Source organism: Vidua macroura, chromosome 18 (genome assembly GCF_024509145.1).
Source record: "Vidua macroura isolate BioBank_ID:100142 chromosome 18, ASM2450914v1, whole genome shotgun sequence".
In the NCBI taxonomy this organism is placed as follows: domain Eukaryota; kingdom Metazoa; phylum Chordata; class Aves; order Passeriformes; family Viduidae; genus Vidua; species Vidua macroura.
The window spans coordinates 7,990,286-8,236,973 of NC_071588.1; the positions used below are offsets into that span (position 1 = coordinate 7,990,286).

A 246,688-nucleotide genomic window follows, 5' to 3' on the forward strand; every position below is an offset into this window, starting at 1 on the left:
AGGTTTGTGCAGAAGATTGATCCCAAATGTCATTTTCCCCTCTGTCCTCCAGATGCTTAATATTTTAGGGATTAGAAAGGGCAGAAGCACTTAGGTAAGGGACACTCCACAAATTATAAACCAAGTGTGCTCTGCACACTACATTTCAGGTCCCCAAAGGCAAATCTATCCAAACATTGCTAGTGGGAGGCCTTGGGGCTGAGCAAAGCCCTGACAAGGCTGGAGGGCTGGGCACAGCAGGTCTGTGCCATGAGGCAGGGTTCATGCACCAGGACAAGCAATGCTGGTGAGAGCCTGGACCCCCCATTAGCAGCCTTCCCAGTAACTCTGTGCCTGGTGTTTGTCCTGATTGTCAGGAAAGGAGCAAAAACACAATCACCTCTAATCCCAGAGCCCCTCTTGCTATAGTATGGCTCCTGTGTAATTGTTCTCAGCTTGAATACCACTTCCGCCCATTTTCACAGTCTGTAAAGCCCCCCTATCTATCCCCTTAGAAAAATTTAATTAATACATAGCTGAAGCAGAAATAGATGTAATGACAGCTCATTTGTTAAAGAGCTACTTTGCTGTAAGAGCATTGTGCCTTTCAGTTTAAAGGAATCCAGACTTTTCCAGCAAGGGTTTAACTTACAAGGAGAGATTTTCTTTACTTAACACCCGAAATAAAACATCATGCTGATTTGTATTTCCTTTTCATTTCTGGGAGTTCAATTTACAGTGTTTTGACATTAACACCATCAGAAACCGCTATGTGCTGAAGTTGATGGTGTCCTCAGGCCCCCCAGCAGCTGTGTCAGTCAAGGTAGCAGTAAGTCAAGTAAGCAAACCTGTGAGCACCTTGCACCAGTGGTCTCATTAGAGGTAGTCTGTGCAACAAACTTTTAGGATCAAGGAATAAAGTAATTAAAAATGGAGATTGTTGCCAGTAACCAGGATAAAAGCTAATATCTGGGGTAATGAAAAGAAACAGACAAAAGTGAAATACCAGGAATGGAAATGCCTCTAAGCAGAAAGGTTCTGTTGCCCTGTGATTATTAAGCGTGTATTTCCCCAGAGAAATAATTGCCTTGGATTAAGTGATTTGTAGGACTCTGTTGCTGGGTTACAGGTAGCAAAGGAAGGTGGAGTGAGGGTTGCAGAGGTAAAACAAGCCATGGGCTGGTTTCCCTTCTCAGCCCAAAGACCCAGCAGCTGCACTGGCCCCATGAGTGCCTCCCAGCCAGCACAGGAGCACACACAGGCCGTGTATCGAAGGAAACTCGGTGTTCCGTGCTCCCGGGCAAGTGGCAAGGGTGGGGTTTTCCTGTCCTTATGGGCTAAGATAACTGGCATTTCTCCCCCCTTTCTTAATTGTTCTTCTGTGCTGTTTTCTATATAATCATTATTATCATCATAAATACAGATGCTATTCAGTTTCAGCCTGTGATCTGGGTTTCTTCCTGTTCACCTCTGAGATATCTCTGTGGATGGGTTTTTTGCACATTCTCCTCTCCCTGACACCAGGGACTCTTCTGAGTGATTGTAAGCAGCCCCAGTTTGACAAACTGCACAGCCCCAGTCACACATTCCTCCTGGACTTGCACACTGGAATTTGCAGTTTTGAATAATTGAAGTAAACTGTATGTATTTTATATACAACTGGAAGAGGAGATAAATCCTCTGAGCTCTGTTTACCAGGCAGTCTTTGTTAGGAAGACATTTTCCATGCTAGAATTGTTTACAGCTCTTCATGCAGAGATAATCAAAAGGCTGTAGTCATGATGTCAGCTTGTCCAACTCCATGACAGTCCACAAGCTCCTGATATTCTTGTATTTCTTTTTTTGGAAGTTTTGGGGCTATTTGGGTATCTTGTGGCTAAAGTTCATCTTCTGGTTGTTAAAAAAAAGGAAGTGAAAGGCTTTCTTCATTGTGCTGTGACCTTGTTGTCATCCTCCTGTTACTACACTGAAGTCACCTGTTGATGTGAACAGGGCATTGCTGCTTGTTACTTCAGCAGTCACATGCTCAGCTGTCAATCCATGTGATTCCTTTAACCGTTGCTTATTCTTTCTTCTGCTGCTTCTGCTTCACATGTGCACTTTTCCATTCATGCTGCATTCATATCAGTCTTAAGATTTGGATCACAAACATCTGCATGCCACAATACGTGCTGTGCATTTTTGTACAACAGAGAAAAACACTTATCCAGGGGCAGGAAATGTGTTCTTTTCAACTCTGTGATCTCCTCTACACTGGAAGGACACTTTGGGCTAACTGAAACTAAATCTAGTCAAATCAATTCAAAAATCACTGTGAATATAACTTTCAATTTTGTCTAAAACGTTTAAACCTATTGCAATCAAAACAAGCCTTTCTCAAGACACCCAGTGCAAAGCCACTGGGACACAGCTCCTTGTGAGTGCTGTGATGAGGTCTGTCCTCTTTCTCCAGCTGCTGTAACTGCAGCATTCACAAACACTCCCTGCATCTGCCAGGCTTGGGGGGCTGAGACCTGCTGCTGGCTGCAGAGGCTGAACCAAGGCTGCTTTGCAAGAACAATGCAGGACACCAATGGTCCATGAAGAGACTGCAGCAATTACAATGTCTGCCTGTCCTGATGATAAAACCTCTTGTAAATACAGCAGTTTTGACATGGGCCTTAACTCCTTAACATACCATAAAGACTCAAAATGTACTCGATCAATTAAAACACTAAAGCCAAGTTTGGAATGTTTGTGAAAACATGTTTTAATTGTGTGCCTTGCTCTTGGCTCCAGGATCAGAGCAAACAGAGTTTCATGCCTGGTGTAAGCTAAGAGTAGTTATTCTTCCTGGACCTATCTAAGAATCTGTCTACTGGTACTGGCAGGTGACATGCAGATCCCATATCCAAGGCTCTTCTATTTTCTGGGTGGTTCCTAAGCATTTGACGCTGTTTTTTTAACATTTGCCTGACACAGTGTGCAGCAGAGAGCTGTGCCTGTCCATCAGTGCTTAGTCTTCTGAAAAATGATCAATTAGACTCCAGTAACCAGGACTTTCACACTGCTGGGTGCCTGTATTGTCAAGACCTCTCTGAAGGTCTGGCTGTGGACTTTATCAGTAAATAGGAAATACACAGATAACGGCACTAAAAGGAATTTGAGCAGCCGAAATCCGAGACGAGATGCCTCCCGCCCCACGCTTAACTGGGAACGGGCAGCGTCCCTGCGAACTCCTCCCGGAGCAGGGCGCCGGGGAGAGCAGAGCGAAGTTTCCCGGCTCAGGTGGGACACCCCGAGCAGGAGGGAGGGCCAGACAGCTGGCCCTGGCCCTGGCCCCGGCCCCGGCCCCGGCCCCGGCCCCGGCCCCGGCCCGCGGCGGGCGGTGCTGCTGCCCGGCAGGGCCGGGCCAGGCGGGACGGGGCGGAGGGCGGGCGCCCCGCGGCTCCTCATATAGCACTGCCCACGGCCGCGGCGCTCAGACCGGCTCGGCAGCCGCCCGGGGCAGCGCAGCAGACGCGCCGCGCCTCCCTTCCTGCGGAGCCCGTGGGACAGCGCTGGCAGCAGCATGACTTCGGCGGCGGTGGAAATTTTGGGGCTGGGACTGGGCATCCTGGGCTGGGTGGGGGTGATCCTGGCCTGCGGGTTGCCCATGTGGCAGGTGTCGGCCTTCATCGACGTGAACATCGTGGTGGCGCAGACCATCTGGGAAGGGCTGTGGATGAACTGCGTGGTGCAGAGCACGGGGCAGATGCAGTGCAAGGTGTACGACTCCATCCTGGCGCTGCCGCCCGAGGTGCAGGCGGGCCGGGCGCTCACCGTCATCGTGGCACTGCTGGGGCTGGTGGCGCTGATGGTGACCGTGGTGGGCGCGCAGTGCACCAACTGCATCCGGCCCGGCAAGATGAAGTCCCGCATCGTGATCGCCGGCGGGGCCATCTACATCCTCTGCGGGGTTCTGGTCCTCATCCCGCTCTGCTGGTTCGCCAACATCGTCATCAGCGACTTCTACGACCCCACCGTGCCGTCGTCCCAGAAGCGGGAGATGGGGGCCGCGCTCTACATCGGCTGGGCGGCCACAGCCCTGCTGCTCTTCGGGGGCTGCCTCATCTGCTGCTGCTCCTGTTCCCAACGCGACGAGACCTCCTTCCCCGTCAAGTACTCGGCGCCGCGGCGGCCCACGTCCAACGGCGAGTACGACAAGAAGAACTACGTCTGAGCGGGGCTGCCCCGCGGGGCACGGACAGACGGCTGCGGGCCGGGAGCGTCTGCGGGGAGCTCCAGCGCTCCCCTGCCTGGAGGCTTTTCTTAACGGGGACCCCCGTGAAGCGGCGGCCCTAGGCAGGGCAGCGCCCCGCTGCCCTCCAGCCCGGCTCCCCGGCGGGTCCGGCCGCTCCGCTGCGGGCAGCGCCGCGCTCGGCGCCGCCGGCTCCCGGTACTGACCGACCGCGCTGCCGGCCGAGCAAAGCCCTCCGCGGCCGCCCAGAGGAGGCGAACCAGCGTCTGGGGGAACCGAGGAGCTCCGGCGAGTCACGGCGGCGTTTACCGGGACGCCCCGTCCGGGCTTAGCTGCCGCCGCCTGCCCGCCCGGCTCCCGCCGCAGGCCCCGACAGTTCCCCGGCGTTCCCGTGACACTTGTGAGTACTTTGGCGCCCGCTGTCGCGGCCGGTGCCTCGGGGCACCGCCTGGCTGCTGGGACCGGGCGTCGGGTGCGCATCAGAGCCGAGGAGCAGCTTCCCATCTTCATTATCTCTCCCAAAAGGCTCCATCTGGCAGTTCCTGCTCGGACATTGATAAGGGGGGGTTCGATCTATTTGGGCAATTAAAATAGGGATCCTGACACTAACCTTGGTCCTTAATCCCACAAGCAGTAACTCTTTGGAGAAAGTTATTTGACTTTCTTCAGTTGTTTCAGTCCATCACTGAAGTGTATTGGTCTGCGTGTATTTGAAACCTCGAAAGAGATTTCAGGTAGTTGCTGTCCTTTAGTGGAGTACAAATCAGGTAACAGTAGGTTGTGTCCTGAGGTTCTTCATCTCTTCTTCAGCTTATGCTCTGTTTTTACTTGAATATGAACTCATTGCCAGAATTATTCAAGGACTAGATTAAGAAATCTAGATCACTGTATATCCTGGCTCCAGCGGGGCCTCTGCTCCTCTCATCTGCACTACAAGAGACTGGAAACATAAAAATCGCCCTAGATACTGATGGTTGGGGGGAATGATGTCTTTGTGGCCTTCTTGCCAAGCTCTGCTTGCTGCCAGTTTTGAAATGTGTGTTCAGTTGGACGTGCACTTGGTTGGCTCCCCACCATGGTTTTGTTAACACGTGCTTTCCTTCATTTACCAAATCAAGCAAAAAATTGCTAGAAGAATTTTACCAAAAATATCCAAGACTTTACGCCAGGTGATCAGTTGTGAAGTCATGACTCTCACAGCTCTCAGCTCCTCTGCATTGCCCTAGTAACACTGCAGACTGGAAGGAAGATGGTTTAGGCAACATAACTCTAATTTTCCTGAGGTCAACACCTCCTGAACTTTACCACAGTCTGAAATATTAGCTTACACTTTTTCATTTTACACTGCAGAGACAAACTTTGTTAAGGGAGGGGCTTAAGGGGATGGGGTGATACTCCTCCAATCTAATTACTTGTAAATCCACACAGGATTACGCTACTCACTGTGGCAGCATCTGCATTGCCATAAGGAGATTTCTGCCAAGAGTTAGGGAGGAAATGTGCTGTTTATATTCCTCAGAGATCAACCCTACAACCTCATAGGTCCTTACAATCATGTAGCAATACAGTGCACACCTGACCTGAGCATTAACTCTTACAGCTTTCTGGTAACACCAAACTTATTGACAAACCATAACTGTGGGTCTGACAGATTTACATTGACTCTGTTCTTGCCTTGCTTAGCAAACTTAAATCCTTGGCAGTGTCAGCAATTCATAAGCTGGAATGAGAGACTAAAGCCTTGCCTCTGCAATTTTTGATGTTGAATATTTAGCACGATTTACCCTTTTGAAGATAACTGTTTTTGTTTTTTTTTTAAACACATAAAGAGCAGGGTCTGAGCTCATCAGAGAATACAAAAGCAGAGCTACAACTACTTCTGCTCTATAAAGAGGTGCAGTTCTAATACTGTCTCCATTTAAATAAAAGCTGTAATATTATTTTTATGATGTGATATATAGTTTTGGTACAAGAGTGAAATATGCTGTATTTCATCATTGCAACTTTTTAAAAACAGTGTAACCTTGTAAACTGTAAATGTATTTAAATGCATATATTTTGCAAGAAATCTACCAAAGTTGGCTTGTTATGTGGTTTGGTGCCTTTATTTCATGATTATTTTAAATTGTAACAACCAACTCTATTTGTCACTCACCCTCACTCAGCTCTGTGGTGTCTAGCAAATGAGTCCACAGATATTAGCCCAAATCCTGGACCTCACTCTGTCTCAAGTTAAAGAACTAAACCCCACTGACAAAAATGTCTGCACGTCTCTGAACAGTAGAGCCTTCGGAAGTGCTGCAGAATTTGGAGTCTGACCAAAAGATGAAATGCTTCTGGGCAATGCATCACTAGCATTTCAATTCAAAACTGGTGTCTTTGGGAGAGGGAGGGGAAACCTATGCCTTAGAAGGGAATTTTAACAAGCCAAATTTCTTGTATTGAGGCAGGGCTGGATCCTCTTATAACCAAAATCTGAAAAAATTACGCAGAAAGATCTCTTGGAAGAAGCCAGTGCTAACTGTGCATGTGCTACTAAACACAGCATCATCCTCCCAAAACTGTAACTTGTGGCTGAGTGGGGCCCATTTAAAAAATATTTTTATATTTAATCTTATTCTTCAGTATCTTCAGTTGTTGCTGTGCTTTAAAAGATAACCTGAGAGAATGCTGTTACTGATGTCACTGGCTTCAGGGTAAAAGTCTAACTTGGTTTTTGCTATGATTTGTTTTCTAAGAACAAAGATCTAGTCCTGAACTTAAAACCTTGGAAGTGCTCAGGATCAGGCCAACCTCATCCCAATGAAAAGATAAATCTACAGCACTTGTTTACTATTTTTATGTTGTATTTATGATTTCGCATAAAAATAAAAACATGTAAACCAATCCCTGAACAGGGTCACTGTGTTTTGTGAAAGCCATTGGATTGTTTGGGCTCAGGAAGGTGGGGTGTGATATTGGTGCCCAGAGGGAAATTACCTGAGCTGCCTTTGGGGAGGAGAGCTGGGTCACCTCTGCGGAAGAAGGAAGGGCTGCTCCCTTTTAGAGCAGAGCAGGCAGCATCTCAGCTCTCCCCTGAAGCCTCAGACAAAGGAGAGCAAGTAGCAGCAGCTGGTCTTGTGATGTGAGCACATTAGGAAGTGGAGTGTGTGCCCCAGCTATTTTGGGAACAGCTCTAAACATGAAGCTTTTAAAGCTTTCAATTTCTACACATTTAAACTAAAAGGAAAAAAACCCTGCTGCTTGGATCGGCCCCAACCTGACCTGATACCCTAATTCTTTCTGCCAATCATTTATGCATTCAAGCTGGGGAAAAACATTTTCACAGATGCAGCAGAACAGAATCTATGAAAAAAAAACCCTAAAACCAATAAAGACGGGTAAACTAAACTACACAGACTAATTGCTAGTGGAGAAATTAACCTAAGTTATATGACTGCCAGGGAGCACATTTAATGTGCTTTTTTTTTGCAAGATTTTCAAGCTTTGCTCTAACAAACTGTTGCTTTAAAAATGAAGAAAAAACATCTTCAAAGCCTTCATTTTGCAGCATACTTGCCAGCTGGGTTGAGATTAACAAAAGCTCCTTGCCACCCTCCCATTGCTATGCACATGCTGAGCTGGAAAAAGGGTGTCTGTCGGCTTGGCCTTTGTCCTGCTAAACGAACCATTTCATAGTTATGAATTTGAAAGTAACCTGCAGTTCATACCCTGCAAATCTGGTTAGATCCTGTCTGTGCAAAGAAGGGAAATGCACCAGGCAGAGGGAAAAGGAAGCTCAATCAGTCACGTTTGCTGCAGGATGTTTAAGGAAATATTTCCTTTTCCTGTACAGAGATGTTTGTTGGGCATCTGCTCTTTGAAACATACAAAACATTTTACTCTTGAAGTGAGAAAGCAGTGTAACTTCAGATTTTTTATTTAAAATCTATTCTCTGGTTAAATATTATGCAAGGAACTTGTTCTTTTTCCTTGGCCATCGTTCAAACCCCAAAAGCAAGTCTCCTCCAACTCATCCATATATCTGTAATGCTAAAAGATAGTCCTGCCTATCAGGAGCCATATGCCACATTAAATGCCATATTAATACATATCTAGAACAATATATTAAGGCACTATTCAGCATCAGATGGTACCCACAATGCATCCCTTTTTGTGTGTGCACCGAAGAAGAAAATCATTAATTAAGCACATGTTTGAGGATTTTCTTTTGTAAGTCTGCTTGGTAAGACATAACAAATATTCCTGCTGTATTACATTAATTGGGTGAGAGCAGGTGAATTCTCTTTTCAGGTCAAATACTGCGTTGGTTTTACTAGTAGCCTGATTGTGATAACACAAATCATTCCACAAGCAAAGCCTCAGGAGTTTCTTATATTTATATTTTGGACATGACTGACTTCTACCATTTTTATTGTGATCAGACCTTTGTGTCTGTGTGTGTCACTGCTCCAGATTGTTCCTTGCTGACTCTCTGCAGCAATAGGGTCTGTCTAGAAACCTCCTTCTTCTACCTACTACTACCCTCAATTAAAAGAAAAGGAGAACTTCAACTACTGCATCACTGATAAAACCTCCCACAGCAACAGTGAAGGCTTTACAGTTGCTTGGATACACAAGACTTGCTTCACCTTTTTCTTAAGCATGGATTGAGACATCATGAATCAATTTAGCAGTATCCTTTGTCTGTGCCATTTTGGGATTTTGTTTACAACACTGAGCTCCCCCCTCCTTCCAAAGCTCACCATGTGGATTCAACCCAAAATCGGGCAGAGAAAGGTAAGGAGTAGTAGGACTCAGCATGGAAACACAAGTGTTGTGCTGAAGGCATCTCCCAGGGCCTGTGCCAGTCTTCTCCTCATGCTTGAGTCCAGCTGCTCCCTGGCCACTCATCTACTGCCCTAAGGGAGAGCTTTGCCTCTCTGAAACTCCACCTATGGTTTGGGTTGCTGGTCGCTGTACCCAAATAAGCTCAGGATAAGGGGGGATCAAATCACACAAACTTTACCACTTAAAATGCGAAAATACTCAGAGTCTGCTTTAAAAGTGATACAGGGAAATGAATATATGAATGAGTCTGGATGTCAACCATCCTGACAAGAATTAACTGGTGTGTTAACTGAACTACTGGCTTTAGCTTTCTGATGTGAGAACAATAGAATCATACAGCATGGGGTACTGTACATACTGCACTGGTTAAAGCAAAAGAAGAATAAGTTTTGAGACTACACTCCAGCTGTTTTGGTCTCAGGCTACAAAAGGCAAATAAAAAGGGAAACACCTCACTCCACAAGCCACAGCCTTTTCAATAAGACACACAAATCTCATTACATTAATAATGGAGAGTAAACAACAAGACCATCTCCAATACCTGGTACAGAAGGACTTTGACCAGCTAGAAAATCAGGCAGAAAATAAAATAAGCTACATCTTTTCCTCTGATCCTCATTAGAGCATCTTGAATGGCAAAAGCTACTGACATTGACTAAAGCCCTGGCAGCAGCTGGCAGGGTATTCATAGCAGGTACAAGGGGTTCCTGAAGCCCAGTTGATATGACATCCACACAGGTTACCCCTTCTTTTGGAAAACATAGCCTTCGTTCAGGCATGATGAAGTGCCTCAGTGCTATTATGTACAGCAATAGCAGTGGATCCATTCCTTACTACACCTCAGCTCCAAACCCAGGGAAGTTCCCTTCTGGTGGATCCTCCAGGCTGCACCAGCCAGACAGAGACTTTGCGTGGCCCAGGGAGGTGCTCTGGTGTACACAAACAAAACAGATGAGATTAAGCCTGTTCATGTTTATTTACAGTGGAGAACAAAAGTAAATGTTTAAAATAGCTGATTTTTCCAGGCAAACAACAGATAACCCTCTCAAAATGACTCTGATCCAGTGAGCAAGCTGTGAACTCTGTGCCAGTTGTATCATCCCGTGCATCTCATTGCTGGCTATGTCCTGCAAGGAGCTAAGATACACATGCACACATTTTAGGTCTTTAGTAGCAGCTGTGCCAGCTGTGGAACATTTTTGGTTTTTTTAAGATAAGCAGAAGATTTTTATGGGTTGAAAAAATGCACTAAAAGCTAGGAGATGCACAAAACCAGATCCCACAACAACAATTTTAATCTGGTAGCAAAAATAGTTTGCAATGTTAAATGCATGTTGGGTTTCAGTTGTGTATGTTCCTAAAGCTTCAATGATGCAGGTTAGTTGACAGAGCTCTGAGTGACATTCCTCCTGATCCCATGCCAGGTACTCTGACAATTAATCTAACCATATGTGGGTACCTCTGGGCTCTGTTCCCACTCCCAAACAAATTCTGAGCTGAATAAATTCCCCTCTATCACACTCATACATGAACTCATTAGCATTAACTGTGTTTGTTATCAGAATACTCCCACTAAAGCTTAAACCTTAAGAGAATTTAAGCTTGGGCACAAAAGATCACTCAGGAAAGAAAAATAGGCACTGCTTGACAAGAACATATGTGAAATCTCAAAATGGTAGGATTCAGTTTCAATATACCTTCACATATTTGAAGAATTGGGACAAAAAACAACAATCACCAATTCTTATCAGCTCTAACAAGTGCCTAGCACGGCAGAAATCTTGCACTGTGTATATTTTTAGATTACTCTTCCAGTTATAATGTTCTGTCCTTATTGTATATCTTTTGTTAGAATTAGGATATCTGCTGCAGCAGCCTGGATAACCTTTAGCCTGAGCTACAAAACCTTTAACAGTTTCCAATTATAACAGCAATCTTTCATTCTATAATACAAATAAACCCAAGTGTTATCTCGACACAGAAGACTCACATGAATACCCAATGACTACAGAATGATTTCACCATTTCTTTCCTCTATAATTTCCTGCTATTATTTCATTGGAAGTGACTGCCAAGATCCAAGCAACATAATACATTTCACTGTTTACATCTACTTTATTTTTGTTATACTGTTGACATTTCAAAATGTTGACATGCAAGGCAAGTTTTAAAAATTTAACATCTACTTGAATTCCATTATATTCTTGGACCCTTAAATTATTTTTAGGCTGTCCCAAAGTTTTCTCCTGATTTTCTTGTCTGACCAGGTGAGAATATCTCTGCACCCAAACACCTGTCAATTTTATAAAATCTTAACTCCCACAGCTTGTGCGATGGAAGAGGAGTTTCCATTTTTCAGAAAGATATGACATGGTAATGTCCTTTTTCAGACATATGGAACTAGTTTCCCCATAAATATAATCTTTATGTACTGTAATAATGTGGATTGGGCAGCAGTTTGGGTGGGAATTCCATTAGGAAGAAACTAAACAAAGACATCACTAAAGCAGTTATTCTGCAACTATAGATAGTGGATATTCCCAGAAGCCAATGTCATACTGAGACTCCAGGGGTAAAATGTTGTTGTTTGGATAATATTAAAGAGACTTCTTGTCTACCTGGGGTTATTAATGACCACAACTATTTAAGACATCCATATCATCATTATAGTGTCCCTCCTAAAAGGAAAGCTATTATCCATGGCATCCTGCCCAGATTCCTGCTGAGCTGATTACATTCTTTAGAACCTGCACTTTTAGTTCATTACAGCAATCCTGACTTCATACCTGATGTTGTATGGGCTCATTTCACACTCTGAATCCGTTACTGACATCTGTCCTAAAGGCTGATAATTGGTGGTGGGAAGAGCAATCCCTTTTTCTACTGCCTCTCTCATAAGGTTGGAGATTTTTTTTTTTTTCTTTCTGTCTGCAAAATGTATACAGCCTTGCATAAATGGCCTCTGGCAGATTGCAATGAACTGCACTGGTGTGTTGAAAACAAGCCCACTTCAAAGACAGGCTGGGAGGGGGCGCAAAATTTTAAGACCAAGTTTTTTCTCCTTAATAGAGTTACTGAAATCTGACTCACGTCACAATAAGAAATTGAGAATTTCAGTTTCAACACCTGTTACTACACAGGAATTCAGATTGTGAAGGAAAGGGCAAACTGCAATCCTTTTCCTGAACCAAAAGGTCTTAGGTCTGTCCTGGCCTCATAACATGGGCAGGCAGGATGCAGGAGCTCTTAAACTGCTGTGAAACTTCACTTTGTGACCTTGCAAGGAAGTTTGAATCAAACAGAAGGGTCTTACCTCAGAGGAAGAAAAAGGAAAGACATAATGTTAGTGCTTTACAATGAGCAAAGTGGGGTAAGACCCCACTCTGCTGTAGGCACCAAACTGAGTGTCTGAGGTGACACTGAAAGCACAGACACTGCACACTGATAAAAACAGTTAACAGGAACGAGAGCCTGGAAATGGAAATGAACATATCCAGGGCAGAAGCAAAAACTAAAGAGCTCAGTTAACTTAAAATGTAAATGTAGAACTATAATTAATTTTGTTTCAGATTGTACCCAAGTTGAAAGTACAACAGGAAAGAACCTTTTTAACAGACTAGAAAATAGTACACATAACATGTGTGTAGGTAAGGTGGTAAATGCCCTGGACAGTGGGAGGGTTTAAAACTCATCTCAGACATGTACAAGAGTATTTTTTTTGTTCTAAAAACAAATTAGAGAACTAATATGAGTGACTGGACACTGGATAAAAACCAGCACAAGTAACTAAATATAAAGGCATGAGATGAGACTGAACACTGCTTAGCTAATAACTAATTAATCTGTCACAGTAATGTCCTTTTGGGTCTCCCCGTACATTTGCATGAGGTGCTCTCTAACATCCATCCTGATGAAGGGAGAAGGTGAGGCAAAGAGGAAATACAAAGTTTAATGAAAGAAAAGATCACAAATATGTGCTGAATAGCAAAAAAATGAGGACTCATCACATTTCTTTCCTAAGGGCTGTAATCAGGGAGGAGGAGGGGCAGCAGTGATTCTTGAATAGTTTCTGCCAAGTCAGTGCAGTACTCTTGGAGCCATACACTGTATTTGTATCTTTGAAAGGCTCAGAGAAGATACCCTTTCTGAAAGGAATAATTTATTGGTTATTTGGAGATAATGGAACAGATGAGTAAGCAGATATATACATACATGGAGACTTGTCAGAATGGGATATCAGCCCAGAACACAAACAATATCTACATTTACTGGCAAAAATTCCCCATGAGAATTGAGATAGTTGAGATTTTATTAGATAATACGAGTTAAAATAAAAAGACAAGTTAGTAAGACAACAAAGCTGCTTTAACTACTAACCATTCCAAAAAGGTATATCTCTTTCAAACAGATCTTGTTGGCTCCTATCACCTATTTGAGATGAGGGTTTTCAGACTGGGTAGATGACCCCTGTGCAGCTGTGCTACATTTCATTCTCCCTTTTGTTGCACAGACAGTTTAGTGGGACACACTCCCGTATCCTATTCCCTTTCCCTCGTTACTCACAGCAGAACCTTTCACTTAGCATTTCTAATAGTGCCATGTAGTGCTGTCGTTTCAGGAAATGCCTGGCTGTATTCACTGCTAAATCAAGCAGGAGTCGTGCTGGCAATTCAAGGAACACCTCATCAGAGGGAAAAAAGCAATTGCTGCTGAGCTATTGTTTTCCATCTCATTTCACACACTCAAAGAGCTCTGGTGACCACCCAGTGGGTGCCCTGAAATACAGATTCCAAGACACCTTCCTGAGCTAGAAAGGCAAACCGGATTTACTGCTTACCCTCTATTGTTACTCAGTCTCTCTTTTCCTCTTAGTTCTTTATTTTCTATTTTTGTACTTCACCCTGTCATTTTCAGTCCTTTTCAGGTCCCCTTCTCAGTTTTGTATGCAGCAGTTGGAAAGCTCTGTCCTTTTGACACAGTTTTTCTAAGAGGATATTCTACAACAGGAGCCAGCAATTCAGTACGAGTCAGAAAAATGAGTCAGAATTCAGTAGCTTTTGCAAGGAAAAAGTCTCATAAAAAGGATATGTTCATTAAGTTATTGTTTTAACTACTCTGTCCTTGGCACTGATATCAGCTAATCTACTTACATGGCTACACAGCAAGTGGAACCAGCTGAAACAACAATACTCTTCCCCTTCTTCATGTTCATGAAACAGCACACACTGGATTTGCAAAGCAGGTAACCAAATCCAACAACACCCATGTATGCTGTTTTTGTGGGTGTGAACAAACTGCAGCCCAATAACAGGATAAAGAAACCTAAACACTGGAGGGAGATTCAGTCCTTTGGTAGGAAGAATGGGAGGCAGTTTTGCTTAACTAGTTAGAGGCAGATTACAGAGGCAGAAAAATGTCATAAGGAGAGAAAAGAGGCAGACAGAGAGGAAAAACTGCAGAGTGGTTTGGCTTTTCCTTAGAATGTTTTAGGAGAACAGTGTTTTCCTCCCTAGAACAGACATGCCTGGGAAATTCCACGAGTGCTTTACAGTATGTGCATATAGGTCTTTAAAGGATAGTGCTTAATTTTTCAAAATGTAACTTTTACACAGTCCAGAAATGGTGCTGTTCTGATAGCACACACTTGCAGAGCCATTAAACCTGGAGGGTAATGAATGTTACTGACAAGAGCTATAAATAATGAAGAACATACCAGGTTTTATATTTTTAAAGTAGAAAATGTTTTCAGCCATGAAGATTTTGGCAAGTGAGAAAGTAAAGCTTCAGATGACAGACAACATCTTAAACTTCCCAAGGAAAATACCACAAACAATGCTGGGTGGTAATCTGGTCTTGTACTAGACAGACCTGAACTCTCAATTATAGACAAAATTGGATTTCTAGAAATCTGGATATATCTGAAAACTGGATATTGATTTAACCTAGTAAGCAATGACTGTGTAATTGAGGCAAGCATGGACAGTGTAAATTAAACACTAAACAAGCCCTGGCTCTGTTTAGAAGGCAATTATTTGAGCAGTGTGACACATACCAAATGGTACCATGAAACACCACAGTTCTCAGCTAAAGGATCAGTTTGCAGAATTATATTACAGCACTAGTTCTGCAGCTGTTGAGATCTTATTTCCATCGTAGGGCAATAGCTTTTCAAATTTGAGATCCTGTGAAAAAAGCTCCCAAGACAGTCTGCCCCCTCACAAGTGATTTGCTGGACATAGCCAAAGACTTTTTTGAGTTTCTTTGAACTTAACAGTCCCCACTGGAAAATCCCAGAACTGTTTGGAGAGGACCATTTTTTTCAAAATTTTTATTTTATTAATTTTAATAGCTTCCATATGATGTAGCAAAGCTCTTTCCAGTTAAAAGAGACTTCCCTGAAGGAAGAACAGCAGCCTCAGGAAAAGCACTTATAACGCTAATTTTTTTAAAGATGAATGTCATCCTGTACGTAGGGATGGGGACATTTTGGTCAGTGCATGGTCTCAGATGAGGAACTTAGCCAGGGCCCAAGAAGGTAATCTCAGACCATGCTTGATCAAGGCCATGCTGTATTCTCGCTATTTGAGTCGTGAATTACTTCACTGACTACACCAGTTTTTAAAGAAAACACTATTTTACATGCCCCTTCCTTCTAGACTACTGATCCAGTTAGACTTTCAGATCAGAGAGTAGATCATTATTAATGGCATATTTATTTTGAGAGCCCCTTGGTGACTCCTTTCAGCAAATAAAAACATACTAAAAGCTGACTGTCCCTGTGAATTGTTTCCAATTCAATGGCAGGTACCTCCGATTTTCCACTGACATGCTGCAAATGAATGATTAAATGAAAGTAAATTCCACTGAGCTAAACAGTGGAAAGAGACACCAACACCAAAGGGACTGGAAACAGACAAGCTGCAGCAATGAGGTGACTCTAAGTGCTATAAAAGACAGCACCCTTTTGTTGTAAGGGAGCATTATCTCTTTTGCAAGGGCCAGAAAGGAAACATCTAAATTAAAACTGGTTTTGAAAAGAAAACAAAGGACTCAGAATGTCATGGTACTTGGGTAACCTTGTCATTAACATGAAGGAATACCCAGAGAAGTCATCTACAGTTCTTAAGCAAGTGGTAAAGACTTCAGAGAAGGATGTTGTTGAACCAAGGATTAAAAAAATCACCTGTTCTCTTAATAAAATAAACTGAGATCCAGCACTGGAAGGAACTATGTTGTGATACAGCTTACCTTAGTTTAGTTCATGAGATAGGATTAGGCTTGCCCATAAATTCCTCTGGGATTGGTCTTAATTCTGATTTAAGAATGACTTGTGAGCCTTCAGCTCATTGAGAATAGCATGCGTCAGCAATTCTACTAAATGCTTGTTGTGATATCAAATTACCAGACAAATCTTTATCTCTGGTTATTGAGATTTTAGTGTATTGCCCAGATGCACACCACAGGAGCAGACAGCAAGTCAAGGCAACACATGCCAGGATAACAACCCAGCAGCCACAACTGCCTTGAGGGGGCAGAGGAAGCCAAAATTGTTCTGTAACACAGCAGCAGTGACTGGGAAACCCACGTTCTCTGCTCTGTCAGGCCCAGGGATGGCATGAGTTTAGGTACCATGAAGTTAGGGATTTCTTGCCTATTTTCAACATGTGTTTCTTCTCTAATTCTATTGAGAAGAATTAGAGAATTCTTCTTGTTTCTTCTCTAATTCTGTGTTTCTTCTCTAATTCTGCCACCTTCTGAATGACAAAAATCAAAACTCAAATGCTTTAAAAGAATGGCATCCAGTCTGAAATAAAAAGCTCCCACAATTTTCTTTCCCTAGTGAATGTTCTGCAGTATTTCCTGCTAAGTGTGTGTTTATAACCAAAATGCTTGTGCATAAAGGTGGCATTTTTGAGCTCCACCCTGGGCAGCATATTTTTCAGCTCTTGAATCTGCTCCAAGGGAACTTTTAGTACCACCTTGAAGCCAACAATGGTACATGAGTGCCAAGAGGGATTTCAGTTTTTCCATTTAAAGAAACAAATATTTCATGGCTTTCTTTCCCTCAAGCCAGACTTACTCACAAAGGAAATTTCAAAGGAATGTTTTCAAGAATATTCCTTCTATGAGGGAATCAAAACCATTGATTGACAGATGTACACATAAAATCAACAAACGATGCTGTTTATTGCTGTGAGAACAGTTCTGATGTTTTATGTTTTGATTCGTCCCCACTTGTGATTACATTTCCCTTTTAATAAGTACTGCTCTGTACTGCTCCCCTCTTTACAAGTTAGCACACCCTGAGAGGCTATTTCAACACAACAAAACCAACTTCAAAGAACTCCTGTACAAAAGAGACTGATTTTAAAACTTTCTCTTCTGGACTTTACAACTGGGGTACTCCAGACTAGTGATTAGAGTGATGTAAAGTTTTATTTCTCTTTTATTTTTGGACAGGTGAGCACTGGAAATGTTGTCCTGAAAACAGGAGTGGAAAAAGTGAAGCTGAAGCATTAAAGACAGTCAAACATGACAATTCTAAGGTACTTCTCCTGTCTGAGTTCTCTAGAGTACATGGGATTTAACTAAACAATCAAACAGCTCTCCTGCAAACCATTCAGCACTTTAAGACAGCAATGGCTGTGTCAGATCCTATCAGGATTACAAGTGGTGGTTGCTATCTACTAATATAAACTCAAATTGCTGATAGAGCAGCTAAAACCATCAGATTCTGAAATATCTCAGATTTGTTGTTTCTGCCATAGAAGCAGAGCAATAGGCTCTAAGAAAGTAGTCAGAGGGAAGAGTGGGAAAAAGAGCAGATACTGTAGCTAAATTTGATATAGCTCATGAACTAGAGCTTCTATTGATGTAGGAATAACTATTTTCATCTAAGTACCAAAGCATAAAAGTCTGATGATAAACATACATACTCCTGTAGATCAAGGCAAAACCCCCTAATATCTCACAATATTCAACCCAGGAATATTTTCTGTCCTTTATTATGAAAGGTTTTCCAATAGCAAGTAAAATAATGAATATTTGCAAAATAATTTGCTTAGAAATCATTGTAGGGATTTTAACTTCCATTAATAAGAGCAACCAGCACTATTTACACTGTTCCACAGGGTTGTAGTTTTTCATACAATATCTAGCTATGCTGCAGATCTACTCACCACAAAATACTGCACAGGCTAGAATTTTGTAAGGATCTGGGAAGAAGTGAATGGAGATTCCCAGATAACCACTGACAGTGACCAAACACACAGAAACCACACCTGGCTCAGGATGGCCCTGAGCACAAGGACTGGGACAGCACTTGTTTGTGTCTCAAAGGAAGCATGAAATGCAACTGCTTTGTTTCTCTACCCTTCCCCAGCACCTGCTTCTGACATTAGGGAGGCCAAGAACTGACCAAAGCCCACTGGCCTCCCCCTGTGGCTGTTATTGCCACAGTCAAATTGGCACAGGCTGTGGTTTTTCATACAAGGAAGCTGTAACATTCCTTAATTCTCTTTTGGTTTTTTTCCCTCCTAAAGAGAAATAGGAAAGGAGGTAAGAATTCTTATCCACTATGCAACCTTGATATTGGTAAGTACAAGTCTATTAAGTCATCACAATTCTTTCCTAGAAGGGGATTCACTGCAATTCCAATCAAACCAGGTCCTTACTGTCCAATTTCAATTATGTTTAAATTTATCACCCCATAAGAAAACCAGCCATGAATCACTGAGCAGGAATGGCATAAACCAGCTTGTTCAGCTGCTTCAGTACTTTGGTATTTAAGGATTTTCAACATTTTATTTTGTTAAAGAAAAACGAAAACATTTTAAAGGATTTGTTTCATACTGCTATTGTTCTCAGATTAGCAGCAGCAGAAATATTTAAAGAACTGATTAGGAGGCTGCTATTACAGCAAGCAAACACTGGAGGAGTTGCTGCAGCTTCAATATAATCCTTAGGGAATGCTTCTATTTGCATTCAGACATGGCTAGGTGGAATATGCACATTTAAGAGGCTAAGCTGATTTCTCAGTGCTCTATTTTAAAATGAGTCATTAGAGCCACAATTTCTTTTTGGGATAATCAGTCAAAAGCATAATTATCTCTTCAGGCAGAGATGTCAAGTGACCATTTTACTCAACCTACACAAATTTCAATGGGCCACTCAAACCACCAAGTTACTGCTGCTGAATGAAACTGCTCCACAATCTCCTCATACAATTATTCTCCAGGTAGTATTAACACATTAATCAACAAATTCTGTAGCCTAAAATAAACTACATAAGGAGCCTCAGATTCTATTGCCCACACTGTAAAATGCTGACATGCAAAATTTTTATCTATTGGCAGAGACTTCTTCAGGTGTCCATGTAGATTTAATAACTTTATTTTTACACAGCATTCCACACTCCTGACTGATTTATAGCTACATTTGGATGACCTGGGAATCAGTTCAACAGCTGATCAATTCTAAAATTTGCAAAAGCATTCTGGGCACTTCCAGCAGATATTGGGAAAAATTGAGCATTAAAAACCAGCAAAAACCAACCAACAAAAAAAAAAAACAGTAAAGGAGAGACAAGGAGAGTTTATGCTTTATGTTACACGTTTGGTTGAAGAACCTGGCAGTAAAGCAATTACCAACACATCCCAGCAGAAAAACTAGCTCCCACTTCTCATCTTCCCAGTATGACAGAACATGCTGAAGCTAAAGGGTGCTTGTACCTGAAAATTTGTCCATTTTTCAAAACATGGCAGTCACCTAGTAAAAGAAGTCTTAAATATATGATAGGGCTGAACTAGTTAGTAATTCAATACTGCAGAAATGGCAGTGATTATTTTGTGATAAATAAATTAATTTCCTACACTTATCTGATTTAATTTAATTCACTGAGCTGTTTGCAACTGAAAGATAAAGTGAAAATATTTAGAAGTGCACTCCACTGTCACAGAGACTTGTACCATTTACATATTAATTGGCCTGGCATTATTTGTTCAAAAGACAGCAGAAACATCTGTGTTTCCATTTCCAGAGACCTGAAGCCCAGCAAGGTAGTTCAGAAAAGTGACAGAATTTTTGTATGCTGTGTAAAACCCAAAATGTGCTGGTAAGGTGCAATATCATTTATTGCCAATACTACCTAGTAAGCATGCAAAACCAAATTGCTTTATCTTAGGAAGCACAATTTTTTGGCCATCCCAGCTTGGCACAGGGATTTTATTCAGATAAGGTGACAACATATAAAAAAATTTTAAAAATCCAAACCAACTTATTTTTTTGAATAAAAATAGATAGTTTAATTAGGTTTCTGTTGGCTACATTTACATCACATTTAATATTAAATTAATCTGTATTAAAATATGTACAAAGAATGATGTAATGATACATAACCTCTATGTATTTGTTACAATACATGAAAACATTGAAGTCACAGTGAATTCAGGCAAACACTTTGAATAGAAGAGCATTCCACATGTACACATATACACAGCCACCAAAGCTCAGCAGGGTAAGGCCAATGAGCCATTTCATATGGCCAAAGTGAAATGAAATCTGCTATGGAACACGATAAGCTACCCTGTCAATATTTATAGTGCTACACTCTACACAGAATTATCATAGTACTTCAGCCTCCTTCCAGGAAAATTATTCCCAGAGTCAAGCTACAAGTGACAATACAGTATCACAATGCATGACTAAAAAGGTTTTATTGATACTGGCATTCCCTGGATTTTTCATTTGGTATTTGGCAGTTACTCAGTATTTGGATTTTAAAAACCCTGAAATCTTAAAATTCCTCCCATGAAACAAGTCTTTCAATTAAACTACAAGACTTCAATCTGGTAATACTAAAAAACATTTTCAGCATTCTAGAACTTCAAGGAGAGTTTCAAATAGTTTGTTTAAAAAAATAAAAAGCATTCAAGACAATTTTAAAAGTACAATTGAACAGTAATATAAATATGGAACTTCAAAACCTATTTTTTGTCATCAATCAAAAACTGAACATCACAAGAGTACATCTACTAATAAAAGCAGGCTTGATAAATAGAAATCCAATGTACAAATACCAGGTGACAGCCTTTGCCATTACCAAGGTCGGATGTTTAGAAAAAGAAGTGTTCAATATCTCTGTGCTGAGATCAAAATCTTTTTGACCTCCCAAAAGGCATAAAAACACCAGTCCAGGCCTGTACCAGTACCTAAGATACACCAAAACTGCAGCACCATGGGAACATCCAAAATCATTTCAGAGGGTCTCATCCTCAGCTTCCAGCACAAGGAGCCAAAAGGCACCACTGCATAACAAGAGCAGAAGACAAAACAATCAGTAGTCACAGTGTAAAGAGAGAAATAAATGGATGCAGAAATCCTGTGAGGCACGCATGCCTCTGCTGTCTAACAAGCAGCTTTGGACTAGAGTGCAGCTACTTCACAACTAAATTCTTATATCCCCATCTCTGTTCCAGGTAAAAACTACACACCAACCTAGGCTGCAACCCTAACACTGGGAAAGAAAAATGCAAATTCCACATTAACATCGAAGCCAGTGGCACTGCTATGGCCAAATTCCACCCTGAGCTCAAACAAGCCATCACAATTAAATGAAAGTAATAGAGGATCAGCTACAATTAAGTTAATGTTGCCATTTCTCTTACAACACACACTGATGCTCCTTTTCCACTGTAAGTTAAAAAACCACAAAAAGTTAGGAAAAATTAATGAGAAGCTCATGGATGATGAAACTTAAATAAATCTCTTAAGGATGAAAAAATTTTGCTTGCACATTGTCTGCCTCCTCCTCCAAAGGAAAACAGTTGTCTTTGTAAGAAACTCTTAGCTTCAATTTATATTTTCACTAAAAGTTGCCATATTTTTAAAAAGTATTCTACAGATAGTGGCAGGTTACTCGATTTGTAATAATTTTTAAACTAATCCTTACTGTGTCTTACCTTTAAGACAAGAGAGAAATGAGTGCATCCAGAAATTTGCTCCGATCTTCTGTCTTCAATTCAATTACTAAAATATGAAATATTTTATTACAGGATGCAAATAACTGAAAGATATATCAGACATCACCAGAAGATATACCAGGTATCTTCTCTTGAAGAACAATAAGCCTGAGAATACCAATTTATATTCTTACCCATCTTTAAGAAGGAGAAGCTATTTGGACAAAACGCAAAGGACATTTTAAATTTTTTGCTTAAATACTAGCAAACTAATTTGTAGGTGCTCACTCCACAGCAGAGCAAGCACTTCTCAAATCTAAGAACATTTCTGTGTATGTTCAACATGCATAGATAGATCTTGTTTAAAAAGCCTGTCTCTTTTTTAAGCATGTCTAAGATAGGCTGATTTCACTTCTTAAGTGTCCCATCAATACCGCGCTTGGTTTGGCCGCTAAATTTAAAGCCTTCACAGATAACATCGTGGACTGTAAAGTGAAGTGCACGTGTGCAAAGCAGAACGCGCTGTCTCAGAAAGCCAGGCTGGCTGCTTTGTGCTTTGTGCAGCGGGAGGCAGCGCTGTGAGCGCGGGCCGAGCCTCCCGCGGGCCGCGCTGGGCACAGACCCGCAGCGAGGCCCGCGCCAGCACCGCCCCCTGCGGGCCCCGCCACTCACTCGACATCTCGAAGTGGTTGTGCAGCGTCCGGGAGCTGGTGCTCTCCGCAGCCTTCTCGAAGGCTCTTCCAAAGAAGCTGAGGCAGGAGCAGAAACACGAATGAGTGCCACGGGAAAGGATGTTTACTGAGGTAGAAGCGAGAAACTTCTTCCTGGCTGAGAGGTGGAAATGGCTTCCAGATGTTTTTACAGGTGCCGTGTATTCAACACACACCTCACTTATTCATGTGCAAGAATTTTACATTGGGGGCTTTTAGAAATGAAGTCATGGGCCATATGGTAAGAGGGAAGGAAAAGAAAAATCCTTGCAAGGATTGCAAGATCCTGCTTTTAAGAGGGAAGGAAAAGAAAAATCCTTGCAAGTACTGCAAGATCCTGCTTGAAGATCTGTATCCTCTCTCAAAGTACCTCATGCCTGTTGTATGCAGAAGGTGTGTTTTTGAGAAGGATACAATTCAAGTCAACATAGTTTTAAATAGGTAAAGGAAAGATATATTTGCTTCAGAGACAGGTTTAGAATTTGTAAACACTTTGCTTACTTCTTTTTGTCCGAGCTTTCTGTCTCTGGAGGAATCCCCACCATGATCACAGTTCCCTGTTCAACATCCATGGGTGCAGCCATGACCAGGGGCAGCAGCTTGCAACGCTTGTTTTTTGTCTGGAAGTCAGAAAACTTCTTAGTTACACAAGGTTCAGAAAGCAATTTAATATCAGCTCTTCATGTGAGATAACATTACAAATAGCCACCTAAGGATACAGATATTCTGCAGCTCAACAGAAGGTGGTTTCTTTACAGGATCTCTTAACACACTGTTCCATACAATAAAAGTCACTTTAAGGACTAATAGAAATTTCAGTGATGTACTCTCTCAAAACTTACAAAATTACACAAATGTTTAGATTGTTATTATCTTAGTAATGAAAACTCAATGCTATGAAGTCTCTAAATAGGAATCTTCCCTAGAGCAGCATTCACAAATATGCTAAAATCATCCAATCAATCAGCAGAAAAACATTAATAGTTTCCTATAATGCTTTTAATAATCAACTGCAAGTATCTGACAGAACAGTAAGTACTACACCAGCCAGAAGTTTGTGAGTCAAATGCTTTGGATCTACTTACAGAGCAAACAAATGACTTCAGTAAGTATTTACTAAGCAGACATAGAGACACTGGCTTGGAAAACAGTTTCACATCTGGTGTGCCCTAGAAAAAGAAGAATTATTTCAATTGAAACCCAAGATGATTCTTACACTTAATTTTATTATCTACTAACAAGTCTAGAAGCTGTGTGTGGCTCAAAGAACACTAACAAGAACCATTACAATACAGGAGGTTGAGCTCACCCAGCTTTGTAGCAAAGCCCTCTCCCCTTTATGAGGGGTGATTCTGCCTTTGGGAAGTTCAGAGCAATGTCAATATTGACCCATCAGAGGACAGCACAGTACAGAGAAATAGGTTCTTTCTTACAGAGTAATTCTTGCTGTGCCAAGCACTTAAGGAAACTGTTATTCAAGGATGATACAGTCAAAAAAGAGAGTCAAATGAGAGCCCAAACACAAAATTCTGACCTCCATGAGGGAGCAATAGAGAAATGGCCCCTGGGAAATGACAAGGTTGGTGCAAATACAGCTGGCCACTGTCTGCTGAATGGCACGTAGCTGCTTTTTGGCTAGGTCTAGTCCTTGGTGCAGCTTGTCCAGGTTACCCCTGCAACAAAAAGAATAAAAACAAATACTTCCTTAGTAAAACAAAGTTTTGCACATAAAAATTATATCTAAATACTATTCACAGGGATATTTTTATTTTTTTCTTCAATAGCTTTATGAAGCAACAATTCATATTTTAGATCCATAATCCCAATATATTGCCCTAAATAAAATTGCTAAATACTGAAGAGGCATATTTTCAGTACCTGGAGAGACTGTCCAAAGCCTTAATGAAATTAGTTGTTTCAGGCCCCTCTTTCTCTATGTTCTCCATGAGAGAAGTTGTTGCATAAACTATGTCACTTGCTGAGAACTTATTCTTAAAGCCAAAGTGAATACTGAAAGTCTGAATTCGCAAATCTTTCATTCTGCAAAATGAAATAAACCCAGGAAATGGATAATAATAACAAATAAACATTAAGATAATAAATAATTAATATTATCAACATTGACCAGCTGTCTCCCCAGTATGTTAATCTTAAAAACATGAAAAAAACCTTATACTAACATTTGCAACAAATCTAGTGTTACTTTGTCAATGTAAGAATCATATTTTTAAAAACAACATATTAGATCTTCTTCATACAAACATATTTGAACTTAATTGAAAAGTATTTTCAGACAAAACAAAATTGTTTTTTATTTAAAACAATTTACCCAAATTTGTTTGCAGATTCTTCAATCATCTCCCGAAGATTTTCTTTCAATGACATGTCCATGGAATTAAACTTCTGTTTCACTTGCTTCAAGGGCAAACTAAGAAAAGAAGGAAAAAATTCATTGACAGGGATGCCAGAAGAAACAAGTATTTTGCATTTTTCTCATAGGACTTACAAAATTATTAGATAATTTAGCAAGGTTAAGTCTAACTTGTATGCATGTTTTTTCAGTCATTGAAAAGTGAATGCAAGGAAGCAGAGGTTACTTTACTGAGCTGCCATTCCATAAAAGCATACAGCAAGTGTTCCTTGTAAACCAATACACAAGTTGTGTAACTCAGAGACACTGCCTGCCACCTATTCAGAGCCCCACAATCATATTTAAAAACCAACAGCTCGAATACTTGCAAGCTTTATTCTGAATATTTTCCAGTAAGTAATTGAAAAAAATGATCCAAATTTTTATAACTCACCCCATGTCAGCCAAAAACTCCTGGAGCCTCTTTTGTCCTTGTACAGACCAAAGCTTGAGGCTGGCAGAGGTGTAGCAGGTGTTACAGAGACTTTCATAGAGAGACCAGTGCTGGTACAGTGCCAGGCGTAGGCTGAGCAGGAGTTATGGCAAATAGTTGCAAACACAAATATCCTCTGACCCTACAAACTCCACAAGCAGGAAAGGATTCAGCTGCCCTGACATATTGTATGTCTGTGCTGCATAAAATGCATTGAGAAGCTCAGCTGATGGAACCCAAGAGTAGCAATGTTGACTTGTAACCAGTTCTGAAAGGTTAGGCTGAACTGAAGCCCCACCAGCAGCTGAAAGAGCAATCCATGCACAACAAAACATTTGGATTTCCCTTATTTTATTTCCATTCTCAGCAGAGATGGTGCTGGGATTTTTTTTCCCCTAGATAAAATCTCCAGAGGAGTTCACCCCAGACCTTTAAGGATACTCATATTCAAATGCAATTCTCATGCAGTCAATGGACAGAGAATTCTCCTCATCCTCGTTGCGGTGGTTGTGGCGGGACACGTGGCGCTGCAGGATCCCAATGTCAGTCACGTACTTCATTCTGAAACAAAAACAAGTTTGTCACTTCACCTTCTGCCTGGGAATTTTTGTTCTTGATTACAAGAAGACAAAAATGCTTCCTAAAGTCTGCAGCATGAAAACCATGGATACATTTTTAAACCCTCCCAACTCATTAAATAATGTTTTTTCAATATTCATCTTTTCACTCAGGCAATTAAAATAAAAAAAAACCCAAACAACCCAACCAACCAACAACAACAAAAAAAAACCCCAAAAAACCAAAACAAAAAAAAAACCCAAACCACAACAAAAAAATACAACAAAAACAAAAAATAGACTGACCAAAGAAATCAGTTACTTATTACACTTATCTATTTTAAATGTCCATGTATTAGTAAAAATTTAACATCAGAATTTAAGTCCACACATGTAATACTAGAATTCTGATCTTATCTAGTAGGAAATAAAAAAAGAGGAAAAATATCTGAAACTTGTTATCTAAAACTTAACCTTGCTAAAACTGTAAAGGAACCTGAAGGATATAGAACATACAAAAGTTTCTGCCTTTAATAAAGCTGTATCAAGTTAATGCTCAGGTAAATTACCATTAAACACAATTCCTCCTAGATCAAAAGTGATTGATTTATAATTTGGTGAAAAACAAAGTTAGCTTAAAAATTCTAAATAATATAAAATATTTTTTAAAGATATATATTCCTATTTTTGGAAGGGAACAGATCACATTCAGGCATTAATAGATTTAATATCACTGTTAATTACTTATATCTGTGATAATAATACTCTTATGTTTCCTGATCTCTACTAATTACTGCTAGTTACTCCCAAAACCTAAATTTTAAGAGACAAATAAATAAGAAAGAATAATAATAAAAAAGATAAACTTTAAAAAAAAACTTTCTTACTGAGTGATTTTATCTTGGACCCACTGATCTGTTAGGCCAACAATAGCCCACCTAAATTTTTTTTTTTAAAAAAGAAATAGAAAAAAAGGTTAAACCAACAAATATTCCAATAGGGTATATTATATTTAACTCTCTCAGTATGTAATAGAACAATTCAGAAACATTGTTTACCAGCAATACAGAAAAGTTAAGAACAAAGTTATCTATTATTATTCCCTCTTTTGCAGACATACACATATAATGCCATTCTCCCTTTTTCCATGCAAAATCTGTTGTGGTTTTTAATTCATTTACACAGATGCATCCTCTAGTTAAAAACAAGCATCCACTCCCAAAAGAAACTGGAATCTCATAGTGAAACCAAATAATTTTGGGAAATCTTTCCTGCCTTTGTGGCCGGTTTAAGCTTCCAATCTCTATAAAAAATGATGATGGAAACCTACCACAACATGTCATTCAAGTCCTTAGACATGATCCATGCCAGATCAAACATCACCATTGCAGACTACAAGAGGGAGAAGCAAAAAGACAAATGAACACAGGACACAGTTCACGAAACAAATAGAACAGCTCAATCTGCCAAGTACTAGCACATGTTACTAAAGCCCTAGAGATCACTCTGGAGTCTGACAATCTGCCAGCTTCTTCCTAAGATATTAAGTAGAAAGAAAAATATTCTAGAGAGCTCTGTAAACATGCATTGTATAGAAAGCAAACACTTAATAAAATATAAATAATCAGATAGGCCAAATGACAGAAAGAACAGTTTGATGTCCTAAGTGCTGTGTTTGGGACATCCTGACACTTGGAAAGACAAACAAGCTCCCTACATGCTCAAGTATTTTTGTGACAGTATTTGTAAATAGGTAGATACCCTTGCAAAGATCTAAAAAACAGCTATAAAACATTAAACTAAGTTAAACTATTTCTACATATACGATGCAGTTTTTATATATAACAATATGATACAAAAATGGTGAGATGCAATAATACTATTATGAATACTATTATTAGATAATTATATAATTGTAATAATTATAACACTGGATATTGTCCAATTACCTTTACACTGTCACCTTAAAGTTTTATGGCAAACAGAGTTTATACTTACTGAGGTTCCATGGTATTCATATTGTTCGTAATCAAAAAGAATTTCTCGTCTAAAATGGGGAAAAAAACCCAGATTTGACTAAGTGGTGAACTGGTCATTGGAACCAATTAAAAAAAATAAGCCAGAAAAGGTGATTAATATTTAAATTTCATTTTAACAATTAAAAATATTAAACTTGGGCTAGAAATTGTTTATCTGCAAGGCAACTAGACTTTAGTAACAATGTGAAAACCACACTGAAATGTACTCAAAGCAAAAAGGAAAAATTTTTTACATCACTATTCCTTAAATCCCAGTTTATCTGATTTGCTCCTGCTCATTCCTATTGACTACAGTGGGATTGTAAAAGTAGAAAATAGAAGGACAGACAAGGTAAGAATATTACAGCTGTTTGAAGTGAGCCAATGCACCTATTGGTAATCAAGTTTTAAATTACTATTTACAATTTCCTCCATTTAAACATTTTATTTTTATACACTAAATATCTCTCTTAACTTTCTAAACAAAATTATAGCTAAAGCATCTTGCAAATCACAGCTTGGTATCTTGTGTTTGTATTCTTAACACAGTTTTAATCAAAGAATGAAAGAAAAAGAAGCAACACAAAAAGCCCATTTACACACCTGCGTGCTTCCCATTCTCGCCTTTGTCGCCTTTTCATCGTCCTCTCTATTACCTCCTGTAAATTAATTTCCAGGATGTTAAAAAGCTAGAAAAAATATTCTCATAGATTAGCATCTAGATACCTCAATTATTAAACTTCAATTTTAAAAATGTAATTAAAATTTTCATTTAAAATATTTATTTCCCTTAAAAAAAAATATATTGCCATTAACAGCATCTAAGGAGAAAAGTATTATCAAAAATATTTCCAAGGAACACACATAAGATCTTTGTGAAATATTTAACAGATCTGAGAACAGCTTTTGTGTATTTGTAATTTTCTTTTGAATTGGATAGCTTCTTTGGCTTAGATAGTGCCCTTCTTATATTACTAGGGAAAAAAAAGTATAATGCTAATGGGAAGATAACAAAGATAACATGAAATATATATTAAATCTAAGGATGTCTTTATATTTAGTTGTCCCTTAATGTTGCTGGTCTCATGCCTTTGTTTGCTTCTATAATATAAATAGAAAATATGCTACAAGTAACATTGCAAATCATATTTCATGTGTACACTTAATATACTTTTGTTAGTTTACTGCTGCAAGCACAGACAAAATGCATTGCTAAACTATTTGTGAGCTTGTATCTACTCAAACACTTTTTTTGTAAAAGGAGTTCATATTTAAACAAGTTCTGTTGCTAGACTGCCAAGCCCACAGCACATATTAGGAGATAGATCTCTCCAATTCATTCATTATACAAAGAATTATGCATAAGTAAGTTCAAAACAGGTTTGTTTTTTTTTTATTTGGAGAAAATATTTCTGTGTAGTTGAGATAAATAAATATTTTGTTTATGTGAAACTACCTGTTGTTGTAGACTATATTTAAATCTTCCACTTGGATTTGTGACCTAATGGAACACAATTTTTAAACTCAAATATTATTATGATGTAAAATATATGTAATAGCAGTGTTATTTTTCTTCCTTTCAGAACACAGCTGTGAAACAAACCTCTTCAAAACGTCTGCGCTTCTCCAGGGGTTCTGAGCCGTCACTTTCATTCTCTGAGTCCTCTTCCTCCTCCTCCTCCTCCTCATCTCTGAAGATGTCATCGTAAGCAGGAACATCGAGATCATCATCTTGCTTGACTAACAGCTTAATCTAGCAAGGAGAAAACTGTATTTTAGAGTAAGTATCTTATTTAGTGAGCAAAATGCACTCTTGCTTAGAAAATAAACTAAAAATTCATTTAGGTTGTATTAATTCCTGGCATAACAAAACATTGGTTTTTAATACAACTACCATACTGATTTATAGAAAATAGGAGTAAAAATCCATATTGCATTGTTAAAGCATTACTGAAAAAATTATCATTTTAATGCTTGTTAAAATAAAATAATTTATGCTTAATACTTAAATCCTAGGTGCTGCTAGATGCTGAGAAATAATACATGTCACATTCTGGAGGGATGTTTATCCTCTGATTTATGGTAGATTGATTTATAGCAACAACATTAACAAGTGCTTACTGCTGACAACTACCACATTGCTAACTTTAGACATTTCACTACTGGAAAAATGATTTTTTCTGGTCATGTACATTACTACTGCAAATATTTATTTACTAATGCTGCTTTCTGACCTACAAGCTAATGTTCTAACCAGTTTTGCAAGGACAGAAAAGCACTACAGTGCTCACCACCACACTGTGGGGAGGTTTTTACTATGGAAGAAAAGCTTTTACCTGTGTGTCATTGTAAACATTCACTACATTGATCGGTCTGTGACTGTCACATACAAAAAAAAATGTGTCTTCTTCAGGCTGCAAGATTTCCAGGAGGTCTACATTAGCACCACAATTAATAAGAACAAAGTATTTGAACTGCAAACAAAAGCAGAAAAAAAGAAGAAGCTTATTACTTAAATTGCCAGGAAACATGGAAAACTGAAAATATGTTTACAAAGCCCACAGAACACTCATCATTGCCAAAACTTGTGTTTACTCTCTGATATTTGATGTCTCTGAGGCAGATTTCTTTTAAAAGGCAAAACACACAATTTGGGGATGTTGGACGTCCAATACCTGCACCTTTATATCTCAAAATCTGTGCAAACTCCATTTGACTCTATCAACATTATAGCACATTTGTTGGAGATGATGTTAAAAACTTGACAAGTTTATTACTGATATGTTAAAATGCAACCACAGTTTTAAGAAACCACTAAAAATAATAAGCTTAAGTGTTGACATTTTAAATTGGGGAAGGGAAGCAGTTTATCTTTATAAAAGATGGGCTACATTTCAAAAAAATTTCCAGTATTTTTTCACCTGATCTTTATGCTCCAGAAAGGCAGTTTCAAGCTCTTGCCACCCAGCCACTGGCACGAGTGTGTATTGCACATGGTCACACTGGAACAAAGCCTGCAAGGAAGCAACAGCTGTGAGCAGAGGGGAGGGGAAAGAGCCTCTCCTGCAATGCTACACCAGGCTGTGAGTCTATTCCACACAAACCCTTAAAATAAAACATCCCAAATAACAAATCTGTGTGAGCTCTGAGACCACGACTCACCAGTTTTCACTGCCATAACTCATGGAAACAAATGTTACAAACGCAGATTAAAGCTTCCCCCTCTCCCCAGTTCACACCCGTGTATAGGATCCCAGGGCACACAGATTTTCTCATACTGTCAGCCTGAAGTGACAATGAACCAAGACTTACTTGGAGTATTTTACAAGCACACAATGCATCAACATCTGAAGCAACAAGAAGAAGAACACGCTGTAAAAATAACGAAATAATAGCATTAATATAGGTGCCAAATAGAGCGTGCCGGTACACGAAATGCATAGAACACTGAGACACCAGAAATTCAGATAGAAATCATCACAAGCATAAAACAAGATTGCTTCTGAATGGACACCGCAACCAAAATTAACCAGTTTGGATATGTGTCAATATTAAAAACAAGCAACTCCACATAACCAAAATGTGTCAGCTCCTTTAGGGATAGGTAATTACTCAGACTCCTCTGAACCCCACATACTTTTGAAGTTTCACACTTAGTCAAACCCCACAATTATTTTCATTGTGTTTAGAATGGACTTCGTTTTCAGCACAGATTTGGAACAGTTTTAACTAAAAAAAAAAATCTGTAGCAAAAGCAAGAGCAAGGCAACTCAGGAAAGAAATTCTTTCATCTAAATGAAGGTTGGCTGGTATTTTTTGGGGGCAGCAGGGAGAGGTTGGTTGGTTCGGTTTTTGTTTGTTTGTTTTGTGAGAGTGTTGTTTTAGGTCTTCGGGGAAAGGTGTTTTGAGATTTTGCTCACAGCTGGAGAAATTAAGATAAATGCTTTCATTTGCACAGTCCATAATATCATTTCATTTGTAGAAATGCCAAAAGACTGTCCAACAAAAGCTTCACCACCGTACCACAGGGAAAGGAGTTAAGCAAGCCCTGGGTTAAAAATACAAGCAGCAAACAGATATGCTACAAGACTGCAGGAAATACATTAAAGATAACAGAAAACAGTATTTAGTGTCTGGGCAAATAACACCAAAACGGTTAAAAAGATATTTTAAAAAATGGTTCAGAGATGTCATGGTTAAGCATAAGATCCAGAACCCACAAGAACACTTTTGTGGAAGGAGGCGAACCCTAAGTGAAATCCCCGGCGAGACCTCACCGCGGTGACGCTGCTTTGTCCAGGGTTCCCAAGGGTAGGGAAGGGGAAAAACACCCGGGAAAGGGATTTTTACCACCCGGGTGACTGCCGGACCCGCCGCCCTCAGCGCGGCCGCCTGGCCGGTGCTCCCCGCCACCGACCCCCGCCCCGCAGGCCCCGGAGCACCGCAGCGCCTCAGCCACCGCGGGCAGAGCCGGGGACGCCCCGCACCGACTCTGCGCCGTGAGGCGGCGGGAAGCGCGGCAGTCCAGAGCGGGGAGAGCCCTAGGGAAGGCCGCCCCGCCCGCCGCTGGCCCCGGTCTCGGCGCGCTGCCCGCACCTGGGTGACGATCAGGTCGTAGAACTCCCGGCGGCAGTCGGAGACGAACATGGCGGGAACGGGAGCGCGCGGCGGGAACGGGCGGCAGCCGCAGGCCGCGCCCGCTCAAACTGGGCGCCAAACCAGCGCCGCGCCTCATTGGTCCGCGCCTCACGGAGCGCTGACCAATAGGAACGCGTCCACCCCGCCTCCGCGGCGCGAGATGCCCAGTCCATTCCGGGGTTTCGCCAATGGGATGCGGAGAAGGTGGTGACGATACGCGCTGCTGGCCAATTCCGAGAGGGTCTCGGCCGGAAGTACCGTGCCGGGTTTTGTCGCCGCGTCCGCCATCTTTTCTGCGGGCGAGTTGTAAGCTTTGCCATTAAAGGGAGCCCGGAGAAGGGGCAGCAGGGCCGCAGCAACACTCGGTGACCGAAGGGAAGCCAAGAGGGCAGAAGGGGCTCCCGACGATGGCCGCCTCGGAGGGCGCGAGGGCCCGTCTTCCGCCCTCACCCGCAATGGCCGCCCGAGCGGCCGGCGCCGCGCGGCACGCTGGGAGGGGCGGGGCCGTGGGAGGGGCCCGGCACGGCCCGTGAGGCGAACGAGCGGCGCTGGCCCGGCCCGGCCCGGCCCGGCGGCCCCCAGGGAGCGCCCGCCGCCGCCGCCGCCGCCATGGTGAGACCGGGGGGCGGCCGGGGAGGGGCCGCGTCACGGCGGCGACAGTTCAGGAGCCCTCAGTGGGTGCTGTGCCACTTTGTGTGCTGTAGACACTGATGGTTGTGTTCTTCTCTGTGTGTTGTTTTTTTCCCCTCTAGTTCTCTTTCAATATGTTTGACCACCCCATTCCCCGGGTGTTCCAGAACCGTTTTTCAACCCAGTACCGCTGCTTCTCGGTATCCATGCTTGCCGGACCTAATGACAGGTCAGATGTGGAGAAAGGCGGGAAGAGTATGTGCATGTTTTATTTTGACTAATAAACTGTTGAAAGAGTGTTTTTGAATAGTGTCGAGTCTTGCAGCTTTTGGCCAAGGCAGCAGGAATGTTGAAAACACGGTGACAGAGTGCTCAGCACCCTGGGTGGGGCTTTGAGGAAGGAGGAGGGGTCACGTTCCATTGCATTACTCGGTAACTAAAAATGATTATCCCGTCAGTCAGGGTTTATGAGTATCAGGAGACAGGCTTCGTCTACAAAGTTTCTTGTTAAAATCTTGTATCTAGTGTGAGCCATGGATGTTTATGGTTAAGGCGTTTCTTCCCCCTACCGTGTTGCACTTCATTTAATTTGTATACAGAAAGTAATAGATTGGCCAACTTAGTTTTCAGGGTGTCAGACTAATGCTATGTTGTTTTGAGTTGGTATGGATTGAAGAGCACCTGTGAGCCCTAAAGAATAAAATTGGCTTTGGGAAAATTTTCCTTTAGTGATAGTATTGTAAAGCCTTGTTTTCTCTTTTATTTTTCCCTGATTATAATTCTGAAATCTCCACATAGCAGGGATATTTGTCATGACTGATTCTACTGAACTCTCTGTCTAAAAATGAATTTGCAGATTTTAGAATCTGCCCTTTTTTTAAAAGATATTTTAGAGAAAGGAAGGATAAAATTGTGTGTTATGTACTCTTGTACAGTACTTTTCCTAATTTTACATTCTTATTTATTTCCGCAGTAATTATGCCACCATCAGCTTTGGATCAACTCAGTAAGTGAATACTTTATTCTGTAATAACAACATTAGAAATAGGAGCAAATGTGTAGGCAAATACCACAGTATTTTACTTATCTATTTAAGTCTTAGATAGGTACTGTGAGAATAATTAGTTTAAAAAATGCATTTTGAAGGTATTTTTTCTGTCAGAATTCATGGGGCTTGTCTGCCTTCAAGTACAGACATCTGAAATATTGGGCTCCCTGAGCATTTCAAGTTCTGAGTGCCATGCCAGCACTGGCTTTGTGTATCTGCTTTCTCTGTAGTTTAGAGCAGTTGGGATAATGGTGTGAGGGGAATCCTCTCTTATGCTCTGGCCCGTTCTCTTGGTGATTGATCTCTGAAAGCTGCAGAAAGGTGCTAGGGGCTTTTAACAAAGAAAACTTTTTCTCCTTTCTCACTAGGCCGCCTTAATATTACTTACCCCATGCTGTTCAAGCTGACCAACAAGAACTCAGACCGAATGACTCACTGTGGAGTGCTCGAGTTTGTGGCTGATGAGGGCATCTGTTACCTTCCACACTGGGTGAGCTGCCTCATGCTGGACTGTCAGAACCTGAAAAGTAGGATTAGGGAGTTGCCAGGTTTAATATTAAGGAGGTGAATGTTTCCTGACAGTGCCTGTCTCTGCTGGTCCTGTTCCTACAACCACCTTCAGTTCTGGCTCAGGCTTCCTTCTGCAGAAGTTTAACTTAGCAAAGCAGACTGCTTTTTACAGGCACCTGACTGTTTTTCCTGAAATTGAATATACATAAGAGCTGATATACACAGGAGAGAGATTTGAAAACATCAGCATCAGACACATTGATAGGGCTTTCTGTGTTTGTTTCCATTCTTGCAGATGATGCAGAATTTGCTGCTGGAAGAAGGAGGCCTGGTGCAAGTGGAGAGTGTGAATCTGCAAGTTGCTACTTACTCCAAATTTCAGCCACAAAGTCCAGATTTTCTTGACATCACCAATCCCAAAGCTGTGTATCCTTCCTATTCAATTATGGAATAAGGGGAAAAAATTTCTTCCAAATTGGAGTGATGAAACAGAGCAAGCTTTTCATGTGTGGCTCATACACTTCCAGTAGTACATGGCAACTGCTGCTCCTTCTGAAAACAAAAGGGATGGGGAGCTGATGTACAGAGATGTGGTCAACTGTTGGAACAAAGTGTGGTCTCAAGAAGGAGGAGTGTTGGCTTAAAATCCAATGAGTTTTGAGTGTCCCTTTGAAGAATTTATACATCCTAACATTTCCTAAAATCCTATATGTAGTACTGATGACTTTTAAACCATATTTGAGAAACTAAGGATTAGTGATCTACAGTATGGTGACTTTCAGGCTTTGATGTTTCACTGAAAACAAATATTTCATCTTAACATACTGCAAAGACTAGAAAATGCATTGAGGAACTTTGCCTGTCTAACTACTGGGGATGTGATTGCCATCAACTACAATGAAAAGGTACAGTGTAGGGTTGAGGGTTATAGACTAAGTTCAGTTGTTCGATGTTGGTACTAAAACAATCAACCCAGAGCTGTGCAGTGTTTTGGACAAGTAATCCCACATGGCAGATTCCACAGCTGGCTTTCTATTGGAGGGAAAAAAAAAAAAGTCAGCTAAGTCTTTATCTGAGCTGCTGTTTAAATTTCTTTGGACTCGCAAGAAAATAAATGTTTGTGCTGTTTAAGGTTTTACAAGTGAAGGGAAGGAATTTATCCTAAATTCAGAATTTGTTTTCAAAAATGGAGGTTAAAGTACAGTGACAGTGCAGCAAGGTGCAGTGGTGGGTTCTCTGACTACTAAGTTAAAAACTTTTGCTTTTAAATTCTGTAGAGACCCTGCAGTATCTAGTCCTCAACCTAAAGAGTACTTACTTCAGGTCTGGAGGGAAAGGTTTAGATATGCTTTTCTTACACATAATGCAATCTTAAAATGTCTGTGACTGTTTCAGATCTATGAGCTTCGGGTAATGGAGACCAAACCAGATAAGGCTGTGTCCATCATAGAGTGTGATATGAACGTAAGTTAAAGCTGATGGGGAAAGGCTGCCCTAACTGTGCCCTTCCAAGAGGGGAAGGCACTTGGGCAGTCATAGCTCTGCACACCCAGCCCAGCTGATGCTGCAAGGAAGGTGCAATCCATGGGGTAGGGAAGATGAGAGTACTCATGTGCCTTTGTAACCCCATCTGTGATCCTGATTAGCACTTCATGTACCATCAGGTGACTGCAGTGCCTAGAATTCAACGTTTAGCTTCGGCATGTTTTATCTGAGTTTTATTTGATAGCCTTGTCTTGACTCGTACTCCAGTGATATTGTGGAGCTGTTTTACTGCTTTGTTTCCATTACATGCTAAGGTTAATTCCTTGTAGGCTTGCTCCTTTTTTAGTTCTGAGTTAAAATGTTTAACAAGTAAACATTAGTTCTTTTTAGATCAAACATAGTGATAGTAGTTCATGGAGTTTTGAGAAATAGTAGTATAAAGCTTATGATTTAAAGAAAAATATTAATAATGGGTTTTTTCATGCTTCTTGTGTAAATAGGTGGATTTTGATGCTCCTTTGGGTTACAAAGAACCAGAAAGAAGTGCACAACACGAAGAGACCGCAGTACGTTAAACTTCTGTTCTTCCAAATGCATCCCCTAGAAGTCACTGTTGACTGTGGGGGGAGTGCCAACATATTTTTTTTTTTTATTTAAACAAGTTCTTTGGGGTAAATTTTACTTACCAGAAGCTTTTGCATGTGTTACTTAGGAGACTGGTGTTTACCAACTGTTGTTTTGGGAAAATGATTGTTCTGAAGTTTTGTTTGGCCAGAAATACTTGGAACTGTGTTCATGTCATGTGCATGTCAGAACAGAAACAACATGAACTTGTTTTTCCCCTCACAGGATGTGGAAACAGACCACAGTGGGTATGTGAGCGATATAGGATTTCGTGTAAGTGCCCTGTTTCTGCTGGTTTCTGAATGCTGTAAAATGGTGAGGGAAAGTTGTTCTGAACAACTGCAAAATACCAGTACCTGTTCTTAGAGATGTTTGTTATTTAACTGGCAAGTGCCTGTGAATGTTTTGTGTGATCACAGCCAGGAGCAGCATGACTTGTTCTCTGCAAAGGGCAGATGGGAGGTTGAAACAGACTCTTATACCCATGATTCATCAGTTTATATGTATCAAAAAGAAGCATGCTGAATTAAATGACTAAATAAAAATTGCTGTAAGATCTTACAGATATAATGTCCTTGTGCAGTGTGCTTTCAAATGCCAGGAGTTCAATTAAAACTGGTTATGTATCCACAGGCATTCTCTGGATCTGGGAACAGATTGGATGGCAAGAAGAAAGGTGTGGAGCCCAGTCCCTCACCAATTAAACCAGGAGACATCCGAAGGTATGTCTGTATCACTCACTTGTAAGCCAGTGAAGGATCAGTGTTTGAGCAGAGTTTGGTTTTTTTCCCCTGCTCCTGCAATATAAACAAACTAATTTTGTAATGAGTTTGCCTTAGAAAATAAACAGTCTTTCTTATCCACAGGCTAGTAGAAATATGCCTGTGGCCAAGCTTCCACAACAACTCCAGTATTTGATTATGTACTTCTGCAATCTGTGCCTATCTTCAGAAAATAATTCAGTGGTTTAATTCTGGAATTATTTAGAAATGAAAATGTGCAGTCAGTGTTGGTATTACATTGACAGACACAGAGTAGGTCTCTCTGTGTCCAATAAAGAATAGGTCTCTCTGTGTCAAATTCAACAGTATATAAACATAATGTTTTTATGCTTCTTTTCCAGAGGAATTCCCAACTATGACTTCAAGATTGGTAGAATCACGTTCATTCGGAATTCACGTCCACTGGTCAAGAAAGTGGAAGAGGTATATAAAGTTGAATCCTCCCCAGTTTTGCACAGAATTGGAACATTAGAACTAAGGTGCAAGTTTGTGGTCCCTCTGTCTTTCCCCTTGATATTTTTACAGCAGGCTTCCATTAAAAAGTGGTAGTAGTTTAGAATGGTTTGAGTCACATGAAGCAACCTCTGATATCCTTGTTACTGATGGAAGATTGGCCTGGTGTCAGTTTATTAAGCCAGCTGGCTGAAAAGTCACCAAAATGCTACTATTTTATTTTCAGGAAGAAAGTGGTTTTTATCTAAATTAAGGATGTGAAATGTCTACACTCAGTGGCTGCTCTGATGGAGCATTCTCGCTAACAATCGTTCAGCTTTCATCATACACAAGCAATGAGGCAAGAGGTAAAACCTTTTTTCCCTGTTTCTTTTTTCCAGGATGAATCTGGAAGCCGGTTTATTGCCTTTTCAGGAGAAGGCCAGTCCCTGCGCAAAAAAGGAAGAAAGCCCTAAGTTGTGGTACCTTCAGCTAGTTAGGGGGAAAATAAAGTAACAGGTGCAGCATCCTGGATCTTAGTAATTGCAGTTGAGAGATTGTTTTGCAACTCAGGAGCACTTAATGGGTGTTTTGGTTTCGGTTTCATGTTTAGAGCTGGAGCTGTCAGACTTAATCAGTTGAAAATTAAGTTCTGGGAATTTGGAAGAAGCTTTTTTGTATGTGTTGTAAAGAGGGGAATGCAGATCTGTGGTAAACCTGAGAAGCAGAACTAACAAGATCTACCTTATTAAGGGTCCAGTTCTTAGACTCATCTTCCCCTCATCTCCTGAGTGATGATGATCTCATGTTGCTCTGTGCTTGGTATTTTCATCCCTTTATATATATATATATTGCCACAATTTCAGATCAGCTTTTTGGTGTGGTGCAAATGAAGGGTGACTTTGGTGTTTAGGATTTTAGTGCAGGGAGTTTCTTTGAGCTTAGCTTCAGGTGTTGGGTTATTAATCATTCTAAGCAAACCCCCTGTAACAGCTTTTTATAATTAATAACATGCCTTTTAATAGTTCAGATACTATAACGTAGCGTAGCAATCTCTTGGCACGTGTAGGGAGGGGAGGGACCCAGCTGCACTGCCCGGTGCCGCTTTGGAACGGTGCGAGTGTATCCTGTGCGCCCTCTCGTCTGCCGGCGAGCGTACCCGGGTGCAACCCTGCGCACTCCTGCGAGCCCGAGTAAAAGTTCCTCGTTCCCAGCTGCGTCCGTGTGTGGTGATTTCGGACACGCTGGGGGCCGTCCCAGCGCCGCCCCGGGCAGCGCCCGGCGGTCGCGGCCTGCGCTGGTCACGTGCCGGATACCGCGCAGCCATTGGCTGCCGGGCCCGGGGCCGCTTTGTGCCGCCCCTCGCCATTGGCCGCGGCCGCGGCCCCGCCGTAAGCGCGGTGGCCATTGGCGGCGGGCAGCATGGCGGGCACGGGCGACTCCTGGCGGGTGAGCGGGCGCGGGGCCGGGGGGCGCCGGGGCCGGGGCCGGGATCGGGATCGGGACCGGGCGGGACTCAGTGCAGCCCGGCCATGTCCGTCCGCAGCCGCCGCGCTCATGCGAGGACTACTGGGGGGAGTGGAAGCATTGCCGTGGGCTGCGCCACGCCTTCCACCACTACTACGCGCACGGGGAGCTGCCGGACTGCGGCCGCTGGCGGGAGGACTACGAGGCCTGCCGCGCCTGGGAGAGGGACCGCGCCGCCGCCGCGCAGGTACCGGCCCCGCTCCTGCTCCTGCTCCTGCTCCTGCTCCTGGCCTGCCGGGGCTCTGGGACTGACACCCCGCAGCCGCGGGGCTTGGGGAGGGTTTGGGAAAAACAGGCGCCGGAGGTGGGTCAGGTTGTCTTAAAGTCCAGTGAAGGATCCAGGGAGTGTTTCAGCTGTAAAATCTTGGTTTCTGATAATCTGACATTTCCTTCCTAAAAGGAAAGTCCGCCACGTTACAGGGAAAAGGCGTTCGTGGGGTGTGTAGAAATGCCCCTGGCTCCAGCGGACACTGACACCAGCCCTGCAGCACCGGCTCCGGAGGGTTCCACAGCAGTGCGAGTTTCCTTTGTAACTTAGGAGCCAGAGGCAAAATATAAATATGACTTAGTTAAAAGTTTGTATTCTGGCTTACTTAGATAACATTTAGCACTTCTGCTTAAGCATGATAAATTTTTATTTCTTCTTTTATCTCAAATATTCAGAGCAGGAAATCAGCTCTGTATAACTGGAAGATCTAGCACTATTACGATAATATTATTTTTCCTGTGTTTCAGGAAGCTTTGTGCAAAAGTGAAAGAGCTCGAGTTATGGAAAAACAGAAATATTCTCCAGTGTGGAAGCTCAGGAAGAGCCCACCACCTGACTGGTACCTACCACTTGACCACGACAAATCAAATTAACAAGTTTGTATTCTGTGTTTGGTCAGTAACATAATACACAATTCAGAATTATTCTGCCTTTTTTTTTTTTTCCTTCCACATCATCTTGAAGTTATTCAACTATAGCTCTGCCCTACAATACTTTAGCACTCACTCAAAAAATCTGAAATTTTATTTAAACACTGAATATTTTTAAAGGGAGATTTGAGGTGCTTAATTTGATTGTGGTCTTTTACTGCTGACTTGCACTTCAGGATTTCATATCAGCAAGCACCTTTCAAATTAATGCATGCATGCTCTAGCTCTGAGGGCCTCTTGCCCTACCAGCTGGCACTGAGCACTTCTGGAACAATGTACTCACCCCAGGCCTGCCAGATGGGGGAAAAAAACCCAAGCTGGGACTGTTCATCACAGGCTCAGGACAATCCCAAACACTGGCATTTAAAAGACACTTCCCAGAATCAGGGTTGTGGTAGTTGAAGAGCTTCTCACCTCTGGGCTGCACACCCTGAAACTGCCCCTCTGTGGAACTGCTCTCGAGTGGTGGTGTGTGTTGTGACAGTATTCAAAACTACTAAAAAATAAACGAATGTAGAGAGAGATCTGGTTTGTATTAGGGCAAACTCATGGAAATTTAGATACAACAGTTACATGGCAATATAAGAAAATAAAAAAAATTGGCTTTGCCACTATGTAAGGTCGTGTAGCTTTGCTAGGTGTGTTATTACCTGGATAGTCATTAAAACACAGAGATACTTCATTTATTTTTTTTTTACAGTCACATCCTGCAGTGTTGTAACCTGCAGGAGAAATTATTTATTACTCCAATCTTTCTTCCTTCAGCCGCTGAGCACGTCCTGGCAGCTGAAGCAGGAGCTCCCCTGTCACTGTGTGTACACCTTGGTGATGTCAGTGCACTTTCCTTCAGGGGGATCATAGCCAGGAAGGGGAGGGGTGTAACTGGGTCCGTCCCTCTGGAAGGGGAAGAGCCCCTCGTCCCTCCGGATTGCTGCCTGGTACAGCTCCTCAGATTCCAGCTGCAGCTCCTTCAGTGCCTCCTGCTGAGATGCTACAAGGGCTTGAATTGCTTTCTTTTCTGCCTCATCTTGTTTCTGCTTAAACAAACTCCACTTCTTCAAAAGTAAAACTCTTCTTTCAGACTCTTCAGGAGAAAGAGCGGGAAGACTTCGCACCCTGATGAAGAGAAGGATAACGCTGTAATGGAGAAACAGCCTGACTCCAAAGGCCAAACTAAGAAAAACAAAATGCCAAAACCAAAAATCCCACCAAACCCAGAGAATACACTGAATTCACTAGTAATTTAGTCAGTCTGTGAGGTCCTCCAGTCACTCTAACAGGAAATGCACTGTTTTTCATTATTTTTAGCAAGAACAAATAATATTTCCTTTCCACATTTTTGTCCTGATGGAAGTGGGTACGTTTTTTTACCAAGGCTGGCACTATGTTGCAGTTGTGCAGATAAAGAAGTTTGCTGTGAGTGCAGGTGCATGGTGAAAGACAGACCTACTGACCTGTTGCTCTCTGAGTACTTCAGTGGTGTTATAAAATCCTCAATTGGAATCAGTTCTGGGGCAGCTCTTTCCAACTTTTTAAGCTTTTTCTTCATACGCTCCTTCTGTGCTTGCTCTTTCTTCACATCCACCTTCTTTTTCTTCTTTGGTTGTGCTCTACAAGGAAAATAGCAAATGAAAGAAGATATTTTGTCCTTTAACTCAACACCAACAACTTTCATTTTCTTTTCCATTGCTTAATTTGTAACCCTGACACGAGTTCCAGCCATTAGCTTTATTCAAGTAATATAATTTCCAGGAGCCAGTGACAGGTCTGCTGAGATTTTCTGCAGACAGAACTGGAACTGCCTGGGAAAAGCAATTTTGTGCTGAACATCAGAATGACCTGAGGAAGTTCCACCAAAAATTGAATTAGAATTGTTTTGACTGGCTCAGAGTGCAGCCTAGCAGGTCTATCATACAAGTGGCTTGTGCTGGCAAGGACCTTAAGCCTGACATGGTTGTAATCCCCTGCCATGGGCAGGGAAACCTTTCACCAGACCAGGTTGCTCCAAGCCCCATCCAACCTGGCCTTGAAGCAATATTCCTGTTATTTCACATTAAAGAAGACTTCAAGTGGTTTTATACATGCTTCTAAAATTTCTGCATTTGGAGCCAAGTTCAGGCTGTAGATGTTACTTCTCCATGCAGATCCAAGATAGGATTGCACACTCCACAAACTGACCCTCATTCCTGCCTGGCAGACTGAACAAACAACACTTATGGTGTGAAACAGTCCCTCTCCAGCAGTACCTTAGAGTTAGCTGGGTATTTTAAATCAAGCTGCATCAAAACAAAACACAGACACTGAAATGTGGCACAGAAATTTGGCCACATGTGGGCTGCCTCTGCCTTCACAGCACAGCATTTCTGGTTCAGCCAGCCTTTCACTGGTGTTGCCCAGCAGGGAATTCTGGAGCACTGCATCAATCCCCACATTTCCAGTTCTGTGGTTGTGCTCCCCACAAGCACGAAGTGGTAATTGTATCACCTCTGAACTCTCCACAAGAGGCCAACAGTTCCCAACTGCTCTGGCATATAGAGACTTAAACAAGTACAGTTAAAGGTTAAATTTGGACTTGGGAAAATTTGTGCTCCCCCAATGGATGAGAACACTTCTGTGTAACTCCAAGAAAGCTGCACTCACCTCACAGGGAGGGATGTCCTCAACTCCAGCAATGAGCTCTGCCAGTGACTCCCTTGGAGCGGGACCCTCTGGGGCAGCCAGGAGCTGCAGGAGGAAAAATAACATAAGGCATGAGGAGGAACTGACTCTGATGTCATTGATTCTGCACAGGAGCTCTTTGTTATTCACATTTTACAGCTATGAGTTTTGAACCATCTTCGGCCACTTCATTCATGGCAGGATACAGCGTTTGCCTAGAGATGACCTCAAACCCTTGAGCTAGGTAACTGATCCCAAATACGGACTGGTGGGTGTGAGCCCACCAGGGTACCGCGTTTTTGGATAGCTTATAGCAGTTTTATTTTTAAGCTCTGACAATGACCCCTTTGAGGAGCTGGTATGGGAGAGGTCAGCCCACCGCCGTTCAGATCAGGAGAGCGATGCCGACTGTCGTATCTCGGCGGCTGTCACGGGAGGACGAACCGGCCCCGCTGCCAAGGCACCGACTTCTCCGCCCCAGGAACGGGCGGGAGCGGGCTGGGCAGGCACTGCGGCTAAGGGGCGCTTCCCGGGCTCCCTCCCCGCGGTCCCGGGGCAGGGTGGCCCAGCCGTACCTGAGCCGGGCCCCGCGGAGCCCCCGCGCCGCCGCCGCCGCCGCCCACATGGCCCCGCGCTGCGCCGCGCCCGCGCCGGCCGCGCTCCGACCCCGCGTCCCGCGTTCCGGCGCACAAACGTTCCGGAGGGCGCCCTACGCGGAGCTCCCGCCCCGCCGGCACCGCCCCGCTCCGCCCGGCAGGGGGCGCCCGCCCGCGCTGTAGAGCGGGCGGCGCCTGGCGGGGGAACGGCGGGGTCGGGGGCGCTGTTTCCCGCCGGGCCGCTTAGGCGGTTGCCAGGCGCCGAGTTCCGGCGGTGCCGGATCGCCGGCGGCGCCGGGCGGGGGATGCGGCGGGGCGGCGGCGGCACCGGGACATGGAGCGGCGCTGAGGCGGCTCGGGCCGGCCGGGGGCGCGGGCACTGCGGCGCCGGGCGCGGGCCCATGGTGGCCGGCCGCCGCTGAGCGCCGCGGCCGCGGAGGCAGCCCGGGCGGAGCCGCCCTGGGGTCCCGAGGGCGGAGGCCGGCGGGGGCCCCGGGCGGGGAACAATGAAGCTGCTGAAGCCGACCTGGGTCAACCACAATGGTGAGGGCCGGCCGGGCAGCAGGTGCCGCGGGCCGGCCGGGCAGCAGGTGCCGCGGGCCGGCCGGGCAGGTGCGGCGGGGGAACGGGCGTGCGGCACACGCGGGGCGGGGGGCGCGGGGCGGGCGGAGCCTCGGGCCGCTGCCGGGCGCTCCCGGAGCCCCGCCGCCCCGGGAACGGCGGGGTGCGGGCGGGGGCAGCGGCAGCAACAAGTCCGCGCCCGCGCCGTCCCGGCGGACGGGAGCGGGAGCGGAGCCCGGTCTCTGGAGCCGGGCGGGTTCCCGAGGGCGGCGTGGGGACAGCTCGTCCCGCGGGAGGGGGCCGGAGGGGACCCCGCCGCGGCCGGCCCTGGGAGCCCGCCCGCCCGGCGCGTTCGCTGGGCACGGCCGGACACGGCCGCGCCCGGGCTCTGCAGGGAGGGCTGCGGGCTCCGAGGCAGCGGTGAGCTGATTCCGCCGGCCGGGCACGGCCCGGGGCCGCTCCGTGCCGGGGGAAGTGCGGCGGGATGGCTTGAATGGAGTGCGGCCCGTGCAGAAGGGAAAAGGAGTTTCGCGCAGAGGTCGAGGTCCCCTCGGGATGAGTGTCCAGGATGAGGCGGTATCCAGTGCCCGGCACTGGCCACCCGGCTCTCACATTGCTGACACAAGTACACTATTGAAAGTCCTCAAGTGCACTGAGCTGTGCTAGCGTTCTCCACGGAGGGAAAAGTTTCTTCCAGCAGTTCTTTTAAAACAACTCCCTGAATTTATATAGTGTCCTGTCTGCCAGTCCTCTGGTGATGTTGAAGAGACGTGTGAGCTAAAACAGCTTAGAGTGAGGTGTCGGTATTGACAGAAGGCTCTGTACTTTCCTTGTCTGGCAAATACAGGACAGCACCAGAGTTTATGTCATATTTACACTGCTTAGGATGAATTTCCAGATTAATACCTGTGCTGTTCCTGGTGAAGCAGTGAGAAGAGACCTGACACAAAGAGCTCACTTCTCTTTATGCAAGTTTTGCCCTCAGATTCATGGGTACAGTTTTATTTCAACTGCAAATTTTATACTCTGTCAATGTATAAATGTCATTACCTGGGCTCATGTAGCTCATTGGTATCTAGAGTAAAACTAAGACCAGGTTATTCAAGCTGGAAAAGCATGCTTTGAGTTTAAAACCCCAGGAAGAACTTTACAGCTGCCTTTCTGCATGTGTTGTGTTCTTTGTGTTGATGCTGCAAATGCTGATAACAATTTAAGCCTTGAGTTGCCATTCGTGTTGCATCTTTACTTGGCCTGCTCTCCAGGGACTCTATAGGCAGCAGATGGACTCGACCTTGTACCAAAGGTTGTAGTGAACTGAAAAAAAAGTGGAAGTGCTTTATTCAAGATGTTTTTTACATTTCTGCTTGGTTACTCTAAACAAATGTAGCATTTACATCTTCATCTCTGGCTGCCTGTGGTTAGACTGTCCTGTGCCTCTGCGTTTCTTCAGTGGGAGCAGCTGAATAAAACCTTTCTACCTAAGTCCTTGGAGATCACAGAGATTGCATCTGTAACTTCTTTCCTTATTTTTTTAATGGGTGCACCTTTTGATATGGGTATGTATTTGAAATCTGTAGCAGTTTAGAAAACATCCAACCATTGCAGAACACAGGCTTCAGCCAAGCAGGGCTTTGTTTACAGAGCCCTGTGGTGATGGATAGTGCACTACACAGGGCCTTGATGGTCCTGGATTTCACTCCCATTTCTGCCACTCACCTTTTGGGATGAGTTTGGCCAAGGCACTTCATCATAAGAAAACAGACATTGGCCACCAGCTCCATTTGTGAGATGCTCTCAGGGCTGCAGAGGTGTGCAGGGCTGTGAGACAGTCACACATTGCTGTCCTTGGGGCAGGGAGTGCAGGATAAAAACCGGTGAGTTTAGTCAGCCTCTTCTAACATGCCCGGGTTCCGGATCCTCCAGGCATCGCTGTGTGTCAGGAGTCTCCATCACTCCTCATGGTTCTTTCTCTTGGCTCTGAAACCCCTCCAGAAACAGGGTGAAGGGAATTTACACTCTATGTGCTGGAGACTCTGTGATAATTCTTATTCCTTTGATTTCTGCACGGGCACATGGGGCTGCCTCACTGTTCTCGTTTGTGAGCCCTGATAGCAGGGCTGGCTCTTGCACACACCAGTTCCAGCTGGTCATTTCAGCCTTTTCCTCTTCCACTCAGTTTTGGGAGTTTTGTTTTACTGAATGGACTAGAATGATGCTTCCAGGCATACATTCTCCAGGAGATAATAGACACTAGAAGTGAGTGTTGTAGCACACCTGGGAATTGTGTGCTGCACAGCCGAGATGCTGCGCGCTTACGGTAAAAGCACTTCAGCACATTTTGGCTCTGCAGGTTTTTGCCTTGGAGTTCTTAATGTCACTTTTTCTGAGTGCTTATTGGAATTATTTCTTGCTTAGATGCATTTTCTATAAGCTTTTCATGCACTTAATGTGGGTTTATTAGATTTTGCATGAAAGTCTCATTATTGTTGTGTTCTTCTCTTCCATGCGTCTTCGACTTAGAGCAAGGAAGAATATTCAAAAGTGCAGTCTAGTGGAAGGGGTGAGAACAGATGACTGTAAGATACAAGTGGTGGGATTGGCTTCTCTTTCCCAGTGTTGCATTCAGTACCTCTGTACACATGCATCAGGCATCCAGCAGCTGTCTGTACATACTCAGCACTCAGGGTTTTGAGAGCCCAGGTGCTTAAAGACAACTCAGGCAGGCAAACACTGATCCCTGTGGGAAAGGAAGTCCCTTGCTGTTCCAAGAAAACCTTGCAAGCCCCAAGGTGCTGCTCATGTATAACAGCTTGTGGAAACTGGAGCCTGCTTTTGTTTAAATATAGGCATGGAGTTTATCTCTCCAAGCTGTAATGGTGGAATGTAAATATTTGAATTGATTTGTGAGTCATGTTGAATGTTATATATGAGATGGGCTGGAAGCAAATTGAGTAGAAATCCATTCATTTTGAGGTAGAAATTCACCTAAAACTGTTCTTATATTTAATTGATTATTGTATAAAGTTAAACAACAAACAAAAAGGATGCAATATTTAAAATTGCTTTTATGCTTCATGATGTATTCTTTTTAAGATGGGACCTTCTTCTTGGGTTTCAGTTATCTTACATCGATCTTTTTGTTCCAAGCTTGTTTCATTATCAGTATTTCTTTAAGTACATAATGTATATTTGGGTTCTTTAAACAAATAAGCCCACAGGACATCTGGTATATCATAAGGTGTTCTGTTTTTAATGAACCTGGTTTGCCTTCTCCTGCAATGTGATTCTGGGAGCTTCAATAATTTAAGCTTATCTTTTTTTAGAAATTACTGCAAGAGGTCAGAATGTCTTAAAGCACACTGTGTTAGATTTTAGTGTTGCTGCTTAAATATCACATTTTGTTTTGGTGCATCATTACTGTTGGGAAACTCAGCACATCTCCAATTAGAAGCATGAGAAAGCTTCAGTCACTTTGAAGCAGAGACCTTGTGTCTTTTGGCTTGTTTAAACAGGAACTAACAACATAATCTGATAAAGACATGGACCTGGGGACGAAGGTGATTGCTATCAAATAATGCCTTCTTCTTCATTATTTTGAGAAATTGAAGGAATGTGAAGAAAAACCCAGTATCTGTGCTCAATTTGTAAACCACAAGTAGTAGGGAACAAGTCTTATAGCTTTAACCTGCTACAGTTATTCAACACTGTAGATGGCATTCTCTTGATAGTGGTACCCTGGAGGAAAGGGCACCCTGGCGATGTGACTGCTTCATCTTTCTTTGCTTTTTTTTTTTTTTTTTTTTTTTTTTAATTAGTAATTGGACATTGGGTACTGGGCAGATCATTGTGTATCATTAGTTACATCCCTTCCTGGATCACAGTTGAGCCATGTAGGAAACTTTGTTGTCCAGGGCTTCATTTATTACTGCTGCCTTTCCTGGGTGCAAAGTCCATACCCTCTTTAAACGTCACATATAAAATAATGCCCTGTGACCTGACAACTTTCACTGAGGTCTGTATTTTAACCATTATATGGATTATAACCATTTATGAAAATCTACTCAGTGCTTATTTGACTGAACCCCAAATTTATGCTAGGAAAAACCTAAAAATAAAATATTATCCTGCTATGTAAATATATGGATAGTTTGTGTTTCAATACGTGGTCGTCAATGCCAGTTCCCATTCATGTCATAAAATAGAGGAGAACTGAAATTGGCTTGGAGTGACCTGAATGATCAGAAGTGTGACACCCTTTGTACAAGGAACAGATGAGTAGAGTAGGACTCTTTGGGCAAGCAGTGGGGTCATTGGGCTGGGAACATCATGAACACAGTTGTGAGTGGCAGAAAAGGGATCAGTGTTGAGTGATTTCTGTTCACTGCCCTTCTGTAGAAGAATTGGTTGTGTTAAAGTAACAAAGAGCTGGTACAGATCCATGGAGTAGGAGGTTCCTCACAGAGGCCATGGCTGAGCAGTGGATCTCTTTGTGTAGGGGTTGTTGAATTACAGATCTGAGAAATGGCTGATTGAATTTATAGAACAAAGTCCATTGAGGGTCCCTGAGTCAAGAAGTCAGAACTGTAATTTCTTTGGAGTTGGAAGATTATCTTAGGAAGAAGCGTTGTGTGCTTACCATTGTACAGATCCTTAGGGAGTTACCTAGTGCTGGTTTCTGAACACAGAGTACTGGGCTTGGTGGACATTTTCCCTGGTGTGGCTAATTTTAAGCTTTTATGGAGAATTTGTAGCTAAGTTACCTCTGGCTCTCTAAGCAAAGTAATTTGCTGGGTTTCTTCAACCCCATCAGTGGATCTGTGAAAAATCTTTGCCCAGGAGAAGGGAGAGAGCTGATGTTACTGCTCCTGTAGAGTTGTGCTCTTAAGGCAGAAATTGGAGAGGCTGTGGTAGTTTTAGGCATGTAGTAAAGGAAAGGAATATTATATAATGTCAGTAATTTTTGCAAAGCAATGAGTGTAATGACAATTTTTTGGAATGTGTAGCATATCTGCTTTGCCTGAAGAGTAATGGTGGAGGTGGCTAGGTTGCTGTTCTTTCTGATTTGCTGGGAAAGTTTTCTTAGAATTCAAAGGTCTTTGATAGCTGCCTTCCTACTCTCCTCTACACATCTAGTGGCAAATACCAGAGTATATGAGCTCTTCTTGCCCATTGCCAAGACTTGATGCAAATTGAAAATGTCACCTCTTTCACATCTAATGTCTCCAGAATGGTCTTTTCAGTAAGTTTCACTGGGCTCAACTGTTTCAAATGATGCACTGGTTTAATATAAGGGAATTTCCATGTTTTGGAAAGGGTAAAATAAATGTTTGTTTCTTGTTTGTGCTTCTCTAAATATTCAGCTTAGCCCTGAATGTTGCATTTGAATTAATAGAATAAAAGCGAGAATCAGGCACAACAAGCTGAAGAAAAACCACAGCTCATGTGTGTCTCAGCTCATGTGTGCTATGTGGTCTGAAGGACTTGGAAGGAATGTAAGTTGAGTGCCATCTTTCTGTGCTTAAGGTCTGCTTGGCTGCCTGTAAAAATTTTAAGGGAAGTCACATGTCAGAGTTGCAATAGAAATCCAAATAAAACAATCCTTAAAACAAGTCAACATAAAGGATACAAAAGTCAAAATGAAGCCAAATGTGTATCCCTCGAAAAGTAAGAAATAAGTGGGTATTTGGATGAAGATTTTATTAGGAGTTTAGCATCAAGGTTTCAGTTGCTACAGTTGGACATAAAACTTGCTGTTGGATAAGATCTCCAGGTTTTATCGTTTATGTCTTAACATCTCATGAAGATGTAGCACAAGATTGACACTCGTGAGAAATTTATCAAGTAATAGAGGTGTGTGGGTACTGGTACTTTTGGCTGTTTGATATATTGCCTTATTTTGTAGTGGCATATATGTGATCTTGCTTGCAGAGGCATTCCAGTTTGAACAGCTTGGAAGCGCTGCCAGGAGTTCTTTGGATGTGGAAATCGCATGCGCGTTCTTCCAGATAATCCTTGGTGGTAGCTCTGAGCATCACTGAAAGGCAGGAAGCTTGCTGCTCCCCTCTTCCTTTTCCTCTGCAAAGGTTAAAACAACTGTGAACATAGAGAGAGTGAATATGAGCCAGTGGGTGGAGCAGAACAGGTTGGAAGTAAGAGCTTTCTGGTTTCCAAAGCTGTTTCCCAGCTATGTTGTTACAGAGTTTACATTCTAGTAAAATTATTGGCTTTCTTCTGAAAGATGTAGCATATGGAGAATTGAAGGATTTAAGAGTACGGTTAGTTCTCCTCTTTCTATATGGAAGCCATAAAATCAAAACTAGTCTTTGGGTAGAAGAGTTTCGTTAAGAGAATTGAAATTTGAGACAGGTAATTGTGTGACCAACAGATGCAGCCAGAGATTGGGAAGGATTTTAAAAAAATAGAAACCAAAAGAAGACTTGCTTCAGGTCATCAGCTAATGAACTGTAGAAACCTGGAAGAAATTCCATACTCAAATACAGTTTTGCCTTGTTGGCACTTGCTCTGTGGTATTACTTTGCTTTGAGGTATTTGGCATATCCTGCTGGATTAAGTGTCCCTGGTTATTGCTGGTTTTTGTGGCATGATAACTTCCATACAGGTTTTTAATAGGCTGCCATTTCTGTCAGCAAGCTGCTCTCAGCTCTTGTAGTCAGCTGTAATTCTTACAACTCGAGCCTTTAGAAGAAGAAAGTCTCTTGCCAGCAGAAGAGTTATGGTGATTCTGGTGTTACTGCATTCCCTTGAATGTAAAACAATTCAGTATGTTGCTGTTTGTTCTCTAATTCCAGGAAAGCCAATATTTTCAGTGGACATTCACCCAGATGGGACCAAGTTTGCAACAGGAGGACAAGGTAAGTCTGTGTACTGGTAGAAGGCAGAATTTTGGGTAATAATAATAATAATAATCTTGTGCCTTCAGAGCAATTGAGTTGGTTTGACCCTTTTAAAAAGACATCACTTTTATCTCTAAGAAACAGATAATTATGTAAGCTATGAAAATGTGTTGGGAAGTGCTACTGCTCCTGCAGAAGGCAGGGTTACATGGTCTGATGTCCTCATCCCCTTGGATGTCATTGAGATAGTAGCTGCTATCAGTGATTGAGTCGTGGCCATATGGGCCAAATTTCCTTTTAATTTGAAGAGGAACTGGATGTGCAGTTGAGCTTTTTCAGTTGCTAAATAGTAGAGCTATTGGAACAGAAAAATCCAATCATAAAAATAGAAAAGCTTAAGAAATATATGGAAAAATATTATTTGGTTCACAATAGTGAATAATTTTATGTTGGCTACAATAATTGTAATTTAGTATTTGAATATGTATCTTTTCTCTTTTAAAATACAATTTTATTACAAATAGTTGTCCTTATAGTTGGTATAAGTTATGTACAGTATGACTTTTGTACACGGCTGTATAAATTTATCTTTAATAGCTTCAAGAAAAATAAAGCACTTCTGAATTGGTCTAATTATATCAAAGCAACGTCTGTATTCAGATGTTCCAAAGTCCCCACTGCAGTAATGCCTACATTTTCACATCTGTTCTGGAACTGAGATTGATTTGAAAAGCTTTTTTGGATGTATTTAGAAGAGGGAGCTTTTTGGTCTCTTACAGGTCAGGATTCTGGCAAAGTTGTGATCTGGAATATGGCTCCTGTCCTGAAAGAGGAAGATGAAAAGAATGAAAATATCCCCAAGATGCTTTGTCAGATGGACAATCACTTAGGTAACAAAGTTGGTTGGTTGGGTTTTTTCGTTGCTGACTATTGGTAATTTGCCAAAGCTTAAGGCTTGCATGTCTGTAATTACAAAAATAATGCCTGTCCAGTGGTGAAGAATCAATAAAACACAGCAGAGTGGTCTTATACTTTGGCTGTATACTTTTCAAGATATTCAGCAGAAAATGCTGTTAAAATGTGAGGAAATGTGCAGAGGACTATAGATACCTTTGGAAATCTCCTCCCTATAAGCTTTTATCAGCTATGGCCATAAAGTATTTGACAATGCACATTCTGAGAAACTGTAGAGCTCTGAAGGAAAGGACAGAAGTAAGTGAAAGATACATAATATGAAGTATATTGGTTATAGTTATAAATTATTACATTTATTACATTATAAATAATTGCATTTGGAATTAGTAGGGTCACCTGACAAGTTGTCCTTTCTTTTCTTCAAAATATACCTTTCCTTCTTAATCCCACTTCATACCTTCTTAAAACCTTCCTCTTAATCCCACTTCATTTACCAGAATAAGTTTCCTTCATTAGAAGAATATTCAACTTTCTTCCTTCAAGCCTCTTTTGGTGAAGCTTTTTTAGATAAGGAATAGAGGTTTTTAAGTAAGAAATTCCTCAACTGCTACTGAAAGATAAGTACCAATTCATTTATCTAAAGCAGACAGGGTAACTGCTTTGAGTGGGAAAAGCCCGCTTAAATCCTAATTGTCTCCTGACAAGTTTTGCTTATTTGTAATATAAATCCTATCTGCAGTCCAGAACCACTTATTCATATATTTCACCTTGCAAACTTTCTTTTCTCCATTTCAGCGTGTGTGAACTGTGTGCGATGGTCAAACAATGGCGTTTACCTGGCTTCGGGGGGAGATGACAAGCTGATTATGGTGTGGAAGCGAGCTGCGTAAGCATGTTTCTTCCTTCAGCTCTGTATTTCATTTCAAGGAGGTTACTCTGTGACATCTTAGTGCTTCCTCCCTGTGCTGCCCTTTGGTAAGCTCAGTGCTCCACCTGCTGTGGAAGGAGCTGAAAGCTGGGACACCACAGTGGTGTTGGAGATGTGGCCTGCTGTCCCTTGGGCTGGAGGGTGTCTGCCTGGGCAGTCTCTCTCCTCTGGAGGAGCTGAGACATTTTCTTCTGTCCTTGAAGAAAACTTCCTGGTGAGATTTGAAGAGTCACCTTAAATGTTACCATTTTATGCTATCTATAGAAATTCTACATTTTATTGAGGATAATTTTTTAATAATTGGAATTACTCTCTCTACAAAAATGCTTTTTTTTTCCCTTCTGTATCTTAGGAATAACGGACTATAAAATACAAGTGTACTGTGCAGCTGATTTTCTTTTAAAAAAGTGAAGAGCTTGTGGTGGTTCTTCTTATAACTGTTTCTGTTTTAATTAGGTACATTGGACCTAGCACTGTGTTTGGTTCTAGTAGCAAACTTACTAATGTTGAGCAGTGGAGGTGTGTGTCGATTCTCAGAAGCCATTCAGGGGGTAAGTTTCAAGGTGTTGAATGAACATAATTTGCATGTATTTGGAAAAAAATTGCTTTTCAGCATCACATTTTCTTGTTTGAAATATATATATTTGGTGGCAAGTCAGTAATTAATTTTAAGAGCATCAATGAAAATTAAAAATACATCATTTTAATGAAATGCAATTTTCATACAAGTAAATTCTGGCAAGTATGGTATGTGGGAGAAAAATTAACAACTAAGAAACTTACATTTTGCTATATTCTTGCTTAAAAGTGAATCTGAATAAAGGAAGCGAAACTGTGTCTTTAAATGTTCATACTAGCAGTGAATAATCTAATTGGCAAAAGACCATGTTTTTGCAAACCAAAGAATATAAATGTTTTTTAGAAGAAAAATATCTAAAGAGCAATGTGAAAGTTGAATAAAAAATAATTTTAAATGCATTTTGCATCTGCTGACATGAGCTGTGATTAAAATCTAGATGGAAATCACTTTGATTACTCCGCATGTATTGGAGCAAAGTAGGTGCCTTGTAATAGATTCTGTTACTTTTTCATTCAAAACAAGACAAAGTTCTTTTTGCAGGCATTAGTACTTCCTACAATCACTAAACATTGCATTCTTTCCCTTTTTTTTTTTTTTCCTTGACCCCTGTTGAACATTGGAAGTTGGGGAGATTTACTCCCAATAAGTGTTGCTTTCTTACCTTCCACTATAGTGAGGTGGTAATCATGTCTCAATGATAGCAAAATATTGCTACAGAGAACACAATTCTTTATAAAAATTCTTTTTGATTTTCTGATTACCATCAATCTCTTAAATGGAAACTTCCTTTTCCCAAACAGATGTGATGGATGTAGCATGGTCTCCACATGATGCCTGGCTGGCATCCTGTAGTGTTGATAACACTGTTGTCATCTGGAATGCTGTCAAATTTCCAGGTGAGAGCTCTAAAGATGTGCCAGCATGTAAAGCTTTGTGACTAAGTCTTCCCTCCTTGGGTGTATTTCACTGACTCTTTAAATCTCTAGGAGGGATTGGGTTGTCTGTCTCTGTAGTGACACATCTGCAGTCTGGCAGGTCAGTCCTTCTTCCAGGTTTGGATGGCAATGAGCAGGGGATGCCACACTGCTGCAGACAGCAGCTGCTGATTTTACATGAAAGTCATGATTGCATGTGTTTGTTTACATGCCATTTATTTTAAGCTGGCTTCCAGTAGTGATACCAGAGTTTTTAGACTTTGAAGCTGATTGTGCACCCTCTCAGCCTCTCCTCCCCCAGGCTGATAAGTGAGAGTGTGACTGAAAGTAGGTTACCAGGTCTGCCAGCTTTGTGTGTCTGTTGAGTCACAACTTTGACTTGGTTCACACTTGCTGCACAAAACTGGATTAGTTGTGATAATCTTTGGGTGTGGAGGAAAGGGTGAATGTTTAACTGAAATTCCAGTTCAAGTGCTGCTTTCCACAGCTTCAGAGTGCTACTCTGAAGTGCTGGGACTCTGCTGCTCTCACCCGTCTTCTAAAGAGTTTTGGACCTTTTATTCCAGCCAGAATTCTCCTTACCTCTTCTTTTATATCAGTTTTTTCTTAAGTACAGGTTCCAATTTGGTTGATATGTTGTTTCTACACTAAAGGAGGTTATACTTAATATACACTGTTGCAAAAAGATGTTGTAAATTTTCTCAACACTCTGCCCTGAAGGAGATAGTGGTAACTACTTTCTATTCTCACTTTTTGTGTGCACAGAAATTCTTGCCACTTTGAAGGGGCATTCAGGCTTGGTGAAAGGGCTGACCTGGGATCCTGTTGGAAAATACATTGCCTCTCAGGCTGATGATCGAAGTTTAAAGGTGTGGCGGACCATGGACTGGCAGCTGGAAACCAGCATCACAAAACCCTTTGATGAGGTACTTCAGAATGTGTGACTGTTCAAAGTGAATTCCCTTAGAATGAATGAAAACTGGAAGAATAACTCTGGTTCTGCACAAACATGAATTAATTGAACAGTGCTGAATCAAATAAAGCTCTCAGATAGCAGCTACAAAAGAGGGACAAAAAATAAGTATGTTCTCATAAAAATATGATTGACTAGAGACTCTTACTGTCATTTGTTATTGTGGAGATCAAAAGTTTACATGGGTTATGTAAAGTTACACTACATAACCTGTGTAAACATGGCCAAATGCTGTGAATTGTGTCTGAGGTCATTCTTTTATATTCTCAGGATACTTTGTAATCATATTCCCTAAATGTGAAATTTAAATAGTCTGTCTTACAACCCCTTTGTTTGCCAGGCACTTTTAAAGCTCTGGTATGTTTTTTTTGGTTTTTTTTTTTGTCAGTGTGGAGGGACAACTCATGTGTTGCGCCTTAGCTGGTCGCCTGATGGTCACTATCTCGTTTCTGCTCATGCCATGAATAATTCTGGACCCACTGCTCAGATCATTGAGAGGGATGGATGGAAAACCAACATGGATTTTGTAGGGCACCGGAAGGCAGTTACAGTAGTGGTGAGTGAGTGGTAGTAATTTATCCCTGAAGTTAAATCCTGTTGCTTTTTGATAATTTTATGTATAAATGGGACAAGAGGTGAAGATGGGTGTCAAGATTTGTAAAGCAAATGCATGGTGGTGATTTAAAAATGTCACCTTTACATGTTGGAAGCAATCAGGTGGCTGTTGTGATAAGAGAACTGGATGTAGATGAATGAGACAAAGGGGAATACAGGAGCATGTCAGGAATGTCAAACATCAGCTTTGTTGGCTGTTCAGTGACTTGATTAAAATGATTTAGGTTTCTAGTGGGTTTCTGATCCCTAGTAAAATTAATATTGTTTCCTTTCCTGTGAAGGCATTCAGAAAACCCCTTAAGAAAGCCTCTGCAGCTTTTGTCAGTGCTCTTATAGAGTCTAGTTCAGGACTTTACTTCTATGAAATATTCTTTCACTCTTAAGTGGAAAATTTACTTAGAAAGCAGATCTTCTGCTGAAATGTAATTACTGTGATAAAATTTGTGAATCTTATTTGTTCAGAAATTCAATCCAAAAATCTTCAAAAAGAAACAAAAGAATGGGAGCTCCACCAAGTCAAGTTGTCCCTACTGCTGTTGTGCTGTCGGTAGCAAAGATCGATCTCTTTCTGTCTGGGTAAGTGGCTTCTTTGCTGCCTTTGAATTAACGTGCTCATTGGATAACTTGGGGGTTTAGCACAAAGGTCACATGTTCAGCATTAGGTCTTATATTTAGCTTCATGTTTAAGGGTTTTTTTGTCTCTGTTGTTAGAGGTTTAGCTGGGTGCTAAGGAAGTGGATTGGTGTTAGCTCATTTCTCTAAAGGCAAAAGCAGTTAGAAGCCAGTGGCAGAGTGTGCCCTGGGGGCACATCTCAAGGGGGAGCATCTGTTAGTGGATAAAATATTTTACCTCAGTTAATAAAAGCAACCATATTTTCTTCCTTTTACTTGTCTTCTGTTTTTGTAAAGGAAAGGGATGTGAAAGTGAACGAGCTTTTTAAGTATTCTTTCAAGTTTTTGATATCTAGTTTGGGTTTTACTTTAAAATCTACACTAAAATTTATATTCTGGCTAAGAGAAGAGTAGATATTTTCACATTTTTAAATGCAACTGGAAAATACAGGGAATCAATTTAACTGATTTGTAAAGCTTTGTGATGAGAACTTGTGCCAAACACGCCGATTGCTAACTGCAATCTACTATTTATAGCTTCCAGTGTGATATTTATCCATCAATCTCTGGATGCATAGCTAAATCTGTTTCTGGTAATGGCTACCAGTGCATATCCATATCAAAGTATCACTCAGTATATTTTACTTTCTATTTATATTATGAAGATTTCATTTGGAGTGGCTGTTGAGGTTACAGAAGGTAGTACAGAGATGCAGTTATAGGTTGTCTTTGCCCTGAGGACCTTAATAAACATATATAGAGCACAGACCTATGGAAGCATAAATAACTACTGAAGATGACAGTGTCATTGCATCTGTGAACCTGTGAGCATAAAACTTCCTTGGCCATACCAACCTCTGCTTCATTTCAGCTGTGCTATATACTTAGAGATATTAAGTCCATTGGTGTGACATTAAAGAGCTTAGAATGTCTAATTTAGAGCAAGTTATTGGAGTTTTCATATTCAGTTCCTTATTACTAAGCTGGTTCTTAAGTGCAGAGGAATCCTCTTTAAGAGTAATTGTGAGTCAAATTCCCTTTGCTCTTGATAGGTTTCACTTTCTCAGACAAGTAGTCTGAGTGAGGACATGGAAACCTAATCTGTTTTCTGTCTTCTTGTGCTGGCATTTTGCAGCATCCTTATCTCAGTACAGCTTAGAATAGAAGCTGTCTTTTGCATCTGTGGAATTGCTTTTGGAGTGGCAGAGAGTGTTTTATGACTCTGGTGTAAAGGCAGAGTTGATTAAGAAATTCAGTCTGTGTTTCAGAAAGGAGAATTGAATGTCAGCTGTTCTTCTCCAGAGGTTTTCTGTCCCAGCAGTGGAACAGGTGACTTGTTGCTTCAGATGTACCACCAGGCATGCAGCCGTTACCTGGCCAGACCTTGTTTGGTGCATATTGGGAGGCTCTGGGAGAGTGTTCATGTGGTACTACCTATGGTAGTGTAAAATTTCTACATTTCTGAATGTTGTCTTGTTTTCTTAAGCTCACGTGTCTGAAGCGACCTTTAGTTGTCATACATGAGCTGTTTGACAAGTCAATCATGGACATCTCCTGGTAAGTTGTAAGTTCTGCTCTTTGTTGTGGAAACCAAAGCATTGTTATCAACTTTAGGTGTACTTATTAGCTGGAAATGCCTTAAAACAGTACAGATTGTGGTTGTTGGAACACAAGTAATTGGTTGCTGAAGGTTTTGTTTCTGCTGCAGCATCTTTGGTAGTAATAACAGCAACTAGCACATGGTCACTTGAGACTATTAATTGAACAAACAGTAATGTATTTAGAACAAGACACAGTAAAATAGCTGTGGAATGAGTTTCTACTTGTGATTCTCTGACATAGGTTGTCTTAATTCTATGACTTCCTTGCTTCTGAAACTTTCCCTTAACAGTTACAACAATCTCTTGGTGGGTTTATACTGTGAATTTTAAAGCTTACAACTGTGTAACTTCCAGGTTTCTATGTGCCATGTGGATTTTGCCATGAAGCTCAGTGAACCACAATAAAAAGCTTTCAAAACCAAACATTTTTCTATCATTAACAGATTAAGGCTAGAAAGCCAGAAAGTGGAATATGAGAAGTGCTGCTATTGTTATAGTGCAATAGCTTTGGATAGTTTAGTTTTCCTGTAGTGTTTTTTATTTCTCCATCTGCAATTTGCACATTTTTCATGGCATGAAGTCATTGGGAGTAATAGCTGGTTAACATTTTGCAGTTTCTGAGGAAATGGTTTTGTGGGGTATTTGAGAGACAAAGGATCATCAGGCAGCTTGTTATTTTATATCCCGTTTACAAATTGAAACGGATGGATAAAGCATCAATAATATGGAGTGTTCTCAGAAATGTGCTCCATTCTGAAAACAGACTGAGTAAATTCTGAGAAACCTGGTACTATTATACTGTTATATCTCTATAATTTCTGTCTTAGAATTTTAGACTTGGATCCATCAACGTAATATCTGCAAGTGATTATGTTTTCATGGAACAATTGCTTGGATCCAGAGGTCAATAGGAGCTCAGCAATTTTCTCTGCTAAGCAAACAGAAAACTTTCAACATGATTTTACTGTTTTCTAACTTGGAGTACTGTTGGTATACCTTGTTTCATGGTGCTGAGGCTGATTTCTCTGGATGTGATGTTATCAGGGCACCAGCTGCCACAAAAATAGGGGTTTCCAAATGCCCATAGCTGTGGTACTTGTAATGGATTTTTGATAACTTGGTTAGGACTTCAGAGTTGTGCCAGCTTTCCTTTCCTCTTCCCTTCTGTGTAACAATTAATCTGTAAGCCACTGTGTCACTGTCTCTGTGAGCTCTGTACTTAAAAGTGTCTGGGGTAGAAGTCAAAATTCAAGTATTTTTTCAAATGTGCAATAATAGGTTACATATGCAAGATTATAATTTTATTAAGATAGATAATTTCTCCTCTCTCTTTTTGCTAAGAAAACCTGACCTCCAGAAGAGGGTTGCTATGTATCCCCATGAATAAACACGTGCAGTTTGCTTAAAAACCCAAATAATTGAAGAGTAAAAAAGTCAAACCTGTATTCTTGCCTAGTACCGAGATTTTTGGCCTGCTTGTCAGCTGAGGGCCCATTTCCTCACCCACTTCCACTAGCACAACAATTTTGCTCATCTATTGAAAGAAATGCATTTATAATTTTCCCTCACTGTTCATTGTGAACACTACTCAGATTTACCCCTTCAGGAAAGTTTTCATGGTGCTGCTCATGCCATGGGCAGGTGTCTTGTCCCAGTGCCACCATCCTTGTGTGCTCTGCAAAGGAGCATTGGCACAGGGACTCTGCTGCCTGTCATTCTGTCTCCTCACTGTCCCATTTCTTTGGTTCCATGAGTTATTGCTGTGGTAATAAATCTTAAGCTGAGATTTTTATTGAACAATCCATCAGATTTTATTGAACAGTCCATCATCTTTGCATGAATGAAAGAGATTAAAAACAAAGTTGGTCCTTTATTTCCCTCAGGACCCTTAATGGACTTGGTATCCTGGTATGTTCCATGGATGGATCAGTGGCATTTTTGGACTTTTCCCAGGATGAACTTGGGGATCCACTGAGCGAGGAGGAAAAGGTACAGTAAGCACTCAGAGAACCTTTGATCATATTTCAGGGATGTATTGATTCAATTAAAATACTGGCCTGTTTATAGAAGTATGTAGTAACTGATTTCCATATTATAGAAAATGTGTTGCTCTTGTCTGCTTTACAAATCATTAAAAAAGAGTAGTCAAGAATTGCATGTGTGGTATTAGTTTCTGTTCTGGAAAGAAAGCATTTGGAAAACATCCAGTTGCTTACACATCATTATACATCTGAAATAATTATTTGGCCAAGGAAACAAGAAGTGAGTGCTTCAAAGCACTACAAAATTACTCTTTCACTTGCATATATGCAAGTCTTTTTAAAATGATTGCTCTTGGCTGGTTTTCCTCTCATTGCTATTAGCAACTAGAGCTTTGAATTTCATTTATTTTACATATTAATTTAGTGTTAGTTGAAAACACAAAGAAATCTGGTGTATAAATGCTATAGGGGGCATTTTAAGGATTCCATTAGATTTGTGTGATTCCCTTGTGTTATAATCAGTGATGTCATGGTCACTCACATCTTTTATGCCCCCAGAGCAACATTCACCAGTCCACCTATGGCAAAAGCCTGGCTATCATGACTGAAGCTCAGTTGTCCACCACCATTATTGAGAATCCAGAGATGCTCAAGTACCAGCAGAGACAGCAGCAGCAGGGGGATCAGAAGAATGCCTCAATTCGGGAAGGCTCTGGGAATGCCACAGCTCCCAAAGTGGCAAGCATGGTTAATGGGGAGAGCCTGGAGGACATCAGAAAGGTAGGTGCTCTTGGGCACTGTCAAATACTGAGTCACTAAATACCAAACTCTTAGGAAAGGACCAGTTTCTGTGCCCTTATTTGTGGTGAATGGCCTTTCAGCCTGTGTATGGCCCAGCTGATCAACTTAGTGGGTCATTTACTGGGAGTTGTTGAAAACTTAAATGCTTTTAAGGAGAAGTAAGGCTACGTGGAAGCAGGCTTGTGGATATTTCTGTGATGGGTACAAAATTCTTGGTGTACAGAAAGGAAATCAAGAGTAACTAAGGACAGAGAAGCTGTTGAACTGTGTTTCAGTTTCTCATTTACAGAGGTTGAAAGCATTATTTAATTCTGTCCTAAACATAGAACACAACTTTTAATTCAAGATTTGATATGCATAATGTTTTAGACTTGATTCTGAAGTGGAGAGCAGATTACATTTTCTACAAATGCCTTTTCTACAGATGGATAGATTGAAAATCGGAAAATTGTGTTTATGGGAAAGTCTTTGCTAACAGATTTTTAATTGAGGCACCTCTTCTAATATATCTGGTTTTGTCAGTTTGGAAAAAAATTAAAATAGCATTTCCCATTTATCAGAAATTAAGATAAAATGTATTTCCCAACAGAATCTCTTAAAAAAACAAGTTGAAACGAGAACAGCAGATGGTCGGAGAAGGATCACACCTCTCTGCATAGCTCAACTGGACACTGGGTATGTTTGGAAGTAATCTATAAAATCCTTCTTTTCCTTCTTATCTTTTTTTTTTGGTTTTTTTTCCTGTTCCAAGCTTGCCATTCCATCTTAGGACCTTGTTAATCACTTACTGGAAATAAGTGTGTTTCAATTCTTATGAAATGCATTCTTATGAAATTTCAATTCTTATGAAATGCAGTTTCAACCAGTGTTCTGTGGCCATAAGATCTCACTTTTAATAGATCAGGCTAATTCTCATTATTTCTGTTATAGATGATCAATGCTATAATGTATTGTTGATTCATATCTACATTAGTACCAGCTTTAATATCCTTTAGACATGAGAAATTACTCTGAAAACTACTTGGGATTTATTTAGGTGTATATGAGTATCCACATGTGGAAAAAGGAAGAACGGAATAAATATTTTAACTAAAATTACTCTTTTTGAATTCTCTTTAAAGTGCTTTTGAGAAATGTATTTGTTGTTTGTCCTTTTGTTTAGGGATTTTTCTACAGCATTTTTCAATAGCATCCCAATATCTGGAACTCTGTCTGGCTCAATGATGTCTTCTCAAAGTAACCAGCAGCTCATGTCACTAGATTCTAATGCAGCAAATTCCCTTAATACTTCAAAGCCTTCTGTAGAGCCAACAGCAGCCAGTATGAAACCAACAGATGATGCAGCCAATAAAGATGGGTCAGTATTTGCTGTTTTGTTTTTCTCTCACATGAGTCTATTTAGTTTTTAATTCTTTTTTATAGTTTTATAATGAAGAAATTATTACAGTGGTTTCCTTGCTGAAAAACCCCAAAAATCTAACCTTCCTGAAAGCATGGAGATTTTATTAGTGTTTGGTTACTTTAAATATTGATAAATCGGGAATGAATAAATCCACGTGCATAGTTCTGGCAGTGAACTTCAGTGCAATGAAGCACACAGCTGATTGTTAATGCTTTAACAAAACTTGGGTTTGGGTTAGTGGGTTGCTGTTAGTAAACAATAGAAGGTGTTTCAGTAGTTTAAGTAATTAAACCTACTTTACATCAAATTCTCACCTGTGTCCTCTCTTCAGACATGGTGGTCATTCTTTCCTGTATAACAACCCCATCAGAGCACAGTGATATTGGCTTGTCAATGCACATGTGCTGATGGGCCAGTGTGTCTTTCAAATTAATTACAGAACAACTGAATTTTACTTGTTTTTCCCTCAGTCGTAGCACTGAACTGACTTGTCAGTGTGTTTTTATAGCATTTGTAGCAGCATAGTGTCATTGAAACCTCTACTTCTTCATCAAATTTGGTTGAAATTGGCCACAGATTAAAAAATGAGTGGGTAGACTATGAGAAATGAATGACAGATGAAACTATTAAGTATCCTTTTCTTTGTAAATTGTGATTCTAGCAGCTTTTTAGTATAAGCATCAGTTATTTTAGAGCCATTCATTCTCTGAATTAATTCTCTGAATGAATTGAAAAATCTCTAAAGTAAACAGCTATTGAAATAATAGATCCCTGGAATGCTTTAGTGTGGGGAAAACACATTCCTTTGCCCTAGAGTTATGCTTGGAAAGGCCTAATAATCAGGTTGGATTTTTCAGCAACAAAATCTAAACCTGGCATGAATTGTTTCATCCTAAATTGTTTGAGTGATAAACAGTGAAATATAATATTGTAACCTGAACAAGGGGTAAAAGCAGGAACCCCTGTGATAATTTTAAAAAGTGATCCTTTTCCAATGTGTACCAGCTGAAAGTATAATTTCCTTCCTGAATTTAAAATACACAGTAAATGAATTAGGATCTTTTAATCCAGATATGTGGCTACATGAAGCTCTGAGGTGTACCATAGACAGCTTTTGAGAGCAATCAAAGCTTGTAAAACACTGATGCATGAAAGAGTGGAAAAAGAATAGTATAATTGATTATATATCTGAGAGAAAGGTTTTCTAGCTACCATCGTGAATGCTAGTTGTATGAGCAATGCAGCTTACCAGTACTAAATTTTTCAGTCCTTATTTTGCTGTCTCTTTTCTTGACAGTGTAAATGCTACCTCTGCCTCAGCTGCTCCTTCTGCATCATCTTCCTCTGTGTTGACAACTCCATCCAAGATTGAGCCTATGAAAGCATTTGATTCTCGATTCACAGAACGATCCAAAGCCACCTCAGGGACTGCTGTTGTATCAAACACAAATCAGACTGTTGTGGACAGGTAAGACACAGCCTGGGGAGGGAAGGAGGGAGGTAATAATGTAGAGTTGAAACACTAATTCCCTGTGGTGTAGATGTTACACTGCTGACACTCTAGAAGTTGTCTTGGGTTTCTTCCATTATTGGAAGGAAGGGGGCAGCTACAAATAGGTAAATTCTGTGCTGCTGTTACCCTTTGTACATTTGTCCCTGGCATTTTGGTATCACACAGATTCTCCAAGACACTCCAAGTTAAAACTATTGTTGTAAGAGACCGTGTGTGCACATGCCTGCGTCTCTGCGTGCAGCTGGACTCCTTAGAAGACAAAACCAGCCAAAAATAGCCAGTCTGCATCTCTGTACAAGAGAAAATACTCAAGATAAATTGCCATACATGTCAGCAGATGACCTTTCATCATCATAGCTGCAGTTATATTTCAGCTTTATGCCCTGAAGGCATGCAGAGAAGATTCTCTGATTTTAAAGGGTTTTGGCTCTGGATCCATGTGATTAAAAAAAAAAAAAAGAAAATGTTTTGTGACATAGTGTTATGACATATATATTCCTGTTTCACCAAAACAAATGATAAAAAATTAACAATCTTGAGAAAAAAGTATGTAGTTCCCTAGTTATTATCAGTAAAACCTGTTTTTAAGGATCAATATTTTTATGTCAAAGAGCTTACCCATGTGATGCAGAAGCAAGATGTATTAAATTTCTCTGATAATTGCTTCTGAAGTGTTGTTGAGATATGGATAAAAGTGTATTGTTTGGCATAATTCAGATGCCAGAGAAAAAAGGTTTGGATTATGCAAGGTATTTCTCTGAAGCCAAATAGTTAAGGAATAAGTGGCAAAACAGTGTGAATTAATAACCAGCTATTGGAGGCAAGGGGAAGGGTATGATTAAATGACCTTTTTGAGCGTGTAATGGTTAACAAGAGAGTTCACAGGGATTGTACTTTGTATTGATTATGTTAGATTTAGTTATACAGGGACATGGACCTGTTGGAGCAAGTCCAGAGGAGGCCACAAAGGTAATGAGAGAGCTGGAGCACCTCTGCTGTGAAGACAGGCTGAGAGAGCTGGGGCTGTACAGCCTGGGAAAGAGAAGGCTCCAGGGTGACCTTATTGCAGCCTTCCAGGCCCTAAAGGGGCTGCAAAAGAACTGGAGAGGGACTTTTCAGAGGGGCATGTAGTGACAGGACAAGGGAGAATGGCTTCAGACTGAAAGAGGGCAGGTTTGGATGAGATATTAGTAAAAAATCCCTTACTGTGAGGGTCATAGACACTGGAACAGGATGCCCAGAGAAAATGTTGATGTCTCAACCCTGGAAGTGTTCAAGGCCAGGTGGGATGGGGCTTGGAGCAACCTGGCCTAGTGGAAGGTGTCCTTGCCCATGTCATGGGATTGGAATCAGATGGTCTTTAAGGTCTCTTCCAACTCTAGCCATTCTGTGATTCCATAGTTATGTTTCCTGGAATGGAAGCTGGAGCAGTGAAGTCATGTGTATGGTTTGCAGATACACTTTTTGCAGTAGTCAGAACTGAACAGAACAACTTCTGGGGGTAGACAACAGAATGACTGAAATTCTACATGAATAAGCAGAAAGTTTCATGTCCACTGAAGGGGAAAAGATGAACTACTCTTGCATCTTAGAGTGCTGAATTATTTGTATTAGCTGAGGGAAAGAGCTGATGGTAATTGGAACTGAATGCTAAAATAAAGTTGCTATTTCCAGCTTTATCCCATGGCTAACTGCTGGTTTGAGTAATTTTTTTTAAAGGGGAGAATATGTCTGATTGGTTTACATCTATATTGCACATTGTACTTTTGGAAAGGGTTTGTCATACTTCTTCAGCTTCCTCCTCCTGCCTTTGTGTGCTTTGAAATACATTTAAAGAGGGCTAAAAAATGTCATCTTATCTGCAAGAAGGCAATGTGTAGGATATATGGCAACTTTTGGAATCAGCTTTTTTTTACAGACTTTTTTTTTACAGACTGAAGGATCAGAATTTAATTAAAGACAATAAGCCCAAGGATATTCTGGAGAGCAGCAGTGACAGTGAAGAGAAGATTCCAGCTGTTAAACCACTCAGTGTACCCAAACGGAAACTGGAACTTGAGGGAGAAACAGTAGAAAAGAAGAAAAAAGGAAGGCCTCGGAAAGACTCCAGACTTGTACCAGTAACTTTAACTGTTCAGGTGAAATATATAAAATTCATTGTGGCTTTTAAAGTTCATTTAATAAAATCAGTCCTGTGCTGACTTGTTCCATCAACTCAGGGAAACACAAGTAGTATCAGTCCCTTAGAATTTTTAGCCATCCCTCCTCTGTGCCTTTAGAATTTAAGCTTAGAAAAAGCAGGTGCCCATGGTGTGGCAAATGTGTTTATCTTTTATATAGATATGTAGCTGCTTACTAAAGGTCCCAGCATGCTAAGTAATGCTAGCCTGCCAAAGACTGTATAGAATAAAATGAAATGCCAACAGTTCTTGGTGGTGTATGATGGAGAGTGGTTCAAGAACAAGAAAGTGACTTAGATATGGTGATTTAAATGGTTATAAATTTCCTCAGAACCCTAAAGTAGTTGCATTCGAGTTTCCATCATGTCAGGCATATAGATACCTGTGTTTTCAGTATCTAGAGCTTTGATTTTCCCTGTAATACACCAGAATTTTCATGAATTAGTTGCAGCTGAAAAAAGGGGCATTTTCAAAAAAAAAAAAAAAAAAGAGACCAAGTTTTTTGTTTTTCTTTGATTCTTAGAAGCTATATTAAAAAACTTGTATTCATACAACTAATTGGGACAAGACTAATATTTGCAATTGGCATTATTTGAAATTTTAAGAAAATTATTTTTCAAATCAATCTGTTTGGTAGAATATATTTGGTTTTCACTTTTTTAAATTAAAAATGTAACTATTTCTGCAATTTTTTTCCAGTCCCCAGCTACACTGGCCTCTGAGAAGGATGCTGCTTGCATCTCTGCACCAGCATTAGCACTTAAACTGCCAACCCCAATCCCACAGAAATCGTTTACTTTGCAAGTAAGTGGACTATAAGGGAAAAACTTAATACCTTAAAAACAAACAAAAAAAATCCTGCTTTCTTTTAAATATCCTAAGGTTATTCACATCCTTTGATGAGTTAACGTTTGAATGCATGTATTTGTTCAAGCAAGCAAGATGGTAATGCTTTAGCTTCTAAGAATATGTCTTTATGAGCAAAGATGATGGAAAATCAGCTGAAAATAGGACACTTCTGACCCAGCTAAACTCCAAAGAGGAGTGAGTACTTCTGGTTCATCAGTCCCTCCACCTGGTTAGCCAAAGTGTGTGGTGGAGATAAGAGTCTCTGGGGGGAGTGGCTGCTGCAGTGGTGTTGGGAGTACACCACTGAGGAATAAAGCTAGGACTTTTCTGAGAGCTCTCTGGAGGTGCTCTGCATCTGAACAGGCTGGCAAATAGTAATGTTTTAGGTATTTATGAAACAGTTTTTAGGTGTGTTCAGGCTGTGGTAGTCTGGTTCCAATTGCAAGACTGTGGGGAGACTGGGCACATACAGACTTGATCTAGTGCCCATAATTAGGAAGCAGAGACAGACTAGCACAGCCTTTCCTTGTGTTTGTGCTTCAAATACAAAGAAATTATTTGTGTTTTAAGCAAGGCTGATTTTCAGAGGTCTGCTTCTTTTGAAGTGCCATGGTATATTTTGAACCCACATTAAACAGAATGCCATACTTAAATCTGTTCTTAAAGACAGCATTGTTTTGGTTCTAATAGTAGTTGCTGCTTTTTTGAGTAGTTTTTTTCCTCTTCCAAAAATTATTTTATTTTTTGTATTTCAGATAAGTTCAGATCCATCAATGTACCTTGAAGTGGAGAATGAAATGACCACAGTGGGGGGCTCAAAGCTGAGCAGGTTAAAGTGTAATCGAGAAGGAAAGGAATGGGAGACAGTCCTCACCAGTCGAATCCTCGCTGCAGCAGGAAGCTGGTAAGAGAGCATCTTTTGGAGGAAGGAGGTCCTGAAGGCCAGAAGACATTTTTAGGTGTACAAAAGTACAGTTTACAGTTATTTTTCATAATAAATATTTACAGGTAAAAGTGTGCACCACTCTTAAGTTTTAGGTTTTGCTTCAAGAATTAACTCTATGCAGTCTTAAAACATCACAATTTGCATTAGCCAGTTACAACTATTTTCCTGTATTTTTACATTTCTCCATTAAATTTCTTCATTAAAGTTGACTAAATTGTAAGTGACAGGTTTTCAAGTGCTAACTACTAAAGAATGAAAAATTTGAAGTGGCATATTTGGTCATATCAAAGTATTTTCCTGAGTATTTTCTTATTTTTTCTCTTAATTTTTCTCAATTTTGCCTAGTTCCAACTTCAGAGTTTTAACTGAAAGTGTATTTCTTAGCCCTGTCTAGGTCTGAAAAAGAAGCAGCAGATTTTAAAGCTAAATACAAGTACAGCCTTGAGGGAGAGCTTGTGTATAACCAAAAGCTTTATTGATATTTCCAGCTATGTCCCTTGGTCTGCTTAGTTTATGACTTTTCCTCTTGCTATCGAAAATTTTGTCTTAAAGCTGCAATAATTATTTTTTAGGGAATTTACCTGAGTTGTATGATAGCTTAAGAATTCAGCCTGTTTTTATGCTGCTTGCATTTGTCAACACGCAAATGTTTCTTGTTTATTTGTTTGGTTTTTTTTTTTTTTCCCCAGTGAGATTGTAACTGTGGCCTGTGAGAAACGAACACTGTCAGTATTTTCAGCTTGTGGTCGTCGCCTTCTTCCTCCTATAATATTGAACACACCCATTTCCACCCTGCATTGCACAGGTTCCTGCATCATGGCTCTCACCACTGCTGCTACGCTCTCTGTTTGGTAAGGGCCACGTTGCCTGCAGCAGCTGCATGTTCCTAGGTACCTTCAGTTGTGTCACTGCACTGCTGTTGAGACAGGAGCTTAAACCACATCAGGTCTGAACACAAGTCCACTTTTGAATAGAATATGCAGAGTTAACTGGGCAGGACTGGTTCTTTTTCAGCAATATCCTGTTTGTGTTCTGACAGTCCAGAATATTGAACTTCATTCTAGAATGAAGATAAAGAATCAGCTGAAAGTCACTAGTTTAAATGCTTGTGATGCATGTGGAATGGAATGAGGGGGTGGGAAAGAAAAATATAGATACTTCCATCTTCCATCACACTTATCCAATGAAGCACACGAGTTTCAAGAGTTAAAGTACTCCAGCCATTTTCAAGATGCCAAGATAAAAACACTGGTAACTGGTTTGCAGTTGTTGAACTCAATCTAATGTCTCAGGCAAGTCAGGGCTCCTGAAGGAGTTATTTAGATCCTCACTGTTTGCTTTGTTGTAATGAGGTTTCCTGATAAAGAGCCATAAAAATTGTTCTCTGCTATTAACTTGTCTCGCCATAAGGGGTTTGAGTTTGCCAAAATAATTTTGTCAAAGCAATGAAGAAAATGTCTAATCAAAAAAAACCCTAAACAAGCTTCCCAACCCCCGACTTTGTCATGAATAGTGAAGAAGTGCATTTATTAAAAGATTTTGGAGTTTTCAGTTGTTTATTGACTGCAGACTTGTCCTTTTGTCTTTTTCAGGGATGTTCACAAGCAGACAGCCATCGTTAGAGATGAGTCTTTGCAAACAATATTTTCAGGTAATGAAAAAGTCCTTTAATTACCAACCTTTGAGCCCACCTGTACTATTTAGTGCCATTTATGAATATGCTGAAATTTTATGAAACCTGAAAAACCTAAACAATTAATTTCCCTTCATTATTGTGTAGTAAAGGGAAGTTCTTGAAATAACAGTGATGACAATATCAGTGAGTAGCAAACTTGTGTGAGATTATGTAGTTTATAGTCTGCCTTGCTTCTGAATGTAGAAATTCAGTGTTGTGAAGATCATAAAATACTTAATGTAAATGTGCTATTAAAGCAATTTCTCTGTGTAATTTGCATGTTTATTGTCTCAGTGATGAACAACAACTGATTATCTTGTGATTCATTACTTAAAAATCTTCTGTTTCAATCCCTGCAATATCTGGCACAACACAAATCATCAGAAAAGCAGTGTCTCAGGGTACATTAGCTTCTGTTTTAGCTTTAATCTATACAGTACTAATCCAAACTAGCTAGAAAGTGTTGTATTAGCAGTTTGCAAATGTCATCATTAGAAGTTACGTGCACAAGCCCTGGGCTTGGAATATGCTGGGAAATGAGACTCCAGCTATTTCACTCATACTGTGCTCTTAGAGAGCACACTTTTCTAAATATGCTGGTTTATAATTTTAACTTAATGGGAAAAAGAAAGCTAAAGGCTTCTTGGGTTACAAAAGATGTGGCAGAATTGCTGAAGATTTTCCCTAGGTAAGGAGAATGTTCCTGATTAAGCCCATTTTCTGTATAAAGTGCAGCATCAAGATTGATAATGTATTTTGCAAAATTGATGTTATTGCTACTGCACTGAGTCTGGTGCTTGCCATCATTAGCTTGTGTCTTGACCTTCCTATCAGTGCTTGAGAACAGCATTGAACCTTTTTCTGTTAGTTGCTGTAATTGATAAGAAATGGTAGATACCATTTTTTACTATTATGAGTCTTAGGCAAGACTCCAAAAGAAACTCTTTGGTCTGATTTGACTTGCAGGAAGTGATGCAACTGTCTCTCAGATCTTGCTGACTCAGCATGGAATTCCTGTCATGAGCATGTCTGATGGGAAGGCATACTGCTTTAATCCTTCTCTTTCTACATGGTAAGTCATGGATTATTTCCTGCTTTTGCAACTCAGAGGAACTGACGTGTTCTGATTTACTGGGAAGAAATCATTCTACCTCAGGGTCATGGAAGAGTCATTGCTAAACACAAGAAAAGGCTATACAAGAGTCTCAAGATCTTGTTGGGGATCAGATGAGCTTTCCCCATGGAGAGGCATAAGTTCCTGTGAAAAATTTCCATGGGTAAATTATTTACAGGATCTTTCCAAAACAAGTTCTTTGTTGATTTCCTAAGAAGAAAAAAAAACAAGTTGTAATCCTAATATAATTGTTGTAATTACTGTAATGAGCCTGCTGGATGAAAGGGCTTATTGTTTTAACTCCTCCTTAGAATAATTGTTGTTATTCAACTATTCAAAGCGAATCCTCTGGAAAAGGAAAAATTTGTTTATTAAGGGAGTAAGGAGCAGGGGACAGGCTCTCAGCCATAATTCTGAATTTGCTGCTATTTCTTAGTTTGTACCACAGCTTGGGAAGTATATAAAAGAGCAATGTGTTTAGTCATCATAGAAATTTAAACATGATAAAGCAGCAAAGAGTATTTTAAATATTTGTACCATTTTACCTCTGTGCTGTCTGAAATCTAAACATAGCATTGGTTTGAGCCACTCTTTCTCCTGGCATCTCAAGCCAGTGAAGATGATATCCTTAATTAAGTGTGGGAATGGCAGCTGTAATGTCAGCTCCCTCCATATGAAGGGATAACTGTAATTATGGAAAAGATTGTCAATGTGTGTATGTCTGGTAGGGGGGGAGACCTGACATAAGGTAAAATCAAGTTCTTAATGAGAAAGTCATTACCTGTGTTCACTCCACGCATCATTCTGGGTCATGGCTTCTTATTAGATTGTAAAATGGCACAGCAAAAGTTAATGTCCTTCCAAACTAATGGTAAATTATATTATGTAATTAATATTTTAAACTTTGGGGGTAGGCAGGACACACCGCAAGCACAATTTGGACATGTAGTGGGAATAATCAGGGTCCCCGAAATTCCTGAGCCACTTCAGTGATATTTTTTGGTTATCTGTGAAAACACAAATCCGGTTTTGAGGCAGAACAGAGCTGGATCCGCTGACCTTGCTGTTTGCACTCCTCAGACTTGTTTTCTGATTGTTTGCTGTTTTCCAGGAATCTTGTTTCTGACAAACAGGACTCTCTAGCACAATGTGCAGACTTCAGGACTAGTTTGCCTTCTCAAGAAGCCATGCTGTGTTCTGGGCCCTTGGCTGTGATACAGGGACGCACATCAAAGTACGCGCGCCGCCTTCGTGTCGTCAGCGTGGTTGGGTTTTGTCGTGGTCTTTATTCACATGCCTGGATCACTGAGTTACTTCTTGAAATGCCAGTGGCTCTGAAATGATTGGTCATTCATACAGTGGTTTTTTAATCCTTTGCATGTTTATAGTCTGGATCTTAATGTTATGAGATTGTTTGGGGGGACAGGAAAGCATGCTCTAAATATAATCATTTTAAGGCTCCTCTTTATTGGTTGGGTAAAGTATTGGACAATTCTGTTATACTTTTATTAGCTAAACTGCATAATTTACATTTTGCATTTTAATTTTTAGTTTACCAGCTTTCTGGAGTAGGCTTACAATCATTGAGTTAGTTCAGTTGGCCTCAAAGAATCTATTTAATGAAGTGTTTGAGAAAGTTGAGATATTAGTCATCTAGTGAGTATTTTTAACATGGGAAAATATCACCAAGGAATTGTGTGAGCCAGAGCAGATTCCTGTAGGTAGCTTTATAGCCCATCATCCCTTGGATTTGAATTTGATTTCCCAGGCAGATTTCTTAGCTATTTCTGCCCTTCACATCTAAGTTTAATTTTTTTCCAGAGAGAAACTGTGTAGTGTTGTATGATTTTATTGCTGTTCTCATGAGGGGAAGGGGAGTTTGTTGTGAAAAGCATTTGAAATATAAACAAACAACACTCTTTTTGAGAGAGAGAGACAATAACAGAATGAAAAATTCCCTTTTTGAAAAAATTCTAATAACTAGTTACTTTTTTCAAATTAGCTTTCTTATGACAATATGTTTGTATGCAAGCAATCCTTTAAATGCTTTATGTCTTGTGTGGCTCTGAAAGATCAGTGCAGTATAGCTAGTGCTACAAAAACATATATTCCTTAAACTTGTATCTGATTTTATGGCACGTTAATCTTTTTGGTTTTGCAGTTCAGGAAGGCAAGCTGCAAGATTGTTCTCCATGCCTCATTTAGTGCAACAAGAAACAACACTTGCATACCTGGAGAACCAGATAGCAGCAGCACTTATGTTACAATCCAGTCACGAATATCACCACTGGCTCCTTATCTATGCACGGTACCTAGTTAATGAAGGTGAGACCTGCCAGGCTCTGGTGCTTCTCTGCAGCTCTGATGGGCTTCTAAGAAACACTCTGTTCATGTCATGGATATGTATGGTTGCCTTTAACATCCTCCTTTTACCACTTGGCTTCTGGACTCGGGTTTGCTTAAAACCAAAACAAATTGCATTTGCTTCTGCAGTGCTCAGTCCTCAGGAATCCTGTTTGGACACAGTGGCTGGGCACAGACCGTGGTCTGGGGAAGCAGTGCCATCTGCAGACTCCAGTAATGGCAACTGCATTGTAAAACAGCCCAGTGGTCTGTCAGACACATCCTGGGTATTGTCTGGCAGCAGCTACAGATGTTTCAAGGAGCACCTTGTAAAATGCATAAGCCTCCTCAGCCAGCTGATAATTGCTGCCTGATGTGAGATGGAGGGGTTGCTCAGTCTCTGACACTTTGTACTCAAGCACATTAAATTGCAGAGAATTTGCTTGTATTGCTTCCACTTTATTATTTTTTTACATTCTAAAATTTTAACTGGTGCCACCAGTACTGCCTGTACTGGTGAATTCCATGTGTTAAATTCTGTGAGAAAAGAAACACACAAGAAAAGTTCCTTGTGTCTATTTTGTATTTGAATACACTTTATGCTATTATGTTAAATAAGGTTAACCAACTGATTTTATACTTTATGGATTCTAAAGATCTCCGTTGTATCTCTGCCTGTCTACATTCATAATTTAGTAGTTCCCTTTGTATTAATTCAGCCTTACTCCTCACCTTGTATAATCATTCTGCACAGAGGGAAATGAAATATGGTTCACATTACAACACCTAATAGGTGATGGCAGAATTAAAATCAAACTCATTAATTCTTGCCTTTTGACCCTTATTTAACAAGAGAGCTTGTTGAGCTGTGTGTGCTTCTCTCTGTTCTTCCCCAGCTGAAATTAAAATATTCATCTTGGGTCATATGTTAGAGATGGTTGTACTTTTAAAAGCCTTCACTAACTGAGAACCTCTGCTGCATGCACTGGGTTCCTCTGGCACCTCCAAATGTTGCTGCCATGGATGGATGGATGGATGTCACAAAAACTGTGCTTTGCCAGATGTATAGTGCTGCTTCACTAATTTTGTAGAGCTGCTGAACTTTGAAAATTGCACATCCTATTACTGACCCTTTATTCTTATGATTATTTCAACATCTACTGAATTCTAATCCATTAAATACTTGATCTATTATGTGTTGATTGGCAAGTTACTCTTGAATAGACTTTGTTTCTTGGAAGGGAATTCCCCCCTCTTATTTTTGGGTAAATAAAGGAGGCCCAGAAACTGTGTGTGGTTTTATTAAAGGTGTTTTGGTTTTTAAAAAGCTGGTATGTTTGTGGGGGAGGGAAGAGTGAGGTTGAGATCAGGGCAGCTCTTAAAACAAGATGGAGTAATTACTTCAGACTTCAGTTTTTCTCCCTATTGTAGATCATCTTCAGTAGTGGGTTTGGTTTTGAGAACTTTAAATAAGACCCTTCAGAGCTCTAAAAATCCTCTTCTATTTCCAAAGAATTGCTGTAAGAATAATAAAACTTTCCTGAAATCAATGTTTTGGGCTTTATTTTATTCCAAATGCTTGTAATTCTTTCCTGAATGTTGTCTGCTACATTGTGGAGTGGTTATATGTTGTGAAACGCTGTCAAATGTGATTTTATTTCTGACTATCTCCAGGGTTTGAATATCGTTTGCGAGAATTATGCAAGGATTTACTGGGTCCAGTCCATTACTCAGCTGGAAGTCAGTGGGAATCAACAGTTATGGTAAGTCCTGATAATTGTTTAATGAAGAACAAGGAATAAAAATTACAGGGTATTATCCTTTCCATACTCTGATCTGATCACATAAGCAGGCTTTCTGCCACGGCACTGAGATTTATTCCATGTGAAACCACAGGCAAATGCTTGTTGCCCCAGTGTCAGCTCTGGTGCTGTCTTGAGTATCACACAGATGAAGGAGAGTTGCATGTTCAGCTCTCCACATTGTTGAGACAGCACGTTTGAAACAGGGACATGCCAAAGAAGTCTTCCCTCTCAGAACACAGCCTGGAGTCTGGAACTGCAGAGGCTGCTCCAGCTTCCTGAGTGTGTAAATGTAAAGCAAGTTTTTATTCTGGGAGTCATGGAAGCAGAGTGAGAACATAAAATACACAGCTCTCTCTAGGCAGGAAAAAGGGCATGAATCTTAAGACAGCTCCATGGAACATGTTAATGATAACAAATAGTTTCTGAGGATGCTTTTGTGTTTTCTATGCAGGGTTTACGAAAGAGAGAATTATTGAAAGAGCTTCTTCCTGTTATTGGACAGAACCTCCGCTTCCAGAGGCTTTTCACAGAGTATCAAGAGCAGCTGGACATCTTGAGAGACAAGTAGCATGTCCCCAGATTTTCCCTGCGGGGCCTGGTCCGAGCCAAACTGCTGAACAGCATTAGCAGAGACACGAGAGGAGCGAGAGCCCGGCCAGCGGGGACACTCCTGAAGAAGGGCTGTGCCGCAGAGGTCCCAGCGGATTCCTGGAAATGATGAGTGGAGGAGCTCGACAGTTTCCCCAGTGAAACTTGACCATTGAAGCTGTGACCTCTGTTTCTATGGAAAGTCATGGATATGTACTTCAGGGGGATCCTTTTGGATCTGGATCTCATTTAATATTAAAACTAGCTGAGAACTGTTTGTGCGGTTTCTTGGATGTCCTGTGAAAAGCACAGTACTTCAGAGTACACTGAACAGCATATTTAACCCTGTTTGGGGTTTTTTGCCTGAGGATTTATTGAGGCTCAACACTATATTAAATTAGATGAATGAGCCACATAAAAAGAAATTTCATAAATATTAAGGTATTATGCAGCCAATAGACTCTTTCCTGTGAATATAATAATAATAAGAGGCTGTTCTAACACATGGACTATTTTTGTACTAGAATTTGCTAACTTGTAATATGGAATTTTATTTGGCCAATAATCAGGCTATCACTACAAAGTCATCTTGTAGGAGTTTAATTACAAAGGCTATGTTTCAAAGTAATTCTACCAAATTAACATGTCATCATCAGGTTTTTAATTTTTCAATGTTTGTAAAAGGCAGTTGGGGGGAGGGGGAGGGATACAATGGGGTGGCTCTTTTTGTAAGTACAAAATAAAAGAACATTGCATTGGTTTAAAAAAACAACAAAAAGCAAAAACATGGTCTTGAATTATTGCGAAGAGCAATCTCCAGAAACGTCAACACAGGCTGAATCACAGTAATGTGTCTGGAAATAAATAATTTTGTCTGGGTGCTCTTTCCTCGGATCAGACAAGTGCTGGTGCTGTCTGTGGACAGCTACAGCGTGTGCCCCCGGAGCCCATCTCGGCCGAGGAGCAGGAGCTGTGGGGGAATGCTCGTCCCCAGGCAGAGCCAAGCAGGCTCCTCACCACTGAGAGAGTGCCTGCACTGCAGCAAGGAGGGAGCTGTCTGCAGTTATGGCCACGTTCCTTGTGGAGTGCTTTTGGAATTGCACTGAAAACAAATCAAGTTGTTTTCTTTTTCCAGAGTGTACGTGGTGCTGAGAAAGGAGCAAGTGAAGGTGTTGGTTCTTTGCAGGCCCTGCTGTTTGGATGTGCCTCAATGCCTTGCTTTGAAATGTTTTTGAGTAAAAGAATCCAAATGATGAAGTGTATTTAAAGCCTTGTAAAAGGGCAGTTTCTCCCCTAAACGTCTAACAAACAATATCCTTCCCCCTCAGCCAGGACAAGGAGTAGCTGTGCTGCTGCTGTGGCCAAAGAGTCTAATAGTGAGAAGCAGCTGTAATGTTGTAAATAATTTATATACTGTTGCCAATTAGACTACACTGGTGGGAACAACTATTCTGTTCCTCAGAGGAGAACCATAACAACATAGAATCATGGACTTTCAGAAGTCATTTAGTATAACCCCCTGCAAGCAGAGCAGGTTGTGCTCACCTTGTGCTCACGGATGCTGCCAAGGACCAAAGGATGGGATTAAAACAGGAGCTGAACACCATCTTCTGGTGCACTCAGTGGGGGTCTGGCTCTCCACTTCCATGGGTGTCACTCCAGTGGCTCTGTGTGGGCAGCTGCCAGGGTGATGGTTTAACAAAGAAAGAAAAAAAGAGCATGAATGGATTTGGAGGTGTTTGATAAGTAAAAGCTCCAAGACAACTGGTGGTTTCCTCCTGCTAAAGGCAAGGGATCCAGGCTCTGTTCAGTCTTGTGCTGGTCTTACCAGTCCTAAGGGACAGTAAATTCCTTGTCATTAGGTCTTTGAAGAGACACTGAAATACTTTTTTGTGAAGACCATATTAAGATAACAAGTAGGTTTTTCTACCCATTTTTTCTTGGGAGGTTTTGTCACTGCCCAACAGACCAGGAATGCAAAGATGTTAAATTCCAGGCAAGAAAACACGTTTTAGTGACGCGGAAGCCGTGGAAGGCTGCTCTGAGGTCGCACCAACCTTCTCGAGGCTGATCCTGCCCGGCCCTCCCGCCTGTTCCCGCGGCCCCGGAACGCGCCTGCCGCCGCCGGTGTTTCCGCGCCGCGGCCGTTCCCCGGCGCACCCGGCGGAAGGCGCGGCCGGGCCTGAGGCGCAGCGCGGGCCGGGCGGGCCGAGCCGCAGCCATGGGCAAGCGGCAGCACCAGAAGGACAAGATGTGAGCGGGGGGCGCGGGGGAGAGCGCGGGGGGCCGGGCCGTGCGGGGCCGTGTCTGTGCTGTGCCTCAGTGACCCCTCTGTCTCGCAGGTACATCACGTGCGCCGAGTACACGCAGTTCTACGGCGGCAAGAAAGCAGGTAAGGGGGGACGGGCCGCTCCCTCAGATCCCCGGGGCGGCGGGTGCTGAGCTCCGGCCCCCGGGCCGCGGCCCGAGCCCGTGGTGCTGCTCGGAAAGGCCGCGTTTCTGGCCAGGTGAGCGTCCCCGCCCTCCGCAGGGTCTGTGCCCGCTGCTGGGGCAGAGCCTGGAAGTTAATAATGTCATTTAAACTCAGCGCTGTCGGACTGTCAGAGCTCCGGTTTGATCTTTTCCCGGCAGTGTAATTGCAGTTCAGAACTTTTAGTTACATTTTCGCAAGCTTTAGGACATTCATCCTTGTCTTCCCTAACTTGCCGCAGGTTATGTAGCAATATGTAATTTTCAAATGTTTCTTTGTTACCTAGCATACCATGAATTTATTAATGTCTGTTGTGTGGGTTTTCTTTTTCCATAAACAGACCTTCCACGAACCAATTTTAGACGTTTGTCATTTGATCACTGCAGGTAAGACAACAAATTTATATTATTGTTATTTAATGACACGTCTATTTATCAGGCTGTTGACACTGAACTAAAGCCATGTTCTTCTGAGGCAGTTATTTCATTGCCTTGTGCCTGCTGCAGCAGTAGTGTGGCAATAGAAAGTTGAATAAGAACTGAAACAGAGTCTGTATGACCCGTGATCAGTGTCTGCAGAGGTTGGAGCTGATGGCTGAAAGGATACACAACTGATGAAATAATGCAGAAGAATTTCTGTGTACATCCCAGCCCTTCAAATCTGTGTCATCAGGGCTCAAATCTGCTTGTCCCTGCTCAGAATGTGCTTGGTCAGTCACTCATCTTGCTAAAATAGAGATTAAGGTAGATTGAAGAATATTTCTGCTATTTTTTTCTTTTTAGAGTTTACTGCTGAAAGGGCAGGAGTGAAGGAAGAGAGCTGGTAGAAGTGGGTTAGAAATCCTTGTAAATTGGGTCATTCAGGAAGCTGCCTGCCATACCTGTGAGCTAAGAGCTGCCAGGATTATGGAAGCATCCCTAACAGGGGATGCTGAGTGTGATTGCCAGTTCCATCGTGATTTCCACCTGGTTTTGCTAACAAGGTTGTGTTCTCTTTTTTCTAGTTTGTCTCTGCAGCCATTTGAATACCCAGTTTGCACACCAGATGGGACAGTCTTTGACATCCTGTAAGTTCCTGTACTTTGCTTTATTTCTGGGACATCCTGTAAGTTCCTGTACTTCGCTTTATTTCTGGGTTGTTGAACTGGTTACAGCTGTGTAATCATCACTTAGTCTTAGCAATTTGGCAAAAACAGTCATGGCCATCAGTAGAGGTTTCTGATGGTGCTTGTCATGAATTGCTCTATCCCTTCTCTTTTCAGGAGCATTGTACCTTGGATAAAGAAATATGGAACCAATCCAATCACAGGAGAAGTAAGTAATGATGGGTGGATTCACATCATGGCTTTGCTTTCTTTATGCTCAGTTTTTTATTGAATGTGTTAGAGAAACAAAAATGCCTTAGTGAAAGCAAAAGAAGTCAAATGGGAGCGCAGTTTTGAAGAAGTGTGGGAGAAAGGAGAGCATTACCTCCATTTATTTCTTGTAATCTGATTGTAAATAGGGCAGAGTGAGTGGTTCATTTGTATGAACTCCTGGGGTATCTTGCCTGCCTTCCAGCTGTGGCATAATGAACATCTGTACAGATGGAAATACAAACTCTTGTTAATGCTGGTGCTGCCCAGAAAGCCTGACTGGTCATTGATGGAAAAGACTCTCCTGCTGCCTCATAAAAGCACAATTCTGGTCCCTACAGGGCAAGGGACTCACACCTCTCCATCTGGGATTAAACTTGCAGCAATGTTTCCTAGCCCAAAGGATATTTGGTATCATACAGATTAAGGAGATTAATAGGTGATATTATGAATGGTAAGCTTACACTACAAAACCATTTGAGTTATCCTGACAGCATATTTCAGAAAGCTTCTGTCATGATGGCTCACTGTGAGAGAAACCTCTGTGGGTTTCTCCCCCCTTTTTCTGCAGAAATGATAATAATGAAGGAATTACTTTCTGTAGCAGCGTGAAATGGTAAAACACTGAATAAACATGAAGGAAATATTTCCCTGCTGGAATTATCTTTTTTCTGAGGTGTTAAAGTGCAGTGTTTATGAGGGCATAGAGGAAAATTTTAAGCAGGAACTGTTGCTTGAGCGACTGAAATTTCTTTCCCTTCAGAGTGTGCAGTTACTTTTCTAGGCACTGGGTGGCGGCCGTTGCCCAGGATTGGGGAGGTTTGCAGCTGCCTCTGGGCTGAGATTCCTTCTGAAATACCTTGCGTTGGATGAAAGATTTTCCTGTCACACAGATACGAGGAAAAGCTAAATACAGATGCAACATTCCAAACTCTAAACACGAACAGCCTGTCTGAGACTTGATATCTTCCTTCAGGTGTGTTTGTGTAATGGTGAGATGATTGAAGGTCTTTCTTCACACGTGAAGAGGCCAGTGTGTTGTTGAGAAGGAATGAAATTACAGCTATTTCATTTGTTTTTGCCAGCCTCTCACCACCTTGCTGCTTTCTGCATTGGTTGGGAGTTTTGGGTGTTACCAGATCAATTTTTTTCACTCAGAGCAGCTCATTGCAGACTGTGAACCATGATGTGGTTTAAAATTGCTTTGAGTAAATGCTAAGCAAGAAGTGTAACGTGCCTGACTGTGTTGTGTAATGGAGAGAGAGTGAGACTGTGCATGATAACCTTGGTGAGCCATAAATGCTTAAATGAAGTCAGGCCTTGAGACCTGTTAGCTTACCAGACTTGTGCTTCTGTAGTTGATCTGCAGTGCTCTTCCAGCTCTCCCCAGTGTGCATCCCCCCTTTTCCTCTGTATCACTTTCTGGGGAGCCCTTTCTTCCCCCCTCTTGTTCTGTGGTGGCCTGGTGCTGTACAGCTCCAGCTCCACAGCACCAAGGTGTTCCAGATCAATTGGAAGAAAAAGGAGACACTTGTTCTCCAGAATAGCACACAGCCCTGCTGAATTCAGCTCTGTGGAGCTCAAAGTTGAAGAGTGGGGTTGAAAGAAGGATTGTAATTTAGACTTTGTTTCCCAGAAGGGTAGCTCAGTTTTTTGGAAGAGTAGGGTGGCATTGGGCAGAAAAGGGATAGGAGTGCCGGGTAGGTGACAGGGGAAGTCATTGAATTGACTTTGTGCATCTCTGGACTGTTCTGTCCTCTGTTGAATCTGTCACTGTGTGTGCACCCTCTGTTCCCTGAGCAGCTTGTTAATGGAAACCAGAAAGTATCTTCTGTAATGAATTGGTGACTTGGAGAAACTCAGGACTCTGGGTTTATTTAGAAAGGAATTGAGCCAGATGAGCTGCAATGCTATGTTGTGTACACTAACTTATGGAGTTACTTTGCACAGGTTGGTGATGAGGTTCTGGAGAATTTTTCCATTTATTTGTCTGGAAGTAAAAAATAGTAATGAAACCCTTCGTGGCTTATACTTCTTTAATTGTGGTTTGCTACAGGACAGATGCTTTAGAGAGGTCAATAGACTACTTGGAAATGGGGGGGTTAATGGTGCACTCTTGGCACTCACTAGTTCTGTCTAGCTGCCTTATTTCTGAAATGGACCCCTCAGTGGAGAACTGGAGAGCCTGGCAGTCATTAAGATATTTATCTTTGCTGTGCTCCAGGGGGTAGGACTGTGTTAGTCTTTTATTAATTGGATGTCTGTGAACTGATCTACAGGGCACTTCTATGATTCTTCTGAATCCTAAACTATTGGACTAGCCTTTGTTTTTAAAGAAATGCTGCAAATCACTGTTGACCTTTGTCTAGAATTTACCATGAGCTATTCTAGAAAGTAACATTAGATTTTTCCCCCCTCCTTCCCTTTTAACAATGCATTGTGCTAAAAAAATGCTTGTTTTACTGCTACACCAATAATTTTGGAAGAAGCAGTGCATTTCTCACAGTTGAGCTAGAGTCTGTCAGTTGGCATTGTCTCACTTACTTTTTCTGTCAGCTTTGTCAGGACACTGCCCTGGCTTATCCTTACACTAAAATTGCATAAAATAAAGTGGAAAGTGATAGTTAGCTCATTCCTTTTTACTGACAACAGCACTTTGGCTTCTCGGGCTTGCAGAGAGTTGCAGGCTTGCCAGGACATTTCATGTAGTGACGTTCTGACAGCCTGACCAGTATGCCCACAGGAGGCAGCCAGCTGGGCTCAGGATACCTGTTTCAAGGAGTGAGATTGGCCAGAGCATGTCTGGTTGGTTGGAATCTCAAATATGAACAGATGATAGATCAGCGTGCCTTTTGACAGGAATTTCAAGGAAATTGGTTTTCTTTGTTGCATGGATATGTTCTATGTGGGCTGAGCTATTTTTCCTCCTGTTCATTGTAATGTGTCTGATGTCAATACCTATTTTTTCCACTCTGGTTCAGTGACATTCTGACTGTGTGTGCGCAGACCAGATTGTTGTGGCTGTACTTTCAGCCCCTATCAAAGCTCTGTAACCTTGGGCAAGTATCTCTGTTCCCTTGTCCCAGAAGTAGCTGCTGTCTTTGTCCCTGGTTTCCCCTTTTCTATGGGAATTTAACTCTTTTGGAAAGCCAGTTAATTTGATTCAGTCCAGTTAATTTAGCCTGGCCTATGAGTCAGGTTAGGAGACCTGAAGATGCCGTGTGGTGGATATATGAGACTGAGAGTCACATTTGTGGTCTGAGTGAGGCAGAGCAGAATTTGTGTTGTGCCCTGTCTTGTGCAAGGTTGGGATCCAGACCTGCAGCCCAGAGAGGGCATTTTCTTAAGCATCACAAGGTTTTAGCTTCTCACTATGTTAAGAAGGAAATTTTTTATAAATTCTGTGGGTTTTTTTTAAGGTTAGAAAAGCCTTTTGGTTGGTCTGCCTCTGAAGATAACAATAAAGAGGAGTCTGATGCATATGATGAAGTAATAGAAGGCAGAGCCACTGACATGGAAAATGAGAACCAGCTTTGGAAGTCAGAAGGCTAAAAATCCCTGACTTTTCTCAGTGAGACATATGCCTTTTAAAAAGAGAGAGCTGGACATAAAGCTTTGCTATGTGTACATTATAAATATTTGCTATTTTTCTCCCACACTCTTTAATCCTGTATTTACCAAATAAAGCTGACTTGGGGTGAAATTATGACTAACATGATCAAATAATGGCAGTACAGTTGCCTGGCTCCTGCAGTAAGCCTGTCTCATGCAGGCTTTGGAAGCATCAGAGAGCTTGTACCTGCAATGCCCTGCAGTAATGACAGCCTGCAGTGGACACCTCCTCCCTCCAGCTCTGCTCACTAGGAATGTAAACAGTGCCCTTTTTTTCCAATCATTTGTTTGAAGTGAGGTTGGTAAGATGATGCTTGCCATAATAATTACAGGCACTTTCAAAACCTATAACTTCTTACCCACAAAATAAAAAAATTGCAACTACATCTGTTATTTCAAAACTTGGAAAATCATTCTCAAATACATTCCTTAAATATATTTATCTTCCAAATGATGATGGGTATTGTTACTTCATTTTGTTGTTGAAATAATGATTTCTTTTCACTTTGGTCAAGTAGATTTCAGTGAGTCTCACAGATCCCACAGAAATCAGTTACTGGTTTTGCAGTGAAGCTTGCTGACCTGGTTTAATGAAGGGGATATGAAGAAGATTACTTCTTTTACTGTTGGTTTGTTACTCCCACTTTAAAAATGAACAAACAACCTTACACTGCTTTTTTTATGCACTAAAAATGTCTTTGGCTATCTAAGTAAGGGAAATCCTGTCTGAAAGGATACAGAAATTGGAGCAAAGGTGAAACTCTTTAAACATAGAAATGTTTTTACCATGTTTGTATTTTGAAAGCATAGAGATAGAAATAGAAAACACTGATAATTGTTTCTTCACCTGAGGAGTGAATATAGTGAGAAACAGGGCTTAGGTATTTTTTCTACTTTTGTAATATTCTGAATAAAGAAACTGTAGTGTGTGAGCAACGTGGGAAATACCAAGTAGGAACAGGTGTTAAACTACAGTTTAAGTTCCAGGCAGGACTTCATGGTTCACTACCAATTGCTGTCCAACTCTGTCACATAATCAGTGCAGGGTCCTTGTGTTTCAGGAATGGATTCCTGAAAGTGGGTTGGATGAGCTTCACACATTACTGAGTCAGAGGTGTTGAGATCAGTCCCAGACAAAACTCATCCAACCCCGAGTCAAGTGGAATGAATCTCAGGCCTGAACTGGGAGGAGGACAAGTTCCAATTTCATGTGACCTTACTGGCTAAATCGACAGTGACAATGGCTTTTAACTCAGTTCATATGGTCTGTGAGGTAATTTACTGCAGATTGCTGCTTTAATTGTGTTGTTCCAGGTGTGTTTCTAGATAATGAGCAGCAAATAATGGATGTCATTAGACAAAACCCTGTGGTTTGAAGGTGCCCTCTTTCAGGGCAGTGTAGCCCTGTCAGGAAAATGCAATAGCCATAGATAATGTGCAGTGGGATGCATTTTCAGAGTGTTTGTTGAGATCTTTCTGTAACCTGGTAGTAATGTTACCTCACAATTCTGATGATCATCTAAAATGGCACGTTGAAGCAGGAGTTAGATTTTCCTTGTGCTTTTTCATCTTTTTGTCTTGAGAAGTTTGCTTCACTTACTGTTTCCAAAGAGATTGTGCTTACTTTGAGCATTTTCATCTTTTGTCTGGATACAAAATACCAGCAGGAAAATGCTGTGGAGACTTCCACAGGCAGGCTATGTCCACATCAGTTTTCTGTATGTTGAGTGCTGGGACTGTCTAATTAAGAGCTAAATAGTTTGACCAGTTGAGATAATTTTCATTATGTGAAATTCAGGAGTGAGTCATATCCCTCTCACATTGTTTTTTTCCTCAACATCAGAGCGCAGCACCTGAAATCCAAGTAGTTTTCTCCTTGGGGCTTTGGAAATGAGTGATCATTTAGGTGGATCGGTAACATCAGGTCTCATTTGGATGTAATATGAGTGATGTATAAATGAGAATTTTAATTTTTCTCTAGAGAACTCCTTTCACGTACATGTCAGAAGAAGTCGGCACATCTTCAGCTTTGAAATTCAAAGTATATTTCTTAATTTGTCTGATGCAACTCAGGTCTTCTGATATTGCAGAAGTTTAAATGTCAATTGTCCCCTTTTTTCCCCTTTTGTTTAACTTAGCATATTTTTCCTATATATTTGAAATTAGTTTTTTTTTTCCTTGTTTATTTGTAAGAAAAGTTTCAGTGTGGGGTGCGAATACAGTTTTGTTCTGGGTGAGTAATAGCTTATTACAGAACAGAGAACAAAGCTTACAGAAATAAAGCCAAGGGAAGCTTTGTTGTTGAAAAATGATTCAGACAAATCCATCTTGGTTTTCATGTGCTGCAGAAAGAGGAGTGAAATGGTCAGGAACAGAAAACTGGAAGACTGTCTGAGGTCTTTGGCTCTCAGTCTGCTTTGCAAACTGCATGCTCTGTCTTGAACCAGTGTCTGCTTTTTGCCTGCTATGGCTGCTGAGAGCTGCTGATGGTTTTTCATCTGATACATATCTTCTGTAAATTTTGGGTTTGACCAGCCTCGTCTCGTTTGCATTGGTGCCTAAATTGCCCCAGACACTCTGTTAGTGTTTACAGCTGTGTGTTTCACATGGAAGAATTTAATGCTTTCTTGACATTCTGGTGTTGAGACTTGTATTTTCCTCTCAGATGTTCTTCATGCCTTTAAGTTCTCCATACCCTACATGGTCACGGTTCTCCTCCACATCTCTTAAATTTTAATATCTTCTTTGAACAGAGTTAATCATACACAGTAAATGCTGTGTGAATTCCTGGTACAGTGGTGGGAATATTTTCTAATCTCTTCCTGAAATACTTTGATAATGTCTGATAATATTACACATGATAGTGTAAAACCAAAAACCATTTCAGTGTATGTGTTGAGACAGGAAGGGTGCTTTGAGAAAATGAGAATTGGTTGCATTTTCTTTTGGTAGGCTGTGTCATTTCAGAAGCAGATACAAGTTAGAGTTAGCCAGGATGAGCAGTAGTTCTTCCTTTTCTCTTTGTTTTGTTGTTTCCAGTTAAATGTTGCTGCCTGTATTTCTGTGAGCAGTAGCAGACTCCTTTCAGACACGGGTGGTTACAGCTGTTGTCATTAAGCATCTCTCTCCAGGTGCATTTTTGTCTGGGGCACCAGACACAGGCTGCTGCTCAAATGCCCAGAATCCACTTTGAACGAGATGAACTCTTCAATATGCAGCAGCTGAGCCGTGTCGTCTTACCTCATTGGCCTCAGAAATTATTAGCTTTTAGTCAACAGTCTAAATGAGTTAATATTTGACTAGTGACCATAAATTTTCAAGGCCCCTGGATAGAAACATATGAGGACATGGTTTCTGCCCTGAGGAATGACCACAAAGTCATGTGTCATAACGAAATGGTCATCAAACACAGGGGCAATCAAGGGGATGAAAATCCCACTGAGTTGTATCCTGACAGATAACTCCTTCTTTTGTTGGGTTTTCTGAAAATTTCCCTCTCTCCTTTGTTGCTGACAAACATAGATAGCTGGTTCTTTCTTTTCCAGAGTTGTTTGTGTGTTTTACAGTAGTGCACCCAGCATTACTAAGAGTTAGCCTTTATCTGTCCTAGAAAGGGGATTTATTTTTCAATTCTCTGTATCTTTGGGAAACAGTGAGGGCAAAGAAGATGAGATTTGCTTCTACTTACTGTTCAAGTGCTTTATCAAAAAAAGACATTTAAAGCCCTCCAGTGTCATGAGTCACTGGCCAAGCTGCTGTTCCTCCTTCACACCTTGCTGACTGTGGTGGTGGTAGACAGTGTTTAATCCAGTAACCCACCTCTGGTCACAGGCAGATAAACCTGTCTACCATTATTTCTAATGCATTATGTCCCTTACAGCAAAAAAGTATTTACATCTAGGTTTTACAGACTGAACAGATGGTCTCTTCTTTTCCTTTTCTGTGTTTTGGTGTAAGTGTGCACATTGGATGAGATTTTGTGACTGTGACACTTGAAAAACCAGCAGCTGTGAAGCGCTCTAGCCTTAAATGAGATGCAGCATGAGGTTTCCCACAGATCTTTACTTGCCTGTTTTTCACTAAAATTGGAGACTAGATTTTTGGTGCTTCTGCAAAGCTTTATTTTCCTTGAACTGTGCTGTATTTGGCTGTGGATCTCTGGATTGGTAGACTTTTGACTGCATTAAGACTGCAGGATTGATCTTGCAATGCAGCTACATGTCTTTTTCTCATGGCAATTTCTGTTAATGTGCTCTTTGATAGAGCAGTATTATTGCTGGTATCTGAGAACCACGTGTGTTATCAAGCATATCTTTATGGTTCTCTGGACAAGGCTTTGGTGACCATATGGTGTCAGTTTAATTAACTTTTAAATATGTAAATATAGTGGTCTAGAAGTGTGTAATGAAGGATCTTCTGTGTCCATTTTCATTCTAGCTCAGCAGTACATGAAGACTGCAGTTAAACAGCAGCTTCATCCAAGAATGTGAATTGAGGGTATCTTTTTAGCATTAGGTGGGCAGCTGTGATAAATATTGAGCATTTTTGTTGTTGAATTAAACATAGAAATGATACCTGGAATTGTGAGAGTGTTCTGGCCTCTTGACTGCTGAGCCCAAATTTTTCACGGAGTGTGATAATATACATATAGATGGCTTATTTTGTTAAAACAGTGCTGCTGTTTCCTGTTGGCAAACCCTAATGTGTAGGCTTGAGGATTTCCAATGCTATTTATCGTCATTAAATCCATTTACAAAATCTGAAATAAGTAACATTATACATGGAGTTATTCCAGTACTATTCATTGAACTCATGCCCCACTTTTTTGGGGAGATTTTATAGCAAGGAAAATGGTAAGAAGGCTTCTTAAAATGGGAAGCTGTATGTAAAGTTATATGTAACAGGTCTCATCTTTAAAGGAACCAAGGAATGTAATACAAAATTCATTTGCTGTTGCTAAGCTAAGTTTGGTACTTGATAGGCAACACTGCATTTCAACATTAGTATTTGTTCTGGCTTTCTCTTCTGCTTGAGGTAACTCTGTGTGTCTTGTTTAGGTGGGATGAAAAGCTATCAAATGGCCATGACAGCTGTGAATGATTTTTGACCTCATATTATCAGCCAGTTCAGATGTGACACATTAATTATTCCCCATGTATAGTGTTGGTCCTGGTTGGACCCTAGGCACTACCAGAGCCCCTCTCTCACTGCCTTCCACAACTGGACAGGGGAGAGAAAATGTCACTGGGGGTTCATGGCTTGAGATAAAGGCCAAGAGAGATTTTCTTCCTAGATAAGTTATCCCAGCTGCCTTACCACCATTTCTGATTGTCCCAGCCTGTGCCAGCAGCATGTCCATCCTGGAGCCAGCTGGACACATCGGAAGCTTCCAGCAGCTTCTCACAGAAGCCACCCCTGTAACCCCCACTACCAAAATCTGGCCACACAACCCCAATACCAGCTTCCCTGGATTTTTGTGTGTTCCTGACAGAGGCCGTTCAGTGTGTCTGATCAGGGGGTCCAATCCCCAAGTGCTGAACATTTGAACACTTACTCAGTCGCTGTTGGTAGGGTGGGAAGGTCTGTCTTTACTAAACACCGCTCTTGCCGCACGTCACCAGCTCTGCCCATGTGTGGGTAGAGAATCAGTGGAGCCCTTTTTGGTTGCTTTTCAGGCTGGTGCGTATCCAACAGGGTCAGAGCCTTATTAACAAGAAGAACGTGCAGCCACAGACCAAAGAGATTCAGCGAGTGTAACTAATTGATGCATGGGGATTGTAGGTCATATCTGCATGAGACACCCAGCGATGACAGAGAATGATTTAATTGGAAACAATCGGCGTGCTCCATCCACGAGCTGCCACAGTGCCCCACTGACCTCCGTGGCGTCATCACCTCTGCCCGGGTATCAATAAAGGATGCTGCCCTTTGGGATCCCGCAGGAGCCAGTGCTGTCAGCTGACAGCTGAGAGCGCTGGGGCGGTGGGGCTGCTCGCTGCCACAGGAAAGTAGGTCATGGCCAAAAGTAGCCTTGGCTGCCTTTGTGGAAGTGTGCCTGTGAGAAAGGAGTCAGCTGAGAAAAGAGCTCGCACGGTTTTGCACTTGTTTTTTTTTTAGCCCTTCCTTGCTGTGGAGCAGCTGGCACTACGTGCCATGAAATGCGTCTGCTTTCCAGTATTTCTGCATAAAATATTTTTAGAAGGGAATATGCGGCTCTTATTTCTGCTTAAGGGAAGTGGCAGATGCTTGTGGTCTTTTCATTGTCATTAGGAATTTAGAATTTAATTAGATCAAGTGTTTTTAATAAACACTTTTTTTTCCTCTTGCTTTCTTAACTGGAGCGTGGCTGAAACTGGATGGTGGGTGTGTATCAGGGAAACTCAGGTTGAAAATAGTTGTGAACTTGAGCTGTGTATGCAATATTTGTTCTCTCTTAAGCATTATTAATAATAAAAAATACATGAAAAGGAGTACTTAAACTCATTTTAGGATTCATTCACTCCTGCTGTCTCTTCCTGTGAAGATCGGTGCCCGTTTGTGGCATAACGGTCATTTCCATGGCAACAAACTGTGTGATGGTGCTTGGAAAGCTTTGACTTTTGATGGAGAATAAATAAAAGGAGATTCACCCACATGCAAGATAATCCTGTCTTCATGTGAAATGAAGAACTTAAGAGGAAAAAAATTATATTAGACAATTTGCCTATATCATGTCCTATTATACTTTCCTGGGGAATGTGTGGGTGTTTCAAAACCGAACCTCCTGGAAGTCATGGTTGTGGACTCCCTCCTCTGTGGCTGCTCTGTGTGCAGTTGGCAGATCCTGTAGCCTGGTTTTGGGCATTGAGCAATCCTTTGTAGCACATCATCATCTGGTTTTGCTGTTCTGAGGCTTCAAAGATTTCCTTTGGCAAAATACTAAATCCCCTCTTGCCTTGCTGTGCAAGCTGAAGGAGCTGCTCCAAAGGGCATGAGTTGACATGCCAAGGTCACTTCTTCAAGAGAGGCCTGATAGAAGGCCAGCCTGTGGCAATAAAAGTTTGTAATATTCATACAGCACTTCACTACAGACTTCTCACTCTAAGCAGTACTTCAACTCCTGTATGACAGTCACTGTTTTTTTATTTATTGTTGACATAAGACTGTGTAAGTGCTGGTCTCTGTGGGGAGCAGATCCAGCATGAGCAGCTGATGCACCATGAGTAACTGAGGCTGAAAAATAACCTTTTTTCATATTATGGAAAGATATGACCTGAAATACCATACTGTTTCCCTGGGCACGGAGTGAAAGTCCGAGGACTTGACAGCATTTCTAACAATACATCATAGGTTGACAGATGAAAAGTGCACTGCAGCTTTTGCTACCTTTAAAGTCTGCACAGCAGTTTAGGCTGTCTTTTCTGCATAATTTCTGTCAAGGTATAAATATGAATCTTCAATCATGCTGAACTGTTTCTTATGGAACTATTTCCATTTTTCTTTAAAGATGTTCATGTGTTTTGAGCATAGCTAAGATCTGCCAGGAGGATAATTTAAGGACCTTTCTTGAAATTATCAATGTTTACAGTGGTTGTATTTCTAAAGAAGCTTTTTCTGAAACATAATTTTTGGGCAGTTGCACAACATGTGCACAGATGGATGCTGCTTTGTGTTAATAGTTGTTTAGGTTGAGCAGATCTGTCCAGGATCAGATGTTCATTTTGGCAACTCTGCAGTTCCCCTATTACTTCTTTGATAAAATTGTTCTTGCAAGAGGATAAATAAATAAATAAAGCTCTGCATTCACTTAGTAATTTCAGACTGCCATTTGCTGCCATTGCCTTTGCTGTCCTTCTTTGTACCCCAGCAGTGGGCAGATATTGGAGTGGTTTGGGTAGGTTTTTTTTGAGAATGCACTTAAGGAAAAGCAGTGATACTGGTCTTCTATCACATAACTAAATATAACCAAACCTGGCCTCTTTTTTCCCTTCACATCTTATTCCTACTAGCTCTCATTGCCCTTCCTGCTAATAAATTAGAGAGATTGTTACCTTTCTGGCAGCAAATGAGCCTGCCAGTTGGTTGAGAGCAATTTGAGAAGCACCTTCCTATAAATGAATGAGTCCAGCTGTCATAACATGTACTCTGTAAACCAAGAATATGAATTTTGATTAGGCACAGAAAGCCCACTAACTTAGTTTCACACTTTATTGTTTTTTGCCATAATGATTGAAGTGGCAGTGTTGGCACCAGGGCTGGCAGATCTCCACTTGTAGCTGTCTGGGTTATAAAAACCTCCCTAATCTCTTCAGGTGCGTATTTTGAGAAGAGAACCAATTGTTTCTTTTAAAAGGCCTGTGCTGTGTGTGCTTTTAAGGATCCATTTGGCTGTGAAACTGTCTCTGACAGCTGATACAATCAAAGGCTTTGTTTTTTAGAAGTCTCAGATCCTGACTCAGCCTTGCAGCTTGTTTCATCTCCAGCTGGGTGCCACAGTCAAGCACTACCTGACCATCCTGCTGGGCTGTGCTGATGAGATCACCCAGGTTGTGATGTGCCCTGTCTTGCCAGTGATGTACCCAAATCCCACACTGATCCCATGGAATGACTGGAGGCCTGGCATGTTACTGAAGGCTCACTGTTATTTTGGGGTGTGTGCTGCTTCCATGTCTTAGGGAAGGCTGCAGGACAGGAGCAGCCTGATTGTCCAGAAATGTTTACCAGCCCATCAGCTCTGCTCTTCCCATGTCAGAAAACCCTTCCAGAGAGAGGGCAGCAGAAAAATGCCATAGACATGCTTCTGATGAAGTGTGGGAGAACAGGAGTAGCTTAGTTTGCAGTGTCCTCTCTAGGGCTGGAGAACATTATCCCAGCCTTGGCTGTCACCTCAGTTCCCTGTTCAGTGGAATTGTTACCTGGGGGTTAAGTGGCTGAAAATCCCTCCTGGGACTCCCTTTGTTACCCCAAGTGCCTCTCCAGAGAACTTGTGCCTCTGTTTCTCTTTATTATTGCTGGCTGTCATGTGAGTTCTGCTGCATATTTCCTAGGTAAAAGGAAAATTACAGTTATTTCAGAAAAGGCATCAAGCTTGATTGCCAAAATGGCTTGCTGGCTTTATGACTTTGATCAGAAGCCCCTGCTGAACTGTCCTTTCTGGTCAGTGGCAATGATCTTTGCCTCTTAGCTTTTCATGCCAACTCCCCTTTCAGTCTATGCTGAGAATTGTGCAACTCCTTGAACTGATTCCCCATGGTTAGCACTGTCCTGAGTCAAATATAGCCCTGTAAAAAACATATCCCAGTTCTCAGGCTCCCTGAGCCTTGTTTTTGTGGGCTGTGACTTGAATTCCCAGGGTTCTGATAATTCAGACAACCTGCAATATATTATTAATAAATTATGTACCATTGAAGTCCTAACAATGATGCTACAGTTTCCTTTTATTTCCATGGTTACATTCTGTTGTGATTAATCTTTTTAATGCTTTATTTTCTTTAGAAACTAGATGCCAAATCACTTATAAAGCTGAATTTTGCTAAAAACAGTGAAGGTAAGTGCAGTCATTTTCTGTGGTGGTGCTTTGTTGGGTTATTTTCCTTAATAAGTGCTTTAATAAATTCTGGTTTGTCTTACTCATAGTGAACTTGAGTAGTTTGTGTTCTCTACCATTTTTTTTGGAGTAGAATAATTGCTTCTTGTGAGTGATATGTTTACCTTCAAAGTTCCATTTCTGTTTTTCTTTACACTGGGGAGCTGTAAATTATTCAGCAATTTCACTTTACTATAGCTGCTACGGCACTAAGGTACTATTTACTTTAAGGAAAGAATCAGAAAAAGTGAAATTTCTGTAATGTTATCTTATTTCCAACTTGCCTGTGGCAATATTTGCTGTTCACTTGGTTTTGAACAGCTTTTTGTTTATAAAAGGGATTAGACTTAAATAAACACGTGGGACTTTATGAATAGAAGCACACAAGACAGCTGCCTCAAGTTTTATTTTGCAAGCTATAAAATCAGCCTCCTAAGAGAGCATGGTAGGAGCAAAAGAGGAGAGTAGAGATGAATTCATCTTCTACAAAGCAGATAATGATTTCTTTGAAATGAAAATGGCTAGGATTAGGTGGGAATAAAATTCTGGAGTGTCTGTCTCCTTATCTTACCAAAATCTATGGATTACAAGTTATTTTCTGTAGCTGATGGATTTCTTCTGTGCCTTGTTTTCCATCTGTCTCAAGAGCAGGGTGTTAAAATTTGATCAATAGTCAGTGTGGCCAAGGCTTTCCCTAAAGAAATCCAGCTCACAATGCTGGAGTGGAATGACAACAGCCACAGAAGAAGCCTTTTCCTTAAAAAGGTTAATTCTGTGTCATTAACCAATCAAGGGAAAATGCAACAAAAGACAAAAATTAAGTGTTGCATTTCTGTCAGTGAACTTTTCTCTAAATCATAATGTGGAATGGTTGTAGGATCTTCTCTGTTCACACATAAATGTGATATAAATGATCCTTGGGCCTTGCAGTTTCTCACATTTAGAGATCACTTATGAGTTGAGTACTTTCCATCCAGATCAACATGTGTGTGCCCTCAGCAGTTTTGCTTTTCCTAGGACTGAGAATAGGGTGACTTGTTCTTTTTTATAAAGCTGGAATGAGGCCTCACATTTTACCAGTGTGTTTCTGTATCCATCAGCTGGGCACTTGCAAAAATGCCTTTCTTGAGTTTCAGTCCCTTGTGGCAATGGCTTTCCTTCAGCCCTGGTGGCATTAACAAAAGTGTCCTCAGCTTTGACTTGTGCAGGGGGGCAGAGCTGCCTCTGGGTGCACAGTGAGGGGTTGGTCTCTGCAGGTGTTTGCTTCCCTGTCCCCGCAGGTGCTGTGAGCAGCCTGTTCTGGCCTCCCTGCTGGTTTTGATTTTCAAATGGTAATTAGGAAGAAAAGAACTAAATAGGCCCAACTTATTTAAAAAATCTCACCCAAACCCCCAGGTCTAGCAAACTGATCAAGTATTAATAACTTTCTTCTAACTGCTTTCTGCTGAGATTATCCAGACATTTTTCTTTTTCCTCCTACATTGCCTCCCATCAGTTTGCTTGCTGTTGACTTGCTTAATATTTATGCTGACCCTCCTGGGAAAATTCACAGCTTGATGAGAGCAGAAGCTGGGTTCCTTACTGAGTAACGTGTTCAGATTTAATGGCATTCTCCTTGCCACATTTGAATACAAAATGCTCTCCTCCTCTTGTGTACTTTTCTGTGGGCAATAAGCTAAACTTTTATTCCTGGGAACAAGAGTGATACAGAGCACTGGACACGTTACAAGGTTCATGTTATCAATAGATCTTTGATTACAACAGTAACAATTATATGGTGGTATTTCATAAATATCAAGCAAGTTGGACAAAGTTCTGAGTTAGGAAATTGAAGGCAATAGATTTCAAAACTGCATTTTCCTTGCTTGTTTTATAGCTCTCTTTGCTGTTACTTTTTCTAGTACTTTCTCTGTCACTGGAGAATCAAAATGTTATTAAAACACCATTAAGTACCCACTGAAGTTACACTTTATATTAAAAATTAATGTAAATAGCATCCACAGAGATCAGAGAAATTAGCTGTTTCAAAACAGTTACAGGTCTTCGTGTGAAATGTATGCTTTTTTCCCTCTGTCAGGCAAGTACCACTGTCCAGTGCTGTTTACTGTATTTACCAATAACTCCCATATTGTGGCCATCAAGACTACTGGAAATGTGTTTGCCTATGAGGTAGGTTCTCTGTTGCATTTCATTATTAATATTTTGTACTTGATGTATTTCAGTCAAAATCACAAAATGTTTTAGAAAGACAAGTAAATTTTATTCTTGTTTTACAGCCAAGGAAGTTAAGGGATGGGATATAGACTGACTTCATAGATCGTTGTCCAACTTTAGCCTTCAAAATAGGAACAACTTTAGAATATGAATTAAATAGTATTTCTAAAACCTTTTCTTAAGTTAATCTGCATGTACTGAATCTTGTGTTTCAAAATGAGTAGCTTTTATATGCTTCTCAGTTGAAATAAGAGACAAATTTTCTGTTGTCTTCTTTCTGATACAATATCATCACAAAAACATTGCCTCATTTCTATTCATTCAGTGAGTAAAAAAGAGCATTTTAGCTGGAGCTGGGGGAATAGGAGAAAGAATGCCTTAATGGACACTTAAACTGCATTTTATTCATGTTTTGTGAACATTTATGTAAGCCCAAGTGGAATTTTAATTGTGACTTCTTTGCATAGTCCTTACTGTAAAAGCAAGATTTATTAATTTTTACAGTAGCAAATAAATCCTTCAATTAATGAATCCATATCCAATGTTGTAAAAAGTCTGAACACTGGAACATCTTTTTGAATTCTGATGGGATAATCAGATACTGAGGGAGGAACAGGCTGAAACCATTGCAATCAAGGAGAAAAGGTTGGATTCATCATGGTTTTGAAAACTTGCTCTGATGTAGTAGAGCTGTCCTCACCTGTGACAGCAGTCTAGATCAGGTTAAAATAGAAAATATTTTCTGTTCTTTCTGCAAGCAGCATGGGGTTAACAGGCAAGGATGAGATTAAGAGTGGTCTTTGTTAAATCCTGGTCAGTGCTGCAGAACTCTTGCTCTCTTTGCTGCAATTTGCAATACTGGGCTTCCTGAATGGGCTCTGCCAGGAGGGTTTGTGCCCCTTGTGGTACCACATGAATTAATTGCAGTTACTGGTTTGTTATAAGCATGGAATTAATTTATGGCCTTCTGGAGGTACTGGGACATTATCTCTTCCATCTGAGAACCACAGAGGACATTTGGGTAAATAAGATAGATTCAGAGGTCTTTTGCAGGTAAGAGCTTAGAAAGCTGAAAGCAAGATATTTTTTTAAATTTTGGCAGTACTTTTATGATTAATTTGGTTGAATGATGGACATAACTACGGAATGGAGACTGCAAAGTTTGTCTTAGAAAAATAACCCAGCAAACCACACAAAACTGTCAAGTTTTGTAGGGATGAGAGACAAAAGCTTCTCATTTGTTAAAGCCCACATTGAAAATCTTGCAGCTGCCAGTTGAGAATGAGGGTGAAATTGTTTTCTTTATGATTTGGTGTTCAACATTTTATTGATATCACCTATTTACTTGTAATTTTTCCACCTAAGAATGAGATTTTGGTATCTGTGTCTTTTGCCTGGCTGTTAGGCAGTTGAGCAGCTGAACATAAAACCAAAGAGCTACAAGGATCTCCTGACAGATGAGCCCTTCACTCGGCAAGACATCGTCACGCTGCAGGTGAACTTTTCTCTCTGTTACACCTTATCCCATCCAGGGGTTTATTTTGCAGAGGGTGAAATGCTGCTGTGTACACTGTTCTAGCAGGAAACTAGAGTAACTGAACAGAGAAACTTCGCTGTATTTTCTTTGTTATCCAGATAAGCCACAAAGATTCCATGTGACACAATCTGGATGAGTAGTAACATGATCTGTGGTATCAAAACAATATTTAGAATGTAAAGTATTTAAGCTTTTAGGAACTTGACATGTTATATTAAGACTGAAGTGGCTTGTCCATCTTACTCTTCCAAAGATGTATAAAAGAGTCAAAAGTTCAGAAAAATATTTTCCATGCAATGTTTCTCTAAATGTAAAGTAAGGCAGCAAACCAGAGGACTTTTTCTAATTGCTTGTTTGGAATGTTTTGCTTCTTGATAGATATCAGTTTTGGTTCTTTGCAGATTTTAAGAAAATTAAAACTTAAATTAAAAGACCATTGCGCATTTTACAGTGTAAAAGATAGTTATTTACAGATGAAGTTTAGTATCAAAAGATCTAAAACTTTTGTTTAAAAGTAGGTACTTTTAAGCTTGCATAATTTCAAAATAGGGGAAAAAAAGATTCCTTGATCATTATTATTGAAATCATGAGTTAGTATGCATCTCATGAACACTTAATTGCCACTAGCCAAGACCAATACAGTCTAATTCAAATAGTCATTTCATTTCATGTCTAAATTTAAATAAAGTGTAACCCTTCTTCTCTACTCCCCAGTGCTTAACACCATGTTTTTAAATATTTTTTCCTCTGTTCCTTTGGGCTTGTTGGTGTTCAAGCTAATGCAACAAAGTAAAATGTTTTTATTCCAATGGATGCAAAAAATACAGCTTTTTTTCTGATTGAAAGCTCCCAACAGAATGTTATTTCTGTGTAACTGCATGGTTGCTAATGGATTTGGAAAAGTAAAAAAAGACATGTGTCTAAAAATATGTCTGTGCACCCATATGGAAAACCAAGTTATTTTGAACAAACAATTGAAATGTGCAGTCACTAAAAATATTTTGGTATGTTTTGTAGGGTTGGAACTGAATGTATGTATCAAGAGTGTGTTCTTGTTACTTGCCTAGCTTTGATTTTTCACAGCTGTTCTAGTCCTCTAAATCTCAAAGTGCAACATCTAAAAATTTAGTCGTTCCCTATGTGAATTTTTATCAGTATTTTTCATCTTCATTCTTGACATGTTGGGTTTCTGTCTTGCTTGGAGGAATATGTCTAATATGAAACTAAGTAGATTCTGATAATTGTGCGGTCCAAGGTCACAGCCACAGCCCTGCACCTCTCCCAGCTCCATTCAGGGTGGCATTCATAATGTGTGAGTAGATTTGATTCTCTTAAGCAAACAGTTCATTGTGGATTGGTGTTAATTTCTGCAGCGTACAGTCTTGTGCTACACTCTTCTTAAATAAGTTTAGAAATAGCAAAGACATCCCCATCTTGGGATTGGACTGCAAGAGATTTGACCATCTGAATGCTGTTGACCAGATAAAGTTCGACCTTTTACCAGATCAGTTTTAATTTTTTTTTTTTTCAGAATTATTTTTAACAGTCCAAAATGGCTTCAGGCTGTTGAAGGAGAAGAGCCATTGACTGCTCTGCACAACACCCACTGCAAACTTGCACGTAGAGCTTGATTTGTCCTATTCAAAATCTGCCCTACCCTGACTTGCTTTGTTGAGGCCAGGATTCAACCTGAAGTGGCATGACTAGCCTGGGTTTTAGAATTGCTTAAGTAGATGTGGTAGAGAAATGAGTTGTTATTTTCTCACATTGTTTTCTTCATATAAATTATTGAAAGACAGACCGACATCTCCTCTACAAGCTCTCTTGTTGACAACACTGCAGGCGGCGTGGTGGCTTCAGGCTTCACACTGCCAAGCTCCACCACCTGTGGCTCTGTTTCTTAGCCAGGGTTCATGACTGCAATCTGTTGTGTTTCAGAGCTCTACCCCAGTTCCTCCTTCTCTTAAAAACCTTTCAGTTCTGTATTGAAATTTATCACTTTGTTGTTTTCTCGTTTCCCCATGTAAATTGAGTGCAGTGGTATCCAAGAGTGCTGGAATTGAGACTGAGTTGATATCACTGACCCTGCTGTTTGGCAAAAAAAGTAGCTATAAAGGAAGTTGCTATAAAAAACATTCTTTGCTTTGCAAATAACAGCTGAATAGGGCTGTCTGTAATAGCTGTGTTTAGCAATAGAAAATAGCATTTCCAGAGGCTGACTCTGAATGTCCTAGGAAACAGAGGGGGTACCTGTGTTTGGTAGTGAAATACAACATGATAAGTAGAAAATATGAATGATGGATGTTTACATATTATTTGTAGGATCTCATTTTTCCTTATTGATACATAAAGGACAATCCTACATCTGCTGGATTTTACCAGAATAGTAATTGACCTCAAACTTGGCTTCTCTCTCCTAATATATATAATTAAAAACAAAACAAGAAAGATTTGCTCTTTTCAGAGGAGGCAGAATTGCATAATATGCTTTTCCTGTTCTTGGTGCTAAACATAATTCAAACACGAGTCGTAATCCACCCTGTTATCTTTTCTGCTGAGCACTATCTCATCTGATGGGTTTGAATTTAGTAGTAGTTATTTATGTGCTATTTACTTGCTAAAAAGGACAACTTTTTTTTTTTTTATTCAAAACTAAAAAAAGCAGAATCACAACTTCAATTGTTAATAATACTGTGTTAGGTCTATGATATGCTTCTCTTTGTAAAGGAATCTGCAGTGCTTCCTACATGTATTCCATATGCAGAAATTACTTTTTCCCCTGTTGAAATGCAAATGTCCTGGGGTGGAGCATGGCAGTTTTTCATCAGCATATGGCCATATTATCCAGCCAGTCAGGGCAGGAGGTAAAGAGTAATACCATATCCTGGTGTGCAAGATGCATTAGCAGTACTGGAATGGGGTTATTGAGGCAGAAGATGTCATGGATCTAGTTTAGGATTTTGCTGATGATGACAGAAATGCACATGACATTATTCCATATGATACCCTTCCTACATACAGCACTCCTAGTATGACTGGGTTTTTAGACTGTAGCTCTTTACACTAAAGTTTAATTTTCCTTGTCTTAGCTTTGTGAGCTTGATACAAACTCAAGTTAAGCTTTCCATCTTCTGCAGTGCAGGTCTTATATTTTTCAAAGTTTCTCCCTCCTTATCATTATTTCAAATAATTTTTCTCCCAACTGTACTGGTTCATGTCTCTTTTAAATGGAATTTGCTGTTGTATGTTGTCTATGTTTCTCAACTTTCAACCTACTTATATTCTTTTCCTTGATGATCAGCTCAGCCTAACTCAGCATCCCTTGAAAATGTCATGAATGTGTTCCCAGCTGACAGACAACTCAAGTACTGTAAGATTAATTAGTTACTCTTAATGGGTAAGGCAGGATGTACAGTGCCTGGGGACAGGGTGTCTGTAATGGAAAAGCTGATATTGTTAACACTTGTTTGCAGTGTTCTTACCTCCCTCTTCTGCTTGCCATTTTGGTACATTACTGTTCATCATTTCAATTGGTTCACCATTTTTGCAATTGTTTCAAGGTAGGATTGAGCAAAGCTTTTGAAATAATAGTGTATTAGACCTCAATTTAGATCTAGGTAATTCTTCCAGTCCTATGTTTTACAGGTTTTTAGCTAGTATTCAGTCTAAATGTTTAACCTAATTTGAAATTATCTTCCAAGTAAATTTTTGGGGCATTTACTGCTAGATCTCAATGTCTACTGTCAAATATTTATGAGAAAATCTGGTAGAAATTATTATTAATTAGTGTGAATGTAAATTCCATGTGTGTTTCCGCCTATATTATGCAAATCATTCTCTGTGTAATGATGTGGAACTTAATGGCAAGCACATAAATACCTGTCTTCTGAATTCCCTCTTATAAGACCAGGGCAGGCTGAAGCAAGTGTCTGCCCCAGCTCAAGCTGGAGAGAGGGGCAGAGTCAGGTAGTGCTTTGCTGCACACAGTGGTGACCTTCCCATCCCAGCAAGTGTGAGATGTCCTGAGGAGAGCAAAGTAAGAATGCTGAAATACCCAGCTTTCACATCCCATTTGATAGCACCCTGTCCATTTATCATCCTCCACTGTGGATCTATTCACAAACAAGAGACAAACTTCAGTTTGTGAGGATACAGCAGAAATTACTCCTTCTCTGGAAACTCTTCGAAGCTATTGCTGAGCTGTGTGCTGGCAGGGGATGTAATCAGAAATGTGGCTGTGCTCAGTGGCAGTGCTGCAGGTGACGCAGAGGCACATGTGGGGGTTCCTCCTTGCCTAAGGAATTGCAATAAAGCCCCTGCCCTGCTGTGCCAGGGGTAGCAGGCACAGTGCTCTGGTGGCAGCCTGCAGAGAGCCTTCCCTGGTAGGTGCAGGCTGACAAATGCATCTTTGCACTGCAGAAATGGAGGGAGAAGAGAAGAAAACACCACATCTGGGTAAATGTTAACAGGTTTGCTGCTGTTAAAGGGAAAAAAGCCTCATACTGTTATGTACTTCCTTATGTCAGCTTTATTGTTTCTATATAACCTAATCAGTTGTGGACAAGACATGGCTCCTGACAAGCTGTTAAACACCGCTGACATTTGTGGCAGGAAGCACAGCTAATGAGCAGAACTGGAGGTAGCTGAGCTGCACACTGTTAATTGATATTTCACTCCTCAGCTATTCCTCATTTGCTCTTTGTGTGACAGAAGGTCAGAGCAGATTTCCTCACGGTTGTGGGTGAGGTCTCTGTGAGGGAGAATCCTGCACCAATGGACGTGCAGAGTAGAGGGTAAAGAAGTGGGACATGGTCAGCATATGAGGCTGACAGTCCTGAGCATAATTAGGGATGCGGCATGGCCAACCAAATGGTGAGAGAAATCAGAAGTCAAAGAAATCACACAGTCTAAACCTGCTGGTTTTAACCTGCTTTTTGGGGCCTCTATGTGGTGCATAAGATTAACAGTTCAAGCTGTTTCCTTAAGTAGGTAAAACCAGAAAATGACTGGAATAAAACAAGTGGAATAAAACTTGAGATTACCTGTTTTCAGAACTCAGCTTTCAGGAAAACTTTAAATGTGAGATTTTTAATAGTGATGATAGTTATCAATCCTTTGAAGTCTATATCTGTGCTAGTAATTTGCTAAACTAAAGTTTATGGTTTGTAACCTTAATAAGAAAAACCCTGAGACTGCCAGCTATGGTGTTTTGTGTACGTATTTTTAAACATGCTAAGACAAGCAAAAGTAGGCCATGGTTCATCTTCCTTTCTGGTTTCTGTGCACTTACACAGAACTTATTTCTATAGGTCTTTGGGCTCCCGGCCTTAATCTTGACAGGATTGGGAACATCCCCGTGAGTCCAGCCTTTCTCTGACCAGGAGAGGCAATTAACTCATTAGAGCTTGACCCTTTGACAATGTGAGTGTGTCTGTCTGCCCATGTCTGTGGCATCTTGTTTGGACTGCTCTGATTCTGTGCCCAGTAACTGTCATGGATGCAATGAGAAGAGCTTGGCAGGCTAATTATTAGTGTTTAGACAGTTTTCTTCCTGAAGTGATATGTCTAAAGACTTACAAAATTTTCATAATGTTACCTTTAAAAAATGTTTATCTCGTGTTGTAGGACGCGGTACCACCAGTAAGGAAATGGTTTGTGTCTTCTGCAGCACAGGTTGGACTAGTCAGATGTGTTTCTCCTCTTGGGGGCAGGTAGAAGCAACTGGTATCTTGTGTTTGACTTAGTATTCACTGCAGTACTTTCATAGTATGCTAATTCTGACTCACACTAATTCTAATCAAACTAATTCTAATCAAACTTCTCTTAGTATATCAAGATGCTATATACACAGGGAGAAATAAACATATCCTAGGTATCCTGTACAAGATGATACTCAAATTTCAATTTGAGGAGCCATTTTTGAGGGGCTATTCCACTGACAGAGGGAAATCTCTTTTGGGGTAGGAGTGTGGGTTGTCCCCCTTCTCGAAATGTGGTGAGACTCTTGCTTTGCAGAATCAGGAATACAAGGTACAACGCTGTAAACCAAACCTTTGTCAAGGTTTCCATTGAAAGAGATGGCCCACGTGGCTGTGATGGAAGGACCTTGTACAGAGGACCTGGGTCACAGTTCTGGGGTTTGGAGTTCAGATCTCCCAGGGGGCAGATGGACAGCTGGTCTGCAAGGAGAGAGAGCTGCCCTGTGGCCTCTGCTGTCCTTCACACGATAATAGATGCACTGCCAAAGCCGGGGCTGGTGGTGATTTGGAGAGCCCTGAGAAATCCCCTGCAAAGAAGGAGGCTGTAAACATTGTGCTGGAGTTGCTCAATGCCTGTGATTAGGCTGGTTAAGCCACATAGATGTTTGAATGAACTGTGGCTGTTAAACGATGTGAACTAATCTGATTTGTGGTACCCTGAGCACAAGGCCCTGGGTTTTGTAAGGCACTGGCAGTTGTGATGTCCTTTATTTATTTTCAAACAATCAATAAGTCAATAAACGAAGATGCTTTATTTAGAGGAACATCATGAAAGTGTTTTCTGTTTCATTTTTACTGCTGCCTTCCCTCCTATCCATGAAAAATTGTTTTCAGGAGTCAGTCTTGCCCTTCAACTTTGCCATGAACTGCAGACATGGATTGCTATACATCTATTATCTCTATTAACATTAATACATAGATATTCTTTCCCTTTCCTGAAAGAGTAAACAGTCATTCCTTCCTTCACCTTTTGAGGCAGTATATTTATGTGCAAGATTGCTGTCTTGGAAAGCTGCAGCTCGTGATTGCTGCCGAGTATTTCAGAGTGAAAACCTCTTGTGAAAACACACAAAGTTCTTTCTCCAGACTTTCTCTGTGCATCTTGTTGACTGTCAGAAAGCAGAGCTCAAAATCATCTCTATTCACATATATAAATATGTATGTAAGGTAATAAATAGTAAATACACCTGAGTGCTGGTGTCAGAGGAAACAAAAATGGCTAAAAACCAGATCCCAATTTCCTATTTTTTAGTAGTTTTATTTAAAGATTGTCTGTTTCTAAAGCAAAATATTAAAGATGTAATTTTTTGGGGCAGTTTTTTTGTCTCAATGGAGATCTATAGGAGGGGTATAGTGGGACAGGAAACAATACAAAATTGTTATCTGGTGTTTAGGAAAGGGGACAGCAGAAAGACAGGAGGTCCCATTAAGGTGCAGGATCACACAGCTTGATTTCATAAATGTGTTTTGGTTTTACTACCAGCAATAAAACTAAAAATGCACTCTCTGATGGAAGCACACTATTTCAGGGATGAATGAAAGGCATAATTAGATAATTTTATAAATTATTGAGCTAGCAGCTCTGCTTGTATTCAGCATTACTTCTGGCAGAGATTAAATTGTCAAACTTTTTATCAACCATTGTGGTCTGAGAAGCTTTGTTAATTGTTTTAGGATAATATATTTAATACTGTTCATGTTACTTTTTTATTCATAGTTTTTTGCATAATATGTTGCATTTTTTTATCCTGAACTAGAAACTATTGCATATTATTTTGTTAGTTTGGTATTTTAAAGTTTGAATTGTTTTCTGTAAGATAGACTTTCCAGTAGTGACTGGGTGTCCTGGGCTGGTGTTTTGACCTTTCTGTGCTGCAGAGGAGCTTGAGGAGAAAGCCTTGAAGTCACTGTAAGGAGAGGATTAAAGACTGTTTAATAATAGTATGAAGTAACCTACATCACCAGTAGGCATTCCTTGTCCCACTCTCTCTGAAAGGTCAGAGTTCTGCAGAAAGTTGCCTAGAGATAGCAGAAAGGATCACAGTTAATGGACTGTGTGTTTTTGCTATTTTCCGCCAATGGTCACTAAATTGAATTTTCATAACAGCTTTTATTCTTTTTTTTTCATCATTTTTAAGCATAGTTCTATAAGCACTAGTAAAAAAAAAAAACTGTCAACACAGTTCTTACTGCAGAGACTTGCTCTGAGGGTTTTATTTGTATTTCAGATGCATTGCAAAAGTTCACAGAGCATGTGCAAATCAGGCCTAGGATTATAAATAGCAGGAGATAGCTGATGTGCTTTTGCACAGATCTTAGACCAAAGCTCAGAACAAAGGAAAGAACCAGGGAATTGCATTGTTCTTGCTTCTCTAGGATAGGGGAGACGGCTGAGTTCTGGTAGTAACTTCTGTAGGTGAGATATGTGTAATATTATGTTTGAAACTGAATTCCAGATCCCTAAGGAGTCTGCTGTGAGCAGACTCGTTGCTGATGTTGGTTGGGGTTGATTGCTTTATATTTTTTTCATCTTTCTGTGGTTTGGGGAGTATGGGAGTTATTCTGTCTCTCCCTGTTTATTTATTATGGTGTCTGCCCTTCAGTCTAGTCTGTTGCTTGGAATATGTACCTATCAAAGGTCTCTGATATTAGTTTTTTCAATTATTTCTATTTTCAGGATCCAACAAATCTGGATAAGTTCAATGTCTCAAACTTCTTTCATGTTAAGAACAACATAAAAGTAATTGATCCAGGTAAGGATGAATTGAAGGTAGGCTCAGAAAACACCAACCCAAATGTGCAAAATCTGAAGATGATTCTGTGGAATTGACTCAGTTTTCTGGAAGGACATCTCAGTGGTTAGCTTATTATGCTCATATCTGGGTTTTGGGTTGGTTTTTTTTTTTTTTTTAATTCTACTATTGTGCAAGCAAGCATCTCTTTCTATTTACCCAATCAGAATAAGTGAGTATTATCTCAGATATGGAATATCTAATATCCAGCAAGTAATAAGCATACCAAGACAGAGGGCAAGTGAAACTTGTGAAAATGAAATATTAAATTAAAATTTTAACTAAATCAAATTCCACAGTCTAGTCCAACAACCTTCTTTCCCTAGTGTCACATTAAATATCTGATCCTGGGATTTTAGTATCACAGGCCTGGCCATTCAGTGAGGAGGTGAAGGACAGAAGTTTATATTGTACCCAACTGGTTTTTGTCTTTATTGTTCTATAAAATTTTTACAAGACTTGAATGGACTTAGATGATTTCTAGTGGTTTCAAATAAATTTTCATGACAGTTGGCTTGATTTTTTTTCTTGTACATCATATTGGCATTTATTTTGCTATATTTTGTGCTATGTACTTTTAACACTGTCATTAGTGCTATGCATTGCTATTTGTCACTGTGTCTGGAGGAATATATATAGTTGCTAGACCTTTTTATTTAAAAAAAAAGTAGCATTAATAGCTGAAAAATTTTTGTGTAATTAATTATATAATAAACTGAAGGAGAACAAAATACAATGTTTCTTTTAATTCTGAGTGATTTAACTTTGTCTTACCTAGATGAAGAAAAAGCAAAATTAGATCCATCTTACTATTTGAAGAATACAAATACAGAGACCCGAGAGACTTTACTGGAGCTTTATAAGGAATTCAAAGGTGATGATATTTTAGCAGCTACTATGAAAGCTCCTGAAAAGAAGAAAGTGGATAAGCTGAATGCAGTAAGTTGACTTAATTTGTAGTTTGGTACTGATTGACTTCTTCAAGAATGGTAATAGTTGTTTTTCTTCTTAGAGGCCGTATTGCAGTATAAACAAACACTGCTCCTTCTCTTTCCTCTCACACAGAAATTTGTCATAGATGAAAAGATGAAAATCATATCAGGATTCCTTAGACATGCATAGTATGTGTCAGTGAGTTTCTATTTGTTAAATCATTGCAAATGAATCTAAACATTTGAGAACTGAATCACAATGAGAAGGAAGAATCCTTATGATGTGGTTATGTATGTGTTGGCAGAAACTTTTTCCCAGGTTATAATCTCTCACTTTGAGTTTGTTTATCATTGCTTCCTGCATTTATTGGCAGAGAGAGCACACCTTAAGGTAGTGCAAGTGAATAATTTCTGGTGTGGACAAATACATAAATAATTCCAAGCTGCTCCTCCATTTTCTTTTTCCACTAGAATGCAGAGTTTACTGGAATATTTTAGAGGATGTTCTTCCAGGTGCATGTTCATGGTTGTCAAGAGAAACAACCCGTCTGCATCTAGATTTCCTACATCAAAGGCTGTTTCAAATGGGCGAGAGTATTCTTCTGTCCTTTAATAATTCTGGGATGTGTCTGCCTACTTGCTTTGATTACACTTACATGAAAACTAACCAGCAGTGCAGCATACAGCTTTTAATGAGAGGGCTTAGAGACAGATTAGGGAGCGTATGTTACCAAGGAGTAGGATCACAAATGCCCTCTTTTTTGGGACATTGTAGTGTTAAAATGAAAAAAAAAAAAAAAAGTTAAAGAGAAAAAGAAAGAGGGCAGAGATAAGGATGAGTTCTACACATGTTGGGGAGTTGGATTGTCAGCTTATGACGTGGGTGGGCATAGCTGTAAACTTGCTTAGAATGCAGTGAAACCTTAGGGAATGAGCAGTGACCTGGCTGGACTCTTTACAGGCATTTCCCTGGAACTGCTAAACATGTCTCTGGGTTTATTAGATCTTTGTAATTTGCTACAAAATCCGTGTGTGACGTTAACATTTCCCTTCTGCAGAATTACAGAGCTCAAAATATGGGATGGTGCCTCTGCACACAGAAGGGCCAGCTGTGGGAGGGGCTGGTTTGCTCTCCCCTACAGTATCTCTGTGATTCACTGGATTTTCCTTCCTCTCAGCAGCACTGCAGACTTCTACAGATACTCCTTGCCTATCTGTACCCCTGGACATACAAATAAATTGTGATGATAGAATCTCTGCATAGTGATGTATTAAACTGGAGTGGAAGCATTAAGCCCCTTTGGCTCAGCACATGAGCAGCCTTAAATACATTTTCATCAGAGCAAATGCGGGCAACAGATGGAGAATTACTGCTGCACTGGGTATTTGTTTCCTTCAGTAGGAGCTGGAGCAGAAAGTCTGCCTTCAGAAGGATGGCATTTGTGTGTTTCTAATGCTTATACAGTATCTTTGGTAGGTAAATTCTAAGATCTAATGTCTTTTTCTCTTGCTTTTTCCTCTGTAAATAGGCTCACTATTCCACTGGAGCTGTAAGTGCTTCCTTCACCTCCACTGCAATGGTGCCTGAAACTACCCACGAAGCAGGTACCAGAACTACCTACCTACACACCATTTATTTATTTCTGAGTTTCAAAGTGTGCCCCCTAGCACACATACATTTATGAGGACTGAAAGAATGCATTGGTAATTGGTCAGTGCTGATGTCATGGAAATGTATTCCCTGACCAGATATATCCTTACTTTCCAGTGAGGTTGTTCTGAAAATACTGGAGCAATTATGATCAAGCTTTGGCTTTGAATGACAGTTAACTTCTTTTGAACCACAATTAATGAGACATTTTCTATGGCCAGGGATGACAAATTGACATATCCCCTTTTCTAAGTTAGGAATGAAATATAATCTTTCCTCAGATACCACACAGAACCATGGCCACCTTTTTGGCCTACCCCAGTATTAGAACAACAGCAAAGTCTGTGATGGTAACTTTTAGTTTACTGCTTTTCACACAAAAATACATTTTAATACAATAAAGTTTTCCTTTTATTCTCCAGCATAAAGACAAATGTATAAGATTTATTTAGTTTGGATATTGATTAAATAGCCGAGTCATTAGTATTTCCAGTTGAGAAAGTTGAGCACTAAAGTTGAAATGGCAAATACTTAGGCAAAGATTGAACGCACTGCTAGAACTACGTTCACCAAATTCAGTTCCTTTACTTGGTAAGTTACAGTGATTTGAAGGTGACAGAGTATAGAAAATATCTGACTAACTAGACATTTTGACAAAATGGGAATGGAAACATCATAGATTGATCCTTTGGTTTGACTTACCAGTAATGTCCCCAGTAATAGCTTCAGCTGTTTTCAGAACTGGGTAGGTCTCTGTATGTCAGCAGTTTGTGGTTGGCTGATGACTACCTGCTTGGCTTCCAGAATTGACAAGAAGCAATTTGGGTTCAAAGTAATGTTTCTGGTTGGTAGACATTGCTTGAAAATTATAGTTTGTAATACTGAATGCTTCTGGGATTTAAAATATACATTATTTGGTTGATTCTCAAAGAGTTGGTGGTTTACTATAATGGAAAGTGTTTTGCACAGAGATTAATGCAAGGTTATCATAGATGAATTGCAGAGTAGGATCCCTCAAGACTCAGTATCATAGGAGAAGAGGTCAGACAGTAGGTTCTATGAATTGTTTACTGATGATTTCTAAGGATCAGTGAGCAAGCCTACAGAGAGCTAATTACTGTCCTTTGTTTTGATGTAGCTGCTATTGAAGATGATGTTGTGAGATACCAATATGTGAAGAAGAAGGGATATGTGCGACTTCACACTAATAAAGGAGACCTAAACTTGGAGCTGCATTGTGACATGGTACTGTGCCCCATAAGATGAATTTCTGTAGATAACAACCAGAATTGGAGCTGGCAATGGAAATGTTTATATATATATATATACATTAATTAATTAACTATATATATTTACACTACACGTGTAAGTGTTCTCTGTGAGTAGTCTCATCATTTTAGTGGACTACCTACATTATGCCAAGGTACATGTTTAGAACTGCAAAGGGTCAGGATTAATGACCCAAAAAATGACCAGGAAGGAAGAGAGCAAAGAGAAGGCAGAGCACAGTGAAAAGGGAATAATCTAAGGTTACACAGCAGCTTACTGACAGACCCAGGAAAAGAACTTCACTTAAACCAGGAGCAGTCTGTCAGTCTAAGTCCATGTAGTTAAGATCCTCAGAAATTGTTAGATTTGTTTCTAAAAGCCTAAGTTTTATAGAACAAACCTAAATGAAAACCTTAGAATATGTTTTTACTTCCTGTTATCCCATTTCTTAAAGTTCAAGTCTTCAAACACCTTCCCTTTGCCGCTAAGAGAAGTTGATTTTAAAGAACAACAGACTGGAGTTTTTTATAGTCTATACTGTCTGATTCTGGGGGAAATCAGTGGCTCTTAAAATAATAAACATGGCAAGGCTTCTGATAGATGAATGAGTTGTTGTGACAGTGATGTCTCAGACGTCACTGCTTGGGTAGTGTGTTTGCTTATTTATTTATACAGCCACTTCTATGAAAGGAAAGAAGTTTTCAAAGCTTTGATGGTTTACTGAGATTTTTGTCTCAGGATATTATAGGCCTGAAAGTTGGTATTTTAAAAAGTTGAAGGATGTGAATAGGGGTTTAAATGGTAAAACTTCTGTTTCTTGTGAGCCTCACAAAGCATAAGGGCAGTGGTTCTGGGTAAGAGCTGGCGTGCCTGGTGTGAAATCCAGATGTACTGGGAGAATGCATCCATTTTTGTGTGCAAGGAAGAAAAAGGAGCAAACAGCATAAGTCTTCTGGCTTTCCCTTCTCTTCCTTTCTCTCACATGAGTAAGAAGCAAGATATATGTAAACATCTCAAGCTGATCTATGCAAACAGCATGAGAATCTCCACAGCAGTGTATCGTGTTAGTAATTCTGTAGGTCTCTGTCATCCCTACAGGTGTTTTCCATGCTATGAAATAGTAACACTGTAATAAGGCAAAAAGCAGAGGATGTGAGTACAGCAATATTTAGGAGAAGCAGCAGAACGAGCAGATTGCATTGAATCATTTGTTTTGCCATATGTTCTCAAACTGGCTCCTGGCTAAAGCAGGCTGACTGCAGCTATTCTTATCAGCGTGGGCTTTTTGGCCACATGTGTGACCAGTATCACTCAGTCCTGAGGACCCAGGCTCAATTGCTCATTATAAACTTCCTGTATGATATCCATTATGTTTCCTTTTTTTCCAGATGAATTCCTATTCATCCACCTTTCACACACAAAGCTTCTTGTACACCCTGGAAGTGTGTGCAGTTTTACACAGCCAGATATGCTCCAATGCTGGCCTCCAGCCATCTGTTCCTTCGTGTCAATTAAATCTGTGTGAATTTAGCAGACCTTTGGCACTGCAGAGGGGAAAAAGATATATATTTAGAAAAAATAAGAAAAACTTGCTGCTGTAGGGAGGTTTTCACAACATCCACCTTAGGTCATCATCCTGGGTCTGTGAAATCAGCTCTTTCCGGGAGGCACTTGTTTTTCTCCCTTTACTAAATAAGGAGTTTGTGCTTCTAACTTTGGTTTTCCTGAATCACACTGAGGTCAGTTCAGTGCAGACAGAGCAAACATGTTGCAAACATATAGCACATACATAGGTCACAAACATATACACAAATCAGCTACACTGAGTCTACTGAGACTGCAAAGATTGAAAAAATTTAAGTATTGTTAAACACTTCCAGTTCACCCTGCTTGTGAATATGTGTGGCAATAGTCTTAATTAATCATATGTGAAGTATTTATCAGCTTCTCTGCCTTATCCAGTGCACAGGCTGGACCGTTCCTGGAAGCTAATTGGAGCTGGTTTATATACAGAATTTGGTTTTCCTGTCAAAGTATATAGTGTGGGTAAGGTCCTTGAATGCAGTTGGGGGAACAGGATTGTACCATAATGCTCTCTCAAATTGAACTGCACAGGTTTTTTTAATTGCTGAGGGATAATCCTGTGCATATCATTATGGAAGCCACCCTGGCAGTGATCATAATTTCACAGCAGTGCAAATATACGATTGTGAAATGTTTAAGGAAGCTTGAGGATGAAGTTGCTATATAAATATGACAGATAAATACCTGTGTCCAGAGGTAGGACTTGCAACATTTAAATTACATTCTAAAATAGTCTTATGGTGTAGGTTTCAATACATACTTTGAGGTGAAATGTCCTCACTAAAATGGAGAGCAGCAAGTGACATACTTGCTCCCTTAGATGGTATGTGTACTGAGTCTTCAACTGGATTTTCATGCCTCTTGTCTTTATTTAAGCAAAATCTTCTTGCAGTTGTGCTGTCAGCACTCTGCACTGCTTCTGAAATCTGCCCAGTACCTATTGCCTTCAACACTCTCCTTGGGTGCTCATTCCCTGTCCCTTCACAGCTCTTTCCTTTCTTTCCCATTTTTGTGAGCTATTTGCCAGTGTGGATTATTTGCAGTTCAGTCTATATGTACATGTGGAAACCTTTGTTTAAAAATAAATGTAAGGTTCTTCATATACTAGTACTTTAAGGTGCCAGTCAATAAGATTGATAGTGATGAAATTCTTCCTAGCACCAAAAACCTAATCAAGAAATGTTTTGTATTGATCCAGGGCAGGAAATCAGTGTTGCAGTGTGATTGAAGTCATCAGTTACTTTGTGACAAGATTCAGAAAGGGCATGAAATAGGACTAGAATCCAGATAATTTCAGTGTTTGAAATCACTTGTTCAGAGCACCAGAAAACTTCACTCAGGTTCCAGAAGGATGGTGTGTGGTTTCAATCATTGACCTGAAAAAAGGCAATAAAAAGACTTTGGAAGATAAGCTGGATTTTTTTCCCACCCTTTTGAATTTGTGCCTCAGATGAGCAAAGGTACTGTTCTCTCTTGGGATCATAGCAGTGTGCCTACTGCATTTTTTGGTCATGTGTTTTTCTCCTATTCAGTCCTCCTATTCAGATACAGTGTGTTCCTCCTGATGGGACTAATCAGATGGCCGTTTGTAGGGATGTTTTCCAGGAAGCTGAGTTCAGCTGCACGTAAGAAACATTTGTTGTATACACTAACTGGATAAAAATTTACAAAAATTCTACTTGTCAGAAGTAATTCTGGCAAGTACAGAAGATCTAACAATATCCAACAAGTGTTATTCTTTCAGTTCTAGTCCCATGCGTGTCAAACACATAAATTCTGAAGAAATAACTGATGAAAGGCAATGAATATCCCTGAATTTCTTGTATTTTATTTACTGTGATTTTTCTGGTCTCCTCAAATTCTTTTAGTTGCTTTAATCAAGTTGCTGCTGGGAACAACTGCATATTATCCACGTGTATTCTGCTGCATTAGTCACTATAGTGATGGAGTTTTACCTCGTAGGTGGTGGAGCAGCCATTTAAAAAAATATATATATACCTAAAAATAAATCTATGTAATGTAAATGTAATGCTCCAGAAGACCCTGTCAAAATGCTGAACACATGGTTTGGTGTTCTATCTCCCTTCTCTGCTGGGTGAGTCCTCTGCCTACAAGTGGTCACAGGGGGGATGATCTGGTGGTTCAGCACATGCCAAGAGCTGTAATCAAATGCCAATCTGTAGCTGCCACGGCAGGTTTCATAAATTCATTTGTCTCTCTCAGGTTTAGTACTTTAAGGTTTAAGGGCAAGATGGCAAAACAAAGAAGAATGTGAGATGGATTTCAAAGCTCCATCTGACACTCCACAAATGCTTTTTGAGGTTTTAGGGCCTGGCAAACTCTGCTTAATGGTGATGTCTTGGCATAGCTTTCCCAAGAAGCCATTACTCTACAAACATTGATGTTTTAATTTTTTAGGCCCTCTGACCTGTTAAATATGCCTGTGATCTATAAATGTGTAATCCAGGCCCTGTTCTTTGAAATCATCTCTCCTTTTGTGTGAGGGACTGTTCTGAAGATCAGAAGCCTATAAACGTCTTATCCATTTCCTCTGGCAAAGAAGTGAGTTGCTGAAAAAGTCCTTTGACCTCCTGGCATGATGATTTCTCTAGTCTTCCGGAATTTCTCATTTTGTTCCTGATTTAAACCTCCATTCTACTTGCTCTCTGTCAACATGATATTGGCACTGTCTGGGAAATAACTGGCTGATGTTTTACCAGTGTCTGTTAATTTGGTAATAGGATTAGAGAGATGAAATACAGTGGTCTTGGCATGGTTGTAATGGCTTATTTCATCAAAATAGGCCATTATAGGAAGAGCTGCAACTCTCAACTTTAAGAGTTCTTGTCAACAGAAACTAAGAACAAACAAAGCTGTGTTTTTCCAGTAGAAGAGCTGTATATGTTTTTAAAACAATGTTTGTTAGAGAGGATGTTGTTATATCTTGGTGTGTTTTTTCCTCCGAGTGGTACAACAGCAGACAGATCTATTGCTCTTTGGGGCTGAGAGCAGGATGGCTCTGCACGGCCATCTTGATGAAGAGGTCACTTCTGGGTTGTTCTGAGTGATTGGAAGCTGATATTTTAATAGTTTTCACTTTGGGAGCATAACACCCTATCCTGGTTTAACTCTAGTCAGCAACTAAACCCCACACAGCCAGTCATTCACTTCCTGACCAGTGGGATGGGGGAGAGGATCAGAAAAGGGGAAAACTTGTAGGCTGAGGTAAAGGCAGTTTAACAGGTAAAGCAAGAGCTGCACACACAAGCAGAGCAAAATAAGGAATGAATTCACCACTCCCCAAGGGCAGGCAGGTGTTCAGCCATCCCCAGGAAAGCTGGGCTCCATCACCATAATGTTTACTTGGGAAGACAAACATTATCCCCTTCCTCCTTATACCCACAGCTTTATATGCTGAGCCACCTCTCCATGAACTGGTCCCTGCTGCCCTGGGCTGCCTGTGTGTTTTCCTGGCAGCCTTTGGCACTAAAAAAAAGGCATTTTGCACATTTGGACCCTTTCTGCCTTCCCAGCTGCCCTGGCAAGCTGGATCTGGGAAGGGAATTGATGGTTATTGGATCATGCCCCCTTGATTTCTGACATTTGCAGACATGAGGTGCAGACATCCCACACCAGCTGTGTCTGCCACTTAGTGATCCCAAACCCGAGGATGAGGTGGGTGTTTTGGAGTTACACAGCTGCTGCTCTTCATCTTTCTCTGACGTGTTTCTTGTTTGTACCTTGGCTGCTCTGATGAGAGCAGGGTGACCTTGAGAGGTTGACAGCTACCAGAGCTTCTCTGTCTAGCGTGGAAATTGTTACAGGTTGCATCTTCTGAAAAGGTGGAATTTATGTGCAGGCAGCTGCAGATTGATGAAATGCCAGGGAGCCGCTGTGGGACCTGCGTTACTCCAAGTTTTAAGCTGCTGGAGGTTGCTGAGCAATTAAAGTTGCATCCTCATTTAGACTGTAGCCACTTGGCTGTCCTGCTTACCAGTCCATCCTCATCAGCACCCAGCCCTGCACTGTGCTGTCTGACAAGCTCCTTAGTCCTTGTGTGACAGCAAATTTGGAGGGGCCAGTGAGGTGGGGTGAGAATTGTTTTCTTTTCTACCACTTCAGTAAATGTAAGTTGGAGAAAAAGTAGTAACTGGCTGACTCTGCCTCTGGAGAACTAGTAGTTAACATTGACAAATTAGATGAGTGAATTAGATGCCTTGTTTAATTTGAGTTGTGCTCAGCTAAACTGATTGATTGTCCCTGTGTTTGCAAGAATGTGAGAACTAAAACTGAAGTGTGTCATCTTTTTACTGGCATCTTGTCTAAGCTGAGCATCTTGCTTAGACTTCAGAAAAGTTTTCGGTAACATCATGAACGTCAGTATAGTGGAAGAAATGGCTTTTAAAAGTGAAATGTAGCTATCTGCTGAAGTCTTTGCTAAATAGCTGATTAAATTACAGTGAGTTTCTGCGTAATGAGAATGCATTAATTCTGCTCTTTGTTCTAGGCAAACTTGAAGGCTTTGAGGTAGCAAAATAGGCAAATGTTTGCTATCAAGTCAGCAATCTATTTCCCAAGGCATAGTTAGCTTGTTCTGATTCTTTTTTGTTATCAGTGGGAGTCTGGCTGAGTGTTTCACCCCACAGTGCCCCAAAGCTTTCATGTCTCCCAGTGCTCACTCTCTGGTACTGTGCTCTTCTGATCACAGATCACAAATTGCCTGAACACATTTGCTCTTGGTATAAGCAGTTGAGAATTGTGTCCCTTAGATGAACTGTGGCTTTCTTGAACTGAGCCACCATAGGCAGCTGTTGTTTGCCACCATCACCTGTCACTGGCTCAGTCCTTCTCTCACACTGGGGAACTGTTAGCAGGAAAGTGGAGCTGGCAGGGAGTGGTGTTTAGGTCTGAAGTAAATGTTTCTCATTCAGGAAATGTCATGAGCTTCCCACAGTGAAATTCTTCCCATGTGCTCTTGCAGTGGGCTTTGTGGAGCTTTGGGTTTTCTTGTCCCTCTTGCTGTGAAACAAAGGGAATGTGCTAACAGTTCATTGGTACAAAGTGAAATGGGGTGGTTTAAATGGCCTTCCAGAACAGTATTGGACACTGAAACATTTACATATTTCTTTCTATGGCTTGGAGGAGGGAACAGACACTTGCACCTGATAGATGGTGATTCCTGAAATTGTATCATTACGTTTAGCTCTGACTAAGCCCCAAAAAAAAGCCAAGCTTTTATTGCTGAATTCTCTTCTGTGTGATGGGTAGGCTGAGTACTACAGATTGAAAGGTAGGGGGGAAACTGAGTTTAAACCTTACCAAATCACCTCTTTATGGGCTCACGCATTAGAGGAGTTGCTGAATGAACGATTACAAGATAAAAAATGCTCTGTGTAAAAGTACATAAATGGTTTAAAGCAAAACAAAATCTACCTTGCATTTTAAAGGAGATCTATGTTAAGAGAATGGAAAGCTTCATTTGAAGCTTTAGAAATTTCCATCACTAGTTCATGCCCCTTAGTAGCAGAATTCTGGCATTTGTGTGATAAGATGAAGGCTGTAGAATGCAATTTTAATTTGAGAAGAGTGAGCTTTTCATTATTTCCTGCTTTGAAACATAGGGTTAATGAGCATATAGCACAGCTCTGCAGTTTAGTGTAACTACTACGGTTCATCCAATTTAGAGAGAAAAAAAGAAATAAAAGGGAAGTGGAATTAGCACAAGAAAATTATACAGATGTGCGAATGACAGCTTCTGAATTCTTAGTGTGAAATTTCCCTTCAAGGTTCATGCACATCCTCAAGGGATGGAGCATTTTGAAATGATTAGCTCTTCACATAGTAAAGCCTTTTTCCTTGCAGTCATGGCAACAACTCAGGAGCTCTTCCCTCTTTTCCCATCTCCCGCACCTTGGCAACAGGAGTGCTGCAGGTTTTTCATCTCCTCCTGTTTGGCTCTTTGCTGCCCAGTAGAGATTCTGAGTTAAGGTAACTTTTACAAATGTAATGACCCATTGTAACTGATGAGAAAGGACAGCTGCAGACTGAGAAATCAGATAGGGACCTGGCTTGGTTGGTCCCACCCTTCAGGTCTCAGGATGCAGCAGGAAAGATGAATTTTATCTGGCTTGGAGCCACCCTTGCTGGCAAAATGGAAACTGAAATTGGCTCAGATAAAATCTGCATTTATCCTAGGAGATTGTAGTAAGCAGTCAGGTTTTTTTTTTCTGTTTTGCTTTGGTTTTCTAAATTGCATATTCCTTTCTTCAGTGTTCGCCGAGTATAATGATTTCACAGTCTCCTGTCACTGCTGTTTTTGCAGGGTCATTCTTTGTAGCAATCTCTCATTAACTCTGAAATTTGTCTGGGCATAGTAACTGGTAGAGTGCTGGTGTTTCCACACTACTAAGTGTGTTAGCTAAATGGAGACTTAAACCTACTTAGAAAACCATTGGGCTGTGGCCCCATTAAATATGTACATCTGTGAGCCAAGCAAAGCATTTGTGACATCTTCTGGGATAAGTACTCTTCTGGATTCTTGTCTCAAAGCATTTATTAAAATTTTACTGCTTGTCTTGAGTGTGAATTTTCAGCAGTTGAAAGACAGTTATCTGGCATCTACAAAATAAATAGGGAGCACAGTTGGTGCAGGTGACTCATTTTTGGTATAAATAAAATTTTTCTTCTTACTATTTGTCATTTGGGAAGAAAAGTGTCTTTAGCTGAAGGACATCATAGAGACACTGCATTCACTTACATGGTCCCAACTTGACCTAAGAAAAGGAGGATTTCTCAGGGCTCTCCTACCACACTCTTTAGTCAGAAAAGCCTTCCACAATTTTTAAATTTTCCTTTTTAGGACTATCACTGCATCATTCTGAGAAGATATTGCAGTAGATTTAAAAACCATGTTTTCTGTCGGTGCATTTCAGATCAGGTTAACATGGTGGCATTTTTCCCTTGACTTCCTTACATATAGGTCTAAATCATTGTCAGTAGAATAAAATCATTTAAGTCATTTCCTGCTTAATGTAAAAGGGATAAAGAGGGAAAAATTAGCTGTTGCTGTTGAGGCCAGTTTAAGACAAAACCAAGTGCTGTGCAGGAAGTTTCTGAAGAAGGAGACAGCTTTCCATTCAGAGAATGGGAGTCTGACATCTGCCACAAGATCTTACATCAAATAACAAAGTCAGGTTTGTTTATGTGTATTTATATGTCATCAGTCTTTGTAGTTGGAACAAAGACTTCAAAGACTGGCCTTGTTTGTGTGGTCAGTGCAGAACACGACTTCATTACTGAGGATCTGCACCTTCCCCATAAACCTCGAGCCTTTTTCTCCTGCTTTGGACAGGACGCTGCTTTAAAAAATCCCTGAAATGTGCTTGGCAGTGTGAGATTTGGCAGGAACATTGACTGCTTTGAATAAATCAGATAATCTGAGCCAGATATTCTACATCTATTGCATGACTGAAACTGGGGTTTATTACTGATTGAATGCAAACCTTCTTATTTGTGTCTACTAAAAAGCACTATAAAAGGTAGTGGCAATGTTGCTAAGGAACTGTTTACCTGCCAAATGTATCTCTGTGATGCATGAGGTGACCATGGGAACCAATTTGGTGGCAATTATTTAAAGAAAACCTTGCAGTGAAATGACTATTGCATGTATACTAAATATTTCTGAAGTTGCATTTTAAAAGCTTATTTCTGGGAAAGGCTATAATAGCTAGAAATCCATTTAGAGAGAAGGTTCAGCACACATCCTGCATAAAAAATACATTACTAGAGCCAGTTTTTTTAATGTATATTTTACAAATCATGTTTTGAAAATAAATAGGAAATCTGTTTTTGGTTATCAGCTTTGTGCAAATTTAAGATTATTTGGTGTCCATTCCTAGGGGACTCAGTCTTTTGCCTGGTTTCATTTTTTGTGAAAAATTAATTACAGGTTGCTGTATTCCCCCTTGAGAACTTATTAACTATGTCTCTCTCTCCAAAGAGTGCTTGGCTCTCATGACATAAAGTGCCTTGGGCTAAAAGCTGCTGATCCCATTTCTGATTCATAAAGAAATTTTTAAACTTAATTTTATCCTTACTGACATTTTCCACAAGTAATAACTAATAGCAAAACGCTAGGATCAATGCTGTTATGATATTGTCTTATAAAGGAAAACTGTGCTCCACAAGTGATTCCTCAGGGGTTGAATTTTACTAGAAGGATTAAGTACAAAGATTGTTTTAAAGCATATATGTTGAATTCAAAGGAAAAAAAATCACATTTACTATAAACATTGAAACTGTACGAGAACCTCCTGTTGCTTGATATAATTTTTATAGACTATAGTTACTTAGGAGTTGCCCTCAGGATGCTACCAAAGTACATGTCTTGGTGTCATTCTACCATAAAGCCATTATGGTACCATTACCATTTAACTCAGTAATGAATTCTGTAGGAAATCTGAAATAATGGCTGGTGTATGATTAGAATTTGCTAATTTTTTCACTTGTGGCCCAACTGACAACTGTCATCTGAGCAGAGTAATTAAGAAGGAATCAATATAGAGAATTTAAAATGACAGGTAAAGTTTGTTTGGAAAATTAAGAGACATTTCAGTGTAAATAAAGAGGGGTGAGAATGACTGTGTTTCAGATGAGAATATACAGAAAGTTCTGTAGGGTCTGAATGAATACTTGTAGGAACTAGCTTTTAGCTTTTCAAGAGATAGAGATTATTTCATCCTTAAATTATTATAATCAGGCTGGCCTTGGTTTGTTTTTTTTTTTTTTGCTTTTAAGTCGCTTCAGGTTGCATGGCTCAGTCTCAGTCTCTGTCTCTCAGCAGCTCCCAGACCAAGAGTGATTTCACAGCAGTGCAAAGTGGATTGGTGCCTTTCACAAAGACAAGTCTTGTGTGTGCTCACTTACAGCCCCTGCAGCTCATGCTGGGGCTTTACTTGCCAGCACATCCAGCAATAAGGATATTTTTATGGCCTGTAAGAACTCAGTTAGATGTATTCTTTTGTAAAACTGAAATAGACCAATGCACATAATCCACAGCAGGGCTGGAAAACATGTCCAAGTATAGAAAACAGGCTGTTTCTGTACTTGTGTTTGTATGTCTGAAGGTATTTTAGTATTGCAGAGAAGAGAATCCCTACAATTACAGTGGAAGGATGATTAGGTGGAAAGTAAGTTTTTCAGTATGTTTGAATATCATGGCTCATAAATTCACTAAATAACTTTAATTTGTACTGTAAAAGTGAATTAGAAGTTATATTGTATATATATTTAGCATCTTTTTCTTTTATTTAGAATTTTGAAAACAGTTTGAGGTTTTTTTTTTCCTGTGTTCCAGTGACTTGGGTCAGTCCCGTTGTTACTTCCAAGTGGTAAAGAGGACCAAATGCTTCTCTCCGAGTTAGCTTCAATGTGCTCACTTTGAAATAGTGGAGCAGAGAAGTCAGGTTCTTTTTTTACTCTGGGAAATTAACATTTTTTCAGTGCTAGAAACCCTCCTTTGGAACAGGATTGTGATGCACTGCTGGAACTCAGTTACTTGCAAGTCTCTGAGCTTACCTGTGTTCACCATTAAGATGCCAACTGGGAATTCCTGTTATCTGAGCTAATGTTCCACAGTTCTCTGTGCTAATTGGAAGGTCTGGGTTTAATTTATTTAACACAGTGTGTGTCTCTCCAGTGTACCTTAAAAGAAGGTATATTACAGGCTTTTTCCTATAGACAGAGCCTCCATCCTCTTTGAGTTCTACGTGTTTGTTTCTTTGTGAGGCACAAGTGAAAAGTGATTATTGTAGCCACTGTAATGATTGTTTAAAGGTTGTGCTTAATTGAAACTCCCCATTGTCTTTCAGACACCCCGAACATGTGAAAACTTTATCAAATTGTGCAAGAAGAACTATTACGATGGAACAATTTTTCACCGATCAATTCGGAATTTTGTGGTGAGTATTAAAAACCTCCTGTGTAATGTACAATATATGATGTACTCAAAATATCCCATATATTTAACTTACCTCAGGTTTAGGTTGTTCCATGCATGACAACTTGCAATAGAAGTATATTACATATACCATCAGAATGAGAGTTCTCCTAACCTATGCCGTGTGTACTTACGGCTGTTACTAACAATTGTCTCTGACTAACGCTGTCACTCAGAACATCACTGCATTCAGCACTCCATTTGCTGGTATTCCAGACAAAGCCTTGAAGAGTCATTGCCTTGGCTCTTCCCCAAGATGTGGGTGGGTGGTTAATGAACAGAAGGAGAGAGAGGGAAATGCTAATTTGGATAAGTAATACTGTGGCCTGTTGAAATCCCATTCAGATGAAAATTTAGCAAGCATCTGAATTTTTGTTTCAGGTTGTGGTACTTGGATATTATCAGGTTATCCTTTACTAGTGTGCTCCAGCACTGGGTGCCCAGGCTTTCTTGTAAAGGAGTTAAAGAGCACCTTGTGTTCCTGAAATGTGTCTTTGGTAGTCAAAGATCTTTATTTACAGAGTTACAGTCCAGGCAGCTTAGGATATTGTAGCTGCCCTGTAACTTCCTTTCAGAAGAATGAACAACCTGATCCTGAAGGCAGAGCACAACTCAGAAGGAACATCACTGAATGTTACATTCTGTCTTGTCATCCTACAAAAAGCTTTTTTTCTTTTGACAGCACTGTGTATCTCAGCTCATAGTTAAGCTCACAACTAAAATTGTGCTTGTGTGCTATTACTTTGAAACTGATCATGTTACACTCCCTCCACTGGCATTAAAGCATAGAATATTATTTCTGTAGATCCTGCATGTACAGTGATTAACACACTGTTTTGTTACTCAAAGATTAGTTTCACATGAGGATTTTTCCTACTGGAGGTAGTGAGTGGGATACAGATTCAGATACAAAAAATATTCCATATTGCCCCTTTTCTTGCCTTCCCATCATGTGGAGGGTTGGTAGCAAAATGCAAAGCCTTTTCAATTCCAAAACCAGTGCATCATCAGTTAAAAAGCAGCTTCTGATTCAGCACATAATAAAAAGGATGATCTGGTTAACCCATTTGAGATCAGTTCTTTTCCCTATTTACTCGTAAAAGACCTATTATTTTTATGAAACCGCCATTCTGCTTATGGATAAGCAATGTCAGGGATGACAGCCAGCTGATAATAAGCTCCAAATAAGAAGTTATAGTTTCCTTGTTGCTGACTTGTCAACATGACACAATATGGAAGGCAGAAAATTGAGCACAATTGGCTTTTATGGTTTGTATTTAATGTCTTTCACACAGATTCATAGGTAATGCTGATTTAATTTTAATTCTACAGATCCAAGGAGGTGATCCCACTGGAACAGGAACAGGTAAGGTTGAGTTTGAATCAAGTAAGCTGTTCTCACTTCATGGGCTGTGTTGTTACATTTACTTCCAGACAATTTAAAATTAAAATTCTCTAAATGATGGTAAGTGGGACATTGTGTTTACTTTAAAACAGAGGTTTCCTTGATATATTTTTATGACCATATTGACTATGTTCAAAATTTCATCCAATATATTCTCAGTCTAAAGCTTGGGCTCTCTTCCTTGCAGAATTCTTGCCATTTTTGCTTCCTTTTTCCTTCAGAAAATAAATAAATGAAAATTATAATGATTTTACAGCTGGTCTTCCAGGGCAAAGAATAAAGGAAGAAACACATTCATGCAAAGTCGCTTTCAAATTCAGTGTTAATGAAATACTTGAGACCTGCCTTGGAATTGGTGATTGGCCAGACACCATCTGTTCTTCCAGCTAAGTTGCCTTGTAATGCCCAAGCTGCTCTTTTTCTAACTTTTGGGGATCACTGCTACAAAATTCTTTCACCTGTTCTTTCTCCCTTGGTTGGAGATCTGGGAACAGTCATAGCAGGAATGGTCAGGAGGCAGAGCAGCCAAAGGGTGTCACAGCATTGCCCACCACAGGACATAGGTTATGTAATACCTCTGGTCACTGCTGTAAATTTGCTCATTTTCCTTGTGCACCTTCTATCTGACCACTTGTGACTGTCACCAGCATCCCCAGCTCCTTGCCTGCTTAAATACTTCAGCTGTATTTACTTTGTTAATTATGTTAGTGTGAGTGGCCCAACAACTTTTCTTGTAGTGTATGTGATAATCAACAGTTGCAGGATTTGAGACTTGTTAAAGGTTTAGTGTTTTGATGGCAAAAACCCATTAACAAGAATTGTTACCATCTATGCTCGGACTGTCAAATGTGATTTGATTTTTTTATATGGAAAGTCTTGGTTCAAATCCCGAAAGACATAATTAGGAACATCTTTTGAAATGAGAAATTAAAGAGGTGTCAGGAGATGGGAGAGATTTAATAGGTTGACTCAGACACCTCTTACCCTTGCAGGGTGGAGTTCAGATCCTGCTGTGGAATGCAAATTAATTTGCTGGTGTCATTCCTGCTTCTGTTTGTGCAAATGGCAGAAGTGCTGTAAGATAGCAGACTTAACAGAGGCAGAGGACTGGCATCACTGCTGCACTGAAGGGCAAAGCTCAGTTCCACTGCCTTTGCCAGTAGGAAGTGAAATGCTAATGAGCACAAAGGATGAAAATCCTCCTACATATATTCTTTCACTTAAAAAAAGGAGTCTAATGACCTCTAGTATTTTCCATCTTGTTTTCCTCCTTGTCATTCTTAATTAAATATGAGTATATCGCAGGCGAGATGTCTCGCAAACATCTGTCAGGACTATTAAAGTTCTAATGAAATGAACAGTGTGCACTCAAATAGACATGAGTCTTGGAGATTTTTAGAGACTGACTGCAATCATTGTAGAGTCCAAACGGTGCAAGTGTCTTCTTTGCACCTGAATGGCTTTTATTTTTGGAAGACAATTGAATTTTATATGTCTTCACCTAATCGCTTGTTGAATATGATAATATCACAAGAAAATCTAAATGGGGAGCCTGGTGGGCTGTAGATTGCTCTTGAACTGTCATGCCTTTGTGTTTAATACTTCAGAGAAGCTGCTTAGACAGTTCACAGAGTGCAAGTAGTCTGTCAGGATTTGTTCCTGACTACTGGATAGATCCAGGAATTTCTGTGAGGCAGAAATTCCACTTGTGTGTCTCGAGCTGTAAGAAGGTGGCCAGACCTGAGGCTTGATGTTCCCTCTGCAGCAGGGCAGCCAGAGGAGGGTTCAGCTCAGCAGCACTGCTCTAGCAGGGCAGATGGACTGATGTTCTCCTGGGCTCCCATGCTGTAAAAATGTTGGTCCATTTGTTTGTGCATAATTAATGTGATCACAGGCATTCACTTCAGGAAAGCTTTGGAGTAAAGCACTGGGATTCAGTACTTTGTACCATTTTTGCCTGTGGCCTCTTTGTTATTTGCAGGATAAATTCCCTTCTTTTATGTCTTCTGCTGGAGGGATTTCAGTATTTTTTTGACTCACTGCTTCTTAGAAGGGGAAAAAAAAGATACACCTTTGAAATCTAAAAAAAGTCTGTAAGATTAAATGGGCTTTAGAAGTAAATAACTTGACTTCTGTAATAACAGAGAAGCATATGAGAACAGAACAGGGCTTTCTTCCCAGATATTTCAATTGGCAATAGGGAGGACTATTTGGAGGTTACCCTTTAAATGTCAATATTATAAACTGTTTCTATTAGAGTCTTTTGTAGGAAGACTTCAGAACAAAAAGAACATGCTTTGTTTCCTCATTCACACAGAACCTTCTGCTTTAAGTGATAATTTCTAGCTAAGAGATTTGGCCTTTTTGTTTGTTTTTTGAAAAAAAAAAAAACCCTTTTCTAAACTGATACATGGAAGATGCATTAAGCCTCTATATATTCTTCCTCTATTTATTTAATTATTCCTGTTCATTAGTTCAGGAACTAGAACAGACTTGTTTGAATATCTTCCCACCATTTGGTTTCTGTCATCTGACATTCATCCCATGTGTCAGGGTGTCAGGTTTATGCTTGCAGCCCCCAGATGCTGCGATGATCACCCACTCCATTGCTAACTAAGCCCAGGACTGTTCATCTTCTGGGTGGATTTGGGCACAATCAGTACAACATGAAGAAGGTTGCTTGTCATACATACACAGACTGTAACCGTGCTTTGGCTCACCTGGATTAAGTGTGCTTGTGTTTTAGAAACCGTTCACAGAAGTAAATGCCAAGCTGGTTGTCACTGACCGTCCTCTCCCAAGGCTGCTCCAGCTGAACTGTTCTCTCTGGAAGCAGCCCTGAGCCTTGTTTTGTTGTTTGTTATTCAGCTCCCCAGTATGTCCTTTTTGAGTCTCTTTTGGACTGTTGTAAATTAAATGTGACCCAGCAGACACGTGAAGGACAGCTAATTCCTGGTACTCAGCTGTTAACCTTGGAATGGAGAAGGGTGGAAATTAGCATTATGGCATCTGGGAGTTGAGGTACCACCCTGACAAAAGAGTGGGGAATGGAGTTTTACCTTAGCATAGCTGTCAGACCTGCACTGCCAGAGCAGTCAGATATACACTCCTGCAAGGATGACACTGATTTGGAGGACCAGACTCATTTTCCTAGAGCCTTCACTTTTATGTTTCATAAGACTACTGGGAGAAATTTTATTGTGGTGCAGCAGCTTATTTCTTCTCTAACAAAATAACCACCCATAGAGACAGTATTCAGAGCAATAAGCTGAGTCATGGTCATTCTTTGTAATGATTAATTATTTGAAAATTAATTTTAGATTTGTGATGTATCTCTTTTCCTGCTGTTCATAACAAGTAAGTGGTTGAACACTGTGAGTAATTCTAACTCACGGTCGTACAAGTGGAGCAGCTGTTCTGTATTTTCAATGTTCCAAATAATAGAAGAAAATTTGCATGTAGAAAAAATAGGTTTAATATCCTAACCCTTTTGTATGAAAAAGGGCAAACTATATGCAAAGCATCACATTTTCAAAGCAGCACAGGTTTTTTTCAGCTACTCTTTCTTGCAACCTGTTGGAAGGTCTCATGAATCAGCCTGTGATTTATGAACCCAGGAGGGCACAAAGGAGGCACATTATAGCTGTAAAAGTCCAGGATGAAATACTACTGGTAGAGGGGAATTGCATTTTGTTTGGCAGCAAGAAGAGCTCCTCTGAAATGTCAATAGCGAAGGACTCTGGACAAACTTGATCAATGCAATGTGATTTCCTAAGATGGCAAGTTCCTTAACTGTACCAGTTTTAGAGCCCCTTTTCTTGCATGACTGAAGCACAGCAAAAGCAGGAGCAAGACCTTTTTATCTAGAATATACTCCTTTTAATCTGCAGTCCCTCTGCAAATCCACTCTGGAGTTTGTGGGGTTGAGTACTATGTCCTCTTATTGGAAAGGAGAGAAGCACTTACTGCCTGAGCTAAGGCTTTCATACTTGCAAAATGATTCCAGAATCTCACTTGGAAAGCTCTACAGAAGTGTCAGATGTTATTGTGTGCCTTGTTGTTCCAAATGACAAGAAGAAAATTACAGAAAGTAAGCCATCATTTTTGTGAATCAGAACCCTCCTACTTCCTTACCACTGCTTAGCAGTTTTTAAGCCAGAAAAAGGAAGGATTTATTTAAAATCACAACTGTCATGAATGATGATTCCCAGCCCACACCTGGCTTTTGGATTGCTACATTTCTGAAGCTTTAGATGCATCTCTCAGCTCTTTGCAAGAAAGTTGCACAAATTCTATGATTGTACCTCAAAAAACCATGCTTTTAGTAGGAACAAAGACTACCAAAGAGTAATCTGGTTTAGTTCAAAAGACAATCTGAAATTGTGGCTTTTTTTCTGTGTAGTTGCTGATGTGTGACTGCTTCAGATGTCAGTTTAGATCTGTTCACCTGTTTACTATCAGCACAGTAAAGATGCAGATACAAGCCTGAATAACTAACCATGCTTCAGTACAAGCTAAATATATCTTGCCACTCTGGATAGCCACAGAAATTATTAATGTTCTTTTCTAAGAGCTGTGTGGTCTGTTTCATTTCAACTCTGTGTGAGAATGAGTTAAACACATCTTTAATTTAAGAGAATTTTTTTTAAAAAGGAGAATGCGTGGAATTGTCTCCCAGCTTCCTGCAGCTTTGAATCATGTGTATCTGAGTAGGCATGTGATTTTTATTTTACAGAATTGTACAAAAACTCTTTCTGGCTCCTGAAGGCATTGACACTGTACAGGTTAAATGCTGTTGAAAGGCACTGTATTTCTGTGGCTGATCCCAAGTACATTTCCAGCTTTGTGCAAGCAGGAGATTCCCATGTGCAGGCTGTAATTATTCCCAACACCAATCCAGCCAGTGGCAGTACATGCTGGGGCCATGGCTGCTGCCATGTGAACTGATTTTTAGCACAGAAGCCCACAGAATTCTTTTCCAGCATTTTTGTAACAGGATCTCAGAAACATTTACAAGTCCGGTAGGCACACAGCTCCACTTGGACAGAAGATAAGCTGAGAGGGAGGTGAAATGACAGGCAGTGCTGCCAGCTGTGAATCCAACACCCGGAATCAATTCTTGTTTTCTGTGGGCTTTGCTTGTAGGCTGGTACATCAGCACTGGGGTGAGGGGTTTGTATCATCGTGACTCCAAATATAGCCAGCAGAGATCTGTGTGCACTCTGAGGAAGATTTGGGGAGTGTCAGGAGGAGCCTCCTCTCTTTGTGGCACATACAGGGAGTGTAACATAAAAAGGCTGGAGCCAGACAGTGCCATGCTCCCACCTCCTCTGTCTGCATCCATTCTGCTTTCAGAAAATGTATGGCCACACCTCCCAACTGTGTTGATAATAAACACAGTAAAATCTGCTGGATACTTACAAACACCTCATAATTACTAGTAGGTTTGGAACTGGAGTGGTTTTCCCAAGTTTACATTGAGCTCTAATGTGGAGAGTAAAAGGTAAGGATGTAAAATCCCTGTTCCAGCTGAGCATTAGGCACTGTACTGCCATGGCCCTAGACTGATGAGGGGTCTGTACTTAATCTTCATGGAGAAAGTCATGCCGGATTTCAGTAATTAAAAAAATACATAGATGTAACTTGCCATCTTCTGACTTGTTCTGTCTAGTCCTGGTTCAAGCAGATACTTGAAGCCTGGAACAATTCCAGAGGTTAGCTGGAGTTTGATGAAAAGCACATTCAGGCTATTTTTAATTTAAGGAGAATACTTTGGGGTTTTCCTTGAAAAAGAAAAAAAAAGTATTCTCTTTAAATTATTTTTAAAAACCAAACCAAAATAACAACAACCCCCCCCAAGCCATTGCTGCTCTGCTGAGTGCCTTTGCAGCATCTCCACTGCCCTTTGCCAGTCTGTGCTGCCAGGTCTCCACAGACACTTCAGTTATGTCCTTCACAGACGTCTGGCCTTTTAGGCAAATGCTGCACAGGCCATTCCCTGCTCCTGCTGCAGCTCCCGGGCAGACAGAATTAACCTTGGAAAGAGCTGTATGGCAGACAGAGCAGGGGCTGTAACTATCTGCTAAAATATTAGTGCTTATTTGCAGAGAACCAGAATGAACCAAACCTAGCTTTCATACATATGAGATTAATTCTGACCTGCAGTGCATGATCCGAAATGAAATCATACAAAAATAAATATTCCAAAACCTAAAGATCATGGCTCATTGCTCCTGTCTGCAGGCTCTTGGGTCTGGTTGTTTGCAATGCCAGAAAGAGAGAATCTCTCTGTCATTCACAATTTTTCTCTTTCCTTTTGAATTATTTTTCTGACCAGTGAAGGCTTCAGGCTTGATTCCACTGTCTTTCAGCAGCTTGGCTGTAATTCCAACATCAGCTGGAAGCACATGAAGAGTGTAGCAGGCTCACAGGTTTGGCCACTTGCTGCTGTGTCCCATCTAAACAGACTGTGCTCATGTTCTCTGCCCTCTGAAAAATTCAGACAGCACAAACTCCTCCAGAGCTGCCTGCAACCGTACCATATCACTGTCACCCACCTCAGGAAAATATTGGCATATAGGATCAAGCTGACATAATTTAGGTGATCTTAGAACATTCAATAGCCAGAGATTGCTGAAGTAACCACTGCTGTACTCCTGATTACAGAAAATCCCTACAGGGTTTGTTCCCTTTTGCTACCTCTTGTCAAACTGCAGAGCAGGCAACACTCAACTCTATTAATAGGTCTTTTGAATATGATTAGTTGGGTTTTTAAGTTGGTTGGCTTCTTCCAGAATTTCTCACTTAGTTCCACTTGCAGCTGTCCATAGGTGATGCTCTATTTTCACAGTATCATCTGAAACTCTTTCCTCATTTAATGCACTCTTGTGATTTTTTTTGGCTAAGATTTTCAATAGGAGCCTGATTCATTCCTTCTTTTCATTTATTGCTTCTGTGTGCAGCCATATCATCAAATTGCTTTCTGTACTATGTGTGCACATGGCTGAGGAGCACTACAGATCCAGATCCCTCCTTGACCTGCTGCTTCTCCAGTGATACACTTACTCTGGAGGGCTCTTGAGCCAGTTCTGCAGATGGACAAGCCTTGCTGCCTGTTTGGATAGTTTTGTTTGTTTTATTTTTAATACTGTCCTAAGGTGAAATATTTTTTCATGGTTTGTCAAACAAGATTATGGATTTGACTGTAAAACTGTGACTCATCTCAGCCTTCATTTTTCTTATTAAGAATGATCCTGAAGGAAAGTGCAAATTAAAATGTCAGATCTGTCATAAATAATGTAAAAATGACAGCCAGGAAGAGACCTCTCACGGACCCTCTCTCTGTGCACAGTCACAGAAAAGAAATCAGTTTTGGAGGGCTGGGGCTGGGGTTTGTGCAATTTTATCATTCTTTTACCTTCATTGCATATAAGTGTTCACATAATCCAGGTATCTAGTCCAAATATCTAATTTTTGCCTTTTAATTTGGAGCACTCTATGTCGTCATTCTTCATTGTTTAGTCTGGGATTAAGTATTTGAGCTTATAGCTCCTATTCTTAGTTGATTCTATGAAAGCGTTTCATCTCCCTGATATTTTATTTCCAGAGGCAGTGCTATATCCAGAGTGCAATTAAACTGGTAACTCTTTGCTCTGTGTTTTGTCATGAAGCCAATTTTAAAGATTTAATGTCTCAAAAGAGAAAATTTATGATGGACCAGGAGGAAAAATATTAAATCCTTGACTGTTCTTCAGCACAGGATACATAAAGCTGTTGATAAAGTGTGGTCTGTTGCAGCTGATAGTGTGAGGGCACAGAAATGTGTTGCCAGTTGCCAACACCAGATTTCAAGGTCGTGCTCAAATACTGGCCTAGAGATAGGGGTGAGGTAACAATGTATTAACACACAGTGACTGCAAGTGCTGGAAACCTTGAATTTGATGTCAATGCCTGTTGCAACACACAGTGGGAAACTAATGGAAACAAACATGATTCTTCTTTTTTTTTTTTTTTTTTTAAGGAGGAGAATCTTACTGGGGAAAACCTTTCAAAGATGAATTCAAGCCCAATTTGTCCCACACGGGACGTGGTGTTCTTAGTATGGCAAATTCAGGACCCAACACAAACAAATCACAGTTGTAAGTAGTCATTTGCTTTCTTGTGCATTATTGGTTGCCTCTGGACATTATCTCTCACTCTGTTAAGAAGAAAAATGACATTTTGTGAGCTACTCTAAATGTAAAGTTCAGTAAAGGGAGATATTCTGTTGAGTGGTGCATATTGCAATCAGGGCTACAGCTGCTCTTAGCTAATCTAAGAGCAAAGTGAAGCACAGCAAGGAGGGTTTATTATATCAGCAATAACTTATCTTTTTTGTAATGATTTGCAGTTTTTGTTTGATTTTGTCAGTGTCCCTCCCCAGTATTACCCCTATAATTATCATCATTTATCACACCTCTTCATTCTGTTTAAATTTAGCTCCATATTGAACTTTTTGAAGGAATTAGATGAAACATAAACTCCATGGTAATATTACTTCTTTTTAGTCACCTGATTTTAATAAATGAAAAACAGTTCTGCTCTGTTGAAATGTGTAGACCCAGACATGGCAGAGTGTACATTCTGGGAGAATAACCTGGTTTCCAATGTACAAAAGCAGAATGAGGACTAAAATGAGGGAAAACTTAAAGATACTGAAGTTGTAATGGCCTTGTTCATGTGTAACATTAGTATGGGTGTTTGCTTGCAGTCCTTTAAAAATGTTCTGTGTCACTTTGAGCCAACTATTTATTGGTTGCTCTGTAAGTACTGTAATATAAAAAATTGTCCTTTTATTGGGAGCCCCAGGAAAGAGATAGTGTGTGTGTATGTAGGGTACTGTGACTTGGCACTGAGGAGGGAGGGAGGGAGCAGGTCTTGCTGTTCGTGATGCTGGGTGTTAGGACGGCTTGTAAACTCTGCAGCAGTGTGATTTGCTTTAATTAAACACAAGGGCTTGTCTCAGGGCCTCACATTCTTAGGCTTACTTGCATTCTTAAGCCTAAGCACGTGTGGGGCAGTTTGCTGGATCGAATTGCTGTACAACTTGTTTTGGATTTGAATGTTACTGCCAGCTCTCACGTGCTAAATTAGGAGAGAGTAGAGGCTTCTTTCCTCTTTTTTTTTTTTTTTTAAACAAAGGGGATTCTAATAACAGAAGTTACAGAGACCATAAGTGATGTGCCATTTTAAGTCACATCATCTGCTGCTGTAAATGTGATTGTATGTTCTCATAAAATTTGCAAATGAAATATGAAATTCCTTTATATGTAAGTTCTTAAGAGAGTCCAGCTGCCCATATTTATAAAGGTTCCTAGGCAGCACTTAGATAGATCTCCTCTAGCCTTAGGAACTCTGTGAATAGCTCTCCCTGTAGGTGACAGGCACTACAGGGCACAGGGACTGGGTCCCCCCTACAAGGCGATGCTCGAATAATGCTCAGGACTTCTCTGGGACCATCCTGAGTTATGTTAATTCTGTTGTCTTTAATTTATTTTGACTGCAGTGACAGATGAGAAGCTTTCCCTGTGTATTTGCTATTTCTCAGGTGTTTTTTATTACAATGCTACATAACTGACCATGTGATAATTTTAAGTATTGGATATTCAGGAATAAAGTGGTATCCCATGTAGGAGTTTGCATTCTGCACTACATCCCAGTGCTTTCCTAGGGCAAGCTACATCTTAATAGACTGTCTGGAACATTACAGCTGCTCCTATTTCCAATCATATAACTTCCTGAGGCAGTTGCTTATATGGAAAAGTGCTTTTGGAATGCTTATATATTTTTAGCTGTCTCCTATGTAGTGTAACAGATGGAGACAGGGAGGAGAGCCAGCACTGCATGTCCAGCCAAGACAGGCCATCGTGGTCTGCAGACCATAGTGTGGAAACCTTTGTCTCATACATTTATAGTCCAGGACTTCCAAAGAAGCATTAAGCTTTAGAGTAAAGCTTTAGTAGTAAAGGTTGCTTTGGATTAGTGTTTTAGTTCCCATGTTTAAGTTTAAAAGTACAGCCCCCAAAATTAAAAGTCCAATTAATTATTTTTGACACTTCAAAGTATTCTTCTGGGATGTTTGTATCTGGTGCACGAGTGTGCTCTGTCCAGAGGAGAAATGGATCAGCAACAGGCCAGTTTAAGGGAAGAGAAATACAAAAAGTAAATATCCAGAAAGTAGAAGTTTCCACTGGCAGAGGCTGTTGTGTCATGTAACTTCATTTGCTGGATACAAGCTGCCCATCGTGCACCAGAAATGTTCTTCCCAAGCAGGACGCACGTCTGCCTGCCCTGCAGGAGCTTCCCAGGGCCTGTGTGGCCAAGGAGGCAGATGCTCAGATTAATTTTGGACTTGCTGCAAGACCCCACTCTTGAAGTACTGTTTAAAAATGTTAGTGTGATGAAAAGTGAGAAGCCAAAACTCCAGAAATCCAGGTGGAACCCACAATACTGAGGGGTTAAAGGATGTTTGGTCCATAGGCCTTCCAGAGAGGAGCCAGAGAAGGAGAGGTGCTTGGCTTCTCTCCAAAAGCTTTTGCAGACACTTTGTGTGTTTAAGCATTACTGGCTGTTGTTGAGGGTCAGTGGGACAATGTGGTAACTGTTACATCTTTATTCTTTCTAGCTTCATCACATTCCGCTCTTGTGCATATCTGGACAAGAAGCACACAGTTTTTGGAAGGTAAGTGAAGGATATTTTGGGCAGCAGCATAACAGACATTCTCCCTTGTATGTCTGAAGCCTAAAGAGAAGAATCTAGTGACTCTTGTAATTGAACTGGAGCAAAATCCCAGCTCACAATCCAGTTCTCCTGGTCATGAGTAGGTGGGCAGCATTGCACCAATGCCAGTCAGCAGACCCTGCCTTTTTTCCTCCTTCCATCGCTGTAAGTTGCCTCACTTCCCTTCTGTGGGTGGCCCTCCAGGAGTCACGAGCAAAGTAATCACCATCATGTAATGAACCATGCTGATATTTGTGCATGTTAATTGCTGGGACACAAGAGATTAGCTCTTCAATACTGCTTTCATCCTCTTATGAGCCATCAAGTGAAAAATTAGTCATGACAGGACTGTTCATCAGGCATAGAGCTTCTTCATGGATGAGGTCTTTTGGCCCTTCTTATTCTTTTTTATTTTATTCTTCTTTTCTTTTATTCCTGACAATGGTATAAAATCTGTATATTTATGGACACATATATAAAGATACTACCAACGCCCAGTCAGTGAGAGAAATTAATTCCGTATAAAGAAGTCTCTTCTGAAAGTCTTTTCCAGTGAAGTCTTCACATGATAAAGTTTAAGGTATTTATTGAAGAAGAAATTACAAAATCTTTGTTATGATTTGCTCTTTGCTTCCTCTGCTGCAGGTACTTGGTATTTACCAAGTCAAGCAGAGCTGTTCTCAGACATCTCTTGTGCATGGCAGGAGTGGGAATGTTGCTAGCCTGCTGCACTGGGAGTTCCTGAGAATCTTACAATCTTTTTTACTTGTAGATTTGGGGTTTTATTCCTTTAATGGTTCTATTCATTTGGAAGTTGGCAATGGAAAATAGAACCATGTGCTGTTTACTTTGATTGAATGTCATGCTGTACAGTGAATTGTGCTGTACAGTGGAAGTGATATATTTAATCCATCTTCCCTGCTTGCAACTTTTTGAGGCAGAAACTACTTCATTTTAATGGCACTTTATTTTAGTGCTGTTAGTTCCAATACTGATTCTTCAATAATTACACTCTTGGAAATGTATTTCTTTTTTCTTTCTCAGGTTTGTCCTAGAAAAATTCAAAGTTCCCTTGTCCTTTCATGAAAGCAGATAAATAAAGTGAATTCTAATACTAAAAGCTGAGAGTCAGTAATTCTTGGTGGACTTACCTTATCCAGATCTTAGGACTATTTCACTTCAGCAACAATTTGAGTCCACCTTGCAAAAAACCCTTAAAATCCCCTACAGTAATGCTGTTAGCCTGAGCTGGCCACCTCATCAAGTAATGTCTGTGTTAGGACAGCTCAGCTGAAAAGGTGCCTGGTCTTCAGTTCTGGGTGCAGCCTGGCCTCAGTGAGCATCCTGGGTAGTCCTCCAGTGTCTTTGCTGTGTTTCCCCAGGTAAATACTTAGTCCAGGTAAATCTGGTTAAGCATATATAGCAGAGATGTTTGCAGTTTTAGCAAAGACTCTTAATTTGTGAATTGTCTTTGCTGTAACAGAAGTCTGAGCTTAGTTGCCAGAGTGAAGAAGTGGTGCTGCTTATATTTTTAGCTGAAATACAAGGAAAAAGTTTATAAAAAGTGTTGGTTTAGAATAATATTTGGCTTCTTGCATGAAAACTGAGTGACATCTTCATATGGACACAGAGCAGGGAAATTTTACTCTGATCTGTCTTGCATGTAAATGAAGATCAATTCAAAGAAGGTAAAAATTAAGATGCTGGGATATATGTATCCTACTCAGTCTGTATTAATTTACAATTTGAATTATTGAATAATTGAATTTACCTACAAATTTAATAATAAAAGGTTGATATGTTTAACTCTTGAGATCTGTATTTTGTCATCAACATCCATCAGCTGTTTTTACCTGCATTGTTTTTAAAAGTCATAAAAGCCAGAAGATGCCAGAGATTGTACCCCCAGTAAAACTCCAACTTCAGTTTGCTATTTTAGGTCCTGGGTGATTCCAGGATTTGGTGACTATATCTGAGCTGATTGTAGCACAATAATATCTGGGAAGCATATCTAGGAATAATATCAAGGTTTAAGAGCAGAATGAACCCATGGTATCAGGATTCTTTGTTTCCATCAGTGTTTAATTGTATTGTTAACTGGATGCTTACTGGCCTGCTCTGACTTTCATATAGATTTGAGGATTATTTATTTCAGTTAATATAAAAACCTAAATACTCTGATTGGAACTCTACTCTCAGCTACTCCTGCGTGACTCTGCTCCATGTTAGTGTCACACAGGTGTCTTGGAGAGCACAGTTTGACCTGTTTGTAATTTGTATAGAAGTTTCCAGTAGGCTTTCCATACTTAGGAGAACAAAAAAGAGTGAAAGGGCAACCATTCCCTACTCCTTTCTCTGTTTCTTTGGTCCTTTGTGGGATGCAAAATTGAAAAGTTCCTTTTCTGGAAATGCATCTTATTCATGTCCCCACTGGTCTGAAACACAATTTTTCTGTAGGAGAATCTATCAGTGCCCACACCTGGGCAGTGGGACAGTGAAGAAGTGACATGTGTCTGCCTTGGTGCACTGGAATTTTCATGTCTCAGGAGAAAGGTGTGGCTGGAGGACAGGGAAGGGCTCATCATGATTGTGCTGCTCACCGTGGCAGTGATGAGGATGCTGGTACTGAAAAGAAAGGAGATAATCTGGTATGGCTGGGGAGCCAAAACAGAGAGTGAGAGCAGAATATCTTCCCTTGGAGGTGTGTTGCAGGCTGCATGGATTTCCTGCTCCAACAGAGCTGCCTAGATTAAATTAGTAATTACCATTTCTAGTAATTACTATTTCTTCTGACTTAGAGAATGAGGTAATTAACATGAAAACCAACTGGTGGTTTTTGTGGGCTTTTAGCTTGCTGGTAAGAGGTTTAATTTAGAAGCTGATATAATATAAAACAACTGATATGCCTTTGCTCTGCAGAGAGGGGATGAGAAGCATTTGTAGGGGGCTGCTGCCTGGGGAGGGTCCTGCCTACTGCTGCCCTGGGCTCTGTGCCTGAGTCTCCTTCCTACCCATGCTCCAAGCAGGGCCTTGGCTGTGCTGTGACCTGCAGGGGCTACAGGAACATTACAGCCAAAACAGCAGATAAGCTTAGGTTCCTGTTTGGTGTTCTTTATGAAATTTAGGTGCAAGCATGTCCCCTCCATGTTGCTGTTATGTTTCCTGTTGCAATGGTTCACAGCTCTCGTGGATCAGAGATCTGGTGTATTTGCCCTTTATTAGTAGAAATAGCAACAATCTCTGTCCCTGAAAATTGTGTAAGTAGAAAATAGATTGCATATAGATACAGGGAAATTGTGACAGTTACCCGTTTCAACCTACCTTCCACCACCTTTGGAAAAAGGAAAAAATGAAATTGCTTCATCGATGTTTTTTGGGAGCCTGTTCCAAAGCTAAAGGAACATATAAAAATGTGCATGTTTAAAATAGTAGTGGAAAGTGATCAACAGAAGGAGAAAAATGCTTCCAGAATTTTGGGTGAGATTTAGGACAAGCAGAGCATGGTGGGCTTGAAAACAAAGGCATGTTGCAAATACATGATGTGATGTAATGCGATAAAACGAAGGGCAATAAAGGGAGCAGAGAGAAAAGTGTTGTGGTCAGAGTGGCAAAGCTGGAAATTATCTGTACAGCAGCTCTGTGTGTTTATTAGAGCATCACTTGTGTTTGTCAAGAGCTGAGAAAAGAATGTGGCAACTGAGACAGGAAATGAATATGTCAAGGACATACTCTTTTGTATGAGGCTGTACATATTTGCTTACATGGTTAACTTCTGCTGTCTCTCGAGGTTTCTGCTGCTCATTCTTCAATTCTCTTGTTCCCAGAAATAATGAACAAGGTGGTTTGGGAAACCTCAGGCTTGGTCAGACTGGAGGCATCAGTCAATAGCGGACATGCATTCAGCTTATTCTTCTCTTTTCTTCCCTTCTCTCCTTGCCAGATGCTTTTGTGGAAAAGACTTCTTCCCTTGGATCAATATCACTCTGTATTAAGTATTCCTTAACCTATTTAATGCTTTCTACTGCAATTCTGTGGACTGGGGCAATGAAAGTAACTCTTGTCCTCTAAAATAATTAGCTACATAAAGCAACTACCAGGCATTATTCAGTTACCCAGGTACTGTTATATAACTCATTATCTGTTTCCACTTGCAACATTCCCTGTATGATTTGAATCAGTGAATCCCAGTTGCTTCTAAGCTGGAAAAGTCATGTTCTTGTGGCTCTTCTGCTTTAGTACATGTGAAGATTGGAGAAACTGTGTGACAGCAGAAGAGCCAATTCTGTGTAGGGAGACTGACCTAATTTTGCACTGCAGAGTCTGCTCCCCAGACACCAGAATAGGAGCAAAGGGCAAGGTGGGGAAATGAGCCAGGCCTCCCTGTGGAAGCCATGGCTGCACATGAGTACTGGGCTGTTGGAGCTGCATGAGGGCTGCTGTCGTTTCCAAAACAGTTGTATGATCTCTGAAGAGGGACCTGTGCCAAGACAGGGAAGTCCTTTCGTGCCAGGTTCATCTGTTGAGTCTAGTTTCAATAAGCTCTTTTCCAAGTTGTTTTATTTTTTCAGCACCCTTTATTACCGTGTCTCGCCTGCTAGATTAAGCCCTTATCTAGCTGAGAGATGGAGACATTTTGGCTGCATCCTTGTTGCACATTTGAATTGCTCACTCCATTGCAGATTGGGTGTATGCATAGAAAACATTTTGTCCTGAGTGTACGTGTTTGTGCACATATGTGTTGTTCCCTCTGTGTGTGTATATAAATGTGTGTTCTCCTTTTTATAAAAATAACCTTTGGGGCAGAATGTGTTTACAAAAGAGCAATTTTTCTTTCTGTTTTATGTTTGTAGTTTAAAGCTTGTTTTAAAAAAAAGTCCAGACATTGTTCTTCTATCATCTTCTGACCAGGAAACTCTATCATGTTGGCTCACTGCCATCCCTAGTGTTGCAGAAGGCTTAATTTCTATAATTCTTCCAAACAAAAGTATGAGGAATAGATTCATGTGTGAATGTCTCTGGGCCTGCAGGGGAGATGCAGTTTTCTTTGGGGTAGCATTAACTGATGTACAGTGAGACTTTCATTGGCATATTGCAAATGGATAAAGCCTGCTCCGGATGTTTCACTTCTTCATCATGCAAAGGCATTGGCAGTGGTTTTGAAGCAAGGTTACTAGTTTACATAAAGGAGCCTTAACAGGAAGTAAGATTTTAATAACACAACTATGTGAAATGCAAAGATTTCCAGTGCTAACTTAGCCAGCTTTCAAGAAAATAGAATTGCATGAGTAAGGGCACATTTTTGTTTTCATTCCTATGCTAACAGAAAAAAAAATACCATAAATGTACCTGCCTCGTCGTTCATGCTTAAATGTAATGCAACATTTATCAAGCTCCTCTAAAAATACAAGCTGTCTCAGGGTTGCTGAGCTAAATATATAGTTGAGATCATAATTTCTGTTCAGCATCTACTGGAAGCACACAGCAAGCTCTCAATTCCACTGGTTGTTCTGATGTGAATGGTGTCTTGAAAGTGTCACTCTTTTCACTGTAGGGTGTCATCTGAACACCTTTCTAAACCTCAGTCAGTTTAGGACAAAGCATGTATGACACCTTATAAAAGGAATAGAGCCAAAAGCAGTGGAAAAGGTTAAATTTGTTTATGCCCTTCTCCCTTCCCTGCCATGCTGGATCCCAGCTTGGCATAAGTGATATTGCACAAGACCAGACAACACAGTGTGAACAGTCGCTGTCTGTGCCACACGTTTAGCACATGTCAAGACTATAAAGGGATATGAGTCTGAATTTCTGGAGTCTGCATTTTCTTTTACTGAAAATTATGTACAGATTTCCTTGAATATTAGAATAATATTAAGTAGTAGCTCACTTTTTAGAGGATTTTTAAATGTTTTTGTGTACTGATCTGATGGTCTTTTCTACATATAATTTATTTGGGCTTTTTTCTTGGCCCAAAATATGTGCTGTTGGACAGGCAAAGAATCCCAAAAACTTCTCTGGTGTGTTGGTTTCCTCATTCACTGAGGAGCAGTTGCTGTGAGGGATGCCAGTGCATGGGCTTTGATACATTATATCTCATCAAACTGATTTTTAGTGCTGCAATGTAATGTAATGAGATTTGACAATAACAACATGTAACATTTCAAGGGCCATTTCAAGGGCCTGCGTATACCTTGTCTCTCTTAGATCAGATGAAAGCTTGCAAAAGCCTTTACAGTTTGGAATATTCAATTTCTTTTGCATCCAGATCTGACTGCCAGGTTAGTGTGTTGTTCAGTTTTTACTGGATGGGTGCTGTTTGCAAGCAGACCTTGTCCTTTTGGATGTTAATTTTTAGTGGTCATATACCAGCCTCAGCTGGGCCTGACCCTGACAAATCTCCCAAGTGCTCCCTGAACAGAAGTAACTTGTAGATTATTTTCTGTCCCTCTGGTCAGAGCTCTGTCCTCTGAGCTGGTGGTTTGTATTCAAATTAGGTTTTTTTTTTTTTTTAATCAGTATTACAGCGGTGTCTTTATAAAGACAAAAATATTTATTGAGAGCTGACTGTGCTGACAGTGTAGTACACAGAGATACTCTGTGCAAAATGTTGGAGAATGCGAGGGAGAGAAAAGGAAGCAATTTTCCATTTGAGAGACAAGAAGTGAAGAAGAAAAGATAATGACATGCTCTGCAGGCATAACAACTTTGTCTTCTTCCCCCTTAGCCCTTAAGAGTCATGTCAAAATAGACTATTTAGGTCATTTACTGATGACCTGTGAATGCCATGTCTATTACAGCCTTTCAAAATGTACAAATGACAAAATATTACCTATAAAGTTTAATTAGCAAAGCAACTGAAGATCTGGTAGCATCAGTAAAATGCATTAGGGCTAATATTGTGGGAGGTCTAGCTATGGGCTAAGGGATTACTCAGCTGAGATTGCCAGTGCACAGCTGATCTGGCCATTTCAAATTATCAGAAACCTAATTAAATGAAAACATACAAGCAGATAATGAGCGAGCTGTTGGCTAGCAAATCCTCCAATATTAAATCAGAAGTTTCCTTTGGGGCAGTTAAAATATAGTGAATATATCTTGGGCTGGGTGTTAATCACCAGTGTTATAAGTGAATCTGATATTGGCCTGGAGAGAGATTTTAAAATTGAGTTTTTGTTATGAACTTTCCAAAGTTCATACAGGGTCCTCAAGCCCTGTGCAGCCTCCCCCAGTCTGCTCCCCCCAGTCACAAATGACTGAGACTGTTCTAGCCTGCATCCATGGGTTTTAATTGCACCTAAAAGTCACAGCCTTATTACAGAATATCAGCAGGCCCTTGGGGAGTAGAGTTTGGAGCAGCACTGAAACATGAGCAAGCACAGCTGTGCTGGGGCAGGTGTAGAACACCCTCTCATTCTCAGTTCATTCTCTGTGGTGGGGTCTGTCCTTTTGGTTGTGGTTACAGCCTGTCCCAGCCCACGGGGTGGCACTGAGGGCACTGGGGAGTGCTGTAGGAAGTGTATTTCTCCATTGGATCGGCTGAGACCGTGGCAGATGAGAGTCAGAGGCCTCTCCTGGTGCTGGACAGGCAGACTGCCATGCTGGGACTGGACAGATGTCTTTGAGGGGGAAATACCCTGGTACGAGTGTATAAAGTGTATAAAGGTAACTGTGAATATCATGTGTATTTTGTTCAAGGCATTATTTATTTATTTGCTATGAAAGCAGAGTTACGTGATAAAATGCTCTACATATTCCACCAGTTTGGTATCCTTTTTTCCCACCAGCTTAATTTAATTTGATTTTCCCCCATTTCATCTGCCTATCCCTTGCCAGCCTACCTGTGCTGGTGCTGTAGTCTCAGTAACAATTAGGCTTCAAAACAGTTACCCCCCTGTAGAAGCTGGGTGATTGCTGGCTCTTGGCTTGCCCTGTCCCATGGGCAGCCTTGGACTCCTCAGTGGCCAATTCCTGCCCCTGCTTCTGATCTCCTGGTCCCAAACTCCCCTGGCTCCTGGAGCAGTGCTTTTGAGAATTACAGCTGCTTCTCATTGTCCCACAGCTGTTAGTATGGGCTGTATTTTTGGTTCCTGGCCATGTGGCTTAGCTCTATTAAAACAGATGTTGTCCAGCTACAGCCTGCTTTGCTAATGGATCTGGACCACTTGGCATCAACAGCTTGTCTTCCTCTTTATTTACTGTTCTTCTAAGAATAGCTGTTTTCAAATTTAATTGTGGATGATGAGGTGGATAAAAGTGTTAAATACCCTGAGACCAAGAGCTGATCTCAGCAGGACCCCTCTGAAGACATACTGACTCAGTGGTTCCTGTTTAAAATTAGATTTTGACACCTGTCAGCCAATTTTTTATTTAATGTGTACTGTATTCACTTCATATCATTCTGGTTCCTCAATCAAAATATCAGCCGCCTTCCAGAAGTCTGTTCCGTGGACACTGTTATCCCTGTTATCCACATCTGTTGTCCCAAAGATAGAAGGTTGTTTGACAGACACTGTTTTCCACAAAACCTTGTTGATTGCTGTTACTTATTTCCTTTCTTTCTTAATCATGTCCTGTCTCTGCTATTCCATTATTTTGCTGGGATAAATGACAGGATGACAGGATTATAATTATCTGGGTTTCCCCATTTATCCTTTCTAAATATGCTTTTCTAGAACATTCCCATTGTTCCACACTTCTTTTGAAAATAAACATGCGACAGTCCAGAAAGCCTTCAGCCTTAAACATTTTCAAGCAACTGTTTGAACATGTTGACTTGAAAAGTGAGAAGCCAGGCTTCTCTAAGGCCCTCCTAGGTGAAAACTGCTTTGAGAAGTGTCCTGGCCTTACCCTGTGGCTGTGACTTGATGCTCTGCTGCCTTCCCAGAGCCTTCATGAGCTCACAGTCATGATGTTCTCCTGGAGGAATGCTGTGCTTTCAGTGTTAGTGGCGTTAGTGCAGACAGCTCTGCCACTGCTCTCCTGTGCTGCTGTAGTTACAATTCTCTTCCTGATAACACTCTTAGGTCTCACAGACAGTTTGAAAACAAAGAAGAAGAAAAGACTTGCTCATCTGGCTGGTTTGTGTGGCTTCCAGGTTTTGGGCTTTGCTTTGCCTCTGAGTGTTGCACTTTTCCATGTTCTGTTTAATTTTAAATTCAAATCCCATATTTGAGGAAAAAATTCTTATCTTCCACTCTGAATGACATTATCTTAGGTCTTCCAAACACAGTTGCTGACTCCTCTCTCCCCAAACATGATGATTTAAAAAACTGCTAGAGTAATGGGCATAAATGAGATACATTAAAGGTAAGGGTGTAGGAATATTTTGAGTATGCTGTGACAACTGCATAACATGTCTTTCCTCTTTTAGGGTGGTTGGTGGCTTTGAAACTCTGACTGCTATGGAGAATGTGGAAAGTGACCCAAAAACAGACCGTCCCAAGGTGTGTGTGAAGCAGTGGGGGTAGTGGCCTCACATGGCAGTGCTGGTCACTCTGCTGACACTTCTTGAAACCAAAATAGGGGGAGATGACACAACTTAATCAGCAGATGGAATTACTGTTCTTCTCTTCTGCTTCCAGGAGGAAATAAGAATTGAGACAACAACCGTTTTTGTTGATCCCTATGAAGAGGCAGATGCACAGGTGAGGTTGCTTGGTTGGTTGAGAATATTTTTTTGAAAGGCCAAAGCTTTTCTGGGGAGAATTTTGCAACTTAATGCCTTTTCTTTGCACACGGGCAGCTCCCTGGTCCATCTGGTTGCCAGCTAAGATTAAGCAGCTGCCATTCAACATTGCCTTTTTGCCAGGATCCCAATTGTTCTTTCAGTGAAGAGTTACTCTTGTAACTGAGTTTGGCACAGCTCCCAGTCCATCAGGCTTCTGATGGTTTCCTTTCAAATGTCCCCAGTAGCTGTGGGTGGCTGCAGGTGAGGAGTCTTGCTATAATGGCTGCAGAGAGCCTGTTTGTAGTGGCCCTTGAGGGCTGTCTCCTAAAGCCTGCCCTGTAATTTCAGCGGTGCTGATTGCTGGTTTAGAGTGCTTTAAAGCTTCAAAGAATTGTAGACATTTTGTCCGTATTCTGCACTATCTCTTGCAACAGATTGCATCCTTTGCTTCCCACAGGTCGCTGCTGAAAGAGAGAAGTTCCAGCAGGAAGAAGAAGCAGCTAAAATAAAGGCTGAAGTGGTCCCACCAAAGAAAGAGGTTCAGACTCCTAAAACTTACCGGCAGGGGATTGGAAAATACATCAACATGGCTGCAGCGTGAGTTCCCTGTCCTCTGATTTTTGCTGAATATTTTAGGTGCCTTTCCTGCTGGATGGTAGCCCTGTCCAGTGCCATTGTTCAGATGTTTGTTTTGGGCCAGCAAAGACACCCTCATGTAGTCCTAAGAGTCAAGAGTTCACTTCTGTTGTTTTTCAAGGCCATACATTAACTGAGCTTCTCTTTTAGCCCTTGAACATGACCAAGTTGGTCTTTAAAAGCATTTGCTGAATGTAGGTACATCAGAACTGTAGATATATTTCCAGAACTCAGAAGTCTTTAAGGAACTGTACTGTGTCACTTCTACACCATCTTTTATCCTCTTCCTTTTCTGAAGCTATTTCTGAAGGCCATGGTCCCACAGATGTTTCTCTTTTAGCAACTTCTGCCCTGCACAAAGTATCTCCCCCAGCCCCCCGTCAGTTTGCTGGTCTAGTTCCCTGTTCAGCCACACAAACAGCACAGAATCCTGGCTGAGCAGCAGCTTAGCATGTGTTTTGGAAAAATTAAAATAAATGCCTTCCACTTGATTTTTAACAGACTTCTCTAAAAGCATTTGCAAAAATGCTGTTGCCTGTCTGCTACATAAAGGCCTGTATTTATGCATACACAGATCTGGGCAGCCATTTAATCAGCTTGTGTGTGCCTCTGTGACTTACAGGCATTTGCATAACTGTGAGAACAGAAATATGTCCAGATAGGTCAGTTTAGTGTGTCAGTAAAATTTTTCAGTTGCAGAATATTGTGTGTCCCTTAAAATACTATGTCCAGCTTAAAACTGCTGACACACTGCACTCTTATTTACAGAGGAAATCCAGCAGTTGTGGCTCTGTGGAAAAGACCAGGTAGTATAGAAAGGACCTTCAGTCATTGCAGCCTGCTCTGGCAGATTTAAGGTTTGGTGTTCTCCCTATCAGCTACTTATATCTGACAAAACTACAGCACATGAGCTGGTGGCACAGCATTCCCTGGGGCTGCAAGCTCTGTTCAAGAGAGGCTGATAATAATAGCAGCAACTGCAACAGGCTGGGCTCAAGGAACAGGAAAGATTGGAAGAGCTCTCCCAGCTGCTTTATACCTAATTCCCTATAAATCTTTTTGCTGCCACAAGTGCAGGTGAGAAGGTGTGGGAAAAACTCATGGCTCATGTTCTCCTGACCATGCTAAAAAGGTACAGCTGTTAAATCTTCAGCTCTGGCCTGGAGAACTTTCTGTGCTTTGAACATCTTACTGGGAGTGTTCAAAGCCTGATCCAAACCATCCCAATGGACTCATATTCCCTCTTTTTGGGCATGCCAAAGACTCCCAACCCCTGCAGTCCCCACGCTGGCATGGGCTGGCTCCAGTATAGGTGGTGTTGGGAGAGAACAGGCAGAACAGGCATCCAAGCTGCCCTGGTCCCAGTAAAGACTCCCTCAGAGTTGTTTTCATTCTGGCTGCAGGAAGCGCAGCATGGAGGATGATGGGCCTTCAACCAGCACAGCTGTGAAGAAAGAGAAGAAGAGCTCAGGCTTCGGGGACTTCAGCTCCTGGTAGCAGCATGGGGAGCCCAGCACTGGGGCAGCACAAACAGGAGCCTCCCACGTGGCCCCAGGGAGCCCAAAAGACAGTCTGTCCTGGGGAGGGAAGGCACCAGCCTGCCCTTCCACTGGCAGAGAAAACTGCTGCTTTGTTGAGGCTGGTTAATGTGGCTTTGTTTTCTAGAGAGCACATTCCCCCACTGCATCTTCCTCGAAGGCTGTTTTGTTGTTGTTTTGCACAGCAGGGAGCAGGCAGCCCAGCTCCCCAGGGATCAGCTGGAGCCTTTCTCTGCGTGGCTGGCAGCAGACCAGGCAGAGCCCAGCCTTGCAGGGCACTACTGCAGTGAACAGCTACAGTGGTGAAAGAGCTCCTTTTACAGGTAATCGTTCCCAGACCAGCCAAGTGTGCTAAGTGAGGGAATGAATTAATGTGCTGGGAAGCTCCTGTGCTGCTGGAGAGCTCTGTGGAAGCGCTTCAGCCTGTCCTGCCCTTACCTTCCAGCTGCCTCCTGCTGCTTCTCAACAAGGACCAATTTTGTCTGGACTGACTGCTGTCATCTGAAGGGCCTTGCTCACTCCAAACAAGCCCTCTCTGTACCCAATAAAGCCTCCAACAGCCTGGGAAGCTGCAAATCTACATGGGGAGCCCGGGACAGCTGCACCACTTACTCTTCCCAGTGGTTGCCCTTCCCTGAGCCACTGGACAGCCAGAGGTGCCAGGATGCACCAGTTCAGACCTGCCCTCAGGTGCCAGAAACTACAGCCTTGAGCAACTGAGCAGGAATAGAAACAACTCTTTTGTTTGTTTTTTTTTTTTTTCACACCCATCCCTAAAGCCTGGTCCTTGCAGGATAGTGCACCCCCATAGTCTGCTCCGATGTCAGGCTTCCCATCACTAGGAAAAACAACATAATGTAGCTGACAGGCATCTCAGATATTTCCATTAAGTAACCACAAATTATTAGGAATCTTAATAAAGGCCTTATGGGGTAAAGATATATCAGCCTGTGAAGTTTTAATCCCAAAGAATCTGTGTGTTACCATAACTTAGACATAGCAGGCTAGATCTTGAATATCACTTTTCAGTTCATCTTAGGTGTTTTCAGATAAGAGAAATGCCCTCCCTACCTCCTTTGTGGCTGAGGAGAAAATTTTGTAATCCCCTTTGGAACAATAGATTTGTATCGGTGGTTTCATTCTTTAAGAAAATACTCCATTTATAGGAAATTGCTGTAAAAACTTTTGGAAATATTTTGCATTAAATGCTTTTATTTTCTTTTGAGTGCTTGACTTTGACTGTTCAACTGTTATTTCCAAGATCGCAGCATTGCAAACTTGATTGTTTTACAAGGAAATGATTCATTCCTGCTTTTTAAGATGCTCATAAGGAATTGTGGGATCTCTGCGGATATGATTACATCTTTGTTAAATTATAGGAAGTTCAAACTAATTTGAAAGAATAATAGGGGGAGTTTATTTTGCAAATGTTTAAGTTTGAAATAACACATGTTTGATTACTGGAATGGGGGATTTGATGGTACTTTCCTAAAGCTGAGTTTCTTCTGTCTTATGGGAACCTCTTGATGGCTGGCTCTTTCATGATAAATTGTTATTGATCCCCTTTACCTAACTCATACTTCAGCACACTTTTGAGTAGTCAAGTTCACAACATTGTTAGAGCTGGGATAGGCAGTTTTATGAATCCATAAGGATAAAATGCTGGTTTTGTACTAGATTAAAATGGAGATTATTATGAAAGGAAGGAGATTTTGATTACAAGGAAGGCAGCAAAGGTGTGGCAAGGGCTTCCATTTCAGCAAGTCCTTGCTGCAGATTGATCTGAGGGGCAGCAGGCTGTAGAGATAACTGCCCACTTTCCTGTTCTGTTCCAGGTTTTTGGCAGAGCTCACTGCAGTCCCTGAAGGGCCACTGCTGTTCACAGTGCAGAGGGACTGCTGCCCTTCCAGGCATTGCCTTTGCACTGGCCCTTTGCTCACCATTTCCCACCATAGCATCAGACACGAAAGAATGATTTCCTGGCTTCTAGGAAGAGCTGAGCGTGACCCTTTCAGTTTTGCTCCAAGCAGGGGTGAAGCTTTCCAGCTGTGGTTCACCTCTGGACCTGGATCCAGCTCTCTGGCCTGCTGGTAGTCCCAGCTGCAGTCAGTGTCTCCCAGGTGGGGGGACACAGGCTCTAGCCCATCCAGGGTGCTGCAGTGGCCCAAGGGTTTGGCCAGTGCCCAGTGCTGAGTCAGCAGCCAGACACTCATGAGAGCTGTGTGGGGCCAACACTGTTCCACCACAGCCAGACCCTGCAGTGAAGTTTTGTCCTGCAGAGCCCTACCTCTGCTCCCTCCCACACCCCTAATTTTGCATATTCAATTTCTTTTTAATCTCAACTTCCCTTCCAGTCATTGGAATCCACAGAGCCAGTGTGACACAAGGTATTCTCTGAAAGATGGCAGGGGCACAGAGAGCAAGGCAGTGGGCTGTATCCCTCATTTTTCCAAAACCTGGCTCTTTGCAGGGTGACTTGTGGTTTCCACTACCTGAGCCAGGAAAAGGGGTGAAGGAGACTGTACTGAAACCCTTTTTTCCCCTTTCATCACTTGCTTCTCCAGCAAAAATGGTGTGTTGAGGGAATACCCAGCCAGCTCCTGTTATGGCCAGAGGGATTCAGCAAGAACTGTGCAGCCTTACTTATAGGAACTTACTCCTGGGAACCACTGTGCTGTTTGTAAGCACATTTTTACATTCTTTGACACTTTTCCAGTAAATGTGCTTAGAGAGAAAAAGTAGGATTTTAACCAGGGGCTGAAAAAGCTTTTGTCTGGCCTTGACTAGAATAACACCAGCCCTTTCATACTTTGCACTGCTCCATACCTGAGTTGTTCTGCTGAAAGGCACTGGGTGACCAGTGAATTCATTGTTTCCTGAGATCTGGCACCGTAGCAGAGATCAAAACACCCTTGAGAAGGCCATGGTGTGTGGTGGGGCTGGCAGCCGGGCCCAATTGTTTCCATACACAAAGAGGGGGCTCACAGGGGACTCGGCTCTTCACCTCTGCTTTTTCTGGCATGAATTCAGCCTGGCCCCTCAAGGAGCAAAGTATTGTCTGTGTGGGAAACAGCACAGATTGAACAGTTTTTCAAGCCAAGTAGCTGCAACTCTGTTACCATATTTACCAAGAGAAAAAGCAAAAAATATTATTGTTTCATTTAATTTTGCCTGTTCCCTGCTGGTTTGAATGGCTGCAGCCCAGGAGTTCAGACTACCAGTTGCTCTGCTTCAGCATCACATGGTTGATCCTGGTAGTTCCCGTCTCATGTGGGGCTACAAACTGTGAGAAGTCAAACTGTGTTTGAAGGTCTCCAAGGAAATCCTGCTTTTCCCTACACCCCTTTTAAGACACAGCTGAGCCCAGCACGGCTGTGAGTCCCTCAGCTGTTGGTAGAGTCACAGGCATGGCTATGGCCGCCCTGCAGGTGGAGGGAGCCAGAGGGAGCAGCTGGCGGATAAACCACTGGGTTTCGAAGTATCAAATACTTCTGGGATCCCCGTGCACCGATGGCCAGCAACGTTTGGAAGGAACAGGATGTCGGAAAGCTGGCACAGGAAACATCTTTTTTAAGCAAGAGGAGGGGATTTGCCAAAACACCCCCCCAAGTTTCCACAGTGTTTGCTTTGGAGGAGGCAAACAAACCCCCTCAGACGGCACAGGAAGAGGCGGCAGCGCCGGGCCCGGCCGGGTTACGGCACGGCGGCGCGGCCGGGCAGCTCTCACTTCCTCTCTTTCTTTGGGAAGTGTATTTGTTATCTCAGCCTTGTGGAGGATTTAACCAGCCTGCGCTGGGACTGTGGGGAAGGGGCCAGAGCCACGGCCCGGGAGGGACATTCCCACAGAAGGGGCACGCAGCTGTTCGGGACAGAGCTGGTGGTGGCGGGAGAGCTGAGGCCGCGGGACCCGCTGCGGTGAAGCCGTGTGGGGCGGGTGGCCTGACGCCAGTTCGCTTCAATGCCTGAAGCCCTCAGCCCTGGGGCACCGGCCGTGGGGGGCTGCTGTGGAGTGGGGGCCGCGCACGGAGCCTCGGCAGGGCCGGCACTGACTCAGCCTCCAGGGAGCTCAGGCGCTGCAGCCCGGTGACTTCATTCCCTGGAAATAGCAACTGAGGAGGAACCATCTCTGTCACTACCGTACCCGTACAGACACTCAGCCAATAATGGCTCCTTGGCTAAAATGTATGTTCCAGAAAAGGCACCTGATTCCCTGCAAGGGCTTCAAGGGAAAATGACTCCTGCAGTTCCCCTGGTTGCAAAGTAAAGCAAAGCCATGGCAGCAGCTGGCTGGCTCAGGTAACAGGGGCCCTCTTATCACCGGTGAGTTGAGTCTCCTGACATTTCTGTTGGGGCAGCACAGAGCGACCCCTGATCATCCAAACCATGGCGCTGCCACAATGGGCAGGGATGTTGGAGCTCCCATGGAGGCACCCTGGGGGTGTCCAGTCTGGGTTTTTCCAGGGGAACAGTGCAGGGACAGGACTCGTGGCACTGGGGCCAGCATGGAGGGCTGGTGTGGGCACAAGGCAGGTGTCCCACAGGCACCAGTCCCTGCATCCACCTGCCTCGTCGGCCATGGCAGCCCTTTGCTGGCCACTGCAGGACAGGGTGGCAGGAGCTGCTGCTGCCAGCATGATGCCTCAACTGTGGTGAGAAAAACCCTCCCCAGCCCCACATCCCCAAGCTGGGGCAAGCCCATGGCACAGGGTCAGCACTTGCCCACTCCAACATTGCTGTGGAGCTTTCAGAGGTTAAATCATCTCTCCAGGCAGGTTTGGAGAAGGGCTGTAGGACTTCACTGCATTGTGAGGGGCAGAGAAGGCACAGAGGGCTCCAGAAGGGGCTGGGATTGATCGATCTGACCAAGGGAGGAGGAAGCGGAGTGGGGATCAGGGCAGCTTCTTGGCCCATCTACCATTCCTGACGTCTCAAAGAGGCCAAATTTTTCCTTTTATACAGAAAAAAAGGCTCATCAGCAATCACAGCAGGCTGGGTTTGACAGCTCATAACTTAATGGCTTTTAAAAAATAAGCCACAGCCTATTATAAACACTGGTCAAGGTCTCCTCTGCCCTTCCCCCTGGAAAGCCTTCCCAGCTCTCACTTTTCTGATATTAGATACTTTCCCTAATCTTTGGCCTTCATTTATTAATGGCTAATTATATCTATTTGCTTTAGTGCCAGCATTGTCCTCTAGCTTGAATAGCTTTTTTGCCTCCCTAATGTTTGCTTCCCAGCACTATTTATAGGCAGCAATTGTATGCCCCTGCAGCCACTGTTGTGTTTGGCTGCATGAGCTCTGGCCTCCTCAAACAGCCCTCCTGCCTCCCTCAGTGTCCCGTTCACGAGTGGAGGGGTCAGACAGGCCCCCAGCCAGTGCCTGGCTCTGGGAGAAACCAGTTTGATGTCAGCACTGGCCACGATGCTTTTGGGACAGGAACCTGGGGGCAGAGCCATGTGGCCCTAGGGAGTCCTGTGGGGTTATTTTTTTAGGCAGCCCCATGGGGTTATTTTTTTAGGCAAAGGCAGGAATTACTCCAGGCTCCTGTTTGCCTGCCCTGTCCCTCCTTCCACTATGGGGGGGAGAGGAGCACCCGGCGGCACGGCCCACCAAGGCAGCGCGAGAAGGCGTGCGATTCCTTGCTGCACTTTCATCCCGGGATGAAAGGGATGATAGAAAACATTTGTTTTTGTGATAAAAGCAATTGACCCGGGAGGAATCCGCCTCCCCAGGGTGGCCTGCAGCAAATCGCAGAGATAAGGCACAACAGGCAGCAAACACCAAGTGCTTCCAAGCCTCGGAGCAGCTGCAGAGCAAATCCCTCCCTGTGTGGAAGGAAAACCCGCACTGGGCTTCCACAGCTGCTCCCAAGCCCGGACAGCATGGCCAGGGATGGTTTTAGTGGATTTTGTTGGGAGCAGGAAGGTCTGCAGAGAAGGACACTGTTTTGTTTGTTTTTCATAATGAATGGCCACATTTTTTTATTGGCGACATCTTCACCACAGATCTCAGCCGAGCTCTTAATAGATGGGTTCCTCGCCAGCGGCCATTGCAAATTGATTGCAGCAGAAATGGCAAGTGAAGACAAATATAGTGCAGGCTGCCTGCAGGGAGAGTGTGTGGAGGAAACTTCAGATGCTATTTTTGGTGTTTTGTCTCCACTGCTTACAGTGTTTCTAATCTTTGGTTTTCCTTAAAAAAACTGTTTGGGGTTAGGACTTTTTTTTTTTTTTCTAATTTTGAGAGGTTAAAGAAAGTTCTATTCTCTGGAGAAAGTGTTGGGTGCCATGTCCATGCCCAGCTCTGTGGAGCTGCTGCATGCCATGGCCCAGGTTGGTCTGGCAGGAGGGTGAACTGGTGCTGCTGCTGCTGCCTCCATCCCCTCCACTGGGACCAGAACCAGACCTGTCTCACTCCCAGGCACTGTATGGGGGCTGACATGGAGCCAATCCCTGATTTCACCCCATCCATGGGAACCTTGTGGGGGGCAGGAAAGTACAGCACTCTGGCTCATAAAGAAAGGAAATTCTCCCACACTGCTGAGCCATGGCTGTACCACAGGGCCTGGCAGTAGAAGTGATCTGCACTGCTCAGGACCAACGCACTGAGTTGCCCTCTGTCCCAGCCAGCTCCAGGAGCTGCAGCAGCTCCAGGAACACAGGGAGACCTAGGAGGGTGCTGCAGGGTCAAGCTGAAGCGCTTGACCTGGAGGGTGTCAGCTCAGGTGTGGCCAAGAGTGTGTGTGCTGGAGTCCAGCTGCAGGGAGACTGGGAGGAGGGCACTGGGAGTCACTCAGGTTACTTGTCAGAGCAGGAGAACACTCCAAGTTATTGCTGGGCATGAGGAGCCACAGCTGGGTGACACTGGAGTGCTGTTAAAGGCTGATACCCATCCCTTCTCAGGCCCAGAGGCACAGTCCCAGGACAAAAAGCAGAGGTGTCTCACTGACACATTGTGTCCATGGGTGTGAAATAAGGCTGTGTCTAATTAGAAGTAAAGGAGCAGAAATGCTCATAAAAGTGACAAACAAGGATGGGGAAAATCTGGGTTTAACTACAGAACAGTGAAATAAAAGCAGCTCACAGCAGGGCTGGCTGTGACCGCACAGCCAGTGTCCATGTGGCAGTCTGGGGTGTTTGCAGCAACAGTTCAAGGGAGACCATCAGCATCTGGCAGCATTTTAGACCATGGGATAGGGTTTATATGCTGCATAGGAGGCTTTCTGGTATGAGAAACCCTAGATGTTCTGCCATCTTTTTAAACATCCCTATTTGTGCATCCCTGTTTCGCCTTGATTTGATCAAGCTGCAGTCTGTCATTCACTAAAAAATCTCTCAATTTCCCATCCTTGCCTTTAAATAATGTAAAAGGCCTCTCTCTACCAGCATGCTGGACGATGCTGGCATTGGAAGAAAGGCAGCAAAAATGGGAAAAACAAGTTGTTTATCAGTGACTCAGCCCTTTAGCAGAGGGCACCTGTGGCTCTGTCACACCTGGCCAGGCTGATACTGCACAAGGCTTGTACCCAGATGCTCAGCATTGTCCACCATTAGCCAGGGTGGACTGTGGCTGCTGACCACCCCTGGGAAGAAAAAAAAATCGGAAAAAATATTTTTAAAAACTTTAAGAATGTTTTTAAGGCAGTCACTATCATCCACCTCTGATAACTCTGTACCAGCCACCTAGCCTGCAGTGCAGGATCAGGATCCCAGCACCCCACAGTGCTGCCTGTCCTGCCCCACTGGGCACCTCTGGAAGAAGAGACTGAGTGCCAAAGCAGGCATTTACCCTCTGCCTGGGGTTTCCCAGCTGGGAAGGTTTTCAGCTGGCCTTGCTGGGGCTGGAATGTGCAGAAGTACCAGGGAGAAGCACAGCAGTGCTTGGGAGCAGTCCAAGGTAAATGCATTTGGTGCCACACTCGTCTGCCCAGTTCCACCACTGGCACAGGCACTGGCCTGGAATTGCGGCACTGCAGGGTGAGGCTGCTGACCAGACAAACTCCCTTTTTGGGGCTGCAGAGGTCTTAGGGGCAGCGCACGCCAGCTCAGCCCCCCCCAGGAGGTTATTTCGCAAGAGAAGGCAGCTTGTGGAGGAGGTTTTGTGGCTGGGGATCAAAGTCCCTGGCAGCCGCCCAGATTCCCAGTATTTAGCTGTTGCACAGCCCTGGTCTGCAGCTGGGTTTGTGTGCCAGGCCGCGGCAGGAGGCGGCAGGGAGGGGGAGCCCAGGGCTTGCGGGGGGAGGAGGGCTCGGCTATCCCAGAGGTGGGGTGCTGGGATCAGCCCTCTTGCCTCTCCCCAGGAAACATGGAAATGGGGGTCAAGCCCCATGGCCACCCCTGGGAAGGGCAGGTGGGAGATAGGGATGCTTGGGAAAGGGGCTGACCGTGAACAGGATTCCCAATGTTCAACAGTCACAGGGAAGCATGTTTTCTTTGTCCAGCAATAGAGGCGTTGTGTCTGGGTCCTGCAGCATCCTAGCTAGTGAGAGCATGGCTGCACCTTCCCTGCCCTATTTGCCAATGCCAGCCTCACCCCAGGCAGTAATCCTGCTTTCTCCATCCTGCTCCATATCTGTCAGTCCTGGCTGTCTCCTGGTCCCCACTGCTCCCAGGGTCTCAGCTGAATAAGCACATTTTTCATTGTCTTTGTGGCTGCAGACCTTGTGGAGCTCTGGGAGGAGGCAGGCAGGGACACAAGGAAGACGTCAACTGACTTTTACAGCTTTGATTAGTTAAGAGCATGTATTTACATAGTGAATAACCTGGAGGGTCACATTTTAAGACACTGATGTATTTCCCTCTCCCAGGCAAAGAGTGTGCTTATCCCCGCCGGGTCTGTGGGGTGGGACGCAGAGCTCGGTTCCCTTGCCAGCCCCACTCCCATTGCAGACAAGGAAACCAGTAACACCACCCACCCCAGCTTGCCAGGGCTAATGTTCCTGGTTTCTCTTTTGCCTGTCACAGTGAGGCTTTTCCCAGGTCCAGTCTTGCAGGGCCATAGTCGGTGCTCCCTCCCTTGTCTGTCTCTGTTGGTTTTCCATTTCATCCGGCCATATTTCCATAACCAGCTATTTAGGGGGGGTGGGTGGGGGGTGAGGGGAGGGGTGTCAGCTGCCCCCTCACAGTGACTGTAAGTGGCAGCAAAGGGTTGGGTGTCACCCGCCATTCCCATTGCAAGCCAGGGCTGAGGGAGCACGGATTGCCCTCACTATCGCGCCCATGTCGCTGCCGGACACTGTCAGCAGACACTGAGTTGGCAAAAAACCAGGCTGGCACTTGCCACAAAAGAGTAGAGAGCTGTCAGGTTTGGGGCCAGGAGCTGTTCCTACTGTATTATTATTGGCAACCTCTGTTATAAGGAAAAACAACAACATTAAGAATAGACGTAAAGAGCAACGTGTTTTTTTCTTCGTTCAGCTGAGCTGTCGAGAATAAATCACTGGGTATTTTTGCAAACACTTGGCGAGGCTGGGGAAATCTGCTGGGAGCCGGACTGCTCAGGTCAGGGCTGTCCTGCCAAGAGATGATTATAGCCCGTCCTGGGGACAGAGGAGTGGGGAACAGGGCCAAGAGGTGTCTCAAGTCCAGGAGTAAGATTACAGGCTGCGGGGTCAGCAAAACCCTCCCATGCTCTGGGCGGCACCTAAACCCTTTCCAGAAGGGAAACCACCCGGAGCACCGCTGGGCCTGGCAAAGGGCCTTTGGTGGGGGGCAGGGGGCCTTCAGCAGCCCTGCCAGGAGGTGGCAGATGCTCAGGGATGAATTGATCAGGCAATACGTGGCATTTCTGCCCAGCATTGAGATGAAGGGTTGGCTTCTGCCATCACACGTGTCTTGGGGGCAGGGTGCTCCCCAGACCCATGCCAGGCTGTGTCCCACAACTGTGGGGTTGGGAGTGCTTAGAAGTGGAACCCTCTGCTCCTGATGCCCTTCCTGGAGTTGCACAGAGGCAAGGTGAACATCATGGCAGATTGTGACCTCCCTGTCAAAGCACAGATGAAATTTGTAATGTTCCTGTCTTAAAAAAATAAGTCGCTAGAGTAGGTTAAATATCCAGCTCAGCACAGTGCCTGGAGTCTATTGGAGCAATTAATCTCTAACAAAACAAGTTGCACATTGCTAGAGCTTGGCCTGTTGGGTTTTTTTAGCATCTATGTGTTTTTTCCAAGGGAAGGGGCCCACACACGCCCCGCTCACAGAGCATGGCTGCTCTGTCAAGGAATTGGTGCCAGCCTGAGCTTTGTTCAGCCCAGGGCCCAGCTCTGCCACCTCCACACCCCTGCCACACTTTCACCTTACCTTAAAATTAATCCCACAGAGCAGCAAGGCCACAGGGAGCAACAGCAGAGCCAAACCAGAGCCACTCAGAGCTCGTACCAAAGTGACACAGTTGGAGGTGGTGGTAGAGTGCTGAGAGATGGGGAGCAGGGCAGTCCTCAGGTCTCTGTCTGTGCCCATCTAGTAAGTCCAGCATCCAGTGCTGACCACAGGGAGACTTCCTTGGGAGAACAGCAACAATCTTCACTTCTCTATCCAGTGTCTAAAGGGAGATTTGTGTGGCTCAGCTTCATGTAAATGTGTGAAAAAGAGAGGAAAATGGAAAAAAATGGGGAGGAGGGGTAACTACCAGCTACTGATATTGCTGCTGCTGCCCAGGGCAGATCTCACTGACCCATGATGTGAGGGCTGGACATCCTTGCACAGCCCAGCTGCTGCCCTCACCTCTTGGACAGAATTCAAGTGTCTGGCTCGGAGGAGATGAGCTTGGTTTTCAGAGCTGACATGCAGAAACCAGAGAAGTTTCCATGAAGCCCTTCACACTGACAGTGTTGGGTGAAGCCCTGGCTCTTGTTACAACACCTGGGGTTTTGGAGTGGCAAAACCATGATGTGTTAATGCTCACAAACAGGCGCCAGAACAACAGCTTGTGTGGGCAGAGGGATAGGATGTTCCATCTTGAACCAACTTGGCTCCCTCCTAGGCACCAGCACCAATCCTGCCCTCAGGAAGGAATTATGTCCCAGCCAGCATAATCAGGCCATGGTATTGCTGGACATGAGCAGCTCACAAAGCCAGTAACTGCTCCTGGCTGTTAGGCTTTGTCTGATTGTGGTGCAGCAGAAAGGAAGAGCCAAGGAGAAGAGAGGAAAGGAGAAAAAAAGAAAAAAATAAAAGAGAGAGAAGAGGAAGAAAAAAAGGACAAAGAGAAAGCCAAAAGATGCAAAGGAAAGCAATGGCAAGGGGCAGCACAGCTGCATGATCAGGAAAAGGCTGGAAAAATCTTGGGGTTGTCGTGTCCCTTGAGAAGGACAGCTGGGCATGCTGCCCATGTCCCATTGCTGCAGCATCTCAGATTATGTTCACTGCACTGAAATAAGTTTTCCTTTCAACACCAGGAGCCTGAGCATCGAACAGGCCCAGCGCAGTGCTCAGCAGTGCATGTCCCTAGGTTGGGGCTGGTTTTCAGCAGGAGCTCCCAACTCCATTGCCTGCTGCTCTGAGTAATGCCAGGGAGCTGTGCCCAGGCACTGCTGGTCACAGGCAAGGCAGCCCCTGGGCTCCAGCAGCTGGACACCCCACGTGTGTGCAGGCTGTGTCCCACCTCCCTGTTCTTTTGCATCCATAGTGCAAATGGGAAAAGCAGAGATTAAAAACATTCCCCCCACCCTCTGGCATAGCTGTAAACGCTTCGTCATGCAAACCTCTGCGTAATGGTCACTGTTGGTGCTGATTTAACTGGCTCTGTGGTCTGGGTGTCTGCTTGCCAGGCCAGCTGCTGAATTTCTAGGAAACCAAGGGATGAGGCAGGTATCTTTAATGCACGTTTGTGGCCTGATGTGATCAGATGCAGAGCAGGGGATGAGGTCCATGAGTGCTTGGCCACCACCCTGTGCCATGCTGGGCAGGAGCAAAAGCCCTCGAGCAGGAGAAGCTGCTGCTGCCAAGATGAGATGTGAGTGAGACATCCACACCCAGAGTCCCCAGTGGCAAAATGAGTCACTGCCCTGTGCTGACAGCATCCAGCGCCAGGACACGCTGGCTCCACACCCCCGTGGGTCTGCTCAGTACAGGATGGGCAGCTGAGCAAGGTGGGGACTCTTCTCTTGGCCACACTGCTCAGGATTTCAGCCAGCAGGACCCATGGTGTGAATTATGATGCCAGTCCCATGTCTGCCCTGCTCACTTGCAGTAGCCTTTGGATAACAAGCTCTGGGGCACAGAAAGAAATGCCCACCAGCCTGAGCTCCCCACTGCCTGCCTGCCCCCTGGCATCCTCTTCCAGCCTGGCAGGGACACTGAGCTGCATGGCACGGCCCTATGGACCAGGAACCACCATGGCAGTAAAGCACAGGCAAATCCTCAGGACGGGCTCAGCCACAGCATCCCCTCCACGAGCAAGACACTGCTGAGCATTAGGACAGGCCCCCACCGACCCCACAGCATCCTCCAGCCAAGCCCTGTGGGAGGTGGATTCTTCAGCCAGCACCTCAGTATTTAAATATCACCACAGCCTCTAGAGCTCCCGTGGCAGGAGGAGATTTAGCAGCCCATTGCCTCGGTAAGACCCCCTGCCCGAGGATGCTGCAGCCCGTTGTGAGAGATGGGTTTGCATTTGTACAGTGCCTTTTGCCGGAGGGATCTCCGTTAATGCTGCAAATGTCACATACTGGTGTGGAGGCTACACACATCAGTCACATCCCCCCACCTCCGCAACACACCAGGTCCTCCGAGGTAGAATCACCCGGGGAATGGTGGAGAAGAGGCAGATGCAATTACCCCAGCTGGGGTTTAGTCAATACCTGGGCAAAACCTCTGCATTTGTGAAGCTGCCCAGACAGTTTTCACTGTCACACATCTTCAGGACATTCCTTTCTGATCTGAAACTAATCAGATAGGACAAGGTATTGCATTTGTCTCCAGAAAAGCAGAGATTACTCTAAAAGTCTTTAGGAATTACCAAATTTGAGTTGAGTTGGGTTGTATTTCTATGCACATGAGCCTTTGGTAAATCAAGCACTCACAGGTAAAATGCAGCCAGGTCTTGGCATTAACCACTATCACAGATATGTCTCACAAAATACATGGGCAGCTATTCCTGCCCAGACAAACGTGACAATCAGTCCCCTGTCCCAGTAAATGCTGTGACCAAGAGGGGTTTCTAATAAAGGCCTGGGGATCACAGCCTGTACAGTACGGACAGCTTTGCTGGATTAGAAACCTGATTAATGGCCTCAGGGGAGATTAGAAATTGCTATTTTGAGAGGGGGTTTTCATAGCAGGTTCTGTGTAATCGCCAGCGCCAGCAGGACAGCCTTATCCTGGCTGTTTTCTGGGGGAGCCGACACTTCTGGGAGCCCCAGAGGCCAAGCCAGGGAGAAGCATTTGTCTCTGTTAATAGCTGTGTTTATGTTTGCTGCAGAGCTCATCGCTGGCTGACCACAGCAATTACAGGGGGGAGGCATATTTACATGTTTTAACTCTGATACACTGAGCAAACAAGGCAAGATAATCATTAACTTGGGGAGCTGTTAACCTTCAGCATGAGTTTTGGCCAGTAAAGGAGAGATCTGCCAGAGCAAGGTCTCTATTTTAGTAAACATTGAAAGAATTATGTGAGAAAGCTTTTGTTTTTATATATTATGAGTAGGTAATTAAAGGGCATTAATTTATGTCCCCAGCCTCGATGTTGTGAGAAACTTTTCATTACAGAAAAGAGGGATAAAGGGAAGGGGAAAAGCACTGTTTAAAGCACAAATCCATTGCCTTCTTCAGCTTAGGAGCAGGAGAAGCAGGGTCAATAAAGCACAGCATTAGAAGGAGTCTATAGGTCTGCAGCTCATACAGGCTCATTTGCTGTTGATTATCATGCCAAAGAAATTGTATTTAGGCCAAAAACTTGCGGCAGGAGCTTAATCAGTAAAGCAGCGATAATTTAGGAGCAAAGAGCAGCACCTTGACCTCTGCCCTTGAGGTTCAGGGACTGGCCATGCTGGCTCCCAGCTCAGGGCTGCACACCCAGCCAGGCAGGGTGGGAGCGCAGTGGCTCCCTCGGGTTGGTTCAGCACCAGATCAAACACCATGAAATATCTGTCTCATGCCTGGCCACAAATCGTTATTGCTGCCCCTTGGGTAACGTGGGGGAAAGAAGAGGAACAACGAAAAAGCAAAATTCTGCAGACTTTGGACTGTTATGGGTATAATTAAAAAGGGAGGAATTGAGGAAGGAGGAAGGTAAAAGAGGAAGAAAGGAAGGGAAGATAATTTATATGGACAATCAGAAGCAGATTTTCAATCTTATCAGTTATAGTTGATTAGAAAGTGGAGCGTGCCAGTCAGTCAATAGTGCTTGTTTGACCACCAGTGGGAAACAGATGATGAATTCATCTATAAGGAGATTATGGCCAGAAACAGCCTCCTGCCCCAACGAGCAGCTGCTGGGAGCTGTGGGTTGCCAGCCCAGCCTGACCTCGGGCAGTGCACAGGAGGCTCCACTCGCTGCCCAGCACAGGCTGTTCGGGCAGGGGCACATCCTTCTCTGCAGAGCACACAAAAAGCAGTGTCATTTGCCATTTGACACAAGGCATGGAGAGGGATAGTTTTGGGAGTGGCCTGAAGTGTCACAAAATGTCACGTTTTCCCACGGATTTGCACTTGTGCTTGTTCTGCAGGGCAGGCAGTCAGAGCTGTACCGATTCAGCTCTTTCCTGGGCAGAGCCACCCTCCCAGCACTCAGCGGTCAGTCCTCACCCTCCTGTCCCAGTGCCCCACATACCTTTCACACACGGGCTTTAGGCACTCAGCACGTGCCCCTCTAAGTGGTTGCACAGTGTTCAGCAGTTCCAGTTTAATAGAATAAAGGCTTACTGTGATAACATCAGCAGGTTTCCCCTGTGCATGGCAGAGAATCTATTAATATTTGTTTAGGAAATATATTTGTTTAGGAAAGCCCCCCCAGTCCTCAAAATCACGTGCTTTACAGCTTCAACCCAGCCCCCAGATGTAGCAATTTCCCCAGGGCCCAATTGCAAAACAAGCTGCTCTGGCCCTTGGCAGCCCTGCTCCCTGTCACAAGATTCTGGACTTCTAGTGGGCTTTTAAAGAAAGTTTTGGAAAAAAGTTTGTTTGCACAGGCAATGCACAGAGCTCCTGCAGTTGGGCTTTGGTTTTTTTTTGGGGTTTTTTTTTTTTTTTTTTTTTTTTTCCTTTTAGTGTTATACCTCTGTGGGAGTGATTTTATATGATCCTATACTGAAACATTTTGAATAATCTTTTCTGCAGAATAAAGCGTATGATTTCACCTTTAAATGGACAAATACCTCACAATTCAAACACAGCTATTAGTGCCGCTCAACCAACAGCTAAAAAAATCCCAAAACTTTTACTGTAATCAGGCAGTTTAATCCACTGGAGTTTTAACTCTACGACATTTGAAACATAACAAGAACATTTCAGATGCCCAATACAGCATTGCTGCTCTGTCATCAGCTCCAGGTCCCAAACTGGATGGTGGTGTTCATGTTGTAAAACAACTTTAACTTCTATCAGGTGTAAAAGAAAGCAGATGATCATAGCTAATAATGTTAAAAAGGTGTTCTGAAAATTAAGTAACATTCACAGCCCTTCCTACAGGTACAGGGCGAGCCATGATATTCCATGCCAGAATGGACTTTGCACACAGGTACATGTTTTAATGTCAGAATGCAGACTCCATTTTGAATAAAGGACTAATTTGGCCCTGCCATTGTTTTTGCTTAAACTAGAAATCACTAAAGTCTATTTGGGCAAGAAAGAAAGTTAAGCTATGCCTACTATTAAAATACAGAAATCAGACCATGAAAAATCTACTCATTAATTTATTAAACACTGAAAAATCTGTATTGTCTGCTTTCTAGAGTGATCTTTACTAAGTAAAATCTTCAGTCAATCAGGTTAGCATAGATTAAACTGCTACCAGGATCACAGAGCACCTCAGCTCCTCAGCTCAAATCTTATTCAGCAGTACTATAGAAATGAATGAGCCAAGCCCTGAGAACAGCTCAGCCTCTGCTACAGGAGAAACAGTTAATGCTCGTCAGTGCCGTGGCTCAGCAGAGCTGCTTCACAGCCAGGAACTACTTTGTCCAGCCACAGCTGCTGTGCCTGCTGGAGGTGAGTGCCAGCAGCAGCACAGGTGCTCACTCCCTGCTCAGACCCATCTGGGGCAGAGCCAAGGGCAGGGAGCAGAGGAAGAGACAAAAGTGGAAAGAATCTTACGTGGGCAGTGACCCAACTGGAGTCCTGTGCAGAAGATAAGCTCAGCTCTAATTGTGGCTGTTTTCCAGTTCAGGCTACCTGGACTCCAGCATGACAGACCTACTGCTGTCCCCAGTCAGAGCTGCAGAACTTGGGGCATGGGGGAGAACCCCAAACTACACCACTGCCCAGTTACTGAAATTTAACAGGGACAAAAAGACATCTCATGGAAGGTTCTCAGGCTTTAGATGAGGCATCTGCCCATCCTTGTCTATCTGGAAGTCAGATATCCTGGTGTTTTCCAGCTGGTAAGACAGAACACTGGAGTTCACATTGCCAAAATTGTTCTGGTAAGCCAGTTGCTTACAGTTGGTGTTTTATAGTCCCTCTGATACACCAAAATATAATGGGATGTTACTATGAACATCTCAAATCCCAAAGATACTTGTTATTTGGATCTTTATTACTTCAATTATATCCTGTCAAAATGTAGGTTTTTATACAAGGAAGACCATACATCTCACATAAAATGCCATTTTATCCCTAGGGTTTGAGGGTTTTTTCATATCTGGAAAGATCCTTATTTCATGCCCCTAAGACAGCACTTGAATAAGAAAAAGGGTAGCTGGCTATCTTCCATTTTCTCAAGATGGAAATGCTATGTTTGATCTTGCATGAAGAGCATCCCTATCTCTTCGTGAGATGAAGTGATGGATTATTGAAGATGGCATGTAAGTGTGCATTGAATGACTTCATTCTGAGCCTCAGGCAGTCCAAAAGGATCATATCATTGACAAGACCAATAATCTGATGAGAGAAGCTACAGGAGTTCCTCCCAGCCAAAGCAGAATGAACAGAGGGAGTGCTGTGCTCAGAGTGCTCCTCAGGTCTACAGCTGATCGAACTGACACAACAAAAAGCACACCTACACTTCAGTTCGTCTCAGGATTTGTTTTGGGGGTTGTCCAGACTAACTCTCACTATGCAGAGGTCCCACAATTGGTTCAAAATAGGCAAAAGTCCTAAGAGTAGCAACACAAATTTCTGTATTTTGGAAAGATTTGTGAAAGGAAAAACCCCAAATGTTTTGTGGCAGTCCGAAAACCACATAAAATCAGATTCAAACCATTTACAAGCTTTTAAGAGCAACTAAGAGCACTGTCTTCTCTCTCTGGCCCTACCAGAGGGTAAAGCCTGAGAACTCAATTAGCAAGAAAAGATAGCACAAAACCAACAGGTAACCCAACAAAACAATTGAAAGCTTTTATTGTGATACCTCGAATAGATACAGTATAGTGAAACAACAAATGATGTACAGTATTGCAAGGACAAAACAGCAACACAGCCATGTCACCTGTAAAAGAAAGCATTTTAAAGAGTTTAAGAAACAATGAGGCACAACTCAACTGCCACTTATGACTCATGCTTTAGACCTTAAACCACTTGTAACAGTCCTTTTAAAAGAAACCTCTGAAGCATCTGTTCCTTTTCCTGTAAGTGTTTATACTGCTGGTTGGCTTAACATGAGTCTCAGTGAAGTCCAATAAAGTGTCCGTGAAGTTTAACAATAATTTGACAGCTTCTTCCTCTCATGGCCAATATCCAAGGCTGGAGATGAGTGAAGTTTGGTCTGTGAGTCTGGAGGTCGCTGCTGCTGCAATCTGGCTGCTGAGATGAGCGGGCAGGAGGAGCCCTACGAGCGGCACTTGGAGGGAAGTGCATGGCCACCAACCCTGGCACCCAGCCTCGGGGAGCTCTTGCACTGATCCACCAGCGGGAAATACAGATGACCTTTGGTTATGGGTGCAGTGGGGACTCGGTCGGAACCTCTGAGGCCAGTCTTTAACTCAAAGAAATGTCATAACCCATGTTCCCCCCTCCTCTCCCAAGGACTGCAAGCACAAAGGCACACCACCCACACTGGTCATTATGCTGGGCCTTGCAATTGGGACATTAAGATGGAGCCATAACAATCTTCCTTCACACAGTTTGCCATTGTACAGCTTACAACCAACAAGGGAAATTCAGATCCTGGCCCTTTTAACTGGCAGATAAAATTAAGATTACCAGGCCGCTAAAAGCATACAGCAAGAGTGGTTAGGCTGAGCAATCCCTCACCAAATAGGTCAGCAATCCCTCACGAAATTCCACAGCTGATTCCACAGCAAGTCTGCAATGTGATAAGATTTTTATACATGGCAGCACTGCCTTTTAGTAATCAAAAAGGTACTTAAAGTAACCAGCCAAAGAAAAACTCCAGGGTTTGGAGGCAGACTCAATTCTGGAAAACCATTGTTACAACCATTACTTTGGACCTAGACAGAGAATATGTGGTCAGATCACTAAAGTCACACCAAATTATGATTAATTACCTTAGGACAGGCATGGCGCTTTAGAGGTTCAGTGGAAAAAAACTTTCAATACATGTACATTTTTGCTAGCAAATTCCTATGCATCCCAATGAACATTTCTTCTAAGCCAGCTCATAGTAGTTCATTTGGTCCAAGAAAGAGCCAGCAAGAAACAAAGGTTCACAAAAGCTTTTTGTTACAATTTATAAAAAACAAAATACAAAATAAATGTTAAGACCAAAAAAACCAGTACAAGTAACAAAAGTGCTCAAGTTGGAGGGGAAGTAAACTTGCCCAGAGCAAACACATACAAACTTTAAATATAATCTTTAATATATTACAAAAATTGGTTAGAGGGAAAATGCTTTAGTAACATTTTTTTCAAGTAAGTTTATTTTTCTTTCAAATGACTGCTGGAGGGTTCAGTGACCAGACTGACCTCTTCACATCAGCCAGCAGTCATTGCTATCTGGATTCAACTTTCACCAAAACAAATAACAAGAATTCTCTCTATCTTTATGAGGGGTAAAAAATAATCATTGATGCTGCCAAACAATATGGGAAGAAAATTCACATATTCCCTCAAAAGACTGAGCCTCAAGAATTGTTACATGGCAGCATAAAATAGTGATTCTGTACTAGTTCTACTCTTTACTCCTTCTAAGCATCCACTCTTAATAAAAGACCAAAAAGAATATTGCTTTGTTTGGTTCTCTTAAAAGCCATAAACATTACATTTAGATCATTAACTCTTTATGCCAGTAGTCTGAAGCTTTATGTGCTAAGCACTTGAAGTCCCAACCTTTGGCATCAAAGTTAAGTAAGGTTTTGGTGAAAATGTCCAGTTTGAAATATAAATAATGCACTGAAGAAAGAGGTTGAGTTTCTAAAAATATGACTGTATTACAGACAGCATTACCTTATTAACAAGAGCTAGCCAAACCCCCAATTTTGGAGAAAAAAAATCCTTAATACTTGACATATTTTCTTTAACTTAAACTCTCTCTGGAAAAGCAGCCATTACTTTTGCCTTCAGTCCAGTGTACTGCCTCAGCAAGTCTGTAGCCAGGAAATAAGAAAAACCCAAAGATACACAAACCTCACACAAGCTGTTCACAAGTATCAACATTGCAACAGGACTTAGAAGCCAACACAAACTTTTTGCTGATAGAAGTTTCAGTGCCTTCCTTGTTGGCAACATACATTGCAATGGTGGGAAACAAAATACTAAGAATTCCAGGTCAGAAAGAGCAGGGGACAGGCAACACCCAAGCCTATCTTGCATCAATGACATTGTTAAAAATGAGACCTGATGTGAACACAAAGTAGCAATGTGTAAACCACAAAATCCAGGTTGAACACAACTGTACCACCTGAGGCCTCTGGACTGAAACCCAACAGCTTGAACTACTTCTCTAATTCTTACATTTTTAATTCATGGGTATCAATCATGACAACATCTGGCAGGCAGTTTAGCCAGCCTGCATCACAGAGAATGTGTACACCTGGGAGAATGCTCCTCTCACTCCTCCTCCCCACAAAAACACTGGAAAGCTGGTTTTAAAGATTTGTATTGCCCCTACCCATTGGCGTAATTTTTCATGTCTGACAATTTCTAAAGTGCAGCAGAGTTCAGAAAGCCTATGAGAGATTCCCAAAAATAGAACAGCAGCAGCAGCACCTGTGATTAGTTTCAGAGGTGCCATATTAGAATTGTTATTGAGAGAAAGGGATTTCATATTGCAAGGCTTCTGTATTGTTCAGTTATAGGACTTACGTAGTGTTAAAGGGGTTTTTTTTCAAACAGTTTGTCCTCAAGCAGTAAAAGGATTAACATACAAAAAGTCTGTAGAGACTGTTTAATTTGAAAATTAAGTTAGCAAATTTATGTAGAGCGTTTCTTTCACAGTTGCTCAGTTTGCATACAGAGATACCAACAGCTCATATTGTGCATATACTTTCCAGAAGTTTCTCTCATTAACTGATTCCATTAAAGAAACAGCATGAGAACAAAAGAGAAGGTGAGATTCATATAAATTTTTATTATAAAAAGATACTTGGGGATGATTTAGCCAGCAAACCAGGAAACCCTTTCCCCACCCCCAAATTTTAAAAACTATCTTACTATTTTATTTTATGAAAAAACAAGTCAAACTTCCCTTCCCTCTTATTACTCCTCATTTTCCTGCAGGTACTATATTAATTTTCATGTCATAGGCTCTGGCCATTTCTCACAAAAATAAATATTTTTGTTCAAATGTAGCAGAAGCAGAAGACTTCAACAAGTTTCCTTGACATCAACCTCTTTGTCCAGTGCATTAGGACTATAGAGTTACATGGAACCAGCCATAAAACTTTACTGATGCACAAGTCCCTGTTACTGGCAAAGGTACAGTACCAAAACTTTGTTTTTTTCCTAATATACCAACTAATTTTTTTTCAAAATAGAAGATGCATATATTTTTCTGTCTTTTTAATCTTGCAAGCTATAGTTTTATAATTTTTTTTTTGTCCAGCAAACTCCTTAGGGAATATGTTGGTCTTAAAGGAACATATTCTATAGCATTATTGATTTAAAATCCTTCTATGTTATTTCATTAAGATACCAAACCTCTGGCATAACGTTTCCTAACAACTTGAGGCCTGCTAACTTCAGTCAGTGCAATTTAAATCTTTTTTGAAGTGAGCACTGTACCTTTAACCAATTCACCTACAAGATGTACATAGGTTGTGGTACACTCAAATTGAAAAAAGAAATTAAAAACTACAATACTGCATCCTCTTCACTGCCAAACACATCAGAAATTGCTACATATAAAAAAGCACCCCATCCCATACATTCTTTCAGACTGCTCAGGTACAGAACCTCTACAGGACTGGAGTGTAGGTGTTTAGGCAAGAAGCATGCACAGCAGAAGTAGCATTAAAGGCATAGGTCAGAGAGAGATGCTAACCAGAAAAATCTGTTTTCAATTAGTGAACTGTTTCTCTAGTCTGAGAGAGTTTAGAAAAAGGTCATCCAAAATGTTCCAAAACAACTGTTCACACAATAATACACGTACAAAAAGAGGGAACTTACACAAGGAGGAAAGGCAAACATGGCCTGAAATAGCCACTTACACTACACCACTCATTTGTGAGGTTTCAGAGTTCAGTGATATTCTCAGGGCCACTCTAGCCAAGTTCTTCCTTTACTTTGCATTAGTCTTTGTAAAGCCTGTTCCACAGAATATAGTCCAAACAGAAGGAAAAAGGTTGTGGTTCACTCCCAGCCATTGTCTTTTATCATGTGGGCAAGTTCAATGATAAATTTTCCTTCTTTGTATTTCTGACTGCTCTCAAAAGCATGTTCCTGGAAAGGAAAAAAAAAAAAAAAAAAAAAAAAATCAAGACAACACTGAATTAAGTTCAGGAAATTAAGTATTTTAAACATCAAACTTCCAATAAAAATACAAATCAGGAGCCATTACAGTTAATAACCCATATTGGTTACACTGAGTAAGGAGAGGGAAGGGAAAAAAAGAGAGGTTGAAAAGCATTGAGAAGGAAACAGAAGCAAACTTCTCCTAAGTGAAATCAGCAGATCTACTGCACAGATCTTGCTGTAGAACTGTCCATGTTTTCTCTCTGCTTAGGGAATTTTAATACTTTTTAAAGTGAAGGTTAGGAAATGGCATGTTATACATGTTATTTATTTATTTATTCCCAGAAGTAATGAAAATAGGGAATGCAAACCTCTTCAAAAGCTCTCCTCTATATTCATCATCACAGGAAACACATTAGGAAAACTTCTAAAATCTGAAGCTACACTCAATCAGTGAAAATCCTACCCAGAACCTAAGGTTTTCAAAACCTCAAAGTTGCAACACAGCTGCAAGCACTCAGGTAAATTTTCAAACAACAGGATCAAGTCCACATTACTTGTAAACAGAGTAATATGCTCAGTACAGTTTATTGTAATTAATATTTTTGCTGTATAACCAACTTTTGCAATCCATGACACGACACACTCACTTTAACAATTTCTCCCACCTGGTTTAGTGCATGTGTGCTTGGGAGTCTTGCAAAAAGATTATCAAATACAGAAATATGAGATAGCTGTAATAGCATCTATAGCTCATGCTTGATTTGCAGTCCAGAATAAAGTTATTATCTGCTACAGCATTTCTGCAGATGCAAGGAAGCAAGACTACATTAGAGCCTGATGTACACAAAACCACCAGAGCTAACTCACATAAACTATCAGCAAAGGTGCTACTCAATGGCTACTCAAACATCTGTGCTTCAACATGCAAACATTTATTGAGGATTTAAGTCTATTACTTACATATTTCCATCCAAGAGTGGTTTTACAGTTTTCACAATAGATATCTGCTACAGCATGTAAACCTGTCAGAAGAACTCTCTCCTCTGCTGGACCACAGCCCACATTTACCCTGAAAAAAAGGGAGAAATTGTTAACAGATGAGTGTGTTTCTTTTCTTACTGTTCCCCACCTTCTCTCCTGCAGACAAAAAGTGGTTAAGCCTAACTTATTCAATGCTGCAGAAGTAACTTCCTCTGTAACTTCAGCGTAGAATAATTTCTACACTGAGCAGAAGGACAGGAAGAAAAAAGGGGTTTGTTTTTTGGTTTTAAGTGGCTGTGGTGTCACTGTTGGTGATACTCACTGCCAGCAACAAAAACAAGCTAAATAGTTAAACTTCCAGAGAACAGAACACTACACAGTAACTGGACACTTCTACAGTTTCAGGCTTTACTTCAAAAACTATTTGAGACCTCTCTAATGGAAGTCTGTACCAGTGAATCAGCACCAAGAGCTGAATTTAGAACCAGCTCCAAAATAGCAGCAAGAAAAAAGCCTCATAAATATTTCTTTGCTGCAGATCAGCAGACTAAGCTCTGATGAACAAACAGCAATTTCAAAACAAAACATCCCTTGAAGTACTGCATCAAGCAAGTTTTTCCACAAATGAGTCTATGCAGAAAACAAGAGGCAAGACCAAACCAAGTTTTTAGACAGTTTTAAATATGAGCAAAATTTTGCCATTTTTGCTGCTGTAGTACCAGATTCTTCCTATTAGAATTATAGCAGAAATCCCAAGTCCCCACTGAAGGACTACATATTAAAAGAATCTCAAGGATCTGCAATCAAATCCTTTGCAGTTACAGTTCCATTATTCTGGTCAAAAATAGACCAGCACACTCAACTGTATCTTTTTCAAAATGCTGCAACACAAAAAACTGCTGAAAAATAAAGACAAAAATGCAATCCTGCATATAAAAAACTTAAAATGCACCCATTAACAAGTGCAAAGAGCCTCTTATCAAGGGAAGGACATGCCTAAGATTGCAAATATTAGGCTTGATAAGATCACAGAGACCTTTTGCCTCTAGCACATTTGCAATATTCAAGGTCATTAAAGATGTACCAAGTTTACTGAAACATTAACCTGTAAATGTATCCAACTGTCAGACTGGGAAATTCTTTAGACCACAGTAGAGTTGTCTAAAGAAAATTTACAGTCACTCAATATCTTGTGACTTCTGGAGTATCTCAGAATGGCAGCTCCTCTTGAGACAGCTACCATTACATAGACAAAAGGAATTTCACATTAACACACTCCCCTAATCTTTCAGCTCTTAGCAGAATAACTTAAAATATATGTGCAAAGGAATGCTTCAGAATCAGACCAGTAGCCCTTTAATAACTACTGCTGGTGAGTAAAGCCAGCATTAAAAAGAACAGGGCAAAGTACAACTCTGTTAATTCTTACTGCTTTCCCTTTGGGAAGCACAAAGTTACACTCTGCAGGTGGTGTGCAGAATCATATCCACATACTTACACAGAATTGAAGAGGTAGGCTCGTCCCTGGCTTCCCTGGAAGGACTGCATTAAAAAAAAAAAAAAAAAAAAACACATATTAAAAAACACAAGCCCCACCAAACAAAAAAATTAGTTCCAGAAGGGTATGTAAGTCGACATAGAACGATAGCACAGATATAAACTATTTCAGATTAATTACTTTATACTAGTTCTTTATAGGAAAGTCTGGTCAGACAAGTTTTCATCTACATTAGATTTTTGATAATGATTTTATTTTACTTTGTCAAGTGCTATTGCTGAAAATTCAGCATCCATAATGCAAGCAAAACATATTTTTCCCTACCCTCTGCAAGGTATCAATTCTCATTTTCCTAGACATCCTTCATGCTAATTGAAATAATCTGCTTTTAACGCAAAGAGAATTACTCCCATCTCCTCTGTTTTCCACTGCTGCAGCCAAAAGATTATTTATTTCAATTTCGTTGCATCATTTGATATAAGAGCAGTGAAATTCTGGACCAAGCATAAAACCAGCATACTGTACTCAGGAAATGCATCTGATCAGTTTTTAATTCACAGATAAGCTCAGCTTCATTTTAGTAAGACAACTGTTACCATCAAAAGCTTGACCACAGGCATATGCTTTCCAGCCTCTCACATTCCTGATAAATGATGGACAAACAATGGCACTTAGACTTTCTTGGCTGGTTCTAAATTAGTGTTTTAGTTCAGAGCAGTAGCACAGTTTTGAATTAAAACCCCTAATCAGCCACACTTAGTGGGAGCTGGTTTGGCTTGTGGAGCAGTTTCAGTGCCTGGGAACTGCACCCTTGATCCTTCTGAAGCAACTAAACCAGCAGTTCTTCCATGCACTCAGCAATGTTAATGCAGACACAGACCCAAACCTGTGCTCAGGATGTGAGCTGCACACATCCTGGGAGAACTTGTGAGCAGACCAGAGCCAGCCACAGGTAAAACATTCCAAACCTGTGTCAGACACACCACTGCTTTCATCTGCCTCCTTCTGCATTCAATTACTTGGTAATTTAAACACAGCCATTCTTTCCCATCCAAACAGGATCACACTGGAACTGAGTTTTCCTTTCTTCTCACTTTCCTACTGAATTCCATTAAAAAAAAACCCAAAAAAAACCAACAAAAAACCAAAACCTCTAAACTGTCTTAATTTCTTTTTTCTTCCAGCATTTCAATTCTCTAATCTACTTTCAAAGAAAATCAATTACTTTTCCATGATGCAGAGAAAGTACAATTGTTTTTAAGAATCCCTGTGGTTCTAGTGTTGAACATCACAGACCAACTTTTCAGAAGCCTGTATTAGATCAACATGGAAGGTTTTTGGAAGGAAAATATCAACCTGAATACTTTAGCATGGTTTTAGTAATGCCAGGCATGAAACCATAGGCAAAAGGTCCTTTCTGCAATGGATTCTTCTCCTGATACTTATTTAGTTGTATCATTACAAGTCATTTGACACTAAAATAGGTATTTTGCCACTCTACCAACTAGCAACACAACTGCAATAATTGTTGTCTTTTATTTACTCAGAATAGTGTGGGAAAAAATCCCCCCACCTTGTAAAAGGAAAATGCATATAAATGAACCCTTTTTGATCAACACTAACCAGATTATATACTGCCATAAAGAATGTTTAAAGAAATCCCTGGCTCTGGACTACTCCAGGTAGCAATAGTGCCAGAGTAGTTACATACAGCCCTTATGTACTTGTAAAATCTTTAATATGAGAAATTCTATCTAACAGTTTATAGCACTAATATTTTATTATTCTAGCAACCATTTAAAATAAGTATTGAGAGAACATGTTACTGTTCTCCACAAATACTTGAAGGGAGGTTGTAGCCAGGTTTGGTCAGTCTCCTCTCCCATCTAACAAGTGACAAGACCAGAGGAAATGGCCTCAGGTCGCAGCAGGGGAGGTTTAGGTTGAATAGCAGGAAACATTTCTTCACCAAAAGAGTTGTCAAGCATTGGAACAGGCTACCAGGACAGTGGTGAAGTCACCATACATACAGGAGTGGCACTTGGGGACATGGTTTAGTGGTAGACTTGTCACTGTTGGGTTTGTGGTTGGACTTGATGACCTTGCAGGTCTTTTCCAACCTCAGTGATTCTAAAGAGGTTCTACCTTTAGCAAAGACAAAAGAAAAAGTACTGTCTCCACCAGCCACAACTACAAGTCTTATGTTTCACCAGGCAAGGAAAACCAGATAGGCTGTGCAGGACAGTGAAAGCTGAAACTTCAGGTGTGACTGACCCTGAAAAGAGGAGACTTGGTTGAGAACAGAGTCTGAACAGTTCTGTCAGAAAGTAATTTATCCTTAGAGCTGCCTTTAAGACCAACAAACAAAAACCCCATGCCTAGTTCAGTTCTCCTGATATACTTAAACACACATCACAAAACTGGCAGAGCAGTGCAGACTTACACTCTGCAGTTCCTACAGAATAACCAGGACTCTCTAGACTAGAGCCTGTAACAGAGAATGCTTACTGCAGGTGAAAACAGAATCTCTTCAGATATAGACTCTTAAAAATGCCCATTAACAAATGACTAACCAGCCTGGGTTAGCAACACACTGATTTAGAGAAAACTACAGATGTGCAACTCGAAAATTTAAGAAAAGGTAAAGGAAGCACTTCAAAAATCCTCTTATTCAGTATGAAGTAAACATAAAACTAGAACTTCCTTGTTTCACATACCTGAAATTATTAACAAGAACTTCCAAAGCCATGATGACCATGATACTTGGTTAAACTACTGTAAAAATCCTTAAAATTAAAAAACTTGCAGCCATTTCCCCTTGCTTTAAAAGCTCCCTGTTGTTAATTAGAATTCACAAACCCTTTTTCAAACAGCACCAAGAAATACTCTCTATTATCATGTGCTAGTTTCTCTATTTATATGTAATTACACACACCAATCACATATAAGTTAATGTGGTGGGTTGGGTGTTTTTTTGTCTGGTCCTATATAATAATTTTTAAACTACTTATATGCCATACCTGAATTTCCCTGGTAGGCTGGGGAAGAAAAAAAAGACTCCAGAAAAAAACAAGAGTCAGGAGATCTTCTGAACAATCTTATGCAATTATTTCTGCCAAATTTATGTTTAGTCTTGACTTAGTATCACCTAATAAAAGCTCTCCTTTGACCCAGCATTTTTCAAAATTAAGCAGAGGGCAGTAACAGGATGCCAGGAATAGCACAAAAAGCAGCTATTCCCCTCTCTTGTTTCATAAGCTGAAAAAAAATTCAAGCCAAATGAAATACAAGCCACCGGTTGGAAAGCACTGCTTTAGTTGTTTTTCTTTTCCTAATATATTTTTAAAGATGACTTGACTATTTTTGCACCCTTTGCTTTGTTGCTCTAGATATACTGTACTCTCTTAGGCTTATTTTCCCTCAGAAATAGCCATTACCTTCTAATTTTTAGGATTATCAAGGTTGAGTGGAGGGAAAAGCAACACAGAATCTTTTCCTGTGTTAGAAAGAAAGTGTGTTCACAAACATGTCACTGTGAAAAGCTCCTCCATTCCAGCCTTGCTTCCCGTCCCAGAGTACAACTGATTCATCTGATGCCATCTTTTCTTACCTACACTCCTGTTTAGAGGCTAAGGATTGTATTTACATGCCACAGAACACTTGTTTCCTTGCCCAGCTGCAAAGAGCAAGTTCCTCCATGTTTACATCAGTCAGGTAACTCGACAGGAACTTGCAGCAACTTGTGTAACTGCATTCTGGAACACAGAACGTGGGTCCAGGCAGCTCAGACTTCCCTTTAAAACCAGTGCCCAACCACATCATCTGTGTTTCATTGAGCATCGAATGGTGTGCAATCCAGCCATGCAGAACTCCTATACACTGACTGGAATAAAAGCACAGCAAGGATATCCATTTTTAAATTCCCATGCCTTCTAATTTTTATTATCAGTCTCTTGTCAGCACTTGGCAGTCAGTTTCTTCTTCTCATGAACAGCTGATATTTTTTTCCCCAAAACTGTATTCAAACACCACAAAAAGGTATACATCTGTCACGGATGCATTCTCTTATTGGTGTAAGAATGATTCATTATCACAGTTCTACTATCTGATGCATTCTACTACTAGAAATGAAAAGAGGACAGCTCAGTTTGGTGCTTGAGCTGCTTGCTAAGCTTGTAACTTGGCTATAAACAGAATATTTTGCATAACCAGAAAAAAATTAATACTGAAGATTTGTTTTTACCAGCACTAGGTTTCTCACACTCTGTACTGTATGATTCAGTTATACTGATATGAATTTTAAGGGACTGTCAGGTTGAACACCTTGTGTGTCAACTCCTCCAAGAAAATGAAGAAAAGTACTTTAAATGGCAGCATCAAGGACTAACAGGCACAACTGTTCAAACCAGTCTCCACACAAACCACTCTTCAGTAGAATAAACATCACCTATGCAAACACAAACTTTAACTGTGCATTTAACTGAACATTTGCTCAGCACTCCCAAGATCACTAGCACTATACATAAATCAAAACTAAAGCAGAACATTCTATTCAAACTGAGTCTTAAATATGTCTTATGCAGTAGAGAGGAATTAGAAGAGAGTCTCATCAATAATGACTCACAGCAACCAGGATTTTCACTTAGAAGCTGGGTAATTTATCAGTCCCACTACTATCTGCAGTTGAACTTTAAACTTGCTATAAGGCTGTTTTTTCATGGTCCTCAATTAATAATACTGCATTGATTTATGAGTTAAATTATTCCTCAGAAAATCCATATCTTTGACCAGCTACCCATTTATACAGAAGAATGTGCCAGATCTATCATGTTTTCTTGTTTCAGCACAGCTGAAAGTATCCAGAACATCTGTACAGTATCAGCAATAATGTCCAACTGTGCTTACAAACTACAGTGAAGTCACCTGCAAGAACAGTTTGGAACTAGGATCTTTTCAAGTCATCTGACAGACCTCTGTCACCGATACATGATGTAGTAAAGAAGCTTTATACATGTTTCACTTGTACACACATGCAGAATTAGTTATGATCTATGCTTGTAAGTTAAACCCACCCTTACCTCTAACACCAGGATTAGCTGTTTTACCCAAGAGGAAAGGAAATATCTGTCAAGCAGAACATGTATTTAATGCCCTAAGGCACAGCTGAAGGCATGGGTGGGGGAAGGGATGCTACTGAAAAGCTTATGCCATCAATTATTCCCCAGAGATGGGATTAGATTGCATGGCTAGAGATCATGCTCTACAGCAAATAGCAGGGAAACTGCCATCTTAGCATGTACTGGGGGCAAGGCAGGCATGATTCTGAGCAAGTCACAGGGGCATTACCAGTGTCTGCAAGCTACTTGAAACACAGAAATAAAATATTAAAGAAGGAAAATGAAAGAAGTCCATAGATTTTCATCCGGTTTAATTCCCTTTCATTTGCTGAAGCTAAGACAGATCAAGCTGAATCAGTTCTCTAGACAAATAAGCAAATTTGGGAAATACAGAAAATTGTACTTGTTAGGGGCAGCATTCTTAAAGTAAACCAGAAACAGAAGTGCTCTGAAGTTATCTCCTCAGCAAGATGCATCAGAGAGTGTAAGGATATCCTCTCTTCAAGACTTGTGACATAAATTCAGAAAACTGAATTCAACATAAGATACAGATAAAAAAAATTATCAGGGAAAACCCCATTTGTTCCAGTTAGTGTTTCCCTCACATCCAACTCCTTGATAATGCAGACCACCAGAGATGCTGCTGCCCAGCTGCATCTTAGGCAACTTCTAGAAGATTCCATGATAAATACATTTTTTTTAAAGTTCATTTCAAGTATTTACTGAATTTGATAAAGCAAGTTACAAAGTTCAATATGTAGAGAAGAGCCTTAAAAAATTCTACCCCAAAAACTGCATGTCTGCAAATCTGGCAAATGATATTTCCCCAAAGTGAAGACTTTGTCATGCAGGACAAGTTATCTTGACCTATGCAGCTTCTTGAATGGATTTCAGAAATAATTATATCAAAATACACAGAGTAGAACACTTCCCAACTCCTTTAAGCTTTCACATCTATTCTTGGATGTTTTCCAAAGATTACTTCTCTTTCAAAAACTAGGTTCTTTCCCCAGAAGAAAAAAATGAACCCAAGAAACTAGAAACCTCTTGGAGAAAAAAAATATCACCAGAATATTTATGAAATTAGTGAGGGAACAAAAACGGCCTTCAAACATTCATAAAACAGGCCCATCTATCATTCTAAATACTCATTATATCATAAGCAAAGGAGGATTACAAATTGAACCAAGCTAAGCACAGCATATTTACTTAAAGACAATAAACCCTTTAAAAAATTCCTCTTGATCTCATCAGTTAAACAGTGGAAGACAAAACCACAGATTGCTAAACAAGGCTAAAAATGTTTTAGCATCTATTTAGGCTTAAGACTCTTCCTTCTTATCAATAATAGAAGAGCAATCATACTGAATGCCTTGGAGAACTAAACTTAGCCACCAAGATCATTGTTTCACCCAGAAGGTGCAAGGATTTCCCAATGCAGCCAATGATAGCTACATATATACATATATACCTTTATGCAGAACTCAATTCTTGAAAATACTGACACATCTAGTCTTGTCTGTGACTTCACATGACTTTTTTCCCCTCTGGTCAGATATGCTTGGTAATGAATGAGACAGAAAAAAGTGACAGTATTTATACAGTCATCTATACAAAGTAATCCAAATTCTCTCCATTCCCAGAATTAAGGCACACAGTAAATGTTTCAACATCTTTCAAGCAGGTCAGCCTTGAGTAACAAAACATTATCTTTTGCATTATATCCAACGGATTCCAAAATTCTATTAAATATTTTTATTTTTTTGTAATTTGGTGGATCATACCTGAATTTCTGAACAATTATTGGAACTTAGCAGGTACAAGCCACTCTCAAGTGCTTTGGAACTTCTGCTCTTCAAGTAACATTTATCTCCTATAAAATTAACTGCTCTTAATAATCACTGCACATTTCCTATTATTACATAACAAATCAAAAGAAAGCTCCTTCAGTCAGGCCTTCCACAAAACTTATTCCAGAATTGCTCCAAAAGCAGCAAATTTATAACATTTTATTTAGTCCACACAAGTGGTAACCTCCCCTGTACTTCAAGGAGCCTTGTAGTTCTCTCAAAATTAAATTAGGTTTGGATTTTTAAAATTATTATTAGAAACATATACTGTTTGATCACTTTTTATGTGCTGTTTGAACATCTTAAATCCACAAAGTATCAATTTTAAGTCCACTAATTGCTTCCTATGGCATCAGCTCCTTGCCTTGCTCTTCATTAAGACCTGTGGTTGTTTGCTCATAGTTTACTTCTCTTCTGTACCTACAGTCATGGTAGGATATGATTTCAAAAATATTTACCTCTTTAAAGAAATTTTAAAAAGCCATAGGTTCTTCCCCATCTTGTGAAAATATCCCAGTGTAGTGATGATTGGTTTATTCCTTCTCATAGCATTTTAAAAAATACTTTAACATCCTGACAGACTCTGAAGTCTTCACCAGAGAAAGAGAACCTCCAGCACTCACAGACCTGCTGGCAATGCAAATCAGTCACCTCTAAGGTGCACCTGACACCACCTCAAACTTACACTTACTTCAGTTAAAAGTCACCTACAGTTTATTAGTTCTCTTACTGTGTATCCTTCCAATCAGTGGTTACCCCAAGATAACCTGGGAGTTATAAATTGTTATGGCAACTGTTCATACATGTGTGCAGCTGTACAGAATAATGTTTGTCATTACCTCTACTGCCAATGACCTCCCAGTTTGGGGATGCTAATCTCAACCAGTCCTCTTCCCGTGCCTTCCCCTTCCCCAAGTTCCTCCCCAGCTGCAGAAAATAAGGTTATTACAGAGTGAAAACCTCTAGAAATGTATGTTCTAACCACTATCATCATGTTGATTTCAGTACTGGGCAACACACAGAATCCTTTCACAGCCGCAGAGAAAACTAAAACCGCATCTGAATTCACTTGAGGGGGTAACCCATTTTTGTCCTGTCTCATTAATCTACATTCTTATTTCTAAGCCATTGCCAAGACTCTTGGTTGCCATTTTATCACCAGCAAGGGCACAAGAAAAAGAGAGCTTTGTGATTCATTCCAGGGCAAGAAAGAGATCCTGCTGCTCAAAGAGAACAGAAATAAAATGAAAAGGTGATTCGTGTATGCTGCCATCCTTGTCAGACAATTGGCACCAACAATTCTCAAAAGCAGAAGAATTGCAAATCTGTATTGAAGTCAGAGATTCTTAGGATCAGAGGGATGATTGACAGAGATATGCAGCACTTTTTGCTTTTCCATGACAGACCAACATTTAAGAGAAACACCACTCAGTTCACAGCATAGCTTTTCAACTTCAAGTCAAAAACCACTATAGTGTCAGGTATAATAAATTCTTATACCTCAAAGCGCATTAGAAAGCCAGTTGGAGCTGTTTAAATTAGAAGTGCACCATGCATTTTGGTTCATTTTCCCTGACCACACATGAGGAAGAAACAACCACCATGTACCCAGAAAAGATGGGGTGAGGGACAGCCCCCAAAGGAAGCATCTATGGCCAGACATTAAGTAAACACTGTTTGCCTTTATCTGCTGCAGAGAAATTGAGGCACTGGGTTCTGACATGAGATGGTACAGAAAGCATTTGGAATAAAGTGAGAATCTACAACCAAAAATTCTATTTAGAGAATATAACACAGAGCTTTAGCTTTTTAGGCCTTCAAGGCAGTGGGGGGGAAGTCAGGTTGGACAGTCTGTCTCTATTCCATCAACAAATCCAAACCAGCCCAGGAACCACACTGTTCTTTGAAAACTTTCAATGGCATAGAATCAAACTTCCTACACTTCAGGTTGGTTTGTGCTTGTTTGGGATTTTTTCCTGCATCTGAAAAGTTACAGTAACTAGGATTCTAGATATGTCAAAAAATAATCTCTTTCACTAACCTAAGTTCATTGCATATAATGTGCCTCAAGAAAGGCTCTTTAAGAGCAGTTCAGGAAAAAAAAAAAAAAATCAAAATTTATTTGCACTCCCCACCCTCCCCAGGGCCAGGTGTACTTATTTTTAATGATCCAAATCTATCTATTGCTTTGCAGTTGTTCCCATCAGAAGAACTTCTCCCATGCTGGATTATGTAAAGCTTCAGCCTCAGGAAGAGGGGTTTTCCAAAGCTGTGTCCCAAATACAAGTACAGTAGATGACAAGTGTTCTTTTTATTTTAAAAGCATACAAAAATATACCACACATTTAAATGCATTTCTCTTTTACCATACAGATTTAGACAATAAAATATGGTTAAGAAATCTTAAATTGACAAAATATGAATCAGCTGTCAAATAAGCATATGGTCAACCTGCAAGTACAAATATTTTTGTGAAGTGTCTCCATCAAAAATTAAGGAAGCCAGAAATCAAGCAGAATCCACCTCCAACACCCTTCCCAACACCTTTAGAAACAGAAGTAATTATTTGTATTTACTACATATTTTTGAAGAGTCCTCTATGTTTCCGTTGAATTGGAAATTTGATTCTTAACATTTGAAATTATTTAAGAAGCTGTAAAATGAACACATGATTTGCTTAACATATTTGAAGTATTCTGCTGACCAAAGCTCCTGAGCCCTTGGAGAAAACTGGCACATGTAGCAACAGCAGCAGCTTAGTTGGCATGCAAAAATCTCAAGTCCACAAAAAGAAGAGCTTCCTATTAGAGTATGTGCTCAGATTGCATTTTCTCAATGAATTAATACATGCTAAGAGACACAGCAAAAAAAGAGTTTCTTTCTTCTTGTAAGTATCTACAACCTGAAGTTCAGGAAAGATTAACCCACCCCAGTATTTTTTGGCCCAGAACATGAAGTGAATAATGCAACTCTGAGTGTCTGTAATTTAGAAGCCAGTGGTGCCAAAAAGGCCTCTTATACTCATATTCTGAAATCAACATGGAAAAAAAAAATCAAGTAAAAGGAAAAAATTGTATGTTGAAAACCCGTTATTGCCTGATAGCCCTTGGATAAGCAAGCAGGTATACTTTCTCCTCACCCAAAGAAAACCTAAATTCAGAAGCAGCAGCATTTTCAAGCCCTCCCATCTCTTCAGCACTGAAGAGCAGCATCACCTGAGTGCTGCTCAACACACAAACAGGCAGGAGCAACAGAGAGAACTTTAGTTAGTGTCAAACCCTTTAAAACTAACTTTATTTGACAAAACAGTTATAAAGAGAACATTTTGTATTAAAAAGTTTGAAAAGCAACTGAAGTGTTTTCTCCATGACAACATAAAGAGTAATTTAATCAGGAGTTTGTTTGAAGCAAAGAATAAACCTGTCTGTCAAGTATTTATCCCAAACTTCAAGCTTTCCTACATATTTCATACATTACAAGTCTTGGTTTCTTCTAGCAACAGGGAAGAAGGGCAGGCCTAGCCTGTTTCAAGGTTCCACCTATTCTCTAAGCTCAGACAGTCCAACTATTTTGAACATCTCTGGCTAATCATATTCCTTAGGAGCTGGTAGACAGCAAAAGTGTTTACAAATTCCATAAGACAAGTGGGACACCCTGGAAACAGACAGTTTTGTGACCTTTAGTCCAACAGAGTCAAAAGAAATCTCTATCTGGAATAACCATAAGCAGAATAATTTCCCTACCCAGAGATCCATGCTTCTTCTGATAGTTTTCCTTAGCAGACTTTTCAGATACAACAACCCACAAACAGTACCCACCTGACAGCAGACACAGGTTGTTAACATGGGGAATATATTAGATCAACCTTTATGTCACATTCAGAAGCTTCCAGAATATATCCAGTTCTTAGTACACAACACGTATGACCCAAGAGTGAACCCAGGGAAGATACTTTGAAGTATGCATCAATTTGCATCCCTTATCTACTGGCAGTGGTGTCACAGTGACAACTATTTTGGTTAAGAAATAATTCATGAGGTCTCTAAAGAAACCACTTGCCTTGGAGATCAATTCATCGTGATTGGCGAGATGGGCTCTGCAGTGGATACAGCTGTAGGTCCGATGACAGTTTGGCAGGTAAGCCTGGAACGTTTTTGATTTTGTCATTTTTACCATCTCTGCTGGTGGCTCCTCACTCAGCTCAGGGCTGGCACTTGAAGAATTACAACTTTGCTGAACTCGCTGACAAAAGAAACACTGGAATATGCAAGCAAAAGCCGTTGTTGTTCTGGAGTGTGTGTGGCACTTTCCACACAAATGACAGAAGAGAAACAGTCACAACCTGTAGGTGAAAAGAGCAGAACAATTAGCAGCTTACAACAAGACCAGAGTTAACTTGTTATTCAACAAGTCCAGCCATAAAGCGAAGCATTATTTTGAGCAAATAACTGGAGCCTGGCTGCACTACAGACCCCTTTTTCTAAGGAACTGCACAGTTCAAGTTCCATTCAACACAGCAAAAAGCAGTTCTGTTCCACTAATGGCTTCTACTCCATCACACTTCCAATGAGGGACGAGATTCAAACAGTTCTCCACGAAACACAAGCACTTTCTATGTTATACCAGGTGTATTCTTTAAGACATCCACGCAGAAAATCAAACTAAAAAGGTAGGGAATGAGAGGAAGTTAATTGTCTTTGAAGTTCTAATTGTCAGTTCCAATACAGTGAGCAACAAGGAAAGCAACTTGTTCTGTCCAACAGTCAATATATTTTATATATTTGCACTTTGGTTTTTAGCAAAAATCTTGCAGGATCACATCTGGCTTTAAGTCAAATACCAAGTAAGACACTGCCACCCTATTCAGGATCGGTGACTACTCTTTCAGGCTCTGCAGAATTATGCCTTTAGGCAAAGACCTTCTTGATTGGTGTCCTGATCAAAGCTAATTAGGTACTTCCTCACTGTACCAGAATAGCCTTAATGGAAGCTACCAAACCCACAATCTGATACTGCAGCTAAATTCTGCACAGAGAACACCCAACTGCATCCTTAATCCTCAGAGTGCATTCAGAGATGTTACATGTCAGAGCACGCCAGAGCCTTCTGCTGTGCTGGAAAGCAAACCTTTTTCGTTTGCTTGAAAACAAAACAGATGCTAAACACTGATAACATCTCTGGTCTGTCAGAGGCAGCAGCTCCCAGGCTATGTATGCACCACGCTAATGAGCGCTCCAAACACTGCACAGTCAACTTATGTCATCAGCTGTCAGGTGACTGCCTGAGTAGGTCAATAGCACAACAGAAATGAGAGACAATATAAAGAATTTACAGTTTGCTGATCCAGCTAAGAGCATGCAAACGAGTTATCACAGTTGTAAATTGTGTGCAGGGCAGCACTAACCACTTTGCTAGCAATAGCATACTGGTTACACAGCTAGAGCAGATAGTGCAAGCCACATAAATTAAAGTCTGCTTATAGGAAGCAGTCACTGCTTCAAAAGAAGTCTTGAGAAAGCAATTGTACAGCAGAGCAAGCACATGAGACAAGCACAGCAAAACTTAAAGGGGTTTCAGTTTAGATTTTTTTTAATCTTAAGCAGGAGAAAACACAAACTACTGAACGACTTGCTAGAAGAACAGTTACACAAAGAATTGCAAAGGCAGAGATAAGCCACAAACAAGACACGTAACACCACAGGCAATCCAAAAAAAATAAAGCAACAATGGGAACAAGCTGTCATCCAAAGGATGGATCTACACATGAGAATGACTGGGAAAATATTTGATAAACTAAACATTTATATGTTTGAAATATGAACTCATTTGGCATGAAGAGCAGGACTTTAATATTAATAGCAATTTAAACAAATATTATATACTTAGTGTCCCAATACAATTTAATTACAACTGCACAGGGAAGAATAATTACATTATTTGCAGAAAACAGTTCGCTCTTGTAGAACAGCTAGATATGAAACCCCATTTATTGGAAGTAAGATATACAAGAAAAGTGATCTAAGAACATGAAGTTTCTGTTAAATTCCCTCGTTGAACTCAATGTTAGATACAGATCCTATTTAGGTTAACAGAAATAGACAAAACCAGAACAAAACAGGATTTCAGAATGAAAGGCACCACATGCTTGACTTTGGCTTAAATTAAACCCTTTCCATCAGTAGTTGAAACACCAGTTCAATCCTTGCAGAAGTTCAGTAGGTGTAAATGTGGCACTTGGGGATGTGGCTTAGTGGTGGCCTTGGCAGTCCTGGGTTAATAGCTGAACTCAATGATCTTAGAGATCTTTTCTAACCTTAGCAATCCTGTGCTCTGGAACATAAAAGGAAAATATTTTTCTTCAGGGCATTCCTAGAAGTGTTTTTAATTCACACTTTTAAAGGCAATCTGAACTCTTCCAGATTCAATGTACCAGGTTCTTCAACTACAGAAAATAACTCCAAGGCCGATTTAACAAAACTATATTTGATATTGCTCTCCTCAAAAAGACGACTCTGTTTGATACACACCATAGGAACCACAGACTCGTTGTGCCGTTACAGGCACAATTCAAAACAAACCATTTCCTAGCTGGCTCTAACAATGGTGAATAAACACCGTCTCACTTCCCCTCTCATAGTTACGAGCAGTTCCTCGAGCTGCTGCTCATTATTCCGCACCGAACCGAGCAAAAACCCGAACGGAACTATTTCTGCCCCGTTCTTTGGCCACGGCACAGTCCGTGCTTTGGTCCTGCGCAAAGACAGGTGTGTCTCCTGAAGCCCTACTTGTGTTCGCACCTACCAGCGCAGGGCCCAGGGGCTGTCCCGGCCGCAGGAGCCGGGCACGGCGATCTCCGCCCTCCTCCCGGGGCTGCCCCGGCGCGGCCGCCCCCGAAGTCGCCCGGGCCGGGCGAACAGCGGCCCCGACCCGCCGCGCGTGACGTCACGGGGCGGGGCGCCAGGCGGCCAAAGGGGCGGGGCGGCACCGCCCCGCGCGGGTCCCGGATGTGTAAACAAACACCCCGAGGAGCGTGGCGGGGGGGCGGCCCCGCGCCGCCGGGGAAGCAGCGGCTGCCTGCCCCGCGAGGGGATCCCGCGCCCGGCACGGGAGGAGCTGTGTCGGGGATCGGCCTCTCCGTCGTTCCTGCGGGGCTCTAAGGAAGAAGCGACATGAAATACGCTCAAAGAGTCTTTGAGCGCCTGCGAAAAGCTGGACACAGCCTGTGCACGCACTGTCAGTAACCTACGGTGAGCTTACTCCAGCAGGGAAAAACCTCCAAGTTAAAGATTGAGCCACAGGAGCCTCATTTTCACCTTTACATACCAGGAAATAACAGGAGAAAATAAGCGCGGAGAAAGTTACCGGCTGACACCCCCGCTGCCCCGGCGGGAGGGAGCCGCTGGCCGTGCGCCTTTAAAGCCGTTTCCTCTCACGCCTGAGCACGAAGCTACCGGGGCGGGTGACGCCGTCGCGTTTTCTGTAACCCCCGCAGCGATTCCAGCAGGACAGCGGCTCTTTCCCCGCTCTGGCCACCGGCACGGCCGCGCGGCCACCTGAACGCGGCCCCAGCGCTGCTCCGGCCGCCAGCTCCGTGCAGAAACCCACGGCTCCCGGCTCCGCGCGGCGCGGGTGAGAGCGCGGGGGGACCCCACCGGCTCCCGGCGCGCCGAGCTCAGCTTCGGCCCCCCCCCCCCAATTATGTAAACCGCCCTTACCCGCCCCGCACCGAGAAGACTGCGGGCAGACAGCGCTGCCGTCATTTCCAGGCGCTATAAATAGCGCCCGAGCCTCCTCCCGCCAGCAAAGTTGCCTCGGTGGCCCCGCGCACACGGGAGACGGCGCCCCCCCCGCCCCCGGGCCGGGGCGCAGCACGGGGCCCCTCTCACAGCCGCTTTCCGCCCGTAACCCCCCCCCTACCCCTCCAAAAAAATAAATCCCAGCACAGGGAAGAGGGGCCGCTTCTCACCCGCTCGGTACTCACCGCTGCGCCGCGCCGACTCCGCTCCCAGCCCGGGCTCCGAGCAGCCCCCGGGCCCCTCTCCCTTAGGGGCCACGGGTAGGAGGGAAGGCGGGACCCCCGGTCCTTGCGCGGCGGGCAGCGAGAGCTCCGCGCCGGGCCTTCACCGAAAAACAAAGAGGGGGCGACCAAGGGAGGGGTGGGGGGACACGACGGCTTCCCTCGCCTCGAAGGTACCGTCTCGGCGGCGGCCACCGAGGGGGAGGGAGGGGGGTCATAGACGGGGGTCGGGCGCGCGTCTGCCGCGCTGCGGGCCGAGGGGCGGCCGAGGCATCGTGCCGTGCCCGTGCCGTGCGCTCCGCCCGGGCTCCCGCTCCCGCCTTTGTTTTGCTTTGCCCCGGCCCGGGGGCGCAGCGGCCGTTAAACGCGCTCCCCCCGCTGCCGCCAGCCAATCGCCGCGCGCCCTCGCGCCCGCGCGCGCGCGCCCCCCGCGCCCGGCCCCGCCTCTCTCGGGGGGGGGGGCGGGCAGAAGTGGCGCGCGCCCCTCCCCTCCCTCGCCCCCGGCTTTGTGGAGGAGGGAACGGGGCCGCGGGGCGGGGGGCGGGGCCACGGCGCAGGCGAGGGGGTGTGTCGGGGGCGTTGGCTCCGCCCCCCCGTTTGCCACGCCCCCCGCCGGCCGTTGCGCGCGCGGCGGGGCGGGAGGGGGGCTGTGGGGGAGCGCGCGTGCCGCTGGGCGCGTGCCGCGAGCGCCCCCCTCCCCTTCAGCCCCGCTCCCGGCGGGGTCGGGCGCGCGGCGGCGCGCGGCAGGAAACGGGCGGCGCGCGCTCGCTGAGGGCCGAGGCGGGCCCGGCCCTGAGGGGAGAAGCGGCGGGACGGGAGCGGGAATGGAACGATCGCCAGGTAATAAAGCCCCCGCCGAAGCAGCCGGCTCGGTTTATGGTTTCATCGCCAGGTGCGGTTTCCACGTGAAAACGCTGCAATCGGCTATGTCGGATTGCTCAGAGTGCGTTTTCACACCAGAACGCATTTGTCTTCCGCGTTTCTGCAGGATTTAGTAAAACCCTGGGAGGTGGCACTAGTCTGGAAAAACTTAAATGCTGTAGAAAAAAACATAAAGGAAAAGAAGGCCAGTTAGAGGCTGAGAGACAAGGAGGATCGGTTGGAGCACTTGATTCCAGAGAGAGAGTTTGCGGAAAGCTCATTGCTTATAGAGAAAAAACACACAGGTTTTATGGTGTAAAAGAACAATTTTCAACATTAGGGAGCCAAAACACAACTCACGTACAAGTAGTTTCCCAAGTATTTGAGGTCTTTTGGCAATTATCGTGTTTTTCTTTAAAAGTCAATAAAAGCCACCCCCTGGTTTATTTTGGCTGTACCCTTCTTATTTCCACGGACAAAGAGTGTAGGGACACAAACTGCTGGAGCCTGTGACGAAGCTGTCATTTACACTATACCCGCAGGCAGGGCTCTGCTGTCATGCTACAAACACACACCATCAATAATATGTTTGTCACTTCCTTTTCTTGTCAGTCCTGACATAGTTTTCTTTTTTCCCTAATCTTTACCAAGTGGTTTGTTTTCTTTACCCAAGGGGCCTTAGTACTTTGTGGAATACTAGAGATAGGGAATCCATTACAATTCCGCTAGTGGCTATGATCAATAAACCATGTGCTAGTTGATTTTATTCTGCCTATCCATTTTTAAATATAATTCAAATGTTGATATTTATTATAATATAATTCGGGTGTTTTGTCATATCCTTCTTCCTTCTTAATGGCAAATTAACAGCCAGTCTGGAACATTACAAAAAAGCTATCCTTGCAGAGTAAAGAAGACATATGCTTTGTTGAAACAGCAGGACACAAAACTCTGTCAGAGTATTTCCAGTAGGGCTTTTATTGTAATTTTCCCATCATCTCTCTAGCTCTGGTGCTGGTAGCTGTAGTCTTGTAAAAACAGGAGAAAGGTGAAAATCCTTTGGATTTACTTAGCTACACTTCAGAGTGCACCAAATCCAGCTTCCTAATCCAGTTCCCACAAGATGAGTTAGATGAGGCAAAAGCTAAAGATGAACAAGATAATAATTTGAACAGAAAAAGAAGCAAGGATATATAGCATAGTTTGATAGAAAAATTACATGGAATCTGACACAGTGCATATTTAGCAATGAGCAGAAAGTCACGGTACAAACAGTGTTGATCTCTGAGTTGTCCTCCCAACCCACACAGGGAGGTGTCAGTCCAGCTAAGCCGTGACTGACGCGTCTCAGCTGGCTGAAACCAGAGGTGTCAGTCATGACTTGCACGGCCTGGCATCTCCCTGCTTCCCTGGGACCGGTGGCAGAGCTCCCCCACAACGCACAGCTCCCGGGCACTGCTGTCACACTGCACAGGCCTTCAGCGCTGCACGGCTCCTCGTGCAAATGCTGCTGTGCCCCTCTCGCTCTCTGAAGTCCTGATTGGGTTTGAACTCTGATTCAGTACAAAGTAGCACAAACCTGGCACTCTTGGTGCTGCTGTGTCTGCTTTTCTACGGCTATGAACACAACATTGGGGTTCTCTCTTCCGTTTACCTCAAGAGACCTGCTGCGATCTTGGTTTGGGTGTTAGAAACTGACCAAGTTACAGAGAATCAGGGATTAAAGTTTACATGATGAATAAAAAACAACCAGCAATCCAGTGCAGAATGTAGAAATGACTCTCCTTTTCAGAGATGACAAGATGGACAAGGGGGAGAAAGAAGTGTCTGTCATTCAGCAAGGAGAGCAAAGGATCCTGAAAGCTGAACAGTGTTTCCATTGTTTTAACACAAGCTCCGCTTCTCTACTGAAAGATCCAAATGACAAGGACACTGAGGGTTTCTTTCTCTTTGCTGTTTGTTTCCCTAGTAACAAATACACAAGCTGCACTGTTAGATACCATCCTTTCATCCTTTTCTCTCTTTTTATTTTTTTTTTGAAGATAAAGACATGTCAAGGATGTAGTCAGTGGTAGCAGGTTAAGGTTGCTTGTACGAATGAACCTCCAATACAATGTGATGTACTTGAGGGCACTGCATGTAGACAGTGAAATAACTTCAAAAGCATGGAAGAAATGATGGAAGTAGTGATGCATCTCAATGTTTGCATCATTACTTCCTTTGCTTCTTTAGGATCTGTTAAGTCTCAAAAGTTTGGAGACTTTAACCAAATTTTAAAAATCAATTGGTCTTAGAATTTCAAACTCTAGATTCTCTGTGTTAGCTGAAAGAAAACCACTGAAAGAAGGAAAGATTATTTTTTTTTTTAAAGTAATTTAACTACTTTCCTATGTGGTTGCTATAAATGCAAGATTAGTAATGAAAAAGAAAAAATCTGATCTTGTGTTCCCAGTTATGTTTGTAACATTGTGTTCTCCAAAGTTCTCCAAGGAAAAGAAAAATGCATCTTCTAATTGGGACATGGCAGCAACTGGTCTAAATACTGTAATGTAGAAATAGCTGACAAAATTAATATCAAACTTCTGATTATATAATATTAAAATACAACATTATGCATTAATTGTAAACTAGCTTGTTGCTAGGACATAAGTTACACTGGTATTTGTCACAGTGTATTTTAGTTACTTGTCTGGAACTGCCTGTGTAGGGAGGTATTTCAGGTGAACAAATAAATTCCTTTAATTTGGGATGCTTTCTGAAATCAGTACAACTATTTAATTGTACCACTTACGCCAACATAAAACCTGCAAACCCCAAAAAGATGCAGAGAAGCTGCATCTCCAGTGGATCATGGAATACAAAGGGATGTGATCAGCTGTCCTGAAACACTTTGATGTCTCAAGCTTTCATCAAGTGGAGAATAGGAAAAGGAATTTGTTTGGGGGCTATGAATCAAACAAATCTGTATCATGATTTTTATGTGATGTAGACATCTGCTCATATACATATAAATGGATGTGATGTGGAAAAAAGTCAGAATCACCCAGAGCTCCAGATACCTAATTTAGGAGAATATATGTTCTCTCTGTCAGAGGGCTGAAATACACCCCACTGGAGGGCAATTTGTCATCTGCAAAATCTGAATTGCTCTGTTAATGCCCACCATTACTATGGAAGATCTACTTTATTTCTTGTGTGACTTTCAAAATAGCAAAACCAGATGTTAATTAAACTTTTCTAATATTCAGACTGACAGATATACAAGTGTCCTACCTAGAGCAGAGAGGTTCATCAGGGAATTAGCCAGTACACATACCCTTCAAGTATCAGCATGCTTTAGTTGCTAGGTTAAATTTTATTATCTTTTCCCCCTGGATTTGTTTTTTAAAATAATTTAGTATCAACTTTCAGTAGAATATCTAGACCTTTCTCTACATGATAACAGTAAGTTGAGTTTTGTTTTATACTTCTTTTAGTCTTTAAACAAAAATATAAGGCCCACAAAAGAATCATCATGCTATAAGCACAGTAATGAAAATGGTGGTCATAAGAACAAGTGACAGCTGTATTTATTGTTGAAATGTGTTTTTTGTGCTAACCAAGCTGTGGACAGATGAAGTTTTGTCTGTCCTCAAAAGCAGAGGCAATTTCAGGGACTGTGATCAGGCTGTGTAAGTGGGGAAACCTGGTTGTGTCTCTGTTTTCTTACAGCTTTGGTTGTTGGCTTTGTGAAAGTCTGTCAAGATACTCAAGAGCAGAACAGACAACTGCAGTGTGTAAATACCTGTGTGTATCTCAAAAACTTACAACACTCTCTAATGAGAGAATCTGTAACTGTTCCATTTGTGTTTATATCTGGCACAAGCAATTACAACCTCTGGAACAGCAGGATTCACAGATCCTGTTTGTTAGTTCTGTAACTTCCCCCTCATTTCTGAAAAAGAAGCAGTAGTTCTTTGAAGCTATCTCAAGCTCCTTTGCAAGGGGTGATGTCTAGATCATCTCCAGAGACTGAAAAGACAGAACTGTTCTAGCCCCTCCCTGACAGTGGCTGTGTGATTCTGAATGCAGGGAGGGCTGGAGGCTGTGCCTCCAGCATGAAACATTGAGATTGTAGACAAGGAGCAGACTGCACTTTACCAGGAGACTGGAAACAGCATCATCAGTTTTCCAGCTGTTCACTCCTGGTAAGTAAATTACACAGTACAGTGGAATATTTAGCATGCAAACAGGAGTGGCAACACAGTAAACCAGCACAACAAGACGTAGAAACTAATTGCACTTGGTGAGTACCATAGCATTTAAGTCACAAAATCAGATGCTAGCAGGGATTTTCTGTATTGAGCAGAAGAGAAAGCAGAAGATATGCTTTTCTGAGGGAAAAGGAAAATGTAGTAGAAGAAAGAGAACTACATAAGCTTTTCAATGTATACATACATGTTTAAAACTCCAGCCTAATGTAGGATTGTCATATATTTCATGCAGCTATCAACTCCCTGGCTGACTGTTGGCCAGCTGTTGCTTATTTGGGAAGTTAAATTTGTGTTTTGTGAGCCATAGAAAAGCAGAGATTAAATTTCTGTTGATACGTGTTTTGTAGAAACACATTCTGCATATGCTTGCCTATATATGCAAAACAGTTGGCTGGAGGCAGGGATTCAAGCTTTTTCTGTGTTGGGATTGTTCAGTTTCCTTTTTTTTTTTTTTTTTTCTTTCTTCTAAGAGATGTGTTTCTCATCTTAAAATCCAGACTTATATTTCCATCTTCATTTTCTATCCTGCCGAGATTAGGGCATCCAGCAGAAGCATATTCTGTCATTTCACAGATAAATAGAGCCAGAGGATTATTGTAATCATGTGGTACAACTCACCGTGGGACAGAAGCCATGTGACTGGTGATATTACTTGTCATTTAAACCAGAACATCCCTTAGGAAAACATGCCTTAGAACATCCTGTCTCCACAAATTGTTAATTCCTTGTTCCAGTCATTAATTACTCTCATTGACAGATATATATATATTTTATTTCTCCCTTGAATGTATTTAATTTTACCTTTCAGCTGCTGTTTCCTCTGTCTCTGTAAGATGGAGGAGACTGTAGGACTCACTACAGACATGAGAGCATCCTTTTAAGTAACAGCATTTGATAAAACACATTTTTCAATTTCTAAGTTGTTTCTATAAGTCTTCTCAGATCCTTTTCCAAGGTATCCAATGATTTCTTGAGCTGTGGATTCCAGCAGTGGATTCAAGCATGGGACTGTCCTTCTCCTGTTCAGACAGTCAGATGATCATATCTATCTGTGCAATTAATTGCCAGCTCAACTGATTCTTTATTGGGATGCCCAAAGGCATTTCAGAATTGCTGTTCCCACTTCAAAACCAGGAATATCTTATTATAGGGGCAAGCAACCCCAAAGTCAGTTAACTGATGGTAAAAATCTTTTGAACTTGTTAGTGTTTTCTCATGAATCAGGCTAGACATACTATACAAATTAAAAGCTTGGCCACATTCAGAAGGCATCTGCTATCAGGAATGACCAGCAGATTATCTGGAGTTTTTCACAGAAGGTGAATTTAATTTAGTTTCAGAGGTGAATTACAGATTTCCATAGCAAAGCAATACTCTAGGAAAAATTAAATTGGAACCAATTTTGACTAGGATTGACTTCCTGTGGTAGCCAGCCTATTGTATACAGGGCAAAATGCAACAGGGCATCAAATTATTCTCTGGAATTATATGAAGACAGATACTAAAGAGCTGATTCTTTTTGCAATGTTGAGATAAATATACAAAGTAAAGAGTAATGTTGGCCATGGAAATTTTCTGAGAAGGACAAAAATAAACACTTTTCTGGTAATTAATATGAGTCTAGTGTAACTTTGAAACTGAAGGAGACTGAAGAGAAGAACAGTAATAACAAGAAAAATCAGATGTTCTGTGACTATCAGAGCACAGGGTTATACGCTGTAACTTGACACTTGACACATATTGCTTTTAGTAACTTATCTAAAAAGTGTCTACAAAGATTGCTGGAAGGAGAACATACAAAGCAACCCCTGTCTTCCTGCTCTTCACACTGAGGTTTTTAAATTCACTGTGCCAACTGCTAGAGCTGCCTCTGCTGATTTATTACTTGTATTGATACACCTGATTCTGTAAGATTAACTCAAAGACCTTATTTGCCACCCTGTAATTTCCCCCTCCTCTTAATCTTTCCTTCTTTTTTTTCCCCTTAGGTAATTTAATTCTGTAAACCCCTGGAGAATGCAACTAAGTCTAAAGACTAGTTTTATTTAGATTCAAGAAAAAGCATCACTGATTTTTATGTTTTGTAATCAGGTTACCTGTACATTTCATTTGTAGGTTGGAACAAGCTATATGTGATTTCTGTACCCTAAATACAATATATTTCTGATTTTTTTCAATGGATTTTTATTTTTTCCAAGGCTATCTCAATAACTGAGAAGTGAACAATCCTATTAAAACTGCTGAAGGATTTAGAGAAAAAACAGCCTAACATTTGTCCCACTGGGAAGGTGTGCCTGGTACTGTACTGGCTCCATCTTGTGGCTGAACCTGCACTGATTCTTTATAACCGGCTGACCCTTCTTGCCATCATTCTTATATAAATATTGATAAATAAGTGTGTGAGCTTCCTTTATAACTTTTATGACAAATGGCTCAATTTTTTCTGGTAATAGCGAAATAGAGAAACAGGCTGAAGACAAGATTGGCCCAAGCAAGCATTGCCCAGTTCCCTGTGTAGCAATGTCAATCACAGTGTTTGGTTACATTCTCCTGCTTACTGTCAGAGGAGCCTCAGCTAGGCAGAGGGAGAACAAGCAAATACCAGCACTTTTTGATTGCAACCTGCACTAACGTTGCTGTTCATTATTAACTTGCTGTGGCCAGTAAAGCAATTCGCCATTTACCTCCAAGAGTGGCCTCGAGTTTCTACCAAAACATAAACACAGATCAAGGTAGTTTATTTTGGCAGCATTCTTTTTTTCTAAAACAAATTTTTTTTTCAAGTGGTTGTCATTAAACAAAATGCTAGCATTTGAACGGAAGGAAAAAGCAGATACCTTCCAATTAACCTTTTCCTAGCATCCCTGAACTGTGTTCAGTAAGTGCCTTGATTTGACTGCTCAACCACCCAAACCATGAACTGAGCACAGGAAAGGACAAAACACACAGCAGGAATTACAGAAGGCTGCCAACACCCCAGCTCACTGACCACATGGCTCAGCTAGTGCCTGCTTCATGTCCCAGTTATGTAAGCTCATGTTTTGGTGTATAGCACAACTAGGTGTTTTCTTCAGACTGCAAAAAAGTAAATAGTTCACTTTTAGCACCTTCAGTGTTGGCAGCAGGAAGGCAGTGAGCTGCCAGGGCATGCTGGATGTTCTGTTCTGTTGTGTATCAGCTTGTGTGTTACAGGATAGAGCTTCTAACAGGCACAGTAGAAATGACATTAATCTCTAAAGATATTGCCACAGTTGCAAGATTGCAGAGATCAAGAGAATACAAATTATGATTGCAGAAACTGGTAGAAGGTTGGTTACTGGGTATGAGGCAGGATAAGACTGGCTGCACCCATATTCTGGCAGTGTTAATATGAAAGACATGTCCCCTGATCCATATGATGTGAAAACAAAGAAAGTGCCTGTTTCCAAGGAGTCACAAGCCCCAGCAGAAAAGTCGCTCTTGCTGTGTCATACAGAGCATCCATGATATCCAGTGACAAAGCAGCTTTACCTTGTAATGTAGCTGCCAATGTGAAAAACATTCTATATCAAAAATTCCATTTTGTATCCCCGGCAGACATGCTCAGAAATCTAAAAATAAGTACAGATTTGCAAGACTGCCACAGTGAGTTAATAGTGTCAAAGTCTCACTCTGCTGCACATCATACCCATTGCATAAAGCAAATCCACTCAGTGCTGCACTACAGTTTTATGTGAAGGTTTCCTTGCTAGATTTCGTACCAAGAAAAAAATCTTTGCATTAAGTTTGTCACATGGTGAGGATGCACTCTGCACACAGTACACACCTACTGTGCTGTGCCATACAGCTGCTGAATGCTCTCTCTGTTCTGCTCTGGCACTGACACGTCTGTCAGAATGTTTGCTGAGCCTGGCACAGGCACTGCTGCAGCTTGTGGCCCAGGGAGGCAGCGCAGGAGAGGAACGGGGTGGCCAGGCTGCTGCAACCACAGCATGATCAGTGCTTGAAATGACTGGAACAAGGGTGGGAGGAAGCCATTGAAGACGCTCTCACATCTGCTCGAGACAGCAGCATTGAGCATTACACATAAAATGTGTGTCATAGAATGTAATAACAATTACTTAAAATAAAAGCAGAGGTAATTCTGCTGCTTTGTGTTCTGCAGTGTGCCAGGTTAGAAGGTTGTTTCCTGGTAAGGGAGGGGTGAAATGCAAATACTGCATACACCACCTCAGCTGGTATCTAAGCTCTAGAGAGGCCAGCACTCAGGTGGGTCTTACCCACACCAGCTGCGGGTTACAGTCTTCAACATCCTTCTCTGCATCCATATATTCCAGAAAAGTAGTGCCAATGTTGGCTTACCATGCAAAGAAACTGTCACAGGTGCCTTTGTCCTGTGCTTTTCTGAAACCCACTTTGCATCCTAGGTTTTGTTTTTGTATTCCCGGGTATCCTTGAGAAGACCCTGTTCTGCCAGAAATAGCCACATTTCAGTGCCTTTCTGGGGTATCTCAAAGTTTTAGGTTCTAAAAAAAAGTCACCTGAGACCCCTGGATGGCTCCTGGGGCACAGGACACAACCAAACCAGCTGCTCTGGCAGGAGCACACAAGCACGAGTCAACGTAAATCACATTTGATCAGGAAATTGATACTTGCTCTTGTGTGAGCTAAGGAATTACAGAGCAGAGCAGACAGCATTTACTGTGGGAGCAGAGTGCAAAGCAGGCCATGGAGGCTGACAGAAAACCTATTGGAACCAGCAAAATCCCCTGAGCATCAGTATCCAGAAACTTCCTGTAAGACACTTTGCTGCTGCTACAAACAAGATTCTGCAACCCCTTGGATATTGTTACAAGAGAGAAATGTGTCATCTTAGCTGGGGGTATAAAACACACCCACAGGCTGGTGAAGCTAGTTTTTCATGTTACAAGCTATAATATTGTTTTCTCAGTCCTCTATCTTGAATTGCTCTTTTGATACTTCTGCCAGTATGTATGGAATGGGTGGATGGGAACAGAGATGAGAAGAACAGATTGTACAAAGTTTGACAATCATAACTAGCATAATCATAATCATTAATATTCATATTAAGTTCCCAATGCCTCACCTTGCTTCTGTGCTTCATTCCCTAGCACAGTGGTGTGCTTTGTTCGTAGGTGGTTGGAATTGCTTGGACCCACACCAGAAATGGGGGAAAAAATGGAATAATGATCAAATCAATCCCCCACAAAAAAATTGTCTTTAATTCCTCATTTCTACTGCCTTGACCAGTCATACTGTACACCCACTGTGAGACTCAGACTGCTTTAAAATAATACAACAAAACAACCAAACCCAAAACAAAAAGAAAACCTACCACAAAACAAACCTACCACATAAAAATAGAAATTATTCATTTACAGTTTCAGAGATACGTTTGTGTTGTGCCCTGTCACTAGGTTAGCCTTTGACAAACACTGGAGCTCTAAGTCTATAAGACTTATATTTTTCTAGACAGTCTGGGTATTATTATAAATTCTGCTGTTTAATGATCGCGGTTGACTGCCGTCAGCAGGGTTTTTATTTGTATAACGCAGTTCATGGCAGCTTTCTCCCAGCAGATGGCACGAGCGCAGCCGTGACCATCCCGACAGCTCTGCAGGACCGGGTTAGGCAGGAGCGCTTTGCAGCACAGAGCTCTCAGCTACGGTTACATTTTCTCATTTCCTTCAAAGCTTTTATTTGGATTTTAACGGAGGCAAGGTTTCTACTACGAGGCTGAATAAAAAGTGTCATTACGTCATTTCTAGGGCCGGTTTTGTCTCTGTTATTTTTGCTTTCTGGAGACTAGAGCAACATTGCTGAAAAAATTGACCCACAGACAAAATGAATAGCAAACATTACACAAAATTGTAGAAAGTATGTGTAAAATCCACTCTCTGAAACGTGCAAGGTGGTACAAGACTGAAAGCTCAGCCCGGGAGCAGGAACAGCACAAACTGTGGTGGTGCCAGGAAGGGCAGCCTGTGCAGCAAGGAGGGGCTCAGCCTTTGCATCAGCGGCAGCTGTAGGCTCTGTACAAACGGGGATCATCCTTCACTGCCGATGTCTTCCAGTCAAAACAGAAAAAAGCATGTGAGGGGTAGCCCCCTTTATACCCTACACCAACGTGACCGAAGTAGGGGTGAAAGTGATTAAAGGATAAATTCCATGTCTAAATCTGTCTTGATCACTGTATTTCTTAAAAATGGCAATGTTTAGCTGTGTAAGTATGAATTACTATATTTTATATATATATATATATATATATAAACTTATATAAGTATGAACTAAAGATCTACTTCTCCCCTCCCTTGAGCAGGTCCTCTTCAGCCCCATGCAGCTCAGAGGTGTCCCGGTCACCACATCTGTACTGTCAGTGGGCATTGGGCCGGGTGACCTGCAGAGGTTCCTTCCAATAGGATTTTTGAGGGAGACTGGGTACTGGGTGAATCCAGTTTTGGGGCTGGTTTAAGAAAACCAACATGGCATCGGAAAACCCAACCAGCAGTATTGTAGCAGCTGCTGATTAGCAAGCCCTGGAAGGTGACAGCCCGTGGTGTAGTCTCCAGCAGGGTATAGGAATTGTGCTCATAGGAAGAGCTGTTTCCCTCAAGCTTTTCAGCAATTAGTTAGCTCTTCACTGCCTGAGTAGGTACAAAGGGTTTACAGATGTATTTATTATTCCTAAACAGGCCATACAAAGAGTAGTTTTTAATTTTTACTAGTTTACCTGAAGATTATTTTATTCCAGGGCATGAAAGGCTTCATGCCCCCTGCTCCAAAATCTAGGAGCAAGACAGATCACTGAAAGGCAATCACGCTTCTTTTCACAGTGAAAACTACCAAATATTCAAATGATTCATACATTCAAGTAAAACCAAAATACACACATGCAAAATTTCAGTAATTGAACACAAACATGTCATCATTAATCCATTCTCAGTGCAAGTGAATGCCAAGACAATTCCTGAATATCCTGAAATGAGCACCTTAAGAGCTGAAATAGACTCATCTGCTTAATTAATTGCTACCTTTGTTGGATGAGGAGTGTGGCAATTTGCAGATAGCAATATTTATACAAGTAATGCCACAGGCTTCATTGTTGCTGCCCACCTCTCTACCCACCAAACCCACCTGGATTATAATCACCACCTTCAGACAACCCCTGTTGCACACACGAATTTCATTCATTCAAGCACATTGATCTGGAGATATTTTTGCTTCCTAGTCCCTTCCCCCCCCCCCCCCCCCCTCAAGATTTAATTCAATAGCTGTTACAGACATGGCATTTTATTCTGAGAAGGATTGTATTTGTGTTTATTCTTCGAGCTAAGTGTTTTGTTTAATATGCTTGTTGTAAATAAACTCTATTACCCCTTGTGGTAAAAGGCCACAAGTTCCTACTTTGAGAAACTAAGTGAAATTGTTTCCAGATAAATGTTTCCATGTGGTATATGCCTCTTAATTCGCTTAAATACCTTTGAAAGACTCAGGCTCCCAAAGATCATATGTAGCAGTTGCAGGGAAGGAGGTTTAAAGGGAAGACAACAGTGAAGAATTACAGAAGCAGTTAAAAGTTGGGAAATAGAAATATTGTCATCTTCAAAAAGTGGATTTTCCCCTGCATACATGAAAAACAGCTGACTGGAGCTTCAAATAGTTGGGAATTACAAGCTGCTGCTCTCTTCAGCACTGCAGAAAATCCAGCCATTTGAATATTTCCTAAAAGTATTTCATATTCACCCCCCGCCAAGAAAAGACATGAAACCCCTTAAATTTTATCTGCTGCTGCACTGCCCGATGACATGCCTTCCACAGCACATGGACACAAGCATTCATGGGGGCACATTGTTCTGAAGGGCTCCACACCTGGCTGCTCACTCCACCTCCTCGAGACTGATCTCTAGGAGAGGGAGCACTGCTCCTGAGCACATCTCCCAGCTCCTGGCATTCCTGCTGTCCCTCTGCTCCCAGCCCAGCCACGCAGCCTCTGCTGCTCCCCTGCCAGCCTCCACACCCAGAGAGAGCAGCATCTGGATTTTGAACTAAAGCACAGCACTTCGTGTTCTCCACACAGGTCAGACCTCTTCCACTCTTCCGCCCCTCTCTCCTTGGATAGGAAACACACCAACTGGCTCCAAGGACACAACGCCCAGCAACAGCTTCCTCATCAGCTTCCCACTGTAAATAATCCTGTGTTCTGTACTTGCTATACAAATGGTTAGAGGTATTTACATCAAACGGTATTAGTTGCTCCACTGACAATCAGTCTGACAGAAGGGTTGATTTGCTGTCAGCTGGCAAATGCTGTGGCAACATTCCTGCCTAGGAATAATTGCTGTCAATGCTAGAGTTGCCTGGAACTTGTTAATAGGACCAGATTGCAGTGGAGGCTGGTCAGCAAAAGGTTCCTCATACAAAGCACAGGCACAGCCGTTATAATCCCCAAGTGATCCTCCAGGGAAGTGCAGTGAGGACTGACAGCTAAGGCAGTGTCACACGTGTACAGAGCAGCACCACAAATAACTTGACTGCGTTTACAGTAATTTTATTTACAAGTTACCGTGACACCTGTAGTACTACAGTTTTTGTAACACCATTAGCAGTAAAGTAAGTCATATCTAAGAAGAGTAGGAGGCAGCAGAGAAAAATGTGCAGAGAATGCAGAAGGGCTATTTAGCTATAACTGAAAGTAGGTATTTTTCTACAGACTTACGACAGCGAGAAGGAATATATGTTGAGAAGAACAAGCTCTTCAGCCCTCTTATTTCTACAGCATGAAATTTTTTGTACAGTGACAATTTAGTATAATTAATACTACACTAGCAGTCAAATGCAAGTGATAGAGAGAAAACTGTTTAATTATCTTGCCCTTTTGAACACCCAGAAATGAAACCCAAAGCTTCCCTTTGAACGGAGTTATCCAGGGCTGGTTTACTTGCAGAGCCAGTAGTGCAGAACTGCTACTGGGGGTAGGAGGGAACAGTACTTATCAAGAGAGTTCCCAAGCATTGCATATTGCCTGTGAGGTCTTATCTGGTCTTAAGTAGTTGGAGAGCAAAGCCAGTTGCAGCATTCCACAAGTCTTTTTACAGTGCCATGCTCTAAAGCTGAATACAGTTTAGCAGAATCTCAAAATCAAGCAGAGAAAAAAAGCCCTTCTGCTCTCTTATCATCATTGACTCTAATGATGCTGGTGTTGAGCCTGGGCCTTTCTCAAGAGGAACAATGTGGAGGAGCAAATCTGGAGAAACACTCTAGACTTAGATGTATTCTGATGACAAGACTCAGAAGAAAATAAGCTTAATGCAGCATCAGGTGCAACCCTTTTCTGCTTCAAAGTACAGCAACAGCTTACAGAAAGCAAACAAGTGTTATCCAGGACCTGGTTTTCCCCTCGACGTCTTTAATAGCCTGGAGTGACTGTCAGTGCACACAATCCATGCTAGTGGCTGCAAAGACAATGAAAACACAAGCTGCACAGTAATAATTATTTCCACTACTAACTACACACAGGATATATTGCTTTTGGTACAATGCCATTTATTGTCACAAGAAGAAAACCAGTGATTAAGTTGAGCACATGAATTATGCAGACCTTTGCCATGCTGGAACAACAGCATATTTTACTTACAGAAATGTCACCAAGTCAGCTGTAAAAACAGCTTAACACAGTTCCGCCAAAAGACCAAGCATATCCTCAAATCCAACTTTATATTACATTTAGCTACAACAGAATGATTAAGACATGGTTTTGTTTTCAATCCCCACTTTTGTCTGGAGTGCTGTGCTTATACTGCATGAAGGCAAACAGAATCAAAACACGGAGCTACAGTGACAGCCACAACACCCACTGAAATATTTCTGAGTGGGCAAACTGGCCTGCAAGTTTGTGTCCCCTCCACACCTGTGCAAACCTACTCAGAAAGCCTGAAAAGGTATATACACAAAAACTAACAAAAAGTTTTTTAAAAAACATAGAATGCATTAAAAAGTCTGAAGTTTGAACTCTTGATGCTGTGGTGCCTCAGCTATAAGTTAGAATATCTGTGAGTTTTAATACTTCCAGGAACAAAGAAAGGATTTCATTTTCAGTACTAGCTATCAAAATTAAAAGTGACCAAGGAGAAAGGTCTGACTAAAAAACCTTCCAGCTCTCTTGCAGTATCATCAGTTCAGTGAGTATCAAGCCAAAATTCTGAATATTCAGCATTTTTGCATTTGCAGTTTTAAGGCAGAAAAATTTGTTCACATCAAGTCATTTAGTCTGGGATGTTACAAAAAGTCACAAACAAACCAACAAAAACAAATAAACAAACAACCTTCCTAAAAGGTGCATCTCAAGTCTTTTAGTAATAGCAAATTTTTTAAAATTCTATGGCATTCTCTTACAGCTTTGGGTTTTTTGGTTTTTTTTTTTTGCTAAAAAAGCCTGAATTTTCAGACATAGATCACACATCATAGCTAGAGATCTTCCATTATTTCTAAGTTGTGTGCTCAAGGTCAGAACTAAACTTGCAAGGTGGAATAAGAGTTCCCTGCACTGCCAACGCCCTGGCTGCTGCCATCCCAGGGCTGGCCCAGGGCTGGAGCTGCCCTGCCCTATCTCAGTTTTCTCCCCAGAGCCAGGGCTCCAGGTCAGCTGCCTGTACCCAGGCCCAGCTCTGTGAAGCACAACTGTGTCCTTGGCTCAGCTGTACAGAGGCAAAAAATGAAAGAAGCAAATAAAAGCGGAGCTGTGAGACTGCAGGACTCTACAAGCGTGCAAGGTAAGGAAAAGTAAGAACAAAGGAGTGAAGTCATCAAGCCAGAGCAGACACGGGACTTTGGAGAAAGATCCCAACATGGAAACTGTAAACCCCTGAGGAAGAGCAGTGTTGCTGGAAGAGGAACTCAGATCAAAGGTCAGCCCAGTGCAAGCAGCAAGGCACGGAGACAGGGAGGAACAGTGCTGCAGGCAGCAGCCAACAGCTGAGTGCACACAAACTCACAGACTGGGAAAAGACATGAGAGTATTTTTATTACTATCTTTTTAGGTGAGAAAACACTGCAAACCCAAGACCCTGGCAAGGCATTTCTTGCTCCTTTCAGAGAAATCAGGAATGGAAGACTTCAAATCTCCTCTCTTCAGCCTTTACATAGGAACACAAGCTACCTCTGTACTAAGCTAGAAGGATCACACATTTCTCTACCACACTAATTAATCAGCTGGAAAGAGAAGGAACTTCAGGAAAAATGGGCTCTGTGTGTGTGCATGTTGAGAGGGAAACAAGAGGCAGCTTTAGAGAATTTGCAGGAAGTTTTCAGTATTCACAAGGTACATCAGTTTAACAGGATCAATAATCTGCTGTTTATTATCAGAATGCTCACAAATCATATAGAATAAAGATTTTTTTTTGGTAACAAGTGGAACTTGTTTACTCAGTTTAAACATGGAGAAAAGTAAATTTGCAATAGCAAGATGTGCTGAAAAAAAGGGCAGAGTTTTAGAAAACACTTGAAGCAAAGTTGTCAGTGTCAATTTATAAATGACAGGGGAAAAGACAAGAGGGGCTACAGAACAGTTCTCACATCCAACTCCCAAGATCAGGCTTGACACAAACAGCACGTGAGCAGGGCTGCCTTTCTGATGGGGATGTGAACACCTCTGCCATCAGGGTGGTGTTCAGCAGACACACTCAAGCTGCCTTTGGAAGCAGAGCTGAGGCTCTAGAACTCCTTCTGAAGCTACCTGGACTTGTGTGGTGAGATTACACATAAGCAAGGTAACCACCAACAGACCCAGCATATGTTCATGCGATCATGTTTGTAAGTCTTCTACATGCCTCAAATGTTTTTTATTTTTTAAGCTTTTCAGTGTTACATATATGCAATTTAGAAAGAATAACTGAAGATGAAACATGCACAACACTGAATTATCTTTGGTCTGCAAGTCCTAGGTCAAAGTTCTACAGAGTTTGATGCCATCAGACCTACATTAATCTCTTCCAATAAACATGGCTTGTCCTCAAAAGCAGCTCCTTGCCAGCCTTCCTGAGTATTTGAGTGCAGCATCTCCCCAGCACCTGGGGGTGCTCAGGGGAACCACCACCCTGACCCACGTGCCCAACAGCTCAGGAGTGCCCACTCCACCTGAAGCTTACAGATGGACAGCTTACAGCCACTGCTGGTGATACACGGGAAATTTGTGTGGTATTTCAAACGAATCCCACTGAAACAAGGACCACAGCAATGTTAAGTCAATCAGTTATTTGTCAAAACCTTCCTGGAGCCAAGCAGCTGTGCAGTTGTACCTTGAAGTCCCTTCCTGAAGTGCATGCTACGGTGAACACATCTTCTGCCAGGGGAACAGCCACAGCCAACAAAAATGTTAAGAACACACAGAAACATGGTGAAAATGAAATTCTGTATTATTCTTGGGGGAAGAAAAATCTGTACTCTGCAGTGAAAGCCAAGGAGGGGAAGGAGAGATTAATTTTTACAAGCCAATCTCAGAGCTGTTACACCTGAGTTATGCCAGTTATGGTTAAGCTTTCTTTAGTTTCAGGTCACATTTTTTGCCTTTTCATATTAAATAGAGAAGTTTTTAGCTGCCATTATCCAGCTATACCTTTTAAGAGTTCAATTCTTTGAAGAAGAATTAAATGTCTATGACAGTGATATGAACTTACTTGCACTGCTCCCAGAAATCCTTCATTTCAAATTCCTGGTCGGAAAACCACCTTTTTGTACTGAAATGAAAACAATTGGTTTCTAAGGATTACACAAGTAAAAAATTTCAAGATTTCATGGGAACCGTGCAATATGAATACCCATATAAAGAGTGTCAAAAAAGCCCACGAACCATCAGGTAACACTGAAATCGATTTGCATCACTCAGTGGGTCAAGATTTCATAATTTTCTCACACCAAAGCTCATCTGTGGTTGTTGGTTTTTTTTTTTTTTTTTTTTTTTTGGCTTCCCTACTTTAATTCCAAGTTGGTACAGTTACACAAGGGGACACACACTTTGAGCAGTTACAGCTCTTGCCTGCAGGCTGCTCCCCGTGCACTTCCAAGGAGGGGCAGTTTTGGATCAGCCAATGGACCAGCTCAGGCCAAAGCAAAGTCCCAGTCGTTCTAGATATGCACGGAACTATGCTGGTTTGGTAATACAGGGACACAATTTAATGATTTTCTTTGCATTTGTTTTTACAAGATTCAGATGCCAAAAACAAAACAGAACATTAAGTTACCTGATTTAAAAAAGAAAATCACAAACGTTTACAACATCAAAAGAATAAGACGAAATATAAACCTTTGCTACTTACAATTGATCTATACAGATTAACCAAATCACAAATCTGTCACAATATAAATGTTTAATTGTTACAATGAATAGGAACATACAGAAAATGATTTATTTATTTTTTATAAAATCTTCCTTTGCTTTTTTATTTTAAACTTACCATTAACTAAATTAGCTATGCAGGACTTGTGGGGTACATGACTAAGAAGGCACCAACAGTACAAAGCAAAGACAAAGCAGTTTGAGTATTTTAAGAGTGCTCTACACTGATACAACACGAGAAAAGGCAACAATAGTAAGTAAACCAGCTGCAACCTTTAGAAATTTGTTCTACATTTACACATGTAGTCCAACTTTTACATTTCTGCTGATGTATCACTTGGTTTGATCACAGCACATGCTACAAAAACCACTGTAAGCTTCACTTTACTAATGTGCACTTTTCACTAATTTAGTGTCTTGATTTCAATTGTTAACTAAACCATTTTGAACCACAAATGTATTTAAAACTTAGTAAAAGGATTGTTTGGACTTTTTTGTTTAAACCACTGCATTTACAAAAATATTTCCCCTAAAATCTGGGATTGCTTGAAGACATTGCTGTACAAATATAAAAGTACTATGCAAGGGACCAAATTCATAAGTATATGGTGTGTATGTATAGACCTATATTTATACCATATCACTGTGCTGTAACAACACAATAAATTTATCAATAACCAAGGACTATATAAACTACACTAACATAAGCAATATATATTAATAAAGTTTAAATCTATAGTACAGTTGCTCAGCAAACAACTTTGACATGGTATAAATATATCGTAGCATATTACAGTGGGCAGCAACAACAGGTTTTTCTTTCTCATTCTGCAAGGAAAGCCCTGCTCAGCTCCTCAGGTCTGGTTTGGCCACTGCCAAGTTCTGTCCCCACTGCCGTTCCCGGAAGCTCCCGGCACACGCGGCCCAGCTCTGGTGCCACAGGGGTGAGGAAGAGTCTGGCCACAGGCAGGACAGCAGAGTCAGAGGCTTGTTAGCCAAAGTATCCATGAGAATTTTGTGTTTGCATATTTTTCTTCAGCTGTAAGGTTGGAATGTTTTTGACAGTGAACTGTTTACATTCCTTATTCCCAAAGCATCTTTACCATGAAATATGCATGCTACTTCGACTAAGAGTTGCTGTTCTCCGCTCTAAAATATAAAAACTGCATAAAGAAAAGAACCCAATGTAAAATGATGAAATAACTGACCTAACACAGTGTTGTTAGAGGCACCTTCTTTAAACTATTTTTAAAATCTGACCAAAAAAAAATCGTGCTTCAGCATTTGACGCATCAACAAATTCAACCCAACAATGTTTACTGAATTCAGTAAAGATTGATGAATGTGGTTACGGATCCTGATGGATGCCAATTGGATTCAGCAAAAGTAGCTAAGGAAGAAAGCCCAAAAGCACCAGACATTAGGTAAAGCAAACCCTCGGCTTCTCACTCAAAGAGACAGGATGGAAGGGTAAGTCTACACCTCCCCAAACATCTCAAATTAAAGACAGTATTAAAAAAAAAAGAATTGGGAAAGAGAAGGGTGAAGCTGCCAAAGTTCTTCCTTAATAAATTAAAACTGAGGTGTTACAAACTAATTTCAGTAACAGTCATCTTTCCAACCATGCCAAAAATGATTCCTGTTGTAATGATGATCATGCAAGTAGCAGAGATTCTAGAACTATTTCAACTTTTCAAAACTGAGTGAGAAAAGTATTTTGGTAAAGATGTGTAGAAAGGTCAAGAGAAATTTCTACACTGGTATCAACAGTCAAGTGCATATTTTTTCTACAGAAATGTTTTTAGCATAGGTTCCATACCACGATTCCATGATCACTTGTGCAGTGTCCTGACAATGCTCTGAATTTGTTCCCCACATCAGAAATTTATGTACCAAAGGAACTTCCTAATAGAAAATGCCCTTTAATGATGAACCCTTGCTTATTAAAAATTAGTTTTGGCAGATTAACACTTAAATTATAGGAAAAAAAATTGAAATGGAATCTTGTAAGCACCCTTATCTACTGGAGTCTAAGTTAATGGCTTTCTAGATTTCTCTGAAGAGCAGACTAAATGGTATGAGGAAGCCTGGAGTTTTTAACCAGCCAGCATCCTTATGTACTACAGTAGCAATTGAACCTGATTTCCATTCAAAGACATTACCCAAGAGGAAACCAAAAACTAATTCTTAATGTTAATGTGAAGATATAAGATTTAAATTTATTTCCAGGAATTACAAGTGCATTTTGTTCATATTAGCAAGCAGTCTTTATACAATCCATTCTTCACTGCTGCCAAAATAAAATGAGAAAAAGACAGCAGAGATATGAAAAGCTAAAAATAGAACTATTTTTCCTAAGTTATTTGTTGAATAGCATTTCAGTTGAACACAACTCAGAGGTAACAATAGATTATTTTTTTTTCTCAATCATAGGCATGTGGCACTTAGACAATCATCTTTGCACAGAAAGCTTTAACAGTCATGCGAGGGCACAGTAATTATTTTAAACAAGGCAAATTTCTCACCACAGAGAGCAGTGGGGAAAGAAAAGGAGGCACTGCACTGGAACATAACACCTAGTAAACTCCACATTATACAATTTCAGTAACAAATACTTGAAAAGATCATTAAAAGGTATACAATTTTAAATGTTATTTAGTGCTAGCTTTGTTTGGTTGTCCTAACTCAGCATTATCAGAAAAGTTTGATAGTACTTGACAACAGAACAGTACTTCATGTCACGAGCTCATGGAGGCTTGATTACAAATCACCATAGTGTAGGTTGCAAGAAATGAACTTGAGATGCTGACATGCTGTAGGAGCAAAAGTAAAATCAAACTTTCTCATTTGAAGATGCAGTGTTCCTCTCTGCAAGAATCTGAATGTCAGTGATTAGATTCAAATGTCAAAACTATCAATCCTCATTTGAAGCATTTCATTGGTATGCAGGATGTAGACTGAGTTATTTAACATCGTATTCTGATTTCTTGCTTGCCACCAGACATGGCTGCCTTGCCCAGGAAAAGCACTGGCCATGGGGTCACCATGGTGCCATCGTGGTCTGTGTTAACCCTTCCAGCACTCAGGGAGCAAAGAGCAGCTGCAGCTGCCACTTTGCCTTTGCACAGGCCATACAAACACTACTGCATGGTAGGAACTTTGGGAGTACTATGCCTCCAACGTGGGTAAACTTTAAATGCTCTCTCTTAGGAAAAGCAAGGAGAAAAAGGTACAAATTTTGTCAATATATGGAAAAATGTTATTAGATGAATTCAGTTAAGTTGGGCTCCTATGTGGCTCTTACACTGGATAGAATACCTGTATGTACAGTACAGGACACCCAAACAAGTGCATAAGCAAGATTAACATGAACACAACTTATGCTGCAATCCATAGCATAATGGTACACTCTGCCGGATGCTAACCAACCATTTCTATTTAAAAAGGACGTGCAAAAAAAAATCTGGGATGTCACTGACTTAAAGTGCCCTGAATAGTAGCTTTTCTAAAAAAAAATGCCAGCGACTTCAGTAAAGTCAGAAAAACACAGTTCATGGTGTAAACGTCTTACAGGTTAATGAATTATCTTCTTGGATATTGATCCAGGAGTGAAAGGAACCACTGCATCTTTCAAACCAGAAAGCAAGCAGTTAAAACACGGCCAGCAGTAGGTGCACGTACAGTACAGTACTGCAACAGGTCAACAATGGGCATTACGCATAGGAGTGTCAATTACAATTCTTCAGGCTTAAAAGATTCATTGAAAGCATGAAAAGCCAAAACTACCAGGAACCGCCCTCCTGAATGGCTCAAAGGAGTTAGTGGATAAGCTGAGAGAGGCCACAAGACATGACCAACAATAAAGAACTGGGAAGAGGAACAGCAACATTTGAGCATGCCCAGTCCTTTAAGTCCTTGTCCTACAAGAGAGCAGAGACATTATTTCAGTGAAGGAAGTTTAACATCACCTTTTAAAACAAGCCCTTTCCTATTTCTGTGCTCTGTGCACACTGTGTTTACCATCAGCCAGAGCCAGGAGAATCTACAGATGTTAAAAAACAATTCACAGACAGTGGATCTCAGGGCATTCAATTTTAAACTATTAATTCTTCAAAAGATTAGGAAGATTAAACATAACTAATCAATGAAGAACATTGTTTGTCTAAACCAAAAATCTGTTCTTTTCATATTGCTTCTCCATTCCAAAACCCACAGCTCAGGGGACACTGAATCTTGGGAAACAGCCCAGTGAGAAGGGCTGGCTGATCAAGCACAGGGGGAGTGTGCAGGAGAACAGGAATGCACAACAGGACACTGTTACTGTGCATTTGAAGCCAGCTCCTGGGGACTGGCCCTCACTAGGATGTCAAACAGCTATGTTTAAACTGTTTGCTATGGCACAGCTGACAATCCTAACCACAAATGACTCAGACAAATTACCAGCATATCCTTATCAAGCTAAGTACAATATTTCAATTTCAGTATTGTGCTGAATCAACTCTGTATAGTAGCATTTGAGGGTAACATTTTTATCAAACCAGAAATTTCTGCTAGCAACGGATTACTGATATCTTTATCCCTAATCCTTTTATCCCTTAATCCCTAATACAACCTAGGTAAGTATGGTCTGAGCAAAGAGGCAAGCAAGAGATCACAAACTCTGATTTACCACATCAGTAACCACTCACTGTCCTTCCTTGAGACTACAGCCTATTAGGAACAGGCTTCATCTTGTTCCTAAAAATTTCTGTAACTTTCTTCCACCATGTGCACGTGCACAGCTGTGCCCTCACACAGAAAACATGGGTGGGACATTAACACCTGTCAGTTACTGTGTCCCTGGTCTGCTTATTAACAATGCCAACTAATAGAACCAGTGTGTGAATCTCAGATTTCCCTACCTTTTAATTATTACAACAGTTCCAGTATCACCTAGCAAGCTTAAATAAACAAAATGCAGTATTTGTAAAAATTGAAATTCGTTCACTTGTGAGCTTCTATACATCTAAATATTCAAGCCAATAGCAACAGCTGTTACCCTACTAAAGTAAAAACTATAGTTTTAAAAGTTTCCCCCACTTTCTTTTCTTTTTCTTTCCTATTAATTCATCATTAAATGAAAACCTGGGGGTATATGCAATGCAGAAACTGAAATCACATTTTTAGTGCAGAAAAATTATTGCTTATAGCAAAGCCACAAAGCTCCTGCACATTGCCAGCAGAGCTGTGGATTTCTGGCGGCAAGGAAGTGCCCTGGCTCAAAACTTCACCTTCCTGCTGGAGCTGCCCACACAAATCAGTGATTGCAGAATGCTGCTCTGAGGGAGGAAAGCACAGAGAGCACACACCAGGAAACCCAGGGCAGCCTGCTGCCTTTGGCTTGTTTTTCCTTTCCACTCATAAAACTTGGATACTTTCCCCTATTAGTATCACAGAAGTTTCACAGGTACTCCAATCAAGTCAGTGTTTGACCAATTTGGTATGAAACTCCTGAGACTTGCAAGCCTTGTGGTACAGGAAGACCAGTTAAGTTCATTGATTTAAAAAAAAAAAAGTCAGTCAGTGACTATCAGTACATTTCATCTTAAATTAAACTGCCAGACCTTCAAAATGCTAGGAAGATTAATCACAATTAATTTATGAATGTTTAAATACCTGTTCTTATTCATTCACACTATTTGGGAGCTACCTAAAACTAAAGATAATTCCTATTGAAGTTTTGTGTGTGGGTTTTTTCCTTTAAAATAATTTAAGAGATTTCTCCTCCGTACATTACATTTAGGAGGAGATTTTTTAAAAAGCATTTGAAGCCATATGACAAAATTACGTATCTGTAAAATATGAAGAACATTGCCCCCTAAAATGTTTTTTTAAATAAAATTTGCATTTCAAAGCATTACCATTGCTTTTATTCTAAGCAGCACTATTGAAATGCAATTCTTATTCCCTAAATGTAATCTACAAGTAAGGTAAACACCTCGGGCAGTTGCCTGGATTCCATGTGGACACTTCAATGCTGTGGGCAAACAGAAACTTTCCACAAAAACAGGACAGGACTGAGGTCAGGTCCTTGGAGAGGGAGTTACTGGGTACTGCCAAAGGCAAGTCCTACATTTCACCAGCAGCACCAAAGTCTCAAATGCCCCCCCTGCCCGAGTGTCCCCTATTGCTGTGACTTTACCTATGCACGATTTAAGATCGGTATCCTGGCTGGAATCTTGCAGTTTCCTCAAAAATCAATTCTTTCAGCTTTTCCTTCGGCAAGTCATCCAACTCCATATCAAACTTGAAGGGTGCTTCAGCTACAGGCTTAATAACACAAAGAAACATGATTACTTTAATGTCATTGTGCTGTTGAATTTCATGCAGTCCTTTTATGGATGGGGGAAAAGTCTGAAAATGTCCTTCACAAAAATATCTAACACTGAGCAGTCTTCAAGGCAGAACTCCCCCTATTAGTCCTATGTGTGCTTTATGTATTGGTTTACCAAATTTTACATCAAGTACAGTAAGTAGCTAGTCAAATCCAAACTACAAGTTGAAATACTTATTTGAGGCTCATAACTCAGTATCTACTTGAAGAAAAAAAAAATTTAAACATTTTTATTTCTTGGAATGAACATATCTGGCCCTTAAGGAAAACCAGGTTATCTCCTGCTCCCCCTATTTCTTCACAAAAAGGAGCCAAAAATCTCCTCAGAATTGTACATAAACTACAGCCAGTTCCAATTCAGGTTTTTAAAGCATAATCTGATGGCAAACTCAGTCATTCTCCTCCTTTGCCTCAGACATTATGAAACCAGGCCTCACATGAAATGAGAATCTCCATTTTCTGGAGAGAGTGGACACCTTAGTTTCTATTTATTGTGTGGCATCTCCTAAGTGTTGTATTATAGTGAGAAATACAAATTTGGGTAAATTGATGCAATTTGTTCTTCAACTCCATTAGTGCAGCAGAAATTTTTAGTTCAAAAATTGAACTAAAATAGAAAATAATCAGCTGGATCATTTTATCAATGTTTACATTTTAACAATGTCTTTACCTCATCACTTGGATCATAATACTGCTCCAGATATGGATGGGCTAAAGCTTGCTCCACTTCAATCCGCTTATGAGGATTAAAGGTCAACATTTTATCCAACAAATCAAGTGCTAAGAGGAAAAAAAGTGAGCAAGGGTTTAATACACACTCCAAAAAAGTGTTACAAACCTTGACCTTACCCAGACAATGCCCACTACCCAAGGTCTGTGCTAATGGCAGTGCACCCTGGAGCTCCCCTGCTGTAGCTGGCATCTGTAACTTGGGCACAGAGGCTGTGCCTGCCCCTCTCTCAGCACTGCTGGGCTACAGCTGCCCTGCACCACCTGCTGCAGCAGAGCTGTTACCCTGCCCAAGCCCTTCAGCCCCAGAATGGATGGCAAGGCAAGCAACGCACAGAATCCTACAGTACAATCTGGCTTGAACTACAACAGAAATTAAATAGATGAGACTTTTTCTTCTCTCAGAAAAATGCTTTGGATTTTTGTGCCAAAATCCAAACTAAGATGGAGCTTTTCTGAAATAAATAATTATGAATACGTTCTTATTCTGAAAAGAAAACCTGGCTGTTTACAGATGAAAATATCATCCAGAAGTCATTAGGAACTCTAGATCATCACAGTGAAATATTCTGGCACAACCAGCAGCATAGAAGATACTCTCCAGAGAAGATGTAAATACATTTATATTCATGAGATTCAGGCAAAATCTGTTGAAGACAACTCGCAAAGAATCGATAAAGAACCTGAAGATCCAGTAAGACAGAGTGAGGTCTGGTGAAACTCTGGACAGACATCACAAATCAGTGCTACTGCAGCTGGTCAGCTACTTTGCCTGTAACACACTTCCTTTTTCCAAAAAGAGAAAAAAGAAGGGCAAAAAGCCCTAAGATATCATCACATTTCTTCTCCTCACCGCATCATTTATGAACCAGAATTTTAACAGAGGCTTCTTGATGCAGCACAGCAGTTGCAGCTTTGCACCAGGACGAGGAGCACACCTGTGACCTCAGGTCATAGCCCAGCCTGGGGAGGGAGGATGCACCATCACCATCACCCACCACTGCAGTGAGCTCCTCTGGGTCTCTGCAGCACTCAGCTGCACAAGAGACCCATCTGCACTCGAGGGCAGCTCCAAAAGCCTCAGACCCGCACTGAACCATCACCCCGTGTTTTGCTGCGGTTCCCTCAGTGCCAGCAGCTCCTGTGCTCAGCCCCAGCCGGGCACAGCGCTGGCCCTGCCCTGAGTGAGTGACAGCCAGCTCCTGAGAGCTGCCCTGGCACAGCTGCCCTCAGGGTGTCACTGCCAAGGGGCTGCACCAAACTGCACATTCCCCCTCAGCTGAGGTAGCAGCACTGCTGCCATCTGAGCTGTCAAAGCCCACAGGGAGGATTCTCACACTGATGAGCACTGTTATAAAAGCAGAATAAATCACTGCTGTTTTCCTCAATGACAGGGATAATCAGCTCCATACAGTTCCATCTGCAGAAATCAGCTTTTACATGGTAATTCAGTACCTGCTCATATCCACTAAGAGTAAATTATCATATCAGTTAAAAAAAGAAGTGACTTACAAATTGTGCTAGAGCAGGTAAAAGAGCCCTGTACTGTGAACACAACCACCCTTAAACTGTACAAACTTGAGTATAAAAGGCAAATAAATAGCTATCTAGCACAACAAAATCATATTTACCCTTTATTAAAGCCTTGTTAAGAAAGGTTAACAATTAATATATTCATTGCTTTTATAACTTTTGCTCCTAACTGAATCTTTTAACCCATTAAATTTTAAGTCTTCATGGTACCTAAGGATCCCACCCACTGATGAGACCCCATTTAACCTACAACTGATGGACAGTCTGCAAAAACTCTACCCAGGGCAGCAGCAAGCAGCTGCCTCCCATCTGATGTTAGAAACAAAGTTCAAGACTTGTTTGATGCCAGTGTCGAAATCCAGTGCTGATGATCAGCACTTGAATAATGTACTGTGCTTCCAAGGACAGTGACAAGAGTTTGGATTTCACATGTAAGTTAAAGACCAAACTCCACAATTTTACTAAAAATTGCATTAAAAAGATAAACTAGCGTGAGGGCTTTGTGCTGGTTTATGATTTGATATTAGATTTACAGTGCTACTATAAGGTGCCTGCATGTTCTATTTCCAATGTAAAGATAAATTCTTAGGTTATGGAAACTCCCATCCTGCCATCACTTTGATACAATGTAATAGAGTATAAAATACCTTTGGGGTCGGCGTTTGGAAACAGCCTGTTCCATGGTACCTTATTTTTGTGTGGTAGAGAAAGCAAGTAGTTTCTGGCCTTTAAATTTATTATACAATTCAAATCTTCTTGGGAAGGGGATCCAAGTATACCTAAAAAATATGAATATAAACAATAGTGCATTCTATGAAAATCACGTTAACACAGCTGTATCATATCTGCTAAAATTCAGTATTAAAACTGCTGGGAAGGAGATTTCAGACCAAATGTTTTAAGGATACAGCATACCTGAGTAGGTTTTAGAAACTTTTACTAAAAACAATTTGTTAAATAAATAAATGGATCTGAGTGTCTAATGATCTGTAATCTCTTAAAAAGATCCCAGTAAGTGGTGTACCTAAAGAAATTTTTTAAAATTTGACCTGGACCTAATAATAGATGGGCTTTTAATTTATTTTTTTAGATTTTGTTTTAAAAATATATCTGCTGATGTAGTAAATAAATTGCTAAGTATCCTCTAGTTGTCCCTAAAACAATGATTACCTGTAGCAATTACTGCAAAAATAACTAGAGGGGACAGCGGACACACCTGCAGATCCACACCTTACACAGCAACCCACTGGAGAAAGACCAGCCCAGCTGGCAGAAACGATGGAGAGAGACAGATGGATGTGAAAATGCTGCTTTTCCATAAAGCTTACCAAGGATATGGTTAAGTTGGTCAAGGTAGTGTTTTCCTGGGAAGATGGGTCTGTTGGAGAGCATCTCTGCCAGAATGCAGCCCACTGACCAGATGTCAATAGACTTGGTGTAACCCTGCAAGTGAAGCAGAAACACATTTTTGTAAAATTTTTGTATAATAGCAGCAACATGTTACTTTAGTAAACTGTGAAAGTGCACACAAATCATCTTCTTTTTTAGATGAGTCGTGCTTGCTCATGCTGTTTGATTTTTCTGTACAAATGAAATAATCAAGAACCATATATCAAAACACTACTTTGAAGGGGTTGCAAGAACTGAAGCCTCCAAGATATACTTTTCCAAAAGGATTTTTTATGTTTAGCTAAACCTATTACCAACTGCAAATTATTGAGATTCCCTAATTTTATAACCAATTTAAATGAAAACATTTTGGAAACCAGGTATTCTGAATTGCACAACCCCTGACAGTGCTGAACATGTGTGAAAGCAGCTGTCCCTGAGGGGATCTAAGCAGCACTCCAGGACAAGGCCTTTGGCAATGGGGGAAATGGCCAAATCAATGGCTGCTGGTTGGCTGCTCTGTACAACGTGACAGGTTGAGGTGAAGATGCTGGGAGGAGACCACAGCAGTCACTGGGATATAACAGGAATGGAACACACATTCAGTGGGATATCCACGTGTATGGCTAACCCTTGCCACCCACAGGAAAAGGCACAGCAGTGAAACCCGGCAGTGGCAGAGCCCCACTGTGCCCGGCCTGCTGCCACTGCCCCTCCCTTGGGAAGGCTCTGTCCCCACTGACCCCACAGCCACTGGGCACCAGCTCCTCAGGATGTCATCCCTTCACCATTTGTGTTCAAGGCACCAGAATCAGAAAAGGAATCACACATTAAGCCAGGAACTTTTAATGTGACCACCTCTTACAAATACAAAATATATTCGTTGTGAAAGCCTTTCATAAGTAGATGTGGGTAGCCCAGTGCTGTGGCCTCAGTGAGGGTTTAAAATAAAAGATGTGAGTTTAAAATACAAGAAGCTGGAGGAAAACACCCCCAATTTTCTTAAAGTGCTTGGACACACTATTGACATACCAAAACAAACCCACCAACTGGAAAAGCTGTAAATGCTACAGCAACAACAGCTGTCCCAGAATATAAAATACAGCTCCAGGTGTCAGCCAGGTGTTTTGTTAACAAGTGTCTGGCTGTGGGAGTGAACACAGGGGTTCTGAAGGACACCCAGCACCCACACAAGGATTGGATGCACCTTAAAATGGCCACAGAACACAACAGTAATTCAAAATATATAAAAACCAAAGGAATGATTTCGTGAAGACTATGTGAATGCAATTAAGACTGACACATAAGAAGGATCACATGCCTTCATTCAGAATCAGATTCACCCTCATTATACATTCTAAACCTAAATTAAGATGTCAAGATAACATTAAGGTAACATTTGCAGCCTTGATGGAGGCAGCAGTGGAATGCTCATTCCTACCACTCCTCTCCAGCTCAGTGGCACAGCTGGTGATGGAAGCATTCTCATGACTGGCAACGAACTGGAGGTGTGGGAAGTCGAGCACGTGATTTCTCAATTCTAGTACCCAATAATTGCTTCTAGAATCACAATTTATTTCAAGCCAGGAGCTCTACTGGAAACCATGCCCACTTCTCCCCAAGGCTGTGCATGTGTTCTGATCCTAAAAACAGAGAAGGGCTTGCTGTTCCCAGCACAGCTGGAATTCACAAGAGAATAAGCAGCAACAGCAGCACCCCAGCAGCTCACTGTGCCCTTACCTTAGAATTCAGCATGATTTCAGGAGCCCTGTACCAACGTGTGGCCACATACTCTGTCAGGAATCCTGTGTGATCATGATCAGGATCTGCAACGCGAGCCAATCCAAAGTCACAAATCTGGTTTTAGAGAAGTAAATAGAAAAAAAAAAAGGCACATTAGACACACATTTCCAATACTACAACATTACTAATTCACCATTCCCCAATCAATGATGTAACACCCACAAATGCAGAGATGGCAACCTATGTTTTTAGAAAAGTTATTGCACAAAGGTGAAGAAAGATGTTTTGGATCAGTTACAAAGAATATCCAACTGTCATTCAGGGGCCAGTAAGAATAAACAGTTCACAATTTGTGTTCCATTACAGACTTGCTTACAGCACCTTCGGCAAACAGGCAAAGATACACTGCTCCAACCTCTCAGAACCTCACCAGAAAACAAAAAGAATAGCAATTAACACTTCCAGAAAACATAATTAGCAACAAACACATTTGTAACCAAGTTCAACACCCGATTTTACAAAAGCTATCATTATAACTGCATCTTTGCATAAGAAACAACCTATCCAATCATGAGATAATGGTAGACTGGAGAGATTATGGGCTGTTGATGGAAGCATAAGCCTAAAAGACAAAAAAAAAAATTCCCCAAAAACAAAACACAAGAAAGAAAATATTTCTCAACCCTTTATAAGGAAAACAGATTTATCTAACTATGAAAAGAAAAACAAACACTGATCTAAGACTAGCGAGAAAAAGGTGGTTTTAGTTATGCTCTGGTAAGGAGGCTCCAAGGTTTTCAGAGCTATTTAGTGTCTAGAGAGAAATTAAGAAAATTGAAAATGTGAAGACAGACTGCTGTAGAGCAGAGCAGCTGTTCCTTTCTTACCCTCCCAAAGGTCAGTGGAAAGGTTGTTGAGTGGCATATTAGACACACTCACAAGCTTCTGCTGCCCCCCAAAAAATACCAGGTTATGATTGACACACAAAGTGTATTTCCATGAAAGAATACATACTCTCAGGAAAACCAGGCATCAAATGTAGGAATGGCAAACAGTGGGAGGTTCCTCTGCTTTATTTGTTTTATAATATTTACTCTTAGATAGTTAATTGTATACAGTGATTATACTGAAAATGTGAAGTGAAAATAGGCTATAGTCAATAAAGTCAGTAATGGAAAATCCTACCAAAACCACAGAAACCTCACTTTGCCCTGGCAGATATTTCTTAATTTTCCTGTAGGGGACAGCCTATCAGTGAAATAACTGATAGATCAGTTAGGGAAGAAATACTTCACCTGACTAAAAGCTACATCTGAAAGACAAGATTCAGCAGCTGACTGTTACACAGAGGGTCTGAAGAAAAGGCAATAATGAATGTCATAAGCCAAGCTGCATGCCATTACTTTAGCTACGTATTAAAAAAATAAACCCAGCTCCCTGAATCCTTAGAGAATAACCCCAAAAAGAACCTTTTTAAAGCATGGCAAGGCTCTCCCAGGCTACAGGAACAGAGCAGCTGCCTTGTGTGCAATTAGCTTACATAAAGAGACTCAGTACAAATAATCAGAAGAGCCTCCTCTAAAGAAAGAAACTAAGAAACCATAAGAGGACAGCTTAGAGACTTCAGAAAATAATTATGCAGCAGGAAAATTGTTGTAATCTCTTCCTCCTAACCTCGGAAAAAGCTAGATAAGATTACAGGCAAAGAGACTTGTGCAGAATTTCAGTATTACACAAAAGCAAAGTGCTAGGGTTTGTTACTACTAAAACAAAAGAAGAAAGACACTCTCTGGTCCACAGTGAAAAGCAAGAACTGAATTACAGAAGATGTCTCTGAATCTCTCAACTCAAGTAGAAAAATGCTCATGGGATGGAAAGGAAGAATAATGACAAAGAGAGCTCATTAAAATGACAAAAAGCCCCTGCTGACTGGAGCAGAAACAGGTTAAGCAGAAAAGCAGAAACACCATTATTGAGGAAGACTTCAAGGTTGAAGCTACAAGGAAGAGGTTTTGGCTGCAGAGCTGACAGAAGTGAGCACAGAGTGAAAGGGACGCTGGAGATCCAGGGCTCTGCCTGAAGCCCCGGGTGAGGGACGGGCACAGCCCTGGCTGTGGCTGGGGAGGGCAGACACTTCTCACCCGTGCCAGTAGGACACAGAGAGCAGCTGCCCTGCTGCAGGGGCTCTGGGGCCACTGTGCCCGTACAAATGATGATGTGTAGCAAGCAAAGCACCAGGAGTTGGTTTTTAGGCTTCTCCACGTGAACGAAAACAGTAACAAAAATAAAATAAACAATCTGAGAGCAATACAATAACAGGCAAATTTTCTTGGCATTTTCACTAAGTCATAGCAGAGAATAAAAAACTACATCATGAAAGACCCAGGTATGTCAGTCAGTGCTTCATGCCTTGGAGAGACAGAACAAATGCTACTGAGACAGAAGAAATTACTGCCCTGCTAAATAAATTTTAAAATAATAAACAAACAAACAAATAAATAAATAGAACCAGCATCCTATCTATATATTTAGCTTCCACTTCTTGAAAACAATGTTCTTGCAATCACTATCGGGGTTTTTTAAATAGAGATGGCTTAAAATTGGATGAAGCTATCAAGCAGATGGGAAGATTTAGGAGGATCATGTACATGCAACCATTTACTAAGCAAATGAAATGACACCAACAGTACTACTAATATACTGAAATATCTGCAGTTGTATTGTTGAGCAGCCTGTGCCTCTGTGTATTTGTATAAAAAGAAACAAGAGACATTAAGTTTAATTGCTACTGATAAGATGGTGGTTCAAACAGTTGCATCTTCTGAGTAACTGGTAAAATCATGAAACTAACTTGCAGTTTTCCTTTAAAAAAATCCCTCTCTCATCACCTTTTCATGCCTGCTGCAGTAGGTAACAATTCTTGGTTGTTTTATTAACTGAGTTTTCATTATGTAGATAGAATTGATCGTGTAGCCAGTCTTTAGAATGGACCAGCATACAAACAGCAAGGAATTGTGTGACACTCTTGGAATTGTGACAAACCTGTACAGCCCACAACTGGTTCACACTTTGAAGAGGGTGTTTTTGTTTTGTGGTTTGTTTATTGAGAAAGTTAGAGCTACACTAAAAATCAAAGGGCAATTAGGAGCAAGACAGTATTCAACAAACACAGTTGTACCACCTGGGATCAAGCACTGTAAACTCAGCAATTCCACTCCATCAATGGCCAGCAGCAAATACGTGATGTACAGTGAAAAGGGGAACGTATTCCAATACCTCTCTCATCTTCCACGGATCTGCCACTGTGGGACTCTAAACCTCAGGGAGTACTCAATAAGGGTATTTTTCTGCTAACTTGCTTGGTGTTTTTTTAAAAACTGCAATATCTACAGTGCTCTGTGATATCAAATTCCACAGCTTAACAAAGCTGCAAGTAAACTTCACCTGCTCCTTTTCTCCCCCCCAGCCTTTTCCATAGGTAAGGACAGTGAACACAACTGCTCCCTATTCACCACCTCTATGCCACTGACAACATTATCAATGTTGGCAAATTCTATTGGATTCCTCTGTTCCTCAGCAGAGGAGATCCAGGCTAAATAGCTCTTTGTGTTATGGAGAGCAGTACTCTGAAATCCTGCTCTCCTCATATCATCAGGAGAAGTGTGATAACTATGATCACACTGAAGACTCAAAACCAACTGAAAGGTACAGAATGGCATGTTTTCTGTTTTATTCTCTATTTCTGTTCTATTTCTTCACACTTGGTTTGCTTTACTGAATGCTACTAAGTACTGAGCTGACATTTTCCAAGAATCATAACAGCTCTAAGCTCTGTAGTATTAACGAGTACAGAGCCGATCACTGGAAATGCAAATTAGGAACATTCCCTCCCTAAGTAACTGCCATGCATTTAATCAGCACTGAATCTCAGACACCGCTTTAGCTGTCCACTAATATGAAGTCCTTTTCCAACAACAAAACATTAACAGTGTACACAGAGAAATCAAATCTTGAAACATACACAGTTCTGAGTTTACTTTTGAGGTAAACATGATGCTGCTTCAGATCAGTATTTTCACCCAGCTTTCAAAGAGGCTGTTTCCAAGTCAGCCTCCAGATGGAAACAGTGATGCACTCATTACAGCAGTCTAACAGATTCTTAGTCACTCAAATCTTGGTAATTATTTTATCAAACCAAATAATGTTTTGGCAATCTTTCCAGGACAAAAATCACATTAATACCCAGTAAAAACCCCATATTCATGGAAAATCTGTAAGAAATTTCAACTCACCTTGAGATCACATGTGGTGTTAAGCAGCAGATTTGAAGGTTTGAGGTCACGGTGAAGCACATTGGCTGAATGGATATATTTTAACCCTCTCAGAATCTGGTAAAGGAAGTAACAAATGTGGTCGTTGCTGAGGTGTTGAGTCTTTAGGAGCTTGTAAAGATCTGTCTCCATAAGATCTTGCACAATGTATCTGTGAGGTATTAGATGTAAGGCAGCAAAAAAACTTGGTGTCAGGTCAGAGATCAACGTACAGTACCCAAGGAAACTTCTAGAGCACCTTTTCTCTCTTATTTGTCTGTTTGATGACAACTATGAAATTGTGTAGCTGACTCTTGCTTTACAAGTGTGGAATCCAATCAATCCTGTTACATGATGCAGCCCTTTATAGAATAAAGAGGCACCAGCATGTGATCCTCTCAAATTAATCATCATAAACCTCTATTTCTTCATAGTAGAGCTTGACTTTTATTGGAATCTTAATTTCATCTGATTCCTATCCTGCTTGCCAAGAAACAAAGGGTGGTTTTTTGGTTAATGAGTAATAAGCTTCCAAGATACTTGCTTGCAATTGCATAAAAGCAGGAAATGTAGAAGATCTCATAATTTCTGATCAATTTTCTTCATTATGTCCCCACTTTAAAAATTCAGCTGTTCTTCTCTACTATATGTATTAATTATGCTACATGGAACACAACAGTCCTTCTTGTCCCAATATTAAATCCCTATAGCTCATTCAGATTATTTTTTAATAAGATTGCGATGAAAATGAAAAGAAGGTGTGGGGGTGTTTTTTTTGGTTTTTTTTTTTGGTTTTTTTTTTTTGTTTTTTTTTTTTGGTGTTTGTTTTTTTGTTTGTTTGTTTGTTTGTTTGACAGGAATGAGTTAAGTAAAATCTTCTTCCCCCTTAATTCAATAAAATTTGAGAAAATTATAGCAGAGTCTGGCCATTTTATTTTCTCATCAAAGCAACCAGTTGTAACAGGAGCTTTACTAAGATCAAATGTAGTTTTAGAATTATGTGACTAAACTAAATCTTCTCTACAATGTTGAGTTCTTTGCCTTGGAAGACAGAAGATATTCTCTTTTCCTGGAAAAGAAAGAATTAAACTAGTGCTCATCTACATCAAAACTATAAACTGATCAAATACTATTAACTTCCCTTTTGATTTACAATAACAGAAGCCAACTTTTATTAATATTTAGGAAGGAAGAGGATGAAGGGGAAGAAACAATCAAAAGAGAGGAGGCAACCATTACTAATGATGCCAAATAACACTGAAAGGATACACATCTTTCATCTGTTCAATAGTTGGAGCTCTGATAATGTCATTTATTCCAATAATATTCTCATGCCTGAAGCGCAGTAGGATCTTGATCTCTCTCAGAGTTCTCTGGCAGTATGTCTGATGCTCAAAAGGACTGATTTTCTTTATAGCAACTCGAACTTTGTTGACGTTATCATAAGCAGAACTAGAAGAGAATCAATAACATCAATTACAAGGAACATTAAATTCATTCAATTCAGAAAGAAAGAATGGGAATTCATTTAACACAGGGTTGGTGCATTTTGTTTACATTTACTTTTATCAAATGGGGAGAGGTGACAGTGACACGCCTTTTAGTTTGGTGAACTGACAAAACACTGTTGTTCTTTCACCAGCCTATTTGGGTCTCTACAGCCATTGGCTTTCCCTGCTGACTTGGAGTCTGTGGTTCGTGGGTACTGCACAAAGAAAAAGGTATTTGTTCTCTTTATCAGCCTGTGCAACAACCAAGTCTGAGGTTTTTTCTAAATGCTGCAATCATCAAAAGTTTGAGAAAGTTCATCTAGAGTTAACCCATTCACTTTGGGCTGCAGAAAAACCTTCAGAAATTATCTCTTAAGCAACAGAATACCACATCCTGTGTCCAGCTCCCACAAGTAATACCAGTTGTCACAATCTTTCATGCTTCCATCAATCTATACTTGTCACCACCTCTGCAACAGACACGGAAGAACAAAAGAGATGGAGAATTTGTGACAACACCTTTCCCAGTTCAGTTCCAAAGATAACAAGAGTTTGAAGAAAGCAAGCTGTATCCAGGTACACACATGAGTGGGAGCAGGCAGCAGCACAGTGAGGATCACAGTGACTGTGACCCACGGTAAGGAACTCACTGCCTTCTACATTTACAAGACTCTTTCCAGGAGCTCAGAACTCCATTCCCAGCTACACCAATAAACAGGCTCAATAAGTAATATCTCTGTTCAACATGCCTATGCATTCATGAAGAATATCACAGCCTGAGTCTAATTAAAAGTCTCAGTAAAACATACCTAATTTTTTGAAATCTGGACTAGGAATTCTAACAAGTTTTAGTATGTTTTCTATGGTCTTGTTTATATAAATTACAAAGCATCTCATTATCCTATCTTCTACTGTATTAGAAGTATATGGTAATTTAATTAATTAGAATTTAGATGTGTTTATATGATTCTTGTCCCTACTCAAGCCTGCTACTGCATTATTAGGAAATTAAAAAATAATCAAGCCTACATTCCATACATTTCTGTTAGCCTCAACTATTTAATATAAAAATATAATCATACCAGCCAAGGAGGCTTTATATCCTACCAGTTTTCTATAATTGAGCCCCAGAACTTTCTTTGGTACACTTTTAATTTGCCTTACTCTGCTGAGACATCCAGGTGACCAGGTAAAGCAGATTAAAATGCAAAGATCCAATGAGAAAAGGAGACCTCAGAGGAATTTAAATGCCTGGCCACATCAAGGCTCTTTGACAACTAAGTAGAAATATGGTGCAACAAGGTATTTTTGAGATGGTACTGTCATCCCAGGATGCAAAATTGTTTAAAATTTCTCACTTTCATTATTCAATGAAATAAAAATTTCATCACTGGATGCAAAACTGTTTAAAATTTCTCACTTTCATTATTCAAATGGACACATCATTCAGTCAATTAGGGTCATCAGTAAGATCTTCATACAGCACATGCATATGTAACTGTAATGACATTCTTTTTGCACGGTTTTCCCACTCAATCCCTTTGACCTGCCTGCATCCCCAACCCTGGCCTGTACTCACAGACAGCATCATTTATTTGCCTCTAGAAACACTGAACTCAAACGTTCCATGGGGAGCTTTGAAATGCCACTTGCTGAGCAAGTATTCATTACAACTGTTGCTACTGAACATGTATAGGTGACACATTAGCAGCTCCTCATCCCAAAATAGATAATAACCAGGTGCTGTTAAGTGGAACTTGGCATCACCTCCAAGAGCACTTGGGCTCCAGTAATTTTCTTAGCTCGTCACCTGTGGTGTTTACAATAGACCAGTGAGGTCGGTCACAAGCAGAAAACAAAACCAGAAATAACTCTGAAGCATGAACAACCTGGATTTGGGAAAGAATCCTATGGGCCATTTCATCATTATAAACAAACCTTCTGCCTCCTCCTCTGTACTGACCTGGGCATTTTTTCTGCCACAATGCAGAATCTTACGTCCTTTCAAAGGACTGGACAGCAGCAGCTATGCAGAGTACAAAAAGGATAAATGCCAATTTTTACCCATTGATGCTGCTTAAATAAAAACTCCCAGTCTCTGAAAATATTTGATAAATCAATTATTGTTTTGCAAGAGCTGGTTATTGATGGAAAATATGTTATCTTTCCTTGTACAGATTACATGAACATAAATTCATCAATGAAACATACCAAGATTTCCTCTCTTGTAGCTGTTTCACCTACAGTCCTTCAAGCATTTTCTTAGCACAAGTTTTATGCTGTCATTTAGAAAAGGATGGCTAATTTTGCTTTCTGATGCTTCAGCTATAATATACGTGGTTCACTAGGGGAAAAAAGCTGCATATTTGGAATAAAGATGCAATCAGTTTCCTCTCCAGGGTACCTTCCCCATACAGTCATCTTTCTGTTTGTATTGGATTTCCCCACACTAACGCAGCTAAGCTTCCACTGCCTCAGCTGAGGGGAGTAACACTGAAATACTGTCTAGCTGAAACATTAAAGGGGATACTGGATTTATTTCTGATGTCACACTTTTTGAAATATAAGCCTTTCTGTAACTTGATTAAACATCCGAGGGATTATCTCAACTTCTATGAGCAAGAAGCTAATCATACAAGCAGTCACGTACACTTGCTGGTGCATAATATTTTAAATGTCATGCATAATGCAGGTACATTGAGAATCTGTATTACCTAGTTAATACCATTTCACATTCTCAGCCACAGCCCTTAAAGCACATATTGCCTAAAGTAAACTCTGTGACCCTTAAAAAATGCTTTCTTGATTTGACACGTGCTATAGGAAAGCGTAAAAGCTACACATTAGACTGAACTTCAGTGGAATTGAAGAGTCAGGCCACAACCAGACCCCTATTTGGCCTATGAAGCCCTACTGAAATAACTGATTGACTACGCAGGAAACCCCTTAAACTCACAGAACCGGGTCCTTTGTAAGGGAGACTGAACCATTTCCCAAGCTTTCCCTCCATCCAACTGTTCATTGCCTGCCACCAGCAGCAGATTTACACACTCCACCCCAGAGCTCTGCTGAAGAAATATGCTGCTCATAGTGTGCATTCCAGTATTTGCAAACAAAACCACCCTGAAGGTGCAAATGCAGGCCCCGGTGCATCTCCCTGCAGCCCATGCACCAGCTCATCTCTGCGGGTTGCAGCCGCAGCCGCAATTACTGATCTCATTTGCAACTCCTGATCACCCGTGCTCCCCCTGCAGTCCGACCAGGATCAGCTCCACAGCCCATCCCATCCGCCTCCCAGTATATCCTAAATTTAGATTATTTGCATTCTGGCAGTGCTGTCCCAGTGTGCACAGTGTAACCTATTTGTCTGGGCTGTCAGCTTCTACTAAACCTCACAACAACTGGTTATATTTGCAATGAAGCAGTTAACTGGGACACCTTCCGAAGTCAGGAACTTTCTATTATATTGACTTCTTTCCAGAGAAGATAAAAATCTGTTAAGTGGGAATAACAGTTCCCATATTAAGAACTCTTAGAGTGCCAGTTTATAGTTTCTAGTTTCTAATTGTTAAGCACATGTACTGATTATCACCCACAGAACTGTCCCATTATGATGAATCTAGACACCAACACTTTAAATATTCAGAAGGGAGGATTTATTTCTACCTCAATCATGTGCAGCCTCACAAGCTGAAGCAATCATTGAGCTGTGAGTGCTATTTATCTGTAATGGGATAAATTTACATACAGATTTTACAACTGCCCAACCGTTGTAGCCACAACATTATTCCTATTTCAAGCTGTAGTTACTAACCTGTGACAACCTGCAATGGCACCGTTATTTAGACACTTTTGCAACATCGTGTGAAAATCAATACAAGCGCCAGCAGCAGAGTTTATCAATCCCGATTTTAAGTATCTTGTAAATACATAATAAAGTTTTGACTAAGTAAAACATCAGGCACAGCGAAGTTTTGACTAAGTAAAACATCAGGCACAGCGGCACAAAATAAACAAATGAGCATTTAACCCAAGAAGTTGCACCACATAACTTTTAAAGCCAGTTTTTTTTTTCCCTTCTACTCTTTGGTACCAACTTCCTTTTCAAACAGAAGCCCAGGGCGGGGCTGCTTCCAAGAGCAGTGACCAGAAAGGCACGGCAGCTCTGAGCCCACAGCGCTGCCCGCTCAGGCCATGCGCCCCTCTCCCATGAACTCCCTGGCGGCAAGGGAAGCTTTCACCAGGCACGTGTGGCCGAGTGCCAAAGCTCAGCCCCTTCTGCATGTTCTTCCACCCTTTCCTATTCCTCGCATGTTTCATTTGGGGCAGAACTGGAACAAGTGAGAGCACGCCGCAGCTGCCGGCAGGAAAGGAGCCAGCTCCTGGCAGTCGCTGCATCCCACACAGGGCTGGTCCTCCACGCTGAAAAACAACTGCCTGCTCCTCTGCCACGCTGCCTGCAGGCTTCCCCCACCATGGGATGTTCTTCCAACATTTCGAGGATTATTCACCTCGTGGCTGTTTTACAGGCTGCTCTCAGCACACACACACAAAATACACAACGCTACCAGCAAACATCCTAATTACAACTCTAAATAAAAGACTGATTTGAAGTTTAAAAGGGATTTTTTTTATCAGTAGCTTTGTGTTGCTGTGGAAACATGATTCCAAGGGCATATCCAGAGACAAGAATCTTTGTGAAATATTGGGTAATTCGGCTTACACACAGAATAGGAAAGTCAAAAATAATTCCTAGCAAGCAAGCTGATCTATGGAGATCTTTAATCTTTTCATTCAGTCTACATTTAGCTCAATCATGGACATTTACACAACACACTGACATTTATCAAGTTACAATGCAAATAGCTTAAACTTATTTTTAAGACTCCTGTAAATAAAATAATGCAATATTATGACACAGTAACAACCACTGTAACAGACTGCTCACTGTAACTTTTGGGGATGGGGGAAGGTGGTTGCAGAAGTGCAGATTTGCAGAGGGTTTTGGGTTTTTTGTTTGGAGCTGTTTTGTTAATAACCAGATGTTAACCCTTCCACATTCTTCAGAATAATTACTTTCTTCTTCTACATGATTAAACCACAGAGAGCAGCTACAGTGTATGACTTTTTTAATAAAGAGAAAAGACTGGAAAAAGGATAAAAATAGTCAAAGACTATTTGAGGACACTGAGTAATGTGTCATTTTTACACTGCTAAAGCCAATTGTAGCCAACTGTAAACACCTACGTTTACTAGAAATATTTGTTACTTTCCTCCATTTATTCATAATATTTTGAAGACAAGTGTAGTATTCATTAGACTTTTTTATTAGCACTAATTTACAAAATCAGCACCTGGTTTTAGAAGGAACAAGTGCCTACCTATACTGCGATTACACTTGCCTTGTTTCAAGAAACCTGTTTATAAAAAGACAATCCATGTCACAGTTTCATTTTGATTTCTCAGCTTTCTCTAGAAGAGGTTCTCAATAACAAAGCATTTCTCAGGTTTGTCAGCTGAGACTTCAGGAAATAAACTACAGAAACAGGGGCATCTTAATAGACGTCTACATTTCTCCATTAAAGATTCCGTTTTACAGACTAACTCCTGCCATGTAGGAAAGTCAGCAACCCATGAAAATGGAGAGTTACCTCACCATTAGATTCTTTAAAAAACAGTGAACAAATAAAAACCCAAAAAAGGAAAAAAGAAATATAATTTCTAAATCAGTGCCCTTTATTTTACCACAAGTCCATAGCAAGGTGCCCATGTGACCCCTGCAGACTCCACTGTGCTTTTAGTTAACCTCTGAGGCTTACTGGGTCAAACTGGAACAGCACTGCCTTCACCTTTACCACCTACAGCTTCAGTCATCTTCCTCTTAACAATCCAAATCAATCCTAATAGTAAAGCTTCCTGCTACAATTACGCCAACTCCTTCCTCCCATGACAAAGGTGAATAATTACTCTGAAGTGATTTTACTCAGATCTGATCTACTACAGGTTTTTGCCCTTCACACCACAAATTCTTAAGGCACTTTCACAACTTCCTAAGATTTGCTTTCATTTCATTTCATCTGCTCAAATAAATCTAATTAATACTGATGAGACACTGGCACAGGCTTCCCAGAGCAGCTGTGGATGCCCCATCCCTGGAGGTGTTCCAGACCATGCTGGAGAGGGCTTGGAGCAACCTGGTTTGGTGGAAGGTGTCCCTGCAGGGGGCTGGCTCTTCTTGATCCTTAAGGTCCCTTCCAACTCAAACCATTCTGGGCTCTAATAGGTTACAAAGGCACAATTTTATTTTTCAGAATTTGAAAAGTAGTGTTTGATGGATCCTTGCAAAAAATTCAATTTTAAGCTACTTACTATGCACATAATAATTACTTAACAGTATAATTCCTTCGATCACTCTTAGTATTTTGAGAATGAATAGCTAGTCATGCAAAATGGAGTCTGTTAAATTAATTACTTTTGCCAGAAGCTCAGTCAATTCATAATCCTGGGTGTGGCAGACCAGATGATTTGTGTTTTGTTAGAACCTACTAAACAGAACTATGAAGAGCAGCAGGTCTAGAACTACACCTTAACAGTGGCATTAGAAAAATACTGGCTATTTCACCCAAGGTTCTGAACTGTTTGGCTAAAGATGTTATTTAATTTTATGGTGCTTTGATTAATCTTAGTTGTTTGCAAAAAAAAAAAAAAAAATCAATTCTCTCAATCTCTTCTAATGTGTATTTTTCTTTCCATACCTTTAGCTGTAGAACGCTGACTTCAAAGCACCACGTACGCCTACTCTGTTTTAAGCCACTTCAAGTTAGTCTTCAGAAAATAGAAAACTCTTACATCTCACTTTATCTATTTCTTCCCTTCCCACTTCCCTTCCCTATTTAGAGGTTTACTGGCTCTGCACTGCCAGTATTTCCTTTGATAGCATCGATACCAGATTTAACAAACTTCACTATGTTTAAAGGCCCTTTGGCATCTGTGAAATAAATTCATTCCAAAGGCCCCCATCACTTTTGATAAAATATTACAATATTAAATATCACTATCTTTCTCCTCGGTATATAAATTCCTATTGGGAATGAGTTTTGGGCTAAAATTGTAAGAGCTCAGCAACATGAGATCACCTAAGGTCTCAGTGAATTCAAAGGAGGGGCTGTGGTTCACTCTCCCTTTTATGCCTCACATCCCTGCCCTTTCTCACTTTTTTGGTTGGAGCAGTGCCTTTTTTTGTGTCAGTTCAGAGAACTAAAGCAGCTCCAAGCTGAAGCAAGAACAGTAAAGAAGCTTTTACCTGCATAGTCCTATTCCCCTCCTGTGTCAGCACCAGCACTCACAGGGCTTTGTATCCATCATTTCAACTTCTCACCTTTCAATTTTATTTTTTTATGAAGTCCCTCTTCAGCTCAACCAGCTTTCCAACACAGCAAATGCTCCAGCTGTGCAGGCCCCAGCACAAGACAGGAAGAAGGAGTGGCAGAGTAGAGGCATAGAGGGAAAAGCTGCCCCTGCAGCAGCAGCACAGCCCAAGATCAGCACAGGTCAGCCTGCAAGGCTCAGCTCTGCAAAGCTCAGCTCAGGTGTCTGGGCCTCCCAGGAGAGCTCAGCCTCCACACAGCCGATGAGGTGCCCACCTCCTCCCCCTGTGCTTAAGGCTCCTCAAGGGGCAACAAAAACCCACCAGGACAGCAAAGGACAGGTCAGCAACATCATCACTGTTACTCCAGAGCCTGGAAAACAACCACCACATCCCAAGCAGCAAAGCAGGAATCATAAATGTGTGCAGGAAACATTTCCCCTTTCCTAGAGAGAAGGGAGAGCCCTACCAGAGAGCTGTGAGTGGTGATAGGATTAACAAATCCTCCAGTGTGGTTTAGTCCTTTGTCTGCTAAGGTTCTAATTTGACATATATGCCATGTACTCCTCCTAAAATCAGCTTATTTAATTATTTCCATACCACATAAATCTTCGGAAGAGATAGCTCATGGTATTTCATTCCAACAGAAAATAGAACAAAATTATCCATGCACACTCAAAAGCAGAGATTTTCCTAAACCTGACAGAAACATCACTGCAAAATGAAAACTATCTCAAAGCACTGATGAAAACAAGGTCATTGCTACTGTCCACTCTGCCATGGTTAGTTCAGTATTTCACTTGCAAACCAAAGCAACCAAACCACTAGCACTGAGTGTGCATCTCACCACTATCAGAAGTTACTTCCCTTTGTATCAGATTACAAGGCATTTTCTGCATGTTTTTTCCATGTTTCTAAAAAGACATGCCAACAGTAAACCCTCAGCATATTCACAGCTTGGTGGTTTGTTCAGAGGAGGTATCAGCATTAAGACATGTTGGCTACAGTAGCTGAAAGGAAGCTATTTCACAATTATGAAACACTAAAAAAAAAAATCCAATATAAAAGTCAACCTGAATGTCATTTGGGATATTTTGCAACATCCAAATCCCAATAAAATTGGGCAAATTCTGGACTGAAGCATTTTGGGGAGTATTGATTTGGAGTGCTCAAATGACCTGAAATTTTACTCAGGACACATCAGCAATATTTGGTGAAGCAATCTGCCTTCCTTCTGCCTTACTTCTTGAAGAAGCAAGAAGTAATGTACTGCAGTGGCAGCTGCTAATGTTAAGAAAAACTGCAAAATGAAGTAATTGCACATTATAAACTGTAGCCTAATTGCGAGTTGCTCGTACTTAAAACATACCCACAACACAGACGAATTACTTTCCACCATGTAACAAAAACTCTCATTTGCATCCTAATCACCACAGAGTATTTCAGTATTTTATGAAAATTCTCTTATAATACAAAAGAAGAACTTCCAAGAGAAAAGATTTCCTCTTAGGGGAACTTAGGTGGTTGTGATTTTGGGTACTGCAAACAGATGAACAGTACACACAGATGTGCACAACTCTGCTAAAACTCAACTGTCGTGAAGATTCTGCCCAAATCTAACTGAAAAATATTTCTACTACAGCCGTTCTACAAGACATATATACACAAACCAGTATTGAATCCACCACTAAGAGGTCACTGGGCTGGAGGGGCACAGCACAAGCCCAGGCAGTGGAGGCAGCCGGGGCATCAGGAGGGTGTGGAAGGGACTGAGGGACCCGAGGCTGTCCCTGCACCAGCTCTCCCCAGCGGAAACGGGTGGAGACAGGAATGCTCGTGAAACAGAAACCAACTCCTGCCCCCGATGGAGCACAGGAAACCCTGCCAAAGGACCTACCATCAAATAACCCTATCTGAATCACTGACATTTGTTACAAGCTGTAATTATCTTACCAATCTACCTGCTCAAAGCTGACAATGAACTGCGTTTGGTTTCTTGTGCACCTTGCAAAAAGACGAGTGTGAGAATAGCTCAAACATAGACCCGAAAGTTGTACTAAAGCAAAGGAAAACAAGCTCTCTTCTGAAAAGGAGATTCATCCACAAGCAAACCAGTGTCTTTAATAACCATCCTGCCAATTAACAGAACACATATTTCACACAGATAAATCAACTGAAATGAACAATACTTCTGAATTTCACATTATTACACTCTTATTTTTATTTACCTCACAACACAATAACATAGAAGCTATATTTTTGAATACATTTATAGCTCCATACACTTCATTTGAGCAACCTGGAAATCAAAATCAAATACAATTGAAATAACTTAATAAAATGTTCCTGGGTCTGGGATTTTTTTTTCCAGATATTATTTTAAAAGTTCCTAAAATACTTCACCTTAAGTGAAAGCCTTCTCCAAATTATCAGAACAATATCCACTTTTATCCATGAGCAGTGCTAGCTCCCAGTGATGAAGGCTGACCAAGGACTCGGTTGTGTTATGCACACAGCCAACAGGTCAAGGGAACTGATTCCTGCTGTGAGGGCACATCTGGAATTCTGCATCCAGTTTTCCTCCCTTCCAGTACTGCACCAAACCCAGCAGAAAACCATTAGGATGCATATGGAGCTGAAGGATGTGACATGAAAGAAAAAAAATTGAAGAAACTGGGTTTGTATAGGCTGGGAGGGGAAAACAGGGTGGTGGTGGAAAATATCCAACTGCTCTTTTAAGTTACATAAAGAGGAATCACTGAGAAAAGTGATCCAGATTCTTCTCAGAAACAAAGAGTACAAAGGACAAGAGGGGATGGTCCCAAGTTGCAGCAAGGCAAACTCTCATGTTTTTAAGGGGAAAAGTATCACTGGACAATCGGTTTAACACTAAAACCAGAAGTTGCCCATAGATGCTGTAGAATCTCCATCCCTGGAGATTTTGGAAATACTGAGTGGACATGTTGAGCAACTTGGTCTAATTTTGTTATCAGCCCTGCTTTGAGTAGGAGGTTGGACTACACGACCTCACAAAGTCCCCTTCAACCTACATTATGCTGTGAAATATTCCATAGCAAGCTGTCATAAAATATTTTCATTAAATACCAAATCAATCAGTTATTTTCATTTCTAGATCACAGCTGAAAACTGACAAAGCATCAACAGAAAAAGCATTAAAAAAACTTACTATGTTGGCGAAGTACTAGTTTTCAACACAAGCTGAGCTCTACACCTACTCAGTTGGTAAAGCACCAACTCTTCTCTGGGCTGTAGATCCCCACCCCTGAGCAAGAAGCCACTGAACTAACAGAGCCTGGTGTCCTACAAATACACATTTCTAGTCTCAGGAGTAGCAATAAATCCATCTGTGAAACTGGGGCATGTCACGTCTCCTCAGGGAGTCTGATTTTTCACATGTGCCCCAATACAATCTCTTCCCCTGTTGAGCAGCATACAGGATCTCTTCACTCGAGCAAAATACCTATTTTTGTGAAACCTGCAGAATAACTTTCCATCTTTAAGACTTTTACCATCTGTCAGATTTGATGGAAGGCAGGCAACAGGTACTAGAACCATATGTACGGGTATGGGAAATGGACAGATGCAGCCACGTACACATGCTGTGAACATATAAGCCTTATTTCCTTAATAAAGCATGCTTCTAAGAAAACCCACAAGTTATCTCTGTCTGTTCCCATGGGATGGATCATGCTGTGCTAGAATAATGTGTATTTATTTATAAAATGCAAGTGTCCATGAGCTGCACTCTTCAGCTAAGCCATTGCTGTGGGCTGACAGCACAAGTTGCTACCTCTTATCTTCCATAAACCTGGAAGACAGCTCTGACACGGAGTGAGTGGCTGCTGCCCGTCCTTGCTGCACAGCTTGTGGGGGCCACCTGTCCATCACCGGGGAGAGCAGGAAAAGCAGCTCTAATTTCTCCTTTGGATTCCCACGCCAGGTTAGGTAAGTGCTAGAAGCTTGAGTGACTGAAGGGAAGCGCTTACATCTGCCTTCTCCCCAGAGGGAAGAAGCTGATAACTAGCCACCAATTACACTCCCTAATTCCCTCCTCTGATCCTTGCACTGGGGCGGGTTGGCTAAGTTGTATCAGCTCCCTGCTCTCCTTATCACACAGACAGAACATGTTAATTACCACGTACGGACACCCATACCCAACCTGTGCTCCCTAAAAGCACACACGAACAGGGGCACGGATCCCTGCACTGGCTCCATCATCAAGGGCTCTGTGTCTCTCTGGATCAAGGCAAGAGTTAACAGAACAAACATGACAGGCTCTTTCTGATCACTGCCACTGAGCAGCCCACCCCAGCCACCATGCTGACCCCCACAGAGGATGCAAAAGCCACCTTTTTATGTAACTCAATATAAACTATTATGCAATCATCAACTCCATTCAAATTTTATGTTTTAATATCAATATCTATGCCTTGCAGATCATTCTATTCCAGATTTCTTTGTGGTTTTGTTTCTTTATTAATATGCTTCTCTTAATTTTAAATTATTGATGCTCTAAGAGTAGGGCGGTCCCATGAGATAGTAGAGAGAAGTGTAACTTTAAAGAATCTACTGCCAAGTGTTTTAAATATTCTTTTCAGTATTACTTTAACATTTACCTATTGACTACCTAAACTTCTAACATCACTCTTTCACAGCACATCAGTAACACAAAGCTCTCTTTGTAAAATGGAAAATTCAGAGCAAGAAATCCAAGATTTGAGCTTGCAGATTATTTTCTTCCAACTGCACTCATCTGCATTCAACTGTTTATTTATAAGCAGTTATTTGCAGCACTGATATTACTTCACATTCATATAAGCTTGATGACAAAAAAAGCTTCCAAAAGCTAGGATAAAAATGAGAACATCCCTATCACATTCAATTCACCATTCCTTTCCAAAATGATTATTTGTTTTTTACTGTCAAATTATCATCCTTGCCAAATTACCGCTGATCAACTGGAGGAAGAACAAGTCACGCTGGAAATGTAAAGCTCAACTCTATCATGTTTTTATTGCTGTTCCAGTGTGTTTGAAGTATGGCTTGTTAACAGGCTGCTTTAAAACAATACTACTAATAATAATAAAACCAAGCCCACATAAGGGGAGAAAGAAACAACCCCAACAACCTTTCCCAATTATTTGAAAGGTATTTCTGAAACACTCAGACCTGGTCTAAAAGTGCATTCCATCTGACTCTGATGCTGATAACATCCTATCACTGAATAAAAGGGAAAGTCACTTAAAGAACTTTACCCCAACGCCCCTCAAAAGAATTAACAATTCTTAAGTGAAAGCAGAGAGGAAGACAACACACAACATTTACGTATATTTGGATAAATTAAGCCAGAGTAACAAACATGACTGTATGACTAAGTAATTGCTCAAAGAATGTCCTGCAGTCCTAGGAAGTGCTGAGGATTTTGGCTCCGTGCTCAGCCCTTAGTTTCACATGCAGAATGACCAAAACAAAAACGGGTTAGAAAGGGGCTCTGACAGGGATCCACCTCCTACCACTTCACCCTCTGCAGCAAGAGTAAGGCGAAGCCTGTATCACAAGCTGAACGATTCTGGCAGAGTTGAACTGGAGGACATTAGGATGGGGTTTGGCCTGATAACGTGCCTTTTCTGCTTACGAAGCCGAGAAAGTGCAACCACAACACAGCAGTAAATATACTGCTCTGCTGAGTTTATTTTTACTCAAAATCTGATTATGTAAAAAAATGACTGCACTAGGGAAAATAGTTAAATGCCTTTAAGGGTTTTCAAATCCAGATGAGAGAACATTCACGTACAGTCTCTTCAGCCAACATCTTCCTCTATTTCCTGTACTGGTATTTTATGTTGTGATCAATATTTCTCAAACATTATTCTCTCTGCTGCAAAATCAAAATGGAAGACTGACCATAACAGCACTATCCTAAGAATACTTCATTTGCCCTTTTACTCATATAATCGAAAATATTTTATTGTTTTCAAATCCCTAATCCAATAATGTAGAAACATAAGAATTAGGATAAAACGAGAAAGAGAGTGAAGGATTTTAAGAGTCAAAAGACACTCGTTTGCCAAGTAACAAGCCTTATGGCACAGTGCACTTGTAAATAACCATCATCTCCGAAGAGCTCCACATTAGCTGTGGGTCTAAAACAAAACAATCAGGGCCTGCTTTGCTTTCCTTTATTAAAGTGTACAAATTTAAATGGATTTTGCAGTTGCAGGAAACATCTCCATCTGCACACTCGCAGCTTGCCCTCTACCCCACCCCCTGAGGGAGAAGCTTCTGTAGATCCTCACTGCATTAGCAACCAGAGCAAAACACAAAACACAGAGCAGTAAACTGCACAACCTGCATGGCTGGGATTGATAGGCAATCGCATTTCATCGCAGTCACCACAATACAGCACAGCTGCTATGGCACTGCTACAAGTGCATCCAACACTTTCCTGATCAAGTACACGCTATAAACTGAGACTTTGTTCCCTGTCATTTCACACCCAAGGCACAATTGCACAAAATACGTAATGTGGCATTTTATGTTAATAATTTTACAGCCAAGTGCACTGAGCCAAGTGCATATTTCAACTGAACTGGAGATTTGGAAATTGTCAAGTTGATAGTGATTTTGTACAGCATTCACAGCAGACAAAGTATCAGAAGAAGTTTTCAAATAAAAAATAACCTTTTGGATTTGAAGTGGAAACAGCTTCAGTGTAGAAGTTTACCACACACCATTTGGAGGGGCAGAAGTGGCCCCCTTTTCCCCTGTATCTGCTCACTGGCACAGGGATGCCAAAAAAGGGCATCAACTGCCATCATGCTGCTTCTTGCAGTCCCTGATCTGTGGTGAAATATTTTAGCTTTTCACTTTGTTTGTGAAACACAGTTTTTAACACCCCGTTGAAGTGAACTGGACTGTTCCCAGCACCCACCTCAGCAATGCTATTCCCTAGGACCTTCAAAAACCTGACTGTGAGTGCAAACAAGTGCAGCCACTACTGAGATTATCTGCACTCATTTCCTTACCCTAGTCCAGATGATAAAATAACCATAATAAAATACAGCCTGTACCAGAAACAACATCAACAAATTTTGGACTAGATATACTGTTGTGATTTCTAACACTGAAACAATAACAAGGATATTTTTACACTGTAAACGGGATTTCTGATTTACATTTCGAAGGTTCTTCCCACAGCAAAAAAAAAAAAAAAAGTGAAGGCCACAACACAAAACTCTGAGAGAGAGGCTCATCTCCCAGCTAAACTCAGGCCTAGATGAAAGCTCCCTCCCTGAAACACACAATGACTTCATCCTGACAGGCCAGCACAATTCAGTGACTATGTGCAAAAACCTACAGCTATAAAAATCTGTAGCACACAGCTGAAGGCTGTAAGGTGTCCTCGCTGAGAAATGCACTGCTTTACAAAAGATTCCTCATCAGAGAGAGAAATTAATGCTGATAAAGCTTTCACGAAGTCACAGCCTGTAAGTCGCTTTTAGTACTTCTGGTCAAAAACCATACTGAAGAAACAGAGGCAGTGTTGCAAGGAAGTTGATAAAACAGCAACAAAAAGGAGTTTTTCATCTGCATCCCTTAAGTTATTTCAGGACTACAGGTCTTTTTTTTAACTAATGGAAGACAAAATATGAAATCCTAAGTAAGGCTACTGAGCATGCCAGGTTAATAACCAGTCCTTAGATACACAGATCAGACAGCATCAGCCCAATTCATGGAGACTGCTAAAAAATCCATCTCACACTCTTAATCCAGTTAGTTCACGTTTTTTGTAGTTCGTTCACGGCACTCTGTAAGACTGATGTTACCCACAGCAAACATACACGATCGCTTTTCAGCGAGACTCAGACTAGGTCTTTAGAATGCAATATAATTTAGACCTAGGAGAGCTGAAGAGAACTTTCACCTGCACACGTTAACGCAGGCACTAATCCGGCCAGCTCTGCAGCACAGACAGCACGTCCTGAGCAAAGTCAGGCAGCGGCAGCAACTCCTATGCTCAGATTCACCTTTTTTATCCCCCACGACCTCGGGCTGCTGCAGCCAGGTGAACCCTCGCAGGGCACTGGAAGGGACGCGGGGCTGCCAGCAGGATTTACTACCTTCCCCCTCCCCTTCCTGAACGTCTGCAATCGCACTACGGAGACGGAGGAAATAACGAGAGCGACCAACTCCAGAGGGACAAGATTTAAAGAAAATAAAGGCACGAGCGAAACGAAACGAGACGCTCAGCTGCACCCACCGACCGAGGGATGGGGGGCGTGCAGGGAGGGAGAGGAAAGAAGGGTGATGCCGGAGAGACAACCTCGGGAACACGGAGAGGGAGGCAGAGCTGAGGAGAGCGAGACAGAGCTGCTCCCCCTCCCCGAGGGCAAGGGCGGGCCGGGCCCGCGGCCGGGCAGGGCGGCGGGAAGGAGGGAGGGAAGGGAGGAGGGAGTTGTCCGGGGCAAGGGCGCTGCCCCGGCGGCCGCACTCACCACACCATGCCGTAGGCCCCCTCGCCGATGTAGGAGAGGTTGGTGTAGCGCGGCCCCACGTCGAACACTTGTCCCCGCACCATCTCAGGGCCGCCGGCGCTGGCGGAGCCGCCCGCAGCCCCTGCCCCCGACACCGCCGCCATGTTGTCCGTGCCGGGAACCGCGGTTCCTGCGTGCGGGGGGGCGGAGGCGGGCGAGGAGGGGGGCGAGGAGGAGGATGCGGGAGGGAGGAGAGAGGAGGAGGAGGAGAAGGAGGAGGGAGGAAGAGGCGCCGCCCGCTCCGGCCGCTCCGCCGGTCTCGGCCCGTCGGCCCCGTCAGCGCCGAACCCGCCGCGGCCGCTCTGAGGAGGCGCCGCCGGCCGCGCGCGCGCGCACCGCCCGGCCCGGGAGGTGGAAGGGGGGGAACGGGGGGGGGGGGGGGGCGAGGACGCGCGCGCAGGGAGCGGCGCGGGGCGGGGCCGCGCGCGGCAGGGGGCGGGGCCGGGGGCGGGGCCGGGGACTGCGGTAACCGCAGCCGCTGGGGAGGGGGCGCGGCGGCCGCGGGTCACGTGGGCCGCGCGGCGCCATTAGAGGCGTCAGGTGACGGGCGGGAAATGGAGCCGGGCCCGGGCCGGCCTCAGCGCCCTCCGCTCCCTCAGCGCCCGGCCGGTCCCGCCCTGCGCTCGCCCCGCACCGCCCTGCGTGCGCCAGAGCTCGGGCACTGCCATAAGCGCGAGTTCACTTGTGACGCTTCCCGACTTCAGCACACAGCTTTGCAAACTCTTTTTAGCGTGATGCTTTTACATGTAATTACGTTTTCCTGTTCGATGCTTCCCGTATAAATGTAAATAAACTTTGTAGGGGAGGTGAAATCTCAGTTGAAGTCATGGTCGCTGCTTGCAACAATGCCGTATCTTTTCCGTTGTCCTGCAAGGCAGAGTTTTCCTAAAACAGCTTTTCCTTGTTTGTAGGACTTCATGCACAAGGATCTTAACTCCACTTGTGCCTTTTTTCCCTGCAGTTCTCTAGTGACCTGACAAGAAGTACTAACCTCTGGTTACTGCTGACATTTCCACTGCCAGCATCCCCGCTGCTTCTCATCTGTCCGTGCCTTGAGGCTGTCCCCACCCATGTCCCTGACCATGTCTCGCTTCTCCCAGCTCGCCGAGGTCATTTCTGGCATCCCACCTTCTTCTGGCCCTTCCTGCTCCGAACCAGCTTCCTTTGCCATCGGCCAAACCATCTCAGTGCTGGAGCTGCTCCCAGCTGTGCAGTGCCCTCCGCACCCTCGCTCGCCTCCCCGGGCTCCGGGCCAGCTTTGCCCAGGGCAGTCCCGGCTCTGGCTGCACCCCCGGTGGCCCCCGGGCTCCAGGTGCCACCCAGCCTGGGCTGATGGAGGGAAAGCTGTCAGGGGCAAGCACCAAAATCTAACTCCCCTCTGTACTTAACAGGCATTCAACTCTACGGCTCGTGGTTTTGTGTATTTGAGTGGGATAGTGCTTCTGATGTATTAATTTTTACACGTGTATGATGGTTTTTGCTTCATGATGTGTTCTGCACTTCAGAAACACAGCATTATTTTTCTCAGAAATTTCAGACAAGTGTTTAAATTTTCTGAAACCAAGTACAGTATTATTTTAAAAGTTCTTTTAACTCTAAAAATGAAAATTTGCTTACAGTCCTGATTACAGACATAAATAAATCTGTCATCAGCAAATGCAAAACAAATTATTATGGAGAATGTAGCTTAAACACAGCCTGTCATACCAAATTTAATTAAAAACTGGTGTGTATCTAGATTATTTTCTACCTTCACTGGGATGTGTCTGATCAAAAAGGAAACCGAGCAGGCAGGCCAGGAAATTGTGGAAGGACTGTCAGCTCCTTTGAGCGCTGTGTTCAAATATATGTCTAATCCAATTAAACCCGAGTAAGTGGTCAGAGGCTGTGGCACGCTCTCCCAACAACTCCTCCCGTGACAGAACTCGGTGCAGTATTTCAGAGCTCTGCAGTTGCTGAGATAGGCAGAGCAGATGGGAGGTGGTATCAATCAGTTTCCAGCCTACTTAAGTACACTGCCATTACCTGCACTTAATGTTGGGTCTTTTGCCTTAACGAGGTGACATAAAAGCCTCAATTTTGGAAAGCACATAAACGTGTTTTAAGAAAATTATGAGTTCCATGATCAAAATAAAGGGCTGTGTTGGGGGAGAAGAGGGGATACTTACTAAAAAATGATAGCAGATAATGAGAAGCAGAAGGAAAAAACCTTTTTATTTCAAACAGCAATCAAAGCACTGCTGAGAAGAGTTTGTGTAAGCAGGAACAGGAATATTAAGAAAAAGCTAAGCCATTAGCTAAGTCAGTGTTAATACGTCATGGTTTGGACTGTCTCCATCTTCAGTCAAGTTCAGGAGTCACATGAATGAGTTCATCCTACAATCAGGATCTAGAAATTCCCTGCACTGTTACTCGTTTCTGCTTTAACTGTTAATTCTTGTTCTGTAAATAGATCTCTTGAAAAAGGAACATTGTACCACAAGGCCCCTGAGCCCTGGGATCAGCAGTGCCGGGTCAGGCCGAGGACAAACACCATGGAGCTGCCCTATGGTGCCCCTCTGTAGTGGGGGTGGGAGGCATCTCAGATCTTTGTGCTAATTTAAAACTGAAGCCACATCTCCTGAAATCATCATAATTATACTGGTTGTGTGATTTGCGTGGGACATTGCAGCCATGGCTTTCTTGGTAGCTGCTGTACGAGTACGTCAGCATGAACCTGAACCTCCCCATCATCCCAACCAAACACAGGCATTAAGTACATACAGTTTCACTGGAATTATTTAAAAAGACCTCAAGCCTTTGTGCGGGGGTGATGAAAGAGAGAAATAAGACATGTTAAAATGTTTTATAAAGATATATTTTAACTTCTAAGACACTCAGGAACCATGGTGATGGTTCCTGAAATTGCTTAGATATGAGCTCTGATCCACAGGGAACTATCCTAAGATTCAGAAAGAGCATCAGCTGGTGATAACTTCTAGTCAGTACCTACCTGGGCTTGACTGAACAGGTGACACGCATCAGAAGTCCCTTGAGACTGATCTTCATGTGAATGCTGCCCACTGCTTTTGCAGTGTAAAGCGACCTTAACAAAAATGAGGCTCTTGCTGTAATCTTGCACTGCTGGGAGGTTAAAAACAATCTTTCATCCAAATTGCTGGGCACTTGGTGCCAGAACAAATTTACTTTCCCCCCCAGTATTTCCTTTCTTCTGCATTCAACATTCTGATGGACTTTGCATGGAGCTTACTGTGGCTTAGACACCATGGAGTTAAGATGAGAAAACAGATTTGCTGTGGTTGTTCTGTGCATGCCAAGGGGAGCACAAAAGATTATTAATTGCGGAATGATTCTGTCAGTAACAGCCTTGATCCTGCACTGGGTATCATTCTGTCACTGTCAGAACCTGTCACTGTTGTAGGAGATGTCTTGTATTATCTATCATGTTCTGGTTAGTTTTGCTGTTCACAAATACGGTTTGAAAACACAGTTGCAATTTCAAGTAATTTTTATGTTGCTTAGTTTTGAACAAGTAGTTTATAATAATACTCTAAATATTTTTAAAGGAATCAAATTTACAGCAACTTTAAAAGCTTATCATATAAACCTAGCTATTTTAACTAATATACTGACATTTTGTAGCCGTCTATATAAAATTAAGTTGCTTTTATTTTTCAACTGCAGTTGTAGCTGTATCCAGGCACTGTCCTGCAGTTCAGTAATGGAAATTTCCCAGCCTCAAAGCACACTCTGTCTCAGTCAGCTGCAATAAAACTCTGAGTGATTTCAATATTGTTGTGTGCCTTACTTGTCCTCGGTTATCTGGAGCTTGTATCTTTTGAAAACCAGCTACTCCTCATGAGCTTGCTTCATCTTGCCCAAGACATGAAATTCAGTAAACAAGCTAAGGATGATAAGAGAATTGAATAACCAGATAAAAAGTTAATTTACAGGACTGGCAAAATGAAACATATGCATATTAAGTATTTACACAGCATATTACAGCGACTTGTGAGTCTTCACTGAGGTCCTGCTACCTGACCCCTGTTCTCTTGTGCTGAAGCCTTATTTTCTGGAAGGCTATTAAGTTCTTACAATAAGATTTAGCTAGTACATAATATCAGTCTCTTGTTTCTGTTATCATTGATTGCTAAGAAAATAAAAGTTTTTACATAATTTTACAAAATTATTACATAACCTCAGAAGTCTAATAATTTACAAATACTAGAACATGCAGTGTGTTTCCCCCACACTTATTCTTGGTTCAGCTGTAGGCAGGACAAGTGATGCCTCCAGCAAAGGCAGAAGTCAAAGCATGTAGAAAGAAGATTATTAGGATTTTATGTTGTCTAAATATTGCATTTTTAATGCTTTTTGCTCATAGCAAAAAATGTAGGGAACTTTTGTAATGAAGAGGCTGGCTGATGTGAAGACAGAGGGAAAAGGGTGATGCAAGAATGAATAAATGAGAATATGGGGGGGGAAGAATGTAAATTAAAAGTAAAACGAACAGGTAGTGGGACTGAGCCGTGGGAATAGAAGGGTCCTCGCTGGAGGGGTGATATCCAGACCCCACTGCATCTGGCTGTGTGCAAGTGAAGCCCCTGGCAGACACACAAGTTTATTCAGGGAGAACCAGTTTGGGGAATGATGCCAGGCCTTCTAAAAAGAGCTCACCAGGACTTGCTTTCCCTGACGTCGGCGTCTGCTGGGTGACGTTCAGCACAAATGCGTGCGGCTGATGACTCTGATGGCACAAGTACACGTCCTGCTTGTCTGCTGTTATTAGATGTAATCTAAACCATGGGCAGTGGCTGAACAGGAACAAGTGATAGGGGACAGTACACCAATGGCATTCTGAGATTTTCACCAGGGTTGAACATTCAGCCAGCATTAATGGCTGTACATCCCATGACAAGTGCATGGCAGCCTTTAGGGTAAGCTGCAGGCCAATAGCACAGCAATTCTGGATGAAGGTTCCACATACAAACTGTCACACTGGGCTTTCCTAGGCATGTGACAAGGAAACAGGATTCCCTCTTCTCTGCTGGGCAGGTCCTGACCTTGCTGACATGGAAGTGCAGAAGAGGCAGCTCCAGGTTTATGGCTGCAGGGAAATCTGCATCTTTGCTGTCTATACCTATGCTGCTGGAGAGAGGGCAGGTATCAGTCTCCTGTTTCCTTGCACTTTGTTAAATTCACTGATCTGACAGCTCAAAAGGTCTTTACTGCTTATTTTTAATAGATTCTGTATAAATTATAGACATCAGTATCTACAGCCCAAAACTAATGAATCACCATTTTAAAAAACAAATATTTCTTTTGTAGTTTTGCATCTCTATAGCAGATAAAAGCTGTGAAGAGAAATTTCCTAAAGGAAGTGGTGTCACCATATTTTGAGAAAAAGAGCCAAGCTATTGGAATCTGTGTTGCATTATGGGGTAATGCAATACCTCTGAGCACTTCCTGTTTATCATGAGTGATACAGTTTTCACCACATCATAAAACTTGCAAGCATTTGTTAATAAACACTCCTAGAGAAAAAATAATACCCAAATATACAACCCCTGTGGCATCTGTCATTATAAACAAAAGAAGGTTTTCATTATATATATTGGAGGACAATTTGTGTGAAAGCAGCAGATTTTGAGGGTCCCGTCCAGCTCTTGCTGAAGGCCATGTCACATCTTTCATTAGGGTCATTGCACCCCAGCACGATTCTTCTTATATGTAAACAGCAAGGTGTTCGAGTGAGCAAGTGTAATTTTTACTATCAGCATTCGTCTTTTTTTTAAACAATGTGGGGATACAGAGAACAAACATCTGCAGAATGGCAGGAGAGAATCTTGTATGAAAATGGCAAAAGTAAGACTTGCTTTTAACAACAATAATCTGCCAGTGCTGAGGTACCTAATCAAATACACAAACTGTGCAGATGTTCAGAGTGGTGCTGTCTTGCTGTGTGGCCTTTCTAACTTGTCAGCTTTGTTCCTTCAATTAATTCTTCTGGATAAATTAACCTAGCTGGGAAAGGAAGAGCTGGGGAGCAGAAGGGTGCAGATTTTTCAACACCAGCAACCTTGATGGCACAATTTGCACCCCCAGCAGATAAAATCTTTGGCAAGGAAATGCAAATTATTGTGACTGATTCAGGATGTTCTTGTGATCTGGCTGGGACTTGGTCTGCAGCTGACAGACACACAGGGTGGGGGTTGGGGAGGGAATTCAGGGTTTCTGCCAGTTCCATGGGGAAGCATTTTGATAGGCAACTGTACAACAGCAACACTGTACAGTCAGACACAAGACAGGCTGGTGCCTCATACAGCTTCACCACTGTTAAATTCACTGTTAAGTTCAAAGCAAACAACAAGGTTTATCTGTTTGTTCAAGATGGGAACATCTGAACTGCAGTTTCATGTGGTAAAATCCTGCTGCATGGAAATGCAAGATGGGCAATGACTGTGTACAATTTCTACTTCTTTAAATGGCTATAGCATTTAAAACTCTGCCACACAGACTGTTATCAGTTAGACAAGAAGGAAGACTGAACCTCAGAAAGATGTTCCCTCCAGCTACAAGCACTAGATGTAGCAAAATTGAATTAATAATTAAGACATTTGTAGCTTTTTGGCTTTTGAAAGTTTTAACAATGGGAAAATGATCTGGCTCACATTATCTTTGTCTTACCTGACATATGGTGGTTATTATTGCAGATACACAGAGCCTCATGATAAGAGATGCCTTTTAGAAGTCCAATACATCCACTGTAATCAGGCACTACATTTATCTTACTGCATTACCAAGTCTCTGGGTTTTGTACAAGTGACACAAAATTGTTGTGAGGATATATCAGTGTCCTGAATATCAATATGATGTCTCATTTCCAACTGACATTAACAGCCCGACTGAATCCGTGGCCTGGAAATCCTGAGAGAAAGACAATAAAGGCTGCTCAAAAGAAACAAACAAACAACAAACAAAAATACAACAAACAAAACAACAACAACAAAAAAAACACCAACAACAAACCAACCTAAACAAGAAAGAACATAATTCTTTTTAAAAGATATGGCAAAATATCTGTAGGATGATGCGCTGCACCCAATTTTCCATGTACCATTACTGGTGGCAGGAGAAGGTTGAGTGATCACGCTCTGCCGAGCAGCACGTGTGGGGGAGCAGACGGCAGATGTGCAGCCACTTAGCCTATGCCTTGTGCACCAGACCGTGGTATGGAAATGCACGTGGATATTTAATTGCTATTCAACTACAAGTTGCTTGGATTTATGAGTCTGGGAAGTGCAGATGCTGCAGTGAGGAATGAGTGTTTATTAGCACAGTAGCTCTGCTGGCCTCTCCCGCAGAGAGGCAAAGTGCCCCGGTCTAGAGAAAATGGATTAAAAGGGGGCAGTGCACCACTCTCATGTCCCATTTACCTTTGTGAAGTGCAGCTGGAAAAATGCCAATATATGGATACATTTCCATCATGAACTCTAAACAGATTTTACTGCTGCTTATCACAGATAATAAAAATGCAGCAGCTGTCCTCTTATCAAAACCCAATTTAGAGAAATGTATGTCTAAATGAGGGACATAAGCACCTTCAGGGGCAGCTACATGGATACATGAGAATAAACCCTTTAAGAGCTAGATTAGGAAGATGGGACCATTATTCTATATGCAAGCATATTTCCAGTGCTTGTTGCAGTAACCTTCTGTGGTTACTCTGCACGTGTCCCCTTTCCTTCTTGGTTCCTCTGGCACTACACTCTTCCCCATGTCAGCATCCTGCTGGGCTGCTGCAGTTCCATTCAGTCCTCTCTCTGCCCCAGGGGTGACCTTCCTTCACCTCTCCAGTCAGCCTCACTGCTCAGGCGTGTTCATCCTGTGCCCTTTTGAGGGAAGCCCCACCTAGGAGGTGAAGTGAGAGGTTAAGCATCAACTAGGAGCAAGGCACCCCCCAAAAGTGCAGCAAAATTCTGATGTTAGTACTTCTCCCACTCAATGCAGTCTCAATTCTCACAGTGTCCAATTCTTCTCCTTTCCTAGACTGGTATATTTTTTACTGAATTCATTTTCTTGCAGTTTACCGAGCTGCATGAGCTCATTAAAGAGTCAGACAAGCACCAGACCCGTACAAAGAAAGCAGCATGACTGGAAGCAGAAGCATCATTTTTATACCAGCAGTCCTTTAGATTTGGCTCAGCTGCCAGGTGATATCATTCCCTAAGACTAGTTTCAGCTGTAAAATCCGGAGGTTTGACTGCACCACTGAGAAGCCTTCACATTTCTCTTGCCTTTGCCACCCTTTGCTGCACTTTTGTCTGTTTTTGAAAAATGCAGGAAAAAGCAATCATGAGGGCAGTTTTGTAATGACTTCCTTAACCACCTCCTTTCTGCTTGTCCTCTGCCTCTCCTGTTTCTGCCATTTATGCTTCCCAGAGTCTCCCAGCTATAATTCTCTGTGCTCCTGGTGACATTGTCCTACCTTCTCACGAGCAGCCTGGATCAAGAGAGCCTTTCCACTAGAAATTTTCCATGCAAACTGCACAAGCAATACAGACAAACCCAGTCCTCCTTTCTCAGGACAAGTGTTCAAAAACAAAAGTATTACACAATCCCCAAGACATGCACATTACTCACCAAAACAATCCTGGGAATCCCATTTGTGCCTCTCCTTTCTCTCCAGTGGTACCAGTGCCCTGAAGGCAGGACCCAGTAGCAGGATTGTGGCTGTATAAACCTAAAGCCTGCAATGGAGGGCACTGCTCTGTGCAGTGATCAGCAGCCCTACTGTGAAGGACAGAAGTATCTTGCTGTGTTTGTTTTGTGATGTGTTCTGCTAATTTATACTGTTGGATTAATAAAAATAACAAGATAGAAGCTTTCCAAATGGAATCCATTGCTAACTGTCCTTCATAGCTCTATTCTTGTTCCATACACATTAGGAAGTGTGCATTATCTGGTAAATCAAGACATTAGAAACAAATAAATGCCTTTATCTTGTAAGGGGAAAAAAAGCCTTTCTAGAAATACTGTAGAAACAGTCACATCCTCTATTTCTTTTATAAAAGGCAGGCTGTGTCTTATTATCATCAAGGAAGAAGTAAACAAATGTAATTTAATCAGTTCTGTCTTTCGTTGATTTGCATCAGCAAGAATAAAAGACAAAGGCAGAATGGAAAACAGCAGCTTTGTGCTAAAAGTTTCAATGCACAAAATACTTCTTTCTCCAGCTGTCAAACATTAAAAAACGCTCTGCATACCAGTAATAATAAAAGTGTCAAACAATTGACCACAATGGGAATCACAATGCTTCATTAAAAGCTCTAAAGCAGAGTAGAAAAGGTTCCAGACATTTGCTAAACAGAACTAAATGCTCAGATACTTTCAAAAAGTGTCAGAAGACGCTTTCATCTCGCCTAGTCATGCAGATAAATATCTCCTTGCTTATTCCAGCCCAGTCTCCAAGCTCCTGCTGTTTCAGCAGTAACAGCTGCATGTGCCACTTGCTGTCCTAAGGCTGAGGTAGCTCTAGTGCACCACAAGAGGTTAATGTCCTCTCCAGTGATGAGACTCCATTGCATGTGGTATTGCAGGGATTTAATCAGTAATTTTGTATTTACATACGTAATTGTAATTATGTATTATTTGAGAACCTAACCTATTTGTTCAGCTGACAGGCGATGTTGTGATAAGGAATTTCAGCAGACAGGATATTTATAGATCCTTTATCTCTATGTACAATCAGAGCTAAAACATCAAACAATACCCCGAATGAAGGGTTGTTCCAGTTCAACTTTACCCCATTGTTGCTTTTCCTTTTTTTTTTCTCCCTCTGTCTGGTTAGTACCTAAAACTTGGCAGTGAGAGAAAAAAGGGAATGTGACTCACACTGACAACTTCATTTGCTGTAAGAGACCTCAGTAATTGCTCTAACCCACTTACAGGAAAGCTACCCCTCCTCTTTCTCTCCTTCTCCACCCTTGGACAGAGAGAGGCCAGGCTTGTAACAGGAGCAGCAGGCTGCTCCCAGAGGTCAGGCTATCACTTATGGAGTAACCAGGCCTTCCTTTTTACTTTTCTTCTTCTGCATTTCAAGTTAACCCCTCACAAGAATTTAGAGCAGCTTCAGCTTAAGGGGCATCTTCCCACCATGGCATTTCCATGAACCTAATAATAGGCAGGGTTTGCAAAGGGCTCACGGCTCAAACGCAGCAGGGGTGAGGTGGCTGCTCCCACAACATGCAGGGCTTGGCAGCCAGGACAGCAGCTCCAGGATAAAGCTGCTGAGGAGTCAAACAATTGTTGCCTTATCCTTTCCTTGTGGGATGGGGGCTGGGAATGGTAAATAGAAACAGGAGAAGAATCAGCACAGTGCCATGCAGCACTCTACCAAAATATATTTTCATTTTTACTTACATAATCAACACGAGAGCAGCATTCATAGTGAGGTGGTGGAACAGATGGCAAAGACTTCGTTTTCAGCAAGACGTTAATTAACAACAACTCGGGGAGAAGGAGGTTTGTTCTGCTCTAGCAGGGTTGAGATGGGTGCTTACTACATAAAACAAAACTCAGTTTCTCCAGACAGAATTGTGATTTCTTTTTTCCATTACATCCCTGTTACTTTTCCAGGATACTCTCTAAAACACAGCAACATCCCAAATGCAAAGCCTTGTAAAAAACCATCACAAGCTTGGGTCCCACCAGTAGCTTGGGATTCTCCTTGCAAATACTTTGAACGCTCTGTGGACATATAAATACAAAGAGGAAAGGGAAGAAGAGTCCTGACTAAGAGAGTTGTATGCAACTTACACTGCAGCTGAGGCTTGTGTTATGTGCAGCAGCTTTCACAGAGATATGATTG

At 41.6% G+C, this 246,688-nt stretch overlaps 9 protein-coding genes and 1 long non-coding RNA gene across 17 annotated transcripts; 6 read left to right on the top strand and 4 right to left on the bottom strand.

The window, feature by feature from the left end:
* Nucleotides 1–3,464: 3,464 nt before the first annotated feature.
* Nucleotides 3,465–7,084, top strand: CLDN5 (claudin 5). The gene has a single exon (XM_053994218.1). The coding sequence runs from the start codon at nt 3,530–3,532 to the stop codon at nt 4,178–4,180; it is 651 nt and encodes a 216-aa protein (XP_053850193.1). The 5' UTR covers nt 3,465–3,529; the 3' UTR covers nt 4,181–7,084.
* A 13,250-nt stretch (nt 7,085–20,334) lies between these two features.
* Nucleotides 20,335–32,810, bottom strand: CDC45 (cell division cycle 45). The gene is made up of 19 exons (XM_053993831.1): nt 32,712–32,810; nt 31,428–31,487; nt 31,037–31,129; nt 30,452–30,589; nt 29,719–29,868; nt 28,719–28,774; nt 28,096–28,144; nt 27,428–27,489; nt 26,985–27,035; nt 25,982–26,101; nt 25,502–25,633; nt 25,027–25,125; nt 24,576–24,737; nt 24,232–24,370; nt 23,783–23,866; nt 23,199–23,317; nt 22,660–22,736; nt 21,988–22,054; nt 20,335–21,333 (listed from the first exon to the last, which is right to left on the bottom strand). The coding sequence occupies exons 1-18, from the start codon at nt 32,760–32,762 to the stop codon at nt 21,990–21,992; spliced, it is 1,707 nt and encodes a 568-aa protein (XP_053849806.1). The 5' UTR covers nt 32,763–32,810; the 3' UTR covers nt 20,335–21,333; nt 21,988–21,989.
* Nucleotides 32,811–33,278: 468 nt separating this feature from the next.
* UFD1 (ubiquitin recognition factor in ER associated degradation 1) lies at nt 33,279–39,477 on the top strand. Of its 2 annotated transcripts, XM_053994155.1 has the most exons (12): nt 33,279–33,365; nt 33,506–33,638; nt 34,357–34,389; nt 34,800–34,921; nt 35,237–35,367; nt 35,774–35,846; nt 36,337–36,405; nt 36,927–36,992; nt 37,276–37,323; nt 37,684–37,772; nt 38,174–38,255; nt 38,666–39,477. In XM_053994155.1, the coding sequence occupies exons 1-12, from the start codon at nt 33,363–33,365 to the stop codon at nt 38,738–38,740; spliced, it is 924 nt and encodes a 307-aa protein (XP_053850130.1). In that variant the 5' UTR covers nt 33,279–33,362; the 3' UTR covers nt 38,741–39,477. The 2 variants fall into 2 exon arrangements, with proteins under 2 accessions (XP_053850130.1, XP_053850131.1); XM_053994156.1 differs by lacking the exon at nt 33,279–33,365 and having other exon boundaries at nt 33,531–33,612.
* A 142-nt stretch (nt 39,478–39,619) lies between these two features.
* Nucleotides 39,620–40,703, top strand: C18H22orf39 (chromosome 18 C22orf39 homolog). 2 transcript variants are annotated; one of them, XM_053993807.1, is made up of 3 exons: nt 39,620–39,713; nt 39,811–39,978; nt 40,527–40,703. In XM_053993807.1, exons 1-3 carry the CDS (start codon nt 39,687–39,689, stop codon nt 40,650–40,652), a joined length of 321 nt encoding a protein of 106 aa, XP_053849782.1. In that variant the 5' UTR covers nt 39,620–39,686; the 3' UTR covers nt 40,653–40,703. The 2 variants fall into 2 exon arrangements, with proteins under 2 accessions (XP_053849782.1, XP_053849781.1); XM_053993806.1 differs by having other exon boundaries at nt 39,645–39,713; nt 39,790–39,978.
* A 518-nt stretch (nt 40,704–41,221) lies between these two features.
* Nucleotides 41,222–44,006, bottom strand: MRPL40 (mitochondrial ribosomal protein L40). Its single transcript, XM_053993805.1, has 4 exons — nt 43,943–44,006; nt 43,350–43,433; nt 42,164–42,319; nt 41,222–41,825 (listed from the first exon to the last, which is right to left on the bottom strand). Exons 1-4 carry the CDS (start codon nt 43,990–43,992, stop codon nt 41,516–41,518), a joined length of 600 nt encoding a protein of 199 aa, XP_053849780.1. The 5' UTR covers nt 43,993–44,006; the 3' UTR covers nt 41,222–41,515.
* A 361-nt stretch (nt 44,007–44,367) lies between these two features.
* LOC128816297 (protein HIRA) lies at nt 44,368–76,012 on the top strand. Of its 5 annotated transcripts, none has more exons than XM_053993800.1 (25): nt 44,368–44,575; nt 51,334–51,396; nt 52,158–52,268; nt 53,089–53,179; nt 53,678–53,772; nt 54,602–54,697; nt 55,502–55,662; nt 56,098–56,265; nt 56,787–56,900; nt 58,423–58,493; nt 60,421–60,526; nt 61,078–61,299; nt 61,910–61,995; nt 62,483–62,677; nt 64,020–64,190; nt 66,154–66,373; nt 67,115–67,219; nt 68,020–68,168; nt 68,900–69,061; nt 69,803–69,861; nt 70,852–70,957; nt 72,111–72,233; nt 73,161–73,324; nt 75,017–75,105; nt 75,599–76,012. In XM_053993800.1, exons 1-25 carry the CDS (start codon nt 44,470–44,472, stop codon nt 75,713–75,715), a joined length of 3,150 nt encoding a protein of 1,049 aa, XP_053849775.1. In that variant the 5' UTR covers nt 44,368–44,469; the 3' UTR covers nt 75,716–76,012. The 5 variants fall into 5 exon arrangements, with proteins under 5 accessions (XP_053849775.1, XP_053849776.1, XP_053849777.1 ...); XM_053993801.1 differs by having other exon boundaries at nt 66,169–66,373; XM_053993802.1 differs by having other exon boundaries at nt 44,368–44,506.
* Nucleotides 76,013–77,885: 1,873 nt separating this feature from the next.
* On the top strand, nt 77,886–145,698 carry PPIL2 (peptidylprolyl isomerase like 2). The gene is made up of 20 exons (XM_053994112.1): nt 77,886–77,988; nt 78,078–78,127; nt 78,546–78,591; nt 79,209–79,271; nt 79,467–79,518; nt 92,646–92,697; nt 94,814–94,905; nt 96,356–96,445; nt 104,924–104,999; nt 105,817–105,977; nt 107,500–107,575; nt 108,760–108,866; nt 120,344–120,433; nt 121,804–121,837; nt 129,897–130,014; nt 132,540–132,596; nt 142,003–142,075; nt 142,214–142,276; nt 142,757–142,896; nt 144,339–145,698. The coding sequence occupies exons 1-20, from the start codon at nt 77,957–77,959 to the stop codon at nt 144,430–144,432; spliced, it is 1,566 nt and encodes a 521-aa protein (XP_053850087.1). The 5' UTR covers nt 77,886–77,956; the 3' UTR covers nt 144,433–145,698.
* A 16,245-nt stretch (nt 145,699–161,943) lies between these two features.
* YPEL1 (yippee like 1) lies at nt 161,944–184,254 on the bottom strand. 2 transcript variants are annotated; one of them, XM_053993715.1, is made up of 6 exons: nt 183,851–184,254; nt 182,671–183,022; nt 179,929–180,211; nt 168,903–168,946; nt 167,384–167,492; nt 161,944–166,408 (listed from the first exon to the last, which is right to left on the bottom strand). In XM_053993715.1, exons 3-6 carry the CDS (start codon nt 180,043–180,045, stop codon nt 166,319–166,321), a joined length of 360 nt encoding a protein of 119 aa, XP_053849690.1. In that variant the 5' UTR covers nt 180,046–180,211; nt 182,671–183,022; nt 183,851–184,254; the 3' UTR covers nt 161,944–166,318. The 2 variants fall into 2 exon arrangements, with proteins under 2 accessions (XP_053849690.1, XP_053849688.1); XM_053993713.1 differs by lacking the exon at nt 182,671–183,022.
* Nucleotides 183,016–183,820, top strand: LOC128816252 (uncharacterized). Its single transcript, XR_008439831.1, has 2 exons — nt 183,016–183,116; nt 183,196–183,820. It is a non-coding gene; the product is annotated as an uncharacterized LOC128816252 (long non-coding RNA).
* A 17,890-nt stretch (nt 184,255–202,144) lies between the features above and the next one.
* MAPK1 (mitogen-activated protein kinase 1) lies at nt 202,145–236,137 on the bottom strand. The gene is made up of 9 exons (XM_053993617.1): nt 235,780–236,137; nt 219,677–219,859; nt 218,390–218,579; nt 214,095–214,211; nt 212,294–212,408; nt 211,613–211,744; nt 209,374–209,483; nt 208,512–208,639; nt 202,145–206,250 (listed from the first exon to the last, which is right to left on the bottom strand). Exons 1-8 carry the CDS (start codon nt 235,920–235,922, stop codon nt 208,523–208,525), a joined length of 1,107 nt encoding a protein of 368 aa, XP_053849592.1. The 5' UTR covers nt 235,923–236,137; the 3' UTR covers nt 202,145–206,250; nt 208,512–208,522.
* Nucleotides 236,138–246,688: the final 10,551 nt, after the last annotated feature.

What these genes read in the sequence shown, in the direction of transcription:
- CLDN5 (XM_053994218.1), top strand. Translation starts at nt 3,530, where the DNA reads ATGACTTCGGCGGCGGTGGAAATTTTGGGGCTGGGACTGGGCATCCTG.
- PPIL2 (XM_053994112.1), top strand. Translation starts at nt 77,957, where the DNA reads ATGGGCAAGCGGCAGCACCAGAAGGACAAGAT. An exon ending in GGGACAGTCTTTGACATCCT is followed by an intron (nt 79,272 to 79,466) that starts GTAAGTTCCTGT and finishes TTCTCTTTTCAG; the next exon opens with GAGCATTGTACCTTGGATAA. An exon ending in AAGACATCGTCACGCTGCAG is followed by an intron (nt 96,446 to 104,923) that starts GTGAACTTTTCT and finishes TTCTATTTTCAG; the next exon opens with GATCCAACAAATCTGGATAA.
- MRPL40 (XM_053993805.1), bottom strand. Translation starts at nt 43,992, where the DNA reads ATGTGGGCGGCGGCGGCGGCGGCGCGGGGGCTCCGCGGGGCCCGGCTC. An exon ending in CTCCGCGGGGCCCGGCTCAG is followed by an intron (nt 43,434 to 43,942) that starts GTACGGCTGGGC and finishes TTCCTCCTGCAG; the next exon opens with CTCCTGGCTGCCCCAGAGGG. An exon ending in AAGTACTCAGAGAGCAACAG is followed by an intron (nt 41,826 to 42,163) that starts GTCAGTAGGTCT and finishes TCTCTTCATCAG; the next exon opens with GGTGCGAAGTCTTCCCGCTC.
- CDC45 (XM_053993831.1), bottom strand. Translation starts at nt 32,762, where the DNA reads ATGTTCGTCTCCGACTGCCGCCGGGAGTTCTACGACCTGATCGTCACC. An exon ending in ACGACCTGATCGTCACCCAG is followed by an intron (nt 31,488 to 32,711) that starts GTGCGGGCAGCG and finishes TTATTTTTACAG; the next exon opens with CGTGTTCTTCTTCTTGTTGC. An exon ending in GTGCTTGTAAAATACTCCAA is followed by an intron (nt 31,130 to 31,427) that starts GTAAGTCTTGGT and finishes GCTTCCTTGCAG; the next exon opens with GCTTTGTTCCAGTGTGACCA.
- YPEL1 (XM_053993713.1), bottom strand. Translation starts at nt 180,045, where the DNA reads ATGGTAAAAATGACAAAATCAAAAACGTTCCAGGCTTACCTGCCAAAC. An exon ending in ACGATGAATTGATCTCCAAG is followed by an intron (nt 168,947 to 179,928) that starts GCAAGTGGTTTC and finishes TTTTTAATGCAG; the next exon opens with TCCTTCCAGGGAAGCCAGGG. An exon ending in CCACTCTTGGATGGAAATAT is followed by an intron (nt 166,409 to 167,383) that starts GTAAGTAATAGA and finishes TTTCCTTTCCAG; the next exon opens with GAACATGCTTTTGAGAGCAG.
- MAPK1 (XM_053993617.1), bottom strand. Translation starts at nt 235,922, where the DNA reads ATGGCGGCGGTGTCGGGGGCAGGGGCTGCGGGCGGCTCCGCCAGCGCC. An exon ending in GGGGCCTACGGCATGGTGTG is followed by an intron (nt 219,860 to 235,779) that starts GTGAGTGCGGCC and finishes ATTCTCTTCTAG; the next exon opens with TTCTGCTTATGATAACGTCA. An exon ending in ATTGAACAGATGAAAGATGT is followed by an intron (nt 218,580 to 219,676) that starts GTATCCTTTCAG and finishes AATACCTCACAG; the next exon opens with ATACATTGTGCAAGATCTTA.
- UFD1 (XM_053994155.1), top strand. An exon ending in CCATCAACTACAATGAAAAG is followed by an intron (nt 35,847 to 36,336) that starts GTACAGTGTAGG and finishes TGACTGTTTCAG; the next exon opens with ATCTATGAGCTTCGGGTAAT. An exon ending in CACAACACGAAGAGACCGCA is followed by an intron (nt 36,993 to 37,275) that starts GTACGTTAAACT and finishes TTCCCCTCACAG; the next exon opens with GATGTGGAAACAGACCACAG.
- C18H22orf39 (XM_053993806.1), top strand. Translation starts at nt 39,687, where the DNA reads ATGGCGGGCACGGGCGACTCCTGGCGG. An exon ending in GCACGGGCGACTCCTGGCGG is followed by an intron (nt 39,714 to 39,789) that starts GTGAGCGGGCGC and finishes GACTCAGTGCAG; the next exon opens with CCCGGCCATGTCCGTCCGCA. An exon ending in ACCGCGCCGCCGCCGCGCAG is followed by an intron (nt 39,979 to 40,526) that starts GTACCGGCCCCG and finishes CCTGTGTTTCAG; the next exon opens with GAAGCTTTGTGCAAAAGTGA.
- LOC128816297 (XM_053993800.1), top strand. Translation starts at nt 44,470, where the DNA reads ATGAAGCTGCTGAAGCCGACCTGGGTCAACCACAATGGTGAGGGCCGG. An exon ending in TCTCAGAAGCCATTCAGGGG is followed by an intron (nt 53,773 to 54,601) that starts GTAAGTTTCAAG and finishes TTTCCCAAACAG; the next exon opens with ATGTGATGGATGTAGCATGG. An exon ending in CACTGAGCGAGGAGGAAAAG is followed by an intron (nt 60,527 to 61,077) that starts GTACAGTAAGCA and finishes TTATGCCCCCAG; the next exon opens with AGCAACATTCACCAGTCCAC.